This window comes from Eleutherodactylus coqui, chromosome 6 (assembly GCF_035609145.1).
Source record: "Eleutherodactylus coqui strain aEleCoq1 chromosome 6, aEleCoq1.hap1, whole genome shotgun sequence".
Classification (NCBI taxonomy): domain Eukaryota; kingdom Metazoa; phylum Chordata; class Amphibia; order Anura; family Eleutherodactylidae; genus Eleutherodactylus; species Eleutherodactylus coqui.
The window spans coordinates 158,693,267-158,916,156 of NC_089842.1; the positions used below are offsets into that span (position 1 = coordinate 158,693,267).

Consider the following 222,890-nt stretch of genomic DNA (forward strand, 5'->3'; position numbering starts at 1 on the left):
GCAGGGCAGGATGGTCCTCCAGAGTACTTCAACCGCTGGGGTGCTGTGTCAGTGTAGAGCCAAATGCACGGCACATTCGCTGTGCTATCTTTTTTTATTTTAAATCTCCTGCTCTCCTGCGTATTTGCGGCACAGCAAAAAAAAAAAAAACTGCTGCGGGTGTGCCGCAGATACGGACGGCTTCCATTGGCTTCAATGGAAACCGCGGGAGCTTTCCGTACGGGAGACGCGCAAGAAAATGGAGCCTGCTGCAATTTCTTCCCATACATGCAACTGGCACGCCAGGACGAAATCCCATCTGCAGGCTTTTAGCTGCCCTACGGATGCTGATGCATCCCTATGGGCAGCCAGACGCAAAGATCTCCCGTGCGGGGGCCACGCGCAGACATTGGGCCTTAGAAATATTGTGTGCCTAAGGGTCCATTTAGACCTGCCGATTCCTCATTTGAACGAGCAAACTATGTCAGAGTTTACTTGTGCAGCCGATTTATACAGGCAGATACATAGTTAGCTTGTTCAAACAATAAATTGTTCAGTCATTCACATTTACTGTATAAAAGGCCCTCTTACACGGGACGAGTGTTGGGCAAACGATGCCCAACACTCGTCCCCGTGTATACGTGCTTCTGTGCTGTAACACAGGAGTGAGTATCGCTGGCATCGCTCAGAGCGTGGCCAGCATGGCAGCGGGGCGGCCGGGGAGCGTTCTCCCCCTGCCCACCTCCATTCACTGTAAGGGCGCCTACCCACTGGCGTTACCGATTTTTGTGCGTGAAAAACGCTGCGTTTTTCGCGCGTTTTCCGCGCCTTTTTTCGTTAATTTCCATTGACATTCATGGGTGCATTAAGAGAAAACTAAGGAGACATATGCAACTGACAGTTCCTATGTGAAAAATTGCAACGAAATGAAAAAAAAAAAACCAAATGGACAAGAACAGATTCTATGCTAATTGCTCTTCAGAAAAAACGCAACACACAATTTAGCATCGCAGGAAAAAAAAAATAAATAAATAAAAATCGCCAGTGGCTAGGCATCCTAAGCAGGCAGTCCATCAGAACTGAACAGCTAGTCATTCAGTTTTCAGCATGGAGAAACGGAATGATTGAGCGACTCCCTGCGGGAGCCCCAACTGTAGCCACTTCACTGCAAATCAGGCACTGTGCCATATATTTCATAGTGGTTTTGCCTGGTATGGCTGCTCAATCCCATTCACCTGAATTGGACCAAGCTGCACTTCGGCCATGCTACTGATGAATGTGAGGATAGGTTATCACTATTTTACTCCCGTGGGCTGCATTCACACGAACGTATATCGGCTCGGTTTTCACGCCGAGCCAATATAAGTCGTCCTCATCTGCACGGGGGGGGGGGGGGGGGGGGGGGGAAGCGCCAGGAGCAGGAACTGAGCTCCCGCCCCCTCTCCACCCATCTGCACTATTTGCAATGAAAGGAGGCGGGACGGGGGCAGGGCTAAGTTGGGAGAATTAGCCCTGCCCCTGCCCCGCCTCCTTTCATTACAAATAGTGCAGAGGGGTGGAGAGGAGGCAGAGAGGGGGCGGGAGCCCAGTTCCTGCTCCTGGCTCTTCCATCCTCCCCCCCCCCCCCCTTACAGATGAGGACGACGAATATCGGCTCGGCGTGAAAACCGAGCCGATACACGTTCGTGTGAATGCAGCCTTAGGGCTCCTGCACACTTGCGTTTTTTTTTACGCGATATCGCTGTTTTTTTCACGCAATTGTCAATTGGACTTTCTAATGTTAAAAACGCATCTCAAGTTGGTGCTTTGCAATTTTTGAGCGATGTGTTTTTAACATTAGAATGTCCCATTGACAATAGCGTAAAAAAATTCAGCGATATCGCGTGAAAAAAACTGTGCAAGAAAAACGTAAGTGTGCAGGAGCCCCTATTGTGAGGCTACAGGTGAAGGAATTCATATTCTTACTGCCCTATGTCCATATGTAAAGTATAGGTTGCTAGACTACTGCAAAGTTAAGAAGAGCGCAAATTATTATAATCTTCTCAGCCTATAGCAGCGTTCATACCCGCAGGGCAGCTGCATTTTGTACTTAGCTCACTGGCAGCCATTACATTAGTATGTGTGAATTACTTTTTAATGAGAACTTTCTGCATTTGTTAAACAGATGATTATACTGAACTCCACTTCTTCATACAAAAATGTGTGTGTGTGTGTGTGTGTGTAAACACACACAATCACTTATATGCTGTATGGTCCTATAGACTTCTATGACTTCATATATATTTCATGACTTCATAGCAGCTGTGTTTGCTATAGCAATTCAATCCTATTCGCTGCTTTCAGGCTAAGTGACTGATGAACTGCTGAGTGTCACGGCCTCTGCAATCAGCTGATTGATGGGGGTCCACAGTGGCAGACCCTCACCAATCTCATATTGATGACTTATCCTAATAACTTAGTCTTAGAAAACCCCTTTAATTGCCAGACCATCAAGTAATAGTCTTTACACAGAGCCATTTGGGGATCTTACAAAATGAAACTTATATCTAAAGATCTGTGACAGCAATTTTGACTCGGTGAAATGGTTGTATTTCCATATAAGACAAGACGATTACAGGTAGCTGAACTGTAAGCATGATTAAAAACTTGTATAGGCACTTTATGGCTATCTGTGTGTGATATGACCCAACATCCAGCAGGTAAACCTCGCCTAGGATTAGTCTTTAAGAAAGAGGCATCCTGTGCTGACAGCTGATCTTACAGGACCGTCCACAGAAAAAGTAGGCTGGCACCACACTCTTGAAAACTGTCTAAAAGAAAATCCATCTCTGTTGCCCATAACAACCAATCACAGTGCAGCTTTCATTTTACCTTAGCAGTATAAGAATAGAAAGCTGTGCTGTGATTGGTTGCTCTTAGACAGCTTTCAACAGAGTGGTACCGGCCTACTTTTCTATGGCCCATACTGCAGAAGTGCAGCTAGCCTGGCCTCAGCATAACATCAGTGACGACAGCCGGTGTGCATAAAATATGGTGAAAACAAGCATGTATCACAGGAGAACTGGTCTGAATAAGCAGGCGATTTACACAAGCAGCAGGCGTTTTTGGTCTTTTTATATATAAAACACAAGGAAGGGGTTACACTGTATATTGGCGTGTGGGCACTATTTCAATGTGAAATCATGTACAAGATATTATACAAATGCATGCAATAAAAGTGAATCTGGACAGGTTTAGGGTGCTTTGTGCTCAGGCATACCATACTAACTCCCCCCTTGACCGGATAGTTTCTATGCAGGAATGCAGCGCAACATATGCAATGCCTGGAAAAATAAAGATTCACCTTCAATTAAAATAACCTTCCTGACAGAAACCAGTTGTGGTATCCTTGGCAGAGGGGCACGTGCAGAATGATCCGAAAAGATGGACCGTGAAGGGGTTAAAGGGAGGGTGGCTGGGCACGGCTTCTTTTTCCCTGTGTAATTATCAAACCAAACTTGTTTGACAACGCCAAGAATAAGTGGGATGGAGGTGCCAAGAAACTTGTCAGCCGCAGAGCTCTTTTCCAAGGCTTCCTCACATCTGCTTTCTGCATTCTCTTTAAAAAAGGTACTTGCTGCAGGAAAATATTTTGTTTATTGGCCGGTGAATCTTCCTCTCGTAGATCAGTGCAGACACAAAGCAGGAACGCTCAAACACAGGACTGATCTAGTAGTTAGAAAGTCATGGTGCAAAGACCTGCCGTAACAAAGCAGCCTTCCTGTATCAAATAAGAAATGCGTACTTTTAAACGGTATGGCCCCAAAAATGAGAGATTTCGTTTTAAAGGTGATGCTCCAAGAGCCTGCCCTATAGACTGCAGTATTGGCTAGAGCAGATACTGTATATCACTTCCATATATTTGCTCTCAATAGCACGGCACTTCAGCAATACTCTACTGCCGCCTGCACATGGGCGGATATTTGCTGCAGAATCCACAGTCGGCATTCGCACCGCTAATCCGCAGCAAAAGCGAGCATTACTTCCTATGGAGATCCGCTGCTTCCTACACACGAGCGGAAAGCAATTGAGATTTCTGCTCGCGGAGGGGGGGGGGGGGGGGAATTAATTTGCAGCATGCTGCATTTTCATCTGGGCTCCGCATGGACGGCTTCCATTGAAGTAAATGGAAGCCATCCGACCCGCAGTCTGTCCACGATGAACAATGATAGGTTGCGTAGTCTGCGTCATCACCAGGCCATCGCCCATTTCCCCTGCCTCCCCATCGCAGGCTCACCTCTCGTTCTGTGCAATGGGAGGGGGCAGAGCAGGGGTGGAGCCAAGCGCCGGCTCAACCTGCCCCCTCCCATTGATGGTTATGGACAAGAGGCAGAGAGAGGGCGGCGCCTAGCTCCGCCCCATCCGGCCCCCTCCCCTTGCACAGAACGAGCTGGGAGGAATGAGAGATGAGCCTGCACGGGGAAGAGGGAGGGAGTTTAGCAGCCCATAGAGCGCCCGAAGTATTCCAGCCCAAAAGATAGTTCCAGGACTATCTTTTGGGCCTGACGTAAAAACGCCAGGCACTATATTGGCTTGGCTGGGCGTTTTTATGTCTCAGAAATACACCCATGTGATCTGATGCATTGGATTCCAATACATCAGATCACAGCGCATATCGCCCGGCCGTGAAAACGGACGGCTGATATGCGCTTGTGTGAAAGAAACCTTAGGCTGTTCCACCAGATTTTCTGGAGCCGTTTTACACAACATCTCATTCAGTCTCAGTGATATTTGTGAATTGTAATGAAGAGTTACACTCTATGTTATAGACTCCCAGGCTTGGTGCTGATATTTCAGAGAATATCTTTTACTTCTCTCCGCATTGCACACAGCAGAAACCCCTCAAGCAGGCAGCGCAGGAGAGGAAATGAGCAGGAACTGTTGTTCTTTAAGAAATTATTTGCTGGGGAAGGAAAAAAAAATGCTTCCTTTGAGAAGGCCAACAGATTCTGACAAAAAACTGTTTTTACACTTTTCCTGATCCTAAGTGTGAGATATTATATCTATATGAATGTACAAGTTGCACAACTACCATACAAGCACTTTGTGTTCACCTGTAGTAACACCCAGTTGATAAAATTCCTAATTTTACTAATGATGAGCTATTCTCAGGATAGGTCACCAACAGTTGACCAGCAGGGGTGATGGGATTCCAAGTGGCAGACCCACTGATCCTTAGGCGCACTGTCAGTGCAGTGAGGCTGGACATCCGTATACCGTAGGTGGTCAGTGCCAGAAGTGTAATAGTCAGCTTCACTTGAACGGAACCAAAGCTGTCTATTACGCTCCCAACTCTGACTAGCAGGGCTGGAAGTGTTCATAGCTGTCAGAGCTGGTACCCTGTTGTACCGCCTCTAGCTTGGCTACAAGAGGTGTTACAGGCGGGCATGGAGGCTCTAGTACCCTGTTGTACCACCTCTAGCTTGGCTACAAGAGGGGATACAGGCAGGCATGGAGGCATACAGGTTCTGTAGGGTATCCTGAGACATATTGGTGCACGTTTGCTGTAACCGAGCCTCTAGATCATGCAAAATCATTGGCGTCCCATACATGCTCTATTTGCGATAAATCTGGCAACCGGGCAAGCGACAGAAGTGTGGCAAAGTTGTAGAGGCATTCCTGTGACCCCCTTGCTGTGTGCGGTCAAGCATTATCCTGCTGGAAAATACCTCTTGGAAGCCCTGCATGAGAGGAACACACGTGGCTGCAGGATGTCCTGAACATATCGCTGAGCTATCATTGTCCCTCGTACCACTACTAGGGGTAACCAACTGTTGTATGTGATGGCCCCCGCAGACCATTACACCAGCAGTGGGGGGCAGTGTGCTGCTCCACGGAAAAGGCAGGATAGAGGCGCTGATCCCTAGGTCTCCAGAAACTAAAACAGTCATCGTCGGTACCCAAACTAAACCTGGAGTAGTCGCTGAAGGCACCCCCCAATTCCACTTCATAGCAGTCCACTTTAGTCGTTCATGACACCACTGCAAATTAAGTACATGTAATGGGTGTCACAAGACCAAATGTTCATTAGCCAAGAGCTTGGAAAGCGTTCCGACAGACGCATGGGTCTGTAACGATGGTGTGACTTGTCTCTGGATATGGGACACTAAAACAGTTGGAGATGCTCTCTACTGGTGGTCTGTTGAGAGGGTCCTGAGCCCAGACACCTTGTGTGTGTGCCCTCACACATCTACTGGTCTCAACCTGATGAGAATGACTCAGGTGGTAGACAAGTCGCCAACATGACCATCTAGCTTTTCGCATTCCAATAACGCACCCCCTCTCAAACTCTGGAAACTGAGCGAAATAGCTTTGATTGCATTGTAGAGGCGTCTTGTGATCAACAAGCTCTACACAAGCAGAAAAAGAGGTCACTACACACAAGGAGCCTTCAAGAGCCTTTTTATAGGCCAACTGTGAAACCACTTTTAGGGCCTTAGGTGGCAAGACCGTTCATCTAATCACACCACAACTCTAATCATTTCCATATCTGCCTGAGATATATGCCAAGTTTTGCATCAAAAAGATAACTTCTTTTATGCGCATTTTTTTTTTTTACAACAAAGGAGTATATCATAGGGAACGCAAGTAATTTGCCAAAGCAGACATGTCAGGACAGGCGACAGCTTCTCTTTAAACACTGCATAATGACACGATCATCAACTTTCTAATATACTTTGTAACAACCAATCTGGTCACTGCTTTTAATTTTCCAATAGAGATTACATTTCTTTGTTTGTTGTGCACATTTGTTGAATTTTTCACAATTTTCAAGACTTGTTTGCAGTAAGTCAATTGAAACATTTTTTGTTTGCAAGCAGAGGCTTCTCTTTAGGCCGGCTTCACACGGCCGTGATGGGCTCGGCCGCGAAATTCCGCGGCGGAGCCCGTCACGGCGCCCCCCAGGAGACCCCATACTTACCTGCGGATTCGGCGTCCTCGCTCCCGCATGACGCTTCCCCGCCCACCTCCGCCGCATCATGTGACACGCCCACCGCATCACATGACGCGGCGGCGGTGGGCAGGGAAGCGTTTTCATGCTATCTTCCGCTGTGTTACAGCAGAAGATAGCGTGAACGGACGGCTTCCATTGACTGCAATGGAAGCCGTCCGCGCGTACACCCGCGGCAAATAGAGCATGCCGCGGGTGAGGACGGGTGAATTCACGGTGTGGAATTCCGCACCGTGAGCACTGAGCTATTAGGTTCAATAGAACCTAATAGCTGCGGGCAACGCAACGGATTTCCGCGAATTACGCGGCTGAAATCCGTTTGTGGGAAGGAGGCCTACGCAGGCGTAGCGTGGACATGTCATACGTGGTGAATAGAGTCAATGAAAATCAATGGACTTTCATTGATTCTTGCACACCGGCGTGTAGGCAATGTGTGTCAATACGCAAGATAAATGAATCACAGCATACTCTATGTCTCTGCATACGTATGCAGCGTGAGAGCTATACACTTGTATAGGCTGTGTATGATACGCTATTCATACGAAATACATTGCATACTGGCAGCATTTTCATACCCATCCCCACTCTGAAACAGAGACGGGAATTAAAAAGGAAAAAAAAATAAATAAATCACTGCGCATGTCAGTGTGATATGTGGGCATGCCATACACAGCCTCTGCTGGCAGAGCGTATGGTTGAAAAATGGGTAAACCTGCAGCGTTTTACACATACGCCCGTGGGCATGAGCCCTTACATGGGATGATAGTTGGACGCATAAGCAACTCACAGCCGTCCCAGTAACACAAGAATGATAGTCTGTCAAAAAAAGGAGGAGTGCATGCAAGATCTCTTCCACACGTCGTTTGAGCGATTATTCAGACGAGTATCAGTCCGTGGATGTAAGAAAAGGAAATACCCTGGCTGAATGAATCTGTCTTATGACAGGACCAAACAACGCGGAAGGAACCCCATTGACTATAATGGGGTTCGTTCAGCTGACCAGCATTTTGACGGATGAACGTCCTGCATGCAGGATTTTTTTTTCAAGCATTTTGCTGGATCGCAAAGAAAACCCCCAAACGGAGGTTCCAGCACAGATGTGAACGCAGTCTTATTTTCTGAATTCAACACATCAACAGCACAGATAGTTTGCTACAATGTATCAGTGTAGGTTAAAAAAAAATAAAATAAAATAAAAAAATACTAGAAATAATTCAGCAAGACTGTTTAGCTCACAGCGGATTGACTAGACTATCATAAAAGTAGCAAACCCTTGACTACAAGTATTCTGTTAGTTTTCAGCCACTGGAAACAAAGAAGAATGTTTTCATTCACTGACAACAAACATCATTTATGCAAAAAAAGTAAGAAGTTGAAACACAAAGTACCGGTATATTAGAAAGTTGTATAACTTCTCATTATACCATGATTATAGGGACTGTCATCTGGATAAATACCATTCCACATGCTTAACATCTGGATGCTGTATTTGTTCCACAATAGAAAAAGAAATCATAACAGAAACGTAGCAGTGAAAGGTCAAGTGAGAAATTGGCTGTGTGGTCAGTTGTTGTACAGAGCCTTAAAGGGCGCCAGCGGTTTAAAAAAAAAAAAAAAAAATAAGTTAGACAACCCCTTTAACGGGTGCATCCACACAGGACAGAATATTTAGCCACCAAGTTGCAGAATATGCCGCCTCAGAATTCAGCGCCAAAATCCATATGGCTAAATGCAGGTTTTTATGCAGAATTGTCTTCAAAATTCTGTCATTTTCGATTCCACATTATAATCCGCACCTTGATAGTACAGATTTTGATGCCGAATTTTCCACAGGAAGGCATAGTCCGCAATATTGCTGTGGAATATTTGGTCCCGTGTGAAAGCACCCCAAGAGATATTCCCAACAAAGACATTTATTGTCATGCCACAAAATAAGCTGTGAATATATGATAGATGTGGATGTCACCTCTGTGACCTGCATGTTAGTGGAGAATGGAGTCCCAATAACATGGGAATTACTGAAACAGCTGCACATGCTTGATAGTAAGACCTATCGGGTTTTCGGGAGAGACTTGAAATATATGGCCTCCCCGAAAATAAGACCTAGCTAAAGTGCCCAGTTAAATTTAAAAAAAAACAATACTCACCTGGTCTGCGGCGCTGCGTCCTCCTCGTGTTACAGCTGATCTTCTGCTGGTGACGGGGCTTTGAATACCCTGCCTCCAGCAAAGCGAGCTCTGTGATTTGCTGCCGGCGCTCGACTAGCCAAGCACAGCGCTTACTTTGCTTGAGGCGGGGTATTCAAAGCTCCGTCACCAGCAGAAGATCAGCTGTAAGACAAGGAAGATGCAGCTCCGCCGCCGGACACCATCGGGACGCCACGGACCAGGTGAGTATAAGCGCCCCCCCAAAAATAAGACACTGTGCCCTTTTTGGGGCAAAAATTAATATGACAGGGTCTTATTTTGGGGGAAACACAGTAGTTAGTTCTGTAACTTCTACAGAAGTGAATGGAGAAAGTCATGCACGTGCTGGCCATCTCCTCATTCACCATCTGCATGACCACATCAAGACCCCCCCCAAGGTCATGTACTTTATGATGCCCACAGTACTGCAGTATAATAGCGAGAAGCGTGTCAGTCATTGAGTGGGCACAATTCTGGACACCTCTATTGCTGTGAGCTGTAAAAGGGCCCTTACAGTCGGAGTACCTCTAGAAAGCTTATTTACTGTAGTTCAAGTACCTGAAGTAAGGGAGCGTTCAAGCAGCGTTACTCACTACACTATGCGATTACGTCAGGGGGCTCAGAGAAACTTAGCCCGATATCGCACTCATCAACGTGCGTTTTACCCGTGGATGCGAGACGATTTTCAGGCCAAAATGCCTCGCATCACTTCTGTGAAATTCCGACACACACACACACACACACACACACACACACACACACACACACACACACAAGAGGATCGGAAGCCTTTCCCATTGATTTCAGTGAGAAACCTCACATCGCACAGCATGCAGTACATTTAAGCCCAATGTGAGATACGTTCCGAAGAGAGCGTAAAAAAAAAAAATTTTTAAATTGAACATACTGATTTTTTCCATCTCAGCATCTCTGTGAGGGAAAATGTCGCTCATGCGGATGACTACATAGAAAAGAGAAAAAAATGGAGTTCATATTCACGCGAGTTTTGTGGGTTCTGCAACGCACAAAACTCATGGTCGTAATAAACTAGCGTCAGGCCACTCTGACACAAGTGGGGTTTTTTGTGCGTGAAATGCGCAACACTGAATCTCCCTGCATTTCAATGGGGTCTTTCACGCGAGCTTTTTTTGTACTATGTATTTTACACGCGCAAAATCCCATGTAGCAGATCGTATTTTTGCCGTTTTAGCGCATATTTCACACATACATCGCCCATTGAAATGAATAGCGTGCATAAACAAAAATGCAGTAAATATGCAATTGCACATTTAATAATGCGTTTTTAGTGCAGGTTGCTAATGCCACTGGGAGGGTAAAGAAAGAAAAAAGATATACAAGCAAGCTGCTGATGTCACGTGTTTTTACTGCACAAGAATATGCAGGCAAACGCACACAAAAACGCCTGTCTGCACGCAGTGAAACGCTGCGTTTTTACATACGGTCATGTGAGAGTGGCCTTAATGCTCCTTCAAGTCTTACTTCTAGGTTCTTGGAGGGAAAGGTGGGTATCTCGTATGCACAGTGGCTTGGAGCTAATGGATCTAGTCCAAAAGGGGTCTGTTGTAATATTCCTGCCCTGAGCGGAAGGATATTCCCTACATGAACTTGGCAAACACAACAGAAACATCTGTGCGCCCTGCACGGTCAGGAGACGTGTAATGCAAAGCTCCACATTTTCAATGTTTATTCTGCAGTAAGTGTGAACCAGGCCGCGTCGGCCATAGCTGCTAATCAGGGCTCACGCGCCATTCCTGTGGTCTACAATGTGAAAACCAAACTCAGCAGTAGATTGCCGTGTGCTATATATAATAAGACAATATATTCCACAAGTTATCAACCCTCATGTCCAATATATACCCAATGGAGAAACTCTTCACCATAAAATATTAGACCAAATGCATTTTACCTGTGCAATTACATTACGATGACAAAAGTACTGGGACCCCCACCAATCCTGTGCGGTCAGGTAAAGGGGATATGCAAATCAGATGTGTGAGCATTAGGTATATAAAAAGTAGAGCATCACACAGGCATATCCCAGTACAGAGACTATCAGAATGCCCCCAGGTAGTAGAGTTGACAGACTTCCAGCGGGGTCTGGTGTTGGGATGTCACCTGAGCCACCAATCAGTATTGCCCATCAGAGCACTTTTTGACCTTCCAAGTCCACTGTCGGCAATGGAAACCAACTGGCGCGTGCGGTGCAGCCATATTCAGGGAGACCTCGTGAACTGACAACATATGGACAACAAATCCTCCTACGAGTTGTGAAGGCATTATGCACATCGTCTGCTGAAACACTGGCTTCTGACGTCTCACAGGCTATTGGAACATCCATTAGCCCCAGAACCATCCATAGTGAACTGCTTGTGAAGGGCTACCACGGACGAGCGGCTGCACACAAGCCCAACATCACAGCAGTGAACGCACAGCAGTGCCAGCAATGGAACTCGGAGCATCTTTCTTGGACTGTAAGTGTTGTGAACAGCTGAATCACGGTACACCATCCTCCGATCGGTTAGCCGCACTTGGGTGTGACTGTTGCCTGGAGAGCGGTTCCTACGCGAATGCATCATCCCAACAGTGAAGTTTGGAGGAGGCTCTGTTCTGGTGTGCGGGTGATTCTGCCGGGAAGGACTAGGGCTGTTGGTTATAGTGAAGTCCACCCTCAACACCATTGGGTACAGACATTCTGGGCAATGCGGCACTACCTACTTTGTGGCAATGCTTTGGTACAGCTCCATGTCTCTACCAACAAGACCAAGCACCGTGTCATACAGAATGCAGTGTTGAGGCTTAGTTTGAAGAGTAGAACATCTGTAAACGTCATTGGGCAACCCAAAGTCTGGATCTCAATCCCATCGAGCATCTTTGGGAAGAAATAGACCACCGTATCCATGCACGTCCAACACGCTCATCATCCCCCAGATCACTATCTGAAGCTCTCCTTGAGGAATGGAGGCAAACCCTTCCAAACATCTATTAGAATTTGAGGGAAAGCATGCCTAGGAGGGTTGGCCAAAGGAGGTCCAACACTGGATTGTGAAAAGTGAATAAAAATCAAAATGTCATCACCTTTTATGTGTGTCCCAATACTTCTGTCAACATAGTGTATATTGTTTCCATGGGAGATAAGCAGCTTCAGGATGTACTTCTGTTACACATCTCCACCAAGCTAGGAGTACATGTTATGGGGGAACTCATAGGATAACTGCAGCACGTTAGCTTTATTATACATCGGTTACTTTTCCATGTTAAAGCCACAGTTTCTTGCATCTGATCTTCCCTTGTAAGTGCAGTAAGCAATCAGCATGCATAATTTTCTCCCAGACACGTCAAACAAGTTTTTAACTCTTGAGAGTTTGCATCTGTGAGGCCTGTGCACTCAGATACAGACATGATTACTGGAATGGAAGAATCTGGGCTGATACATTTGTGACTTTCATTAGGTGACTCGTTCATGCAGAAAGAAGCTCCCAGGATCCAGAGAAGCTGCAGGGCATCTCGCCAGTCAACAGACTGTGTCATAATACTGTAACTTGCCTCCCATAGGTATACTGCAGACCTGTGAACTACAAGTCTCAGCATGCCTATATCCATGGATTCCACTGCTATCTTGCAGCAGCCCATCATTGATGACTTCTGCTTACAGAAAACGCAGTTAAACTTAATGTAACAAAATAGGGAAACAATCATTATGCGATTCCCTAATAGAGTACAATAAAAACGCATCAGAGGGACAGGATGTCATTATCTAATATCCTCCATCTGCCTCTTCATGGGGCTTCAATGTGAGCAGATATGTTGGCAGTCCTTAGCACATCATATATGGCCCCTCCATGCTGTGGGGTCCCCGATCTAGAGGTTACTTTACTATATATGGTCTTCTCTAGCTGCTCTGTAACTGCAACTCTCAGCAGCTGTCAGGCGATGCTGGGAGTTGTAGTGCTAGGGCAGCTGGAGAGCCATGCGTTGCAGACACTGATATAGGTGATGTGCATGCACACATGGCAGTGCCAGCCTTGCCCCGGGCTCTTACCTTGTACACATCCCCATAAGTACCGCTGCCAACCCTCTGGATAAGCTCGAAGTCCTGCTGTGGGTTCTTGCGGAGGATGTCGCCGCTGGGCCGGCTCAGCGAGGGCTCCATGCTCGGGGCTGTGATCAGTGGCAGAGAGAGGCCAGGGCTCAGTGCTCCAGGGTGGCACTGCGGAGCTGGGTACTGGGGGAGGCCAGGCACGCTGCCATGTCCCTGGGAGAGCACAGACAATAAGCCGGAATGGAGGAGGCTGAGCGGCCGATACTGAGATATACAGAGCCCGGACACAGGGAGGAGGAGGAGGAGAGACAAGAGCCCGCCTATCCCGGGGCCTCACCCACACCACGGGATGCCTTGCCACCACAGAAAAAAGACTTTATTACAGTCAGTGGTAAAACAGAAGCCTACATTATACTGCACTCAGTCTAATAGCCACATCCATGCACTATGTAGTGTGTGATCCCCACTGATCCCCACTGCACAGCACACAAGGCACCACTACCCTATTACAATAGATCTACATTCCTACACACATCCATCAACAAGCAAACAGCCAAGTGCTGGGGGAGGGGGAGACTTAGGGCCAGAAGCTTTACTGAACAGGAAGACCAAGGAGAGAAGGGGGAAAAGAGGTTTCATAAGCACTTATTGGGGTTGCAGTACGAGTTGAGCGACAAATTCAACCAACCTGTTCGCGCCATTTTTTAGTATAGCGATCAGAATGATCAAAGCATACCGCACATTCTGCACGATCACCCCGCTCAATATTCAATATTACCTCCAATGTTGCACAGTCTCAGAGTGCTAAGTGTTTGCAGTAGTGTTCGCAGATGCCTGCAGCGGAGCGCCATCATAAAGCACACATGCACCGGCGGCTTCTTTCCTCTTCGTCATTGCAACGCGGTTAAATGACAGACTAGCCTCTGCTATCACTGCTCCCCCACAACAGGAACAGGTATAGCACAAAGGCCCAGGGACCAGCACAGAGTCAAAAACACTGCCTCAGAAAGAAAATCAAGCTGGCACAACAGGTGAGAGCTCTCCTGGTGTGTCTCCACCGCGAACATGAAGCTCCAGGCCACACGCTGGGCCCAAAGAGGGCTACTTATTAGGCCCAGTGTCCACAGGCGGATCTGATTTGCGGAATCTGCGCGGAAGATCAGCAAATCAAGCCCCCCATAGCGATATGTGGGCGACTGCACATGAATTTAAGTATGCAGATGTGGTTTGCGAACCTTTTGGTCCGGAAAAGAAATCACAGCATGCTCCATTTCAGTGCGGTTCCCGCACGGACAGCTTCCATTGGAGTCAATGGAAGTCGTCCGTGCCGCCGTCCGTCCACAGCTGATACTGCGGATGAGCCACGGATTCCGCAGCAAAGCTGGAGTTAAAAAAAAAACCTCCATTGTGCATGTGCAGTGGCGCGCTGCCGCTTCCACAGTGAAGAAAATAGAAGAGACGGACAGGCACACAGAAGACCTGGACAGATAAGCGGTGGCTACGGGGAGGGTCGGATTCCACTGCGGGCTCCCACATGTGGAATCCAATCCGCCCCTGGACATGAGGCCTTAGTGTTAGGACTCACCTGAAAGCAATAGTCACCTGGACATGCTGGATGGGCCCACATGTTTTGATCAAAATATGTGCAGAGAACCTTGCATTTTTATGTGGTTAGTATATACAAGAGTTATGCAATTGTCTGCAGATAGAAATGTTTGAGTGCTGAGGCATGTGTTTTTGCTTGTTTACATTTAGAGGCTAAAAACTGGTAAAGACACAATATTTCTTGCAGCTGACAGTTTGCTACAGTTGCACCAGGCTAGGTGTACCAGAATTACAAGTTATTCCATATCCACATGATAGAGGATAAATTGCTTAGACCACAGAGATAGTTGTATGGCTATCTTCAAGAACGGGGATCCCATGTCCCCATCTGCCTATCATTGCAGGGGTGCATCTCTCCCCACAGTGATTGCTGAATGAATGCAACGCTAGGCGGACACGTGCAACTGGTGCTTCATTCATTTCAATGGAAATATCCGAGTGCTTGCAGTCCCATTGAAAGTGGAGTGTCAGTGCACTTACGTGACCAGCACTCCAGCCCCCTCCTCAGTATCGGGGGTGCAGTAAGCCCACAGTGGACATAGGATCCCTGTTCTGAGGATTGGTGGGTGACCACAACCGATCAGCAAGTTATTCCCTATCCTGTACATAGGGTATAACCTGTAATTCTGGTACAACCCCTTTAACTGCCCTGCATTGAAATGAGTGGTAACTGTGGATCCCCTCAATGCTGGCTCTAGACATGACATAATTCTTGGGAGCAGGTTGGTTTGATGCCTTCATAAGATACACTAGAAATAATGCTTCATAATAAGGCAAAGTGCTTGCTGCAAATAAAACCAGAGGTGCAGTATGGGCACATAGTGGGCAACAAGCACCCGGGTACCATGGACTCCCAAATACAAGCTATGTGCTTCAGCCTGATTTCAGTCCCCTGTAATCTTGACATAAGATATTGTTTTCCCTGATTATTCACTTTTCAGAGATCTTACTGCAGTCCCACACTAATACCAAGTTTAAAGGAGATGTCTCAAGGAAGCAGTGAATTTTTTTTTTTGCCCAGTCCCCCCCATTAAGTACACATTACTAAGCCCCCCTGTAAATGACATTTCTAGCTGGTTCGTACTTACCGTTCCAGCGTTTCAGCAACTTATAAAAGTTTCCCCAAGATGGCCGCCGGCTCTTTTCCCGTAGCTCGCTGCAGCCCGACGTGCGCGCTCCCGAGACGCTGCCAGCTGTGTCTCCATGGCAACCAGACGCCCCGCAGCCGCCGACCGGACCCACCGCAGCCGCCGACCAGTCACCCACCGCCAGGCAGCAGGTAACCGGCGCAGCCCCCCCCCCCCATCACAGCGGCAGCCCCCCCGGCGCAGCGACAGCCCCCCCCGGCCCAGCGCTAGTTCCCCCGGCCTAGCGACAGCCCCCCCCGGCCCAGCGCTAGTTCCCCCGGCCTAGCGACAGCCCCCCCCGGCCCAGCGACAGCCCCCCCCCCCCGGCCCAGCGCTACTTCCCCCGGCGCAGCGACAGCCCCCCCCCATCGCAGCGACAGCCCCCCCATCGCAGCGACAGCCCCCCCATCGCAGCGACAGCCCCCCCATGGCAGCGGCAGCCCGGCGCAGCGGCAGCCCGGCGCAGCGGCAGCCCCCCCCCCGGCCCATCACTTACCAGGACAGCTGGACGGCTTCTCCGGACAGCTCGGCAGCTCTGCACCTTCCTCTAACAGAGGAAGGTACAGAATGGCCGCTCCAGCGCGCTCCCGAGCAGTGACAGCTCGTCTGCGCATGCGCAGAAGAGCTGTAGCGGGGAGCACACTGAAGCGGCTCGTGCTGAATGGAGAAGACCGGACTGCGCAAGCGCGTCTGAAAAAGCAAGCTGCCGGCGAATTTAGACGGAACCATGGAGACGAGGACGCTAGCAACGGAGCAGGTAAGTGGAATAACTTCTGTATGGCTCATATTTAATGCACGATGTATATTACAAAGTGCATTAATATGGCCATACAGAAGTGTATAACCCCACTTTGTTTCGCGAGACCACCCCTTTAATCAATCGTTAGTAATCCCTTTTCTTTCTAATGTAGTCTAGTTTCTATTTTGAAGAGTGATACTTTCAGTTAATAAACATAACTATAGGATAAAGTCTCTGCTCCCCCTCGGGGAAATCACAAGCAATTATCTATGTCTCAGCATGCAAACTACAGTCCACGCTGGCTACCCGCCCCCATTTATGTGCAGTGTAAGTGACGTCACGGCAGGAAGTTGCTGTATTATCACAGTATTAGCATACTGACTCCTTTGCCCATTAATATCATGGCCACAAGAAAAAAAGCGAAGAAAGTCACGAGGTCAGTGACGTCACCACGCTGCTTAGCCTCGTTTCGATGACTCACGCACTAACGTGACCTATATTTTCCACCCATCAACTATCACGAGTTTTGCGTTCTGCTTTATAATAGCAATAAAGCTGTTAGGGGAAAAAAAAAAGCTAGTCCACGCCCACTTAAAGTTCAGGCGTCCTGTTTTCTAAACGGCCGTGTAAGTGTCCACTAGAGGGCGTTTGCTATGGTAAGAGTGTATGGCATTCGGTATAGACAGGGCTCCGAGAGACAGTTGGCGGGAGGGGGCTCTAGAATTGTACAGAGAACGTTTCTGGTCACGTGTGTAATCGGGGGCTCCTGAGACGTAGTCGTTACAGGTTTGAAATGGGTATACCGCCACTTGGTGGCCAAACTGTGGTATTACAGCAATATCTTCAATAAAATTGAATGAAGAGTGTACTGCTACCACTAAATTTGAGGGAGAAAAAGACAGCATGCACTATTTTGTCAGAGGCGCAGAATGCACGCATATTCCGTGTCCAACGTCACCCTGTGTCTGCTGACAGAGTTGTGTATTTTCCACAGCCGTAAACCAATGCTTATATGGCGTACCGAATGTGCTTCTAGAGGAGGACATCTCCATAATATGGCGCACAATTAAAGACAGTCAAGTGTTTTTTTTCTGTCGCATGCTATATGGGTCCGACAGAAGTAAGAGACATACAGCGGTACACTTCTGCGCACTTTCACATAAGCGTATTTTAATTCTATATTTGGTCCATGTTTTACATACCCTAATATGAAGCTAATGTAAATCTACGTATCTATTCACACAGACGTATTTTAAAAATGCAGGATGATCTGTTTTTGTCCGTTTTTGCCTCCATATTTGCATTTATTGGTATTATTTTCTATTGCGCAAATCCGGATCAGTATTTAGAAAAAAAAAACGACAGCAAATATGGAGGCAAATACAGATCAAATGAAATACTGATTTAGGCCTCATGCCCACGGCCGTGTTGGACTCCGCCAGCGGAATCCGACATGGCGCCTCCCAAAGACCCCTACTCACCTCTCCAGATTTGTCGCACGAGTCCCGTCTGGCGCACATACGCGGTACAGAGCATGACGCGCCAGCAGTGGGCGATGATGCGTAATCATGCGATACATCCGCTGTGCTCACAGCTGAAGTATTGCGTGATGGACGGCTTCCAGTGACTACAATGGAAGCCGGACGCGCGTTTTTTGCGGCAATTAGAGCATGCCGCGGTTTCTTTCATGCTGCTAATTGCGCAGTGTGAACATTGAGCTATTAGTTCAATAGAGCCTAATAGCTGCTGGATAACGCCTGTTATCAACTGTGGCAGAAATCCGTCCGTGGGTATTAGCGCTTTGAGCTTTGACAGACGAACGTATGTGCAAATACAAACACCGCAACCGAGCATATTTGCGCATGAACAAGGTTTGGAGATGGCAATAATCAGGCTGTTGGGCGATTGCCTGCGCATAGTACTGTAATTTTTGCACTCGCAATGCCAGTTCACACACGTGATACCCCCTTTTTGTGAAATTGAATGGCTATTAAAGCCTAACAAAGCCAGTTTCACACGGGCGATAAAATCACGTGATTTTCCAGTGATGCGAGAGCACGTGAAATCGCTGTAATATAAAGCCCGTGTATTCCAATGTCTTCCTTCACACGTGCGATGTTTTAGTCATGCAATGAGGCGCGAAAAGAAATTGCGGCATGTACTCTCTTGCTGCGATAAGCCTTTCATTTCTTACCCATGTCTTCCGATGGGGCCTCCAAAATATTGCAACGCACGAACTTGTGACATTGGTGTGATGCGAGATTTTCGAAAACACATTTGTCTGTTTAAGCCTTTAGTACGCTTCCAATGTCATCTGTAAGGGCTCTCTCACACAATCGCTTTTTACCGTATATTAAGTGTGCGGGTTTTGCGCGTTGTAATACGCGGTAACAAACTTTACATTACTTTCAATTGTGCCCCTTACACAGCGAGCGGCATGAGCGTGCTAAACAGATTGCACCGTGCACTATCTTTGCGTGTATCACGCATGCATACGTGCCACTTTAGTGTATGGGGCTGTCGGCATGCAGTAAATATGCAATATGTTGCCCGTGCCGTACAGGAAAAAAAATACTGGTGTGAGAGAGCCCTAACACATCTGTATTACGGGCGTATTATAATACGCTCACCTGAAACTGGGCGATGGGTACTGAATTACACCCGTGGACAGCTTCAGAGCTGCTGTAGTACCGCTGTGAATATAGGGCATAACTAATGGCCCTTTTACGATTAGCGGTCGGATTGAGGCTGGATGGCGGGTATCTGTACAATAATCATTCAGTGTAAATGCCGCCAACGTGTTCCACCATCATTTACTGAGCGATCATCGCTCCTGCGTGAAAGCACAGCAGCCATTATCACTGGGACCATCGCCAGGCGCTTTATAGCTTGACCACCGTCCCACGTAGAAGGACCTATAGGGTAATATGCACACGGCGTCTGAGTTAACATGTTGGTCATATACACCCAGAGAGCTCTTGCCACATATGTTATACCGCCCATTCACCCAGTGAAATATGGAGGTGATAGTGCGGCATATCTACGTTTTACTGTATAGGATACAGCAGCAGACTGTGCTTCTCTATACAGTGGGTCGCAGGAAAAGAAAGACTGCATACTCCACGGTGTTCTTGTTCTTTCTTTGCACTGGCTGACCTACGTATGTCGCAGCATTGTCAACGCAGTTTTTTCATATGTAGAATCTGTTTTGGGGGAAGAGGTGGGTGTTTCCTTTACAATTAATTACAGACAAGTGGAATTATTATACAGGGCGGCCATGGAAAATTAGGCCAGCACCACACTCTTAAGAAAGCTGTCTGAAAGAAAATCTTTGTTGTCCATAGCAACCAATCACAGCACAGCTTTTACTTTACTTCAGCAGTATAGCAACCAATCACGGCACATCTTTCACTTTACCTCAGCAGTATAAGAAATAGCAGCCAATCACAGCACAGCTTTCATTTTACCTCAGCAGTAAAATAGATAAAAGCTGTGCTGTGATTGGTTGCTGTACTGCTGAGGTAAAATGAAAGCTGTGCTGTGATCGGTTCCTATGGGGAACAGATTTGCTTTCATAAGAGTGTGGTGCCAGCCTAATTTTTCCTAGCCGCCCTGTAGAAGAGGATTTATTACATGCAGGGTGAATATCCATACTTACAAAGAAGGAATCTAACCAGAGCCACATAAGTTCACACCTGCCCCAGCATTTCAGTTTTTCTGTTCCATCTTAGAAACAGAGAAATGAAAAGACCAGCAGTCACATGATGGACACCAAAGGTGCCTGAGGGACCTTATTGACTGCAATGGTTTACATTATGGTGTCTGTCATTTGACCAGGAAACAGAGCACGCTGCATTTACATGGGCAAGTGCAATATCGGTCCAAGACACTGGGACTCATATCACACTTGCAAACCTGTGATGTTTATGCGAGTGCGATATGTTTTGTAAGAAAATCACCCATTATTCCCTATGGGAGCAAAACCACATCAGACTCACATGTACATGCCAGCACAATGTATGTTTATTGTTCTGCTCCCATGGGGATGAATGGGCAGTAGAGATGAGCGAGTATACTCGCTAAGGCACATTACTCAAGCGAGTAGTGCCTTAGCCGAGTATCTCCCCGCTCGTCTCTAAAGATTCGGGGGGCGGGGAGTGGCGGGGGAGAGCGGGGAGGAACGGAGGGGAGATCTCTCTCTCCCTCTCTCTCCGCCGCAACTCACCTGTCACCCACGCCGGCCCCCGAATCTTTAGCGTTCACTGTGTTACCCATGGCCGGATTATCGCTGCGGATAACACAGTGACATATCACCCGTGGACAGGAGGCCTAAGAGGTGGTAGTCAGAAGTGTGTTAGACCGGATTCACACAAGACGTAAAAATACGCCATAAAATAGGTACTTCTATTCCACTTGTGTTTTTGCTACTGTTTCGACTCTTATGGTGTATTTGCTGCAGATTTCTTTTGCAGATTTTCACGTAGCATTGAAGTCTATAATGAAACTCCAGCCAAAACCCACATCACATATAGAGTATACTTCAGAAGGAATTTCTGCAGTGGAAATATTACGTACGCAATTTTGTGTGCTGTGGATCTGCGCCTGCTTAATGGTTTAAACACATGAGCATGAAGTACTCCCCTTATAAGGCCGTGATAATCACAGTAACGAAATTAAACAAAACCACTAATCACAATAGGAGTTCAGTGGTTTGGTTTATACTGCAGGGATTTCTCAACCGTGAATACTACAGCCGAGAAAAGACAGGACTTGCCCCATCTTCCTCGTATGTAGCGAACACATCATGTGGGGCAAATCGTGCAGCCGCTATCTTCCCGCCTCTTTTTTCAAACTCCTGCACTTTGGCACTGAGTTTGAACTGTCGGCGAGAGAGAAGAAATCTCCCTCTATCAGGCGCAGCGGCAGGTCTTCAGACACATAGATATCACGCAGATCCTGAATACGATGACGTTTGGCATGTTTTTGAGCACTTTGCGCCATTTTAAATCTTCTTTTGCAACATTTTTGACTGTTTAGGAAGACAGACATATTTCTAAATCCCAAAACGTATTCCTGCCCATGACAGGTCATAGCTGGCACTACTTGTTTTATACCAGTCTGTAGCAGAGACAGCTCTCATAAGACACTTTAGGAACATGTTCGAGACAGCTCTCAAACTAATGAGATGGCGCCAACCGCCATCCCTGATAAATCTGCCCCAAGGTGTCCGTCTGACTTTATTTGTAGGTAATAGGGCTACAACTGTATGCTCAAGAACGCTCAGCACAAAGTATTTGCATACGAAGGAGGCTGGATGAGGTACTTTTGCACGCGTGTCTGCGCATATTACTGTACTTTTTGCGCATGCAGGGCCAGTTCACATGCGTGTGCGACACACCTTTCCGTGGATTAAGGCTTATTAGCCTAATGAGGTCCAGATGTGTTCTTTTCCCTGCCTTTTGCGCAGTGTTGCATATTTCCGCACCTCCCATAGACTTTGATAGGACCTTTGCTGTGCAAAACATAGAAAAATAGAGCAGGTCCTACTTTGTTTGTGCAAACAAAATGCATTTGTGGCAATAATACCCATTGAAACCAACAGATTCTATTGTCTGTGTTTTGTGCGCACACTCGTGTGACGAAGCCTATAGACATATAGGAGTTCCACAATAGTTTAGTAGTGATAGAAAACCCTGAGCTCTATAAGAGCCATTCACACTGGGCTGTAACCATCCATGGATCGTATAGGATTATATACAAAAAAAAACGTATAAAAAAGTATCGCTTCACTTTTCCATAGGCTAGAATGGGCAAAATATAGTTCAAAAATGGAGATGAGCGAGTATACTCGCTAAGGCACATTACTCGAGCGAGTAGTGCCTTAGCCGAGTATGTCCCCGCTCGTCTCTAAAGATTCGGGGGCCGGCGCCAGTGACAGGTGAGTTTCGGCGGGGAGCGGGCAGGAGAGAGGGAGATCTCCCCTCCGTTCCTCCCCCACCAGCCCACGAATCTTTAGAGACGAGCGGGGAGATACTCGGGTAAGGCACTACTCGCTCGAGTAATGTGCCTTAGTGAGTATACTCGCTCATCTCTATTCAAAAGCACACACTTCTGACTAAATTTGACCTCCTTTACATTTGTAAACTTTTCTATGCAGGACAGTAAAGCCTAGCAAACCACGCTTTTCTGTCCCACAACAAAACGTATGGAAACGTATACTTTTTTTTAACATTACAGTGGGAAACATAGGCGTTTTTTGTTATCAAATACCTTAATGGAAAAAAAGTGTTCAACTACAAAACTGGATTAAGGTAAAAGAGTTTACTGTGAAAAACGTAATGCCAAAAAGGACACAAATGTATAGAAGCGTATGGCTGTCCGTTTAATGTATACGTTTTTTAAAAAGGCATATTTTTGTATACGTCTTTCATGTATTGTTAAGGGAGCATTCACACAGTGTTTTCAGGGGGTCCGTCAAAGTTGCTGTGACAGAACCCCGGAATGGAGAGATGAACGCAACCATTCACTGTCCTTAGTGAAACGGACTCCGCTTTGGTATCCGTTAGTCTCCATTTTACTTGGCGTCGGCTACATTATTCTCTACTCCATATATAGCAGAAGCAGACGGAAACCTTGTAAACAGATACCAAAGCGGAATCTGTTTCACTAAGGACAGTGAATGGTTGCGTTCATTTCCATTCCGGGTTCTGTCACAGCAACTCTGCCGGACCCCGTGACGTAATCACACAGCGTGGTGATAAACGCTGTGAGAACGCCGCCTCACATATATATTGAACGTAGATGAAAATCCTAATGTGAAGATCCCCTTGTGTTTCCTTATTGCACAGCGCCCTCCTGCCCACGTGACTGGTCCTCCTCCTCCTACCCTCAGCATCCTCTCATCCTGCAGAAGCAGCTGAGGCTCCATCACCCGACGCCTCACACCCTCCCGCTTCCTACTGCCTCACCCTGTCATGGCTCGAAACCGCAAGGAAAGAAATAGCTGGGGTATGTATAACCTAATGGGGGCTCCTTCCTAGATGGCAAGGAGGTAGGTAGACCGGTACATGGCAGCCTCTTCCCTGGGTGTGTTCCATTGTATCTTGCTGTGTCTCTGCTATGCATTATACATTGTGCTGCTTTACTGATGTGACACTGGGAGAGGAGGAGGAGGGGGGTTAATGTCGTAAGAAAGCTGTTGCCAGGTGGAAAATGTCCCAATGGTCCTTTTTTTTCTATTATATGTACACAAAAAGTGAGCTGCAGGCGTAGCTTGGGATAAGCAAAAATATCAGTCTGACAAGTATTATGTTCACTCGGTGGGGCAAGTCTGTTCTGCAAGAGGTTCTGCAGCAGAATGGAGTCTACAGTAGCCTAGCAAATGGATAGTAGTCTGTTATCAGTACATGTTTATCATTCCTGCTTCACCCTGCAGCCTGGTAGACATGGCTCTGCTACTTGCTAATTAGATATTCATGCTATTCTTGCAGGCCTCAGCTTTCAGCACCAAGCATAGTCATAATGGCAGAGTCCATCCACCAGTGCTAGCAAGTTATCCTGCCCCTAGGAATAGCCTGTTGTAGCTATTTCTGGGAAGACTGCTTGACAGCTATTATGGGTACCATTGCAGCTCGCACAGAGTTGTCACTCAGCTTTCTGGAGTCCTGAAAGTCATATTTGCTAGGTTAGACACTTATGCAATCCCCTCTAGGATATCAGTATATAACTAGGCAGATTTAGAGAAGTCTTGGAAACTTGACGACAACCACTGTGGGAGCCATATTGCCACCCAGCTTTCCCAGAAACAGATTTACCTAAGAAAAGACTGAGTAGAGTTTTTTATTTATCTTTTAACCATTCAAGGATTTATAGTCAATGGTAATTTTTATTATTAATGCTGCCTGTGGTTATCCTATGAAAATTACTTATCAGCCATCCTTTAGACAGGTGATACATGATTGAATGCTGGAGATGTGATCGCTTGGATGTTCTACCCGAGTCCCCTGGGTGAGTGAAAAGTTGATGCACATGTGTGACCACTGCTTCGTTCACTGAGCACGGTGCTTGGCTATCTGCTTCAGAAGTGCTGGGCACGAATATGTACCAACTCTCCATTCACCCAGGGGACTCGGGTGTTCCATTCTCTTGATCTCTTGCAGCCCCCCAGCAATCACCTATCCAACAGATAAATGAATTTTTGACATAACCCCTTTAAGTTCATGATTTATATACACAGTTTATTTGTGGGGCTCATTATTTACAAACATTATGCCCCTTACCCATCACTCCATCCTCTCTGTGCCCACTCTCTACATCGGGAGAGTAATGGTCCATTTACACGTAACGATTATCGCTCAAAATTCATTGAAACGAACGAATTTGAGTGATAATCATGCAGTGTAAATGCAAAAAAAGCGCTTACTATTCGCTCACAGTTCGTTATCGCTGAATTGCTGGCATCTCGTTCCGTATAAATGCTCGCTGCTCAGCGCTTTACATAGAAGGTGAAACGCTGAGGGAGAAGCCAGCAATCCAGTGGCGAAGTCTGTCTGTCTAAACGCTCTGCACAAGTGCTAACGATCTAGCGGTGACGTCAGCGCTAATGCAGTTGTTAAGCTGACTGTCGGCCCATGTAAAAGGGCCATAACGCTCATAGTTTAATGACACCTTTGAGTGGAAAATCCATTAGTCGGCGTGTTTGCTGTACATGACGTATGGGGTGGGTCTCCACACTGCAGACATTCAGTTTCCATTTATAAATCCCATAAATAATACAATCGACTCTATAGCTTTCTATGTTCTGTATTATCGTAATCTTTTATTTCTACAAGGATCGGAAGAATGCAGGTTCCATCTTTATACTGTTGTACATGCAAAGTCCTTATTTACAAAAAAACAATGCAGTTTATTATTACGTAACAGTTGCTAGTTGCACTCATGGAGATGTTTTTTGGTTTTTTTTACTAATTGCTCATTATACATAAAATATTTGTTGTCCTTGTCATTGCTCGTGTGTGATTAGTGAAGGAATGCTGATATAATTCTATAATTAATTTCTAGGGTCATTAATAGCCCATGATGGGTGGCATACAGATCACAGTACATCGGCAAGTAAGAAACTTGATAATATTTCGATCAGAGCAGAGAAAATCACCTTTTAAGGGCTTATTCACACAAGAGATACTAGCGCACGTTTTGTGTGATGTGATGCGCACAAAATCTGCATTAATATGAAATCTATTCTTTTGAATGTATTTATTCACATGAGCTATTTTTTCTGCGAGGAAAAAAAATTGCTGCATGTTATATTTTTGGGTGTTCCCGTGGGAAAAATTTACCCGTTGTTTCCTATGGGATCTTGGAAACAATCGCATGGCACTCACATGCCATGCAATGTGCATACAAGTGTGATTTGTCCTGTTGAAAAATCGCAACAGGTGATTTTTAATCAAAAACGCTTAGCATTGCTGTTAAAAATCGCATGTTGGCAAGCCCGATATTGGACTGAGTTTCCCAGCCCGATATTTTGCTCGCCTGTGTAAAATGTAGCCTCAAGGAAGCCTATAAATTATCTTCGATTCTGAGTAATGATTACTTGAAATTACAAGCCTAAAATCTGAAACTGCACTACTAAGGCTTCATGCCCATGGGCACGCACGGATTCTGAGTGTAGAATCCTGCAGCGGATTCCACCCGTGCCTGCAGACATGAGGCAAAAAAGACATTTACTCACCTGTCCGGACGCGGTGCAGGCCTCCTCTGTCGCGGCCAGATTTTCTTTCTTTTGCACAGCGGATGGGCTCTGCACATCGGCCGCCATGCCTGTGCATGCGCTGTGTTTTTTTTTTCTTTTTTTTAAATCTTCTGCTTTCCCGCGAATCAATGGCACGTTCGCAGTGTCAGCAGCGGGCGTGTGGCGAATCAGACAGCTTCCATTGACTTCAATGGATGCCGTCCCTGCGAGATCCGCAGAAAAATGGAGTATGCTGCGTCTCTTCCCCACCGGGAAAAAATTGACATCTGTAGGTATTTAAATTCCTGCAGAATGCAATTTATAGTCTATCGGCATATTGAACTGCGGATCATCTGCCCGGGTGACACTTGCGGACTCCTTAATTTAATTATGCCTGTGGACATGAGGCCTTAGGTTGCCTGCAGACGGCCGGGTCGGATCCGGCAGCGAGAATTCTCGCAGCAGGACCCGACCCGAGCGCCTGCAGAGAGCAGCGCAGAACTCGCCCGCTCCCGCAGCTCCGGCTCTTTCATGTGCCGGCTGCCGAGCAGCCGGCGCATGCGCAGAGCGGAGCCGGCGGCCAGGCAGTGACGTTTCTGTGCGGGGCTCGAAATAGAGCATGTCGCGGTTTGTTTTCTGCGCGGGATTTCGCGCAGACAAACCGCGGCCGTCTGCATAGGATTGCGTATTGTAATGCAATCCTATGCAGGCGTGTAGGGGTGGAAATTCTGTGGGGAATCCCGACGTGGAATTTCCGCCCGTCTGCAGGCGGCCTTAGAGATTCTGATGACAAGATGTCCACGGCTGATTTCCGCCAGTGCAGTGTCACGGAGGCTCTGCACCAAATATATCAATATTCCTACATATTTACAAATAGCTGGCACTATTCAAGACAGCCAGGATGTAGATATTGATGTGGATGGTGATTTGGAGCCACACAACATTTCCAAGGTTGTGATAAAAATGAGAAGGGGACATACTATCAGAATCTCTCAGTAGTCCAGCCCCAGACTTTAGACCTCTGACTTCAAAATAACCAAATCACAGCATAGAAGTAAGATTTTAAAGGGGGTACTGGTGTACCTTGACGCCGCTGGAAGCTAGGGGTTTAACAGGAGGAACGCCCCTGTCATACCCCTAGCTCCAGATTGGCTGCAGACCGAGAAGAGCTCAGAGGAGGCCGACATCAGCTTGCAAAGTCCGGGCCTCTGCGAGACGCGCACAGAAACAGAACATGCCGCGATTTGTTTTCCGCGTGTGTTTTCATGCGCACAAATCGCGGCTGTGTGCTTAGGATTGCATTTTTCAATGCAATCCTCTGCAGGCGGGCACGGGCGGAAATTCTGCATTATTATCCCGTTATAATCCTTTGGCATTTCAGAACACACATACTTTAAAGTTTTATTCTGTACAGCGCCGCAAACAAAGGGGCATGCTGCGCCGTCCTCTCCCTGCCTGCATCATCTACAGTGACCTCCTTCTCCCTACTTGTGTATAGGGGGAGAGGTGTCATTCTAGGTGATGCGGGCAGGGAGAGGCCGCTGCAGCACCTCCCTTGTGACTCTGAGCACCGTTCAGGATCAAACTTTAAAGTATGTTTCATTTGAAATATTTCAGAATAAAACATACATGAGAGCAGTGTACATACCTGTCCCAGGATCATGCTGCCCGTGCAGGCAGCATGAACTAGAGCATGTCATATTTTTTTCTACACAAACTAAATGTATGTGCAAAAAAGAACAATGAGAATGAACTCTAATAACCCACTGAAAACAAGGCTGGATTCACATGGATGTCGGCATTTTTACGTTCTCCTGCCGGCGACGTGAAAGCACGTGAACGGGCACACAGATCTAACGTTTGTGCGCTTATTCAGACAGCCCTGGCCCGGCACACATCTCTTCCCTTTCCCTCCCCATTGCCATCTCTCGGCAAGAAGAGGAGCCAGGACGGGGCGGGTGCTAGTATGCTAAGCTCCCGCCCTCTCTCCGCCCCTTGTCGCAGCCAGCAATGGGAGGGGCAGGTTTGGGGTGGGGCTTAGCTTAGCCTCTCTCCCTCCCATTGCAAACAGCCAGCAAAGCGGGGAGAGGAGCAGGGAAGGGGGTGGGAGTTAAGCAGTCACGCTGCTAAACTCCCACCTCCCTTCTTCGGCAACTATCATAGGCTCCCATAGAAGTCTATTCAGCTGCCGCCAGTGTAAAAGCGCCCGTCCGAAATGCACTATCTTGGCCGGCTGGGTGCTTTTAAGCCACGGAAATACGCCCAGGTACACTGATGCATTGTAAACCAATGCATCAGAGGGACAGCATATATCGACCGGGCATGAAAACCCGGACGATATACGGTCGTCTGAAGTCGCCCTTAGGGTAGGACCTTATGTATTGGCTGCTGGGTGACTGAAACACATCCACAAACCATACAGTCATGCAATTTTTGCTGCAAGTTGGCATTGTTTTTGAATTGATTGTTAATGCCTGCATGGTTTTGTAGGTAGAACCACAGTTTACCTACTGCAAATCATGCCTGCCTTACCCTTATTAATGAATTATGAACATATACTGCATAATGTGGCCAATAGACAACTAGAAGATTAATATCATTTGCTTCTGCCAGGAGACGGAGCATTAATCAGCGCTTTTCTTTTGCCCGTACTCCATCTCCTCCTGGCCTACCATGAACTCTGTTTGGCTGTCAGGTTGCAGCTTGAGACATAATGGGGAATATTTATCAAAACCATTTAAGACTTCATTCTAATTAGCATCAGAGGCTTTGTCCGGAGCCTGCTTCGCTGATTTCCACCACAATCATGGAGGAAATAGCACTAAATGCAGCAGTTTTTCATCCATTATAGTCAATGGGTCTTGTTCACCACTGTTCAGGTCTGAAATGTGTTGTATCCAGCACTACCGCATTTGCCATTGTTCCACTTCTTGGACAGAGACTACAGTAATATCAAACACCAGTGTGACTGACTCCTACGGCTGTATTCACACTTCTGGCAGGAGCCTCTGTTAGTGATTATATTATATTTGAGGGAAGAACAGGACAAGAATGCAGCATTATTCTTCCTGTCAAATTAAAAGACACCGTGGAGGAACTCGACAGACACCATTACAAGGGCTTAAACATATGGGCGCATGCGCAAATACGCTCGCTGCTATGGAGTGTTTCTGTGCATGAAACCAGCACTATAAAAACTATGTGTGGGAAAGATAGAGCAAGGCCTATCTTTTCTCACGTATAGGCGAGAGTTCCGTTAGTCCAAACAAAACCATTGAAATTAATGGTTTTGTTTTCATCACGTTTTGCGGCTGTGATTTGCATGTCCACAAAACATGAAAAAATCATGCCATGTGTTTAAACCCTAAGTCAGTAGGGTCCATCAGGCACCACTTGTATCCTTCATATGATGGAAAAATGCCTTATAGAAGAACCGGTCCTATTGTCGATAGCAACCAATAGCAGTGCAGCTTTCATTTTCCAGAGCAGTTTAAAGGGGCTATCCAAACTTACTCAGGACCGTGGAAAAACATAACTGACCTACTGGTGTTTCCACCCTCTACTAACCGACCTCATCCTGACATCTCCATCTCAGTATGTGGCACCACCATAGCTCCCAGACTGCACGCCCACTATATTGGGGTTATGTTCGACTCTGATCTCTCCTTTACCTCCTACATCCAATCTATGGCCCAACTATGTCAGCGGCACCTCAAGAACATCACAAAAATCTGCCCCTTTCTCACAGTGGACATGCTAAAAACGCTCACTGTTGCCCTCATCAACTCTTGGCTCTATTATTGCAACTCGTTGCCGATCGGCCTCCCCTGCACCAGACTCTACCCTCTCCAATCCATCCTGAATGCGGCAGCCAGGCTCATCTTCCTGTCCAGCCGCTACTCGGACGCCTCTGCCCTGTGCCAGTCACTGCACTGGCTGCCCGTTAAATACAGAATTCAATTTAAACTCACTACCTTCATCCATAAACCCCTCCACAGCGCAGCGCCACCCTACATTGCCTCCCTCATCTCAATCCACCACCCAGCCCAGAACCCTCTGCTCCGCTAACAAAATCAGACTGTGTACCCCTTTAATTCGAACCTTTCATTCCCGCCTCCAAGACTTCTTCAGGGGAGCACCAGTCCTCTGGAACACGCTACCCCAAAATCATCTGGGCAATCCCTGACACACAAAATTTCAGGTGTGCTCTAAAAATGTACGTCTTCAGGGAGGCATACCATATTCCCTAAACCAAACCCCTCTGTAGGCTGCCTGATAACATGCTCCCTGACCTACTGACTGCAGCTCCTGCTAGCCGCCATCAACTGCCTCCTGCAATCACACCAATTCAGCCAGCAAACGGCTTAAGTCTGACCATTGTCTTAAGTGTATAGCATCCCTCACTCTCCACCCCGCCATACCGTGCACATCTCCAGCCCCTTTACCTTCTGTACCACACTATTATCTGTAGCATGTCAGCTGGTTGGAGTAGGACTCTCACCCCTATTATTTCCATCAACTGATTACTACATGTAACCATGGTTCTGTAGTTTTTGTACTTTTGTCTTTCTGTATCCCCCTGTTTTTGTAAGCGCTGCAGAATATGTTTGCGCTATATAAATAAAGATTACGTTTATTATAATCTAAAAGAGTTGCCCCACCCAGTACCCCACCACTCCTGTTCTCTTGGTGCCTGGTCCCCCACTGCTCTCTGCTTACTGCTGCAGTGATGATGTGACTGACACCAGGGGCATGTGACCCTGTGAAAGGAGATCATGATAGGAAATAAAGAGCAGGTTTGGACAGTGGGGAATTGGGTGAGGCGACTTTCTGTAGTGTTTTTTCACCACACTAAGCAAGTTTTAAAAAAAAAAGTGCAGGCTGAGTAACACCTTTTACTGCTTTCACATGGCTGAGGGTGCGAGTGCGCTGCTAGGTTTTTTTTTTTAAAACAATGGAAAACACTTGCCGATCGCTACTTCCCTGAACTAATGCGAGGCGTCTTTGACATAAAAACACCTTGCATCTGAGAAAAAACTCACATTCCCGAGCTCAACATAACCACAACAAAAATTATGGCAAAATCCACTGTTTTTGATCCACCACAGATTTTACCATTTCAATCTGCAGCAGATCCACATCAAAAACCGCAACAAAATCTGGATTTTTCTGCGTTTTTGGTTATATAGTGACTCTCTACACTGAACAAATTTAGAGGAGTGTGGGAGAGATGAGTATCAAACCTTGTATTATATGTAATAGCAGCAATATGTACCCAGCTTTCCTAGAAACAGATATAACGTAGGAACAGTTGCAAAGTTTTTTTTTAACTGCTTGACACAATTTTGATAGCGGCATTTTGCAGTGATTTAAAAAAAAATAATTTTCCCAACGTTTTCGGACACAGTAACCTGCGTCCGACAGCGGTTTTTAACTCGCTCCATCATTGTGATGGGTGATGAGGTGCGTTAATAAGCGCGAAAATGCAGTAAAATAGAGCAGACAGCACTCAAAAATAGTCACGTTAGTAAACCGCGTTCAAGCACATGTTTGTGAGGCCCAATTGAAATCAATGGAAGCGTTATACCGTGATTACCGCGACGTTCAAAACGCTGCAGTAATCATGGTAAAAAGCGCATGTGTGAGAGTAGCCACAAAGTAAAGAAATACCATCAGTTCCACGGTTTATTATAGGTTTCTGGGAAAGCTTGGTGGCAACGAATATAAAGTAGCTTTCCTAGACTCCTAAATTGCAAATTTGCATAGTTAATTTGGCCGGCCATATGTCGCTCCACCCTCACCTCATCACAGTTCCAATATTTTTTGCCTGCTTTTAAGTAGCATAAGTTGTAAGATGCGCAGTGGTAAGTCACGCCAGTTGTTACAAATGTCATTGTATGCATCATCACACTCGCAGGATAGTGTTTAGTCAGTAACAACTAAATCAAATTGTGTGCAATGGAACAAATTTCTTGAATTTGACCATTTCAGTAAATATACACTGAGCGATATAATTATTAACAATCGTCTTTTCTGGTCACATCGACTATTATATCTCTGGGCCCCTTTATGCAGTGACGTATCCACTTCCCGCAAACGTTGGCAGGAGATACAGACATGCAAAGAGAATATTTACGTTATTTTCTCCTGCAGCATTTCGCACCATTATATGTTGTACCAATTAATCCTTGCCCATTACATCTGGGCAGAGCTCCAGTGCCCTACCAGCAGGTTGCAGACCTACTGTATATTTCTCTCGGGGCCCATTGAGTGCTGAGGTTTTGTTGCAGTAGGCCATAGCCTGTTTTAAAGAACAATTGCAGATTAAAAATTTCTCTGTAGATCTAAATATTTGTCCACAGAGGGCAGTATCACGTAATTAGTGATAGTTTGTCTTTATTTGTTTAATGAGATAAGGTACCTTTATGTCCATTTTAAGGCTGGTTTACACGGGCCGATGATCGCTCAAAGGACAGTTTGAGTGACAGCTTTGAGCAATCATTTTGCATAAAGTATTAAGTAGCTACTTAAGTACCAATTAGGTGTGCAAATGAAGCCTTCCCTGAATGCAGGTAATAGCCTAAGGGCTCTTATCTGTGCTCAGATCCTTTGTTCTCCCGCGGGAAACAATGCTATCAGCACTCCCCGTGGAGAACTTCTGATAAGCGTGAAGGAGGATTTTTAGGTTGGACTGAATTTAACGATCAGCTAGCAGTGCCTGAAAAGCGCACGATGGACGCACATTTACACACAACAATTATCGCTAAAACGATCGCCGATGAACGATTTTTTTAAAGCGATCATCGACTGGTGTAAATGGGCCTTTACACGGGACGACAGTCGGGTAAATGACTGCAGGAGTGCTGACGTCACGGCTACGTTCATTAGCACTTGTGCAGAGCACTCACACTGGCAGACTTCACCGCTAGATTGTGAATATCTCGGTCAGCACTTCACCTTGTATGTGAAGTGCTAAGCGGGGAGCGTTTACAAGAAATCAGTGATCCAGCGATAGTTTTTATACTGACTGAAAGTCAGCGCTGATGAACAATGAGCAATTTGGGTTTTTTTGTTTTGTTTTTTTAATTTTTTTTTTTTTTGCATTTACACAGGACGACTGTCCTCTGAATAATTGCTCAAGAGAGTGAATGCAAATTATAGTCGTTCTGTGTAAACATGCCCACCAGGAGGGTGACAAGTGATAATTCTCTCACTAGTCCTATTATCTCAGACTCATTTGTACTTGGATAACTCGCGAATTAACAATTTTTCATTGAGATCCCCTCTATGAATGTCTTCAGCATTATTTCCTTTGTGTCACTGTCCCAGGTGTCTCCTAGAAGATCAGAATATTGTATAGCATGTACACTATGTACAGTATATTCATAAGATGCTATTGCATGAAAACACCACATGGTGGCAATGTTGTTATTCTTACAGCTTTTTCTGGCTAATGCGGTATCACGCTACTTTTGCTGTACAAATCTGTAAATAGAAAGTGAGAGAGTAAATTCTAACTTAATATTTCAACGCTGATATTTTTGCAGAATGCTGACTATTTGCAGACGTTTGCCATAGCCTATGACCTCTGGTACAATGTATGTGACTTATGTGATCACATCCTGCCATCAGCCTAGAAAAGGAACTAGACTCGACTGGTCTTACTGGACAGGTTTTGGACAGAAAATGTCCTCGGAATGCATCGTTTAACAAAAATAAATTAAATCGGTGCCATATTTTTCCTTTTGTGTTAAGATTCTAACTGAAAAGTAGAAAAAAAAAATTATGGCCCGTACGGGGATCGAACCCGCGACCTTGGCGTTATTAGCACCACGCTCTAACCAACTGAGCTAACCGGCCATCGATGGGGGTTTTTCCCCAATTTCAGAATGCGTAACACACAGAACTTGGAAAGCAGGTTTAATTATCTCCATGTATGCGGAGAATTGTAGAACCTGATGGAAGCTTGGATGTGTGCACTGTACATTTCTTTAGAGATTTACATTGATAAATTTCCAAAAATAATTGACTTAATTGTGATGGTGAATTACACACTGCAATGTAGCGCAGGATCAGACTACCCGCAGGGTTTGTCTGAGACACACCGAAGCTGTATACACCAGTACACAGGAGACTATTTGCAGGGTCCATTCATGTTTATATTCCATATTTATTACCGCAGTAGAAATGCTTGCAAAAGTGTAAACACCCTTTAAGCGATAGAACTGAGAAATTGCTTTTACACATTTTTTTGCTTTCATAGACCAATGAGCGATCACTAGTCGCGATTACCATATCACATTTAGTAATCCTTCGTCAACTTCAGTAATTCAATGAAAACATGAACCAATTAATTGATTCTGATTTTAGGTGGGTTTTCTGACCGAAATTACGACTGGAGCTCCGAAGAGGAAGATTATGAAAAAAAGGCTCAACCGGTGCAAGTGCTGGTGGTTAAAGATGACCATTCCTTCGAGCTGGATGAAGGAGCGCTAAACCGAATTCTGCTTTGTGAAACCGTGAGGGATAAGGAGGTTGTGGCTGTATCAGTGGCTGGAGCATTCAGGAAAGGAAAGTCATTCCTCATGGACTTCATGCTGCGATACATGTACAAGACGGTATCTATTTATTTGTATCTTGTTTTACTACTACTGCTCGTATTATATATACAGACATGTTTGATATGAAAATCTACCAGCCCCATTGACTGCCAATATATGGTGTAATCACTGAGAGTAGTTCACTTCTTTTCAATACTATTCAAACCAGAAGATGCTTTTCTTTTCTGTGTGAGATTAAACATACATATTTTATGACTGCGGGCGCATCTGTGAAAATGAAGTTGTATTTCATCCTTGTATAGCAAATAAAAATGGCTACCCCACCTTCCCTGCAATGTGCCTTTATATAAAACAAGTAGTATAGTTTTTCACTAGGATTTCTATGGTCACCCTATTACAGATCCATTTCACACGGTCACTATGACAGTTGCATGCATGCTAAGGCTATATTCAGATTGGTGTATTACACCTCTCCATGTGAGCCATCTATTTAGTGAGAAGAACAAGGGTAACTAGCTATATCCCAAGACCCCCTCAACCATGCTTCCAGCACAGCAGAGCATGCATATTTATTCCAATAGAGAGATAAACTACTGACATTTTTTGGTAGTGACTTATTTCCAAGAACTACAGGGAATTGAGCATATCTGATCTTTATTTGCCCCTGACATTCCCTGAGCCTTCTCATCCCATGCAACTTTTCTCTGTAGGAGCCTGTGGATTGGCTTGGAGATTATAACGCGCCGCTGTCTGGTTTTTCATGGAGAGGCGGATCTGAACGAGAGACTACAGGAATCCAGATATGGAGTGAAATATTCTTGGTGGACAAACCTGATGGGAAAAAGGTGAAAGAATTGTAAAAAAAAAAACGTAACAAATGATATTAAATGATATTGTTTCACATGAAAGCTTGGACTATGACATTCTAATAATGCCATGAGTATAAATGATACATTTGAAAATACATAGAAAATGGTCAAACTGAATTGGAATCCATCAGTCTTGAACAGGGGCATAACTTAAAGGGGTTGTCTCGCGAAAGCAAGTGGGGTTCAGCACTTCTGTATGGCCATATTAATGCACTTTGTAATGTACATCGTGCATTAAATATGAGCCATACAGAAGTTATTCACTTACCTGCTCCGTTGCTAGCGTCCCCGTCTCCATGGCTTTGTCTAATTTCGCTGTCTTCTTGCTTTTTTAGACGCGTTTGCGCTGTGCGGTCTTCTCCCCTTCTGCTCAGTCCAGGCACGAGCAGTGTTCTGGCTCCGCCCCCTTCTACACGTCATCGCGTAGCTCCGCCCCGTCACGTGTGCCGATTCCAGCCAATCAGGAGGCTGGAATCGGCAATGGAACGCACAGAGCCCATGGTGCACCATGGGAGAAGACCCGCGGTGCACCATGGGAGAAAACCGCAGTGCATCCCTGGGAAAGGACCGGTGTCCATCTTAGGGAGAAGATTTTTTAAAGTCCTTATTTCGTCGGATCGGTAAGTAGCAAGCGGTTTAAAAACCGCTTTAATTTGCTATTTTATGCCAGGGGGGTGACAGGGGGAATGGGGTAAGGTAAAATTTTGAGCTTTGCCGCGAGACAACCCCTTTAAGGCTCAGGGGCCTGGGTGCAAAAGATCAGCTTGCACGCCCCTGGCGTAAACTTTCTATACATGACTAATTTCCTGGAAATATGAGAAATTTCTGAGAAAATTTGTTTGCAGCCACCATAACGCCACTTTAACACGGCCGAGAAAATTGTGCAACATTTGTGTGTTGCAATATGCACACATCTTGTATGAATATAAATCCCCATTCTTTTGAATGGGGTCATACACATGAGCGATTTTATTTATTAATTTATTTTTTTTCGGCGCTGTTCAGTTCCGTCCAGAGACGGAGCCGTTCAGCCACGAGGATTCCCCCTTTCTGCTTCTCGAACAGAACAGAAAAGCAGAATCCCCCAGTGCAGGTGTGAAGCCACCCTAACCTGGGTATCTAAGACCGTATATAATTATACATCTCCTGTATATAGTGATATGGACTATGTTGGTTTAACCTGACCCACTTTATATCAGCATGGTTAATATCGCTATATACAGGAGATGTATAACATACCAGCTGTACATATATAATTATATACAGGAGATATTCAGGTTATACCAGCATGCTCCATATCACTATATACAGGAGATGTACATCCCCCTGTATCCCTGTATATAGTGATCTAGAGCACGGTGATGTAACCTGGGTATCTCCTGTATATAATTATATATGTACAGCTGGTATACCTTATACCAGCTGTACATATTTGAGTATGTACAGTACTTACCACCTCCTCCAGTCTCCTGCTCAGCTTCCTGACACTGCCAGCCGTGTGATTGGTCAGTGCACTGCCAGCCGAACCAATCACGCGGCCGGCAGTGCTCTGATAGACTGCAGTTGTGACCAATCATAACTGCAGTCTCTCAGTGGAAGGGAGTACCGTGCGCCAAGGAAGTCTGCAGCGTGTAATTGGCTGCTGGCTCCCGGGTAACCACCCTCCTCTCCTTAAGTGCGACTAACAGCCGGCCCGCGGCAGTGATACTGTATCTGGCAAGGGGCCTGCAGGCCGCAGCAGTGATACTGTATCTGGCAGGGGGCCCGCAGGCCGCAGCAGTGATACTGTATCTGGCAGGGGGCCCGCAGGCCCCCATTTGCTGAGAGGCCGAGCTGCAATCGCAATTGGTTGTTCCCCTTTCCCAATCACGCGACTCCGGCTAAAGTTTAAATGGACCCATTGCCAAACATGCGCCGTGTCACTTTGCTCAAAGTCTACAGGTGAGTATGGCGCACTGCGTAATGTTTAATTTCTCTTGTGATGATTCTGCAAGCAACTTGAAAACTTAAAGGTATGGTCCACGGTGGAATCCGACACAGAATTTTCTGTGCAAATTCTGCCTCTGCTGCGAATTTTATGGCGGATCCACACATGGTTAGAGCACTGTCAACGAACATAATCTGCATGGGAAATTTCTGATTTAATTCCGCAAAGATCGTCATTACGAAGTGACATTACGTATGTAGTTTAGCTTCAGTTTTATAGTTGGAATCTGTGGAGAAAATTCCATATTAGATCTGTGTGAACATACCCTTAAGCCTCTTTCACACGACCTGATTTCGAAGCGCATTAAACTTAAGATTCTGCACCCAAACATACTGTAAAATCTGTACTGTTTTAGTATGCAATGAAAATCCATACTAGAGTTCACACAGTGTCTATTTTTCCACATATGGATTTTAAAATCCACATTGTGGAAAAAGAATTGACGTATCAGGTTTTGGTGCAATTTCTGCATGGAAACCATGTTGGCTGGTCACATAAAAATATGCTTTGTTTAATTTGTTAGTTCTATGTCAGAAGATTTTTTGCCTACTTGGCTCTGACAGTAATAAGCCCATGTGAACAAGCCCTTACTGCCAGTTTTCTCCACATAGAACAGCCGATGGCTGGGGATTCCAGCAGAAATAAAACTGTTGGCTTATTGGCAAGGGATCCTTCTAACAATGGTCCAAAGGAAAAATCCACTTTAAGCAGGCAGTGGGACCCCTTACCTACTGGACCCATGTGCAGCTGCACATACTGCATGTTGTGCTCTCCTCTCAATTTACAGGTTACTAGTAGAGATGAGCGAGCGTACTCGGAAAAGCACTACTCGCTCGAGTAATGTGCTTTATCCGAGTATCGCTGTGCTCGTCCCTGAAGATTCGGGTGCCGCTGCGGCTGACAGGTGAGTCGCAGCGGGGAGCAGGGGAGAGCGGGCGGGAGAGAGGGAGAGAAAGATCTCCCTTCCGTTCCTCCCCGCTCTCCCCTGCAGCTCCCCGCTCCCTGCCGGCACCCGAATCTTCAGGGACGAGCACAGCGATACTCGGATAAAGCAAATTACTCGAGCGAGTAGTGCTTTTCCGAGTACGCTCGCTCATCTCTAGTTACTAGTGAAGACATTTCCAGATCAATAATTAACTATGCAAAATTGGCTGCTACCTGCACCTTTCTTTATCTTCATCTGTACATGTTTGCTATGCATTGCCCCGTGAGAAGCATCCCAACAGAATATACTATCTACATTTAGTTTGTCTGCGGGGGCTTCCAGAGGTTTTCTTAACCGGACTAACATTTCACTATTTGAAGTGATGCTTGCAGAATAAATATGAAAGAAGTCTGCAGTAAATTAGACCATTCTGTTGTATAAATTTGTAGCAAGTCCACAGTGTGCATCTGGCCTAAAAGAGTAAAAGTAGCTGCTTCTCGTAGGTGACAATCCCATCAAGAACTTGGCTGGTAGCCTACTGATCTCATCTTGAAACGTCTTCTTCTTCTACTTGGGTGACAACAGCCCATATTCCATGAATTGGAGAAAATGTATAATAAAACCATACATACGCAAGTCCCAATCAGACTCCAGCTGCTCAGTTTTTTTAACTGTTTTAGGGATAAACTGGAAGAAGAGCCATTAATGGCCATTAATGGTGATAACACTGAACGGCTTTATAAAGATAAGCTATAGACACGTCTGGCTTTAAAAAATTTTTATTCAAGTAGTTAGCAGATGTTTAATTAGTTTAATAGGTGTTCTAGCTAGCAGCATTAAAGGGATATTTTGGTTCCAACAAGTTATCCCCTATCTATGGAATAGGGGATCACTAGCTGATCGGTGATGGTCCAACCACTGGGACCCCCACTGATCACAAGATCGGGGGCCCGGTCAGTACCCGAGTGAAGGAAGCACAGTTTGGGCAGGCACACTGCACTCCATTCATTTCAATGAGAGCACTTGACGCAGGAATCTTTGGCGCTCTCATTGAAATGAATGGAGAGCGATACACTTGCCCAACTCTGTGCTTCCCCACACTGCCCAACCTGCGCTTTCTTAATTTGGGGACTGACCGAGCCCACGTTCTTTTTAATCATTGGGGATTCCAGCAGTTCGACCCCCACAGTTATACCCTGTCCCATGGATAGGGCCTAACCTGTTGGTACCAGAATACCCCTTTTAAAACATCAAATTTAAAATAGAAATATCTCATACACACACACACACACACACCCATATCCCATTAACCCCCTCACCTCCTTCCCTATCCCACAACCCCCCACCTTCGCCCCGCCATGTCCCACAACCCCCCCTCCTCTACCACCCCATATCCCACAAACCTCCACCTCCTTCCCCCATATCCCACAAACCCCCACTTCCTCCCCCCATATACTCTCTCGAACTTCACTTCTAATTATTTACTACCACATTTGCTATAATTCTGAATTCCTGTAACATTGTTGTGTTGAGAATTGCCTGTCCAGCAACTGCACTACCACAGCCAGACTTGGCGCTGGCTACTCTGGGTAGCAGGATCTAGGGACCGCAGGTTTTCACCCTTTAACCCCTGTACAGGGATCTGGACTTCGCTGCTACGAATCCCTAGGTTGCATCTCTAGAGTAGTCGCTGACTGGTGGAGCAAACAGGCAACAAACAAAACAACAAGCCCTGGAGTCAGTACTGGGTAATCAGTAGGGATAAACACCAGGCCAAATTAGAATCAACAAACAGAATGGGGATCAGTACCAGGGCAAACCAGGGGTACCACAAGTCACAGATTGGGAGACGGAGTAGTCAATCAATCCAAATTCAAAAAATTTGTTGGTGTTCTAATATTTTTGGAGACATTATTACTATTGGGGCGACTATTTGGGGCACTATTGCTATTGGGGCCATTAAATCAGTTTTCCAGGGAGTATAATACTGATGATCAATCCTGAGGATAGGTCATCAATAGCTGATCAACCTAGGTCTGTCGCTCGGGACCTCAACCGATCAGCAGAGCAGGCACATGCTGCCAGTGCCGCATTCACAGAGGTCGGAGCAGAAGCAGCTAATGTCTCATTGAAATCAACGCGAGCTCTGCCTGCAGTTACAAGCGCCGACCACTACACAGAGGTCAGCGTGGAGACTTCTGCTGCGTCAGCTCCGACCTCTATATATTTGCAGTGCTGACAGCATGCGCCAGCTCAGCTGATCCCGAACGATGGACCCCAGTCAATCAACTTTTGATGACCTATACTAAGGATAGGTCCTCAATAGTATTCCTTCTTGAAAATCTATATAAGGTGTGCACGATTGCTACTGGGGCCATTAGGGAGGTGCACTACTACTATTCTGGCCATTAAGTAGTTGCACCTTTTATTACTGGGGCCATTAAGGAAATGCACTATTGCTACTGGGGCCATTAAGGAGGTACATTATTGCTATTGGGGCCATTAAGAAGGTGCACTATTACTATTGGGGCCATTAAGGATGGGCATTATTGCTACTGGGAACATTAAGAAGGTGTACTGTCGCTACTGAGGCCTTTAAAGAGGTGCACTATTGCTATTGGGGCCATTAAGGTGGTGCACTATTGCTTTTGGGGCCACTAAGGAGGTGCACTATTGTTACTAGGGCCATAAGGAGGTGTACTGTTGCTACTGGGGCCATTAAGGAGGTGCACTATTGCTTTTGGGGCCATTAAGGAGGCACACTATTACTATTGGGGCCATTTAGGAGGGGCACTATTGCTACTGGGGCCATTAAGGTGGTGCACTATTGCTATTGGGGCCACTAAGGAGGTGCACTATTGTTACTGCGGCCATTAAGCAGGTGTACTGTTACTACTGGGGCCATTAAGGAGGTGCACTATTGTTACTGTGGCTATTAAGGAGATGCACTACTGCTATTGGGACAATTAAGGAGGCGCACTATTGCTATGGGGGTCGTTTAGGAGGCAGACTATTGTTATTGGGGCCATTTAGGAGGCGGACTATTGTTATTGGGGCCATTTAGGAGGCGGACTATTGTTATTGGGGCAGTTTAGGAGGCGGACTATTGTTATTGGGACCGTTTAGGAGGCGGACTATTGTTATTGGGACCGTTTAGGAGGCGGAATATTGTTATTGGAGCCGTTTAGGAGGTGCATTATTGCTGTTGGGGCCATTTAGGAGGCGCACTCCTGCCATTCAGGCCATTTAGGAGATTCACTATTGCGGCCACTAAGGAGGTGCACTATTGTTACTGCGGCCATTAAGGAGGTGTACTGTTACTACTGGGGCCATTAAGAAGGTGCACTATTGTTACTGTGGATATTAAGGAGATGCACTACTGCAATTGGGACTATTAAGATGGCGCACTATTGCTAGGGGGGTCATTTAGGAGGCGGACTATTGTTATTGGGGCCGTTTAGGAGGCAGACTATTGCAATTGGGTCCATTTAGGAGGCGGACTATTGTTATTGGGGCCGTTTAGGAGGCAGACTATTGTGATTGGGTCCATTTAGGAGGCGGACTATTGTTATTGGGGCCATTTAGGAGGTAGACTATTGTTATTGGGGCTGTTTAGGAGGCGGACTATTGTTATTGGGGCCGTTTAGGAGGCAGACTATTGCAATTGGGTCCATTTAGGAGGCGGACTATTGTTATTAGGGCCGTTAAGGAGGCGGAATATTGTTATTGGGGCCGTTTAGGAGGCGGACAATTGTTATTGGTTCCGTTTAGGAGGCAGACTATTGCAATTGGGTCCATTTAGGAGGCAGACCATTGTTATTGGGGCCATTTAGGAGGTGGACTATTGTTATTGGGGCCGTTTAGGAGGCGGACTATTGTTATTGGGGCCGTGTAGGAGGCGGACTATTGTTATAGGGGCCTTTTAGGAGGCAGACTTTTGTTATTGGGGCCATTTAGGAGGCAGACCATTGTTATTGGGGCCATTTAGGAGGTGGACTATTGTTATTGGGGCCGTTTAGGAGGCGGACTATTGTTATTGGGGCCGTTTAGGAGGCGGACTATTGTTATAGGGGCCTTTTAGGAGGCAGACTTTTGTTATTGGGGCCATTTAGGAGGCAGACCATTGTTATTGGGGCCATTTAGGAGGTGGACTATTGTTATTGGAGCCGTTTAGGAGGCGGACTATTGTTATTGGGGCCGTTTAGGAGGCAGACTTTTGTTATTGGGGTCGTTTAGGAGGCAGACTATTGTTATTAGGGCTGTTTAGGAGGCAGACTATTGTTATTGGGGCCGTTTAGGAGGCAGACTATTGTTATTGGGGCCGTTTAGGAGGCGGACTATTGTTATTGGGGCCGTTTAAAAGGCGGACTATTGTTATTGGGGCCGTTTAGGAGGCGGACTATTGTTATTGGGGCCGTTTAGGAGGCGGACTATTGTTATTGGGGCCATTTAGGAGGCGGACTATTGTTATTGGGGCAGTTAAGGAGGCAAACTATTGTTATTGGGGCCGTTAAGGAGGCGGAATATTGTTATTGGAGCCGTTTAGGAGGTGCATTATTGCTTTTGGGGCCATTTAGGAGGCGCACTACTGCCATTCAGGCCATTTAGGAGATTCACTATTGCGGCCACTAAGGAGGTGCACTATTGTTACTGCGGCCATTAAGGAGGTGTACTGTTACTACTGGGGCCATTAAGAAGGTGCACTATTGTTACTGTGGATATTAAACAGATGCACTACTGCAATTGGGACTATTAAGATGGCGCACTATTGCTATGGGGGTCATTTAGGAGGCAGACTATTGTTGTTGGGGCCGTTTAGGAGGCAGACTATTGTGATTGGGTCCATTTAGGAGGCGGACTATTGTTATTGGGGCTGTTTAGGAGGCGGACTATTGTTATTGGGGCCGTTTAGGAGGCAGACTATTGCAATTGGGTCCATTTAGGAGGCGGACTATTGTTATTAGGGCCGTTAAGGAGGCGGAATATTGTTATTGGGGCCGTTTAGGAGGCGGACTATTGTTATTGGTTCCGTTTAGGAGGCAGACTATTGCAATTGGGTCCATTTAGGAGGCGGACTATTGTTATTGGGGCCACTTAGGGGGCGGACTATTGTTATTGGGGCCATTTAGGAGGCAGACCAATGTTATTGGGGCCATTTAGGAGGTGGACTATTGTTATTGGGGCCATTTAGGAGGCGGACTATTGTTATTGGGGCCGTTTAGGAGGCAGACTATTGTTATTGGGGCCATTTAGGAGGCAGACTTTTGTTATTGGGGCCGTTTAGGAGGCAGACTATTGTTATTGGGGCCGTTTAGGAGGCAGACTATTGTTATTGGGGCCGTTTAGGAGGCAGACTATTGTTATTGCGGCCTTTTAGGAGGCTGACTATTGTTATTGGGGCCGTTTAGGAGGCAGACTATTGTTATTGGGGCCGTTTCGGAGGCAGACTATTGTTATTGGGGCCGTTTAGGAGGCAGACTATTGTTATTGGGTCCGTTTAGGAGGCAGACTATTGTGATTGGGTCCATTTAGGAGTCGGACTATTGTTATTGGGGCAGTTTAGGAGGCAGACTATTGTTATTGGGTCCGTTTAGGAGGCAGACTATTGTGATTGGGTCCATTTAGGAGGCGGACTATTGTTATTGGGGCAGTTTAGGAGGCGGACTATTGTTATTGGGGCCATTTAGGAGGCGGACTATTGTTATTGGGGCCGTTTAGGAGGCGGAATATTGTTATTGGGGCCGTTTAGGAGGCGGACTATTGTTATTGGGGCCATTTAGGAGGCGGACTATTGTTATTGGGGCAGTTTAGGAGGCGAACTATTGTTATTGGGACCGTTTAGGAGGCGGAATATTGTTATTGGAGCCATTTAGGAGGTGCATTATTGCTGTTGGGGCCATTTAGGAGGCGCACTACTGCCATTCAGGCCATTTAGGAGATTCACTATTGCGGCCACTAAGGAGGTGCACTATTGTTACTGCGGCCATTAAGGAGGTGTACTGTTACTACTGGGGCCATTAAGAAGGTGCACTATTGTTACTGTGGATATTAAGGAGATGCACTACTGCAATTGGGACTATTAAGATGGCGCACTATTGCTATGGGGGTCATTTAGGAGGCAGACTATTGTTATTGGGGCCGTTTAGGAGGCGGACTATTGTTATTGGGGCCGTTTAGGAGGCAGACTTTTGTTATTGGGGCCGTTTAGGAGGCAGACTTTTGTTATTGGGGCCGTTTAGGAGGCAGACTATTGTTATTGGGGCCGTTTAGGAGGCGGACTATTGTTATTGGTTCCGTTTAGGAGGCAGACTATTGCAATTGGGTCCATTTAGGAGGCGGACTATTGTTATTGGGTCCGTTTAGGAGGCAGACTATTGTTATTGGGTCCGTTTAGGAGGCAGACTATTGTGATTGGGTCCATTTTGGAGTCGGACTATTGTTATTGGGGCAGTTTAGGAGGCAGACTATTGTTATTGGGTCCGTTTAGGAGGCAGACTATTGTGATTGGATCCATTTAGGAGGCGGACTATTGTTATTAGGGCCGTTAAGGAGGCGGAATATTGTTATTGGGGCCATTTAGGAGGCGGACTATTGTTATTGGTTCCGTTTAGGAGGCAGACTATTGCAATTGGGTCCATTTAGGAGGCGGACTATTGTTATTGGGGCCACTTAGGAGGCGGACTATTGTTATTGGGGCCATTTAGGAGGCAGACCATTGTTATTGGGGCCATTTAGGAGGCAGACCATTGTTATTGGGGCCGTTTAGGAGGCGGACTATTGTTATTGGGGCCGTTTAGGAGGCGGACTATTGTTATTGGGGCCGTTTAGGAGGCGGACTATTGTTAATGGGGCCGTTTAGGAGGCGGACTATTGTTATTGGGGCCGTTTAGGAGGCAGACTATTGTTATTGGGTCCGTTTAGGAGGCAGACTATTGTTATTGGGTCCGTTTAGGAGGCGGACTTTTGTGATTGGGTTCATTTAGGAGGCGGACTATTGTTATTGGGGCAGTTTAGGAGGCGGACTATTGTTATTGGGGCCGTTTAGGAGGCGGACTATTGTTATTGGGGCCGTTTAGGAGGCGGACTATTGTTATTGGGGCCATTTAGGAGGCGGACTATTGTTATTGGGGCCATTTAGGAGGCGGACTATTGTTATTGGGGCCGTTTAGGAGGCGGACTATTGTTATTGGGGCCGTTTAGGAGGCGGACTATTGTTATTGGGGCAGTTTAGGAGGCGAACTATTGTTATTGGGACCGTTTAGGAGGCGGAATATTGTTATTGGAGCCGTTTAGGAGGTGCATTATTACTGTTGGGGCCATTTAGGAGGCGCACTACTGCCATTCAGGCCATTTAGGATATTCACTATTGCGGCCACTAAGGAGGTGCACTATTGTTACTGCGGCCATTAAGGAGGTGTACTGTTACTACTGGGGCCATTAAGAAGGTGCACTATTGTTACTGTGGATATTAAGGAGATGCACTACTGCAATTGGGACAATTAAGATGGCGCACTATTGCTATGGGGGTCATTTAGGAGGCAGACTATTGTTATTGGGGCCACTTAGGAGGCGGACTATTGTTATTGGGGCCATTTAGGAGGCAGACCATTGTTATTGGGGCCATTTAGGAGGTGGACTATTGTTATTGGGGCTGTTTAGGAGGCGGACTATTGTTATTGGGGCCGTTTAGGAGGCGGACTATTGTTAATGGGGCCGTTTAGGAGTCGGACTATTGTTATTGGGGCAGTTTAGGACGCAGACTATTGTTATTGGGTCCGTTTAGGAGGCAGACTATTGTGATTGGGTCCATTTAGGAGGCGGACTATTGTTATTGGGGCAGTTTAGGAGGCGGAATATTGTTATTGGGGCCGTTTAGGAGGTGGACTATTGTTATTGGTTCCGTTTAGGAGGCAGACTATTGCAATTGGGTCCATTTAGGAGGCGGACTATTGTTATTGGGGCCACTTAGGAGGCGGACTATTGTTATTGGGGCCATTTAGGAGGCAGACCATTGTTATTGGGGCCGTTTAGGAGGTGGACTATTGTTATTGGGGCCGTTTAGGAGGCGGACTATTGTTATTGGGGCCGTTTAGGAGGCGGACTATTGTTATTGGGGCCGTTTAGGAGGCGGACTATTGTTATTGGGGCCGTTTAGGAGGCAGAGTTTTGTTATTGGGGCCGTTTAGGAGGCAGAATATTGTGATTGGGTCCATTTAGGAGTCGGACTATTGTTATTGGGGCAGTTTAGGAGGCAGACTATTGTTATTGGGTCCGCTTAGGAGGCAGACTATTGTGATTGGGTCCATTTAGGAGGCGGACTATTGTTATTGGGGCAGTTTAGGAGGCGGACTATTGTTATTGGGGCCGTTTAGGAGGCGGACTATTGTTATTAGGGCCGTTTAGGAGGCGGACTATTGTTATTGGGTCCGTTTAGGAGGCAGACTATTGTGATTGGGTCCATTTAGGAGGCGGACTATTGTTATTGGGGCAGTTTAGGAGGCGGACTATTGATATTGGGGCCGTTTAGGAGGCAGACTATTGTTATTGGGGCCGTTTAGGAGGCGGACTATTGTTATTGGGGCCGTTTAGGAGGCGGAATATTGTTATTGGGGCCATTTAGGAGGCGGACTATTGTTATTGGGGCAGTTTAGGAGGCGAACTATTGTTATTGGGACCGTTTAGGAGGCGGAATATTATTGGAGCCGTTTAGGAGGTGCATTATTGCTGTTGGGGCCATTTAGGAGGCGCACTACTGCCATTCAGGCCATTTAGGAGATTCACTATTGCGGCCACTAAGGAGGTGCACTATTGTTACTGCGGCCATTAAGGAGGTGTACTGTTACTACTGGGGCCATTAAGAAGGTGCACTATTGTTACTGTGGATATTAAGGAGATGCACTACTGCAATTGGGACTATTAAGATGGCGCACTATTGCTATGGGGGTCATTTAGGAGGCAGACTATTGTTATTGGGGCCGTTTAGGAGGCAGACTATTGTTATTGGGTCCATTTAGGAGGCGGACTATTGTTATTGGGGCCGTTTAGGAGGCAGACTATTGTGATTGGGTCCATTTAGGAGGCGGACTATTGTTATTAGGGCTGTTTAGGAGGCAGACTATTGTTATTGGGGCCGTTTAGGAGGCAGACTATTGCAATTGGGTCCATTTAGGAGGCGGACTACTGTTATTAGGGCCGTTAAGGAGGCGGAATACTGTTATTGGTTCCGTTTAGGAGGCAGACTATTGCAATTGGGTCCATTTAGGAGGCGGACTATTGTTATTGGGTCCGTTTAGGAGGCAGACTATTGTTATTGGGTCCGTTTAGGAGGCAGACTATTGTGATTGGGTCCATTTTGGAGTCGGACTATTGTTATTGGGGCAGTTTAGGAGGCAGACTATTGTTATTGGGTCCGTTTAGGAGGCAGACTATTGTGATTGGATCCATTTAGGAGGCGGACTATTGTTATTAGGGCCGTTAAGGAGGCGGAATATTGTTATTGGGGCCATTTAGGAGGCGGACTATTGTTATTGGTTCCGTTTAGGAGGCAGACTATTGCAATTGGGTCCATTTAGGAGGCGGACTATTGTTATTGGGGCCACTTAGGAGGCGGACTATTGTTATTGGGGCCATTTAGGAGGCAGACCATTGTTATTGGGGCCATTTAGGAGGCAGACCATTGTTATTGGGGCCGTTTAGGAGGCGGACTATTGTTATTGGGGCCGTTTAGGAGGCGGACTATTGTTATTGGGGCCGTTTAGGAGGCGGACTATTGTTAATGGGGCCGTTTAGGAGGCGGACTATTGTTATTGGGGCCGTTTAGGAGGCGGACTATTGTTATTGGGGCCGTTTAGGAGGCAGACTATTGTTATTGGGTCCGTTTAGGAGGCAGACTATTGTTATTGGGTCCGTTTAGGAGGCGGACTTTTGTGATTGGGTTCATTTAGGAGGCGGACTATTGTTATTGGGGCAGTTTAGGAGGCGGACTATTGTTATTGGGGCCGTTTAGGAGGCGGACTATTGTTATTGGGGCCGTTTAGGAGGCGGACTATTGTTATTGGGGCCATTTAGGAGGCGGACTATTGTTATTGGGGCCGTTTAGGAGGCGGACTATTGTTATTGGGGCCGTTTAGGAGGCGGACTATTGTTATTGGGGCAGTTTAGGAGGCGAACTATTGTTATTGGGACCGTTTAGGAGGCGGAATATTGTTATTGGAGCCGTTTAGGAGGTGCATTATTACTGTTGGGGCCATTTAGGAGGCGCACTACTGCCATTCAGGCCATTTAGGATATTCACTATTGCGGCCACTAAGGAGGTGCACTATTGTTACTGCGGCCATTAAGGAGGTGTACTGTTACTACTGGGGCCATTAAGAAGGTGCACTATTGTTACTGTGGATATTAAGGAGATGCACTACTGCAATTGGGACAATTAAGATGGCGCACTATTGCTATGGGGGTCATTTAGGAGGCAGACTATTGTTATTGGGGCCACTTAGGAGGCGGACTATTGTTATTGGGGCCATTTAGGAGGCAGACCATTGTTATTGGGGCCATTTAGGAGGTGGACTATTGTTATTGGGGCTGTTTAGGAGGCGGACTATTGTTATTGGGGCCGTTTAGGAGGCGGACTATTGTTAATGGGGCCGTTTAGGAGTCGGACTATTGTTAATGGGGCCGTTTAGGAGTCGGACTATTGTTATTGGGGCAGTTTAGGACGCAGACTATTGTTATTGGGTCCGTTTAGGAGGCAGACTATTGTGATTGGGTCCATTTAGGAGGCGGACTATTGTTATTGGGGCAGTTTAGGAGGTGGACTATTGTTATTGGTTCCGTTTAGGAGGCAGACTATTGCAATTGGGTCCATTTAGGAGGCGGACTATTGTTATTGGGGCCATTTAGGAGGCAGACCATTGTTATTGGGGCCGTTTAGGAGGCGGACTATTGTTATTGGGGCCGTTTAGGAGGCGGACTATTGTTATTGGGGCCGTTTAGGAGGCGGACTATTGTTATTGGGGCCGTTTAGGAGGCGGACTATTGTTATTGGGGCCGTTTAGGAGGCAGAGTTTTGTTATTGGGGCCGTTTAGGAGGCAGAATATTGTGATTGGGTCCATTTAGGAGTCGGACTATTGTTATTGGGGCAGTTTAGGAGGCAGACTATTGTTATTGGGTCTGCTTAGGAGGCAGACTATTGTGATTGGGTCCATTTAGGAGGCGGACTATTGTTATTGGGGCAGTTTAGGAGGCGGACTATTGTTATTGGGGCCGTTTAGGAGGCGGACTATTGTTATTAGGGCCGTTTAGGAGGCGGACTATTGTTATTGGGTCCGTTTAGGAGGCAGACTATTGTGATTGGGTCCATTTAGGAGGCGGACTATTGTTATTGGGGCCGTTTAGGAGGCAGACTATTGTTATTGGGGCCGTTTAGGAGGCGGACTATTGTTATTGGGGCCGTTTAGGAGGCGGACTATTGTTATTGGGGCCATTTAGGAGGCGGACTATTGTTATTGGGGCAGTTTAGGAGGCGAACTATTGTTATTGGGACCGTTTAGGAGGCGGAATATTGTTATTGGAGCCGTTTAGGAGGTGCATTATTGCTGTTGGGGCCATTTAGGAGGCGCACTACTGCCATTCAGGCCATTTAGGAGATTCACTATTGCGGCCACTAAGGAGGTGCACTATTGTTACTGCGGCCATTAAGGAGGTGTACTGTTACTACTGGGGCCTTTAAGAAGGTGCACTATTGTTACTGTGGATATTAAGGAGATGCACTACTGCAATTGGGACTATTAAGATGGCGCACTATTGCTATGGGGGTCATTTAGGAGGCAGACTATTGTTATTGGGGCCGTTTAGGAGGCAGACTATTGTTATTGGGTCCATTTAGGAGGCGGACTATTGTTATTGGGGCCGTTTAGGAGGCAGACTATTGTGATTGGGTCCATTTAGGAGGCGGACTATTGTTATTAGGGCTGTTTAGGAGGCAGACTATTGTTATTGGGGCCGTTTAGGAGGCAGACTATTGCAATTGGGTCCATTTAGGAGGCGGACTACTGTTATTAGGGCCGTTAAGGAGGCGGAATACTGTTATTGGGGCCGTTTAGGAGGCGGACTATTGTTATTGGTTCCGTTTAGGAGGCAGACTATTGCAATTGGGTCCATTTAGGAGGCGGACTATTGTTATTGGGGCCACTTAGGAGGCGGACTATTGTTATTGGGGCCATTTAGGAGGCAGACCATTGTTATTGGGGCCGTTTAGGAGGCAGACTATTGCAATTGGGTCCATTTAGGAGGCGGACTATTGTTATTAGGGCCGTTAAGGAGGCGGACTATTGTTATTGGGGCCGTTTAGGAGGCGGACTATTGTTATTGGGGCCGTTTAGGAGGCAGACTATTGCAATTGGGTCCATTTAGGAGGCGGACTATTGTTATTGGGGCTATTTAGGAGGCAGACCATTGTTATTGGGGCCATTTAGGAGGTGGACTATTGTTATTGGGGCCGTTTAGGAGGCGGACTATTGTTATTGGGGCCGTTTAGGAAGCGGACTATTGTTATTGGGGCCGTTTAGGAAGCGGACTATTGTTATTGGGGCCGTTTAGGAAGCGGACTATTGTTATTGGGGCCGTTTAGGAGGCAGACTTTTGTTATTGGGGCCGTTTAGGAGGCGGACTATTGTTATTGGGGCCGTTTAGGAGGCGGACTATTGTTATTGGGGCCATTTAGGAGGCGGACTATTGTTATTGGGGCTGTTTAGGAGGCGAACTATTGTTATTGGGACCGTTTAGGAGGCGGAATATTGTTATTGAAGCCGTTTAGGAGGTGCATTATTGCTGTTGGGGCCATTTAGGAGGCGCACTACTGCCATTCAGGCCATTTAGGAGATTCACTATCGCGGCCACTAAGGAGGTGCACTATTGTTACTGCGGCCATTAAGGAGGTGTACTGTTACTACTGGGGCCATTAAGAAGGTGCACTATTGTTACTGTGGATATTAAGGAGATGCACTACTGCAATTGGGACTATTAAGATGGCGCACTATTGCTATGGGGGTTATTTAGGAGGCGGACTATTGTTATTGGGTCCATTTAGGAGGCGGACTATTGTTATTGGGGCCATTTAGGAGGTGGACTATTGTTATTGGGGCTGTTTAGGAGGCAGACTATTGCAATTGGGTCCATTTAGGAGGCGGACTATTGTTATTAGTGCCGTTAAGGAGGCGGAATATTGTTATTGGGGCCGTTTAGGAGGCGGACTATTGTTATTGGTTCCGTTTAGGAGGCAGACTATTGCAATTGGGTCCATTTAGGAGGCGGACTATTGTTATTGGGGCCATTTAGGAGGCAGACCATTGTTATTGGGGCCATTTAGGAGGCAGACTATTGTTATTGGGGCCGTTTAGGAGGCGGACTATTGTTATTGGGGCCGTTTAGGAGGCAGACTATTGTTATTGGGGCCGTTTAGGAGGCAGACTATTGTTATTGGGGCCGTTTAGGAGGCAGACTATTGTTATTGGGGCCGTTTAGGAGGCAGACTATTGTTATTGGGGCCGTTTAGGAGGCAGACTATTGTTATTGCGGCCGTTTAGGAGGCTGACTATTGTTATTGGGGCCGTTTAGGAGGCAGACTATTGTTATTGGGGCCGTTTCGGAGGCAGACTATTGTTATTGGGGCCGTTTTGGAGGCAGACTATTGTTATTGGGTCCGTTTAGGAGGCAGACTATTGTGATTGGGTCCATTTAGGAGGCAGACTATTGTGATTGGGTCCATTTAGGAGTCGGACTATTGTTATTGGGGCAGTTTAGGAGGCAGACTATTGTTATTGGGTCCGTTTAGGTGGCAGACTATTGTGATTGGGTCCATTTAGGAGGCGGACTATTGTTATTGGGGCAGTTTAGGAGGCGGACTATTGTTATTGGGGCCGTTTAGGAGGCGGACTATTGTTATTGGGGCCGTTTAGGAGGCGGACTATTGTTATTGGGGCCATTTAGGAGGCGGACTATTGTTATTGGGGCAGTTTAGGAGGCGAACTATTGTTATTGGGACCGTTTAGGAGGCGGAATATTGTTATTGGAGCCGTTTAGGAGGTGCATTATTGCTGTTGGGGCCATTTAGGAGGCGCACTACTGCCATTCAGGCCATTTAGGAGATTCACTATTGCGGCCACTAAGGAGGTGCACTATTGTTACTGCGGCCATTAAGGAGGTGTACTGTTACTACTGGGGCCATTAAGAAGGTGCACTATTGTTACTGTGGATATTAAGGAGATGCACTACTGCAAATGGGACTATTAAGATGGCGCACTATTGCTATGGGGATCATTTAGGAGGCAGACTATTGTTATTGGGGCCGTTTAGGAGGCAGACTATTGTTATTGGGTCCATTTAGGAGGCGGATTATTGTTATTGGGGCCGTTTAGGAGGCAGACTATTGTGATTGGGTCCATTTAGGAGGCAGACTATTGTTATTGGGGCCATTTAGGAGGTGGACTATTGTTATTAGGGCTGTTAAGGAGGCGGACTATTGTTATTAGGGCTGTTAAGGAGGCGGACTATTGTTATTGGGGCCGTTTAGGAGGCGGACTATTGTTATTCGTTCCGTTTAGGAGGCAGACTATTGCAATTGGGTCCATTTAGGAGGCGGACTATTGTTATTGGGGCCGTTTAGAAGGCAGACCCTTGTTATTGGGGCCATTTAGAAGGCAGACCCTTGTTATTGGGGCCATTTAGGAGGCAGACCCTTGTTATTGGGGCCATTTAGGAGGCGGACTATTGTTATTGGGGCCGTTTAGGAGGCGGACTATTGTTATTGGGGCCGTTTAGGAGGCGGACTATTGTTATTGGGGCCGTTTAGGAGGCGGACTATTGTTATTGGGGCCGTTTAGGAGGCGGACTATTGTTATTAGGGCCGTTTAGGAGGCGGACTATTGTTATTGGGGCCATTTAGGAGGCGGACTATTGTTATTGGGGTAGTTTAGGAGGCGAACTATTGTTATTGGGACCGTTTAGGAGGCGGAATATTGTTATTGGAGCCGTTTAGGAGGTGCATTATTGCTGTTGGGGCCATTTAGGAGGCACACTACTGCCATTCAGGCCATTTAGGAGATTCACTATTGCGGCCACTAAGGAGGTGCACTATTGTTACTGCGGCCATTAAGGAGGTGTACTGTTACTACTGGGGCCATTAAGAAGGTGCACTATTGTTACTGTGGATATTAAGGAGATGCACTACTGCAATTGGGACTATTAAGATGGCGCACTATTGCTATGGGGGTCATTTAGGAGGCAGACTATTGTTATTGGGGCCGTTTAGGAGGCAGACTATTGTTATTGGGTCCATTTAGGAGGCGGACTATTGTTATTGGGGCCATTTAGGAGGCAGACTATTGTGATTGGGTCCATTTAGGAGGCGGACTATTGTTATTGGGGCCATTTAGGAGGTGGACTATTGTTATTGGGGCTGTTTAGGAGGCGGACTATTGTTATTGGGGCTGTTTAGGAGGCGGACTATTGTTATTGGGGCCGTTTAGGAGGCAGACTATTGCAATTGGGTCCATTTAGGAGGCGGACTATTGTTATTAGGGCTGTTTAGGAGGCGGACTATTGTTATTGGGGCCGTTTAGGAGGCGGACTATTGTTATTCGTTCCGTTTAGGAGGCAGACTATTGCAATTGGGTCCATTTAGGAGGCGGACTATTGTTATTGGGGCCGTTTAGAAGGCGGACTATTGTTATTGGGGCCATTTAGGAGGCAGACCCTTGTTATTGGGTCCATTTAGGAGGTGGACTATTGTTATTCGGGCCGTTTAGGAGGCAGACTATTGTGATTGGGTCCATTTAGGAGGCGGACTATTGTTATTGGGGCCATTTAGAAGGTGGACTATTGTTATTGGGGCTGTTTAGGAGGCGGACTATTGTTATTGGGGCCGTTTAGGAGGCAGATTATTGCAATTGGGTCCATTTAGGAGGCGGACTATTGTTATTAGGGCCGTTAAGGAGGCGGAATATTGTTATTGGGGCCGTTTAGGAGGCGGACTATTGTTATTGGTTCCGTTTAGGAGGCAGACTATTGCAATTGGGTCCATTTAGGAGGCGGACTATTGTTATTGGGGCCATTTAGGAGGCAGACCATTGTTATTGGGACCATTTAGGAGGCAGACTATTGTTATTGGGGCCGTTTAGGAGGCGGACTATTGTTATTGGGGCCCATTAGGAGGCAGACGATTGTTATTGGGGCCGTTTTGGAGGCAGACTATTGTGATTGGGTCCATTTAGGAGGCGGACTATTGTTATTGGGGCCGTTTAGGAGGCAGACTTTTGTTATTGGTTCCGTTTAGGATGCAGACTATTGCAATTGGGTCCATTTAGGAGGCGGACTATTGTTATTGGGGCCGTTTAGGAGGTGGACTATTGTTATTGGGGCCATTTAGGAGGCAGACCATTGTTATTGGGGCCATTTAGGAGGTGGACTATTGTTATTGGGGCCGTTTAGGAGGCGGACTATTGTTATTGGGGCCGTTTAGGAAGCGGACTATTGTTATTGGGGCCGTTTAGGAGGCAGACTTTTGTTATTGGGTCCGTTTAGGAGGCAGACTATTGTTATTGGGGCCGTTTAGGAGGCAGACTATTGTTATTGGGGCCGTTTAGGAGGCAGACTATTGTTATTGGGTCCGTTTAGGAGGCAGACTATTGTGATTGGGTCCATTTAGGAGGCAGACAATTGTTATTGGGGCAGTTTAGGAGGCAGACTATTGTGATTGGGTCCATTTAGGAGGCGGACTATTGTTATTGGGGCAGTTTAGGAGGCGGACTATTGTTATTGGGGCCGTTTAGGAGGCGGACTATTGTTATTGGGGCCGTTTAGGAGGCGGACTATTGTTATTGGGGCCGTTTAGGAGGCGGACTATTGTTATTGGGGCCGTTTAGGAGGCGGACTATTGTTATTGGGGCAGTTTAGGAGGCGGACTATTGTTATTGGGGCCGTTTAGGAGGCAGACTATTGTGATTGGGTCCATTTAGGAGGCGGACTATTGTTATTGGGCCCGTTTAGGAGGCGGACTATTGTTATTGGGGCCCATTAGGAGGCCGACGATTGTTATTGGGGCCGTTTTGGAGGCAGACTATTGTGATTGGGTCCATTTAGGAGGCGGACTTTTGTTATTGGTTCCGTTTAGGAGGCAGACTATTGCAATTGGGTCAATTTAGGAGGCGGACTATTGTTATTGGGGCCGTTTAGGAGGCGGACTATTGTTATTGGGGCCATTTAGGAGGCAGACCATTGTTATTGGGGCCATTTAGGAGGTGGACTATTGTTATTGGAGCCGTTTAGGAGGCGTCCGATTGTTATTGGGGCCGTTTAGGAGGCAGACTTTTGTTATTGGGGCCGTTTAGGAGGCAGACTATTGTGATTGGGTCCATTTAGGAGGCAGACTATTGTGATTGGGGCAGTTTAGGAGGCAGACTATTGTGATTGGGTCCATTTAGGAGGCGGACTATTGTTATTGGGGCAGTTTAGGAGGCGGACTATTGTTATTGGGGCAGTTTAGGAGGCGGACTATTGTTATTGGGGCCGTTTAGGAGGCGGACTATTGTTATTGGGGCCGTTTAGGAGGCGGCCTATTGTTATTGGGGCCATTTAGGAGGTGGACTATTGTGATTGGGTCCATTTAGGAGGCGGACTATTGTTATTAGGGCAGTTTAGGAGGCAGACTATTGTTATTGGGGCAGTTTAGGAGGCAGACTATTGTGATTGGGTCCATTTAGGAGGCGGACTATTGTTATTGGGGCAGTTTAGGAGGCGGACTATTGTTATTGGGGCAGTTTAGGAGGCAGACTATTGTTATTGGGGCCGTTTAGGAGGCGGACTATTGTTATTGGGGCCGTTTAGGAGGCGGACTATTGTTATTGGGGCCATTTAGGAGGCGGACTATTGTTATTGGGGCCGTTTAGGAGGCGAACTATTGTTATTGGGACCGTTTATGAGGCGGAATATTGTTATTGGAGCCGTTTATGAGGTGCATTATTGCTGTAGGGGCCATTTAGGAGGCGCACTATTGCCATTCAGGCCATTTAGGAGATTCACTATTGCGGCCACTAAGGAGGTGCACTATTGTTACTGCGGCCATTAAGGAGGTGTACTGTTACTACTGGGGCCATTAAGAAGGTGCACTATTGTTACTGTGGATATTAAGGAGATGCACTACTGCAATTGGGACTATTAAGATGGCGCACTATTGCTATGGGGGTCATTTAGGAGGCAGACTATTGTTATTGGGGCCGTTTAGGAGGCAGACCATTGTTATTGGGGCCATTTAGGAGGCGGACTATTGTTATTGGGGCCGTTTAGGAGGCGGACTATTGTTATTGGGGCCGTTTAGGAGGCGGACTATTGTTATTGGGTCCATTTAGGAGGCGGACTAGTGTTATTGGGGCCGTTTAGGAGGCGGACTATTGTTATTGGGGCCGTTTAGGAGGCAGACTATTGTGATTGGGTCCATTTAGGAGGCGGACTATTGTTATTGGGGCGATTTAGGAGGTGGACTATTGTTATTGGGGCTGTTTAGGAGGCGGACTATTGTTATTGGGGCTGTTTAGGAGGCGGACTATTGTTATTGGGGCCGTTTAGGAGGCAGACTGTTGCAATTGGGTCCATTTAGGAGGCAGACTATTGTTATTAGGGCCGTTAAGGAGGCGGACTATTGTTATTGGGGCCGTTTAGGAGGCGGACTATTGTTATTGGGGCCGTTTAGGAGGCGGACTATTGTTATTGGGGCCGTTTAGGAGGCGGACTATTGTTAATGGGGCCGTTTAGGAGGCAGACTTTTGTTATTGGGGCCGTATAGGAGGCAGACTATTGTTATTGGGGCTGTTTAGGAGGCAGACTATTGTTATTGCGGCCGTATAGGAGGCAGACTATTGTTATTGCGGCCGTTTAGGAGGCAGACTATTGTTATTGGGGCCGTTTAGGAGGCAGACTATTGTTATTGGGGCCGTTTAGGAGGCAGACTATTGTTATTGGGTCCATTTAGGAGGCAGACTATTGTGATTGGGTCCATTTAGGAGGCGGACTATTGTTATTGGGGCAGTTTAGGAGGCGGACTATTGTTATTGGGGCCATTTAGGAGGCGGACTATTGTTATTGGGGCCGTTTAGGAGGCAGACTTTTGTTATTGGGGCCGTTTAGGAGGCAGACTATTGTGATTGGGTCCATTTAGGAGGCGGACTATTGTTATTGGGCCCGTTTAGGAGGCGGACTATTGTTATTGGGGCCATTTAGAAGGTGGACTATTGTTATTGGGGCTGTTTAGGAGGCGGACTATTGTTATTGGGGCCGTTTAGGAGGCAGATTATTGCAATTGGGTCCATTTAGGAGGCGGACTATTGTTATTAGGGCCGTTAAGGAGGCGGAATATTGTTATTGGGGCCGTTTAGGAGGCGGACTATTGTTATTGGTTCCGTTTAGGAGGCAGACTATTGCAATTGGGTCCATTTAGGAGGCGGACTATTGTTATTGGGGCCATTTAGGAGGCAGACCATTGTTATTGGGGCCATTTAGGAGGCAGACTATTGTTATTGGGGCCGTTTAGGAGGCGGACTATTGTTATTGGGGCCCATTAGGAGGCAGACGATTGTTATTGGGGCCGTTTTGGAGGCAGACTATTGTGATTGGGTCCATTTAGGAGGCGGACTATTGTTATTGGGGCCGTTTAGGAGGCAGACTTTTGTTATTGGTTCAGTTTAGGATGCAGACTATTGCAATTGGGTCCATTTAGGAGGCGGACTATTGTTATTGGGGCCGTTTAGGAGGTGGACTATTGTTATTGGGGCCATTTAGGAGGCAGACCATTGTTATTGGGGCCATTTAGGAGGTGGACTATTGTTATTGGGGCCGTTTAGGAGGCGGACTATTGTTATTGGGGCCGTTTAGGAAGCGGACTATTGTTATTGGGGCCGTTTAGGAGGCAGACTTTTGTTATTGGGTCCGTTTAGGAGGCAGACGATTGTTATTGGGGCCGTTTAGGAGGCAGACTATTGTTATTGGGGCCGTTTAGGAGGCAGACTATTGTTATTGGGTCCGTTTAGGAGGCAGACTATTGTGATTGGGTCCATTTAGGAGGCAGACAATTGTTATTGGGGCAGTTTAGGAGGCAGACTATTGTGATTGGGTCCATTTAGGAGGCGGACTATTGTTATTGGGGCAGTTTAGGAGGCGGACTATTGTTATTGGGGCCGTTTAGGAGGCGGACTATTGTTATTGGGGCCGTTTAGGAGGCGGACTATTGTTATTGGGGCCGTTTAGGAGGCGGACTATTGTTATTGGGGCAGTTTAGGAGGCGGACTATTGTTATTGGGGCCGTTTAGGAGGCAGACTATTGTGATTGGGTCCATTTAGGAGGCGGACTATTGTTATTGGGCCCGTTTAGGAGGCGGACTATTGTTATTGGGGCCCATTAGGAGGCCGACGATTGTTATTGGGGCCGTTTTGGAGGCAGACTATTGTGATTGGGTCCATTTAGGAGGCGGACTTTTGTTATTGGTTCCGTTTAGGAGGCAGACTATTGCAATTGGGTCAATTTAGGAGGCGGACTATTGTTATTGGGGCCGTTTAGGAGGCGGACTATTGTTATTGGGGCCATTTAGGAGGCAGACCATTGTTATTGGGGCCATTTAGGAGGTGGACTATTGTTATTGGAGCCGTTTAGGAGGCGGCCGATTGTTATTGGGGCCGTTTAGGAGGCAGACTTTTGTTATTGGGGCCGTTTAGGAGGCAGACGATTGTTATTGGGGCCGTTTAGGAGGCAGACTATTGTTATTGGGGCCGTTTAGGAGGCAGACTATTGTTATTGGGTCCGTTTAGGAGGCAGACTATTGTGATTGGGTCCATTTAGGAGGCAGACAATTGTTATTGGGGCAGTTTAGGAGGCAGACTATTGTGATTGGGTCCATTTAGGAGGCGGACTATTGTTATTGGGGCAGTTTAGGAGGCGGACTATTGTTATTGGGGCAGTTTAGGAGGCGGACTATTGTTATTGGGGCCGTTTAGGAGGCGGACTATTGTTATTGGGGCCGTTTAGGAGGCGGACTATTGTTATTGGGGCCATTTAGGAGGTGGACTATTGTTATTGGGGCCGTTTAGGAGGCAGACTATTGTTATTGGGGCCGTTTAGGAGGCAGACTATTGTGATTGGGTCCATTTAGGAGGCGGACTATTGTTATTAGGGCAGTTTAGGAGGCAGACTATTGTTATTGGGGCAGTTTAGGAGGCAGACTATTGTGATTGGGTCCATTTAGGAGGCGGACTATTGTTATTGGGGCAGTTTAGGAGGCGGACTATTGTTATTGGGGCAGTTTAGGAGGCAGACTATTGTTATTGGGGCCGTTTAGGAGGCGGACTATTGTTATTGGGGCCGTTTAGGAGGCGGACTATTGTTATTGGGGCCGTTTAGGAGGCGGACTATTGTTATTGGGGCCGTTTAGGAGGCGGACTATTGTTATTGGGGCCATTTAGGAGGCGGACTATTGTTATTGGGGCCGTTTAGGAGGCGAACTATTGTTATTGGGACCGTTTATGAGGCGGAATATTGTTATTGGAGCCGTTTATGAGGTGCATTATTGCTGTAGGGGCCATTTAGGAGGCGCACTATTGCCATTCAGGCCATTTAGGAGATTCACTATTGCGGCCACTAAGGAGGTGCACTATTGTTACTGCGGCCATTAAGGAGGTGTACTGTTACTACTGGGGCCATTAAGAAGGTGCACTATTGTTACTGTGGATATTAAGGAGATGCACTACTGCAATTGGGACTATTAAGATGGCGCACTATTGCTATGGGGGTCATTTAGGAGGCAGACTATTGTTATTGGGGCCGTTTAGGAGGCAGACCATTGTTATTGGGGCCATTTAGGAGGCAGACCATTGTTATTGGGGCCATTTAGGAGGCGGACTATTGTTATTGGGGCCGTTTAGGAGGCGGACTATTGTTATTGGGGCCGTTTAGGAGGCGGACTATTGTTATTGGGTCCATTTAGGAGGCGGACTATTGTTATTGGGGCCGTTTAGGAGGCGGACTATTGTTATTGGGGCCGTTTAGGAGGCAGACTATTGTGATTGGGTCCATTTAGGAGGCGGACTATTGTTATTGGGGCGATTTAGGAGGTGGACTATTGTTATTGGGGCTGTTTAGGAGGCGGACTATTGTTATTGGGGCTGTTTAGGAGGCGGACTATTGTTATTGGGGCCGTTTAGGAGGCAGACTGTTGCAATTGGGTCCATTTAGGAGGCAGACTATTGTTATTAGGGCCGTTAAGGAGGCGGACTATTGTTATTGGGGCCGTTTAGGAGGCGGACTATTGTTATTGGGGCCGTTTAGGAGGCGGACTATTGTTAATGGGGCCGTTTAGGAGGCAGACTTTTGTTATTGGGGCCGTATAGGAGGCAGACTATTGTTATTGGGGCTGTTTAGGAGGCAGACTATTGTTATTGCGGCCGTATAGGAGGCAGACTATTGTTATTGCGGCCGTTTAGGAGGCAGACTATTGTTATTGGGGCCGTTTAGGAGGCAGACTATTGTTATTGGGGCCGTTTAGGAGGCAGACTATTGTTATTGGGTCCATTTAGGAGGCAGACTATTGTGATTGGGTCCATTTAGGAGGCGGACTATTGTTATTGGGGCAGTTTAGGAGGCGGACTATTGTTATTGGGGCCATTTAGGAGGCGGACTATTGTTATTGGGGCCGTTTAGGAGGCAGACTTTTGTTATTGGGGCCGTTTAGGAGGCAGACTATTGTGATTGGGTCCATTTAGGAGGCGGACTATTGTTATTGGGCCCGTTTAGGAGGCGGACTATTGTTATTGGGGCCGTTTAGGAGGCAGACTTTTGTTATTGGGGCCGTTTAGGAGGCAGACTATTGTGATTGGGTCCATTTAGGAGGCGGACTATTGTTATTGGGCCCGTTTAGGAGGCAGACCATTGTTATTGGGGCCGTTTAGGAGGCGGACTATTGTTATTGGGGCCGTTTAGGAGGCGGACTATTGTTATTGAGGCCGTTTAGGAGGCGGACTATTGTTATTGGGGCCGTTTAGGAGGCGGACTATTGTTATTGGGGCCGTTTAGGAGGCAGACTTTTGTTATTGGGGCCGTTTAGGAGGCAGACTATTGTTATTGGGGCCGTTTAGGAGGCAGACTATTGTGATTGGGTCCATTTAGGAGGCGGACTATTGTTATTGGGCCCGTTTAGGAGGCAGACCATTGTTATTAGGGCCATTTAGGAGGCGGACTTTTGTTATTGGGGCCGTTTAGGGGGCAGACTATTGTTATTGGGGCCATTTAGGAGGCAGACTATTGTTATTGGGGCCGTTTAGGAGGCAGACTATTGTTATTGGGTCCGTTTAGGAGGCAGACTATTGTGATTGGGTCCATTTAGGAGGCGGACCATTGTTATTGGGGCCGTTTAGGAGGCAGACTATTGTGATTGGGTCCATTTAGGAGGCGGACTATTGTTATTGGGGCGATTTAGGAGGTGGACTATTGTTATTGGGGCTGTTTAGGAGGCGGACTATTGTTATTGGGGCCGTTTAGGAGGCAGACTATTGCAATTGGGTCCATTTAGGAGGCGGACTATTGTTATTAGGGCCGTTAAGGAGGCGGACTATTGTTATTGGGGCCGTTTAGGAGGCGGACTATTGTAATTGGGGCCGTTTAGGAGGCGGACTTTTGTTATTGGGGCCGTTTAGGAGGCGGACTATTGTTAATGGGGCCATTTAGGAGGCAGACTTTTGTTATTGGGGCTGTTTAGGAGGCAGACTATTGTTATTGGGGCTGTTTAGGAGGCAGACTATTGTTATTGCGGCCGTTTAGGAGGCAGACTATTGTTATTGGGGCCGTTTAGGAGGCGGACTATTGTTATTGGGGCCGTTTAGGAGGCGGACTATTGTTATTGGGGCCGTTTAGGAGGCGGACTATTGTTATTGGGGCCGTTTAGGAGGCGGACTATTGTTATTGGGGCCGTTTAGGAGGCGGACTATTGTTAATGGGGCCGTTTAGGAGGCAGACTTTTGTTATTGGGGCCGTTTAGGAGGCAGACTATTGTTATTGGGTCCATTTAGGAGGCGGACTATTGTTATTGGGGCCGCTTAGGAGGCAGACTATTGTGATTGCGTCCATTTAGGAGGCAGACTATTGTGATTGGGGCCGTTTAGGAGGCAGACTATTGTTATTGGGGCCGTTTAGGAGGCAGACTATTGTTATTGGGGCCTTTTAGGAGGCAGACTATTGTTATTGGGGCCGTTTAGGAGGCAGACTATTGTTATTGGGTCCGATTAGGAGGCAGACTATTGTGATTGGGTCCATTTAGGAGGCGGACTATTGTTATTGGGGCAGTTTAGGAGGCAGACTATTGTTATTGGGTCCGTTTAGGAGGCAGACTATTGTGATTGGGTCCATTTAGGAGGCGGACTATTGTTATTGGGGCAGTTTAGGAGGCGGACTATTGTTATTGGGGCCGTTTAGGAGGCGGACTATTGTTATTGGGGCCGTTTAGGAGGCGGACTATTGTTATTAGGGCCGTTTAGGAGGCGGACTATTGTTATTGGGGCCATTTAGGAGGCGGACTATTGTTATTGGGACCGTTTAGGAGGCGGAATATTGTTATTGGAGCCGTTTAGGAGGTGCATTATTGCTGTTGGGGCCATTTAGGAGGCACACTACTGCCATTCAGGCCATTTAGGAGATTCACTATTGCGGCCACTAAGGAGGTGCACTATTGTTACTGCGGCCATTAAGGAGGTGTACTGTTACTACTGGGGCCATTAAGAAGGTGCACTATTGTTACTGTGGATATTAAGGAGATGCACTACTGCAATTGGGACTATTAAGATGGCGCACTATTGCTATGGGGGTCATTTAGGAGGCAGACTATTGTTATTGGGGCCGTTTAGGAGGCAGACTATTGTTATTGGGTCCATTTAGGAGGCGGACTATTGTTATTGGGGCCATTTAGGAGGCAGACTATTGTGATTGGGTCCATTTAGGAGGCGGACTATTGTTATTGGGGCCATTTAGGAGGTGGACTATTGTTATTGGGGCTGTTTAGGAGGCGGACTATTGTTATTGGGGCTGTTTAGGAGGCGGACTATTGTTATTGGGGCCGTTTAGGAGGCAGACTATTGCAATTGGGTCCATTTAGGAGGCGGACTATTGTTATTAGGGCTGTTAAGGAGGCGGACTATTGTTATTGGGGCCGTTTAGGAGGCGGACTATTGTTATTCGTTCCGTTTAGGAGGCAGACTATTGCAATTGGGTCCATTTAGGAGGCGGACTATTGTTATTGTGGCCGTTTGGAAGGCGGACTATTGTTATTGGGGCCATTTAGGAGGCAGACCCTTGTTATTGGGGCCATTTAGGAGGTGGACTATTGTTATTGGGTCCGTTTAGGAGGCAGACTATTGTTATTGGGTCCGTTTAGGAGGCAGACTATTGTGATTGGGTCCATTTAGGAGGCGGACTATTGTGATTGGGTCCATTTAGGAGGCGGACTATTGTGATTGGGTCCATTTAGGAGGCGGACTATTGTTATTGGGGCAGTTTAGGAGGCGGACTATTGTTATTGGGGCCGTTTAGGAGGCGGACTATTGTTATTGGGGCCGTTTAGGAGGCGGACTATTGTTATTGGGGCCATTTAGGATGTGGACTATAGTTATTGGGGCAGTTTAGGAGGCGAACTATTGTTATTGGGACCGTTTAGGAGGCGGAATATTGTTATTGGAGCCGTTTAGGAGGTGCATTATTGCTGTTGGGGCCATTTAGGAGGCGCACTACTGCCATTCAGGCCATTTAGGAGATTCACTATTGCGGCCACTAAGGAGGTGCACTATTGTTACTGCGGCCATTAAGGAGGTGTACTGTTACTACTGGGGCCATTAAGAAGGTGCACTATTGTTACTGTGGATATTAAGGAGATGCACTACTGCAATTGGGACTATTAAGATGGCGCACTATTGCTATGGGGGTCATTTAGGAGGCAGACTATTGTTATTGGGGCCGTTTAGGAGGCAGACTATTGTTATTGGGTCCATTTAGGAGGCGGACTATTGTTATTGGGGCCGTTTAGGAGGCAGACTATTGTGATTGGGTCCATTTAGGAGGCGGACTATTGTTATTGGGGCCATTTAGAAGGTGGACTATTGTTATTGGGGCTGTTTAGGAGGCGGACTATTGTTATTGGGGCCGTTTAGGAGGCAGACTATTGCAATTGGGTCCATTTAGGAGGTGGACTATTGTTATTAGGGCCGTTAAGGAGGGGAATATTGTTATTGGGGCCGTTTAGGAGGCGGACTATTGTTATTGGTTCCGTTTAGGAGGCAGACTATTGCAATTGGGTCCATTTAGGAGGCGGACTATTGTTATTGGGGCCACTTAGGAGGCGGACTATTGTTATTGGGGCCATTTAGGAGGCAGAACATTGTTATTGGGGCCATTTAGGAGGTGGACTATTGTTATTGGGGCCGTTTAGGAGGCGGACTATTGTTATTGGGGCCGTTTAGGAGGCGGACTATTGTTAATGGGGCCGTTTAGGAGGCGGACTATTGTTAATGGGGCCGTTTAGGAGGCGGACTATTGTTATTGGGTCCGTTTAGGAGGCAGACTATTGTTATTGGGTCCGTTTAGGAGGCAGACTATTGTGATTGGGTCCATTTAGGAGGCGGACTATTGTTATTGGGGCAGTTTAGGAGGCAGACTATTGTTATTGGGGCCGTTTAGGAGGCAGACTATTGTGATTGGGTCCATTTAGGAGGCGGACTATTGTTATTGGGGCTGTTTAGGAGGCAGACTATTGTTATTGGGGCCGTTTAGGAGGCGGACTATTGTTATTGGGGCCGTTTAGGAGGCGGACTATTGTTATTGGGGCCGTTTAGGAGGCGGACTATTGTTATTGGGGCCGTTTAGGAGGCGGACTATTGTTATTGGGGCCATTTAGGAGGCGGACTATTGTTATTGGGGCCGTTTAGGAGGCGAACTATTGTTATTGGGACCGTTTATGAGGCGGAATATTGTTATTGGAGCCGTTTAGGAGGTGCATTATTGCTGTTGGGGCCATTTAGGAGGCGCACTACTGCCATTCAGGCCATTTAGGAGATTCACTATTGCGGCCACTAAGGAGGTGCACTATTGTTACTGCGGCCATTAAGGAGGTGTACTGTTACTACTGGGGCCATTAAGAAGGTGCACTATTGTTACTGTGGATATTAAACAGATGCACTACTGCAATTGGGACTATTAAGATGGCGCACTATTGCTATGGGGGTCATTTAGGAGGCAGACTATTGTTATTGGGGCCGTTTAGGAGGCAGACTATTGTTATTGGGTCCATTTAGGAGGCGGACTATTGTTATTGGGGCCATTTAGGAGGTGGACTATTGTTATTGGGGCCGTTTAGGAGGCGGACTATTGTTATTGGGGCCGTTTAGGAAGCGGACTATTGTTATTGGGGCCGTTTAGGAGGCAGACTTTTGTTATTGGGGCCGTTTAGGAGGCAGACTATTGTTATTGGGGCCGTTTAGGAGGCAGACTATTGTTATTGGGTCCATTTTGGAGGCGGACTATTGTTATTGGGGCCGTTTAGGAGGCAGACTATTGTTATTGGGGCCGTTTAGGAGGCAGACTATTGTTATTGGGTCCATTTAGGAGGCGGATTATTGTTATTGGGGCCGTTTAGGAGGCAGACTATTGTGATTGGGTCCATTTAGGAGGCGGACTATTGTTATTGGGGCCATTTAGGAGGTGGACTATTGTTATTGGGGCCGTTTAGGAGGCGGACTATTGTTATTGGGGCCGTTTAGGAAGCGGACTATTGTTATTGGGGCCGTTTAGGAGGCAGACTTTTGTTATTGGGGCCGTTTAGGAGGCAGACTATTGTTATTGGGGCCGTTTAGGAGGCAGACTATTGTTATTGGGTCCATTTTGGAGGCGGACTATTGTTATTGGGGCCGTTTAGGAGGCAGACTATTGTTGTTGGGGCCGTTTAGGAGGCAGACTATTGTGATTGGGTCCATTTAGGAGGCGGATTATTGTATTGGGGCCATTTAGGAGGTGGACTATTGTTATTGGGGCTGTTTAGGAGGCGGACTATTGTTATTGGGGCCGTTTAGGAGGCAGACTATTGCAATTGGGTCCATTTAGGAGGCGGACTATTGTTATTAGGGCCGTTAAGGAGGCGGAATATTGTTATTGGGGCCGTTTAGGAGGCGGACTATTGTTATTGGTTCCGTTTAGGAGGCAGACTATTGCAATTGGGTCCATTTAGGAGGCGGACTATTGTTATTGGGGCCACTTAGGAGGCGGACTATTGTTATTGGGGCCATTTAGGAGGCAGACCAATGTTATTGGGGCCATTTAGGAGGTGGACTATTGTTATTGGGGCCATTTAGGAGGCGGACTATTGTTATTGGGGCCGTTTAGGAGGCGGACTATTGTTATTGGGGCCATTTAGGAGGCAGACTTTTGTTATTGGGGCCGTTTAGGAGGCAGACTATTGTTATTGGGGCCGTTTAGGAGGCAGACTATTGTTATTGCGGCCTTTTAGGAGGCTGACTATTGTTATTGGGGCCGTTTAGGAGGCAGACTATTGTTATTGGGGCCGTTTCGGAGGCAGACTATTGTTATTGGGGCCGTTTAGGAGGCAGACTATTGTTATTGGGTCCGTTTAGGAGGCAGACTATTGTGATTGGGTCCATTTAGGAGTCGGACTATTGTTATTGGGGCAGTTTAGGAGGCAGACTATTGTTATTGGGTCCGTTTAGGAGGCAGACTATTGTGATTGGGTCCATTTAGGAGGCGGACTATTGTTATTGGGGCAGTTTAGGAGGCGGACTATTGTTATTGGGGCCATTTAGGAGGCGGACTATTGTTATTGGGGCCGTTTAGGAGGCGGAATATTGTTATTGGGGCCGTTTAGGAGGCGGACTATTGTTATTGGGGCCATTTAGGAGGCGGACTATTGTTATTGGGGCAGTTTAGGAGGCGAACTATTGTTATTGGGACCGTTTAGGAGGCGGAATATTGTTATTGGAGCCATTTAGGAGGTGCATTATTGCTGTTGGGGCCATTTAGGAGGCGCACTACTGCCATTCAGGCCATTTAGGAGATTCACTATTGCGGCCACTAAGGAGGTGCACTATTGTTACTGCGGCCATTAAGGAGGTGTACTGTTACTACTGGGGCCATTAAGAAGGTGCACTATTGTTACTGTGGATATTAAGGAGATGCACTACTGCAATTGGGACTATTAAGATGGCGCACTATTGCTATGGGGGTCATTTAGGAGGCAGACTATTGTTATTGGGGCCGTTTAGGAGGCGGACTATTGTTATTGGGGCCGTTTAGGAGGCAGACTTTTGTTATTGGGGCCGTTTAGGAGGCAGACTATTGTTATTGGGGCCGTTTAGGAGGCGGACTATTGTTATTGGTTCCGTTTAGGAGGCAGACTATTGCAATTGGGTCCATTTAGGAGGCGGACTATTGTTATTGGGTCCGTTTAGGAGGCAGACTATTGTTATTGGGTCCGTTTAGGAGGCAGACTATTGTGATTGGGTCCATTTAGGAGTCGGACCATTGTTATTGGGGCAGTTTAGGAGGCAGACTATTGTTATTGGGTCCGTTTAGGAGGCAGACTATTGTGATTGGGTCCATTTAGGAGGCGGACTATTGTTATTAGGGCCGTTAAGGAGGCGGAATATTGTTATTGGGGCCATTTAGGAGGCGGACTATTGTTATTGGTTCCGTTTAGGAGGCAGACTATTGCAATTGGGTCCATTTAGGAGGCGGACTATTGTTATTGGGGCCACTTAGGAGGCGGACTATTGTTATTGGGGCCATTTAGGAGGCAGACCATTGTTATTGGGGCCATTTAGGAGGCAGACCATTGTTATTGGGGCCGTTTAGGAGGCGGACTATTGTTATTGGGGCCGTTTAGGAGGCGGACTATTGTTATTGGGGCCGTTTAGGAGGCGGACTATTGTTAATGGGGCCGTTTAGGAGGCGGACTATTGTTATTGGGGCCGTTTAGGAGGCAGACTATTCTTATTGGGGCCGTTTAGGAGGCAGACTATTGTTATTGGGGCCGTTTAGGAGGCAGACTATTGTTATTGGGTCCGTTTAGGAGGCAGACTATTGTTATTGGGTCCGTTTAGGAGGCGGACTTTTGTGATTGGGTTCATTTAGGAGGCGGACTATTGTTATTGGGGCCGTTTAGGAGGCGGACTATTGTTATTGGGGCCGTTTAGGAGGCGGACTATTGTTATTGGGGCCGTTTAGGAGGCGGACTATTGTTATTGGGGCCATTTAGGAGGCGGACTATTGTTATTGGGGCCGTTTAGGAGGCGGACTATTGTTATTGGGGCCGTTTAGGAGGCGGACTATTGTTATTGGGGCAGTTTAGGAGGCGAACTATTGTTATTGGGACCGTTTAGGAGGCGGAATATTGTTATTGGAGCCGTTTAGGAGGTGCATTATTACTGTTGGGGCCATTTAGGAGGCGCACTACTGCCATTCAGGCCATTTAGGATATTCACTATTGCGGCCACTAAGGAGGTGCACTATTGTTACTGCGGCCATTAAGGAGGTGTACTGTTACTACTGGGGCCATTAAGAAGGTGCACTATTGTTACTGTGGATATTAAGGAGATGCACTACTGCAATTGGGACAATTAAGATGGCGCACTATTGCTATGGGGGTCATTTAGGAGGCAGACTATTGTTATTGGGGCCACTTAGGAGGCGGACTATTGTTATTGGGGCCATTTAGGAGGCAGACCATTGTTATTGGGGCCATTTAGGAGGTGGACTATTGTTATTGGGGCTGTTTAGGAGGCGGACTATTGTTATTGGGGCCGTTTAGGAGGCGGACTATTGTTAATGGGGCCGTTTAGGAGTCGGACTATTGTTATTGGGGCAGTTTAGGACGCAGACTATTGTTATTGGGTCCGTTTAGGAGGCAGACTATTGTGATTGGGTCCATTTAGGAGGCGGACTATTGTTATTGGGGCAGTTTAGGAGGCGGAATATTGTTATTGGGGCCGTTTAGGAGGTGGACTATTGTTATTGGTTCCGTTTAGGAGGCAGACTATTGCAATTGGGTCCATTTAGGAGGCGGACTATTGTTATTGGGGCCACTTAGGAGGCGGACTATTGTTATTGGGGCCATTTAGGAGGCAGACCATTGTTATTGGGGCCGTTTAGGAGGTGGACTATTGTTATTGGGGCCGTTTAGGAGGCGGACTATTGTTATTGGGGCCGTTTAGGAGGCGGACTCTTGTTATTGGGGCCGTTTAGGAGGCGGACTATTGTTATTGGGGCCGTTTAGGAGGCAGAGTTTTGTTATTGGGGCCGTTTAGGAGGCAGACTATTGTGATTGGGTCCATTTAGGAGTCGGACTATTGTTATTGGGGCAGTTTAGGAGGCAGACTATTGTTATTGGGTCCGCTTAGGAGGCAGACTATTGTGATTGGGTCCATTTAGGAGGCGGACTATTGTTATTGGGGCAGTTTAGGAGGCGGACTATTGTTATTGGGGCCGTTTAGGAGGCGGACTATTGTTATTAGGGCCGTTTAGGAGGCGGACTATTGTTATTGGGTCCGTTTAGGAGGCAGACTATTGTGATTGGGTCCATTTAGGAGGCGGACTATTGTTATTGGGGCAGTTTAGGAGGCGGACTATTGATATTGGGGCCGTTTAGGAGGCGGACTATTGTTATTGGGGCCGTTTAGGAGGCGGACTATTGTTATTGGGGCCGTTTAGGAGGCGGACTATTGTTATTGGGGCCATTTAGGAGGCGGACTATTGTTATTGGGGCAGTTTAGGAGGCGAACTATTGTTATTGGGACCGTTTAGGAGGCGGAATATTGTTATTGGAGCCGTTTAGGAGGTGCATTATTGCTGTTGGGGCCATTTAGGAGGCGCACTACTGCCATTCAGGCCATTTAGGAGATTCACTATTGCGGCCACTAAGGAGGTGCACTATTGTTACTGCGGCCATTAAGGAGGTGTACTGTTACTACTGGGGCCATTAAGAAGGTGCACTATTGTTACTGTGGATATTAAGGAGATGCACTACTGCAATTGGGACTATTAAGATGGCGCACTATTGCTATGGGGGTCATTTAGGAGGCAGACTATTGTTATTGGGGCCGTTTAGGAGGCAGACTATTGTTATTGGGTCCATTTAGGAGGCGGACTATTCTTATTGGGGCCGTTTAGGAGGCAGACTATTGTGATTGGGTCCATTTAGGAGGCGGACTATTGTTATTAGGGCTGTTTAGGAGGCAGACTATTGTTATTGGGGCCGTTTAGGAGGCAGACTATTGCAATTGGGTCCATTTAGGAGGCGGACTATTGTTATTAGGGCCGTTAAGGAGGCGGAATACTGTTATTGGGGCCACTTAGGAGGCGGACTATTGTTATTGGGGCCATTTAGGAGGTGGACTATTGTTATTGGGGCCGTTTAGGAGGCGGACTATTGTTATTGGGGCCGTTTAGGAGGCAGACTTTTGTTATTGGGGCCGTTTAGGAGGCAGACTATTGTTATTGGGGCTGTTTAGGAGGCAGACTATTGTTATTGGGGCTGTTTAGGAGGCAGACTATTGTTATTGGGGCCGTTTAGGAGGCAGACTATTGTTATTGGGGCCGTTTAGGAGGCAGACTATTGTTATTGGGGCCGTTTAGGAGGCAGACTATTGTTATTGGGTCCGTTTAGGAGGCAGACTATTGTTATTGGGTCCGTTTAGGAGGCAGACTATTGTTATTGGGTCTGTTTAGGAGGCGGACTATTGTTATTGGGTCTGTTTAGGAGGCGGACTATTGTTATTGGGGCCGTTTAGGAGGCGGACTATTGTTATTGGGGCCGTTTAGGAGGCGGACTATTGTTATTGGGGCCGTTTAGGAGGCAGACTATTGCAATTGGGTCCATTTAGGAGGCGGACTATTGTTATTGGGGCCATTTAGGAGGCAGACTATTGTTATTGGGTCTGTTTAGGAGGCGGACTATTGTTATTGGGTCTGTTTAGGAGGCGGACTATTGTTATTAGGGCCGTTAAGGAGGCGGACTATTGTTATTGGGGCCGTTTAGGAGGCGAACTATTGTTATTGGGGCCGTTTAGGAGGCAGACTATTGCAATTGGGTCCATTTAGGAGGCGGACTATTGTTATTGGGGCCATTTAGGAGGCAGACCATTGTTATTGGGTCCATTTAGGAGGCGGACTATTGTTATTGGGGCCATTTAGGAGGCGGACTATTGTTATTGGGGCTGTTTAGAAGGCGAACTATTGTTATTGGGACCGTTTAGGAGGCGGAATATTGTTATTGAAGCCGTTTAGGAGGTGCATTATTGCTGTTGGGGCCATTTAGGAGGCGCACTACTGCCATTCAGGCCATTTAGGAGATTCACTATCGCGGCCACTAAGGAGGTGCACTATTGTTACTGCGGCCATTAAGGAGGTGTACTGTTACTACTGGGGCCATTAAGAAGGTGCACTATTGTTACTGTGGATATTAAGGAGATGCACTACTGCAATTGGGACTATTAAGATGGCGCACTATTGCTATGGGGGTTATTTAGGAGGCGGACTATTGTTATTGGGGCCGTTTAGGAGGCAGACTACTGTTATTGGGTCCATTTAGGAGGCGGACTATTGTTATTGGGGCCGTTTAGGAGGCAGACTATTGTGATTGAGTCCATTTAGGAGGCGGACTATTGTTATTGGGGCCATTTAGGAGGTGGACTATTGTTATTGGGGCTGTTTAGGAGGCAGACTATTGCAATTGGGTCCATTTAGGAGGCGGACTATTGTTATTAGTGCCGTTAAGGAGGCGGAATATTGTTATTGGGGCCGTTTAGGAGGCGGACTATTGTTATTGGTTCCGTTTAGGAGGCAGACTATTGCAATTGGGTCCATTTAGGAGGCGGACTATTGTTATTGGGGCCATTTAGGAGGCAGACCATTGTTATTGGGGCCATTTAGGAGGCAGACTATTGTTATTGGGGCCGTTTAGGAGGCGGACTATTGTTATTGGGGCCGTTTAGGAGGCAGACTATTGTTATTGGGGCCGTTTAGGAGGCAGACTATTGTTATTGGGGCCGTTTAGGAGGCAGACTATTGTTATTGGGGCCGTTTAGGAGGCAGACTATTGTTATTGCGGCCGTTTAGGAGGCTGACTATTGTTATTGGGGCCATTTAGGAGGCAGACTATTGTTATTGGGGCCGTTTCGGAGGCAGACTATTGTTATTGGGGCCGTTTTGGAGGCAGACTATTGTTATTGGGTCCGTTTAGGAGGCAGACTATTGTGATTGGGTCCGTTTAGGAGGCAGACTATTGTGATTGGGTCCATTTAGGAGTCGGACTATTGTTATTGGGGCAGTTTAGGAGGCAGACTATTGTTATTGGGTCCGTTAAGGTGGCAGACTATTGTGATTGGGTCCATTTAGGAGGCGGACTATTGTTATTGGGGCAGTTTAGGAGGCGGACTATTGTTATTGGGGCCGTTTAGGAGGCGGACTATTGTTATTGGGGCCGTTTAGGAGGCGGACTATTGTTATTGGGGCCATTTAGGAGGCGGACTATTGTTATTGGGGCAGTTTAGGAGGCGAACTATTGTTATTGGGACCGTTTAGGAGGCGGAATATTGTTATTGGAGCCGTTTAGGAGGTGCATTATTGCTGTTGGGGCCATTTAGGAGGCGCACTACTGCCATTCAGGCCTTTTAGGAGATTCACTATTGCGGCCACTAAGGAGGTGCACTATTGTTACTGCGGCCATTAAGGAGGTGTACTGTTACTACTGGGGCCATTAAGAAGGTGCACTATTGTTACTGTGGATATTAAGGAGATGCACTACTGCAATTGGGACTATTAAGATGGCGCACTATTGCTATGGGGATCATTTAGGAGGCAGACTATTGTTATTGGGGCCGTTTAGGAGGCAGACTATTGTTATTGGGTCCATTTAGGAGGCGGATTATTGTTATTGGGGCCGTTTAGGAGGCAGACTATTGTGATTGGGTCCATTTAGGAGGCGGACTATTGTTATTGGGGCCATTTAGGAGGTGGACTATTGTTATTGGGGCTGTTTAGGAGGCGGACTATTGTTATTGGGGCTGTTTAGGAGGCGGACTATTGTTATTGGGGCCGTTTAGGAGGCAGACTATTGCAATTGGGTCCATTTAGGAGGCGGACTATTGTTATTAGGGCTGTTAAGGAGGCGGACTATTGTTATTAGGGCTGTTAAGGAGGCGGACTATTGTTATTGGGGCCGTTTAGGAGGCGGACTATTGTTATTCGTTCCGTTTAGGAGGCAGACTATTGCAATTGGGTCCATTTAGGAGGAGGACTATTGTTATTGGGGCCGTTTAGAAGGCAGACCCTTGTTATTGGGGCCATTTAGGAGGCAGACCCTTGTTATTGGGGCCATTTAGGAGGTGGACTATTGTTATTGGGTCCGTTTAGGAGGCAGACTATTGTTATTGGGTCCGTTTAGGAGGCAGACTATTGTGATTGGGTCCATTTAGGAGGCGGACTATTGTTATTCGGGCAGTTTAGGAGGCGGACTATTGTTATTGGGGCCGTTTAGGAGGCGGACTATTGTTATTGGGGCCGTTTAGGAGGCGGACTATTGTTATTGGGGCCATTTAGGATGTGGACTATTGTTATTGGGGCAGTTTAGGAGGCGAACTATTGTTATTGGGACCGTTTAGGAGGCGGAATATTGTTATTGGAGCCGTTTAGGAGGTGCATTATTGCTGTTGGGGCCATTTAGGAGGCGCACTACTGACATTCAGGCCATTTAGGAGATTCACTATTGCGGCCACTAAGGAGGTGCACTATTGTTACTGCGGCCATTAAGGAGGTGTACTGTTACTACTGGGGCCATTAAGAAGGTGCACTATTGTTACTGTGGATATTAAGGAGATGCACTACTGCAATTGGGACTATTAAGATGGCGCACTATTGCTATGGGGGCCGTTTAGGAGGCAGACTATTGTTATTAGGGCCGTTTAGGAGGCAGACTATTGTTATTGGGGCCGTTTAGGAGGCAGACTATTGTTATTGGGTCCATTTAGGAGGCGGACTATTGTTATTGGGGCCACTTTGGAGGCGGACTATTGTTATTGGGGCCATTTAGGAGGCAGACCATTGTTATTGGGGCCATTTAGGACGTGGACTATTGTTATTGGGGCTGTTTAGGAGGCGGACTATTGTTATTGGGGCCGTTTAGGAGGCGGACTATTGTTATTGGGGCCGTTTAGGAGGCGGAGTATTGTTATTGGGGCCATTTAGGAGGCGGACTATTGTTATTGGGGCAGTTTAGGAGGCGAACTATTGTTATTGGGACCGTTTAGGAGGCGGAATATTGTTATTGGAGCCGTTTAGGAGGTGCATTATTGCTGTTGGGGCCATTTAGGAGGCGCACTACTGCCATTCAGGCCATTTAGGAGATTCACTATTGCGGCCACTAAGGAGGTGCACTATTGTTACTGCGGCCATTAAGGAGGTGTACTGTTACTACTGGGGCCATTAAGAAGGTGCACTACTGTTACTGTGGATATTAAGGAGATGCACTACTGCAATTGGGACTATTAAGATGGCGCACTATTGCTATGGGGATCATTTAGGAGGCAGACTATTGTTATTGGGGCCGTTTAGGAGGCAGACTATTGTGATTGGGTCCATTTAGGAGGCAGACTATTGTTATTGGGGCCATTTAGGAGGTGGACTATTGTTATTGGGGCTGTTTAGGAGGCGGACTATTGTTATTGGGGCCGTTTAGGAGGCAGACTATTGCAATTGGGTCCATTTAGGAGGCGGACTATTGTTATTAGGGCCGTTAAGGAGGCGGAATATTGTTATTGGGGCCGTCTAGGAGGCGGACTATTGTTATTGCTTCCGTTTAGGAGGCAGACTATTGCAATTGGGTCCATTTAGGAGGCGGACTATTGTTATTGGGGCCACTTTGGAGGCGGACTATTGTTATTGGGGCCATTTAGGAGGCAGACCATTGTTATTGGGGCCATTTAGGAGGTGGACTATTGTTATTGGGGCTGTTTAGGAGGCGGACTATTGTTATTAGGGCCGTTTAGGAGGCGGACTATTGTTAATGGGGCCGTTTAGGAGGCGGGCTATTGTTATTGGGGCCGTTTAGGAGGCAGACTATTGTTATTGGGGCCGTTTAGGAGGCAGACTATTGTTATTGGGGCCGTTTAGGAGGCAGACTATTGTTATTGGATCCGTTTAGGAGGCAGACTATTGTGATTGGGTCCATTTAGGATGCGGACTATTGTTATTTGGGCAGTTTAGGAGGCAGACTATTGTTATTGGGTCCGTTTAGGAGGCAGACTATTGTGATTGGGTCCATTTAGGAGGCGGACTATTGTTATTGGGGCAGTTTAGGAGGCGGACTATTGTTATTGGGGCCGTTTAGGAGGCGGACTATTGTTATTGGGGCCGTTTAGGAGGCGGACTATTGTTATTGGGGCCGTTTAGGAGGCGGACTATTGTTATTAGGGCCGTTTAGGAGGCGGACTATTGTTATTGGGGCCATTTAGGAGGCGGACTATTGTTATTGGGGTAGTTTAGGAGGCGAACTATTGTTATTGGGACCGTTTAGGAGGCGGAATATTGTTATTGGAGCCGTTTAGGAGGTGCATTATTGCTGTTGGGGCCATTTAGGAGGCACACTACTGCCATTCAGGCCATTTAGGAGATTCACTATTGCGGCCACTAAGGAGGTGCACTATTGTTACTGCGGCCATTAAGGAGGTGTACTGTTACTACTGGGGCCATTAAGAAGGTGCACTATTGTTACTGTGGATATTAAGGAGATGCACTACTGCAATTGGGACTATTAAGATGGCGCACTATTGCTATGGGGGTCATTTAGGAGGCAGACTATTGTTATTGGGGCCGTTTAGGAGGCAGACTATTGTTATTGGGTCCATTTAGGAGGCGGACTATTGTTATTGGGGCCATTTAGGAGGCAGACTATTGTGATTGGGTCCATTTAGGAGGCGGACTATTGTTATTGGGGCCATTTAGGAGGTGGACTATTGTTATTGGGGCTGTTTAGGAGGCGGACTATTGTTATTGGGGCTGTTTAGGAGGCGGACTATTGTTATTGGGGCCGTTTAGGAGGCAGACTATTGCAATTGGGTCCATTTAGGAGGCGGACTATTGTTATTAGGGCTGTTAAGGAGGCGGACTATTGTTATTGGGGCCGTTTAGGAGGCGGACTATTGTTATTCGTTCCGTTTAGGAGGCAGACTATTGCAATTGGGTCCATTTAGGAGGCGGACTATTGTTATTGGGGCCGTTTAGAAGGCGGACTATTGTTATTGGGGCCATTTAGGAGGCAGACCCTTGTTATTGGGTCCATTTAGGAGGTGGACTATTGTTATTCGGGCCGTTTAGGAGGCAGACTATTGTGATTGGGTCCATTTAGGAGGCGGACTATTGTTATTGGGGCCATTTAGAAGGTGGACTATTGTTATTGGGGCAGTTTAGGAGGCGGACTATTGTTATTGGGGCCGTTTAGGAGGCGGACTATTGTTATTGGGGCCGTTTAGGAGGCGGACTATTGTTATTGGGGCCGTTTAGGAGGCGGACTATTGTTATTGGGGCAGTTTAGGAGGCGGACTATTGTTATTGGGGCCGTTTAGGAGGCAGACTATTGTGATTGGGTCCATTTAGGAGGCGGACTATTGTTATTGGGCCCGTTTAGGAGGCGGACTATTGTTATTGGGGCCCATTAGGAGGCCGACGATTGTTATTGGGGCCGTTTTGGAGGCAGACTATTGTGATTGGGTCCATTTAGGAGGCGGACTTTTGTTATTGGTTCCGTTTAGGAGGCAGACTATTGCAATTGGGTCCATTTAGGAGGCGGACTATTGTTATTGGGGCCGTTTAGGAGGCGGACTATTGTTATTGGGGCCATTTAGGAGGCAGACCATTGTTATTGGGGCCATTTAGGAGGTGGACTATTGTTATTGGAGCCGTTTAGGAGGCGGCCGATTGTTATTGGGGCCGTTTAGGAGGCAGACTTTTGTTATTGGGGCCGTTTAGGAGGCAGACTATTGTTATTGGGGCCGTTTAGGAGGCAGACTATTGTTATTGGGGCCGTTTAGGAGGCAGACTATTGTTATTGGGTCCGTTTAGGAGGCAGACTATTGTGATTGGGTCCATTTAGGAGGCAGACTATTGTGATTGGGGCAGTTTAGGAGGCAGACTATTGTGATTGGGTCCATTTAGGAGGCGGACTATTGTTATTGGGGCAGTTTAGGAGGCGGACTATTGTTATTGGGGCCGTTTAGGAGGCGGACTATTGTTATTGGGGCCGTTTAGGAGGCGGACTATTGTTATTGGGGCCATTTAGGAGGCGGACTGTTGTTATTGGGGCCGTTTAGGAGGCAGACTATTGTTATTGGGGCCGTTTAGGAGGCAGACTATTGTGATTGGGTCCATTTAGGAGGCGGACTATTGTTATTAGGGCAGTTTAGGAGGCAGACTATTGTTATTGGGGCAGTTTAGGAGGCAGACTATTGTGATTGGGTCCATTTAGGAGGCGGACTATTGTTATTGGGGCAGTTTAGGAGGCGGACTATTGTTATTGGGGCAGTTTAGGAGGCAGACTATTGTTATTGGGGCCGTTTAGGAGGCGGACTATTGTTATTGGGGCCGTTTAGGAGGCGGACTATTGTTATTGGGGCCGTTTAGGAGGCGGACTATTGTTATTGGGGCCGTTTAGGAGGCGGACTATTGTTATTGGGGCCATTTAGGAGGCGGACTATTGTTATTGGGGCCGTTTAGGAGGCGAACTATTGTTATTGGGACCGTTTATGAGGCGGAATATTGTTATTGGAGCCGTTTATGAGGTGCATTATTGCTGTAGGGGCCATTTAGGAGGCGCACTATTGCCATTCAGGCCATTTAGGAGATTCACTATTGCGGCCACTAAGGAGGTGCACTATTGTTACTGCGGCCATTAAGGAGGTGTACTGTTACTACTGGGGCCATTAAGAAGGTGCACTATTGTTACTGTGGATATTAAGGAGATGCACTACTGCAATTGGGACTATTAAGATGGCGCACTATTGCTATGGGGGTCATTTAGGAGGCAGACTATTGTTATTGGGGCCGTTTAGGAGGCGGACTATTGTTATTGGGGCCGTTTAGGAGGCGGACTATTGTTATTGGGTCCATTTAGGAGGCGGACTATTGTTATTGGGGCCGTTTAGGAGGCGGACTATTGTTATTGGGGCCGTTTAGGAGGCAGACTATTGTGATTGGGTCCATTTAGGAGGCGGACTATTGTTATTGGGGCGATTTAGGAGGTGGACTATTGTTATTGGGGCTGTTTAGGAGGCGGACTATTGTTATTGGGGCTGTTTAGGAGGCGGACTATTGTTATTGGGGCCGTTTAGGAGGCAGACTGTTGCAATTGGGTCCATTTAGGAGGCAGACTATTGTTATTAGGGCCGTTAAGGAGGCGGACTATTGTTATTGGGGCCGTTTAGGAGGCGGACTATTGTTATTGGGGCCGTTTAGGAGGCGGACTATTGTTATTGGGGCCGTTTAGGAGGCGGACTATTGTTAATGGGGCCGTTTAGGAGGCAGACTTTTGTTATTGGGGCCGTATAGCAGGCAGACTATTGTTATTGGGGCAGTTTAGGAGGCAGACTATTGTTATTGCGGCCGTATAGGAGGCAGACTATTGTTATTGCGGCCGTTTAGGAGGCAGACTATTGTTATTGGGGCCGTTTAGGAGGCAGACTATTGTTATTGGGGCCGTTTAGGAGGCAGACTATTGTTATTGGGTCCATTTAGGAGGCAGACTATTGTGATTGGGTCCATTTAGGAGGCGGACTATTGTTATTGGGGCAGTTTAGGAGGCGGACTATTGTTATTGGGGCCATTTAGGAGGCGGACTATTGTTATTGGGGCCGTTTAGGAGGCAGACTTTTGTTATTGGGGCCGTTTAGGAGGCAGACTATTGTGATTGGGTCCATTTAGGAGGCGGACTATTGTTATTGGGCCCGTTTAGGAGGCGGACTATTGTTATTGGGGCCGTTTAGGAGGCAGACTTTTGTTATTGGGGCCGTTTAGGAGGCAGACTATTGTGATTGGGTCCATTTAGGAGGCGGACTATTGTTATTGGGCCCGTTTAGGAGGCAGACCATTGTTATTGGGGCCGTTTAGGAGGCGGACTATTGTTATTGGGGCCGTTTAGGAGGCGGACTATTGTTATTGGGGCCGTTTAGGAGGCAGACTTTTGTTATTGGGGCCGTTTAGGAGGCAGACTATTGTTATTGGGGCCGTTTAGGAGGCAGACTATTGTGATTGGGTCCATTTAGGAGGCGGACTATTGTTATTGGGCCCGTTTAGGAGGCAGACCATTGTTATTAGGGCCATTTAGGAGGCGGACTTTTGTTATTGGGGCCGTTTAGGGGGCAGACTATTGTTATTGGGGCCATTTAGGAGGCAGACTATTGTTATTGGGGCCGTTTAGGAGGCAGACTATTGTTATTGGGTCCGTTTAGGAGGCAGACTATTGTGATTGGGTCCATTTAGGAGGCGGACCATTGTTATTGGGGCCGTTTAGGAGGCAGACTATTGTGATTGGGTCCATTTAGGAGGCGGACTATTGTTATTGGGGCGATTTAGGAGGTGGACTATTGTTATTGGGGCTGTTTAGGAGGCGGACTATTGTTATTGGGGCCGTTTAGGAGGCAGACTATTGCAATTGGGTCCATTTAGGAGGCGGACTATTGTTATTAGGGCCGTTAAGGAGGCGGACTATTGTTATTGGGGCCGTTTAGGAGGCGGACTATTGTTATTGGGGCCGTTTAGGAGGCGGACTTTTGTTATTGGGGCCGTTTAGGAGGCGGTCTATTGTTAATGGGGCCGTTTAGGAGGCAGACTTTTGTTATTGGGGCCGTTTAGGAGGCAGACTATTGTTATTGGGGCTGTTTAGGAGGCAGACTATTGTTATTGCGGACGTTTAGGAGGCAGACTATTGTTATTGGGGCCGTTAAGGAGGCGGACTATTGTTATTGGGGCCGTTTAGGAGGCGGACTATTGTTATTGGGGCCGTTTAGGAGGCGGACTATTGTTATTGGGGCCGTTTAGGAGGCGGACTATTGTTATTGGGGCCGTTTAGGAGGCGGACTATTGTTAATGGGGCCGTTTAGGAGGCAGACTTTTGTTATTGGGGCCGTTTAGGAGGCAGACTATTGTTATTGGGGCTGTTTAGGAGGCAGACTATTGTTATTGCGGCCGTTTAGGAGGCAGACTATTGTTATTGGGGCCGTTTAGGAGGCAGACTATTGTTATTGGGGCCGTTTAGGAGGCAGACCATTGTTATTGGGGCCATTTAGGAGGTGGACTATTGTTATTGGGGCCGTTTAGGAGGCGGACTATTGTTATTGGGGCCGTTTAGGAGGCGGACTATTGTTATTGGGCCCGTTTAGGAGGCAGACCATTGTTATTAGGGCCATTTAGGAGGCGGACTATTGTTATTGGGGCCGTTTTGGAGGCGGACTTTTGTTATTGGGGCCGTTTAGGGGGCAGACTATTGTTATTGGGGCCGTTTTGGAGGCGGACTTTTGTTATTGGGGCCGTTTAGGGGGCAGACTATTGTTATTGGGGCCATTTAGGAGGCAGACTATTGTTATTGGGGCCGTTTAGGAGGCAGACTATTGTTATTGGGTCCGTTTAGGAGGTAGACTATTGTGATTGGGTCCATTTAGGAGGCGGACTATTGTTATTGGGGCAGTTTAGGAGGCGGACTATTGTTTTTGGGGCCGTTTAGGAGGCAGACTGTTGTGATTGGGTCCATTTAGGAAGCGGACTATTGTTGTTGGGGCAGTTTAGGAGGCGGACTATTGTTATTGGGGCCGTTTAGGAGGCAGAATATTGTTATTGGGGCCATTTAGGAGGCAGACTATTGTTATTGGGGCCGTTTAGGAGGCAGACTATTGTTATTGGGTCCGTTTAGGAGGCAGACTATTGTGATTGGGTCCATTTAGGAGGCGGACTATTGTTATTGGGCCCGTTTAGGAGGCGGACTATTGTTATTGGGGCACATTAGGAGGCGGACTATTGTTTTTGGGGCCGTTTAGGTGGCAGACTATTGTGATTGGGTCCATTTAGGAGGCGGACTATTGTTATTGGGGCCGTTTAGGAGGCGGACTATTGTTATTGGGTCCATTTAGGAGGCGGACTATTGTTATTGGGGCCATTTAGGAGGCGGACTATTGTTATTGGGTCCATTTAGGAGGCGGACCATTGTTATTGGGGCCATTTAGGAGGCGGACTATTGTTATTGGGGCCGTTTAGGAGGCGGACTATTGTTATTGGGGCCATTTAGGAGGCAGACCATTGTTATTGGGGCCATTTAGGAGGTGGACTATTGTTATTGGGGCCGTTTAGGAGGCGGACTATTGTTATTGGGGCCGTTTAGGAGGCAGACTTTTGTTATTGGGGCCGTTTAGGTGGCAGACTATTGTTATTGGGGCCGTTTAGGAGGCAGACTATTGTTATTGCGGCCGTTTAGGAGGCAGACTATTGTTATTGGGGCCATTAAGAAGGTGCACTATTGTTACTGTGGATATTAAGGAGATGCACTACTGCAATTGGGACTATTAAGATGGCGCACTATTGCTATGGGGGTCATTTAGGAGGCAGACTATTGTTATTGGGGCCGTTTAGGAGGCAGACTATTGTTATTGGGTCCATTTAGGAGGCGGACTATTGTTATTGGGGCCGCTTAGGAGGCAGACTATTGTGATTGGGTCCATTTAGGAGGCAGACTATTGTGATTGGGGCCGTTTAGGAGGCAGACTATTGTTATTGGGGCCGTTTAGGAGGCAGACTATTGTTATTGGGGCCGTTTAGGAGGCAGACTATTGTTATTGGGGCCGTTTAGGAGGCAGACTATTGTTATTGGGTCCGTTTAGGAGGCAGACTATTGTGATTGGGTCCATTTAGGAGGCGGACTATTGTTATTGGGGCAGTTTAGGAGGCAGACTATTGTTATTGGGTCCGTTTAGGAGGCAGACTATTGTGATTGGGTCCATTTAGGAGGCGGACTATTGTTATTGGGGCAGTTTAGGAGGCGGACTATTGTTATTGGGGCCGTTTAGGAGGCGGACTATTGTTATTGGGGCCGTTTAGGAGGCGGACTATTGTTATTGGGGCCGTTTAGGAGGCGGACTATTGTTATTAGGGCCGTTTAGGAGGCGGACTATTGTTATTGGGGCCATTTAGGAGGCGGACTATTGTTATTGGGACCGTTTAGGAGGCGGAATATTGTTATTGGAGCCGTTTAGGAGGTGCATTATTGCTGTTGGGGCCATTTAGGAGGCACACTACTGCCATTCAGGCCATTTAGGAGATTCAGTATTGCGGCCACTAAGGAGGTGCACTATTGTTACTGCGGCCATTAAGGAGGTGTACTGTTACTACTGGGGCCATTAAGAAGGTGCACTATTGTTACTGTGGATATTAAGGAGATGCACTACTGCAATTGGGACTATTAAGATGGCGCACTATTGCTATGGGGGTCATTTAGGAGGCAGACTATTGTTATTGGGGCCGTTTAGGAGGCAGACTATTGTTATTGGGTCCATTTAGGAGGCGGACTATTGTTATTGGGGCCATTTAGGAGGCAGACTATTGTGATTGGGTCCATTTAGGAGGCGGACTATTGTTATTGGGGCCATTTAGGAGGTGGACTATTGTTATTGGGGCTGTTTAGGAGGCGGACTATTGTTATTGGGGCTGTTTAGGAGGCGGACTATTGTTATTGGGGCCGTTTAGGAGGCAGACTATTGCAATTGGGTCCATTTAGGAGGCGGACTATTGTTATTAGGGCTGTTAAGGAGGCGGACTATTGTTATTGGGGCCGTTTAGGAGGCGGACTATTGTTATTCGTTCCGTTTAGGAGGCAGACTATTGCAATTGGGTCCATTTAGGAGGCGGACTATTGTTATTGGGGCAGTTTAGGAGGCGGACTATTGTTATTGGGGCCGTTTAGGAGGCGGACTATTGTTATTGGGGCCGTTTAGGAGGCAGACTATTGTTATTGGGGCCATTTAGGAGGCGGACTATTGTTATTGGGGCCGTTTAGGAGGCGAACTATTGTTATTGGGACCGTTTATGAGGCGGAATATTGTTATTGGAGCCGTTTAGGAGGCAGAATATTGTTATTGGGGCCATTTAGGAGGCAGACTATTGTTATTGGGGCCGTTTAGGAGGCAGACTATTGTGATTGGGTCCATTTAGGAGGCGGACTATTGTTATTGGGGCAGTTTAGGAGGCGGACTATTGTTATTGGGGCCGTTTAGGAGGCGGACTATTGTTATTGGGGCCGTTTAGGAGGCGGACTATTGTTATTGGGGCCGTTTAGGAGGCGGACTATTGTTATTAGGGCCGTTTAGGAGGCGGACTATTGTTATTGGGGCCATTTAGGAGGCGGACTATTGTTATTGGGACCGTTTAGGAGGCGGAATATTGTTATTGGAGCCGTTTAGGAGGTGCATTATTGCTGTTGGGGCCATTTAGGAGGCACACTACTGCCATTCAGGCCATTTAGGAGATTCAGTATTGCGGCCACTAAGGAGGTGCACTATTGTTACTGCGGCCATTAAGGAGGTGTACTGTTACTACTGGGGCCATTAAGAAGGTGCACTATTGTTACTGTGGATATTAAGGAGATGCACTACTGCAATTGGGACTATTAAGATGGCGCACTATTGCTATGGGGGTCATTTAGGAGGCAGACTATTGTTATTGGGGCCGTTTAGGAGGCAGACTATTGTTATTGGGTCCATTTAGGAGGCGGACTATTGTTATTGGGGCCATTTAGGAGGCAGACTATTGTGATTGGGTCCATTTAGGAGGCGGACTATTGTTATTGGGGCCATTTAGGAGGTGGACTATTGTTATTGGGGCTGTTTAGGAGGCGGACTATTGTTATTGGGGCTGTTTAGGAGGCGGACTATTGTTATTGGGGCCGTTTAGGAGGCAGACTATTGCAATTGGGTCCATTTAGGAGGCGGACTATTGTTATTAGGGCTGTTAAGGAGGCGGACTATTGTTATTGGGGCCGTTTAGGAGGCGGACTATTGTTATTCGTTCCGTTTAGGAGGCAGACTATTGCAATTGGGTCCATTTAGGAGGCGGACTATTGTTATTGGGGCAGTTTAGGAGGCGGACTATTGTTATTGGGGCCGTTTAGGAGGCGGACTATTGTTATTGGGGCCGTTTAGGAGGCAGACTATTGTTATTGGGGCCATTTAGGAGGCGGACTATTGTTATTGGGGCCGTTTAGGAGGCGAACTATTGTTATTGGGACCGTTTATGAGGCGGAATATTGTTATTGGAGCCGTTTAGGAGGCAGAATATTGTTATTGGGGCCATTTAGGAGGCAGACTATTGTTATTGGGGCCGTTTAGGAGGCAGACTATTGTTATTGGGTCCGTTTAGGAGGCAGACTATTGTGATTGGGTCCATTTAGGAGGCGGACTTTTGTTATTGGGGCCGTTTAGGGGGCAGACTATTGTTATTGGGGCCATTTAGGAGGCAGACTATTGTTATTGGGGCCGTTTAGGAGGCAGACTATTGTTATTGGGTCCGTTTAGGAGGCAGACTATTGTGATTGGGTCCATTTAGGAGGCGGACCATTGTTATTGGGGCCGTTTAGGAGGCAGACTATTGTGATTGGGTCCATTTAGGAGGCGGACTATTGTTATTGGGGCGATTTAGGAGGTGGACTATTGTTATTGGGGCTGTTTAGGAGGCGGACTATTGTTATTGGGGCCGTTTAGGAGGCAGACTATTGTTATTGGGGCTGTTTAGGAGGCAGACTATTGTTATTGCGGCCGTTTAGGAGGCAGACTATTGTTATTGGGGCCGTTAAGGAGGCGGACTATTGTTATTGGGGCGATTTAGGAGGTGGACTATTGTTATTGGGGCTGTTTAGGAGGCGGACTATTGTTATTGGGGCCGTTTAGGAGGCAGACTATTGCAATTGGGTCCATTTAGGAGGCGGACTATTGTTATTAGGGCCGTTAAGGAGGCGGACTATTGTTATTGGGGCCGTTTAGGAGGCGGACTATTGTTATTGGGGCCGTTTAGGAGGCGGACTTTTGTTATTGGGGCCGTTTAGGAGGCGGTCTATTGTTAATGGGGCCGTTTAGGAGGCAGACTTTTGTTATTGGGGCCGTTTAGGAGGCAGACTATTGTTATTGGGGCTGTTTAGGAGGCAGACTATTGTTATTGCGGCCGTTTAGGAGGCAGACTATTGTTATTGGGGCCGTTAAGGAGGCGGACTATTGTTATTGGGGCCGTTTAGGAGGCGGACTATTGTTATTGGGGCCGTTTAGGAGGCGGACTATTGTTATTGGGGCCGTTTAGGAGGCGGACTATTGTTATTGGGGCCGTTTAGGAGGCGGACTATTGTTAATGGGGCCGTTTAGGAGGCAGACTTTTGTTATTGGGGCCGTTTAGGAGGCAGACTATTGTTATTGGGGCTGTTTAGGAGGCAGACTATTGTTATTGCGGCCGTTTAGGAGGCAGACTATTGTTATTGGGGCCGTTTAGGAGGCAGACTATTGTTATTGGGGCCGTTTAGGAGGCAGACCATTGTTATTGGGGCCATTTAGGAGGTGGACTATTGTTATTGGGGCCGTTTAGGAGGCGGACTATTGTTATTGGGGCCGTTTAGGAGGCGGACTATTGTTATTGGGGCCGTTTAGGAGGCGGACTATTGTTATTGGGCCCGTTTAGGAGGCAGACCATTGTTATTAGGGCCATTTAGGAGGCGGACTATTGTTATTGGGGCCGTTTAGGAGGCGGACTAATGTTATTGGGGCCGTTTTGGAGGCGGACTTTTGTTATTGGGGCCGTTTAGGGGGCAGACTATTGTTATTGGGGCCGTTTTGGAGGCGGACTTTTGTTATTGGGGCCGTTTAGGGGGCAGACTATTGTTATTGGGGCCATTTAGGAGGCAGACTATTGTTATTGGGGCCGTTTAGGAGGCAGACTATTGTTATTGGGTCCGTTTAGGAGGTAGACTATTGTGATTGGGTCCATTTAGGAGGCGGACTATTGTTATTGGGGCAGTTTAGGAGGCGGACTATTGTTTTTGGGGCCGTTTAGGAGGCAGACTGTTGTGATTGGGTCCATTTAGGAAGCGGACTATTGTTGTTGGGGCAGTTTAGGAGGCGGACTATTGTTATTGGGGCCGTTTAGGAGGCAGAATATTGTTATTGGGGCCATTTAGGAGGCAGACTATTGTTATTGGGGCCGTTTAGGAGGCAGACTATTGTTATTGGGTCCGTTTAGGAGGCAGACTATTGTGATTGGGTCCATTTAGGAGGCGGACTATTGTTATTGGGCCCGTTTAGGAGGCGGACTATTGTTATTGGGGCACATTAGGAGGCGGACTATTGTTTTTGGGGCCGTTTAGGTGGCAGACTATTGTGATTGGGTCCATTTAGGAGGCGGACTATTGTTATTGGGGCCGTTTAGGAGGCGGACTATTGTTATTGGGTCCATTTAGGAGGCGGACTATTGTTATTGGGGCCATTTAGGAGGCGGACTATTGTTATTGGGTCCATTTAGGAGGCGGACCATTGTTATTGGGGCCATTTAGGAGGCGGACTATTGTTATTGGGGCCGTTTAGGAGGCGGACTATTGTTATTGGGGCCATTTAGGAGGCAGACCATTGTTATTGGGGCCATTTAGGAGGTGGACTATTGTTATTGGGGCCGTTTAGGAGGCGGACTATTGTTATTGGGGCCGTTTAGGAGGCAGACTTTTGTTATTGGGGCCGTTTAGGTGGCAGACTATTGTTATTGGGGCCGTTTAGGAGGCAGACTATTGTTATTGCGGCCGTTTAGGAGGCAGACTATTGTTATTGGGGCCATTAAGAAGGTGCACTATTGTTACTGTGGATATTAAGGAGATGCACTACTGCAATTGGGACTATTAAGATGGCGCACTATTGCTATGGGGTTCATTTAGGAGGCAGACTATTGTTATTGGGGCCGTTTAGGAGGCAGACTATTGTTATTGGGTCCATTTAGGAGGCGGACTATTGTTATTGGGGCCGCTTAGGAGGCAGACTATTGTGATTGGGTCCATTTAGGAGGCAGACTATTGTGATTGGGGCCGTTTAGGAGGCAGACTATTGTTATTGGGGCCGTTTAGGAGGCAGACTATTGATATTGGGGCCGTTTAGGAGGCAGACTATTGTTATTGGGGCCGTTTAGGAGGCAGACTATTGTTATTGGGTCCGTTTAGGAGGCAGACTATTGTGATTGGGTCCATTTAGGAGGCGGACTATTGTTATTGGGGCAGTTTAGGAGGCAGACTATTGTTATTGGGTCCGTTTAGGAGGCAGACTATTGTGATTGGGTCCATTTAGGAGGCGGACTATTGTTATTGGGGCAGTTTAGGAGGCGGACTATTGTTATTGGGGCCGTTTAGGAGGCGGACTATTGTTATTGGGGCCGTTTAGGAGGCGGACTATTGTTATTAGGGCCGTTTAGGAGGCGGACTATTGTTATTGAGGCCATTTAGGAGGCGGACTATTGTTATTGGGACCGTTTAGGAGGCGGAATATTGTTATTGGAGCCGTTTAGGAGGTGCATTATTGCTGTTGGGGCCATTTAGGAGGCACACTACTGCCATTCAGGCCATTTAGGAGATTCACTATTGCGGCCACTAAGGAGGTGCACTATTGGTACTGCGGCCATTAAGGAGGTGTACTGTTACTACTGGGGCCATTAAGAAGGTGCACTATTGTTACTGTGGATATTAAGGAGATGCACTACTGCAATTGGGACTATTAAGATGGCGCACTATTGCTATGGGGGTCATTTAGGAGGCAGACTATTGTTATTGGGGCCGTTTAGGAGGCAGACTATTGTTATTGGGTCCATTTAGGAGGCGGACTATTGTTATTGGGGCCATTTAGGAGGCATACTATTGTGATTGGGTCCATTTAGGAGGCGGACTATTGTTATTGGGGCCATTTAGGAGGTGGACTATTGTTATTGGGGCTGTTTAGGAGGCGGACTATTGTTATTGGGGCTGTTTAGGAGGCGGACTATTGTTATTGGGGCCGTTTAGGAGGCAGACTATTGCAATTGGGTCCATTTAGGAGGCGGACTATTGTTATTAGGGCTGTTAAGGAGGCGGACTATTGTTATTGGGGCCGTTTAGGAGGCGGACTATTGTTATTCGTTCCGTTTAGGAGGCAGACTATTGCAATTGGGTCCATTTAGGAGGCGGACTATTGTTATTGTGGCCGTTTGGAAGGCGGACTATTGTTATTGGGGCCATTTAGGAGGCAGACCCTTGTTATTGGGGCCATTTAGGAGGTGGACTATTGTTATTGGGTCCGTTTAGGAGGCAGACTATTGTTATTGGGTCCGTTTAGGAGGCAGACTATTGTGATTGGGTCCATTTAGGAGGCGGACTATTGTGATTGGGTCCATTTAGGAGGCGGACTATTGTTATTGGGGCAGTTTAGGAGGCGGACTATTGTTATTGGGGCCGTTTAGGAGGCGGACTATTGTTATTGGGACCGTTTAGGAGGCGGACTATTGTTATTGGGGCCATTTAGGATGTGGACTATAGTTATTGGGGCAGTTTAGGAGGCGAACTATTGTTATTGGGACCGTTTAGGAGGCGGAATATTGTTATTGGAGCCGTTTAGGAGGTGCATTATTGCTGTTGGGGCCATTTAGGAGGCGCACTACTGCCATTCAGGCCATTTAGGAGATTCACTATTGCGGCCACTAAGGAGGTGCACTATTGTTACTGCGGCCATTAAGGAGGTGTACTGTTACTACTGGGGCCATTAAGAAGGTGCACTATTGTTACTGTGGATATTAAGGAGATGCACTACTGCAATTGGGACTATTAAGATGGCGCACTATTGCTATGGGGGTCATTTAGGAGGCAGACTATTGTTATTGGGGCCGTTTAGGAGGCAGACTATTGTTATTGGGTCCATTTAGGAGGCGGACTATTGTTATTGGGGCCGTTTAGGAGGCAGACTATTGTGATTGGGTCCATTTAGGAGGCGGACTATTGTTATTGGGGCCATTTAGAAGGTGGACTATTGTTATTGGGGCTGTTTAGGAGGCGGACTATTGTTATTGGGGCCGTTTAGGAGGCAGACTATTGCAATTGGGTCCATTTAGGAGGTGGACTATTGTTATTAGGGCCGTTAAGGAGGGGAATATTGTTATTGGGGCCGTTTAGGAGGCGGACTATTGTTATTGGTTCCGTTTAGGAGGCAGACTATTGCAATTGGGTCCATTTAGGAGGCGGACTATTGTTATTGGGGCCACTTAGGAGGCGGACTATTGTTATTGGGGCCATTTAGGAGGCAGAACATTGTTATTGGGGCCATTTAGGAGGTGGACTATTGTTATTGGGGCCGTTTAGGAGGCGGACTATTGTTATTGGGGCCGTTTAGGAGGCGGACTATTGTTAATGGGGCCGTTTAGGAGGCGGACTATTGTTAATGGGGCCGTTTAGGAGGCGGACTATTGTTATTGGGTCCGTTTAGGAGGCAGACTATTGTTATTGGGTCCGTTTAGGAGGCAGACTATTGTGATTGGGTCCATTTAGGAGGCGGACTATTGTTATTGGGGCCGTTTAGGAGGCAGACTATTGTGATTGGGTCAATTTAGGAGGCGGACTATTGTTATTGGGGCTGTTTAGGAGGCAGACTATTGTTATTGGGGCCGTTTAGGAGGCGGACTATTGTTATTGGGGCAGTTTAGGAGGCGGACTATTGTTATTGGGGCCGTTTAGGAGGCGGACTATTGTTATTGGGGCCGTTTAGGAGGCGGACTATTGTTATTGGGGCCATTTAGGAGGCGGACTATTGTTATTGGGGCCGTTTAGGAGGCGAACTATTGTTATTGGGACCGTTTATGAGGCGGAATATTGTTATTGGAGCCGTTTAGGAGGCAGAATATTGTTATTGGGGCCATTTAGGAGGCAGACTATTGTTATTGGGGCCGTTTAGGAGGCAGACTATTGTTATTGGGTCCGTTTAGGAGGCAGACTATTGTGATTGGGTCCATTTAGGAGGCGGACTATTGTTATTGGGCCCGTTTAGGAGGCGGACTATTGTTATTGGGGCACATTAGGAGGCGGACTATTGTTTTTGGGGCCGTTTAGGTGGCAGACTATTGTGATTGGGTCCATTTAGGAGGCGGACTATTGTTATTGGGGCCGTTTAGGAGGCGGACTATTGTTATTGGGTCCATTTAGGAGGCGGACTATTGTTATTGGGGCCATTTAGGAGGCGGACTATTGTTATTGGGTCCATTTAGGAGGCGGACCATTGTTATTGGGGCCATTTAGGAGGCGGACTATTGTTATTGGGGCCGTTTAGGAGGCGGACTATTGTTATTGGGGCCATTTAGGAGGCAGACCATTGTTATTGGGGCCATTTAGGAGGTGGACTATTGTTATTGGGGCCGTTTAGGAGGCGGACTATTGTTATTGGGGCCGTTTAGGAGGCAGACTTTTGTTATTGGGGCCGTTTAGGTGGCAGACTATTGTTATTGGGGCCGTTTAGGAGGCAGACTATTATTATTGCGGCCGTTTAGGAGGCAGACTATTGTTATTGGGGCCATTAAGAAGGTGCACTATTGTTACTGTGGATATTAAGGAGATGCACTACTGCAATTGGGACTATTAAGATGGCGCACTATTGCTATGGGGGTCATTTAGGAGGCAGACTATTGTTATTGGGGCCGTTTAGGAGGCAGACTATTGTTATTGGGTCCATTTAGGAGGCGGACTATTGTTATTGGGGCCGCTTAGGAGGCAGACTATTGTGATTGGGTCCATTTAGGAGGCAGACTATTGTGATTGGGTCCATTTAGGAGGCAGACTATTGTGATTGGGGCCGTTTAGGAGGCAGACTATTGTTATTGGGGCCGTTTAGGAGGCAGACTATTGTTATTGGGGCCGTTTAGGAGGCAGACTATTGTTATTGGGGCCGTTTAGGAGGCAGACTATTGTTATTGGGTCCGTTTAGGAGGCAGACTATTGTGATTGGGTCCATTTAGGAGGCGGACTATTGTTATTGGGGCAGTTTAGGAGGCAGACTATTGTTATTGGGTCCGTTTAGGAGGCAGACTATTGTGATTGGGTCCATTTAGGAGGCGGACTATTGTTATTGGGGCAGTTTAGGAGGCGGACTATTGTTATTGGGGCCGTTTAGGAGGCGGACTATTGTTATTGGGGCCGTTTAGGAGGCGGACTATTGTTATTAGGGCCGTTTAGGAGGCGGACTATTGTTATTGGGGCCATTTAGGAGGCGGACTATTGTTATTGGGACCGTTTAGGAGGCGGAATATTGTTATTGGAGCCGTTTAGGAGGTGCATTATTGCTGTTGGGGCCATTTAGGAGGCACACTACTGCCATTCAGGCCATTTAGGAGATTCACTATTGCGGCCACTAAGGAGGTGCACTATTGTTACTGCGGCCATTAAGGAGGTGTACTGTTACTACTGGGGCCATTAAGAAGGTGCACTATTGTTACTGTGGATATTAAGGAGATGCACTACTGCAATTGGGACTATTAAGATGGCGCACTATTGCTATGGGGGTCATTTAGGAGGCAGACTATTGTTATTGGGGCCGTTTAGGAGGCAGACTATTGTTATTGGGTCCATTTAGGAGGCGGACTATTGTTATTGGGGCCATTTAGGAGGCAGACTATTGTGATTGGGTCCATTTAGGAGGCGGACTATTGTTATTGGGGCCATTTAGGAGGTGGACTATTGTTATTGGGGCTGTTTAGGAGGCGGACTATTGTTATTGGGGCTGTTTAGGAGGCGGACTATTGTTATTGGGGCCGTTTAGGAGGCAGACTATTGCAATTGGGTCCATTTAGGAAGCGGACTATTGTTATTAGGGCTGTTAAGGAGGCGGACTATTGTTATTGGGGCCGTTTAGGAGGCGGACTATTGTTATTCGTTCCGTTTAGGAGGCAGACTATTGCAATTGGGTCCATTTAGGAGGCGGACTATTGTTATTGTGGCCGTTTGGAAGGCGGACTATTGTTATTGGGGCCATTTAGGAGGCAGACCCTTGTTATTGGGGCCATTTAGGAGGTGGACTATTGTTATTGGGTCCGTTTAGGAGGCAGACTATTGTTATTGGGTCCGTTTAGGAGGCAGACTATTGTGATTGGGTCCATTTAGGAGGCGGACTATTGTGATTGGGTCCATTTAGGAGGCGGACTATTGTTATTGGGGCAGTTTAGGAGGCGGACTATTGTTATTGGGGCCGTTTAGGAGGCGGACTATTGTTATTGGGACCGTTTAGGAGGCGGACTATTGTTATTGGGGCCATTTAGGATGTGGACTATAGTTATTGGGGCAGTTTAGGAGGCGAACTATTGTTATTGGGACCGTTTAGGAGGCGGAATATTGTTATTGGAGCCGTTTAGGAGGTGCATTATTGCTGTTGGGGCCATTTAGGAGGCGCACTACTGCCATTCAGGCCATTTAGGAGATTCACTATTGCGGCCACTAAGGAGGTGCACTATTGTTACTGCGGCCATTAAGGAGGTGTACTGTTACTACTGGGGCCATTAAGAAGGTGCACTATTGTTACTGTGGATATTAAGGAGATGCACTACTGCAATTGGGACTATTAAGATGGCGCACTATTGCTATGGGGGTCATTTAGGAGGCAGACTATTGTTATTGGGGCCGTTTAGGAGGCAGACTATTGTTATTGGGTCCATTTAGGAGGCGGACTATTGTTATTGGGGCCGTTTAGGAGGCAGACTATTGTGATTGGGTCCATTTAGGAGGCGGACTATTGTTATTGGGGCCATTTAGAAGGTGGACTATTGTTATTGGGGCTGTTTAGGAGGCGGACTATTGTTATTGGGGCCGTTTAGGAGGCAGACTATTGCAATTGGGTCCATTTAGGAGGTGGACTATTGTTATTAGGGCCGTTAAGGAGGGGAATATTGTTATTGGGGCCGTTTAGGAGGCGGACTATTGTTATTGGTTCCGTTTAGGAGGCAGACTATTGCAATTGGGTCCATTTAGGAGGCGGACTATTGTTATTGGGGCCACTTAGGAGGCGGACTATTGTTATTGGGGCCATTTAGGAGGCAGAACATTGTTATTGGGGCCATTTAGGAGGTGGACTATTGTTATTGGGGCCGTTTAGGAGGCGGACTATTGTTATTGGGGCCGTTTAGGAGGCGGACTATTGTTAATGGGGCCGTTTAGGAGGCGGACTATTGTTAATGGGGCCGTTTAGGAGGCGGACTATTGTTATTGGGTCCGTTTAGGAGGCAGACTATTGTTATTGGGTCCGTTTAGGAGGCAGACTATTGTGATTGGGTCCATTTAGGAGGCGGACTATTGTTATTGGGGCAGTTTAGGAGGCAGACTATTGTTATTGGGGCCGTTTAGGAGGCAGACTATTGTGATTGGGTCAATTTAGGAGGCGGACTATTGTTATTGGGGCTGTTTAGGAGGCAGACTATTGTTATTGGGGCCGTTTAGGAGGCGGACTATTGTTATTGGGGCCGTTTAGGAGGCGGACTATTGTTATTGGGGCCGTTTAGGAGGCGGACTATTGTTATTGGGGCCGTTTAGGAGGCGGACTATTGTTATTGGGGCCGTTTAGGAGGCGGACTATTGTTATTGGGGCCATTTAGGAGGCGGACTATTGTTATTGGGGCCGTTTAGGAGGCGAACTATTGTTATTGGGACCGTTTATGAGGCGGAATATTGTTATTGGAGCCGTTTAGGAGGCAGAATATTGTTATTGGGGCCATTTAGGAGGCAGACTATTGTTATTGGGGCCGTTTAGGAGGCAGACTATTGTTATTGGGTCCGTTTAGGAGGCAGACTATTGTGATTGGGTCCATTTAGGAGGCGGACTATTGTTATTGGGCCCGTTTAGGAGGCGGACTATTGTTATTGGGGCACATTAGGAGGCGGACTATTGTTTTTGGGGCCGTTTAGGTGGCAGACTATTGTGATTGGGTCCATTTAGGAGGCGGACTATTGTTATTGGGGCCGTTTAGGAGGCGGACTATTGTTATTGGGTCCATTTAGGAGGCGGACTATTGTTATTAGGGCCATTTAGGAGGCGGACTATTGTTATTGGGTCCATTTAGGAGGCGGACCATTGTTATTGGGGCCATTTTGGAGGCGGACTATTGTTATTGGGGCCGTTTAGGAGGCGGACTATTGTTATTGGGGCCATTTAGGAGGCAGACCATTGTTATTGGGGCCATTTAGGAGGTGGACTATTGTTATTGGGGCCGTTTAGGAGGCGGACTATTGTTATTGGGGCCGTTTAGGAGGCAGACTTTTGTTATTGGGGCCGTTTAGGTGGCAGACTATTGTTATTGGGGCCGTTTAGGAGGCAGACTATTATTATTGCGGCCGTTTAGGAGGCAGACTATTGTTATTGGGGCCATTAAGAAGGTGCACTATTGTTACTGTGGATTTTAAGGAGATGCACTACTGCAATTGGGACTATTAAGATGGCGCACTATTGCTATGGGGGTCATTTAGGAGGCAGACTATTGTTATTGGGGCCGTTTAGGAGGCAGACTATTGTTATTGGGTCCATTTAGGAGGCGGACTATTGTTATTGGGGCCGCTTAGGAGGCAGACTATTGTGATTGGGTCCATTTAGGAGGCAGACTATTGTGATTGGGGCCGTTTAGGAGGCAGACTATTGTTATTGGGGCCGTTTAGGAGGCAGACTATTGTTATTGGGGCCGTTTAGGAGGCAGACTATTGTTATTGGGGCCGTTTAGGAGGCAGACTATTGTTATTGGGTCCGTTTAGGAGGCAGACTATTGTGATTGGGTCCATTTAGGAGGCGGACTATTGTTATTGGGGCAGTTTAGGAGGCAGACTATTGTTATTGGGTCCGTTTAGGAGGCAGACTATTGTGATTGGGTCCATTTAGGAGGCGGACTATTGTTATTGGGGCAGTTTAGGAGGCGGACTATTGTTATTGGGGCCGTTTAGGAGGCGGACTATTGTTATTGGGGCCGTTTAGGAGGCGGACTATTGTTATTAGGGCCGTTTAGGAGGCGGACTATTGTTATTGGGGCCATTTAGGAGGCGGAATATTGTTATTGGAGCCGTTTAGGAGGTGCATTATTGCTGTTGGGGCCATTTAGGAGGCACACTACTGCCATTCAGGCCATTTAGGAGATTCACTATTGCGGCCACTAAGGAGGTGCACTATTGTTACTGCGGCCATTAAGGAGGTGTACTGTTACTACTGGGGCCATTAAGAAGGTGCACTATTGTTACTGTGGATATTAAGGAGATGCACTACTGCAATTGGGACTATTAAGATGGCGCACTATTGCTATGGGGGTCATTTAGGAGGCAGACTATTGTTATTGGGGCCGTTTAGGAGGCAGACTATTGTTATTGGGTCCATTTAGGAGGCGGACTATTGTTATTGGGGCCATTTAGGAGGCAGACTATTGTGATTGGGTCCATTTAGGAGGCGGACTATTGTTATTGGGGCCATTTAGGAGGTGGACTATTGTTATTGGGGCTGTTTAGGAGGCGGACTATTGTTATTGGGGCTGTTTAGGAGGCGGACTATTGTTATTGGGGCCGTTTAGGAGGCAGACTATTGCAATTGGGTCCATTTAGGAGGCGGACTATTGTTATTAGGGCTGTTAAGGAGGCGGACTATTGTTATTGGGGCCGTTTAGGAGGCGGACTATTGTTATTCGTTCCGTTTAGGAGGCAGACTATTGCAATTGGGTCCATTTAGGAGGCGGACTATTGTTATTGTGGCCGTTTGGAAGGCGGACTATTGTTATTGGGGCCATTTAGGAGGCAGACCCTTGTTATTGGGGCCATTTAGGAGGTGGACTATTGTTATTGGGTCCGTTTAGGAGGCAGACTATTGTTATTGGGTCCGTTTAGGAGGCAGACTATTGTGATTGGGTCCATTTAGGAGGCGGACTATTGTGATTGGGTCCATTTAGGAGGCGGACTATTGTTATTGGGGCAGTTTAGGAGGCGGACTATTGTTATTGGGGCCGTTTAGGAGGCGGACTATTGTTATTGGGACCGTTTAGGAGGCGGACTATTGTTATTGGGGCCATTTAGGATGTGGACTATAGTTATTGGGGCAGTTTAGGAGGCGAACTATTGTTATTGGGACCGTTTAGGAGGCGGAATATTGTTATTGGAGCCGTTTAGGAGGTGCATTATTGCTGTTGGGGCCATTTAGGAGGCGCACTACTGCCATTCAGGCCATTTAGGAGATTCACTATTGCGGCCACTAAGGAGGTGCACTATTGTTACTGCGGCCATTAAGGAGGTGTACTGTTACTACTGGGGCCATTAAGAAGGTGCACTATTGTTACTGTGGATATTAAGGAGATGCACTACTGCAATTGGGACTATTAAGATGGCGCACTATTGCTATGGGGGTCATTTAGGAGGCAGACTATTGTTATTGGGGCCGTTTAGGAGGCAGACTATTGTTATTGGGTCCATTTAGGAGGCGGACTATTGTTATTGGGGCCGTTTAGGAGGCAGACTATTGTGATTGGGTCCATTTAGGAGGCGGACTATTGTTATTGGGGCCATTTAGAAGGTGGACTATTGTTATTGGGGCTGTTTAGGAGGCGGACTATTGTTATTGGGGCCGTTTAGGAGGCAGACTATTGCAATTGGGTCCATTTAGGAGGTGGACTATTGTTATTAGGGCCGTTAAGGAGGGGAATATTGTTATTGGGGCCGTTTAGGAGGCAGACTATTGCAATTGGGTCCATTTAGGAGGCGGACTATTGTTATTGGGGCCACTTAGGAGGCGGACTATTGTTATTGGGGCCATTTAGGAGGCAGAACATTGTTATTGGGGCCATTTAGGAGGTGGACTATTGTTATTGGGGCCGTTTAGGAGGCGGACTATTGTTATTGGGGCCGTTTAGGAGGCGGACTATTGTTAATGGGGCCGTTTAGGAGGCGGACTATTGTTAATGGGGCCGTTTAGGAGGCGGACTATTGTTATTGGGTCCGTTTAGGAGGCAGACTATTGTTATTGGGTCCGTTTAGGAGGCAGACTATTGTGATTGGGTCCATTTAGGAGGCGGACTATTGTTATTGGGGCAGTTTAGGAGGCAGACTATTGTTATTGGGGCAGTTTAGGAGGCAGACTATTGTTATTGGGGCCGTTTAGGAGGCAGACTATTGTGATTGGGTCAATTTAGGAGGCGGACTATTGTTATTGGGGCTGTTTAGGAGGCAGACTATTGTTATTGGGGCCGTTTAGGAGGCGGACTATTGTTATTGGGGCAGTTTAGGAGGCGGACTATTGTTATTGGGGCCGTTTAGGAGGCGGACTATTGTTATTGGGGCCGTTTAGGAGGCGGACTATTGTTATTGGGGCCATTTAGGAGGCGGACTATTGTTATTGGGGCCGTTTAGGAGGCGAACTATTGTTATTGGGACCGTTTATGAGGCGGAATATTGTTATTGGAGCCGTTTAGGAGGTGCATTATTGCTGTTGGGGCCATTTAGGAGGCGCACTACTGCCATTCAGGCCATTTAGGAGATTCACTATTGCGGCCACTAAGGAGGTGCACTATTGTTACTGCGGCCATTAAGGAGGTGTACTGTTACTACTGGGGCCATTAAGAAGGTGCACTATTGTTACTGTGGATATTAAGGAGATGCACTACTGCAATTGGGACTATTAAGATGGCGCACTATTGCTATGGGGGTCATTTAGGAGGCGGACTATTGTTATTGGGGCCGTTTAGGAAGCAGACTATTGTGATTGGGTCCATTTAGGAGGCGGACTATTGTTATTGGGGCCATTTAGGAGGTGGACTATTGTTATTGGGGCTGTTTAGGAGGCGGACTATTGTTATTGGGGCCGTTTAGGAGGCAGATTATTGCAATTGGGTCCATTTAGGAGGCGGACTATTGTTATTAGGGCCGTTAAGGAGGCGGAATATTGTTATTGGGGCCCTTTAGGAGGCGGACTATTGTGATTGGGTCCATTTAGGAGGCAGACAATTGTTATTGGGGCAGTTTAGGAGGCAGACTATTGTGATTGGGTCCATTTAGGAGGTGGACTATTGTTATTGGGTCCATTTAGGAGGCGGACTATTGTTATTGGGGCCGTTTAGGAGGCGGACTATTGTTATTGGGTCCATTTAGGAGGCGGACCATTGTTATTGGGGCCATTTAGGAGGCGGACTATTGTTATTGGGGCCGTTTAGGAGGCAGACTATTGTTATTGGGTCCGTTTAGGAGGCAGACTATTGTGATTGGGTCCATTTAGGAGGCGGACTATTGTTATTAGGGCAATTTAGGAGGCAGACTATTGTTATTGGGGCCGTTTAGGAGGCAGACTATTGTGATTGGGTCCATTTAGGAGGCGGACTATTACTATTGGGGCAGTTTAGGAGGCAGACTATTGTTATTGGGGCCGTTTAGGAGGCGGACTATTGTTATTGGGGCCGTTTAGGAGGCGGACTATTGTTATTGGGGCCGTTTAGGAGGCGGACTATTGTTATTGGGGCCGTTTAGGAGGCGGACTATTGTTATTTAGGCCATTTAGGAGGCCGACTATTGTTATTGGGGCCGTTTAGGAGGCGAACTATTGTTATTGGGACCGTTTATGAGGCGGAATATTGTTATTGGAGCCGTTTAGGAGGTGCATTATTGCTGTAGGGGCCATTTAGGAGGCGCACTACTGCCATTCAGGCCATTTAGGAGATTCACTATTGCGGCCACTAAGGAGGTGCACTATTGTTACTGCGGCCATTAAGGAGGTGTACTGTTACTACTGGGGCCATTAAGAAGGTGCACTATTGTTACTGTGGATATTAAGGAGATGCACTACTGCAATTGGGACTATTAAGATGGCGCACTATTGCTATGGGGGTCATTTAGGAGGCGGACTATTGTTATTGGGGCCGTTTAGGAAGCAGACTATTGTTATTGGGTCCATTTAGGAGGCGGACTATTGTTATTGGGGCCGTTTAGGAGGCAGACTATTGTGATTGGGTCCATTTAGGAGGCGGACTATTGTTATTGGGGCCATTTAGGAGGTGGACTATTGTAATTGGGGCTGTTTAGGAGGCGGACTATTGTTATTGGGGCCGTTTAGGAGGCAGATTATTGCAATTGGGTCCATTTAGGAGGCGGACTATTGTTATTAGGGCCGTTAAGGAGGCGGAATATTGTTATTGGGGCCGTTTAGGAGGCGGACTATTGTTATTGGTTCCGTTTAGGAGGCAGACTATTGCAATTGGGTCCATTTAGGAGGCGGACTATTGTTATTGGGGCCACTTTGGAGGCGGACTATTGTTATTGGGGCCATTTAGGAGGCAGACCATTGTTATTGGGGCCATTTAGGAGGTGGACTATTGTTATTGGGGCCGTTTAGGACAGCGGACTATTGTTATTGGGGCCGTTTAGGAGGCGGACTATTGTTATTGGGGCCGTTTAGGAGGCAGACTTTTGTTATTGGGGCCGTTTAGGAGGCAGACTATTGTTATTGGGGCCGTTTAGGAGGCAGACTATTGTTATTGGGGCCGTTTTGGAGGCAGACTATTGTTATTGGGGCAGTTTAGGAGGCGGACTATTGTTATTGGGGCCGTTTAGGAGGCGGACTATTGTTATTGGGGCCGTTTAGGAGGCGGACTATTGTTATTGGGGCCGTTTAGGAGGCGGACTATTGTTATTGGGGCAGTTTAGGAGGCGGACTATTGTTATTGGGGCCGTTTAGGAGGCAGACTATTGTGATTGGGTCCATTTAGGAGGCGGACTATTGTTATTGGGCCCGTTTAGGAGGCGGACTATTGTTATTGGGGCCCATTAGGAGGCGGACGATTGTTATTGGGGCCCATTTGGAGGCAGACTATTGTGATTGGGTGCATTTAGGAGGCGGACTATTGTTATTGGGGCCGTTTAGGAGGCAGACTTTTGTTATTGGTTCCGTTTAGGAGGCAGACTATTGCAATTGGGTCCATTTAGGAGGCGGACTATTGTTATTGGGGCCGTTTAGGAGGCGGACTATTGTTATTGGGGCCATTTAGGAGGCAGACCATTGTTATTGGGGCCATTTAGGAGGTGGACTATTGTTATTGGGGCCGTTTAGGAGGCGGACTATTGTTATTGGGGCCGTTTAGGAGGCGGACTATTGTTATTGGGGCCGTTTAGGAGGCAGACTTTTGTTATTGGGGCCGTTTAGGAGGCAGACTATTGTTATTAGGGCCGTTTAGGAGGCAGACTATTGTTATTGGGGCCGTTTAGGAGGCAGACTATTGTTATTGGGTCCGTTTAGGAGGCAGACTATTGTGATTGGGTCCATTTAGGAGGCAGACTATTGTTATTGGGGCAGTTTAGGAGGCAGACTATTGTGATTGGGTCCATTTAGGAGGCGGACTATTGTTATTGGGGCCGTTTAGGAGGCGGACTATTGTTATTGGGGCCGTTTAGGAGGCGGACTATTGTTATTGGGGCCGTTTAGGAGGCGGACTATTGTTATTGGGGCCGTTTAGGAGGCGGACTATTGTTATTGGGGCCGTTTAGGAGGCGGACTATTGTTATTGGGGCCGTTTAGGAGGCGGACTATTGTTATTGGGGCCGTTTAGGAGGCGGACTATTGTTATTGGGGCAGTTTAGGAGGCGGACTATTGTTATTGGGGCCGTTTAGGAGGCAGACTATTGTGATTGGGGCCGTTTAGGAGGCAGACCATTGTTATTGGGTCCATTTAGGAGGTGGACTATTGTTATTGGGGCCCATTAGGAGGCGGACGATTGTTATTGGGGCCGTTTAGGAGGCGGACTATTGTTATTGGGGCCGTTTAGGAGGCAGACTATTGCAATTGGGTCCATTTAGGAGGCGGACTATTGTTATTAGGGCCGTTAAGGAGGCGGAATATTGTTATTGGGGCCGTTTAGGAGGCGGACTATTGTTATTGGTTCCGTTTAGGAGGCGGACTCTTGTTGTTGGGTCCATTTAGGAGGCGGACTATTGTTATTGGGGCCGTTTAGGAGGCGGACTATTGTTATTGGGTCCATTTAGGAGGCGGACCATTGTTATTGGGGCCATTTAGGAGGCGGACTATTGTTATTGGGGCCGTTTAGGAGGCGGACTATTGTTATTGGGGCCGTTTAGGAGGCGGATTATTGTTATTGGGGCCATTTAGGAGGTGGACTATTGTTATTGGGGCTGTTTAGGAGGCGGACTATTGCAATTGGGTCCATTTAGGAGGAGGACTATTGTTATTAGGGCCGTTAAGGAGGCGGACTATTGTTATTGGGGCCGTTAAGGAGGCGGACTATTGTTATTGGGGCCGTTTAGGAGGCGGACTATTGTTATTGGTTCCGTTTAGGAGGCAGACTATTGCAATTGGGTCCATTTAGGAGGCGGACTATTGTTATTGGGTCCGTTTAGGAGGCGGACTATTGTTATTGGGGCCGTTTAGGAGGCGGACTATTGTTATTGGGGCCATTTAGGAGGCAGACCATTGTTATTGGGGCCATTTAGGAGGTGGACGATTGTTATTGGGGCCGTTTAGGAGGCGGACTATTGTTATTGGGTCCATTTAGGAGGCGGACTATTGTTATTGGGGCCGTTTAGGAGGCGGACTATTGTTATTGGGTCCATTTAGGAGGCGGACCATTGTTATTGGGGCCATTTAGGAGGTGGACTATTGTTATTGGGGCTGTTTAGGAGGCGGACTATTGTTATTGGGGCCGTTTAGGAGGCAGACTATTGCAATTGGGTCCATTTAGGAGGCGGACTATTGTTATTAGGGCCGTTAAGGAGGCGGAATATTGTTATTGGGGCCGTTTAGGAGGCGGACTATTGTTATTGGTTCCGTTTAGGAGGCAGACTATTGCAATTGGGTCCATTTAGGAGGCGGACTATTGTTATTGGGGCCACTTAGGAGGCGGACTATTGTTATTGGGGCCATTTAGGAGGCAGAACATTGTTATTGGGGCCATTTAGGAGGTGGACTATTGTTATTGGGGCCGTTTAGGAGGCGGACTATTGTTATTGGGGCCGTTTAGGAGGCGGACTATTGTTAATGGGGCAGTTTAGGAGGCAGACTATTGTTATTGGGGCCGTTTAGGAGGCAGACTATTGTGATTGGGTCCATTTAGGAGGCGGACTATTGTTATTGGGGCAGTTTAGGAGGCAGACTATTGTTATTGGGGCCGTTTAGGAGGCGGACTATTGTTATTGGGGCCGTTTAGGAGGCGGACTATTGTTATTGGGGCCGTTTAGTGGGCGGACTATTGTTATTGGGGCCATTTAGGAGGCGGACTATTGTTATTGGGGCCGTTTAGGAGGCGAACTATTGTTATTGGGACCGTTTATGAGGCGGAATATTGTTATTGGAGCCGTTTAGGAGGTGCATTATTGCTGTTGGGGCCATTTAGGAGGCGCACTACTGCCATTCAGGCCATTTAGGAGATTCACTATTGCGGCCACTAAGGAGGTGCACTATTGTTACTGCGGCCATTAAGGAGGTGTACTGTTACTACTGGGGCCATTAAGAAGGTGCACTATTGTTACTGTGGATATTAAGGAGATGCACTACTGCAATTGGGACTATTAAGATGGCGCACTATTGCTATGGGGGTCATTTAGGAGGCGGACTATTGTTATTGGGGCCGTTTAGGAAGCAGACTATTGTTATTGGGTCCATTTAGGAGGCGGACTATTGTTATTGGGGCCGTTTAGGAGGCAGACTATTGTGATTGGGTCCATTTAGGAGGCGGACTATTGTTATTGGGGCCATTTAGGAGGTGGACTATTGTTATTGGGGCTGTTTAGGAGGCGGACTATTGTTATTGGGGCCGTTTAGGAGGCAGATTATTGCAATTGGGTCCATTTAGGAGGCGGACTATTGTTATTAGGGCCGTTAAGGAGGCGGAATATTGTTATTGGGGCCGTTTAGGAGGCGGACTATTGTTATTGGTTCCGTTTAGGACGCAGACTATTGCAATTGGGTCCATTTAGGAGGCGGACTATTGTTATTGGGGCCACTTTGGAGGCGGACTATTGTTATTGGGGCCATTTAGGAGGCAGACCATTGTTATTGGGGCCATTTAGGAGGTGGACTATTGTTATTGGGGCCGTTTAGGAGGCAGACTATTGTTATTGGGGCCGTTTAGGAGGCAGACTTTTGTTATTGGGGCCGTTTAGGAGGCAGACTTTTGTTATTGGGGCCGTTTAGGAGGCAGACTATTATTATTGGGGCCGTTTAGGAGGCAGACTATTGTTGTTGGGGCCATTTAGGAGGCAGACCATTGTTATTGGGGCCATTTAGGAGGTGGACTATTGTTATTGGGGCCGTTTAGGACAGCGGACTATTGTTATTGGGGCCGTTTAGGAGGCGGACTATTGTTATTGGGGCCGTTTAGGAGGCAGACTTTTGTTATTGGGGCCATTTAGGAGGCGGACTATTGTTATTGGGACCGTTTAGGAGGCGGACTATTGTTATTGGGGCCATTTAGGAGGCGGACTATTGTTATTGGGGCCATTTAGGAGGCGGACTATTGTTATTGGGTCCATTTAGGAGGCGGACTATTGTTATTGGGTCCATTTAGGAGGCGGACTATTGTTATTGGGGCCGTTTAGGAGGCGGACTATTGTTATTGGGTCCATTTAGGAGGCGGACCATTGTTATTGGGGCCATTTAGGAGGCGGACTATTGTTATTGGGGCCATTTAGGAGGCGGACTATTGTTATTGGGGCCGTTTAGGAGGCAGACTATTGTTATTGGGTCCGTTTAGGAGGCAGACTATTGTGATTGGGTCCATTTAGGAGGCGGACTATTGTTATTAGGGCAGTTTAGGAGGCAGACTATTGTTATTGGGGCCGTTTAGGAGGCAGACTATTGTGATTGGGTCCATTTAGGAGGCGGACTATTGTTATTGGGGCAGTTTAGGAGGCAGATTATTGTTATTGGGGCCGTTTAGGAGGCGGACTATTGTTATTGGGGCCGTTTAGGAGGCGGACTATTGTTATTGGGGCCATTTAGGAGGCGGACTATTGTTATTGGGGCCGTTTAGGAGGCGAACTATTGTTATTGGGACCGTTTATGAGGCGGAATATTGTTATTGGAGCCGTTTAGGAGGTGCATTATTGCTGTAGGGGCCATTTAGGAGGCGCACTACTGCCATTCAGGCCATTTAGGAGATTCACTATTGCGGCCACTAAGGAGGTGCACTATTGTTACTGCGGCCATTAAGGAGGTGTACTGTTACTACTGGGGCCATTAAGAAGGTGCACTATTGTTACTGTGGATATTAAGGAGATGCACTACTGCAATTGGGACTATTAAGATGGCGCACTATTGCTATGGGGGTCATTTAGGAGGCGGACTATTGTTATTGGGGCCGTTTAGGAAGCAGACTATTGTTATTGGGTCCATTTAGGAGGCGGACTATTGCTATTGGGGCCGTTTAGGAGGCAGACTATTGTGATTGGGTCCATTTAGGAGGCGGACTATTGTTATTGGGGCCATTTAGGAGGTGGACTATTGTTATTGGGGCTGTTTAGGAGGCGGACTATTGTTATTGGGGCCGTTTAGGAGGCAGATTATTGCAATTGGGTCCATTTAGGAGGCGGACTATTGTTATTTGGGCCGTTAAGGAGGCGGAATATTGTTATTGGGGCCGTTTAGGAGGCGGACTATTGTTATTGGTTCCGTTTAGGAGGCAGACTATTGCAATTGGGTCCATTTAGGAGGCGGACTATTGTTATTGGGGCCACTTTGGAGGCGGACTATTGTTATTGGGGCCATTTAGGAGGCAGACCATTGTTATTGGGGCCATTTAGGAGGTGGACTATTGTTATTGGGGCCGTTTAGGAGGCAGACTTTTGTTATTGGGGCCGTTTAGGAGGCAGACTATTGTTATTGGGGCCGTTTTGGAGGCAGACTATTGTTATTGGGGCAGTTTAGGAGGCGGACTATTGTTATTGGGGCCGTTTAGGAGGCGGACTATTGTTATTGGGGCCGTTTAGGAGGCAGACTATTGTTATTGGGGCCGTTTAGGAGGCAGACTATTGTTATTGGGGCCGTTTAGGAGGCGGACTATTGTTATTGGGGCAGTTTAGGAGGCGGACTATTGTTATTGGGGCCGTTTAGGAGGCAGACTATTGTGATTGGGTCCATTTAGGAGGCGGACTATTGTTATTGGGGCCGTTTAGGAGGCGGACTATTGTTATTGGGGCCCATTAGGAGGCGGACGATTGTTATTGGGGCCGTTTTGGAGGCAGATTATTGTGATTGGGTGCATTTAGGAGGTGGACTACTGTTATTGGGGCCGTTTAGGAGGCAGACTTTTGTTATTGGTTCCGTTTAGGAGGCAGACTATTGCAATTGGGTCCATTTAGGAGGCGGACTATTGTTATTGGGGCCGTTTAGGAGGCGGACTATTGTTATTGGGGCCATTTAGGAGGCAGACCATTGTTATTGGGGCCATTTAGGAGGTGGACTATTGTTATTGGGGCCGTTTAGGAGGCGGACTATTGTTATTGGGGCCGTTTAGGAGGCGGACTATTGTTATTGGGGCCGTTTAGGAGGCAGACTTTTGTTATTGGGGCCGTTTAGGAGGCAGACTATTGTTATTGGGGCCGTTTTGGAGGCAGACTATTGTTATTGGGGCCGTTTAGGAGGCGGACTATTGTTATTGGGGCCGTTTAGGAGGCGGACTATTGTTATTGGGGCCGTTTAGGAGGCGGACTATTGTTATTGGGGCCGTTTAGGAGGCGGACTATTGTTATTGGGGCCGTTTAGGAGGCGGACTATTGTTATTGGGGCCGTTTAGGAGGCGGACTATTGTTATTGGGGCAGTTTAGGAGGCGGACTATTGTTATTGGGGCCGTTTAGGAGGCAGACTATTGTGATTGGGTCCATTTAGGAGGCGGACTATTGTTATTGGGCCCGTTTAGGAGGCGGACTATTGTTATTGGGGCCCATTAGGAGGCGGACGATTGTTATTGGGGCTGTTTAGGAGGCAGACTATTGTGATTGGGTCCATTTAGGAGGCAGACTATTGTTATTGGGGCAGTTTAGGAGGCAGACTATTGTGATTGGGTCCATTTAGGAGGCGGACTATTGTTATTGGGGCAGTTTAGGAGGCGGACTATTGTTATTGGGGCCGTTTAGGAGGCGGACTATTGTTATTGGGGCCGTTTAGGAGGCGGACTATTGTTATTGGGGCCGTTTAGGAGGCGGACTATTGTTATTGGGGCAGTTTAGGAGGCGGACTATTGTTATTGGGGCCATTTAGGAGGCAGACTATTGTGATTGGGGCCATTTAGGAGGCAGACTATTGTGATTGGGTGCATTTAGGAGGCGGACTATTGTTATTGGGCCCGTTTAGGAGGCGGACTATTGTTATTGGGGCCCATTAGGAGGCGGACGATTGTTATTGGGGCCGTTTTGGAGGCAGACTATTGTGATTGGGTCCATTTAGGAGGCGGACTATTGTTATTGGGGCTGTTTAGGAGGCAGACTTTTGTTATTGGTTCCGTTTAGGAGGCAGACTATTGCAATTGGGTCCATTTAGGAGGCGGACTATTGTTATTGGGGCCATTTAGGAGGCAGACCATTGTTATTGGGGCCATTTAGGAGGTGGACTATTGTTATTGGGGCCGTTTAGGAGGCGGACTATTGTTATTGGGGCTGTTTAGGAGGCAGACTTTTGTTATTGGTTCCGTTTAGGAGGCAGACTATTGCAATTGGGTCCATTTAGGAGGCGGACTATTGTTATTGGGGCCGTTTAGGAGGCGGACTATTGTTATTGGGGCCATTTAGGAGGCAGACCATTGTTATTGGGGCCATTTAGGAGGTGGACTATTGTTATTGGGGCCGTTTAGGAGGCGGACTATTGTTATTGGGGCCGTTTAGGAGGCGGACTATTGTTATTGGGGCCGTTTAGGAGGCAGACTTTTGTTATTGGGGCCGTTTAGGAGGCAGACTATTGTTATTGGGGCCGTTTAGGAGGCAGACTATTGTTATTGGGGCCGTTTAGGAGGCAGACTATTGTTATTGGGTCCGTTTAGGAGGCAGACTATTGTGATTGGGTCCATTTAGGAGGCAGACTATTGTTATTGGGGCAGTTTAGGAGGCAGACTATTGTGATTGGGGCCATTTAGGAGGCGGACTATTGTTATTGGGGCAGTTTAGGAGGCGGACAATTGTTATTGGGGCCGTTTAGGAGGCGGACTATTGTTATTGGGGCCGTTTAGGAGGCGGACTATTGTTATTGGGGCCGTTTAGGAGGCGGACTATTGTTATTGGGGCAGTTTAGGAGGCGGACTATTGTTATTGGGGCCGTTTAGGAGGCAGACTATTGTGATTGGGTCCATTTAGGAGGCGGACTATTGTTATTGGGGCCCATTAGGAGGCGGACGATTGTTATTGGGGCCGTTTTGGAGGCAGACTATTGTGATTGGGTCCATTTAGGAGGCGGACTATTGTTATTGGGGCCGTTTAGGAGGCAGACTTTTGTTATTGGGTCCGTTTAGGAGGCAGACTATTGTGATTGGATCCATTTAGGAGGCGGACTATTGTTATTAGGGCAGTTTAGGAGGCAGACTATTGTTATTGGGGCCGTTTAGGAGGCAGACTATTGTGATTGGGTCCATTTAGGAGGCGGACTATTGTTATTGGGGCAGTTTAGGAGGCAGATTATTGTTATTGGGGCCGTTTAGGAGGCGGACTATTGTTATTGGGGCCGTTTAGGAGGCGGACTATTGTTATTGGGGCCATTTAGGAGGCGGACTATTGTTATTGGGGCCGTTTAGGAGGCGAACTATTGTTATTGGGACCGTTTATGAGGCGGAATATTGTTATTGGAGCCGTTTAGGAGGTGCATTATTGCTGTAGGGGCCATTTAGGAGGCGCACTACTGCCATTCAGGCCATTTAGGAGATTCACTATTGCGGCCACTAAGGAGGTGCACTATTGTTACTGCGGCCATTAAGGAGGTGTACTGTTACTACTGGGGCCATTAAGAAGGTGCACTATTGTTACTGTGGATATTAAGGAGATGCACTACTGCAATTGGGACTATTAAGATGGCGCACTATTGCTATGGGGGTCATTTAGGAGGCGGACTATTGTTATTGGGGCCGTTTAGGAAGCAGACTATTGTTATTGGGTCCATTTAGGAGGCGGACTATTGCTATTGGGGCCGTTTAGGAGGCAGACTATTGTGATTGGGTCCATTTAGGAGGCGGACTATTGTTATTGGGGCCATTTAGGAGGTGGACTATTGTTATTGGGGCTGTTTAGGAGGCGGACTATTGTTATTGGGGCCGTTTAGGAGGCAGATTATTGCAATTGGGTCCATTTAGGAGGCGGACTATTGTTATTAGGGCCGTTAAGGAGGCGGAATATTGTTATTGGGGCCGTTTAGGAGGCGGACTATTGTTATTGGTTCCGTTTAGGAGGCAGACTATTGCAATTGGGTCCATTTAGGAGGCGGACTATTGTTATTGGGGCCACTTTGGAGGCGGACTATTGTTATTGGGGCCGTTTAGGACAGCGGACTATTGTTATTGGGGCCGTTTAGGAGGCGGACTATTGTTATTGGGGCCGTTTAGGAGGCAGACTTTTGTTATTGGGGCCGTTTAGGAGGCAGACTATTGTTATTGGGGCCGTATTGGAGGCAGACTATTGTTATTGGGGCCGTTTTGGAGGCAGACTATTGTTATTGGGGCAGTTTAGGAGGCGGACTATTGTTATTGGGGCCGTTTAGGAGGCGGACTATTGTTATTGGGGCCGTTTAGGAGGCGGACTATTGTTATTGGGGCCGTTTAGGAGGCGGACTATTGTTATTGGGGCAGTTTAGGAGGCGGACTATTGTTATTGGGGCCGTTTAGGAGGCAGACTATTGTGATTGGGTCCATTTAGGAGGCGGACTATTGTTATTGGGGCCGTTTAGGAGGCGGACTATTGTTATTGGGGCCCATTAGGAGGCGGACGATTGTTATTGGGGCCGTTTTGGAGGCAGACTATTGTGATTGGGTGCATTTAGGAGGCGGACTATTGTTATTGGGGCCGTTTAGGAGGCAGACTTTTGTTATTGGTTCCGTTTAGGAGGCAGACTATTGCAATTGGGTCCATTTAGGAGGCGGACTATTGTTATTGGGGCCGTTTAGGAGGCGGACTATTGTTATTGGGGCCATTTAGGAGGCAGACCATTGTTATTGGGGCCATTTAGGAGGTGGACTATTGTTATTGGGGCCGTTTAGGAGGCGGACTATTGTTATTGGGGCCGTTTAGGAGGCAGACTTTTGTTATTGGGGCCGTTTAGGAGGCAGACTATTGTTATTGGGGCCGTTTTGGAGGCAGACTATTGTTATTGGGGCCGTTTAGGAGGCGGACTATTGTTATTGGGGCCGTTTAGGAGGCGGACTATTGTTATTGGGGCCGTTTAGGAGGCGGACTATTGTTATTGGGGCAGTTTAGGAGGCGGACTATTGTTATTGGGGCCGTTTAGGAGGCAGACTATTGTGATTGGGTCCATTTAGGAGGCGGACTATTGTTATTGGGCCCGTTTAGGAGGCGGACTATTGTTATTGGGGCCCATTAGGAGGCGGACGATTGTTATTGGGGCCGTTTAGGAGGCAGACTATTGTGCTTGGGTCCATTTAGGAGGCAGACTATTGTTATTGGGGCAGTTTAGGAGGCAGACTATTGTGATTGGGTCCATTTAGGAGGCGGACTATTGTTATTGGGGCAGTTTAGGAGGCGGACTATTGTTATTGGGGCCGTTTAGGAGGCGGACTATTGTTATTGGGGCCGTTTAGGAGGCGGACTATTGTTATTGGGGCCGTTTAGGAGGCGGACTATTGTTATTGGGGCAGTTTAGGAGGCGGACTATTGTTATTGGGGCCATTTAGGAGGCAGACTATTGTGATTGGGTCCATTTAGGAGGCGGACTATTGTTATTGGGCCCCGTTTAGGAGGCGGACTATTGTTATTGGGGCCCATTAGGAGGCGGACGATTGTTATTGGGTCCGTTTTGGAGGCAGACTATTGTGATTGGGTCCATTTAGGAGGCGGACTATTGTTATTGGGGCTGTTTAGGAGGCAGACTTTTGTTATTGGTTCCGTTTAGGAGGCAGACTATTGCAATTGGGTCCATTTAGGAGGCGGACTATTGTTATTGGGGCCGTTTAGGAGGCGGACTATTGTTATTGGGGCCATTTAGGAGGCAGACCATTGTTATTGGGGCCATTTAGGAGGCGGACTATTGTTATTGGGGCCGTTTAGGAGGCGAACTATTGTTATTGGGGCCGTTTAGGAGGCGGACTATTGTTATTGGGGCCGTTTAGGAGGCAGACTTTTGTTATTGGGGCCGTTTAGGAGGCAGACTATTGTTATTGGGGCCGTTTAGGAGGCAGACTATTGTTATTGGGGCCGTTTAGGAGGCAGACTATTGTTATTGGGGCCGTTTAGGAGGCAGACTATTGTGATTGGGTCCATTTAGGAGGCAGACTATTGTTATTGGGGCAGTTTAGGAGGCAGACTATTGTGATTGGGTCCATTTAGGAGGCGGACTATTGTTATTGGGGCAGTTTAGGAGGCGGACTATTGTTATTGGGGCCGTTTAGGAGGCGGACTATTGTTATTGGGGCCGTTTAGGAGGCGGACTATTGTTATTGGGGCCGTTTAGGAGGCGGACTATTGTTATTGGGGCCGTTTAGGAGGCGGACTATTGTTATTGGGGCAGTTTAGGAGGCGGACTATTGTTATTGGGGCCGTTTAGGAGGCAGACTATTGTGATTGGGTCCATTTAGGAGGCGGACTATTGTTATTGGGCCCGTTTAGGAGGCGGACTATTGTTATTGGGGCCCATTAGGAGGCGGACGATTGTTATTGGGGCCGTTTTGGAGGCAGACTATTGTGATTGGGTCCATTTAGGAGGCGGACTATTGTTATTGGGGCCGTTTAGGAGGCAGACTTTTGTTATTGGTTCCGTTTAGGAGGCAGACTATTGCAATTGGGTCCATTTAGGAGGCGGACTATTGTTATTGGGGCCGTTTAGGAGGCGGACTATTGTTATTGGGGCCATTTAGGAGGCAGACCATTGTTATTGGGGCCATTTAGGAGGCAGACCATTGTTATTGGGGCCATTTAGGAGGTGGACTATTGTTATTGGGGCCGTTTAGGAGGCGGACTATTGTTATTGGGGCCGTTTAGGAGGCGGACTATTGTTATTGGGGCCGTTTAGGAGGCGGACTATTGTTATTGGGGCCGTTTAGGAGGCAGACTTTTGTTATTGGGGCCGTTTAGGAGGCAGACTATTGTTATTGGGGCCGTTTAGGAGGCAGACTATTGTTATTGGGGCCGTTTAGGAGGCAGACTATTGTTATTGGGGCCGTTTAGGAGGCAGACTATTGTTATTGGGTCCGTTTAGGAGGCAGACTATTGTGATTGGGTCCATTTAGGAGGCAGACTATTGTTATTGGGGCAGTTTAGGAGGCAGACTATTGTGATTGGGTCCATTTAGGAGGCGGACTATTGTTATTTGGGCAGTTTAGGAGGCGGACTATTGTTATTGGGGCCGTTTAGGAGGCGGACTATTGTTATTGGGGCCGTTTAGGAGGCGGACTATTGTTATTGGGGCCGTTTAGGAGGCGGACTATTGTTATTGGGGCAGTTTAGGAGGCGGACTATTGTTATTGGGGCCGTTTAGGAGGCAGACTATTGTGATTGGGTCCATTTAGGAGGCGGACTATTGTTATTGGGCCCGTTTAGGAGGTGGACTATTGTTATTGGGGCCCATTAGGAGGCAGACGATTGTTATTGGGGCCGTTTTGGAGGCAGACTATTGTGATTGGGTCCATTTAGGAGGCGGACTATTGTTATTGGGGCCGTTTAGGAGGCAGACTTTTGTTATTGGGGCCGTTTAGGAGGCGGACTATTGTTATTGGGACCGTTTAGGAGGCGGACTATTGTTATTGGGGCCATTTAGGAGGCGGACTATTGTTATTGGGTCCATTTAGGAGGCGGACTATTGTTATTGGGTCCATTTAGGAGGCGGACTATTGTTATTGGGGCCGTTTAGGAGGCGGACTATTGTTATTGGGTCCATTTAGGAGGCGGACCATTGTTATTGGGACCATTTAGGAGGCGGACTATTGTTATTGGGGCCGTTTAGGAGGCGGACTATTGTTATTGGGGCCGTTTAGGAGGCGGACCATTGTTATTGGGGCCATTTAGGAGGTGGACTATTGTTATTGGGGCTGTTTAGGAGGCGGACTATTGCAATTGGGTCCATTTAGGAGGAGGACTATTGTTATTAGGGCCGTTAAGGAGGCGGACTATTGTTATTGGGGCCGTTAAGGAGGCGGACTATTGTTATTGGGGCCGTTTAGGAGGCGGACTATTGTTATTGGTTCCGTTTAGGAGGCAGACTATTGCAATTGGGTCCATTTAGGAGGCGGACTATTGTTATTGGGGCCGTTTAGGAGGCGGACTATTGTTATTGGGGCCGTTTAGGAGGCGGACTATTGTTATTGGGGCCATTTAGGAGGCAGACCATTGTTATTGGGGCCATTTAGGAGGTGGACTATTGTTATTGGGGCCGTTTAGGAGGCGGACTATTGTTATTGGGTCCATTTAGGAGGCGGACTATTGTTATTGGGGCCGTTTAGGAGGCGGACTATTGTTATTGGGTCCATTTAGGAGGCGGACCATTGTTATTGGGGCCATTTAGGAGGTGGACTATTGTTATTGGGGCTGTTTAGGAGGCGGACTATTGTTATTGGGGCCGTTTAGGAGGCAGACTATTGCAATTGGGTCCATTTAGGAGGCGGACTATTGTTATTAGGGCCGTTAAGGAGGCGGAATATTGTTATTGGGGCCGTTTAGGAGGCGGACTATTGTTATTGGTTCCGTTTAGGAGGCAGACTATTGCAATTGGGTCCATTTAGGAGGCGGACTATTGTTATTGGGGCCACTTAGGAGGCGGACTATTGTTATTGGGGCCATTTAGGAGGCAGAACATTGTTATTGGGGCCATTTAGGAGGTGGACTATTGTTATTGGGGCCGTTTAGGAGGCGGACTATTGTTATTGGGGCCGTTTAGGAGGCGGATTATTGTTAATGGGGCAGTTTAGGAGGCAGACTATTGTTATTGGGGCCCTTTAGGAGGCAGACTATTGTGATTGGGTCCATTTAGGAGGCGGACTATTGTTATTGGGGCAGTTTAGGAGGCAGACTATTGTTATTGGGGCCGTTTAGGAGGCGGACTATTGTTATTGGGGCCGTTTAGTGGGCGGACTATTGTTATTGGGGCCATTTAGGAGGCGGACTATTGTTATTGGGGCCGTTTAGGAGGCGAACTATTGTTATTGGGACCGTTTATGAGGCGGAATATTGTTATTGGAGCCGTTTAGGAGGTGCATTATTGCTGTTGGGGCCATTTAGGAGGCGCACTACTGCCATTCAGGCCATTTAGGAGATTCACTATTGCGGCCACTAAGGAGGTGCACTATTGTTACTGCGGCCATTAAGGAGGTGTACTGTTACTACTGGGGCCATTAAGAAGGTGCACTATTGTTACTGTGGATATTAAGGAGATGCACTACTGCAATTGGGACTATTAAGATGGCGCACTATTGCTATGGGGGTCATTTAGGAGGCGGACTATTGTTATTGGGGCCGTTTAGGAAGCAGACTATTGTTATTGGGTCCATTTAGGAGGCGGACTATTGTTATTGGGGCCGTTTAGGAGGCAGACTATTGTGATTGGGTCCATTTAGGAGGCGGACTATTGTTATTGGGGCCATTTAGGAGGCGGACTATTGTTATTGGGGCCGTTTAGGAGACAGATTATTGCAATTGGGTCCATTTAGGAGGCGGACTATTGTTATTAGGGCCGTTAAGGAGGCGGAATATTGTTATTGGGGCCGTTTAGGAGGCGGACTATTGTTATTGGTTCCGTTTAGGACGCAGACTATTGCAATTGGGTCCATTTAGGAGGCGGACTATTGTTATTGGGGCCACTTTGGAGGCGGACTATTGTTATTGGGGCCATTTAGGAGGCAGACCATTGTTATTGGAGCCATTTAGGAGGTGGACTATTGTTATTGGGGCCGTTTAGGACAGCGGACTATTGTTATTGGGGCCGTTTAGGAGGCGGACTATTGTTATTGGGGCCGTTTAGGAGGCAGACTTTTGTTATTGGGGCCGTTTAGGAGGCAGACTATTGTTATTGGGGCCGTTTAGGAGGCAGACTATTGTTATTGGGGCCGTTTAGGAGGCAGACTATTGTTATTGGGGCCGTTTTGGAGGCAGACTATTGTGATTGGGTCCATTTAGGAGGCGGACTATTGTTATTGGGGCCGTTTAGGAGGCAGACTTTTGTTATTGGTTCCGTTTAGGAGGCAGACTATTGCAATTGGGTCCATTTAGGAGGCGGACTATTGTTATTGGGGCCGTTTAGGAGGCGGACTATTGTTATTGGGGCCATTTAGGAGGCAGACCATTGTTATTGGGGCCATTTAGGAGGTGGACTATTGTTATTGGGGCCGTTTAGGAGGCAGACTATTGTTATTGGGGCCGTTTAGGAGGCAGACTATTGTTATTGGGTCCGTTTAGGAGGCAGACTATTGTGATTGGGTCCATTTAGGAGGCAGACAATTGTTATTGGGGCAGTTTAGGAGGCAGACTATTGTGATTGGGTCCATTTAGGAGGCGGACTATTGTTATTGGGGCCGTTTAGGAGGCAGACTTTTGTTATTGGTTCCGTTTAGGAGGCAGACTATTGCAATTGGGTCCATTTAGGAGGCGGACTATTGTTATTGGGGCCGTTTAGGAGGCGGACTATTGTTATTGGGGTCATTTAGGAGGCAGACCATTGTTATTGGGGCCATTTAGGAGGCGGACTATTGTTATTGGGGCCGTTTAGGAGGCGGACTATTGTTATTGGGGCCGTTTAGGAGGCGGACTATTGTTATTGGGGCCGTTTAGGAGGCAGACTTTTGTTATTGGGGCCGTTTAGGAGGCAGACTATTGTTATTGGGGCCGTTTAGGAGGCAGACTATTGTGATTGGGTCCATTTAGGAGGCGGACTATTGTTATTGGGGCCGTTTAGGAGGCAGACTATTGTTATTGGGGCCGTTTAGGAGGCAGACTATTGTGATTGGGTCCATTTAGGAGGCGGACTATTGTTATTGGGCCCGTTTACGAGGCGGACTATTGTTATTGGGGCCCATTAGGAGGCGGACGATTGTTATTGGGGCCGTTTTGGAGGCAGACTATTGTGATTGGGTCCATTTAGGAGGCGGACTATTGTTATTGGGGCCGTTTAGGAGGCAGACTTTTGTTATTGGGGCCGTTTAGGAGGCGGACTATTGTTATTGGGACCGTTTAGGAGGCGGACTATTGTTATTGGGGCCATTTAGGAGGCGGACTATTGTTATTGGGTCCATTTAGGAGGCGGACTATTGTTATTGGGTCCATTTAGGAGGCGGACTATTGTTATTGGGGCCGTTTAGGAGGCGGACTATTGTTATTGGGTCCATTTAGGAGGCGGACCATTGTTATTGGGGCCATTTAGGAGGCGGACTATTGTTATTGGGGCCGTTTAGGAGGCAGACTATTGTTATTGGGTCCATTTAGGAGGCAGACTATTGTGATTGGGTCCATTTAGGAGGCGGACTATTGTTATTAGGGCAGTTTAGGAGGCAGACTATTGTTATTGGGGCCGTTTAGGAGGCAGACTATTGTGATTGGGTCCATTTAGGAGGCGGACTATTGTTATTGGGGCAGTTTAGGAGGCAGATTATTGTTATTGGGGCCGTTTAGGAGGCGGACTATTGTTATTGGGGCCGTTTAGGAGGCGGACTATTGTTATTGGGGCCGTTTCGGAGGCGGACTATTGTTATTGGGGCCATTTAGGAGGCGGACTATTGTTATTGGGGCCGTTTAGGAGGCGAACTATTGTTATTGGGACCGTTTATGAGGCGGAATATTGTTATTGGAGCCGTTTAGGAGGTGCATTATTGCTGTAGGGGCCATTTAGGAGGAGCACTACTGCCATTCAGGCCATTTAGGAGATTCACTATTGCGGCCACTAAGGAGGTGCACTATTGTTACTGCGGCCATTAAGGAGGTGTACTGTTACTACTGGGACCATTAAGAAGGTGCACTATTGTTACTGTGGATATTAAGGAGATGCACTACTGCAATTGGGACTATTAAGATGGCGCACTATTGCTATGGGGGTCATTTAGGAGGCGGACTATTGTTATTGGGGCCGTTTAGGAAACAGACTATTGTTATTGGGTCCATTTAGGAGGCGGACTATTGTTATTGGGGCCGTTTAGGAGGCAGACTATTGTGATTGGGTCCATTTAGGAGGCGGACTATTGTTATTGGGGCCATTTAGGAGGTGGACTATTGTTATTGGGGCCGTTTAGGAGGCGGACTATTGTTATTGGGGCCGTTTAGGAGGCAGATTATTGCAATTGGGTCCATTTAGGAGGCGGACTATTGTTATTAGGGCCGTTAAGGAGGCGGAATATTGTTATTGGGGCCGTTTAGGAGGCAGACTATTGCAATTGGGTCCATTTAGGAGGCGGACTATTGTTATTGGGGCCACTTTGGAGGCGGACTATTGTTATTGGGGCCATTTAGGAGGCAGACCATTGTTATTGGGGCCATTTAGGAGGTGGACTATTGTTATTGGGGCCGTTTAGGACAGCGGACTATTGTTATTGGGGCCGTTTAGGAGGCGGACTATTGTTATTGGGGCCGTTTAGGAGGCAGACTTTTGTTATTGGGGCCGTTTAGGAGGCAGACTATTGTTATTGGGGCCGTTTTGGAGGCAGACTATTGTTATTGGGGCAGTTTAGGAGGCGGACTATTGTTATTGGGGCCGTTTAGGAGGCGGACTATTGTTATTGGGGCCGTTTAGGAGGCGGACTATTGTTATTGGGGCAGTTTAGGAGGCGGACTATTGTTATTGGGGCCGTTTAGGAGGCAGACTATTGTGATTGGGTCCATTTAGGAGGCGGACTATTGTTATTGGGCCCGTTTAGGAGGCGGACTATTGTTATTGGGGCCCATTAGGAGGCAGACGATTGTTATTGGGGCCGTTTTGGAGGCAGACTATTGTGATTGGGTGCATTTAGGAGGCGGACTATTGTTATTGGGGCCGTTTAGGAGGCAGACTTTTGTTATTGGTTCCGTTTAGGAGGCAGACTATTGCAATTGGGTCCATTTAGGAGGCGGACTATTGTGATTGGGTCCATTTAGGAGGCGGACTATTGTTATTGGGGCCGTTTAGGAGGCAGACTTTTGTTATTGGGGCCGTTTAGGAGGCGGACTATTGTTATTGGGACCGTTTAGGAGGCGGACTATTGTTATTGGGGCCATTTAGGAGGCGGACTATTGTTATTGGGTCCATTTAGGAGGCGGACTATTGTTATTGGGTCCATTTAGGAGGCGGACTATTGTTATTGGGTCCATTTAGGAGGCGGACCATTGTTATTGGGGCCATTTAGGAGGCGGACTATTGTTATTGGGGCCGTTTAGGAGGCGGACCATTGTTATTGGGGCCGTTTAGGAGGCGGACCATTGTTATTGGGGCCATTTAGGAGGTGGACTATTGTTATTGGGGCTGTTTAGGAGGCGGACTATTGCAATTGGGTCCATTTAGGAGGAGGACTATTGTTATTAGGGCCGTTAAGGAGGCGGACTATTGTTATTGGGGCCGTTAAGGAGGCGGACTATTGTTATTGGGGCCGTTTAGGAGTCGGACTATTGTTATTGGTTCCGTTTAGGAGGCAGACTATTGCAATTGGGTCCATTTAGGAGGCGGACTATTGTTATTGGGGCCGTTTAGGAGGCGGACTATTGTTATTGGGGCCATTTAGGAGGCAGACCATTGTTATTGGGGCCATTTAGGAGGTGGACTATTGTTATTGGGGCCGTTTAGGAGGCGGACTATTGGTATTGGGTCCATTTAGGAGGCGGACTATTGTTATTGGGGCCGTTTAGGAGGCGGACTATTGTTATTGGGTCCATTTAGGAGGCGGACCATTGTTATTGGAGCCATTTAGGAGGTGGACTATTGTTATTGAGGCCGTTTAGGAGGCGGACTATTGTTATTGGGGCCATTTAGGAGGCAGACCATTGGTATTGGGGCCATTTAGGAGGTGGACTATTGTTATTGGGGCCGTTTAGGAGGCGGACTATTGTTATTGGGGCCGTTTAGGAGGCAGACTTTTGTTATTGGGGCCGTTTAGGTGGCAGACTATTGTTATTGGGGCCGTTTAGGAGGCAAACTATTGTTATTGCGGCCGTTTAGGAGGCAGACTATTGTTATTGGGGCCATTAAGGAGGTGTACTGTTACTACTGGGGCCATTAAGAAGGTGCACTATTGTTACTGTGGATATTAAGGAGATGCACTACTGCAATTGGGACTATTAAGATGGCGCACTATTGCTATGGGGGTCATTTAGTTGGCAGACTATTGTTATTGGGGCCGTTTAGGAGGCAGACTATTGTTATTGGGTCCATTTAGGAGGCGGACTATTGTTATTGGGGCCGTTTAGGAGGCAGACTATTGTGATTGGGTCCATTTAGGAGGCGGACTATTGTTATTGGGGCGATTTAGGAGGTGGACTATTGTTATTGGGGCTGTTTAGGAGGCGGACTATTGTTATTGGGGCTGTTTAGGAGGCGGACTATTGTTATTGGGGCCGTTTAGGAGGCGGACTATTGTTATTGGGGCCGTTTAGGAGGCAGACTTTTGTTATTGGGGCCGTTTAGGAGGCAGACTATTGTGATTGGGTCCATTTAGGAGGCGGACTATTGTTATTGGGGCGATTTAGGAGGCGGACTATTGTTATTAGGGCCGTTAAGGAGGCGGACTATTGTTATTGGGGCCGTTTAGGAGGCGGACTATTGTTATTGGGTCCATTTAGGAGGCGGACTATTGTTATTTGGGCAGTTTAGGAGGCGGACTATTGTTATTGGGGCCGTTTAGGAGGCGGACTATTGTTATTGGGGCCGTTTAGGAGGCGGACTATTGTTATTGGGGCCGTTTAGGAGGCGGACTATTGTTATTGGGGCAGTTTAGGAGGCGGACTATTGTTATTGGGGCCGTTTAGGAGGCAGACTATTGTTATTGGGGCCATTTAGGAGGCGGACTATTGTTATTGGGGCCGTTTAGGAGGCGGACTATTGTTATTGGGTCCATTTAGGAGGCGGACCATTGTTATTGGGGCCATTTAGGAGGTGGACTATTGTTATTGGGGCCGTTTAGGAGGCGGACTATTGTTATTGGGGCCATTTAGGAGGCAGACCATTGGTATTGGGGCCATTTAGGAGGTGGACTATTGTTATTGGGGCCGTTTAGGAGGTGGACTATTGTTATTGGGGCCCATTAGGAAGCGGACGATTGTTATTGGGGCCGTTTTGGAGGCAGACTATTGTGATTGGGTCCATTTAGGAGGCGGACTATTGTTATTGGGGCCGTTTAGGAGGCAGACTTTTGTTATTGGGGCCGTTTAGGAGGCGGACTATTGTTATTGGGACCGTTTAGGAGGCGGACTATTGTTATTGGGGCCATTTAGGAGGCGGACTATTGTTATTGGGGCCATTTAGGAGGCGGACTATTGTTATTGGGGCCGTTTAGGAGGCGGACTATTGTTATTGGGGCCGTTTAGGAGGCGGACCATTGTTATTGAGGCCATTTAGGAGGTGGACTATTGTTATTGGGGCTGTTTAGGAGGCGGACTATTGCAATTGGGTCCATTTAGGAGGAGGACTATTGTTATTAGGGCCGTTAAGGAGGCGGACTATTGTTATTGGGGCCGTTAAGGAGGCGGACTATTGTTATTGGGGCCATTTAGGAGGCGGACTATTGTTATTGGGGCCGTTTAGGAGGCGGACTATTGTTATTGTGGCCGTTTAGGAGGCGGACTATTGTTATTGGGGCCATTTAGGAGGCGGACTATTGTTATTGGGGCCGTTTAGGAGGCGGACTATTGTTATTGGGTCCATTTAGGAGGCGGACCATTGTTATTGGGGCCATTTAGGAGGTGGACTATTGTTATTGGGGCCGTTTAGGAGGCGGACTATTGTTATTGGGGCCATTTAGGAGGCAGACCATTGGTATTGGGGCCATTTAGGAGGTGGACTATTGTTATTGGGGCCGTTTAGGAGGCGGACTATTGTTATTGGGGCCGTTTAGGAGGCAGACTTTTGTTATTGGGGCCGTTTAGGTGGCAGACTATTGTTATTGGGGCCGTTTAGGAGGCAAACTATTGTTATTGCGGCCGTTTAGGAGGCAGACTATTGTTATTGGGGGCCATTAAGGAGGTGTACTGTTACTACTGGGGCCATTAAGAAGGTGCACTATTGTTACTGTGGATATTAAGGAGATGCACTACTGCAATTGGGACTATTAAGATGGCGCACTATTGCTATGGGGGTCATTTAGTTGGCAGACTATTGTTATTGGGGCCGTTTAGGAGGCAGACTATTGTTATTGGGTCCATTTAGGAGGCGGACTATTGTTATTGGGGCCGTTTAGGAGGCAGACTATTGTGATTGGGTCCATTTAGGAGGCGGACTATTGTTATTGGGGCGATTTAGGAGGTGGACTATTGTTATTGGGGCTGTTTAGGAGGCGGACTATTGTTATTGGGGCTGTTTAGGAGGCGGACTATTGTTATTGGGGCCGTTTAGGAGGCGGACTATTGTTATTGGGGCCGTTTAGGAGGCAGACTTTTGTTATTGGGGCCGTTTAGGAGGCAGACTATTGTGATTGGGTCCATTTAGGAGGTGGACTATTGTTATTGGGGCTGTTTAGGAGGCGGACTATTGTTATTGGGGCCGTTTAGGAGGCAGACTATTGCAATTGGGTCCATTTAGGAGGCGGACTATTGTTATTAGGGCCGTTAAGGAGGCGGACTATTGTTATTGGGGCCGTTTAGGAGGCGGACTATTGTTATTGGGGCCGTTTAGGAGGCGGACTTTTGTTATTGGGGCCGTTTAGGAGGCGGACTATTGTTAATGGGGCCGTTTAGGAGGCAGACTATTGTTATTGGGGCCGTTTAGGAGGCAGACTATTGTTATTGGGGCTGTTTAGGAGGCAGACTATTGTTATTGCGGCCGTTTAGGAGGCAGACTATTGTTATTGGGGCCGTTTAGGAGGCAGACTATTGTTATTGGGGCCGTTTAGGAGGCGGACCATTGTTATTGGGGCCATTTAGGAGGTGGACTATTGTTATTGGGGCCGTTTAGGAGGCGGACTATTGTTATTGGGGCCGTTTAGGAGGCGGACTATTGTTATTGGGGCCTTTTAGGAGGCGGACTATTGTTATTGGGGCCGTTTAGGAGGCGGACTTTTGTTATTTGGGCCGTTTAGGAGGCAGACTATTGTTATTGGGGCCGTTTAGGAGGCAGACTATTGTGATTGGGTCCATTTAGGAGGCGGACTATTGTTATTGGGCCCGTTTAGGAGGCAGGCCATTGTTATTAGGGCCATTTAGGAGGCGGACTATTGTTATTGGGGCCGTTTAGGAGGCGGACTAATGTTATTGGGGCCGTTTAGGAGGCGGACTTTTGTTATTGGGGCCGTTTAGGGGGCAGACTATTGTTATTGGGGCCATTTAGGAGGCAGACTATTGTTATTGGGGCCGTTTAGGAGGCAGACTATTGTTATTGGGTCCGTTTAGGAGGCAGACTATTGTGATTGGGTCCATTTAGGAGGCAGACTATTGTTATTGGGCCCGTTTAGGAGGCGGACTATTGTTATTGGGGCACATTAGGACGCGGACTATTGTTTTTGGGGCCGTTTAGGTGGCAGACTATTGTGATTGGGTCCATTTAGGAGGCGGACTATAGTTATTGGGGCCGTTTAGGAGGCAGACTTTTGTTATTGGGGCCATTTAGGAGGCGGACTATTGTTATTGTGACCGTTTAGGAGGCGAACTATTGTTATTGGGGCCGTTTAGGAGGCGGACTATTGTTATTTGGTCCATTTAGGAGGCGGACTATTGTTATTAGGTCCATTTAGGAGGCGGACTATTGTTATTGGGGCCGTTTAGGAGGCGGACATTTGTTATTGGGTCCATTTAGGAGGCAGACTATTGTTATTGGGGCCGTTAAGGAGGCGGACTATTGTTATTGGGGCCGTTTAGGAGGCGGACTATTGTTATTGGTTCCGTTTAGGAGGCAGACTATTGCAATTGGGTCCATTTAGGAGGCGGACTATTGTTATTGGGGCCGTTTAGGAGGCGGACTATTGTTATTGGGTCCATTTAGGAGGCGGACTATTGTTATTGGGGCCGTTTAGGAGGCGGACCATTGTTATTGGGGCCGTTTAGGAGGCGGACCATTGTTATTGGGGCCATTTAGGAGGTGGACTATTGTTATTGGGGCCGTTTAGGAGGCGGACTATTGTTATTGGGGCCGTTTAGGAGGCAGACTATTGTTATCGGGGCCGTTTAGGAGGCAGACTATTGTTATTGCGGCCGTTTAGGAGGCAGACTATTGTGATTGGGTCCATTTAGGAGGCGGACTATTGTTATTGGGGCCATTTAGGAGGTGGACTATTGTTATTGGGGCTGTTTAGGAGGCGGACTATTGTTATTGGGGCCGTTTAGGAGGCAGACTATTGCAATTGGGTCCATTTAGGAGGCGGACTATTGTTATTGGGGCCGTTAAGGAGGCGGACTATTGTTATTGGGGCCGTTTAGGAGGCGGACTATTGTTATTGGTTCCGTTTAGGAGGCAGACTATTGCAATTGGGTCCGTTTAGGAGGCGGACTATTGTTATTGGGGCCATTTAGGAGGCAGACCATTGTTATTGGGGCAGTTTAGGAGGCAGACTATTGTGATTGGGTCCATTTAGGAGGCGGACTATTGTTATTGGGGCCGTTTAGGAGGCGGACTATTGTTATTGGGGCCATTTAGGAGGCGGACTATTGTTATTGGGGCAGTTTAGGAGGCGGACTATTGTTATTGGGGCCATTTAGGAGGCGGACTATTGTTATTGGGGCCTTTAAGGAGGCAGACTTTTGTTATTGGGGCCGTTTAGGAGGCAGACTTTTGTTATTGGGGCCGTTTAGGATGCAGACTATTGTGATTGGGTCCATTTAGGAGGCGGACTATTTTTATTGGGCCTGTTTAGGAGGCAGACCATTGTTATTGGGGCCATTTAGGAGGTGGACTATTGTTATTGGGGCCGTTTAGGAGGCGGACTATTGTTATTGGGGCCGTTTAGGAGGCGGACTATTGTTATTGGGGCCGTTTAGGAGGCAGCCTTTTGTTATTGGGGCCGTTTTGGAGGCAGACTATTGTTATTGGGTCCGTTTAGGAGGCAGACTATTGTTATTGGGGCCGTTTAGGAGGCAGACTATTGTTATTGGGTCCATTTAGGAGGCAGACTATTGTGATTGGGTCCATTTAGGAGGCGGACTATTGTTATTGGGGCAGTTTAGCAGGCGGACTATTGTTATTGGGGCCATTTAGGAGGCGGACTATTGTTATTGGGGCCATTTAGGAGGCAGACTTTTATTATTGGGGCCGTTTAGGAGGCAGACTATTGTGATTGGGTCCATTTAGGAGGCGGACTATTGTTATTGGGCCCGTTTAGGAGGCGGACTATTGTTATTGGGGCCGTTTAGGAGGCGGACTTTTGTTATTGGGGCCGTTTAGGAGGCAGACTATTGTGATTGGGTCCATTTAGGAGGCGGACTATTGTTATTGGGCCCGTTTAGGAGGCAGACCATTGTTATTGGGGCCATTTAGGAGGTGGACTATTGTTATTGGGGCCGTTTAGGAGGCGGACTATTGTTATTGGGGCCGTTTAGGAGGCGGACTATTGTTATTGGGGCCGTTTAGGAGGCGGACTATTGTTATTGGGGCCGTTTAGGAGGGGGACTATTGTTATTGGGGCCGTTTAGGAGGCAGACTTTTGTTATTGGGGCCGTTTAGGAGGCAGACTATTGTTATTGGGGCCGTTTAGGAGGCAGACTATTGTGATTGGGTCCATTTAGGAGGCGGACTATTGTTATTGGGCCCGTTTAGGAGGCAGACCATTGTTATTAGGGCCATTTAGGAGGCGGACTTTTGTTATTGGGGCCGTTTAGGGGGCAGACTATTGTTATTGGGGCCGTTTAGGAGGCAGACTATTGTTATTGGGGCCGTTTAGGAGGCAGACTATTGTTATTGGGTCCGTTTAGGAGGCAGACTATTGTGATTGGGTCCATTTAGGAGGCGGACTATTGTTTTTGGGGCCGTTTAGGAGGCAGACTATTGTGATTGGGTCCATTTAGGAGGCGGACTATTGTTATTGGGGCGATTTAGGAGGTGGACTATTTTTATTGGGGCTGTTTAGGAGGCGGACTATTGTTATTGGGACCGTTTAGGAGGCGGACTATTGTTATTGGTGCCTTTTTAGGAGGCGTACCATTGTTATTGGGGCCATTTAGGAGGTGGACTATTGTTATTGGGGCAGTTTAGGAGGCGGACTATTGTTTTTGGGGCTGTTTAGGAGGCAGACTATTGTGATTGGGTCCATTTAGGAAGCGGACTATTGTTGTTGGGGCAGTTTAGGAGGCGGACTATTGTTATTGGGGCCGTTTAGGAGGCAGACTATTGTTATTGGGGCCATTTAGGAGGCAGACTATTGTTATTGGGGCCGTTTAGGAGGCAGACTATTGTTATTGGGTCCGTTTAGGAGGCAGACTATTGTGATTGGGTCCATTTAGGAGGCGGACTATTGTTATTGGGCCCGTTTAGGAGGCGGACTATTGTTATTGGGGCACATTAGGACGCGGACTATTGTTTTTGGGGCCGTTTAGGTGGCAGACTATTGTGATTGGGTCCATTTAGGAGGCGGACTATAGTTATTGGGGCCGTTTAGGAGGCAGACTTTTGTTATTGGGGCCATTTAGGAGGCGGACTATTGTTATTGTGACCGTTTAGGAGGCGAACTATTGTTATTGGGGCCGTTTAGGAGGCGGACTATTGTTATTGGGTCCATTTAGGAGGCGGACTATTGTTATTAGGTCCATTTAGGAGGCGGACTATTGTTATTGGGGCCGTTTAGGAGGCGGACATTTGTTATTGGGTCCATTTAGGAGGCAGACTATTGTTATTGGGGCCGTTAAGGAGGCGGACTATTGTTATTGGGGCCGTTTAGGAAGCGGACTATTGTTATTGGTTCCGTTTAGGAGGCAGACTATTGCAATTGGGTCCATTTAGGAGGCAGACTATTGTGATTGGGTCCATTTAGGAGGCGGACTATTGTTATTGGGGCAGTTTAGCAGGCGGACTATTGTTATTGGGGCCATTTAGGAGGCGGACTATTGTTATTGGGGCCATTTAGGAGGCAGACTTTTATTATTGGGGCCGTTTAGGAGGCAGACTATTGTTATTGGGGCCGTTTTGGAGGCAGACTATTGTTATTGGGTCCGTTTAGGAGGCAGACTATTGTTATTGGGGCCGTTTAGGAGGCAGACTATTGTTATTGGGTCCATTTAGGAGGCAGACTATTGTGATTGGGTCCATTTAGGAGGCGGACTATTGTTATTGGGGCAGTTTAGCAGGCGGACTATTGTTATTGGGGCCATTTAGGAGGCGGACTATTGTTATTGGGGCCATTTAGGAGGCAGACTTTTATTATTGGGGCCGTTTAGGAGGCAGACTATTGTGATTGGGTCCATTTAGGAGGCGGACTATTGTTATTGGGCCCGTTTAGGAGGCGGACTATTGTTATTGGGGCCGTTTAGGAGGCGGACTTTTGTTATTGGGGCCGTTTAGGAGGCAGACTATTGTGATTGGGTCCATTTAGGAGGCGGACTATTGTTATTGGGCCCGTTTAGGAGGCAGACCATTGTTATTGGGGCCATTTAGGAGGTGGACTATTGTTATTGGGGCCGTTTAGGAGGCGGACTATTGTTATTGGGGCCGTTTAGGAGGCGGACTATTGTTATTGGGGCCGTTTAGGAGGCGGACTATTGTTATTGGGGCCGTTTAGGAGGGGGACTATTGTTATTGGGGCCGTTTAGGAGGCAGACTTTTGTTATTGGGGCCGTTTAGGAGGCAGACTATTGTTATTGGGGCCGTTTAGGAGGCAGACTATTGTGATTGGGTCCATTTAGGAGGCGGACTATTGTTATTGGGCCCGTTTAGGAGGCAGACCATTGTTATTAGGGCCATTTAGGAGGCGGACTTTTGTTATTGGGGCCGTTTAGGGGGCAGACTATTGTTATTGGGGCCGTTTAGGAGGCAGACTATTGTTATTGGGGCCGTTTAGGAGGCAGACTATTGTTATTGGGTCCGTTTAGGAGGCAGACTATTGTGATTGGGTCCATTTAGGAGGCGGACTATTGTTTTTGGGGCCGTTTAGGAGGCAGACTATTGTGATTGGGTCCATTTAGGAGGCGGACTATTGTTATTGGGGCGATTTAGGAGGTGGACTATTTTTATTGGGGCTGTTTAGGAGGCGGACTATTGTTATTGGGACCGTTTAGGAGGCGGACTATTGTTATTGGTGCCTTTTTAGGAGGCGTACCATTGTTATTGGGGCCATTTAGGAGGTGGACTATTGTTATTGGGGCAGTTTAGGAGGCGGACTATTGTTTTTGGGGCTGTTTAGGAGGCAGACTATTGTGATTGGGTCCATTTAGGAAGCGGACTATTGTTGTTGGGGCAGTTTAGGAGGCGGACTATTGTTATTGGGGCCGTTTAGGAGGCAGACTATTGTTATTGGGGCCATTTAGGAGGCAGACTATTGTTATTGGGGCCGTTTAGGAGGCAGACTATTGTTATTGGGTCCGTTTAGGAGGCAGACTATTGTGATTGGGTCCATTTAGGAGGCGGACTATTGTTATTGGGCCCGTTTAGGAGGCGGACTATTGTTATTGGGGCACATTAGGACGCGGACTATTGTTTTTGGGGCCGTTTAGGTGGCAGACTATTGTGATTGGGTCCATTTAGGAGGCGGACTATAGTTATTGGGGCCGTTTAGGAGGCAGACTTTTGTTATTGGGGCCATTTAGGAGGCGGACTATTGTTATTGTGACCGTTTAGGAGGCGAACTATTGTTATTGGGGCCGTTTAGGAGGCGGACTATTGTTATTGGGTCCATTTAGGAGGCGGACTATTGTTATTAGGTCCATTTAGGAGGCGGACTATTGTTATTGGGGCCGTTTAGGAGGCGGACATTTGTTATTGGGTCCATTTAGGAGGCAGACTATTGTTATTGGGGCCGTTAAGGAGGCGGACTATTGTTATTGGGGCCGTTTAGGAAGCGGACTATTGTTATTGGTTCCGTTTAGGAGGCAGACTATTGCAATTGGGTCCATTTAGGAGGCGGACTATTGTTATTGGGGCCGTTTAGGAGGCGGACTATTGTTATTGGGTCCATTTAGGAGGCGGACTATTGTTATTGGGGCCGTTTAGGAGGCGGACTATTGTTATTGGGGCCGTTTAGGAGGCGGACCATTGTTATTGGGGCCATTTAGGAGGTGGACTATTGTTATTGGGGCCGTTTAGGAGGCGGACTATTGTTATTGGGGCCGTTTAGGAGGCAGACTATTGTTATCGGGGCCGTTTAGGAGGCAGACTATTGTTATTGCGGCCGTTTAGGAGGCAGACTATTGTGATTGGGTCCATTTAGGAGGCGGACTATTGTTATTGGGGCCATTTAGGAGGTGGACTATTGTTATTGGGGCTGTTTAGGAGGCGGACTATTGTTATTGGGGCCGTTTAGGAGGCAGACTATTGCAATTGGGTCCATTTTGGAGGCGGACTATTGTTATTGGGGCCGTTAAGGAGGCGGACTATTGTTATTGGGGCCGTTTAGGAGGCAGACTATTGTTATTGGTTCCGTTTAGGAGGCAGACTATTGCAATTGGGTCCGTTTAGGAGGCGGACTATTGTTATTGGGGCCATTTAGGAGGCAGACCATTGTTATTGGGGCCATTTAGGAGGTGGACTATTGTTATTGGGTCCATTTAGGAGGCGGACTATTGTTATTGGGGCCGGTTAGGAGGCAGACTATTGTTATTGGGGCCGTTTAGGAGGCAGACTATTGTGATTGGGTCCATTTAGGAGGCGGACTATTGTTATTGGGGCAGTTTAGGAGGCGGACTATTGTTATTGGGGCCATTTAGGAGGCGGACTATTGTTATTGGGGCCTTTTAGGAGGCAGACTTTTGTTATTGGGGCCTTTTAGGAGGCAGACTTTTGTTATTGGGGCCGTTTAGGAGGCAGACTATTGTGATTGGGTCCATTTAGGAGGCGGACTATTTTTATTGGGCCTGTTTAGGAGGCAGACCATTGTTATTGGGGCCATTTAGGAGGTGGACTATTGTTATTGGGGCCGTTTAGGAGGCGGACTATTGTTATTGGGGCCGTTTAGGAGGCGGACTATTGTTATTGGGGCCGTTTAGGAGGCAGCCTTTTGTTATTGGGGCCGTTTAGGAGGCAGACTATTGTTATTGGGGCCGTTTTGGAGGCAGACTATTGTTATTGGGGCCGTTTAGGAGGCAGACTATTGTTATTGGGTCCATTTAGGAGGCAGACTATTGTGATTGGGTCCATTTAGGAGGCGGACTATTGTTATTGGGGCCGTTTAGGAGGCGGACATTTGTTATTGGGTCCATTTAGGAGGCGGACTATTGTTATTGGTTCCGTTTAGGAGGCAGACTATTGCAATTGGGTCCGTTTAGGAGGCGGACTATTGTTATTGGGGCCATTTAGGAGGCAGACCATTGTTATTGGGGCAGTTTAGGAGGCAGACTATTGTGATTGGGTCCATTTAGGAGGCGGACTATTGTTATTGGGGCCGTTTAGGAGGCGGACTATTGTTATTGGGGCCATTTAGGAGGCGGACTATTGTTATTGGGGCAGTTTAGGAGGCGGACTATTGTTATTGGGGCCATTTAGGAGGCGGACTATTGTTATTGGGGCCTTTAAGGAGGCAGACTTTTGTTATTGGGGCCGTTTAGGAGGCAGACTTTTGTTATTGGGGCCGTTTAGGATGCAGACTATTGTGATTGGGTCCATTTAGGAGGCGGACTATTTTTATTGGGCCTGTTTAGGAGGCAGACCATTGTTATTGGGGCCATTTAGGAGGTGGACTATTGTTATTGGGGCCGTTTAGGAGGCGGACTATTGTTATTGGGGCCGTTTAGGAGGCGGACTATTGTTATTGGGGCCGTTTAGGAGGCAGCCTTTTGTTATTGGGGCCGTTTAGGAGGCAGACTATTGTTATTGGGGCCGTTTTGGAGGCAGACTATTGTTATTGGGTCCGTTTAGGAGGCAGACTATTGTTATTGGGGCCGTTTAGGAGGCAGACTATTGTTATTGGGTCCATTTAGGAGGCAGACTATTGTGATTGGGTCCATTTAGGAGGCGGACTATTGTTATTGGGGCAGTTTAGCAGGCGGACTATTGTTATTGGGGCCATTTAGGAGGCGGACTATTGTTATTGGGGCCATTTAGGAGGCAGACTTTTATTATTGGGGCCGTTTAGGAGGCAGACTATTGTGATTGGGTCCATTTAGGAGGCGGACTATTGTTATTGGGCCCGTTTAGGAGGCGGACTATTGTTATTGGGGCCGTTTAGGAGGCAGACTTTTGTTATTGGGGCCGTTTAGGAGGCAGACTATTGTGATTGGGTCCATTTAGGAGGCGGACTATTGTTATTGGGCCCGTTTAGGAGGCAGACCATTGTTATTGGGGCCATTTAGGAGGTGGACTATTGTTATTGGGGCCGTTTAGGAGGCGGACTATTGTTATTGGGGCCGTTTAGGAGGCGGACTATTGTTATTGGGGCCGTTTAGGAGGCGGACTATTGTTATTGGGGCCGTTTAGGAGGGGGACTATTGTTATTGGGGCCGTTTAGGAGGCAGACTTTTGTTATTGGGGCCGTTCAGGAGGCAGACTATTGTTATTGGGGCCGTTTAGGAGGCAGACTATTGTGATTGGGTCCATTTAGGAGGCGGACTATTGTTATTGGGCCCGTTTAGGAGGCAGACCATTGTTATTAGGGCCATTTAGGAGGCGGACTTTTGTTATTGGGGCCGTTTAGGGGGCAGACTATTGTTATTGGGGCCGTTTAGGAGGCAGACTATTGTTATTGGGGCCGTTTAGGAGGCAGACTATTGTTATTGGGTCCGTTTAGGAGGCAGACTATTGTGATTGGGTCCATTTAGGAGGCGGACTATTGTTTTTGGGGCCGTTTAGGAGGCAGACTATTGTGATTGGGTCCATTTAGGAGGCGGACTATTGTTATTGGGGCGATTTAGGAGGTGGACTATTTTTATTGGGGCTGTTTAGGAGGCGGACTATTGTTATTGGGACCGTTTAGGAGGCGGACTATTGTTATTGGTGCCTTTTTAGGAGGCGTACCATTGTTATTGGGGCCATTTAGGAGGTGGACTATTGTTATTGGGGCAGTTTAGGAGGCGGACTATTGTTTTTGGGGCTGTTTAGGAGGCAGACTATTGTGATTGGGTCCATTTAGGAGGCGGACTATTGTTGTTGGGGCAGTTTAGGAGGCGGACTATTGTTATTGGGGCCGTTTAGGAGGCAGACTATTGTTATTGGGGCCATTTAGGAGGCAGACTATTGTTATTGGGGCCGTTTAGGAGGCAGACTATTGTTATTGGGTCCGTTTAGGAGGCAGACTATTGTGATTGGGTCCATTTAGGAGGCGGACTATTGTTATTGGGCCCGTTTAGGAGGCGGACTATTGTTATTGGGGCACATTAGGACGCGGACTATTGTTTTTGGGGCCGTTTAGGTGGCAGACTATTGTGATTGGGTCCATTTAGGAGGCGGACTATAGTTATTGGGGCCGTTTAGGAGGCAGACTTTTGTTATTGGGGCCATTTAGGAGGCGGACTATTGTTATTGTGACCGTTTAGGAGGCGAACTATTGTTATTGGGGCCGTTTAGGAGGCGGACTATTGTTATTGGGTCCATTTAGGAGGCGGACTATTGTTATTAGGTCCATTTAGGAGGCGGACTATTGTTATTGGGGCCGTTTAGGAGGCGGACATTTGTTATTGGGTCCATTTAGGAGGCAGACTATTGTTATTGGGGCCGTTAAGGAGGCGGACTATTGTTATTGGGGCCGTTTAGGAAGCGGACTATTGTTATTGGTTCCGTTTAGGAGGCAGACTATTGCAATTGGGTCCATTTAGGAGGCGGACTATTGTTATTGGGGCCGTTTAGGAGGCGGACTATTGTTATTGGGTCCATTTAGGAGGCGGACTATTGTTATTGGGGCCGTTTAGGAGGCGGACTATTGTTATTGGGGCCGTTTAGGAGGCGGACCATTGTTATTGGGGCCATTTAGGAGGTGGACTATTGTTATTGGGGCCGTTTAGGAGGCGGACTATTGTTATTGGGGCCGTTTAGGAGGCAGACTATTGTTATCGGGGCCGTTTAGGAGGCAGACTATTGTTATTGCGGCCGTTTAGGAGGCAGACTATTGTGATTGGGTCCATTTAGGAGGCGGACTATTGTTATTGGGGCCATTTAGGAGGTGGACTATTGTTATTGGGGCTGTTTAGGAGGCGGACTATTGTTATTGGGGCCGTTTAGGAGGCAGACTATTGCAATTGGGTCCATTTTGGAGGCGGACTATTGTTATTGGGGCCGTTAAGGAGGCGGACTATTGTTATTGGGGCCGTTTAGGAGGCAGACTATTGTTATTGGTTCCGTTTAGGAGGCAGACTATTGCAATTGGGTCCGTTTAGGAGGCGGACTATTGTTATTGGGGCCATTTAGGAGGCAGACCATTGTTATTGGGGCCATTTAGGAGGTGGACTATTGTTATTGGGTCCATTTAGGAGGCGGACTATTGTTATTGGGGCCGGTTAGGAGGCAGACTATTGTTATTGGGGCCGTTTAGGAGGCAGACTATTGTGATTGGGTCCATTTAGGAGGCGGACTATTGTTATTGGGGCAGTTTAGGAGGCGGACTATTGTTATTGGGGCCATTTAGGAGGCGGACTATTGTTATTGGGGCCTTTTAGGAGGCAGACTTTTGTTATTGGGGCCTTTTAGGAGGCAGACTTTTGTTATTGGGGCCGTTTAGGAGGCAGACTATTGTGATTGGGTCCATTTAGGAGGCGGACTATTTTTATTGGGCCTGTTTAGGAGGCAGACCATTGTTATTGGGGCCATTTAGGAGGTGGACTATTGTTATTGGGGCCGTTTAGGAGGCGGACTATTGTTATTGGGGCCGTTTAGGAGGCGGACTATTGTTATTGGGGCCGTTTAGGAGGCAGCCTTTTGTTATTGGGGCCGTTTAGGAGGCAGACTATTGTTATTGGGGCCGTTTTGGAGGCAGACTATTGTTATTGGGGCCGTTTAGGAGGCAGACTATTGTTATTGGGTCCATTTAGGAGGCAGACTATTGTGATTGGGTCCATTTAGGAGGCGGACTATTGTTATTGGGGCAGTTTAGCAGGCGGACTATTGTTATTGGGGCCATTTAGGAGGCGGACTATTGTTATTGGGGCCGTTTAGGAGGCAGACTTTTGTTATTGGGGCCATTTAGGAGGCAGACTATTGTTATTGGGGCCGTTTAGGAGGCAGACTATTGTTATTGGGTCCGTTTAGGAGGCAGACTATTGTGATTGGGTCCATTTAGGAGGCGGACTATTGTTATTGGGCCCGTTTAGGAGGCGGACTATTGTTATTGGGGCACATTAGGACGCGGACTATTGTTTTTGGGGCCGTTTAGGTGGCAGACTATTGTGATTGGGTCCATTTAGGAGGCGGACTATAGTTATTGGGGCCGTTTAGGAGGCAGACTTTTGTTATTGGGGCCATTTAGGAGGCGGACTATTGTTATTGTGACCGTTTAGGAGGCGAACTATTGTTATTGGGGCCGTTTAGGAGGCGGACTATTGTTATTGGGTCCATTTAGGAGGCGGACTATTGTTATTAGGTCCATTTAGGAGGCGGACTATTGTTATTGGGGCCGTTTAGGAGGCGGACATTTGTTATTGGGTCCATTTAGGAGGCAGACTATTGTTATTGGGGCCGTTTAGGAGGCGGACTATTGTTATTGGTTCCGTTTAGGAGGCAGACTATTGCAATTGGGTCCATTTAGGAGGCGGACTATTGTTATTGGGGCCGTTTAGGAGGCGGACTATTGTTATTGGGTCCATTTAGGAGGCGGACTATTGTTATTGGGGCCGTATAGGAGGCGGACTATTGTTATTGGGGCCGTTTAGGAGGCGGACCATTGTTATTGGGGCCATTTAGGAGGTGGACTATTGTTATTGGGGCCGTTTAGGAGGCGGACTATTGTTATTGGGGCCGTTTAGGAGGCAGACTATTGTTATCGGGGCCGTTTAGGAGGCAGACTATTGTTATTGCGGCCGTTTAGGAGGCAGACTATTGTGATTGGGTCCATTTAGGAGGCGGACTATTGTTATTGGGGCCATTTAGGAGGTGGACTATTGTTATTGGGGCTGTTTAGGAGGCGGACTATTGTTATTGGGGCCGTTTAGGAGGCAGACTATTGCAATTGGGTCCATTTAGGAGGCGGACTATTGTTATTGGGGCCGTTAAGGAGGCGGACTATTGTTATTGGGGCCGTTAAGGAGGCGGACTATTGTTATTGGGGCCGTTTAGGAGGCGGACTATTGTTATTGGTTCCGTTTAGGAGGCAGACTATTGCAATTGGGTCCGTTTAGGAGGCGGACTATTGTTATTGGGGCCATTTAGGAGGCAGACCATTGTTATTGGGGCCATTTAGGAGGTGGACTATTGTTATTGGGTCCATTTAGGAGGCGGACTATTGTTATTGGGGCCGGTTAGGAGGCAGACTATTGTTATTGGGGCCGTTTAGGAGGCAGACTATTGTGATTGGGTCCATTTAGGAGGCGGACTATTGTTATTGGGGCAGTTTAGGAGGCGGACTATTGTTATTGGGGCCATTTAGGAGGCAGTCTTTTGTTATTGGGGCCTTTTAGGAGGCAGACTTTTGTTATTGGGGCCGTTTAGGAGGCAGACTATTGTGATTGGGTCCATTTAGGAGGCGGACTATTTTTATTGGGCCTGTTTAGGAGGCAGACCATTGTTATTGGGGCCATTTAGGAGGTGGACTATTGTTATTGGGGCCGTTTAGGAGGCGGACTATTGTTATTGGGGCCGTTTAGGAGGCGGACTATTGTTATTGGGGCCGTTTAGGAGGCAGCCTTTTGTTATTGGGGCCGTTTAGGAGGCAGACTATTGTTATTGGGGCCGTTTTGGAGGCAGACTATTGTTATTGGGTCCGTTTAGGAGGCAGACTATTGTTATTGGGGCCGTTTAGGAGGCAGACTATTGTTATTGGGTCCATTTAGGAGGCAGACTATTGTGATTGGGTCCATTTAGGAGGCGGACTATTGTTATTGGGGCAGTTTAGGAGGCAGACCATTGTTATTGGGGCCATTTAGGAGGCGGACTATTGTTATTGGGGCCTTTTAGGAGGCAGACTTTTGTTATTGGGGCCTTTTAGGAGGCAGACTTTTGTTATTGGGGCCGTTTAGGAGGCAGACTATTGTGATTGGGTCCATTTAGGAGGCGGACTATTTTTATTGGGCCTGTTTAGGAGGCAGACCATTGTTATTGGGGCCATTTAGGAGGTGGACTATTGTTATTGGGGCCGTTTAGGAGGCGGACTATTGTTATTGGGGCCGTTTAGGAGGCGGACTATTGTTATTGGGGCCGTTTAGGAGGCAGCCTTTTGTTATTGGGGCCGTTTAGGAGGCAGACTATTGTTATTGGGGCCGTTTTGGAGGCAGACTATTGTTATTGGGGCCGTTTAGGAGGCAGACTATTGTTATTGGGTCCATTTAGGAGGCAGACTATTGTGATTGGGTCCATTTAGGAGGCGGACTATTGTTATTGGGGCAGTTTAGCAGGCGGACTATTGTTATTGGGGCCATTTAGGAGGCGGACTATTGTTATTGGGGCCGTTTAGGAGGCAGACTTTTGTTATTGGGGCCATTTAGGAGGCAGACTATTGTTATTGGGGCCGTTTAGGAGGCAGACTATTGTTATTGGGTCCGTTTAGGAGGCAGACTATTGTGATTGGGTCCATTTAGGAGGCGGACTATTGTTATTGGGCCCGTTTAGGAGGCGGACTATTGTTATTGGGGCACATTAGGACGCGGACTATTGTTTTTGGGGCCGTTTAGGTGGCAGACTATTGTGATTGGGTCCATTTAGGAGGCGGACTATAGTTATTGGGGCCGTTTAGGAGGCAGACTTTTGTTATTGGGGCCATTTAGGAGGCGGACTATTGTTATTGTGACCGTTTAGGAGGCGAACTATTGTTATTGGGGCCGTTTAGGAGGCGGACTATTGTTATTGGGTCCATTTAGGAGGCGGACTATTGTTATTAGGTCCATTTAGGAGGCGGACTATTGTTATTGGGGCCGTTTAGGAGGCGGACATTTGTTATTGGGTCCATTTAGGAGGCAGACTATTGTTATTGGGGCCGTTTAGGAGGCGGACTATTGTTATTGGTTCCGTTTAGGAGGCAGACTATTGCAATTGGGTCCATTTAGGAGGCGGACTATTGTTATTGGGGCCGTTTAGGAGGCGGACTATTGTTATTGGGTCCATTTAGGAGGCGGACTATTGTTATTGGGGCCGTATAGGAGGCGGACTATTGTTATTGGGGCCGTTTAGGAGGCGGACCATTGTTATTGGGGCCATTTAGGAGGTGGACTATTGTTATTGGGGCCGTTTAGGAGGCGGACTATTGTTATTGGGGCCGTTTAGGAGGCAGACTATTGTTATCGGGGCCGTTTAGGAGGCAGACTATTGTTATTGCGGCCGTTTAGGAGGCAGACTATTGTGATTGGGTCCATTTAGGAGGCGGACTATTGTTATTGGGGCCATTTAGGAGGTGGACTATTGTTATTGGGGCTGTTTAGGAGGCGGACTATTGTTATTGGGGCCGTTTAGGAGGCAGACTATTGCAATTGGGTCCATTTAGGAGGCGGACTATTGTTATTGGGGCCGTTAAGGAGGCGGACTATTGTTATTGGGGCCGTTTAGGAGGCGGACTATTGTTATTGGTTCCGTTTAGGAGGCAGACTATTGCAATTGGGTCCGTTTAGGAGGCGGACTATTGTTATTGGGGCCATTTAGGAGGCAGACCATTGTTATTGGGGCCATTTAGGAGGTGGACTATTGTTATTGGGTCCATTTAGGAGGCGGACTATTGTTATTGGGGCCGGTTAGGAGGCAGACTATTGTTATTGGGGCCGTTTAGGAGGCAGACTATTGTGATTGGGTCCATTTAGGAGGCGGACTATTGTTATTGGGGCAGTTTAGGAGGCGGACTATTGTTATTGGGGCCATTTAGGAGGCGGACTATTGTTATTGGGGCCTTTTAGGAGGCAGACTTTTGTTATTGGGGCCTTTTAGGAGGCAGACTTTTGTTATTGGGGCCGTTTAGGAGGCAGACTATTGTGATTGGGTCCATTTAGGAGGCGGACTATTTTTATTGGGCCTGTTTAGGAGGCAGACCATTGTTATTGGGGCCATTTAGGAGGTGGACTATTGTTATTGGGGCCGTTTAGGAGGCGGACTATTGTTATTGGGGCCGTTTAGGAGGCGGACTATTGTTATTGGGGCCGTTTAGGAGGCAGCCTTTTGTTATTGGGGCCGTTTAGGAGGCAGACTATTGTTATTGGGGCCGTTTTGGAGGCAGACTATTGTTATTGGGTCCGTTTAGGAGGCAGACTATTGTTATTGGGGCCGTTTAGGAGGCAGACTATTGTTATTGGGTCCATTTAGGAGGCAGACTATTGTGATTGGGTCCATTTAGGAGGCGGACTATTGTTATTGGGGCAGTTTAGCAGGCGGACTATTGTTATTGGGGCCATTTAGGAGGCGGACTATTGTTATTGGGTCCATTTAGGAGGCGGACTATTGTTATTGGGGCCGTTTAGGAGGCAGACTTTTGTTATTGGGGCCGTTTAGGAGGCAGACTATTGTGATTGGGTCCATTTAGGAGGCGGACTATTGTTATTGGGCCCGTTTAGGAGGCGGACTATTGTTATTGGGGCCGTTTAGGAGGCAGACTTTTGTTATTGGGGCCGTTTAGGAGGCAGACTATTGTGATTGGGTCCATTTAGGAGGCGGACTATTGTTATTGGGCCCGTTTAGGAGGCAGACCATTGTTATTGGGGCCATTTAGGAGGTGGACTATTGTTATTGGGGCCGTTTAGGAGGCGGACTATTGTTATTGGGGCCGTTTAGGAGGCGGACTATTGTTATTGGGGCCGTTTAGGAGGCGGACTATTGTTATTGGGGCCGTTTAGGAGGCAGACTTTTGTTATTGGGGCCGTTCAGGAGGCAGACTATTGTTATTGGGGCCGTTTAGGAGGCAGACTATTGTGATTGGGTCCATTTAGGAGGCGGACTATTGTTATTGGGCCCGTTTAGGAGGCAGACCATTGTTATTAGGGCCATTTAGGAGGCGGACTTTTGTTATTGGGGCCGTTTAGGGGGCAGACTATTGTTATTGGGGCCATTTAGGAGGCAGACTATTGTTATTGGGGCCGTTTAGGAGGCAGACTATTGTTATTGGGTCCGTTTAGGAGGCAGACTATTGTGATTGGGTCCATTTAGGAGGCGGACTATTGTTATTGGGGCCGTTTAGGAGGCAGACTATTGTGATTGGGTCCATTTAGGAGGCGGACTATTGTTATTGGGGCGATTTAGGAGGTGGACTATTTTTATTGGGGCTGTTTAGGAGGCGGACTATTGTTATTGGGGCCGTTTAGGAGGCAGACTATTGCAATTGGGTCCATTTAGGAGGCGGACTATTGTTATTGGGGCCGTTTAGGAGGCGGACTATTGTTATTGGGGCCTTTTTAGGAGGCGGACTATTGTTATTGGGGCCGTTTAGGAGGCAGACTATTGTTATTGGGGCCGTTTAGGAGGCAGACTATTGTGATTGGGTCCATTTAGGAGGCGGACTATTGTTATTGGGCCCGTTGAGGAGGCAGACCATTGTTATTAGGGCCATTTAGGAGGCGGACTATTGTTATTGGGGCCGTTTAGGAGGCGGACTAATGTTATTGGGGCCGTTTAGGAGGCGGACTTTTGTTATTGGGGCCGTTTAGGGGGCAGACTATTGTTATTGGGGCCATTTAGGAGGCAGACTATTGTTATTGGGGCCGTTTAGGAGGCAGACTATTGTTATTGGGTCCATTTAGGAGGCGGACTATTGTTATTGGGGCAGTTTAGGAGGCGGACTATTGTTTTTGGGGCCGTTGAGGAGGCAGACTATTGTGATTGGGTCCATTTAGGAAGCGGACTATTGTTGTTGGGGCAGTTTAGGAGGCGGACTATTGTTATTGGGGCCGTTTACGAGGCAGACTATTGTTATTGGGGCCGTTTAGGAGGCAGACTATTGTTATTGGGGCCGTTTAGGAGGCAGACTATTGTTATTGGGTCCGTTTAGGAGGCAGACTATTGTGATTGGGTCCATTTAGGAGGCGGACTATTGTTATTGGGCCCGTTAAGGAGGCGGACTATTGTTATTGGGGCACATTAGGAGGCGGACTATTGTTTTTGGGGCCGTTTAGGTGGCAGACTATTGTGATTGGGTCCATTTAGGAGGCGGACTATTGTTATTGGGGCCGTTTAGGAGGCAGACTTTTGTTATTGGGGCCATTTAGGAGGCGGACTATTGTTATTGGGACCGTTTAGGAGGCGAACTATTGTTATTGGGGCCGTTTAGGAGGCGGACTATTGTTATTGGGACCGTTTAGGAGGCGGACTAATGTTATTGGGGCCGTTTAGGAGGCGGACTTTTGTTATTGGGGCCGTTTAGGAGGCGGACTTTTGTTATTGGGGCCGTTTAGGGGGCAGACTATTGTTATTGGGGCCGTTTAGGAGGCAGACTATTGTTATTGGGGCCGTTTAGGAGGCAGACTATTGTTATTGGGTCCGTTTAGGAGGCAGACTATTGTGATTGGGTCCATTTAGGAGGCGGACTATTGTTATTGGGGCAGTTTAGGAGGCGGACTATTGTTTTTGGGGCCGTTTAGGAGGCAGACTATTGTGATTGGGTCCATTTAGGAGGCGGACTATTGTTGTTGGGGCAGTTTAGGAGGCGGACTATTGTTATTGGGGCCGTTTAGGAGGCAGACTATTGTTATTGGGGCCATTTAGGAGGCAGACTATTGTTATTGGGGCTGTTTAGGAGGCAGACTATTGTTATTGGGTCCGTTTAGGAGGCAGACTATTGTGATTGGGTCCATTTAGGAGGCAGACTATTGTGATTGGGTCCATTTAGGAGGCGGACTATTGTTATTGGGCCCGTTTAGGAGGCGGACTATTGTTATTGGGGCCGTTTAGGAGGCAGACTTTTGTTATTGGGGCCGTTTAGGAGGCAGACTATTGTGATTGGGTCCATTTAGGAGGCGGACTATTGTTATTGGGCCCGTTTAGGAGGCAGACCATTGTTATTGGGGCCATTTAGGAGGTGGACTATTGTTATTGGGGCCGTTTAGGAGGCGGACTATTGTTATTGGGGCCGTTTAGGAGGCGGACTATTGTTATTGGGGCCGTTTAGGAGGCAGACTTTTGTTATTGGGGCCGTTCAGGAGGCAGACTATTGTTATTGGGGCCGTTTAGGAGGCAGACTATTGTGATTGGGTCCATTTAGGAGGCGGACTATTGTTATTGGGCCCGTTTAGGAGGCAGACCATTGTTATTAGGGCCATTTAGGAGGCGGACTTTTGTTATTGGGGCCGTTTAGGGGGCAGACTATTGTTATTGGGGCCATTTAGGAGGCAGACTATTGTTATTGGGGCCGTTTAGGAGGCAGACTATTGTTATTGGGTCCGTTTAGGAGGCAGACTATTGTGATTGGGTCCATTTAGGAGGCGGACTATTGTTATTGGGGCCGTTTAGGAGGCAGACTATTGTGATTGGGTCCATTTAGGAGGCGGACTATTGTTATTGGGGCGATTTAGGAGGTGGACTATTTTTATTGGGGCTGTTTAGGAGGCGGACTATTGTTATTGGGGCCGTTTAGGAGGCAGACTATTGCAATTGGGTCCATTTAGGAGGCGGACTATTGTTATTGGGGCCGTTTAGGAGGCGGACTATTGTTATTGGGGCCTTTTTAGGAGGCGGACTATTGTTATTGGGGCCGTTTAGGAGGCAGACTATTGTTATTGGGGCCGTTTAGGAGGCAGACTATTGTGATTGGGTCCATTTAGGAGGCGGACTATTGTTATTGGGCCCGTTGAGGAGGCAGACCATTGTTATTAGGGCCATTTAGGAGGCGGACTATTGTTATTGGGGCCGTTTAGGAGGCGGACTAATGTTATTGGGGCCGTTTAGGAGGCGGACTTTTGTTATTGGGGCCGTTTAGGGGGCAGACTATTGTTATTGGGGCCATTTAGGAGGCAGACTATTGTTATTGGGGCCGTTTAGGAGGCAGACTATTGTTATTGGGTCCATTTAGGAGGCGGACTATTGTTATTGGGGCAGTTTAGGAGGCGGACTATTGTTTTTGGGGCCGTTGAGGAGGCAGACTATTGTGATTGGGTCCATTTAGGAAGCGGACTATTGTTGTTGGGGCAGTTTAGGAGGCGGACTATTGTTATTGGGGCCGTTTAGGAGGCAGACTATTGTTATTGGGGCCGTTTAGGAGGCAGACTATTGTTATTGGGGCCGTTTAGGAGGCAGACTATTGTTATTGGGTCCGTTTAGGAGGCAGACTATTGTGATTGGGTCCATTTAGGAGGCGGACTATTGTTATTGGGCCCGTTAAGGAGGCGGACTATTGTTATTGGGGCACATTAGGAGGCGGACTATTGTTTTTGGGGCCGTTTAGGTGGCAGACTATTGTGATTGGGTCCATTTAGGAGGCGGACTATTGTTATTGGGGCCGTTTAGGAGGCAGACTTTTGTTATTGGGGCCATTTAGGAGGCGGACTATTGTTATTGGGACCGTTTAGGAGGCGAACTATTGTTATTGGGGCCGTTTAGGAGGCGGACTATTGTTATTGGGACCGTTTAGGAGGCGGACTAATGTTATTGGGGCCGTTTAGGAGGCGGACTTTTGTTATTGGGGCCGTTTAGGAGGCGGACTTTTGTTATTGGGGCCGTTTAGGGGGCAGACTATTGTTATTGGGGCCGTTTAGGAGGCAGACTATTGTTATTGGGGCCGTTTAGGAGGCAGACTATTGTTATTGGGTCCGTTTAGGAGGCAGACTATTGTGATTGGGTCCATTTAGGAGGCGGACTATTGTTATTGGGGCAGTTTAGGAGGCGGACTATTGTTTTTGGGGCCGTTTAGGAGGCAGACTATTGTGATTGGGTCCATTTAGGAGGCGGACTATTGTTGTTGGGGCAGTTTAGGAGGCGGACTATTGTTATTGGGGCCGTTTAGGAGGCAGACTATTGTTATTGGGGCCATTTAGGAGGCAGACTATTGTTATTGGGGCTGTTTAGGAGGCAGACTATTGTTATTGGGTCCGTTTAGGAGGCAGACTATTGTGATTGGGTCCATTTAGGAGGCAGACTATTGTTATTGGGCCCGTTTAGGAGGCGGACTATTGTTATTGGGCCCGTTTAGGAGGCAGACCATTGTTATTAGGGCCATTTAGGAGGCTGACTATTGTTATTGGGCCCGTTTAGGAGGCAGACCATTGTTATTGGGGCCATTTAGGAGGTGGACTATTGTTATTGGGGCCGTTTAGGAGGCGGACTATTGTTATTGGGGCCGTTTAGGAGGCGGACTATTGTTATTGGGGCCGTTTAGGAGGCGGACTATTGTTATTGGGGCCGTTTAGGAGGCAGACTTTTGTTATTGGGGCCGTTTAGGAGGCAGACTATTGTTATTGGGGCCGTTTAGGAGGCAGACTATTGTGATTGGGTCCATTTAGGAGGCGGACTATTGTTATTGGGCCCATTTAGGAGGCAGACCATTGTTATTAGGGCCATTTAGGAGGCGGACTATTGTTATTGGGGCCGTTTAGGAGGCGGACTAATGTTATTGAGGCCGTTTAGGAGGCGGACTTTTGTTATTGGGGCCGTTTAGGGGGCAGACTATTGTTATTGGGGCCATTTAGGAGGCAGACTATTGTTATTGGGGCCGTTTAGGAGGCAGACTATTGTTATTGGGTCAGTTTAGGAGGCAGACTATTGTGATTGGGTCCATTTAGGAGGCGGACTATTGTTATTGGGGCCGTTTAGGAGGCAGACTATTGTGATTGGGTCCATTTAGGAGGCGAACTATTGTTTTTGGGGCGATTTAGGAGGTGGACTATTGTTATTGGGGCTATTTAGGAGGCGGACTATTGTTATTGGGGCCGTTTAGGAGGCTGACTATTGCAATTGGGTCCATTTAGGAGGCAGACTATTGTTATTGGGGCCGTTTAGGAGGCAGACTATTGTGATTGGGTCCATTTAGGAGGCGGACTATTGTTATTGGGCCCGTTTAGGAGGCAGACCATTGTTATTAGGGCCATTTAGGAGGCGGACTATTGTTATTGGGGACGTTTAGGAGGCGGACTAATGTTATTGGGGCCGTTTAGGAGGCGGACTTTTGTTATTGGGGCCGTTTAGGGGGCAGACTATTGTTATTGGGGCCGTTTAGGGGGCAGACTATTGTTATTGGGGCCATTTAGGAGGCAGACTATTGTTGTTGGGGCCGTTTAGGAGGCAGACTATTGTGATTGGGTCCATTTAGGAGGCGGACTATTGTTATTGGGGCAGTTTAGGAGGCGGACTATTGTTTTTTGGGCCGTTTAGGAGGTAGACTATTGTGATTGGGTCCATTTAGGAAGCGGACTATTGTTATTGGGGCCGTTTAGGTGGCAGACTATTGTTATTGGGGCCGTTTAGGAGGCAAACTATTGTTATTGCGGCCGTTTAGGAGGCAGACTATTGTTATTGGGGCCATTAAGGAGGTGTACTGTTACTACTGGGGCCATTAAGAAGGTGCACTATTGTTACTGTGGATATTAAGGAGATGCACTACTGCAATTGGGACTATTAAGATGGCGCACTATTGCTATGGGGGTCATTTAGTTGGCAGACTATTGTTATTGGGGCCGTTTAGGAGGCAGACTATTGTTATTGGGTCCATTTAGTAGGCGGACTATTGTTATTGGGTCCATTTAGTAGGCGGACTATTGTTATTGGGGCCGTTTAGGAGGCAGACTATTGTTATTGGGTCCATTTAGTAGGCGGACTATTGTTATTGGGTCCATTTAGTAGGCGGACTATTGTTATTGGGGCCGTTTAGGAGGCAGACTATTGTGATTGGGTCCATTTAGGAGGCGGACTATTGTTATTGGGGCTGTTTAGGAGGCGGACTATTGTTATTGGGGCTGTTTAGGAGGCGGACTATTGTTATTGGGGCCGTTTAGGAGGCAGACTATTGCAATTGGGTCCATTTAGGAGGCAGACTATTGTTATTAGGGCCGTTAAGGAGGCGGACTATTGTTATTGGGGCCGTTTAGGAGGCGGACTATTGTTATTGGGGCCGTTTAGGAGGCGAACTATTGTTATTGGGGCCGTTTAGGAGGCGGACTATTGTTAATGGGGCCGTTTAGGAGGCAGACTTTTGTTATTGGGGCCGTTTAGGAGGCAGACTATTGTTATTGGGGCTGTTTAGGTGGCAGACTATTGTTATTGCGGCCGTTTAGGAGGCAGACTATTGTTATTGGGGCCGTTTAGGAGGCAGACTATTGTTATTGGGGCCGTTTAGGAGGCAGACTATTGTTATTGGGGCCGCTTAGGAGGCAGACTATTGTTATTGGGTCCATTTAGGAGGCAGACTATTGTGATTGGGTCCATTTAGGAGGCGGACTATTGTTATTGGGGCAGTTTAGGAGGCGGACTATTGTTATTGGGGCCGTTTAGGAGGCGGACTATTGTTATTGGGGCCGTTTAGGAGGCAGACTATTGTGATTGGGTCCATTTAGGAGGCGGACTATTGTTATTGGGCCCGTTTAGGAGGCGGACTATTGTTATTGGGGCCGTTTAGGAGGCAGACTTTTGTTATTGGGGCCGTTTAGGAGGCAGACTATTGTGATTGGGTCCATTTAGGAGGCGGACTATTGTTATTGGGCCCATTTAGGAGGCAGACCATTGTTATTGGGGCCATTTAGGAGGTGGACTATTGGTATTGGGGCCGTTTAGGAGGCGGACTATTGTTATTGGGGCCGTTTAGGAGTCGGACTATTGTTATTGGGGCCGTTTAGGAGGCGGACTATTGTTATTGGGGCCGTTTAGGAGGCAGACTTTTGTTATTGGGGCCGTTCAGGAGGCAGACTATTGTTATTGGGGCAGTTTAGGAGGCGGACTATTGTGATTGGGTCCATTTAGGAGGCGGACTATTGTTATTGGGCCCGTTTAGGAGGCAGACCATTGTTATTAGGGCCATTTAGGAGGCGGACTTTTGTTATTGGGGCCGTTTAGGGGGCAGACTATTGTTATTGGGGCCATTTAGGAGGCAGACTATTGTTATTGGGGCCGTTTAGGAGGCAGACTATTGTTATTGGGTCCGTTTAGGAGGCAGACTATTGTGATTGGGTCCATTAAGGAGGCGGACTATTGTTATTGGGGCCGTTTAGGAGGCAGACTATTGTGATTGGGTCCATTTAGGAGGCGGACTATTGTTATTGGGGCGATTTAGGAGGCGGACTATTGTTATTAGGGCCGTTAAGGAGGCGGACTATTGTTATTGGGGCCGTTTAGGAGGCGGACTATTGTTATTGGGTCCATTTAGGAGGCGGACTATTGTTATTTGGGCAGTTTAGGAGGCGGACTATTGTTATTGGGGCCGTTTAGGAGGCGGACTATTGTTATTGGGGCCGTTTAGGAGGCGGACTATTGTTATTGGGGCCGTTTAGGAGGCGGACTATTGTTATTGGGGCAGTTTAGGAGGCGGACTATTGTTATTGGGGCCGTTTAGGAGGCAGACTATTGTGATTGGGTCCATTTAGGAGTCGGACTATTGTTATTGGCCTGTTTAGGAGGTGGACTATTGTTATTGGGGCCCATTAGGAAGCGGACGATTGTTATTGGGGCCGTTTTGGAGGCAGACTATTGTGATTGGGTCCATTTAGGAGGCGGACTATTGTTATTGGGGCCGTTTAGGAGGCAGACTTTTGTTATTGGGGCCGTTTAGGAGGCGGACTATTGTTATTGGGACCGTTTAGGAGGCGGACTATTGTTATTGGGGCCATTTAGGAGGCGGACTATTGTTATTGGGTCCATTTAGGAGGCGGACTATTGTTATTGGGTCCATTTAGGAGGCGGACTATTGTTATTGGGGCCGTTTAGGAGGCGGACTATTGTTATTGGGTCCATTTAGGAGGCGGACCATTGTTATTGGGGCCATTTAGGAGGCGGACTATTGTTATTGGGGCCGTTTAGGAGGCGGACTATTGTTATTGGGGCCGTTTAGGAGGCGGACCATTGTTATTGGGGCCATTTAGGAGGTGGACTATTGTTATTGGGGCTGTTTAGGAGGCGGACTATTGCAATTGGGTCCATTTAGGAGGAGGACTATTGTTATTAGGGCCGTTAAGGAGGCGGACTATTGTTATTGGGGCCGTTAAGGAGGCGGACTATTGTTATTGGGGCCGTTTAGGAGTCGGACTATTGTTATTGGTTCCGTTTAGGAGGCAGACTATTGCAATTGGGTCCATTTAGGAGGCGGACTATTGTTATTGGGGCCGTTTAGGAGGCGGACTATTGTTATTGTGGCCGTTTAGGAGGCGGACTATTGTTATTGGGGCCATTTAGAAGGCGGACTATTGTTATTGGGGCCGTTTAGGAGGCGGACTATTGTTATTGGGTCCATTTAGGAGGCGGACCATTGTTATTGGGGCCATTTAGGAGGTGGACTATTGTTATTGGGGCCGTTTAGGAGGCGGACTATTGTTATTGGGGCCATTTAGGAGGCAGACCATTGGTATTGGGGCCATTTAGGAGGTGGACTATTGTTATTGGGGCCGTTTAGGAGGCGGACTATTGTTATTGGGGCCGTTTAGGAGGCAGACTTTTGTTATTGGGGCCGTTTAGGTGGCAGACTATTGTTATTGGGGCCGTTTAGGAGGCAAACTATTGTTATTGCGGCCGTTTAGGAGGCAGACTATTGTTATTGGGGCCATTAAGGAGGTGTACTGTTACTACTGGGGCCATTAAGAAGGTGCACTATTGTTACTGTGGATATTAAGGAGATGCACTACTGCAATTGGGACTATTAAGATGGCGCACTATTGCTATGGGGGTCATTTAGTTGGCAGACTATTGTTATTGGGGCCGTTTAGGAGGCAGACTATTGTTATTGGGTCCATTTAGGAGGCGGACTATTGTTATTGGGGCCGTTTAGGAGGCAGACTATTGTGATTGGGTCCATTTAGGAGGCGGACTATTGTTATTGGGGCGATTTAGGAGGTGGACTATTGTTATTGGGGCTGTTTAGGAGGCGGACTATTGTTATTGGGGCTGTTTAGGAGGCGGACTATTGTTATTGGGGCCGTTTAGGAGGCGGACTATTGTTATTGGGGCCGTTTAGGAGGCAGACTTTTGTTATTGGGGCCGTTTAGGAGGCAGACTATTGTGATTGGGTCCATTTAGGAGGCGGACTATTGTTATTGGGCCCGTTTAGGAGGCAGACCATTGTTATTGGGGCCATTTAGGAGGTGGACTATTGTTATTGGGGCCGTTTAGGAGGCGGACTATTGTTATTGGGGCCGTTTAGGAGGCGGACTATTGTTATTGGGGCCGTTTAGGAGGCGGACTATTGTTATTGGGGCCGTTTAGGAGGCAGACTTTTGTTATTGGGGCCGTTTAGGAGGCAGACTTTTGTTATTGGGGCCGTTCAGGAGGCAGACTATTGTGATTGGGTCCATTTAGGAGGCGGACTATTGTTATTGGGCCCGTTTAAGAGGCAGACCATTGTTATTAGGGCCATTTAGGAGGCAGACTTTTGTTATTGGGGCCGTTTAGGGGGCAGACTATTGTTATTGGGGCCATTTAGGAGGCAGACTATTGTTATTGGGGCCGTTTAGGAGGCAGACTATTGTTATTGGGTCCGTTTAGGAGGCAGACTATTGTGATTGGGTCCATTTAGGAGGCGGACTATTGTTATTGGGGCCGTTTAGGAGGCAGACTATTGTGATTGGGTCCATTTAGGAGGCGGACTATTGTTATTCGGGCGATTTAGGAGGTGGACTATTGTTATTGGGGCTGTTTAGGAGGCGGACTATTGTTATTGGGGCCGTTTAGGAGGCAGACTATTGCAATTGGGTCCATTTAGGAGGCGGACTATTGTTATTAGGGCCGTTTAGGAGGCGGACTATTGTTATTGGGGCCGTTTAGGAGGCGGACTTTTGTTATTGGGGCCGTTTAGGAGGCGGACTATTGTTAATGGGGCCGTTTAGGAGGCAGACTATTGTTATTGGGGCCGTTTAGGAGGCAGACTATTGTTATTGGGGCTGTTTAGGAGGCAGACTATTGTTATTGCGGCCGTTTAGGAGGCAGACTATTGTTATTGGGGCCGTTTAGGAGGCGGACCATTGTTATTGGGGCCATTTAGGAGGTGGACTATTGTTATTGGGGCCGTTTAGGAGGCGGACTATTGTTATTGGGGCCGTTTAGGAGGCGGACTATTGTTATTGGGGCCTTTTAGGAGGCGGACTATTGTTATTGGGGCCGTTTAGGAGGCGGACTTTTGTTATTTGGGCCGTTTAGGAGGCAGACTATTGTTATTGGGGCCGTTTAGGAGGCAGACTATTGTGATTGGGTCCATTTAGGAGGCGGACTATTGTTATTGGGCCCGTTTAGGAGGCAGGCCATTGTTATTAGGGCCATTTAGGAGGCGGACTATTGTTATTGGGGCCGTTTAGGAGGCGGACTAATGTTATTGGGGCCATTTAGTAGGCGGACTTTTGTTATTGGGGCCGTTTAGGGGGCAGACTATTGTTATTGGGGCCATTTAGGAGGCAGACTATTGTTATTGGGGCCGTTTAGGAGGCAGACTATTGTTATTGGGTCCGTTTAGGAGGCAGACTATTGTGATTGGGTCCATTTAGGAGGCGGACTATTGTTATTGGGGCACATTAGGACGCGGACTATTGTTTTTGGGGCCGTTTAGGTGGCAGACTATTGTGATTGGGTCCATTTAGGAGGCGGACTATAGTTATTGGGGCGATTTAGGAGGTGGACTATTGTTATTGGGGCCGTTTAGGAGGCAGACTTTTGTTATTGGGGCCGTTTAGGAGGCAGACTATTGTGATTGGGTCCATTTAGGAGGCGGACTATTGTTATTGGGCCCGTTTAGGAGGCAGACCATTGTTATTGGGGCCATTTAGGAGGTGGACTATTGTTATTGGGGCCGTTTAGGAGGCGGACTATTGTTATTGGGGCCGTTTAGGAGGCGGACTATTGTTATTGGGGCCGTTTAGGAGGCGGACTATTGTTATTGGGGCCGTTTAGGAGGCAGACTTTTGTTATTGGGGCCGTTTAGGAGGCAGACTTTTGTTATTGGGGCCGTTCAGGAGGCAGACTATTGTGATTGGGTCCATTTAGGAGGCGGACTATTGTTATTGGGCCCGTTTAAGAGGCAGACCATTGTTATTGGGGCCATTTAGGAGGCAGACTTTTGTTATTGGGGCCGTTTAGGGGGCAGACTATTGTTATTGGGGCCATTTAGGAGGCAGACTATTGTTATTGGGGCCGTTTAGGAGGCAGACTATTGTTATTGGGTCCGTTTAGGAGGCAGACTATTGTGATTGGGTCCATTTAGGAGGCGGACTATTGTTATTGGGGCCGTTTAGGAGGCAGACTATTGTGATTGGGTCCATTTAGGAGGCGGACTATTGTTATTCGGGCGATTTAGGAGGTGGACTATTGTTATTGGGGCTGTTTAGGAGGCGGACTATTGTTATTGGGGCCGTTTAGGAGGCAGACTATTGCAATTGGGTCCATTTAGGAGGCGGACTATTGTTATTAGGGCCGTTTAGGAGGCGGACTATTGTTATTGGGGCCGTTTAGGAGGCGGACTTTTGTTATTGGGGCCGTTTAGGAGGCGGACTATTGTTAATGGGGCCGTTTAGGAGGCAGACTATTGTTATTGGGGCCGTTTAGGAGGCAGACTATTGTTATTGGGGCTGTTTAGGAGGCAGACTATTGTTATTGCGGCCGTTTAGGAGGCAGACTATTGTTATTGGGGCCGTTTAGGAGGCAGACTATTGTTATTGGGGCCGTTTAGGAGGCGGACCATTGTTATTAGGGCCATTTAGGAGGCGGACTATTGTTATTGGGGCCGTTTAGGAGGCGGACTATTGTTATTGGGGCCGTTTAGGAGGCGGACTATTGTTATTGGGGCCTTTTAGGAGGCGGACTATTGTTATTGGGGCCGTTTAGGAGGCGGACTTTTGTTATTTGGGCCGTTTAGGAGGCAGACTATTGTTATTGGGGCCGTTTAGGAGGCAGACTATTGTGATTGGGTCCATTTAGGAGGCGGACTATTGTTATTGGGCCCGTTTAGGAGGCAGGCCATTGTTATTAGGGCCATTTAGGAGGCGGACTATTGTTATTGGGGCCGTTTAGGAGGCGGACTAATGTTATTGGGGCCATTTAGGAGGCGGACTTTTGTTATTGGGGCCGTTTAGGGGGCAGACTATTGTTATTGGGGCCATTTAGGAGGCAGACTATTGTTATTGGGGCCGTTTAGGAGGCAGACTATTGTTATTGGGTCCGTTTAGGAGGCAGACTATTGTGATTGGGTCCATTTAGGAGGCGGACTATTGTTATTGGGCCCGTTTAGGAGGCGGACTATTGTTATTGGGGCACATTAGGACGCGGACTATTGTTTTTGGGGCCGTTTAGGTGGCAGACTATTGTGATTGGGTCCATTTAGGAGGCGGACTATTGTTATTGGTTCCGTTTAGGAGGCAGACTATTGCAATTGGGTCCATTTAGGAGGCGGACTATTGTTATTGGGGCCGTTTAGGAGGCGGACTATTGTTATTGGGTCCATTTAGGAGGCGGACTATTGTTATTGGGGCCGTTTAGGAGGCGGACTATTGTTATTGGGGCCGTTTCGGAGGCGGACCATTGTTATTGGGGCCATTTAGGAGGTGGACTATTGTTATTGGGGCCGTTTAGGAGGCGGACTATTGTTATTGGGGCCGTTTAGGAGGCAGACTATTGTTATCGGGGCCGTTTAGGAGGCAGACTATTGTTATTGCGGCCGTTTAGGAGGCAGACTATTGTGATTGGGTCCATTTAGGAGGCGGACTATTGTTATTGGGGCCATTTAGGAGGTGGACTATTGTTATTGGGGCTGTTTAGGAGGCGGACTATTGTTATTGGGGCCGTTTAGGAGGCAGACTATTGCAATTGGGTCCATTTAGGAGGCGGACTATTGTTATTGGGGCCGTTAAGGAGGCGGACTATTGTTATTGGGGCCGTTTAGGAGGCGGACTATTGTTATTGGTTCCGTTTAGGAGGCAGACTATTGCAATTGGGTCCGTTTAGGAGGCGGACTATTGTTATTGGGGCCATTTAGGAGGCAGACCATTGTTATTGGGGCCATTTAGGAGGTGGACTATTGTTATTGGGTCCATTTAGGAGGCGGACTATTGTTATTGGGGCCGGTTAGGAGGCAGACTATTGTTATTGGGGCCGTTTAGGAGGCAGACTATTGTGATTGGGTCCATTTAGGAGGCGGACTATTGTTATTGGGGCAGTTTAGGAGGCGGACTAATGTTATTGGGGCCATTTAGGAGGCGGACTATTGTTATTGGGGCCTTTAAGGAGGCAGACTTTTGTTATTGGGGCCGTTTAGGAGGCAGACTTTTGTTATTGGGGCCGTTTAGGAGGCAGACTATTGTGATTGGGTCCATTTAGGAGGCGGACTATTTTTATTGGGCCTGTTTAGGAGGCAGACCATTGTTATTGGGGCCATTTAGGAGGTGGACTATTGTTATTGGGGCCGTTTAGGAGGCGGACTATTGTTATTGGGGCCGTTTAGGAGGCGGACTATTGTTATTGGGGCCGTTTAGGAGGCAGCCTTTTGTTATTGGGGCCGTTTAGGAGGCAGACTATTGTTATTGGGGCCGTTTTGGAGGCAGACTATTGTTATTGGGTCCGTTTAGGAGGCAGACTATTGTTATTGGGGCCGTTTAGGAGGCAGACTATTGTTATTGGGTCCATTTAGGAGGCAGACTATTGTGATTGGGTCCATTTAGGAGGCGGACTATTGTTATTGGGGCAGTTTAGCAGGCGGACTATTGTTATTGGGGCCATTTAGGAGGCGGACTATTGTTATTGGGGCCGTTTAGGAGGCAGACTTTTATTATTGGGGCCGTTTAGGAGGCAGACTATTGTGATTGGGTCCATTTAGGAGGCGGACTATTGTTATTGGGCCCGTTTAGGAGGCGGACTATTGTTATTGGGGCCGTTTAGGAGGCAGACTTTTGTTATTGGGGCCGTTTAGGAGGCAGACTATTGTGATTGGGTCCATTTAGGAGGCGGACTATTGTTATTGGGCCCGTTTAGGAGGCAGACCATTGTTATTGGGGCCATTTAGGAGGTGGACTATTGTTATTGGGGCCGTTTAGGAGGCGGACTATTGTTATTGGGGCCGTTTAGGAGGCGGACTATTGTTATTGGGGCCGTTTAGGAGGCGGACTATTGTTATTGGGGCCGTTTAGGAGGGGGACTATTGTTATTGGGGCCGTTTAGGAGGCAGACTTTTGTTATTGGGGCCGTTCAGGAGGCAGACTATTGTTATTGGGGCCGTTTAGGAGGCAGACTATTGTGATTGGGTCCATTTAGGAGGCGGACTATTGTTATTGGGCCCGTTTAGGAGGCAGACCATTGTTATTAGGGCCATTTAGGAGGCGGACTTTTGTTATTGGGGCCGTTTAGGGGGCAGACTATTGTTATTGGGGCCGTTTAGGAGGCAGACTATTGTTATTGGGGCCGTTTAGGAGGCAGACTATTGTTATTGGGTCCGTTTAGGAGGCAGACTATTGTGATTGGGTCCATTTAGGAGGCGGATTATTGTTTTTGGGGCCGTTTAGGAGGCAGACTATTGTGATTGGGTCCATTTAGGAGGCGGACTATTGTTATTGGGGCGATTTAGGAGGTGGACTATTTTTATTGGGGCTGTTTAGGAGGCGGACTATTGTTATTGGGGCCGTTTAGGAGGCGGACTATTGTTATTGGGGCCTTTTTAGGAGGCGGACCATTGTTATTGGGGCCATTTAGGAGGTGGACTATTGTTATTGGGGCCGTTTAGGAGGCGGACTATTGTTATTGGGGCCGTTTAGGAGGCGGACTATTGTTATTGGGGCCTTTTAGGAGGCGGACTATTGTTATTGGGGCCGTTTAGGAGGCAGACTTTTGTTATTTGGGCCGTTTAGGAGGCAGACTATTGTTATTGGGGCCGTTTAGGAGGCAGACTATTGTGATTGGGTCCATTTAGGAGGCGGACTATTGTTATTGGGCCCGTTTAGGAGGCAGGCCATTGTTATTAGGGCCATTTAGGAGGCGGACTATTGTTATTGGGGCCGTTTAGGAGGCGGACTAATGTTATTGGGGCCGTTTAGGAGGCGGACTTTTGTTATTGGGGCCGTTTAGGGGGCAGACTATTGTTATTGGGGCCATTTAGGAGGCAGACTATTGTTATTGGGGCCGTTTAGGAGGCAGACTATTGTTATTGGATCCGTTTAGGAGGCAGACTATTGTGATTGGGTCCATTTAGGAGGCGGACTATTGTTATTGGGGCAGTTTAGGAGGCGGACTATTGTTTTTGGGGCTGTTTAGGAGGCAGACTATTGTGATTGGGTCCATTTAGGAAGCGGACTATTGTTGTTGGGGCAGTTTAGGAGGCGGACTATTGTTATTGGGGCCGTTTAGGAGGCAGACTATTGTTATTGGGGCCATTTAGGAGGCAGACTATTGTTATTGGGGCCGTTTAGGAGGCAGACTATTGTTATTGGGTCCGTTTAGGAGGCAGACTATTGTGATTGGGTCCATTTAGGAGGCGGACTATTGTTATTGGGCCCGTTTAGGAGGCGGACTATTGTTATTGGGGCACATTAGGACGCGGACTATTGTTTTTGGGGCCGTTTAGGTGGCAGACTATTGTGATTGGGTCCATTTAGGAGGCGGACTATAGTTATTGGGGCCGTTTAGGAGGCAGACTTTTGTTATTGGGGCCATTTAGGAGGCGGACTATTGTTATTGTGACCGTTTAGGAGGCGAACTATTGTTATTGGGGCCGTTTAGGAGGCGGACTATTGTTATTGGGTCCATTTAGGAGGCGGACTATTGTTATTAGGTCCATTTAGGAGGCGGACTATTGTTATTGGGGCCGTTTAGGAGGCGGACATTTGTTATTGGGTCCATTTAGGAGGCAGACTATTGTTATTGGGGCCGTTAAGGAGGCGGACTATTGTTATTGGGGCCGTTTAGGAAGCGGACTATTGTTATTGGTTCCGTTTAGGAGGCAGACTATTGCAATTGGGTCCATTTAGGAGGCGGACTATTGTTATTGGGGCCGTTTAGGAGGCGGACTATTGTTATTGGGTCCATTTAGGAGGCGGACTATTGTTATTGGGGCCGTTTAGGAGGCGGACTATTGTTATTGGGGCCGTTTAGGAGGCGGACCATTGTTATTGGGGCCATTTAGGAGGTGGACTATTGTTATTGGGGCCGTTTAGGAGGCGGACTATTGTTATTGGGGCCGTTTAGGAGGCAGACTATTGTTATCGGGGCCGTTTAGGAGGCAGACTATTGTTATTGCGGCCGTTTAGGAGGCAGACTATTGTGATTGGGTCCATTTAGGAGGCGGACTATTGTTATTGGGGCCATTTAGGAGGTGGACTATTGTTGTTGGGGCTGTTTAGGAGGCGGACTATTGTTATTGGGGCCGTTTAGGAGGCAGACTATTGCAATTGGGTCCATTTAGGAGGCGGACTATTGTTATTGGGGCCGTTAAGGAGGCGGACTATTGTTATTGGGGCCGTTTAGGAGGCAGACTATTGTTATTGGTTCCGTTTAGGAGGCAGACTATTGCAATTGGGTCCGTTTAGGAGGCGGACTATTGTTATTGGGGCCATTTAGGAGGCAGACCATTGTTATTGGGGCCATTTAGGAGGTGGACTATTGTTATTGGGGCCATTTAGGAGGCGGACTATTGTTATTGGGGCCGGTTAGGAGGCAGACTATTGTTATTGGGGCCGTTTAGGAGGCAGACTATTGTGATTGGGTCCATTTAGGAGGCGGACTATTGTTATTGGGGCAGTTTAGGAGGCGGACTATTGTTATTGGGGCCATTTAGGAGGCGGACTATTGTTATTGGGGCCTTTTAGGAGGCAGACTTTTGTTATTGGGGCCTTTTAGGAGGCAGACTTTTGTTATTGGGGCCGTTTAGGAGGCAGACTATTGTGATTGGGTCCATTTAGGAGGCGGACTATTTTTATTGGGCCTGTTTAGGAGGCAGACCATTGTTATTGGGGCCATTTAGGAGGTGGACTATTGTTATTGGGGCCGTTTAGGAGGCGGACTATTGTTATTGGGGCCGTTTAGGAGGCGGACTATTGTTATTGGGGCCGTTTAGGAGGCAGCCTTTTGTTATTGGGGCCGTTTAGGAGGCAGACTATTGTTATTGGGGCCGTTTTGGAGGCAGACTATTGTTATTGGGGCCGTTTAGGAGGCAGACTATTGTTATTGGGTCCATTTAGGAGGCAGACTATTGTGATTGGGTCCATTTAGGAGGCGGACTATTGTTATTGGGGCAGTTTAGCAGGCGGACTATTGTTATTGGGGCCATTTAGGAGGCGGACTATTGTTATTGGGGCCGTTTAGGAGGCAGACTTTTGTTATTGGGGCCATTTAGGAGGCAGACTATTGTTATTGGGGCCGTTTAGGAGGCAGACTATTGTTATTGGGTCCGTTTAGGAGGCAGACTATTGTGATTGGGTCCATTTAGGAGGCGGACTATTGTTATTGGGCCCGTTTAGGAGGCGGACTATTGTTATTGGGGCACATTAGGACGCGGACTATTGTTATTGGGGCCGTTTAGGAGGCAGACTATTGTGATTGGGTCCATTTAGGAGTCGGACTATTGTTATTGGCCTGTTTAGGAGGTGGACTATTGTTATTGGGGCCCATTAGGAAGCGGACGATTGTTATTGGGGCCGTTTTGGAGGCAGACTATTGTGATTGGGTCCATTTAGGAGGCGGACTATTGTTATTGGGGCCGTTTAGGAGGCAGACTTTTGTTATTGGGGCCGTTTAGGAGGCGGACTATTGTTATTGGGACCGTTTAGGAGGCGGACTATTGTTATTGGGGCCATTTAGGAGGCGGACTATTGTTATTGGGTCCATTTAGGAGGCGGACTATTGTTATTGGGTCCATTTAGGAGGCGGACTATTGTTATTGGGGCCGTTTAGGAGGCGGACTATTGTTATTGGGTCCATTTAGGAGGCGGACCATTGTTATTGGGGCCATTTAGGAGGCGGACTATTGTTATTGGGGCCGTTTAGGAGGCGGACTATTGTTATTGGGGCCGTTTAGGAGGCGGACCATTGTTATTGGGGCCATTTAGGAGGTGGACTATTGTTATTGGGGCTGTTTAGGAGGCGGACTATTGCAATTGGGTCCATTTAGGAGGAGGACTATTGTTATTAGGGCCGTTAAGGAGGCGGACTATTGTTATTGGGGCCGTTAAGGAGGCGGACTATTGTTATTGGGGCCGTTTAGGAGTCGGACTATTGTTATTGGTTCCGTTTAGGAGGCAGACTATTGCAATTGGGTCCATTTAGGAGGCGGACTATTGTTATTGGGGCCGTTTAGGAGGCGGACTATTGTTATTGTGGCCGTTTAGGATGCGGACTATTGTTATTGGGGCCATTTAGAAGGCGGACTATTGTTATTGGGGCCGTTTAGGAGGCGGACTATTGTTATTGGGTCCATTTAGGAGGCGGACCATTGTTATTGGGGCCATTTAGGAGGTGGACTATTGTTATTGGGGCCGTTTAGGAGGCGGACTATTGTTATTGGGGCCATTTAGGAGGCAGACCATTGGTATTGGGGCCATTTAGGAGGTGGACTATTGTTATTGGGGCCGTTTAGGAGGCGGACTATTGTTATTGGGGCCGTTTAGGAGGCAGACTTTTGTTATTGGGGCCGTTTAGGTGGCAGACTATTGTTATTGGGGCCGTTTAGGAGGCAAACTATTGTTATTGCGGCCGTTTAGGAGGCAGACTATTGTTATTGGGGCCATTAAGGAGGTGTACTGTTACTACTGGGGCCATTAAGAAGGTGCACTATTGTTACTGTGGATATTAAGGAGATGCACTACTGCAATTGGGACTATTAAGATGGCGCACTATTGCTATGGGGGTCATTTAGTTGGCAGACTATTGTTATTGGGGCCGTTTAGGAGGCAGACTATTGTTATTGGGTCCATTTAGGAGGCGGACTATTGTTATTGGGGCCGTTTAGGAGGCAGACTATTGTGATTGGGTCCATTTAGGAGGCGGACTATTGTTATTGGGGCGATTTAGGAGGTGGACTATTGTTATTGGGGCTGTTTAGGAGGCGGACTATTGTTATTGGGGCTGTTTAGGAGGCGGACTATTGTTATTGGGGCCGTTTAGGAGGCGGACTATTGTTATTGGGGCCGTTTAGGAGGCAGACTTTTGTTATTGGGGCCGTTTAGGAGGCAGACTATTGTTATTGGGCCCGTTTAGGAGGCAGACCATTGTTATTGGGGCCATTTAGGAGGTGGACTATTGTTATTGGGGCCGTTTAGGAGGCGGACTATTGTTATTGGGGCCGTTTAGGAGGCGGACTATTGTTATTGGGGCCGTTTAGGAGGCGGACTATTGTTATTGGGGCCGTTTAGGAGGCAGACTTTTGTTATTGGGGCCGTTTAGGAGGCAGACTTTTGTTATTGGGGCCGTTCAGGAGGCAGACTATTGTGATTGGGTCCATTTAGGAGGCGGACTATTGTTATTGGGCCCGTTTAAGAGGCAGACCATTGTTATTAGGGCCATTTAGGAGGCAGACTTTTGTTATTGGGGCCGTTTAGGGGGCAGACTATTGTTATTGGGGCCATTTAGGAGGCAGACTATTGTTATTGGGGCCGTTTAGGAGGCAGACTATTGTTATTGGGTCCGTTTAGGAGGCAGACTATTGTGATTGGGTCCATTTAGGAGGCGGACTATTGTTATTGGGGCCGTTTAGGAGGCAGACTATTGTGATTGGGTCCATTTAGGAGGCGGACTATTGTTATTCGGGCGATTTAGGAGGTGGACTATTGTTATTGGGGCTGTTTAGGAGGCGGACTATTGTTATTGGGGCCGTTTAGGAGGCAGACTATTGCAATTGGGTCCATTTAGGAGGCGGACTATTGTTATTAGGGCCGTTAAGGAGGCGGACTATTGTTATTGGGGCCGTTTAGGAGGCGGACTATTGTTATTGGGGCCGTTTAGGAGGCGGACTTTTGTTATTGGGGCCGTTTAGGAGGCGGACTATTGTTAATGGGGCCGTTTAGGAGGCAGACTATTGTTATTGGGGCCGTTTAGGAGGCAGACTATTGTTATTGGGGCCGTTTAGGAGGCAGACTATTGTTATTGGGGCTGTTTAGGAGGCAGACTATTGTTATTGCGGCCGTTTAGGAGGCAGACTATTGTTATTGGGGCCGTTTAGGAGGCAGACTATTGTTAATGGGGCCGTTTAGGAGGCGGACCATTGTTATTGGGGCCATTTAGGAGGTGGACTATTGTTATTGGGGCCGTTTAGGAGGCGGACTATTGTTATTGGGGCCGTTTAGGAGGCGGACTATTGTTATTGGGGCCTTTTAGGAGGCGGACTATTGTTATTGGGGCCGTTTAGGAGGCGGACTTTTGTTATTTGGGCCGTTTAGGAGGCAGACTATTGTTATTGGGGCCGTTTAGGAGGCAGACTATTGTGATTGGGTCCATTTAGGAGGCGGACTATTGTTATTGGGCCCGTTTAGGAGGCAGGCCATTGTTATTAGGGCCATTTAGGAGGCGGACTATTGTTATTGGGGCCGTTTAGGAGGCGGACTAATGTTATTGGGGCCATTTAGGAGGCGGACTTTTGTTATTGGGGCCGTTTAGGAGGCAGACTATTGCAATTGGGTCCATTTAGGAGGCGGACTATTGTTATTAGGGCCGTTAAGGAGGCGGACTATTGTTATTGGGGCCGTTTAGGAGGCGGACTATTGTTATTGGGGCCGTTTAGGAGGCGGACTTTTGTTATTGGGGCCGTTTAGGAGGCGGACTATTGTTAATGGGGCCGTTTAGGAGGCAGACTATTGTTATTGGGGCCGTTTAGGAGGCAGACTATTGTTATTGGGGCTGTTTAGGAGGCAGACTATTGTTATTGCGGCCGTTTAGGAGGCAGACTATTGTTATTGGGGCCGTTTAGGAGGCAGACTATTGTTATTGGGGCCGTTTAGGAGGCGGACCATTGTTATTGGGGCCATTTAGGAAGTGGACTATTGTTATTGGGGCCGTTTAGGAGGCGGACTATTGTTATTGGGGCCGTTTAGGAGGCGGACTATTGTTATTGGGGCCTTTTAGGAGGCGGACTATTGTTATTGGGGCCGTTTAGGAGGCGGACTTTTGTTATTTGGGCCGTTTAGGAGGCAGACTATTGGTATTGGGGCCGTTTAGGAGGCAGACTATTGTGATTGGGTCCATTTAGGAGGCGGACTATTGTTATTGGGCCCGTTTAGGAGGCAGGCCATTGTTATTAGGGCCATTTAGGAGGCGGACTATTGTTATTGGGGCCGTTTAGGAGGCGGACTAATGTTATTGGGGCCATTTAGGAGGCGGACTTTTGTTATTGGGGCCGTTTAGGGGGCAGACTATTGTTATTGGGGCCATTTAGGAGGCAGACTATTGTTATTGGGGCCGTTTAGGAGGCAGACTATTGTTATTGGGTCCGTTTAGGAGGCAGACTATTGTGATTGGGTCCATTTAGGAGGCGGACTATTGTTATTGGGCCCGTTTAGGAGGCGGACTATTGTTATTGGGGCACATTAGGACGCGGACTATTGTTTTTGGGGCCGTTTAGGTGGCAGACTATTGTGATTGGGTCCATTTAGGAGGCGGACTATAGTTATTGGGGCCGTTTAGGAGGCAGACTTTTGTTATTGGGGCCATTTAGGAGGCGGACTATTGTTATTGTGACTGTTTAGGAGGCGAACTATTGTTATTGGGGCCGTTTAGGAGGCGGACTATTGTTATTTGGTCCATTTAGGAGGCGGACTATTGTTATTAGGTCCATTTAGGAGGCGGACTATTGTTATTGGGGCCGTTTAGGAGGCGGACATTTGTTATTGGGTCCATTTAGGAGGCAGACTATTGTTATTGGGGCCGTTAAGGAGGCGGACTATTGTTATTGGGGCCGTTTAGGAGGCGGACTATTGTTATTGGTTCCGTTTAGGAGGCAGACTATTGCAATTGGGTCCATTTAGGAGGCGGACTATTGTTATTGGGGCCGTTTAGGAGGCGGACTATTGTTATTGGGTCCATTTAGGAGGCGGACTATTGTTATTGGGGCCGTTTAGGAGGCGGACTATTGTTATTGGGGCCGTTTCGGAGGCGGACCATTGTTATTGGGGCCATTTAGGAGGTGGACTATTGTTATTGGGGCCGTTTAGGAGGCGGACTATTGTTATTGGGGCCGTTTAGGAGGCAGACTATTGTTATTGGGGCCGTTTAGGAGGCAGACTATTGTGATTGGGTCCATTTAGGAGGCGGACTATTGTTATTGCGGCCATTTAGGAGGTGGACTATTGTTATTGGGGCTGTTTAGGAGGCGGACTATTGTTATTGGGGCCGTTTAGGAGGCAGACTATTGCAATTGGGTCCATTTAGGAGGCGGACTATTGTTATTGGGGCCGTTAAGGAGGCGGACTATTGTTATTGGGGCCGTTTAGGAGGCGGACTATTGTTATTGGTTCCGTTTAGGAGGCAGACTATTGCAATTGGGTCCGTTTAGGAGGCGGACTATTGTTATTGGGGCCATTTAGGAGGCAGACCATTGTTATTGGGGCCATTTAGGAGGTGGACTATTGTTATTGGGTCCATTTAGGAGGCGGACTATTGTTATTGGGGCCGGTTAGGAGGCAGACTATTGTTATTGGGGCCGTTTAGGAGGCAGACTATTGTGATTGGGTCCATTTAGGAGGCGGACTATTGTTATTGGGGCAGTTTAGGAGGCGGACTATTGTTATTGGGGCCATTTAGGAGGCGGACTATTGTTATTGGGGCCTTTAAGGAGGCAGACTTTTGTTATTGGGGCCGTTTAGGAGGCAGACTTTTGTTATTGGGGCCGTTTAGGAGGCAGACTATTGTGATTGGGTCCATTTAGGAGGCGGACTATTTTTATTGGGCCTGTTTAGGAGGCAGACCATTGTTATTGGGGCCATTTAGGAGGTGGACTATTGTTATTGGGGCCGTTTAGGAGGCGGACTATTGTTATTGGGGCCGTTTAGGAGGCGGACTATTGTTATTGGGGCCGTTTAGGAGGCAGCCTTTTGTTATTGGGGCCGTTTAGGAGGCAGACTATTGTTATTGGGGCCGTTTTGGAGGCAGACTATTGTTATTGGGTCCGTTTAGGAGGCAGACTATTGTTATTGGGGCCGTTTAGGAGGCAGACTATTGTTATTGGGTCCATTTAGGAGGCAGACTATTGTGATTGGGTCCATTTAGGAGGCGGACTATTGTTATTGGGGCAGTTTAGCAGGCGGACTATTGTTATTGGGGCCATTTAGGAGGCGGACTATTGTTATTGGGGCCGTTTAGGAGGCAGACTTTTATTATTGGGGCCGTTTAGGAGGCAGACTATTGTGATTGGGTCCATTTAGGAGGCGGACTATTGTTATTGGGCCCGTTTAGGAGGCGGACTATTGTTATTGGGGCCGTTTAGGAGGCAGACTTTTGTTATTGGGGCCGTTTAGGAGGCAGACTATTGTGATTGGGTCCATTTAGGAGGCGGACTATTGTTATTGGGCCCGTTTAGGAGGCAGACCATTGTTATTGGGGCCATTTAGGAGGTGGACTATTGTTATTGGGGCCGTTTAGGAGGCGGACTATTGTTATTGGGGCCGTTTAGGAGGCGGACTATTGTTATTGGGGCCGTTTAGGAGGCGGACTATTGTTATTGGGGCCGTTTAGGAGGGGGACTATTGTTATTGGGGCCGTTTAGGAGGCAGACTTTTGTTATTGGGGCCGTTTAGGAGGCAGACTATTGTTATTGGGGCCGTTTAGGAGGCAGACTATTGTTATTGGGTCCGTTTAGGAGGCAGACTATTGTGATTGGGTCCATTTAGGAGGCGGATTATTGTTTTTGGGGCCGTTTAGGAGGCAGACTATTGTGATTGGGTCCGTTTAGGAGGCGGACTATTGTTATTGGGGCGATTTAGGAGGTGGACTATTTTTATTGGGGCTGTTTAGGAGGCGGACTATTGTTATTGGGGCCGTTTAGGAGGCGGACTATTGTTATTGGGGCCTTTTTAGGAGGCGGACCATTGTTATTGGGGCCATTTAGGAGGTGGACTATTGTTATTGGGGCCGTTTAGGAGGCGGACTATTGTTATTGGGGCCGTTTAGGAGGCGGACTATTGTTATTGGGGCCTTTTAGGAGGCGGACTATTGTTATTGGGGCCGTTTAGGAGGCAGACTTTTGTTATTTGGGCCGTTTAGGAGGCAGACTATTGTTATTGGGGCCGTTTAGGAGGCAGACTATTGTGATTGGGTCCATTTAGGAGGCGGACTATTGTTATTGGGCCCGTTTAGGAGGCAGGCCATTGTTATTAGGGCCATTTAGGAGGCGGACTATTGTTATTGGGGCCGTTTAGGAGGCGGACTAATGTTATTGGGGCCGTTTAGGAGGCGGACTTTTGTTATTGGGGCCGTTTAGGGGGCAGACTATTGTTATTGGGGCCATTTAGGAGGCAGACTATTGTTATTGGGGCCGTTTAGGAGGCAGACTATTGTTATTGGATCCGTTTAGGAGGCAGACTATTGTGATTGGGTCCATTTAGGAGGCGGACTATTGTTATTGGGGCAGTTTAGGAGGCGGACTATTGTTTTTGGGGCTGTTTAGGAGGCAGACTATTGTGATTGGGTCCATTTAGGAAGCGGACTATTGTTGTTGGGGCAGTTTAGGAGGCGGACTATTGTTATTGGGGCCGTTTAGGAGGCAGACTATTGTTATTGGGGCCATTTAGGAGGCAGACTATTGTTATTGGGGCCGTTTAGGAGGCAGACTATTGTTATTGGGTCCGTTTAGGAGGCAGACTATTGTGATTGGGTCCATTTAGGAGGCGGACTATTGTTATTGGGCCCGTTTAGGAGGCGGACTATTGTTATTGGGGCACATTAGGACGCGGACTATTGTTTTTGGGGCCGTTTAGGTGGCAGACTATTGTGATTGGGTCCATTTAGGAGGCGGACTATAGTTATTGGGGCCGTTTAGGAGGCAGACTTTTGTTATTGGGGCCATTTAGGAGGCGGACTATTGTTATTGTGACCGTTTAGGAGGCGAACTATTGTTATTGGGGCCGTTTAGGAGGCGGACTATTGTTATTGGGTCCATTTAGGAGGCGGACTATTGTTATTAGGTCCATTTAGGAGGCGGACTATTGTTATTGGGGCCGTTTAGGAGGCGGACATTTGTTATTGGGTCCATTTAGGAGGCGGACTATTGTTATTGGGGCCGTTAAGGAGGCGGACTATTGTTATTGGGGCCGTTTAGGAAGCGGACTATTGTTATTGGTTCCGTTTAGGAGGCAGACTATTGCAATTGGGTCCATTTAGGAGGCGGACTATTGTTATTGGGGCCGTTTAGGAGGCGGACTATTGTTATTGGGTCCATTTAGGAGGCGGACTATTGTTATTGGGGCCGTTTAGGAGGCGGACTATTGTTATTGGGGCCGTTTAGGAGGCGGACCATTGTTATTGGGGCCATTTAGGAGGTGGACTATTGTTATTGGGGCCGTTTAGGAGGCGGACTATTGTTATTGGGGCCGTTTAGGAGGCAGACTATTGTTATCGGGGCCGTTTAGGAGGCAGACTATTGTTATTGCGGCCGTTTAGGAGGCAGACTATTGTGATTGGGTCCATTTAGGAGGCGGACTATTGTTATTGGGGCCATTTAGGAGGTGGACTATTGTTGTTGGGGCTGTTTAGGAGGCGGACTATTGTTATTGGGGCCGTTTAGGAGGCAGACTATTGCAATTGGGTCCATTTAGGAGGCGGACTATTGTTATTGGGGCCGTTAAGGAGGCGGACTATTGTTATTGGGGCCGTTTAGGAGGCAGACTATTGTTATTGGTTCCGTTTAGGAGGCAGACTATTGCAATTGGGTCCGTTTAGGAGGCGGACTATTGTTATTGGGGCCATTTAGGAGGCAGACCATTGTTATTGGGGCCATTTAGGAGGTGGACTATTGTTATTGGGTCCATTTAGGAGGCGGACTATTGTTATTGGGGCCGGTTAGGAGGCAGACTATTGTTATTGGGGCCGTTTAGGAGGCAGACTATTGTGATTGGGTCCATTTAGGAGGCGGACTATTGTTATTGGGGCAGTTTAGGAGGCGGACTATTGTTATTGGGGCCATTTAGGAGGCGGACTATTGTTATTGGGGCCTTTTAGGAGGCAGACTTTTGTTATTGGGGCCTTTTAGGAGGCAGACTTTTGTTATTGGGGCCGTTTAGGAGGCAGACTATTGTGATTGGGTCCATTTAGGAGGCGGACTATTTTTATTGGGCCTGTTTAGGAGGCAGACCATTGTTATTGGGGCCATTTAGGAGGTGGACTATTGTTATTGGGGCCGTTTAGGAGGCGGACTATTGTTATTGGGGCCGTTTAGGAGGCGGACTATTGTTATTGGGGCCGTTTAGGAGGCAGCCTTTTGTTATTGGGGCCGTTTAGGAGGCAGACTATTGTTATTGGGGCCGTTTTGGAGGCAGACTATTGTTATTGGGGCCGTTTAGGAGGCAGACTATTGTTATTGGGTCCATTTAGGAGGCAGACTATTGTGATTGGGTCCATTTAGGAGGCGGACTATTGTTATTGGGGCAGTTTAGCAGGCGGACTATTGTTATTGGGGCCATTTAGGAGGCGGACTATTGTTATTGGGGCCGTTTAGGAGGCAGACTTTTGTTATTGGGGCCATTTAGGAGGCAGACTATTGTTATTGGGGCCGTTTAGGAGGCAGACTATTGTTATTGGGTCCGTTTAGGAGGCAGACTATTGTGATTGGGTCCATTTAGGAGGCGGACTATTGTTATTGGGCCCGTTTAGGAGGCGGACTATTGTTATTGGGGCACATTAGGACGCGGACTATTGTTTTTGGGGCCGTTTAGGTGGCAGACTATTGTGATTGGGTCCATTTAGGAGGCGGACTATAGTTATTGGGGCCGTTTAGGAGGCAGACTTTTGTTATTGGGGCCATTTAGGAGGCGGACTATTGTTATTGTGACCGTTTAGGAGGCGAACTATTGTTATTGGGGCCGTTTAGGAGGCGGACTATTGTTATTGGGTCCATTTAGGAGGCGGACTATTGTTATTAGGTCCATTTAGGAGGCGGACTATTGTTATTGGGGCCGTTTAGGAGGCGGACATTTGTTATTGGGTCCATTTAGGAGGCAGACTATTGTTATTGGGGCCGTTTAGGAGGCGGACTATTGTTATTGGGGCCGTTTAGGAGGCGAACTATTGTTATTGGGGCCGTTTAGGAGGCGGACTATTGTTAATGGGGCCGTTTAGGAGGCAGACTTTTGTTATTGGGGCCGTTTAGGAGGCAGACTATTGTTATTGGGGCTGTTTAGGTGGCAGACTATTGTTATTGCGGCCGTTTAGGAGGCAGACTATTGTTATTGGGGCCGTTTAGGAGGCAGACTATTGTTATTGGGGCCGTTTAGGAGGCAGACTATTGTTATTGGGGCCGCTTAGGAGGCAGACTATTGTTATTGGGTCCATTTAGGAGGCAGACTATTGTGATTGGGTCCATTTAGGAGGCGGACTATTGTTATTGGGGCAGTTTAGGAGGCGGACTATTGTTATTGGGGCCGTTTAGGAGGCGGACTATTGTTATTGGGGCCGTTTAGGAGGCAGACTATTGTGATTGGGTCCATTTAGGAGGCGGACTATTGTTATTGGGCCCGTTTAGGAGGCGGACTATTGTTATTGGGGCCGTTTAGGAGGCAGACTTTTGTTATTGGGGCCGTTTAGGAGGCAGACTATTGTGATTGGGTCCATTTAGGAGGCGGACTATTGTTATTGGGCCCATTTAGGAGGCAGACCATTGTTATTGGGGCCATTTAGGAGGTGGACTATTGGTATTGGGGCCGTTTAGGAGGCGGACTATTGTTATTGGGGCCGTTTAGGAGTCGGACTATTGTTATTGGGGCCGTTTAGGAGGCGGACTATTGTTATTGGGGCCGTTTAGGAGGCAGACTTTTGTTATTGGGGCCGTTCAGGAGGCAGACTATTGTTATTGGGGCAGTTTAGGAGGCGGACTATTGTGATTGGGTCCATTTAGGAGGCGGACTATTGTTATTGGGCCCGTTTAGGAGGCAGACCATTGTTATTAGGGCCATTTAGGAGGCGGACTTTTGTTATTGGGGCCGTTTAGGGGGCAGACTATTGTTATTGGGGCCATTTAGGAGGCAGACTATTGTTATTGGGGCCGTTTAGGAGGCAGACTATTGTTATTGGGTCCGTTTAGGAGGCAGACTATTGTGATTGGGTCCATTAAGGAGGCGGACTATTGTTATTGGGGCCGTTTAGGAGGCAGACTATTGTGATTGGGTCCATTTAGGAGGCGGACTATTGTTATTGGGGCGATTTAGGAGGCGGACTATTGTTATTAGGGCCGTTAAGGAGGCGGACTATTGTTATTGGGGCCGTTTAGGAGGCGGACTATTGTTATTGGGTCCATTTAGGAGGCGGACTATTGTTATTTGGGCAGTTTAGGAGGCGGACTATTGTTATTGGGGCCGTTTAGGAGGCGGACTATTGTTATTGGGGCCGTTTAGGAGGCGGACTATTGTTATTGGGGCCGTTTAGGAGGCGGACTATTGTTATTGGGGCAGTTTAGGAGGCGGACTATTGTTATTGGGGCCGTTTAGGAGGCAGACTATTGTGATTGGGTCCATTTAGGAGTCGGACTATTGTTATTGGCCTGTTTAGGAGGTGGACTATTGTTATTGGGGCCCATTAGGAAGCGGACGATTGTTATTGGGGCCGTTTTGGAGGCAGACTATTGTGATTGGGTCCATTTAGGAGGCGGACTATTGTTATTGGGGCCGTTTAGGAGGCAGACTTTTGTTATTGGGGCCGTTTAGGAGGCGGACTATTGTTATTGGGACCGTTTAGGAGGCGGACTATTGTTATTGGGGCCATTTAGGAGGCGGACTATTGTTATTGGGTCCATTTAGGAGGCGGACTATTGTTATTGGGTCCATTTAGGAGGCGGACTATTGTTATTGGGGCCGTTTAGGAGGCGGACTATTGTTATTGGGTCCATTTAGGAGGCGGACCATTGTTATTGGGGCCATTTAGGAGGCGGACTATTGTTATTGGGGCCGTTTAGGAGGCGGACTATTGTTATTGGGGCCGTTTAGGAGGCGGACCATTGTTATTGGGGCCATTTAGGAGGTGGACTATTGTTATTGGGGCTGTTTAGGAGGCGGACTATTGCAATTGGGTCCATTTAGGAGGAGGACTATTGTTATTAGGGCCGTTAAGGAGGCGGACTATTGTTATTGGGGCCGTTAAGGAGGCGGACTATTGTTATTGGTTCCGTTTAGGAGGCAGACTATTGCAATTGGGTCCATTTAGGAGGCGGACTATTGTTATTGGGGCCGTTTAGGAGGCGGACTATTGTTATTGTGGCCGTTTAGGAGGCGGACTATTGTTATTGGGGCCATTTAGAAGGCGGACTATTGTTATTGGGGCCGTTTAGGAGGCGGACTATTGTTATTGGGTCCATTTAGGAGGCGGACCATTGTTATTGGGGCCATTTAGGAGGTGGACTATTGTTATTGGGGCCGTTTAGGAGGCGGACTATTGTTATTGGGGCCATTTAGGAGGCAGACCATTGGTATTGGGGCCATTTAGGAGGTGGACTATTGTTATTGGGGCCGTTTAGGAGGCGGACTATTGTTATTGGGGCCGTTTAGGAGGCAGACTTTTGTTATTGGGGCCGTTTAGGTGGCAGACTATTGTTATTGGGGCCGTTTAGGAGGCAAACTATTGTTATTGCGGCCGTTTAGGAGGCAGACTATTGTTATTGGGGCCATTAAGGAGGTGTACTGTTACTACTGGGGCCATTAAGAAGGTGCACTATTGTTACTGTGGATATTAAGGAGATGCACTACTGCAATTGGGACTATTAAGATGGCGCACTATTGCTATGGGGGTCATTTAGTTGGCAGACTATTGTTATTGGGGCCGTTTAGGAGGCAGACTATTGTTATTGGGTCCATTTAGGAGGCGGACTATTGTTATTGGGGCCGTTTAGGAGGCAGACTATTGTGATTGGGTCCATTTAGGAGGCGGACTATTGTTATTGGGGCGATTTAGGAGGTGGACTATTGTTATTGGGGCTGTTTAGGAGGCGGACTATTGTTATTGGGGCTGTTTAGGAGGCGGACTATTGTTATTGGGGCCGTTTAGGAGGCGGACTATTGTTATTGGGGCCGTTTAGGAGGCAGACTTTTGTTATTGGGGCCGTTTAGGAGGCAGACTATTGTGATTGGGTCCATTTAGGAGGCGGACTATTGTTATTGGGCCCGTTTAGGAGGCAGACCATTGTTATTGGGGCCATTTAGGAGGTGGACTATTGTTATTGGGGCCGTTTAGGAGGCGGACTATTGTTATTGGGGCCGTTTAGGAGGCGGACTATTGTTATTGGGGCCGTTTAGGAGGCGGACTATTGTTATTGGGGCCGTTTAGGAGGCAGACTTTTGTTATTGGGGCCGTTTAGGAGGCAGACTTTTGTTATTGGGGCCGTTCAGGAGGCAGACTATTGTGATTGGGTCCATTTAGGAGGCGGACTATTGTTATTGGGCCCGTTTAAGAGGCAGACCATTGTTATTAGGGCCATTTAGGAGGCAGACTTTTGTTATTGGGGCCGTTTAGGGGGCAGACTATTGTTATTGGGGCCATTTAGGAGGCAGACTATTGTTATTGGGGCCGTTTAGGAGGCAGACTATTGTTATTGGGTCCGTTTAGGAGGCAGACTATTGTGATTGGGTCCATTTAGGAGGCGGACTATTGTTATTGGGGCCGTTTAGGAGGCAGACTATTGTGATTGGGTCCATTTAGGAGGCGGACTATTGTTATTCGGGCGATTTAGGAGGTGGACTATTGTTATTGGGGCTGTTTAGGAGGCGGACTATTGTTATTGGGGCCGTTTAGGAGGCAGACTATTGCAATTGGGTCCATTTAGGAGGCGGACTATTGTTATTAGGGCCGTTAAGGAGGCGGACTATTGTTATTGGGGCCGTTTAGGAGGCGGACTATTGTTATTGGGGCCGTTTAGGAGGCGGACTTTTGTTATTGGGGCCGTTTAGGAGGCGGACTATTGTTAATGGGGCCGTTTAGGAGGCAGACTATTGTTATTGGGGCCGTTTAGGAGGCAGACTATTGTTATTGGGGCTGTTTAGGAGGCAGACTATTGTTATTGCGGCCGTTTAGGAGGCAGACTATTGTTATTGGGGCCGTTTAGGAGGCAGACTATTGTTATTGGGGCCGTTTAGGAGGCGGACCATTGTTATTGGGGCCATTTAGGAGGTGGACTATTGTTATTGGGGCCGTTTAGGAGGCGGACTATTGTTATTGGGGCCGTTTAGGAGGCGGACTATTGTTATTGGGGCCTTTTAGGAGGCGGACTATTGTTATTGGGGCCGTTTAGGAGGCGGACTTTTGTTATTTGGGCCGTTTAGGAGGCAGACTATTGTTATTGGGGCCGTTTAGGAGGCAGACTATTGTGATTGGGTCCATTTAGGAGGCGGACTATTGTTATTGGGCCCGTTTAGGAGGCAGGCCATTGTTATTAGGGCCATTTAGGAGGCGGACTATTGTTATTGGGGCCGTTTAGGAGGCGGACTAATGTTATTGGGGCCATTTAGGAGGCGGACTTTTGTTATTGGGGCCGTTTAGGAGGCAGACTATTGCAATTGGGTCCATTTAGGAGGCGGACTATTGTTATTAGGGCCGTTAAGGAGGCGGACTATTGTTATTGGGGCCGTTTAGGAGGCGGACTATTGTTATTGGGGCCGTTTAGGAGGCGGACTTTTGTTATTGGGGCCGTTTAGGAGGCGGACTATTGTTAATGGGGCCGTTTAGGAGGCAGACTATTGTTATTGGGGCCGTTTAGGAGGCAGACTATTGTTATTGGGGCTGTTTAGGAGGCAGACTATTGTTATTGCGGCCGTTTAGGAGGCAGACTATTGTTATTGGGGCCGTTTAGGAGGCAGACTATTGTTATTGGGGCCGTTTAGGAGGCGGACCATTGTTATTGGGGCCATTTAGGAGGTGGACTATTGTTATTGGGGCCGTTTAGGAGGCGGACTATTGTTATTGGGGCCGTTTAGGAGGCGGACTATTGTTATTGGGGCCTTTTAGGAGGCGGACTATTGTTATTGGGGCCGTTTAGGAGGCGGACTTTTGTTATTTGGGCCGTTTAGGAGGCAGACTATTGTTATTGGGGCCGTTTAGGAGGCAGACTATTGTGATTGGGTCCATTTAGGAGGCGGACTATTGTTATTGGGCCCGTTTAGGAGGCAGGCCATTGTTATTAGGGCCATTTAGGAGGCGGACTATTGTTATTGGGGCCGTTTAGGAGGCGGACTAATGTTATTGGGGCCATTTAGGAGGCGGACTTTTGTTATTGGGGCCGTTTAGGGGGCAGACTATTGTTATTGGGGCCATTTAGGAGGCAGACTATTGTTATTGGGGCCGTTTAGGAGGCAGACTATTGTTATTGGGTCCGTTTAGGAGGCAGACTATTGTGATTGGGTCCATTTAGGAGGCGGACTATTGTTATTGGGCCCGTTTAGGAGGCGGACTATTGTTATTGGGGCACATTAGGACGCGGACTATTGTTTTTGGGGCCGTTTAGGTGGCAGACTATTGTGATTGGGTCCATTTAGGAGGCGGACTATAGTTATTGGGGCCGTTTAGGAGGCAGACTTTTGTTATTGGGGCCATTTAGGAGGCGGACTATTGTTATTGTGACTGTTTAGGAGGCGAACTATTGTTATTGGGGCCGTTTAGGAGGCGGACTATTGTTATTTGGTCCATTTAGGAGGCGGACTATTGTTATTAGGTCCATTTAGGAGGCGGACTATTGTTATTGGGGCCGTTTAGGAGGCGGACATTTGTTATTGGGTCCATTTAGGAGGCAGACTATTGTTATTGGGGCCGTTAAGGAGGCGGACTATTGTTATTGGGGCCGTTTAGGAGGCGGACTATTGTTATTGGTTCCGTTTAGGAGGCAGACTATTGCAATTGGGTCCATTTAGGAGACGGACTATTGTTATTGGGGCCGTTTAGGAGGCGGACTATTGTTATTGGGTCCATTTAGGAGGCGGACTATTGTTATTGGGGCCGTTTAGGAGGCGGACTATTGTTATTGGGGCCGTTTCGGAGGCGGACCATTGTTATTGGGGCCATTTAGGAGGTGGACTATTGTTATTGGGGCCGTTTAGGAGGCGGACTATTGTTATTGGGGCCGTTTAGGAGGCAGACTATTGTTATTGGGGCCGTTTAGGAGGCAGACTATTGTTATCGGGGCCGTTTAGGAGGCAGACTATTGTTATTGCGGCCGTTTAGGAGGCAGACTATTGTGATTGGGTCCATTTAGGAGGCGGACTATTGTTATTGGGGCCATTTAGGAGGTGGACTATTGTTATTGGGGCTGTTTAGGAGGCGGACTATTGTTATTGGGGCCGTTTAGGAGGCAGACTATTGCAATTGGGTCCATTTAGGAGGCGGACTATTGTTATTGGGGCCGTTAAGGAGGCGGACTATTGTTATTGGGGCCGTTTAGGAGGCGGACTATTGTTATTGGTTCCGTTTAGGAGGCAGACTATTGCAATTGGGTCCATTTAGGAGGCGGACTATTGTTATTGGGGCCATTTAGGAGGCAGACCATTGTTATTGGGGCCATTTAGGAGGCGGACTATTGTTATTGGGTCCATTTAGGAGGCGGACTATTGTTATTGGGGCCGGTTAGGAGGCAGACTATTGTTATTGGGGCCGTTTAGGAGGCAGACTATTGTGATTGGGTCCATTTAGGAGGCGGACTATTGTTATTGGGGCAGTTTAGGAGGCGGACTATTGTTATTGGGGCCATTTAGGAGGCGGACTATTGTTATTGGGGCCTTTAAGGAGGCAGACTTTTGTTATTGGGGCCGTTTAGGAGGCAGACTTTTGTTATTGGGGCCGTTTAGGAGGCAGACTATTGTGATTGGGTCCATTTAGGAGGCGGACTATTTTTATTGGGCCTGTTTAGGAGGCAGACCATTGTTATTGGGGCCATTTAGGAGGTGGACTATTGTTATTGGGGCCGTTTAGGAGGCGGACTATTGTTATTGGGGCCGTTTAGGAGGCGGACTATTGTTATTGGGGCCGTTTAGGAGGCAGCCTTTTGTTATTGGGGCCGTTTAGGAGGCAGACTATTGTTATTGGGGCCGTTTTGGAGGCAGACTATTGTTATTGGGTCCGTTTAGGAGGCAGACTATTGTTATTGGGGCCGTTTAGGAGGCAGACTATTGTTATTGGGTCCATTTAGGAGGCAGACTATTGTGATTGGGTCCATTTAGGAGGCGGACTATTGTTATTGGGGCAGTTTAGCAGGCGGACTATTGTTATTGGGGCCATTTAGGAGGCGGACTATTGTTATTGGGGCCGTTTAGGAGGCAGACTTTTATTATTGGGGCCGTTTAGGAGGCAGACTATTGTGATTGGGTCCATTTAGGAGGCGGACTATTGTTATTGGGCCCGTTTAGGAGGCGGACTATTGTTATTGGGGCCGTTTAGGAGGCAGACTTTTGTTATTGGGGCCGTTTAGGAGGCAGACTATTGTGATTGGGTCCATTTAGGAGGCGGACTATTGTTATTGGGCCCGTTTAGGAGGCAGACCATTGTTATTGGGGCCATTTAGGAGGTGGACTATTGTTATTGGGGCCGTTTAGGAGGCGGACTATTGTTATTGGGGCCGTTTAGGAGGCGGACTATTGTTATTGGGGCCGTTTAGGAGGCGGACTATTGTTATTGGGGCCGTTTAGGAGGGGGACTATTGTTATTGGGGCCGTTTAGGAGGCAGACTTTTGTTATTGGGGCCGTTTAGGAGGCAGACTATTGTTATTGGGGCCGTTTAGGAGGCAGACTATTGTTATTGGGTCCGTTTAGGAGGCAGACTATTGTGATTGGGTCCATTTAGGAGGCGGATTATTGTTTTTGGGGCCGTTTAGGAGGCAGACTATTGTGATTGGGTCCGTTTAGGAGGCGGACTATTGTTATTGGGGCGATTTAGGAGGTGGACTATTTTTATTGGGGCTGTTTAGGAGGCGGACTATTGTTATTGGGGCCGTTTAGGAGGCGGACTATTGTTATTGGGGCCTTTTTAGGAGGCGGACCATTGTTATTGGGGCCATTTAGGAGGTGGACTATTGTTATTGGGGCCGTTTAGGAGGCGGACTATTGTTATTGGGGCCGTTTAGGAGGCGGACTATTGTTATTGGGGCCTTTTAGGAGGCGGACTATTGTTATTGGGGCCGTTTAGGAGGCAGACTTTTGTTATTTGGGCCGTTTAGGAGGCAGACTATTGTTATTGGGGCCGTTTAGGAGGCAGACTATTGTGATTGGGTCCATTTAGGAGGCGGACTATTGTTATTGGGCCCGTTTAGGAGGCAGGCCATTGTTATTAGGGCCATTTAGGAGGCGGACTATTGTTATTGGGGCCGTTTAGGAGGCGGACTAATATTATTGGGGCCGTTTAGGAGGCGGACTTTTGTTATTGGGGCCGTTTAGGGGGCAGACTATTGTTATTGGGGCCATTTAGGAGGCAGACTATTGTTATTGGGGCCGTTTAGGAGGCAGACTATTGTTATTGGATCCGTTTAGGAGGCAGACTATTGTGATTGGGTCCATTTAGGAGGCGGACTATTGTTATTGGGGCAGTTTAGGAGGCGGACTATTGTTTTTGGGGCTGTTTAGGAGGCAGACTATTGTGATTGGGTCCATTTAGGAAGCGGACTATTGTTGTTGGGGCAGTTTAGGAGGCGGACTATTGTTATTGGGGCCGTTTAGGAGGCAGACTATTGTTATTGGGGCCATTTAGGAGGCAGACTATTGTTATTGGGGCCGTTTAGGAGGCAGACTATTGTTATTGGGTCCGTTTAGGAGGCAGACTATTGTGATTGGGTCCATTTAGGAGGCGGACTATTGTTATTGGGCCCGTTTAGGAGGCGGACTATTGTTATTGGGGCACATTAGGACGCGGACTATTGTTTTTGGGGCCGTTTAGGTGGCAGACTATTGTGATTGGGTCCATTTAGGAGGCGGACTATAGTTATTGGGGCCGTTTAGGAGGCAGACTTTTGTTATTGGGGCCATTTAGGAGGCGGACTATTGTTATTGTGACCGTTTAGGAGGCGAACTATTGTTATTGGGGCCGTTTAGGAGGCGGACTATTGTTATTGGGTCCATTTAGGAGGCGGACTATTGTTATTAGGTCCATTTAGGAGGCGGACTATTGTTATTGGGGCCGTTTAGGAGGCGGACATTTGTTATTGGGTCCATTTAGGAGGCAGACTATTGTTATTGGGGCCGTTAAGGAGGCGGACTATTGTTATTGGGGCCGTTTAGGAAGCGGACTATTGTTATTGGTTCCGTTTAGGAGGCAGACTATTGCAATTGGGTCCATTTAGGAGGCGGACTATTGTTATTGGGGCCGTTTAGGAGGCGGACTATTGTTATTGGGTCCATTTAGGAGGCGGACTATTGTTATTGGGGCCGTTTAGGAGGCGGACTATTGTTATTGGGGCCGTTTAGGAGGCGGACCATTGTTATTGGGGCCATTTAGGAGGTGGACTATTGTTATTGGGGCCGTTTAGGAGGCGGACTATTGTTATTGGGGCCGTTTAGGAGGCGGACATTTGTTATTGGGTCCATTTAGGAGGCAGACTATTGTTATTGGGGCCGTTTAGGAGGCGGACTATTGTTATTGGTTCCGTTTAGGAGGCAGACTATTGCAATTGGGTCCATTTAGGAGGCGGACTATTGTTATTGGGGCCGTTTAGGAGGCGGACTATTGTTATTGGGTCCATTTAGGAGGCGGACTATTGTTATTGGGGCCGTATAGGAGGCGGACTATTGTTATTGGGGCCGTTTAGGAGGCGGACCATTGTTATTGGGGCCATTTAGGAGGTGGACTATTGTTATTGGGGCCGTTTAGGAGGCGGACTATTGTTATTGGGGCCGTTTAGGAGGCAGACTATTGTTATCGGGGCCGTTTAGGAGGCAGACTATTGTTATTGCGGCCGTTTAGGAGGCAGACTATTGTGTTTGGGTCCATTTAGGAGGCGGACTATTGTTATTGGGGCCATTTAGGAGGTGGACTATTGTTATTGGGGCTGTTTAGTTGGCGGACTATTGTTATTGGGGCCGTTTAGGAGGCAGACTATTGCAATTGGGTCCATTTAGGAGGCGGACTATTGTTATTGGGGCCGTTAAGGAGGCGGACTATTGTTATTGGGGCCGTTTAGGAGGCGGACTATTGTTATTGGTTCCGTTTAGGAGGCAGACTATTGCAATTGGGTCCGTTTAGGAGGCGGACTATTGTTATTGGGGCCATTTAGGAGGCAGACCATTGTTATTGGGGCCATTTAGGAGGTGGACTATTGTTATTGGGTCCATTTAGGAGGCGGACTATTGTTATTGGGGCCGGTTAGGAGGCAGACTATTGTTATTGGGGCCGTTTAGGAGGCAGACTATTGTGATTGGGTCCATTTAGGAGGCGGACTATTGTTATTGGGGCAGTTTAGGAGGCGGACTATTGTTATTGGGGCCATTTAGGAGGCGGACTATTGTTATTGGAGCCTTTTAGGAGGCAGACTTTTGTTATTGGGGCCTTTTAGGAGGCAGACTTTTGTTATTGGGGCCGTTTAGGAGGCAGACTATTGTGATTGGGTCCATTTAGGAGGCGGACTATTTTTATTGGGCCTGTTTAGGAGGCAGACCATTGTTATTGGGGCCATTTAGGAGGTGGACTATTGTTATTGGGGCCGTTTAGGAGGCGGACTATTGTTATTGGGGCCGTTTAGGAGGCGGACTATTGTTATTGGGGCCGTTTAGGAGGCAGCCTTTTGTTATTGGGGCCGTTTAGGAGGCAGACTATTGTTATTGGGGCCGTTTTGGAGGCAGACTATTGTTATTGGGTCCGTTTAGGAGGCAGACTATTGTTATTGGGGCCGTTTAGGAGGCAGACTATTGTTATTGGGTCCATTTAGGAGGCAGACTATTGTGATTGGGTCCATTTAGGAGGCGGACTATTGTTATTGGGGCAGTTTAGCAGGCGGACTATTGTTATTGGGGCCATTTAGGAGGCGGACTATTGTTATTGAGGCCGTTTAGGAGGCTGACTTTTGTTATTGGGGCCGTTTAGGAGGCAGACTATTGTGATTGGGTCCATTTAGGAGGCGGACTATTGTTATTGGGCCCGTTTAGGAGGCGGACTATTGTTATTGGGGCCGTTTAGGAGGCAGACTTTTGTTATTGGGGCCGTTTAGGAGGCAGACTATTGTGATTGGGTCCATTTAGGAGGCGGACTATTGTTATTGGGCCCGTTTAGGAGGCAGACCATTGTTATTGGGGCCATTTAGGAGGTGGACTATTGTTATTGGGGCCGTTTAGGAGGCGGACTATTGTAATTGGGGCCGTTTAGGAGGCGGACTATTGTTATTGGGGCCATTTAGGAGGCGGACTATTGTTATTGGGGCCGTTTAGGAGGCAGACTTTTGTTATTGGGGCCGTTCAGGAGGCAGACTATTGTTATTGGGGCCGTTTAGGAGGCAGACTATTGTGATTGGGTCCATTTAGGAGGCGGACTATTGTTATTGGGCCCGTTTAGGAGGCAGACCATTGTTATTAGGGCCATTTAGGAGGCGGACTTTTGTTATTGGGGCCGTTTAGGGGGCAGACTATTGTTATTGGGGCCATTTAGGAGGCAGACTATTGTTATTGGGGCCGTTTAGGAGGCAGACTATTGTTATTGGGTCCGTTTAGGAGGCATACTATTGTGATTGGGTCCATTTAGGAGGCGGACTATTGTTATTGGGGCCGTTTAGGAGGCAGACTATTGTGATTGGGTCCATTTAGGAGGCGGACTATTGTTATTGGGGCGATTTAGGAGGTGGACTATTTTTATTGGGGCTGTTTAGGAGGCGGACTATTGTTATTGGGGCCGTTTAGGAGGCAGACTATTGCAATTGGGTCCATTTAGGAGGCGGACTATTGTTATTGGGGCCGTTTAGGAGGCGGACTATTGTTATTGGGGCCTTTTTAGGAGGCGGACTATTGTTATTGGGGCCTTTTTAGGAGGCGGACTATTGTTATTGGGGCAGTTTAGGAGGCAGACTATTGTTATTGGGGCCGTTTAGGAGGCAGACTATTGCAATTGGGTCCGTTTAGGAGGCGGACTATTGTTATTGGGGCCATTTAGGAGGCAGACCATTGTTATTGGGGCCATTTAGGAGGTGGACTATTGTTATTGGGTCCATTTAGGAGGCGGACTATTGTTATTGGGGCCGGTTAGGAGGCAGACTATTGTTATTGGGGCCGTTTAGGAGGCAGACTATTGTGATTGGGTCCATTTAGGAGGCGGACTATTGTTATTGGGGCAGTTTAGGAGGCGGACTATTGTTATTGGGGCCATTTAGGAGGCGGACTATTGTTATTGGGGCCTTTTAGGAGGCAGACTTTTGTTATTGGGGCCTTTTAGGAGGCAGACTTTTGTTATTGGGGCCGTTTAGGAGGCAGACTATTGTGATTGGGTCCATTTAGGAGGCGGACTATTTTTATTGGGCCTGTTTAGGAGGCAGACCATTGTTATTGGGGCCATTTAGGAGGTGGACTATTGTTATTGGGGCCGTTTAGGAGGCGGACTACTGTTATTGGGGCCGTTTAGGAGGCGGACTTTTGTTATTGGGGCCGTTTAGGAGGCGGACTTTTGTTATTGGGGCCGTTTAGGGGGCAGACTATTGTTATTGGGGCCATTTAGGAGGCAGACTATTGTTATTGGGGCCGTTTAGGAGGCAGACTATTGTTATTGGGTCCGTTTAGGAGGCAGACTATTGTGATTGGGTCCATTTAGGAGGCGGACTATTGTTATTGGGGCAGTTTAGGAGGCGGACTATTGTTTTTGGGGCCGTTTAGGAGGCAGACTATTGTGATTGGGTCCATTTAGGAGGCGGACTATTGTTGTTGGGGCAGTTTAGGAGGCGGACTATTGTTATTGGGGCCGTTTAGGAGGCAGACTATTGTTATTGGGGCCATTTAGGAGGCAGACTATTGTTATTGGGGCTGTTTAGGAGGCAGACTATTGTTATTGGGTCCGTTTAGGAGGCAGACTATTGTGATTGGGTCCATTTAGGAGGCAGACTATTGTTATTGGGCCCGTTTAGGAGGCGGACTATTGTTATTGGGCCCGTTTAGGAGGCAGACCATTGTTATTAGGGCCATTTAGGAGGCTGACTATTGTTATTGGGCCCGTTTAGGAGGCAGACCATTGTTATTGGGGCCATTTAGGAGGTGGACTATTGTTATTGGGGCCGTTTAGGAGGCGGACTATTGTTATTGGGGCCGTTTAGGAGGCGGACTATTGTTATTGGGGCCGTTTAGGAGGCGGACTATTGTTATTGGGGCCGTTTAGGAGGCAGACTTTTGTTATTGGGGCCGTTTAGGAGGCAGACTATTGTTATTGGGGCCGTTTAGGAGGCAGACTATTGTGATTGGGTCCATTTAGGAGGCGGACTATTGTTATTGGGCCCATTTAGGAGGCAGACCATTGTTATTAGGGCCATTTAGGAGGCGGACTATTGTTATTGGGGCCGTTTAGGAGGCGGACTAATGTTATTGAGGCCGTTTAGGAGGCGGACTTTTGTTATTGGGGCCGTTTAGGGGGCAGACTATTGTTATTGGGGCCATTTAGGAGGCAGACTATTGTTATTGGGGCCGTTTAGGAGGCAGACTATTGTTATTGGGTCAGTTTAGGAGGCAGACTATTGTGATTGGGTCCATTTAGGAGGCGGACTATTGTTATTGGGGCCGTTTAGGAGGCAGACTATTGTGATTGGGTCCATTTAGGAGGCGAACTATTGTTTTTGGGGCGATTTAGGAGGTGGACTATTGTTATTGGGGCTGTTTAGGAGGCGGACTATTGTTATTTGGGCCGTTTAGGAGGCTGACTATTGCAATTGGGTCCATTTAGGAGGCAGACTATTGTTATTGGGGCCGTTTAGGAGGCAGACTATTGTGATTGGGTCCATTTAGGAGGCGGACTATTGTTATTGGGCCCGTTTAGGAGGCAGACCATTGTTATTAGGGCCATTTAGGAGGCGGACTATTGTTATTGGGGACGTTTAGGAGGCGGACTTTTGTTATTGGGGCCGTTTAGGAGGCGGACTTTTGTTATTGGGGCCGTTTAGGGGGCAGACTATTGTTATTGGGGCCGTTTAGGGGGCAGACTATTGTTATTGGGGCCATTTAGGAGGCAGACTATTGTTGTTGGGGCCGTTTAGGAGGCAGACTATTGTGATTGGGTCCATTTAGGAGGCGGACTATTGTTATTGGGGCAGTTTAGGAGGCGGACTATTGTTTTTTGGGCCGTTTAGGAGGTAGACTATTGTGATTGGGTCCATTTAGGAAGCGGACTATTGTTGTTGGGGCAGTTTAGGAGGCGGACTATTGTTATTGGGGCCGTTTAGGAGGCAGACTATTGTTATTGGGGCCATTTAGGAGTCAGACTATTGTTATTGGGGCCGTTTAGGAGGCAGACTATTGTTATTGGGTCCGTTTAGGAGGCAGACTATTGTGATTGGGTCCATTTAGGAGGTGGAGTATTGTTATTGGGGCCGTTTAGGAGGCGGACTATTGTTATTGGGGCCGTTTAGGAGGCAGACTATTGTTATTGGGGCCGTTTAGGAGGCAGACTATTGTTATTGGGCCCGTTTAGGAGGCGGACTATTGTTATTGGGGCCGGTTAGGAGGTGCATTATTGCTATTGGGGCCATTAGGAGATTCACTATTGCTATTGGGGCCATTGAGTTGCACTGTTATTTTTGGGGCAGTATTACTTTTAGGGCCACTGAGGGAGCGCCTCATTGCTATTGGCGGCATAATATTATTATTGGGGCCACCGATTACTGCTAGGACCAGTACTAAGGGGAACTATTGGTATTGTGGGTGCAGATACTATTGGGGCCACAACTGGGGGTACTATTACTATTGGAGTGACACATTGGCTATAATCTAGATACTAGCAGTTAGACATGGTAATGAGCGGCAGGAAGTATCCGCAGGCATACGTCTTCATCTTCACATCGAGCTCCATTTGTCGTCTGATATGTTGTTGCTTCCAGATATTGTATGTTTCTGTAGTAAATAGAAGACCCCTAGGAAGAAATATAGAAATGTTATGAGAAAATACAGCTATAAAAATATACTGGATGCTAGATTATCTATGAAGTAGGACGCACAAGCCGCCTGTATGAGGTGACCCTTTATAGCCGGTGCAGGCCATAGATTGTAAGCTCTTCCGGGATAAGTACTACTGTATTGTCCTGTGGTTCGGGCCCCTCGTACAGCGCTGCGTAGTATGTTGGCGCTTTATAATTAGAACTAGCGTACCCGTCGCGCGTTGCTGCGAAGACAGACATACATACATACATTCGTTTTTATATATCTAGATGACGGCAGCAGCGACCACTGAGGTTTTGTAGGCCGCTGCTTCCCCCTTGCAGGCTGAATAAAATAGCCGTTGTGTGGAACATCCAATTTATCCGGCTGCTGTGGCTTCTTGGGAAGATAGCCTAGTACATGTTTGCCCACTTCCAACTCCAATGGAGACTGACTGTAAATGGCTGGCGTGCTCTAGTATTTATGGTTTCAAGCTGTACGTGTCATTGCATACAGTCTATCTATCTATCTATCTATCTATCTATCTATCTATCTATCTATCTATCTATCTGGGTTATTGCATACAGTCTATCTATCTATCTATCTATGACATCAGGAAATGAGAGAATTGGATTCCGTACGTAAAATTTGAACGCTAATTCTTTGGCGCTTTGAATTGAATAATCGAGTTGGGACCCATTAACTTTTCCTATTTATGACATAATCAATGCTCGTGCCAAATTTCAAGTTTCTATGACATTGGGAAGTGAGAGAATTAAATTCCGTACATAAAATTTGGACGCTAATTCTTTTGCGCTTAGAATTGAATAATCGAGTTGGGATGAGACATAAGGCCTTGCCCATAAGCATTCCCCAACCTCCAAGAACTGAACCTACCTACCTGAATGAGATTTTGTAGGCCGCTGCTTCCCCCTTGCGGGCTGAATAAAATAGCCGTTGGGTGGAACATACAATTTATCCGGCTGCTGTGGCTTCTTAGGAAGATATCCTAGTACTTGTTTACCCACTTCCAACTCCAATGGTAATTGGCTGGCGTGCTCTAGTGGTTTCAAGCTGTACGTGTCATAATAGAGCCTTAATGACATCACAATGCAGCTTTATAGAACATGTTGGGGCATGTTCAAGGGCGTCCGATGTTGATGACATCAGTGATGACATCACAATAGCAGGTGGCTTACTTATTCGATCTACGTGGGGGGGGGGCGTAACTTTCGACGACGCTCGCGCGCCATTTATCGTAGGATATTTGTACTATGCCTATAATCTTCCCAGGAGTGTACTTAACAACTTCCCAAAGTTTCATGGCGATCGGATGAATGGTGTAGTAGCGCATAAAGGACAAACAGACACGCAGACACGCACGCACGCAGACAGACATACATGGCGGGGGGATCGGAGACATTCTGACTGCTGGGAGAATCGCTGGGGGGGGATCGGAGACATTCTGACTGCTGGGAGAATCGCTGGGGGGGGATGGGAGACATTCTGACTGCTGGGAGAATCGCTGGGGGGGGGGGATCGGAGACATTCTGACTGCTGGGAGAATCGCTGGGGGGGGGGATGGGAGACATTCTGACTGCTGGGAGAATCGCTGGGGGGGGGGTGGGAGACATTCTGACTGCTGGGAGAATCGCTGGCGGGAGATCGGAGGCATGACTGCTGGGAGAATCGTTGGGGGGAGGGGGGGCATGGTGACTGCCAAGAAAATCTCTGTGGGGGAAGGGGGGCATGATGACTGCCAGGAGAACCGCTGGGGGGGAGCCATTATGACTGCTGGGGGAACCGCTTGGGGGGAGGGGGGCATTATTATTGCTGGCGGACAGCTGGGGGTGGCATTGTGACTGCTGGTGGACCACTGGGGGGGGGTATTATGACTGCTGGGGGAACCGCTGGGGGGGGGAGCGGGCATTATTACTGCTGGGGGACCGCTGGGGTATGTCACTCTTATTACTAATGGGGGGAGTGTCACTATTATTACTGCTGTGGGATGTCACTATTACCGCTGGGGTATGTGTACATGTGGCAGAAATGGGCAGGGCTCTTTCAGAATAGACCGGGTGCAGATTTTGACTGCTTTTTAGATGCGGAAATGCTGCAGAATTTTCCACAGAAATCTCCGCTGAGGACATTCTGCAGTATTTCCGCGTCCAAAAAGCAGTCAGAATCTGCACCCGGTCTATTCTGAAACAGCCTTGTCCTTTTTAGAACGACGGGGGTAAAATCATACGTTGTGATAAGCCCCGCCCCCTGACGTGTTGGCACTTTGCGATACATAAGTGGGTTTTGGGTTGTAGTTTGGGCACTCGGTCCCTAAAAGGTTCGCCATCACTGGCCTAGTACATGTTTGCCCACTTCCAACTCCAATGGAGACTGACTGTAAATGGCTGGCGTGCTCTAGTATTTATGGTTTCAAGCTGTACGTGTCATTGCATACAGTCTATCTATCTATCTATCTATCTATCTATCTATCTATCTATCTATCTATCTATCTGGGTTATTGCATACAGTCTATCTATCTATCTATCTATCTATCTATCTATCTATCTATCTATCTATCTATCTATCTATCAGGGTTATTGCATACAGTCTATCTATCTATGACATCAGGAAATGAGAGAATTAGATTTTGTAGGCCGCTGCTTCCCCCTTGCGGGCTGAATAAAATAGCCGTTGGGTGGAACATACAATTTATCCGGCTGCTGTGGCTTCTTAGGAAGATATCCTAGTACTTGTTTACCCACTTCCAACTCCAATGGTAATTGGCTGGCGTGCTCTAGTGGTTCCAAGCTGTACGTGTCATAATAGAGCCTTAATGACATCACAATGCAGCTTTATAGAACATGTTGGGGCATGTTCAAGGGCGTCCGATGTTGATGACATCAGTGATGACATCACAATAGCAGGTGGCTTACTTATTCGATCTACGTGGGGGGGGGGCGTAACTTTCGACGACGCTCGCGAGCCATTTATCGTAGGATATTTGTACTATGCCTATAATCTTCCCAGGAGTGTACTTAACAACTTCCCAAAGTTTCATGGCGATCGGATGAATGGTGTAGTAGCGCATAAAGGACAAACAGACACGCACGCAGACACGCACGCACGCAGACAGACATACATTCAATTTTATATATATAGACTAGCGTACCCGTCGCGCGTTGCTGCGAAGACAGACATACATACATACATTCGTTTTTATATATCTAGATGACGGCAGCAGCGACCACTGAGGTTTTGTAGGCCGCTGCTTCCCCCTTGCAGGCTGAATAAAATAGCCGTTGTGTGAAACATCCAATTTATCCGGCTTCTGTGGCTTCTTGGGAAGATAGTCTAGTACATATTTGCCCACTTCCAACTCCAATGGAGACTGACTGTAAATGGCTGGCGTGCTCTAGTATTTATGGTTCCAAGCTGTACGTGTCATTGCATACAGTCTATCTATCTATCTATCTATCTATCTATCTATCTATCTATCTATCTATCTATCTATCTATCTATCTATCTATCTATCTAGGTTATTGCATACAGTCTATCTATCTATCTATCTATCAGGGTTATTGCATACAGTCTGTCTATCTATCTATCTATCTATCAGGGTTATTGCATACAGTCTATCTATCTATCTATCTGCGTTATTGCATACAGTCTATCTATCTATCTATCTGGGTTATTGCGTACAGTCTATCTATCTATCTATCTGGGTTATTGCATACAGTCTATCTATCTATCTATCTATCTATCTATCTATCTATCTATCTATCTATTTATCTATCTATCTATGACATCAGGAAATGAGAGACTTAGATTCCGTACGTAAAATTTGAACGCTAATTCTTTGGCGCTTTGAATTGAATAATCGAGTTGGGACCCATTAACTTTTCCTATTTATGACATAATCAATGCTCGTGCAAATTTCAAGTTTCTATGACATTGGGAAGTGAGAGAATTAAATTCCGTACGTAAAATTTGGACGCTAATTCTTTTGCGCTTAGAATTGAATAATCGAGTTGGGGTGAGACATAAGGCCTTGCCCATAAGCATTCCCCAACCTCCAAGAACTGAACCTACCTACCTGAATGAGATTTTGTAGGCCGCTGCTTCCCCCTTGCGGGCTGAATAAAATAGCCGTTGGGTGGAACATACAATTTATCTGGCTGCTGTGGCTTCTTAGGAAGATATCCTAGTACTTGTTTACCCACTTCCAACTCCAATGGTAATTGGCTGGCGTGCTCTAGTGGTTCCAAGCTGTACGTGTCATAATACAGCCTTAATGACATCACAATGCAGCTTTATAGAACATGTTGGGGCATGTTCAAGGGCGTCCGATGTTGATGACATCAGTGATGACATCACAATAGCAGGTGGCTTACTTATTCGATCTACGTGGGGGGGGGCGTAACTTTCGACGACGCTCGCGCGCCATTTATCGTAGGATATTTGTACTATGCCTATAATCTTCCCAGGAGTTTACTTAACAACTTCCCAAAGTTTCATGGCGATCGGATGAATGGTGTAGTAGCGCATAAAGGACAAACAGACACGCACGCACGCAGACAGACATACATTCAATTTTATATATATAGATAATAGTAAATGTATCATCCCCCTCATATTTGTCTTTTGTTCTCGCTGGTTTATGGGAATTGTACTAATTATGTGACGATTTATAAAACAGATCTCTGTCCTCGCAGGTTGTTGTTTCTCTTTATGTTCTATGATTTCCCATTTAGGCCCAGATGCCGCATGCCCGTTTACCAAAATGGCTGCTTGTACCATGGCAACAGCTGTAGCAATGCCCATAGTGGCTCTGTTGCTTTGGATAGAGAATATTTGTGGGTATGGCTGGCAGTAAGTTTTGTGGCCTATTTTATCAAATCTGTCCTTTTTGCTCGTAGTAACCAATCACATCGCAGCTCTCATTTCCTATACTCCTGAGGTAAAATGAAATTTGTGCTGTGATTGGTTGCTAGGGGCAACAAAGAGTCCTGTGTACCCCTTTGGAATGGGTGTAGCAGGGAGCTTCCATGGTTGTACAGAGTGCCCTCAGTACTGGATACCAGGAGGGGCACCAACAGACCCTGGCTGGGGTATTTACACCTGAAATGGGGCAGGGAATTAAATCTTTGCCTGGGTGATAGAAAGCTTAACTACAACGATATGTAAGTATGACCTTCACCTTGTCCGGAGTCCGTTCTCCATTTTCATATTTTACGGCAACAGATGACTGGCGGATGATCTGTTTTCCTTGGATGGCAGATGGAAATGATGCATCATGGAATCTTAACGGCTAATATAACACGCAGGGGGCGGGGCTTATGCATTGTGAGAGATTTATGACACGTTTTAAAAGAACACTTGTCTGTGTTGCCCATAGCAACCAATCACAATGCAGCTTTTATTGCATATTCTGCTATTGAAAAATGAAAGCTGCTTGTTCTTTCAGTCAGTTGTCATAAATCTTCCCCATTAATTATTATTATCGTCACAGATGTACTAATCCGGTCTAATAGTGTAAATTCAGACCAGCCAGTCTAAAAATGTGCCACGGTTATCACCATGCCCAATACTGGATGATAAGTTTGATGCATCCTCAGACGCCTTTATCTAACTTTGCACCACCTTTTGATTGACTTACTTTGAGCCAAAATTTTGGCGCACATTGTTACATTTAAATCATAAGTACTTTCTAACTAAAGCACATCCTAGGGGTTACTGGACACTAATAGTCCGTAGTCTGATAGACCTAATATCTTGAATAATGTGTACACACTCCCCCTGTAAAGGGCATTTCCATGGGGAATTTTACAAGTGCATGTGAAAGTAGGGCTTCATCTGCAAAAATTAATTTGCAAAGTTCTCAATAGATCTACGGTTATTGTAGATTGCCTTCCTCCTTACTACTGCTATTTCATAATCTGTGATTGCCAGATTTAACTGCTACAGCAGTGGTCATGGACATTGTTACATACTATGGTATTTTAGGGCTATGTACAAATTATGCAAGTTTTTGATACAGTTTGTTAAGCCAAAGGCAGATGTGCATTGAAAAAGGAATGAGAACTATAAGGCTGGGTTCACACTGGGCGGATTCCGGGCGGAGATCTCGTGGTCTGGCCGCAGCAAAAAAACGCGAGATTTCCACCGGGAATCTGCTGCTACAAAACCTGCTGTACGTAGCCGCGTTTTTTGAAGCAGCCTGGCCGCACGCTCTTCCGCTAAGGCCGGTATTCCCATAGAGGAGAGCGCGGCTGCAGCGGAAGAAGAAAAAAAATGAACATGCTGCGGCCGGCCGGAATTTTCTGAGAAATCTTGTCCACATGGCTGGCTAAACGCGGAATTAGCGTCCGCAAGCGATTTTGCCGTGGCGAGATTTCAGACGGAATTTACGCTGCTAATCTGCCCAGTCTGAACCGAGCCTTAAGGAAGGACTAAGGCCCCCTGTCCACGGGCGAGGCGGAATATCGCTAGCGATATTCCGCTCGGGGGAGCAGGGGGGAGAAATGACAGGTCCCTACGGTGAGCCTATCTGATAGATAGGCTCACCGCAGAAAATTGCGGCAAATCACAGCATGCCGCGATTTGGATCCCGTGAGTGGAGAATCGCTATGATTCTCCGCTCGTGGATGTTGGGTTGCGCTTTCCATGATTAAGTCTATGGAAAGAGTTCACTGTGTTACCCGCGGACAGATTATTTCCGTGGATAACGTGGTGACATATCGCCCGTAGACAAGAGGCCTTAGACTTCTTCTTGCTGGAACCACTCCTGGCTTTGGCTCAAAAACTTGCATCAAAAACTGCAAGTGTGTTTTCCAAAAAATGCTGTGTGTGAAGCCACCCTTAAAGAGCTTTTCAGGACTATAAAATAAGTAATCAGTATCAGGGGTTTGACTTTCATAGCCCCCACTGATAAACTGATGGAAAGGAGCTCCACATTGCGCCACATCCCCTTCACTGTTTGCCAGACATAGCTCAGTGCTTTTCAGTAGTGGCTGTTCCCGGTATTGCAGCTCAGTTATATTCACTTAAAGGGGTTGTCCCGCGGCAGCAAGTGGGTCTATACACTTCTGTATGGCCATAATAATGCACTTTGTAATGTACATTGTGCATTAATTATGAGCCATACAGAAGTTATAAAAAGTTTTTTACTTACCTGCTCCGCTGCTGGCGTCCTCGTCTCCATGGAGCCCGCCTAATTTTCGCCGTCTAAAATGGTCGAATGGCCAAATTAGACGCGCTTGCGCAGTCCGGGTCTTCTGCTTTCTTCAATGGGGCTCCGTGTAGCTCCGCCCCGTCACGTGCCGATTCCAGCCAATCAAGAGGCTGGAATCGGCAATGGACCGCACAGAAGAGCTGCGGTCCACAGAGGAAGAGGATCCCGGCGGCCATCTACACCGGTAAGTATAGAAGTCACCGGAGCGCGGGGATTAAGGTAAGCGCTGAGCGGTTTTTTTTTTTTACGTCCCTGCATCGGGGTTGTCTCGCGCCGAACGGGGGGGGGGGGTTGAAAAAAAAAACAACCAGTTTCGGCGCGGGACAACCCCTTTAAATAAAAATAGAGTTGCAGTGAGTTCCTATACCAGGCACATCTACTACCAAAAATACTGAGCGGTGTTTGGTAAACACTGAAAATATGACAAAGATGTGTCGCTCCCACTATTGTATCAATATTCTAGTCCTGGAAAACCCCTTTATGACTCACTCACCTCTATGTAATACAGCTCCTGGTGAATGGTGAATTGCAAGGATGTGAGCGACTTTGACAAGAAGAAAATTGTGATGGGTACACAAATCAGTCTGAGTAACTCCTAAATGGTAGATCTTGTGGGTTGTTCCCGGTGTGCAGGGGTTAGTATCGTACCAAAAATGGTCCAAGGACCACATTTGGGTCATGGGAGCCCAAGTTTAGTAATGTACATGGGGAGCTAAGGCTAGGCCATCTGCAAAACTACTGTAGCATAAATTGCGGAAAAATGTCTTGTTGGCTATCATAGAAAAGTGTTAGAACACGTAGGGAGAAAGTACAATTTCCCCAGCTCACAGTGTGCCTAATACATGAATGTATGTAAACTATTGTTTTTGTCCTGCAGGTTGCGGTGTTGCTGATGGACACACAGGGGACATTTGATAGTCAATCAACTCTGAGAGACTCCGCCACAGTGTTTGCTCTGAGCACTATGATCAGTTCTATTCAGGTATGGATTACTCAAAGACCCTTTTTTTTTTTAGAAATTTGAACATCTCTTGGTTTATAACAAAAGCTATGCCTGGGCCTTCCACATAATAAAAGAACATTAGCAGCATGGTATTTATTAAATCCTGTAACCAAGCTTTCTTGCATGCAGTTTTAAAACCCTGGCTTCAGAGTTCCATTTGATTCAAAATATGCGTTTTCGTTGTCCAGAACAGCACTCAGTGCTGAAGTACAGCATGGACAGCCATTGACCACAAAAGAGAAAAGGGCCCCTTTACACTGGACGACCTTTTGAGTACAGATGCCCGACAAGTCATTCCAGCAATGATTGTTCCTGTGCTTTTACATAGGAACGATCATTGCTGAGTGAATGGAGGTGGAACTGTTATCAGCTGTAATCCGCTCTCTGCGGGCAGAACACAGCATGCCGTCCTGCTTCAGCTGTTCTGCTGAACTATGGTTTTCAAGCAGAACTGAGAACCATCGTTCAGCAGAAAATTGAAAGATGGGCACATTTAGACACAACGATTATAGCTCAAAAGACTGCTTTTGAGCAAATTTTGAGTGATATAGTTGTCTAAATGGGCCTTAATCGCTGCTCAGTTTTATGCATGCATAAAATGAACAATTTATGATAAGAGAATGAATTATATCCTTCATCGTTCAGTTTGTGCACGCATTTACACGGAACGATAATCGTTCAGATTCCTGGTAGATGTGGGAATCTTAACAATTTATTGGCCCATGTAAAAGGGCCCTAAACATGGTTCCTGTTCAGACCCAAACCTGCAATTTAAAATGGGGTTTTGAGAACAAGACAAAACATTCTAAACTGTAATAAAAATATTTTGAATGTTTATTCTAAATCTTGCAAATTTTTATTTGTCTGCATTAAAGGTGTACAACCTGTCACAGAATGTTCAAGAAGATGATCTCCAGCACTTGCAGGTAATTCACTGTGTATTTCTCAGGATTGTCCACACGCAGTAGAAAAACGTTGCTGTGGATTTTGCCCCAAATCACAGTCTTATAACAAAATCTGAACATGTCGCCCTATACATTTAAGGGGTGAAATTTGCGACTTTTCTGTAACATTTTGAGCATACTGTAGATTCAGAACTTCACAGCATTCATGTTTTTATGCACAGATTTTTTTCCATTGGATGTGGATGAGGTTTTGAAGACCCCATCCACATACATTGTACTTTCAATTGCTGCGGAACGGCTTTGTGCAATTCTGCAGTATTTGAATTCAGCCTTAGATGTATTGGGCAGCACAGTGGCCCAGTAATGTTCTCTCACAGTGCTGGGGTCCTGGGTTCAAATTTGACTAAGGCAGGTTTCACACGGGCGTGGGCGTTTGTGCGTGCGTTCAGATGGCCGTGGCCTGGCGCATAAACGCCGAGCATGCGATGCCGTCGGGCGGGGTAGACAGCTTAGCTCTGCTAAGCTATCTCCTCCTCACCGTTTCTTGGCAAGAGGAGGAGGTGGGACAGGGCAGGAGCTAGTGTGCTAAGTTCCTGCCCCCTCTCACCTCCAACAATGGAAGGCGGTGGGACTCCACCCCTGTCCCGCCCCCTCCCATAGCAAACAGCTGGCAAGGGGCGGAGGGGAACAGGGAAGGGGGTGGGAGTTTAGCAGTCATGCTGCTAAACTCCCACCTCATCTCCCTTTTTTTTCACACAAACCATGAGTCCCTGTGAAATCTCGTATATATAAATAGCCTCATAGGCTACAATGGGTCTGTGTGCTATCCATGAAATACCCAGATGGGAAATATACCTGTGTGAATGGGCAATGCAGAAAACATCTGCATGGTGGTTGTATGTTCTCCCCGTGTTTGTGTGGGTTTCCTGCCACACCCAAAAACATACTGATAGGTCCGTAATACTTGTGAGCGTCCATGGGGACAGAGCCCACTATTAATATGTATATAAAATAAATATCTCCTATGGGAAGGTGATTAATTGCAGCCGTTCAAGTGGTTATCCGCTGGCTTTAATTTTTGTTATAATGTGGGGATTACTTGAAAATAAAAAGTGAGAGTAAACACATTTTTTTTGCTCCGCTCTGGTCATGTGCCTTCTAAGCATGTGACTGCTGCAGCCAATCACTGGTCCTAACATTATTGGCACATGATTGGCAGCAGCAGTCACATATTTAGAGGGCATGCCCTCATGCTACCTGGAATTTAGTGATGAGGGGAGCGAAGCAGTTGTGTATGGTCTCGTTTTGTATTTTACAGTATTTCATGCTTTATATAAAAAAATAAAACTGCTAAACAACTCCTTTAACTTTTAAACAGTCTACACTTGGTAAATATTTTGCAAATTGCATTGCTTGTAATGTTGTCCCACATTTAAAGATCCTCACCTAAAACAAATAAGTTCAGTAAGTGCAAAAAGTCATAGTGACTAAGATAAAACAAAAAAACTATTATGAGACAGCGCTCCTCCCACTATGGTAAAAGGTTACTGTGGAGAATATGTAAATGGGACTTACCTGGTGCAGGTGGGTGTGCCTGATACGTGACCCCCCCACCAAGCACCTCCACGTCCTGGTGGGCGTTGTATATATAGTTGGAAAACCTTTGTCCAAACTTTCTGGAAATCCTCCCTCCAGACCGGAAAAATTAACATAAAACAAAAGGAGCAGGCAGGGATCTGTCACACCACTGGGTGGTGATGCGACGATAAATCAGTAGATATAAGAAAAAGAAAAAAGATCCAGCGCTCCAGAGAGACCTGTCTGACTTGAATCAATCAGAGGCTCCTTGAATAATCATACATACTTTTATTAACAAGTAAATCCAAATATGTCCGACGCGTTTCGTCGCCTAGCAGCGACTTTTTCAAGTGATGTTGCACTTAGTGCCTTATGCTAGTACTGGTGTGTGTAATACCTACTGGCTTGCTTTTCAAATTGAGACATTAAAATGGTATTCCCATCTCATAAAGTCATGGGATATCACTAGGATATGCCATCCCTTTGATCAGTGAGTGTTCGACCTTTGGGACTCCCACTGATCCTGACAATGGATGGGCCACAGCACGTAGGACCCTTTTAGACACAATGAGAATCTCACGATTCTCGTTTGCCCGAGTGAACGAGCCGGTGACGTCATTGGCAGCTCGTTCACACTCGGGCAGCCTGTTTAGACAACTATATTCGTTGTGAATTGTGCAGTTCTCATTCACTTATCGTTCAGTGTTTCACATGGGAAAGTGAAACCCTGAACTATAAGTATTTGAACTGCCCCACAAGTGAAAAAGCGGGCGCTGATTTTAATACCGGTTGAAGCTGAACGGCCAAAAAGAACTGCACAATTCTCATTCATCGTTCAGTGATTGGTTCACGTTTAAACTAAACAACTGGTTTAGTTTCGCTCATTTGAATGATTTTCTGCAAGATAATCGTTCAATCTAAATGCATTTATTTAGCACAACATTCTTGCTTGCACAGCAGCGCCCTGGCCACCTGCTGAGCTGTAAATTGCAGCACAATCTCATTAACTTTAATACAGCTACCTCTTGTGACATTACTCTTGGAAACTTGGTTCTCATTGGTTGGGGAGTCATTATATGGCTCCCGAGTCCCATTGTGGCCACTATGGATGACCCATGGATATTGGATAATTACTATTATTATTATTTTATTTTATGTACACATAGTTTTAGGACACTTCATGCTCCTATTGATTGGCTTTACTATGGTCTAATGTTTTAGTATCCACCCCACAGTTATTATTGGATATAAAATATATGCATTTAACTGTCTGATATGATTTTTCCCTTGTCTAGCTCTTTACAGAATATGGCAGACTGGCTATGGAAGAGACATTCCTGAAACCGTTCCAGGTCAGTAGATTATTTACTGGATGGCTATATTTCTATTTAAAGAAATCTGTCACTTATTTTTGGGCTACAAATCAAATATACATTAAAATGTACAATGGCGTGTTGAATGTATTGATACCTTTTATTTCTTCTCAGCGTCTTCCAATGTGTAGATACTAGCTCTTCAGTTTAGCCCGCGCCCTAAGGCAATTTAGTTATGGACTGACCAATTGGCTTATTCACACAAACGCATTTGTGCTGCATATTACGCATGCAAAATATGCGCATGCAATACACAGTAAATAGAACGTATTGATTTCAATGTGTTCATTCACATGAAAGTGTTTTGCGCATGTATGTTGTTTGCACCAAAAATAGGTAGCATGTTCTATTTTCATGTGTATTGCGCATGAACATAGCACATATTACATTTAATTGCCCACTGAACTCAATAGGAGCATGCTTGAGTGGGTTTTTTTTCATGCACAGGGCATGCGTGTGCAAAAAATACAGTAAAATACGCCCACACACAAGCAAAAATATACCCACCACGCAAATACTCACTGCATATTGCACGTGTAAATACTGTTATGCCATTGTGAAGCCTTCCCTAAAGAGAAACTCTAGTTAATACTTTCTAATTGTAATTTATTGGGTTGCCCAGGATTTTACTACTGATGATCTATCCTCAGGCTAGGCCATATATTGGGATTCTCACTGATCAGCTGTTCGTAGATTCCGCTGTGCATGGAGCCAAAAGCAGACAGCTTTGTCCTTAGTGCAGCAGTCTGGGTTGGTATCACATGGAATTCAATGGGAACTGTGCCTGCATTACCAAATCAGCCCGCTGCAGTAGTGACAGGGCAGTCTGATTCTGGCTGTGTTTGCAATGACTGCTGGCCTGATATTATCCGATTGGCGGGGATTCGAAGCAGAGGAACTCCACTGATCAACTATCCTAGGATAGGTCATCAATTGTAAAGTCCCCGACAACCCCTTTAAATATTATGAAGTTCTTCAGATTCGTGTTAAGGGGGTTATGTATTGAAATAAATGGGGCTGAGCTGTAATATCACGTATAATTGGGAATATGTGTGCAAAAAAGCAAACATGGTTTTCCACTCCTGGACATCCCATTTGAGTTATCTATTTCTATGCTATTCTGCATATTTATGATTGCAACTCTATATATCACCAGTAGAGGTCACTATTTAATCTGAGAGTGTACAGCTGGGAACTCAGTAATGGGGCCTCAATATGTAACTGATGTTGATAAAGTATATTTTCACTCTACTAGTGCACAGGAAAAACCACATGTAAAGCAATGAAAGTTCCAGTAAACAGCAGTGTCCCATAGACTATAATGGGGTCATGTGCTGCCCGGGAATTAACACAGACAACACATGGAACCAAATACGCTAGTGTGCTAGAGGCTTAAGCTGCTTCCAGTGTAAAACCCCACAGCAAATATGTTTTAGGGTATGTTCACACGTAGTGGTAATGCTGCAAAATCTCTATGGAAAATTCTGTAGCATTTATGCAGAAAGAAATGTGTAAAAATCTGCACAGCTGACCTGCTCCTCTCACCTTGCAACACATCACCTGGCAGCCTCTTGCAAGTGCTCAGCTGCTGGTCAGATAGTTCGAAAGTGGCATCACCTCACCAGTGGCTCCTGGCTCACTTGAGGCCGTTGGGTGATATGTGTTGGGGCGCGATTTATTGCAAGGTGAGGGGGAGCGCTGTAGGGTACTGGTGTATCTTGTCTCCACTAGAAGAATGGGTGGATGACAAAATGCACGTGAACAATCAGTGCCCACAACTTGATTGGCTGGGCAGGAGAATGGGTGCCCATAATCTCCCCTCCCGCTTCGTGTCACTCACCCCTCCGTCGCTCTCCCTGGTCCCCTTCCCGACTCCTGTACTGTCAGTCTCCATGCTGCCATCACATATTGCAGTCATTATGCGAGGCTGACCGACTGCGCCGGAGCAGGAAACTGGAGAAGGCAGAGCACCGGGGGCAGTGACAGGTGAGGGGATGGAAGTCTGTAAGCGGCGGACACATTGCAGCACTGATGGGAGGCTGGAGGGAAGAGTCTCCACGGGGAACGCACTGCGCCGGAGACGGTAGGCGACAACTTCCAGGAGGGAGAGATGATGTTACAGCAGCGGAGCTAGAATGGCAGAGGGGGAAGGGGGTAGAATGACAGCGCCGGAGGCGGAAGGGGAGATAGCAGAGCGCAGGGGAGAGCTGAAGCCGGCAAGGGAAAAATGGGAGAGCAGCAAGAAAAGTCACTTACAGCAGCGACCGTGCACATGGCACCCTGGCGGGGGGGAGAGTGACAGGGTCGGCAGCAGCGAAGATGGGATGTCTCAGCCGGGGAGATGATGGGCACCCATTCTCCTGCCCAGCCAATTAAGTTGTGGCCGTTGATTGTGGACATGCATTTTGTCTCCACCCATTCTTCTGGTGGAGACGAGATACACCACTAACGCACTGTAGTTGCTAAAATCGGCTGCGGATACGCAACTGATTCCTGATCAATATCCTCACTGATAGATTTTCTGTGGGTTTAGAATCTGCAGTGTTTTTCGAAAACACTGTGGATTCGTTACAGAAAATTTCTGCTCCATGTGAAAGAGATTTTTGAAATCTCCTCCACATGGCTTGTACTGTAAATTCTGCGGAAATTACGCAGCAATTCTGGCAGCAGAAATTATGTAGCATTTCTGCCATGTGTGAAAGCGGCTTTAGGCCACCTGCACACAGGCGGATTTGCATTGCGAAATCTGGAGTGGGCGTCTGCCTCTGGATTCCACAGCAAATACCGCCCATAGCATGCAATTGTAATACACATGCTGCGATTTTGTGCGGCCCCCGCACGGATGACTTCCATTGCAGTCAATGTAAGCTGTCCGTCCCGCGGCCATTCTACAATCCTCATTGCGGAAAGGTCACGGGATCCACGTCATCGCCTAGCGACGGCGCGGCCTATTCTGTACTGTGCATGTGTGCCGGCCGACACATCCGCAGAACAGAATAGAAGACGCTGGACAGGTACACAGGGGTCACCGGCCAGGCACAGGGTTGGATTCTGCTGCGGGATTTCCTATGCAGAATCCAACCCACCCGCGTACAGGCGGCCTTAATCAGAGTTGCAGGTACCACTTGTGTTGTGCATTCTGGATTATTCAACATTTTTTTTACTGTGGGATGCCAGATTAAAGAAATGTTACTACCTAGATATATATATAATATATATGAAGTGAATACTCTTATGCTCTACAGATAGGACCGTCTCAATAATCCCCTTGGCTCGTGGGTCTGCTGACTCAGTGTAGTGTTATTGGGAGGGTTCTGGAGTCTGTTACTGATATAGAAGGCTTGCAGCTGTAGCAAACACTAGGATGCCAAACAAAACAACCTATTAGTTTCAGACCCCCTCCACTGATGCCGACTTCCTTCTTCAATATAGATTTGCATCTTGAAGGAATGGAAGTCGCAAGGGCTATTGGCCTTATTTTCAGGAGACTTTTCTAATGATATTTCAGGCACATTCTTCCCATACTTCGTCATACTCAGATTAGCTCATTGCTGTTCTCTGTTAACACTGAAACACCCTTAATGTGATTGAAAGAAACACCCATCAGTGTCCTGTTTGTTCCTAATTATATTTTATATTTGTACTCCCAGGCCCTTTGGATTATAATCATTATGTACAAAATTCATTGGGTAATTCACATAAGTTAAGGCCCTTTTACGCTGCAAAATAAATGGGAACGAGCATGTGACCAGCGCTGAAGTAGAGCTCGAATATAGTTTGCTGGGCATGCATTTACACTGAACAATAATTGATCATTCATTGGAACATAACCACTTCTCTAGTCACCTCATCTGCCACCACTTTCTATTCAGCATACCATTATGATTCTTCTTTACAAAAAAGCATTTAAAGCAGACGAACGTTTCTGCGCCCATTCAGACGGCCCGAGATCGGCGCTTATATGCTAAGGGTTGCAATGCCTTACCTCCCCCTCGCCGGCTCACTGCCTCTTTTGGGACATGGGCGGAGCTAAGCTTTCGTCCCCTTCCCCGTAGCCATCAATGTGAGGGTGTGTAGCTGAGCTTAGCGCCGCCCCATCCCGTCCCTTCCCATTGCAAACAGCCGGAGGGGAGGAGAGAGAAAGAGAGAAGGGGGGGGAATTTAGCAGTCACGCTGCTAAACTCCCTCCCACCTTCCTTCTCCTGCCGCTGTCATAGGCTCCCATAGGAGTCTATGCAGCGGCTGACGTATTCTGTCTGGGAAGATAGTTCTAGGACTATCTTTCCTGCCTGGCGCTATATTTGCCGGGCGCTTTTACGCTGCGGGAATATGCCTGTGTGATCTGATGCATTGCAATCCAATGCATCAGATGGTAGTGTATATCGGCTGACCGTGAAAACGGCAGCCGATATATGCTCGTGTGAAAAAGCCCTTAGGTCCACATGAAAGATCCAACCAGCAGTCAGCCATAATCTGATTGTGTGGTTGCTGCATGTGTTTAAACCTAACAATTATTGTGCACACCACTAGATTTAACGATTATTCGCTCTCTAATCATGCCGTGTAAAGGGGCCTTCAGCTGCATCGATAGAGCTTACAAATTTCCAGCCACATTGGGTACCATCCATTTACAGCAGTGGTCTCCAACTTGTCGCTGCAGAGCCACAGACCGGAGACCACTGATCTATAGGGATTTTAAAATTGACTCTTTAAACAATGAAAAGGTTGTCATTCACAACTGATGAGATGTCTATCGTTGCGGCATCTCTTTGTCTATGGCGGCTCTGTCTGTAATAGATGTATAAAAAGAACAAATCACAAGCAAGTTCTGACATTGAAACAAACTCTGTGTAGTTAACAAAGAGTAGATCCCTCCATACATGCTTATTATACTATCAGTAAATGAATTAATTCCCCATCTGCATATGGTATTTTAGCTCTAGCTGCTTACATACTATGCATTTACATTAGTTGACATACTTGTCACGTATTATTCTTGGCACAGCGGAGAGCAAGCCGGAAGGAAATGTCACAAACAGGTTTTATTTATGCAGAATGGGATTAGGATGTCTTGGAGATGGCCAGTGTCATATCTTGTCGCACATGTTTCCAATCACAAGTTATTTTGGAGATCTTCCCAGGCAAGCTCTCTGGGTGGGTCAAGCTGGGATCATCCAGAGAATGTCTGCACACTTATAATATATGAGAGCGGCTCCTTCCTGATAAATCTGCTGCTTCCAGCCCTTTGTCACTAAGTCAGACAATGTGAGAAAAAGACATTTGTTTCAGGATGCAGATGATTTTTCTTGAGTTTCTTCATAATCTGTCCTGGAGCTTCTATGATCTGGGATTGATGATATGCAGATGTAGAGAAAAGCATTAGATTGTCTGCCCTAGGATCAGTCAACAACAATCTCATGTCTATGTACAGCTAAACCCTTTAACACCAACATCAGATTTTGTTGTTCCCTTGGTTTAATGGACAATAACTTCTGTACTTTTTGCTGTATCACATTATGTCTTGTTTGATATCTTCAGTGTCGTATTTTATAGCATGATATGGTGGCACATTAGATACAGGCATTTATAAGATGCCCAAGGGTAGCTAAGATAGTGGGCATCAGCTGTGCTTAACTTGTGCGAGTCAAAAACTTTGGATCTCGTATGTCAAAACTGTCGCAGAAGAAAACAGAAGTGTTCTTGCCTACAGTAACAAATTAGACTTTCATGTAAACAGACTTATGACACAAAACGTTATTAATTTATTGCTCTTAGGGGTTGTGACAAGATACAAAGTTATTCCATATCCACAGGATAGAACATAACATTCTGATCGGGGAGGCTGCGACCACTGGGACCCCCACCAAGCTTGAGAAAAGTGGTCCTAAACATCCCAGCATGGATGAAGTGGCAGTTGTGCATGCACGCTACCTCACCGTTCATTTCAGTGGAAGCACTGGAGATTGCTGGGTTTAAGTGCTTGGCAATTTCCAGTGCTCCCACTGAAATGACTGCTGCTCCATTCATATGGGGACCTACAGGACTCCCGTTCTCGTTATTGGTGGGGGTCCCAGTGGTCGGATCCCCACCGATCAGAAAGGGGATCATTTTCCATCTTGGCGGAACCCTTTTAATTCGGCATTTTATCTATTCATATTTACAGTCTTTGATTTTCCTGGTACGTGACTGGAGCTTTCCATATGAATTCCCATACGGGGCTGATGGAGGATCAAAGTTTTTAGAAAAACGGCTAAAGGTAAGTGAATTTTGAAACAAATGTGCGAAAAGAAAAAAGTTAGTATGAATCCGGCATAAAGCTGGTTATATCAATAGGCCAGAAGTCACAGCGACCTTTGCAGACTTTCAAATAAGTCCGTTGTTTAACTTGGGTAAGAGGGATAAGTGGCTGACATTGCTCATTTCCAGGTAAACAGATATGTAAAAATCAATCTGTTAAAAGTCAAGCTTCATGCACATTAAATTGTCAGCAGATCCTTTCAAAAGTGATGGGTGTCTGCAAGAAATATCTAATGTCCATTGTCATCTTACATCCAATCACAAATATTGACTTGACATAAAACAGTATTGTGCCTTCAGGCTCTTAACCCTTTGCAATCCAATTTTGGATTCAGGGTTTCCTAGGGGGCTTTCTCTTTCTGTCATTATACAATGGTGTCATCTGCTGGCTAGAGCCAGTACTGCGGTATGGGACAAGCTGAAGAGTCCACCGACAACAGAGCAGCCAGGAATATACAGTAAGAATACCCTGCCGGGCGTCTTCTGACATCGGAGCTGTACAGCCTTCAATCAGAATGTCTTCAGACGTCAGACAGTGGATTGGAAAGGGTTAATCCTAAATTTTTCCTGTGAATAAATCTGTATTTGTGATTGACAAGACCATGAAATTATTACATGCAGTTCTGTGTTTTTCCAGGTATCTGAAAACCAACATGAAGAACTGCAGAATGTGAGAAAACATATCCACTCCTGCTTCACCAACATCTCCTGCTTTCTCCTGCCACATCCAGGTCTCACCGTAGCCACAAACCCAAAATTTGATGGCAAACTTAAAGGTGCGTTGTATGTTTTTCCTGCACAGCTTCGCTCCCCACCATCCGACTGTACAGGGGAACGCCAGACCCATTCAGTCGACTGTGACTGTGCTGCTGTTCCATGCACAGTAGGCTGCTGGGGCACCACTGAGAAGGTAAAGATAGTGAAGGGGATTCAGTGCTACATCAGCACTGTAGCCGGTTCATTTTCTGGAGCAGTGAGGGTCCTAGAGATAAGACACCACCTATCATAAAGTTGTGAGATATCCTAGCGATATGCCGTCACTTTATAAGATGGGAACACCCTTTTAATAGTAAATGCAGTGTAATCTCTTTTGCTAATAATATAATGTATGTAGTAATTTGTCTCCTTCCCATTTAACATCACACCCAGCCATGCAGGAGCTTATAGCTTGTGCAGAATGGTTGAAGAACTTTCATGGCAGTGCACAGCTGGAGATCGTGGAGGATGTGGTCACATACTGTGTATACTATATACACCATATCAGATAACCACTGGATATGGCACCACAACCTTTGAGTTCCCTTTACACTGGGCAATTATTGGGCCCAAATGTTCCTCCAAATTCTCATTTGCCCGCCAATTAAGCAATGTAAAGACTGAACCCTTGTTTGACAGCTAATGGTTCAATTTTGGGGCGCATAAAAATGCTTGCTGATCGGTGATCCATCACCCCGTGTGAACAGTGAGATGTACAGCTGGCCTATGGGCATGAAAGATTGTAGCAGCAGTTGTTTGTCCCTATAAGCTGATTCTCGGCCCATGTAAAAGAAAATTAAATGACTGCTAATTGACAAGCGCATTGATCGGCACTTATTACATCAGGCCAAAAACTCGGCCAGTGTAAAAGGCTGTGAGTTGTGGCTGTGTTGTTTACATTTGACTTGCCTGGTTGGTGTGGCTTGATTGTAAGTATCAGGAACCTATGTTGTGCAATAGGTCAACACTATATAAATAACAGGATTTTTAATCCTGGATGTTTAAATACAAGGCTGTGTTTGTCTTTATAGAGATCGACGAAGAGTTTATAAGGCATTTGAAAGTTTTTATACCATGGCTCTTGAGCCCAGAAAACCTGGATGTTAAAGAAATCAATGGCAATAAAATAACCTGCCGTGGTCTGGTGGAATATTTCAAGGTATTTTTCTTTTTGATAAGTGAAGGCTGTCAGTACGGATAAGGAAAATGTGATCTGGCACTATACAGCACTATAAAATGACCGGCAATATGGAATAACTATTTGTAACTTGCATAGAAAATTTATTCTCTTACTCCTATTCTAACATCTGTTAAACAAATGTATTTTTTTTATGAAGCTTAAAAGGGTTGTGCCAAGATAGAAAGTTATTCCCTATCCAGTTTCTGATTGGTGAAGGCCCAACTGATGGGACCAAGACCCCCACAGATCCCAAGAACAGTTGTCTCACAAGTCCTCGTGTGAATGGAGCTGACATTCACGCATGTGTGCTGTCGCTTCATACATTTCAATGGGATTGCCAGAGATTGCCGAGCGCCTGAACTCTACTATCTCTTGTGCCCTTATTTAAATGAATGGAGCAGTAGCATGCATGGGAGACTGTTGTTCCATTCATTCGGGGACATTCAGAACTCCTGTTCTTGGCATCGTTGACGGTCCCAGTGGTTGGAAAGTTGTCTTCTGTTCTTTGCATGGGGCATGACCTTCTATTTTGGCATAAACCCTTTAAGACTCATGCACACAACAGAGCCACATGTATTGGGCATTCCAGTTAGCATCTTATTGTGCCTCTGTATGCTACCATATTGCTCAGGTAGAGCTAGAAGCATTACAGAGTACCTCTATAATATGGCATCCACTGGAACATAATACCCCTATATACAATTGTCCCCATATGGCTGCACATGGAGTGCATGTGTCTCCATAGCAGAGAGCCACTATGTATGTTAGCATACAAATATAAATAATGATTTCCCTGTGCCTTTAACTTGCATTCACCACTTGGCTCTTAAATGTAGCCAGATATTCAAGAATGAGAGTCTGGTTGCTTTTTTTATGATCATATGGTTGCCATTCATTCCTGCAGCATTATAATGTGTTTACTGATGTGGATTTTAACCTTCTGTTCTCACTGTTCTCAACAAAGTGCCAAACAGGCAACGTGCAATGAGAGCATATGTCAGAGTACAGACAAGCCCCCATTATTGCTGTGCACAGCCTGCATAGCAGTAAATGAAATATGTGCTGACACATTCATGTTTACCCACATTTCTTAGAAAATATTTCCTTTCTTCAAATGATTTCGCTGCGCAGAACAAATAATACACAACTTTGTATCCTTGTTCTTGGATCGCATTATGGATGATGGGACCTATGTAAACATAGCTGCCATTGGCCAGATTATGAAACATAGGGTGGTATGTATATTGTAGTGGGGTAATACCCTCAAACACTATTTTATACAGTAGTTACAAACTTATGTTGAGTTACTTTACAAATGTGTTCTTTTACTTATCATGCTCTGAGTTTTGTCTTATACTCTGGTCAAATTTAAAGCTGCATTTACAAATCTTGGCAAAACTTTTGAAATCAGCACAATTAGGGCGCTTTCGCACAGGACGTAATATTCCACAGGGCGCTGCAAAGTATTCTGCCATGAGGAAAAATTCCACACCGAGTTCCAGATGTTTAATGTGTGGATGTTGACGCGGAACTGAAAATGGCAGAATTCTGCTAGCAATTTTTTGGCAAATTCCATATTTAGACCTTCAGATTTTGGTACGGATTTTGACAGCAGAATATTTCTTCCTGTGTGAAGGCACCCTTATAGGATGGCCACCGAGCGTTTTCACTTTGAAGCTAATATACAAATCACATATTGCCTCCAACACAAAACAATGTTTGTTTAATAGCCAAACGCATTACATGTAATAAATGAAAATATTTGCATTAGGCCGTAGGCACACCACCAAGTCGGCTTCCGCATGCGGGATCCTGCAGCAAAATCCGATCTGGTTCCTGGCCAGTGACCCCTGCAGACCCCCTGCGTGCCTGTCCGCAGTGTTCTTTATTTGTAATGCGGGTGTGCCGGCCAGCACAGATGACGCCGCACCGTCACCAGCTGCGGACAGGCCGCGGATCAGACGGTTTCTATTGACTTGAATGAAAGCAGTCTGTGCAGAATACGCACTGAAAAAGGACATGCTGCGATTTTTTATTTTCCCCCTCAACGCCCGCTCCAGATTCCACAATGCAAATACGCCTGTGTGCATTGGGCCTTAATGGCATATGTTTTTCCAGAACAAGTAGAAGAAAAAAATATGTGAGGAACAAAAGTAAATCTCAGTACCTTATTTCTCTTCCTCAGACTTTTATGGTGGCTTGATTTCTTTGAGGCATGAAGTTCACAATTTTAATTCTGCATCAAGGCCACTTGACAGATCAGTTTTGCAGGATGGAACTTTTTTCATAGGCCAATTTTTAAAGTTTCCTAGCATTCTCAGCATGCTCCCCACTCTTGGGGCTTATGAGAGTAATGGTTAGGCAGAGAGCCAATGTTGTTGTATTAGAAGAAGTATTTCTTTACTACATAAAAAATCTGTATGAGGACCTTTCACATGGGCCTGAAAATTGCCGCAGGATGCACCGCAATAGCTGCCACTGCAGTAGTCTGTACCGAAGTTTACACTCCCCCATGTGGCTTTTGATATGGAATTCATCGTGGAATTTTCTGCGGTGAATTCCTTAAAAATTGTATCTTTTTACCGCGCTTGTTGGCGCGCATCCATATGTGGAATTTTCTCAGTCGGTTGGTAAAATCTGTGTGCAGAGTTCCGACACGGAAAATCACTTTTCCATATCAAGAAGTAACATGTCAAGACGCAAATTTTGAGGTGAAATTTGGTGCGGAAAACTCCATTATGTGAACATACTCTTAACCCTTTGCAATCCAATTTTGATTTCAGGGTTTCCTAGGGGGCTTTCTCTTTCTGCCATTATACAATGGTGCCATCTGCTGGCTAGAGCCAGTACTGCAGTATGTGATATGCCGGAGAGGCCACCAGACAACAGACAATATACAGTAAGGATACCCTGACGGACGTCTTCCAGCATCAGAGCTGCACAGGCTTCAATCAGAATGTAGGAAGACGTCAGACAGTGGATTGGAAAAGGTTAAACCATTTTCAATTCCTCATCAAAACCTGCACAAAGCTGTGTGTGTTTTGGTGCAGAATTTTCTGCGTGTTGCGGTGCGTCCTGCGGCCAAATTCCACCGGTATGAAATGTCCCATAAGCAGAACTTCCCAGATTCTGTCTAGATATTGTACCTGCTGTTACATGCTAATTCATATGTGCTTTGCACATCTCCAAATGAAGCATTTACATGTGAGTGGCGTATTATTATATTAGCCTCGCTTAGTCAGGTTTAACACAACATAAGTTAAGCAAAGTATTCATAAAGTCATCTGCACTATCTGATGGTGGTCAGCACTGAACCTACATCATCTTCCACATTGTTCACATAAAATTGTTTTTTTCCATGACAGGCCTACATCAAGATATATCAAGGAGAAGAGTTACCACATCCCAAGTCAATGTTACAAGTATGTTTATTTTACATGCTATAAACAGTAGAAAGATGTCTAATTAATAGAAAATCTACAGTAAGGCCAAATTACACTAGTAATTTTGTCACAACACTTCTAACCTTAGAAGCTCTTGCACTACTGTCACATTGAAGGAATTTTCTTACTTCCTAAAATTGCTTCACAGCTACTCTGTACTTCCTGGTTGCTGCTAACCAGGGCTGTGACTGCTGCAGCCAATCACTGGCCGCAGCAGTGACCTTCTACAGGCGATGATTGGCTGCAGAAGTCACATGTACAGTCAGCAGCAACAAGGAAGTACAGAGTAGCTGTGAAGCAATTTTAGATAATGGGACAACTCATTTAAGTTTCACATAAGCACAATGTGATTGCTGTTGATCTTCTGCCACATTACGACACAGAGATCAACCATCTGTATGCAGCCCTATGATGAAACCTTTAGTAAACTCTTCCAGTTGATGAAATGGCTCTTGACTGCATCTTAGAGACCTTTTACCTTCTGAATCTCTATCCAGACACAAAAAACAACAACACAAAGTAGTTTCCATGGGTGTGACAATGTTTCCAAAGTTAGCTTCACAGACTGGTTTTCACTTGTTATCATGCCCCCTGCTCTTGTGATTGGACCCAAAGTACCTAAATTTGCATGATTTGTTTATGTGAACATTCCCTGAAAAATTGCATAATGCTACAACAAAATCTTCACGGTGTGCCATTTTCTCCGAGGAGCAGTGTGTATTGGACAATTTCATTGACAGTTTAATTTTCTTTAGGACCCAGCAAGTCTGATATCTACAGGTAACAATCCCCAGTCTGTTTCTTGTCAGGAAAACCACAAATGTTAGATTTTTCTTGCCATATTCTTGGTTTCCAATTAAAAGCAGTGCCAAAGAGGTATGACAGACACTTATCTCTCTCTTTTTGGCCACCTGCACACAGATGGATTTGCATTGCGGAATCCAGAGCGGGCATTCCGCCTCTGGATTCCACAGGAAATACCTTCCAAAGCATGCTATGGAAAAGTTGTTTTTCCTGCCCACCAGCGGAAATCAATTGCGATTTTCCACTCGTGGGGGAAAAAATCTCAGCATGCTCTATTTCTAGGCGGCTTCCATTACCTCCATCATTGTGGAAAGGCCGTGGGATCCGCGTCATCGCCTAGCAACGGTGCGACATAATCTGTGCTGCGCATGTGTGCTGGCGCAATGGCCGGCACAGCCGCAGTACAGAAGAATCTGGATGGGATGGGTACGCAGGGTCGCGGGCCGGGCACCAGGTCGGATTCCCCTGTGGGGTTCCACATGCGGAATCAGACCCGGTCATGTGCAGGTGGCCTTTATAGAGATAATGAGGGGAATTTTATCAGAATGGCTTTTATATTCAGTTATAATCCAAAGGGTGTAAGCATGATCTACACCAAAGAGTTGTACACTTCTTAATAACTTTGGCATATCCCTGGCTGGCCATGCGCCAGAACGTCAAATCTACACCAGCTTTGAGCTGGAGTAAATTTGCAATATAATTTATGCCAGTAAAGTATAGTAAACTTGTTGGGCTGTTGATGGCCCTGCCCCCTTCTTCTAGGCCCCACCCACCACTTTTCAGAAACATGGTGATGACAGCAAAAAAAGGGCAAGACGTACAGCTTGGACAAAAATATGCAACATTTTTGAAACTTAATTCTGGCATAAGATGCTTCATAAGTTCCCTGCAATGTAATTGTTTGTCTAAGGTGAATGGCCATGTTTAAGTTGCCTTAACTCGGACCACGATTCTTGTTTTTCTTCTTTTTTTTATTAGGCCACAGCAGAAGCAAACAATCTTGCAGCCGTGGCCACAGCAAAAGATCTGTATAATAAGAAAATGGAAGAGGTAAGAATTCGCCACATCCAGGCAAACCTTAAAGGATGGGTACCCAGCTCTATAGATACCTCTTAATGGTACCCATCCACTAAGGATATAGCTGATGGGCCCACATAATTTGATCAAATGGCGCACTAAGAACCTTGCATTTTTTATGCAGTTAGAGCCCTACAAAATGACCCCCAGTGGGCTACTGATCTGCATGACTCTGACCAAACTCTCAGAGACAGACTCCCTGAGGGTCTGACATCTTGTAGTGTGACTTGTGCTCACAGCTTAGTGTCCTGCAGCTCAATTGGCATTTGCCAGAGAACACCAGAATTGGCATGTCCACCATTGGCGTCCTGTTCTTTTCACAGATGATTAGCTGGTTCACTTTGAGCCATGTGACAAACATAAAAGAGTCTGGAGACGATGGAAATCAACGAGATCCAATGTGTGTTTTAAGCATTCCCTTTAATTTTTCTGACCAGTGTATTTTTCTTCATTGTAACTCACAAACCCTGTATAGTCCGATCAGACAGTTATACTTGTCTCTTACTTTATGCTAACTTACATTTTTAGTTCAGTAAGATGTAGAAAACAGATTAAAAATGCTGGATCAGACTACACAAGGTTTGTTTGCTGTAATAGATCAAGTGGCTCTAGAACAATGGGATCACATATTATTCATTAATCCCTTCCCGTCACACATATGGCTACATATTGTTACAAAATGTGCTTCAGCACCCGACACACTTAATATCTGTAAACAAATGCATAATGATTTTTTGTACTAACCGCAAAAAAATCCAAGTTTCTTAGTGCACGATTTGATCAAATCCATGTATGCCCATTCGCCACATCAAGGCGAACCTTAATGGATGGGTACCTAGCTCTATAGACCCTCTCTTTAGACTAAAACCTTCACATGAATGGGAAAGCTGGGTACCTGGATTATATCACTGAGCCACCTGAAACAGCTGGGAAATTGGATTGCATTTGCCATGGGCAGCTAGAAAATATATATAGCCGTTCATAGCATATGCTATGTATAGAGTGGACTTGGAGATAACTCTGATCGTTGCTGTTAACCCTTTAAATGCTGCTGTCAGTTCTGACAGTGGAATTTAACTGTCCCAATCAATTGGGATTTAAATGTCCCAAACAGTCCAGTTGGGTGCTGTATGGGTGTCCTGGCAGCCTTGGGCCTTTTGAAGGCCCCCAGGGACTGCCATTATCGCTTGCCTATTAAGATGTGCCCATGGCACGTCTATAACATGAAGCCTGTTAAAACACAATATAAAATAAAAACTGGTATTGCAGCATTTGTAAAGGTCCAATTTATTAAAAAATCATATTATTAATTCCTCATGGTTAACTCCATCAGAAAAAATACGCAATACAGAATTGCGCTTTTTTTGGTCACTCTATCTTCAAGAAAAATTGAATAAAAATATATCAAAAAGTCATATGTTCCCATATAAAGGAACTGTAGAATCAAAATGGTAGGAAATATTTAACTAGGATATATTGCAAAGTTACATCATTTCTCATTTTAGATGCATTGTGTCAATAAAAAAATTGATATAACCTTTAAAATGTGTTTTAAAAAGTTGTTTGCACTCTTTGCTTTACACAGGTGTGTGGAGGGGACAGACCCTTTTTGGCACCCACTGATCTGCAGCATAAGCATCAGGAGCTGAAGGAAGATTCTGTGAAGCTTTTCCGTGGTGTGAAGAAAATGGGGGGTGAAGAGTTCAGCCGACGATACCTCCAGCAACTAGAGAATGAGATTGACGAGCTTTATGTCCAATATATTAAGCACAATGACAGCAAGAATATATTCCATGCTGCCCGCACCCCAGCCACACTGTTCGTGGTCATATTCATCACGTATGTGTTGGCCGCAGTCACTGGCTTCATAGGCCTGGACATTATTGCTAGTCTATGTAACATGATTATGGGACTCACGCTCATCACCCTGTGTACATGGGCATACATCAGATACTCAGGAGAGTACCGAGAGCTGGGGGCAGTAATAGATCAAGTGGCTGCAGCACTATGGGATCAGGTAAGCACCCTTTGTTTTATTCTTTTAACTGATTCGGACTTAATTTTAAAATTTGCATATGTAACAGGACAACCCATCGAAATGTTGCATCATAGTAATACTGAATTAATGTATGATGTATATAAAGCAGGTCATAGTAAAAAGGGCTAACAAGTATGTTCTAAGCTTAGCTGCTGTATAACTGCATAAATACTTGTATCAGAGCTGCAATATCTTATGAAAGAGAAGAGTTGCTGCATAAAGGAGCTTTCTGGACTTTTGCTATTGATGACCTATTCCCAGGATGGAGCATCAATAGTTTGTCGGCGGGGATCCACCACTTGCGATCTCTGACAATCAGCTGATCGCCCAGCCAGCTGTTAGTGTAGCGGAGCTGGATGTTATCATCAGGGCCAGAGCAGGAAGTGTAATGGGCGGCTTTGCTCCCATTGAAATTCAAGTCTGGAAAACCCCTTTAAAATGTGTAACATAGGACCACTTGTACAGTAGATTGTATTAGCTGAAAGATACCCTAACGATCCAGGGGTAGTCGTAGGAGATGCTTATCCCTATCTTTTCCTTCTAGAAAACATTCAACAAATGTTAACAATATTAACAGGACTTTTTCTTCTTTTCAATTGCTGCTGAAACAGGGAAGCACCAACGAGGTAGGCTTTTACACAATTATATGTATGAATTATGTTTCATTTAACCCTTTCCAATCCACTGTCTGACCTCTGAAGACATTATAATTTGAGGCTGTACAGCTCCGAAGTTGGAAGATATCCGTCGGGGTTCTCTTACTGTATATTGCCAGCCTCTCTGCTGTCGAAGCCTATCCAACGTGTCACCTCATGCAGTACTGGCTTTAGCCAGCATATAGTGCCATTGTATAATGGCAGAAAAAGAATAAGTCCCCTAGGAAAAGCAGGATACAAATTGGATTGGAAAGGGTTAAATCTGTAAACAACAGATCACGGATACTGCACATAACTCAGTATTTAGAGCAATCTAAATGCACTGTAATTAGTGCCACATTGACTTAATTATCCAATATGCTGGCCATTTCTGTATTTTAGACTTTAGGGTATTTCTAGCTTTTGCTAGTACATCGGCTAATGACGGTCTCATTGAATTTCCATGCTCCAGCCAGCACCACACAGTTAAAGATAACCTGCCATCAGATTCATGCTTCCCTAAGCTCGGCATCATGAAACAGCGACAGGCTCATCCTTAAAAAGGACAATGTTTTAGGGTGCGTTCACACGAGCGCATAAACGGCGCGTTTTTGCGCCCAATCGTATATACGTGACCATCTGAGGCGTTGGTTTCGAATGTATTCGTTCGCACGGGCGATTTTACGGCGCGTAAAAACGGCAACCCGAAAAAAACGGAACATACGCGACCGAAATACGCGCCAACGCATATTCGATGGCCGAAAAGATAGTTTGCAAAGTAGGAACAAACGTTAATACGCTTTCTAGCTCTGGTCATGATCGCCGAAAAACGTTCTTTCCGGCGATTATACGCTGCGGACGTGCGAACGTAAATACGCCTACGCTCGTGTGAATGCACCCTTACTCTGGACTGCTAGAGCATTTCAAAGGAAACAGACTTTTAGCATATTTTTAAAGTGTCTGGGCTCAGCGTGATTGACAGATGTCTACCTAGATGCAAATAAGGGGATATCTATCAATCATGCCGAGGGGAGGGGAGCAGCCCAGTGGACACTTCTCCCTGCGCCTGGCTCCTTCTCAGACGGTTTTCTCTGAAACACCACAACTTTTCAAAGTAAAATATAGTTCATTGTAATGAAGGACCCTGCCAGTATTTCATTCTGCACGTGGTTAGAGCAGCATGAATCTCATGACAAGTTGCCATTAAAGACTGAGCTGCATTTAGAATAAATTATCCTGCTGTAAGGCATTATATTCATTGTCTCTTCTCATACATATACTGTATACTGCTGTGCATTGGTCAGGGGCCCATCCATCACCAACACATGTGGGTAAAATACATTTTTGATACATTTTGGTGGTATAGATCTTCAGGAATGGTCTCCAACCGGTGACTCTCTAGGCATTATGAAACTAAGCTTCACAATAGTTGGATACCCACAAATTGGGCATCATTGGTGTTAATTGGAGTATTGCAAGCCTTTGTTACATAAACAGTGGCTGCCTGCATGACATTTTAGTCACAACTGTAATTTTATTTTGCTCCCATTTTCCTTTTTCAGGCCCTCTATAAGCTTTATAGTGCCGCAGCTACCCACAGACACTTATATCACCATGCCTTCCCTGCTCAACAAGCTGAAGCCGCTGAAGACCACGAGAAGAACATGTAACTATCACAGGCAAAGAGAACATTTAAGAGTCCCACAGTAAAAGCTGCATGAACTTAAGTGTCCACCAACTGGTAAATATTAATGGTAACGCTGTCATCACTGCACCTTCAAGAGAGTGCATTCTACCATCACAGTTGTTGAGGAGGATTAACGCCGATTGACACTTTTTAATTGCAGGGTCCCTGACATGAGGTTTCGTGATGGTACCACCAGACCACTATACAAATATTGGGGCACATAACCAAACCTACACTGGCTTTTGCTAATTAATTTTTAAAGAAGTGTGTGTAATGTTATAATTCATCCTATGATCTTGCTTAAAACGGCCACTCACGTTCGTTACTTTACATACACACTTTGTTTCTGATTAATAGAGTTAATCACTGTCCTGTTACAGCTTACGTTACTTTACGAGAGCACAGATCCGATGCCACCCTGCAATGTATCCCGTGATCGCGTTGGCAAGTGCTCTATATTGCTGCAAGCATTAACGCTGCCTGTACACTTGTATTTATTATAATGTATATTTTGTTGTTATGGTACAATACTGGTTATGGAGATGTTTGAAAAAGTTTTATAAACGTACATTAAAGGCAATTCTGAGAGACGTTTGTTGTGCCGTAAGACACCTTGTGGGACCTACTGTGGGCCTTATGATGTTCTGCCTTAAATGGGTTTTCACACTAGGCTATGCCATCACTTTGATATCGGTGGCGGTCCGTCCTCTGGAAATCCTACTGATCCTGAGAACGAAGGGAAGGGACATGGTGCCAGATTAGTGCTGTGTCCCTTTCTAAGTAGTTCTTGCATATTAGTGCTCCAGGCCGCCCATCTGTGCGGGGAACTGCAGCTGACCCCATTCACTTGAATTGTAGTTCTCAGCGCAGGGATGCCACAGCTAATATGTCAGCGATACACATAGACTGGTGTGATAACTTAAAGTAAAGTCATTTACAGCTGGTAAGAAGGAGGGCGAGAGAATTACAGTAAAGAACATACAACATTATGGTACAAGGTAGCACACTTTCATGCTGGACATAAGTAGTTGTAAGAGTGTCAGCTTGGTGGTTTTCCTGCGCCTAATCCTGAAGAAGCATCTAAAAGTTTAACCAAAAAAAGTACCTCTTAATTTATAAAACGTCACTTTTCTCCCTCTTAGACTACAGGCATGACGCGGATAATGATTGATTAGCTCTCACTGTTAAATAAAGCAGGATGTAATGCCAGGGGTGTAACAAGTAACCATGGGGCCCCATTCCTCCATAATCACCTTCAGAAGCACGTTCAGAACATGGAAAGCTTGCAAATTATTTTGAGCACACTAATGACAAAAACTTGTTCACATCAACATATATGTAAATAAAAAGTTCACTTGAGTCTTTACGGAATGCACATACACTGTTCAACAGGGCTTTTGGCACTTGCTTTTGCGCTTGTGTCTGTTGTTGATCACTGCAGAAACCAGCAGCAGTCGTCCATCATGTTGGGGTTGAAGTGGCCTTGATATATCTTTTTTCCATGGTGACATCTTTCTCCATGTTCATCATTCGTGTCACCCAAATTTTGAAAAAATCCAGATAACAATGAAGGAAGTGTATTCTGAGCGAAATTGAGCAGCTGAGTTGCTGATACGCTGCTAACATGTTGCTTACAAGTTCAGCATGGTTGTCAGACCGATGGTTGCCAAGAAAGTTTAGCACAAATGCATCCCAAGCAGTGAGCTCAAGCGCGCTCAATTTGGATCTGAATGCATCATCACGCATTAATTTAAGGATTTCAGGACCAACCAAAAATTCCTGCTTAGTTTGGCTTCCGTTTTGGTTTTTCAAAACTTGTCCTTCAGATACTGGAAACTATTTCCATTATGATCCATAGCCACAACAAAGTTTTTTATTAGGCCCAGCTTAATGTGAAGTGGTGGAAGATACACTTTCATTTTATCAACCAGTGATGCATGTAGCCCATTGTTTCTGCCAACAGTGTGCTCACTGCATCACTTTGTAATGATTGCTGTCCTCACGACTGTTCCATAGGCACAGAAAGCAGATGTGTTTTGTGTACCCTAAGTGTAGACCCAACAGGAGTGCCACAACCTTCAGGTCACCGCAAAGGTTCCAATTATGATTTGAATAGTTGATCAGCTTCAAAAGGAGTTCCATTGACTTGTATGTCTTTCATTCCCACAACACGAGAAATGGGAACATAATCGCAGCGATTTTCGCTTGTGTACATCGGGCTGCACTTTCCATAGTTATCCTATGGAAAGTGTTCATTGCGTTACCCACGGCGATAATCCGCACGCAGGTAACGCAGTGAAAGATCGCCCGTGGACAGGAGGCCTTAAGCTAAAACGGATATACTAGCTATATAAGAAAACAGTATTGTCAATTATAAGCTTGTGCTTGGCCCATCTCGCATTATATAGGCCTAGTAACTGCTGACATCAGCTTACCGACACACTCAGACACTGCAGGAACACGCTGGTGCCAGGATGTGTTGCAAACAAGGCACTGGAAGGCATGATTCAGGTAATGTTACCATGCATCAGTACGTGGACTAATCTACCAAGCTGTCGCCAAACTGTAGTTTGCCTATAACTTAAGATCTAGATGTCCTCGGTAAATTTTGACTTCAGATTCGGATTCAGTGCACTTAATTTCATGTTCATCAGTGCAATGAGGGGATCCCAAGTCACACATATGAATGGCAGCACAAATGCTCAGGCGCTGTTCTGTTCATACTGGGTTGGGGAAGACTTATTATCTTGTGGGCAGGAGATAAGATTAAATTTTGGGACAAACCCTTTACTAGGTGGTATTATATGGGGCACTAAAGATGAGGTGATTGTGTATAAGTGTGGAAAAAATAGGGAGGATTCTGGTAAAGTGAGGAGCCAAGGATATCTGTCATTCTGCAAAGACAAGCTGTGACTGGGAGATGTCATCTTGGTGGTCTGGGCTGGATGGAGAAGAAAGGAGAAATTAAACAACTGTAATTAGACAGCAAGTGACCTATGATCACTGCAGATAATTGCACTGTAATCACTTGTACTGCCTGCAGAGTGTTCCAATGGAGTGTAGTATTTACTATATGATATATATATATATATATGGTCACTGTATGGGTATTGTTCTTTGTATAGTGTTCCGTCACTAGGTGGTGGTAATATGTGATCATGGCCCTTTTATAGTGTTATTATTGGTAATTCTGATCTTGATACAGTGGGTTTAGTTCAGTGACAGTATGGAGGTAATCTACATGGTAAAAGTATTTACACCATGTGTGTACTGTATGTGATAACTATTTGTTACACTATTCCAAAGCCTTTAAGGTTAAGGGCACACTAGTAGCTTAGTTTTTTTTAATACACGAGTTGGCAGGAAAAGTGGGTCTGTACCTGAACTTTTACATATACATGTTTTGCACAGGGGCCCCTGGCAACCTGTCCATCCCTGATCAGACTATTATTAGGCTTAGTGATCAGTGTAATAAATGTAGGATTTTATTTATTTTTCAATATAAATTGTGACTTTGGAAAAAAAATGAGCTAAAATACATAAAGTATGTTAAAACATGATTTATACAATAGGTCATTTTGTATCCCTTTAGCATCCTTCTAAGGAGTGGAAAAACTTAGCATGCACATACTGTAGCTAGCAGCAAAATACGTTCTACAACCATGAACACCAAACAAATGGAGTTATCCACTACGCAAATGAAATATAAAATGTATCTTTATTAATAACATGATAAAACTTTTAGTATTCAGGACAATTACATAATTAATAATGCCAAAAACTCATGTGTGACAATATTTAAGAGCTCCAATGTTGCTAATCAATCTGAAAACTAATCGGTAAGTCTAAATATTACTATGGACCTGTCAATATGCACATTGACAGGTCCATAGTAACCACATATTACAAGTAAGATGTATATATCTGTCCATAATAGTAACATCAAATTGCCATAAATATAAAATGCAATGAGAACACGATACAGACAGTCAAATAACAAACTCCACAAGAGCATGAAGGCTTACCAATAGTGAAGATTAGAGATGAGCGAACATACTCGGTAAGGGCGATTTCGCAATCGAGCACCGCGATTTTCGAGTACTTCACTACTCGGGTGAAAAGTACTCGGGTGCGCTTTGGGTGAGCGGGAGGTTGCAGCGGGGAGTGGGGGGAGAGGGAGAGAGAGAGGGCTCCCCCCTGTTCCCCGCTGCTACCCCCCACTCCCCTCTGCAACCCCCCCGCCCCACAGCGCACCCGAGTACTTTTCACCCGAGTAGTGAAGTACTCGAAAATCGCGGTGCTCGATCGCGAAATCGCCCTTACCGAGTATGTTCGCTCATCTCTAGTGAAGATTTCACGCTGTCCCCAATGCTGGTTTTGATACACTCCCTTAGGGGGATGTCTAACGAATCTCATCAATTTGATGTGCAATTTCAGTTAACATAGTTTGATTGAACTGGACGGTTCCATATAACTATTGGAACATCTAGAGCAGTGTTTCTCAACTCCAGTCCTCAGGACCCCAAAACAGGCCATGTCTTCAGGATTTCCTTAGTATTGCACAGATGATGTAATTATTGTCAGTGCCTCAGACATTGCTACCAGTGTTCTTACTATAGGCCATCTTGAAAACATGACCTGTTGGGGGTCCTGAGGACTGGAGTTGAGAAACACTGATCTAGAGGATAACGTCTCCTACCTGGATCTGAAATTATCGCCATCTGTTACAAAAGAGGGGAAGACTTGAATCCTTAGGCGTCCAAGTATCAAATATTTTTTCAAAAACGCCTTATTCCAGCATATATATATTTTTTTAAACCGCTCACTATTTCTTCAGCATCTCTACAATTGGAATCATTAGCCGTATTAAAATCATCCTTGAACACATCGGTCAAATGTGCGAGCCACCACTGATTACAGGCTCGATAATCCATCTGCTTGGAACCAGAGGCTGTGAAACACACAGGACAAATAATTATCATAAAAAGGTTCAATGGCATTACACGTTATGGCTAGGTACTTTAAATTTCGTACCTCCCTCATCAAACAATGGAAGCAAGGTACAAAGATAAATCCCAAGAAGCCTAGAACACAAATAAAACAAAAGTTTCTTCGTTGAGGAGGTCAATGAAACTACATTTCTATGATTTCCTGCAATGAGATATTCCTGGACATTCGTGTTGGATGTTTCAACAGTATTCTGCCATGATGTGTGTATCCCATCGCCCACAGTACTGTTCTTCCACACTCCTTATTCCCTGGTGAAATCGTTCATCACTTACATCACAACGACAATCTGGAATTTGAAACAAAACAATTGCAGGTCCTGCAATGTGGTGTTCATGTTACAACCAAGTGTTCAGAAAAAGAAGTGTATTCTCCACAAGTTCACCGGAGTTTATGGCCTTATAGTTCCTATGGAAATGCTATACAACCCTACAAAACTGCGACCGCGCACAAGCTTCAAAGTTGTCCACTGAATCTTGGAAATGCTGGTCTTTCATGAGTTCTTGGATTTGTGGTGTTTTGCCTCTGTTCTGGGATTGCTGCCATGCTGATAGTGTGGTGCAGATTTTGCAGGTGGTTCTCCATCTTCTGGCCCTGGTGGGTGTGCTATTAGGTGAGACATGCTTAGCCGCACCTGAGGGTAATTGTCACGGCTATTTAGTATGGCTAAGGCTAGACTAAATTGCTGTTGACTCTTCAGTCTAGCTGACTGTGGTCTCAGGTCCAGGACCAAGCTCTGACAATCATTTGCCTGCTGCATTGCAAAGCTAGGTTTGTGTTTCTTCCTCTGTCCCACGTAGGGTTAACTAAGGCCTGAGGTCAGGTACGTCCTTGTCAGGGCAAATTCCCTTTGTGTAGGCAGGTCCCCACGCTGAGGTTATTTAGATAGGAAAAAAGTTCCCATGATTTAGTTTACTATTGTTCTAACGTAGCTTGTGTGTTTAATTTGTGAGATCTGCGGGTTACGATCCCAGCATGTCCTGGGTGGACATGACATGTGGTCCATCGAATTTACCTGCTTTTAGCTTCTCCATGCTCATCGCAGGAAATGTTCAACATTTGTAGCCAAAACACATTCCATTTCTCTTTAATGTCTTCACACATTGTTTCATCAACCCAAGTTTAATGTTCAATGGTGGCAATCTGTATCAAATGTACTAAATCGTAAGCAAAAATAGATAATGACATCAGGAATATCTCAGACTAGAGCTCCTAGAACACAATGGATGGAGTTTGCAGAATCAGCAAGAGAAAAATACCCAGAATAAAAGGTCTATAATTCCAGGCACCATGAAAAATGTTTTTTTTGTTCCCCAGAATAATAGTTCTCAGTGAACTTGCACTATAATTATGGCAATTTGATGTTCCCACTATGGATAAATATACACGTTACCTGTAATATATGGATACTATTGGGTTGTAAGTGTCAGGTTTGATTTTTCAGATTGATTAGCAAAACATGAATTCAAATTGTCACACAGTGCGTTTTTGGCATTTAATCATGCCATTATGTAATCGTCCTGAATATTATGGGTGTCAACATGATTATTAAGAAAGATATATGCTATATTTCATTTCAGTAGTAGAAGACTTCATCTCATTTGCTGTTCTGAGACGTAATGGACTTGCTACCATTGTTTGATTGATGAGAGGTATAAATTTAAGGTACCACGGACATGTGGTGTAATGCTACTGAACCTTTTAGAGATACTCTACAACCATGTAGATTTATGAAGAGTTGATTCACATGTAGCATTTTGGTTTATGGGTTGTCTCCTCAACCGGACACATCTAAAGCGTGCTTATCTTTATTTACAGTTGAACAGAATGTATTGTTCACTCTTATCAACCATTCCAGGCTTGTGAACAGCCAATTTCATTGTTTGTTTTTTCTTTAACCCCTTAATGACAGAGCCTTTTTTGGAGCTATGGCCAATTTTTGGAGATTTTCATCTCTACTTTTCAAACGCCATAGCCATATAAGGGTTTGTTTGTTGTGTGGTGAGCTGTAGTTTTTATTGGCACTTATTTGGGATGCATATTATGTATAGTATACCTTTTTTTTTGGAGGTTATGGTGAAATAAAAAACACAAACACTTTATTTTTGAAGAGCATTTACTATGCGGTATAAATGACTTTTTTTTTTAATGTGGGTCGATAAGATTACGACATTAACAAAGTTACATTTGAAAATTTTCCACAAAAAAACAAAAACTTTTTGGAAAACTTTTTTTCTCTGCTGCATTCAAACACCCAGAACTTTATTTTCCCACGGACAAAGCTGTGAGAGGGTTCTTTTTTGGTGTGTGAGGAACTGTACTTTAGAATATTTTGGGGTGCAAATTCATTTTTCGATCACATTGCGTTTTTTGGGTGGCAAAATAAACAAAAGCGTTTTGGCTTTGTTTTCGCTTTTTTGTTTTTTTTTAAAATAGCATTTTATACGGTTCATTACAGATGTGGTGATACTAAGCTAATATTTTTTAAAGAAAGGTAAAAGTACCTAAAAAGTTGTTTTTTTTTTTAGTCATTTTCTTATTTACTTTTTCTACATCCCTGTAGGGGACTTGAACCTGTGATCTTTTAATTGCTCAGAAATTACACTGTAGTACTTCTGTACTGTAGTGCAATATGTGATTTCTTTGTCAACACTTCCTGTGGCAGACCTGGAGGCCTCCAGTTACAATGGCAACCAACTGCCCCTCCGATGTCATGTTGGAGGGACGATGTCACAGAGGGAGCACTTTCCCCATGTTATCTCCATATAGGTCACAATTAACATTGATCGCAGTATGTAACGGGTTAAAGGTGGGGGATCGGTGTTCTTCACCATCTCTGCTGTTGCCACGGGAGGCCAGCTGTCAGTCTGCTTGCATTGTATATGGCACAGGGTCATCTTTTGCACCATCCATATGATGTAAATTATGTCTTTTTGCGTGAACCTTTTTCTACCCAGGATGTATATAAACCCTCTGGTGTGGGAAGATGTTAAAAACAAGATGGCGGACAGGAAATCTGGGAAAATTCCTGCATCCACATGTATAACTCTATTTTATCTATCCCCAGTTCTGAGAACACTAGAAACATTTACACAAATGTGGGCGAGAGATATCAGATAAAACATGTAAAAAAAACGAAACACAGAAACAATAAATACAAGAAATTATTGTATTTTTGGTGATATTTAATATTCACAATTTTAGGAAAAGACAGACACATCCTCTGGCAATTGTAACGGATACACAAAAGGTTAAAAAGAAAAAAAAATTGTGCTTTTTTTAAATATAAACCCACCTGCATAGTAATTAGTGTATGTAATGATATGCTACAGTATATTCAGTTATGTCTTATACATGGACTGTAGTGCGTATAACCATCTGTTCACCAGTCTGCTGCATCATCTCACTTTATTTCCAGTTACATGAGACTATATATAATGCACAAAAAAAAAAAAGAAGAGAGCACTTATAGAAACTAGGTTGGATCCCTTATGACAAGGCTTCTGCTCTGCCTCTATCTTTGGTTTAATCTACTCACTCCAAAACTTAAAGGGATCTTAAACTTAAAGGGAAGTTTGTAAAAAAAAAAAAAAAAAGGTAACAAAAGTTAGGAAGTGATGGGTGCAACTTTCTAGTATACAAACCTTCAGACTCTACCTCTGTGCAGGGCTTGTGGGGTGGGGGTGTAGTTGCTGCAGGCTTTCCAGCGAATACACTGCTACTTAAAAAATTTGCAGCATCTAAATTCGCACCTAAATGCACCTTTTGCATGAAATCCACAGCATACATTGACATGCTGCAGATTTAGGAGCTGAAATATGCTGAGGATTCTTAACTGAATTCTTCTGCTTCATACGGACAAGATTTTTTTTTTAGATCTCATCCGCCCAGCTTGTACTAGAAATGACTTTCCACAGCAAATTGCAATGCAAGCATTTACGGCCTCTGTGAAGGCACCCTAAAGAAGACCAGTCCCTTCTCTTTACACATCTGCTTTAGGAAATAACTAGTTTTTCCCTAAGAAACAACAACTCTGGAGCATTTTTTAAATAACTCCGTTTTTTGTCGTTCCTCGGAATATTTATGGACAAATGGGTGTTACCAGTTTAGGGGTCCGTATACAGTCTGATGCAGTGTAATCAGTGCTGATATACTATGTAGACACACAACCCGTGTGGACAAGGAGAATGGCAACACGCAGTATTCATAAGGGCTGACAAGAGAAAAACCACAAAGCTCAGTTCAATGAAAAGAATGACTCCAGAATTATTAATTAATAGGGAAGGGTCTACTAAAATAAACCTATGGGGAAGTGACCGGTCCTCTTTAAGAGGATGTCCTAGACATTTGCCATCTGTACAAGCTCTTGTATAATATAAGCACTTTTGCAAATAGTGGAGCAGTTCCTATACATCCAGGATGTGCTCTAACATGACTGTTTCCTTGCCCCAGGGAGGGGGATTTCTCAGACTACTGAAGCACACGGTGCATGGAGTAGTCTGAGAATCTGGCAGTCATTTTACATAAATGAAGTGTGGACTGTGAATAAGACAAGGTAGTGACATTTTTACGGTCAAGCGGGCAGCTGCTTCAAAGGGAAACTTTTCAGAGCACCATAAACTAAGTTATAGTGCTGTTAAGGGAGGTGACAGGGAGCTGGGTAATTTATTTATTTTATTGTACTCACCTGCTCCCAGTTTCTAGTTTTCACCCGCCGAAGATCCGCATGGAAATCTGATTCCCATGCGTGCATTCTACCATACAAGTCTATTGGAGAACAAGCGCATGGCAATCTGGAGTCCGTTTTCTGTACCACACACAATCTTCAGTGGGCGACGGTGCAGAAACCATGGAGTGGACAAGAATAAAAAACAAACAAAACACAACACCACCCAGCTCCCTGTTACACTCCCTAAAGGCCCTACATGGGCCGACAATCTCACGATTCTAGTTTGCCTGAGCGGAAAGAGCAGGTGACGTCATCAGCAGCTCGTGCAGCCCGTTTAAACCGCACGATTCTCATTAACCCTTTCCAATCCACTGTCTGACCTCTAAAAGACATTATGATTTAAGGCTGCACAGCTCCGATGTTGCAAGACGCCCGTCGGGGTTCTCTTACTGTATATTGCCAGCCTCGATGCTGTCGGAGCCTATCCAATGTGTCACCTCATGCAGTACTGGCTTTAGCCAGCATATAGCGCCATTGTATAACAGCAGAAAAAGAGTAAGCCCCCTAGAAAAACCAGGATACAAATTGGATTGGAAAGGGTAAAAAATTGTGCAGTTCTCTTGCACTAGTCGTTAAGGGTTTAATACTCCTTTGTGAAACACTGAACAATCAGTGTTTAAACTGCATGATTAGTGCACAAGCCAGCGCAGGGTTTTTTCTCAGCTGAAATTGAATGACGAGTTAAACATTACCTGTGATTATACTGAACAATTATCGTCACATTTCGCTCGTTTCAACCATTTCCGAATGAATTGTTCCGTCTAAACGTGGCATTACAGCACTATAACTTTGTTTATGATGCTGTAGGGAGGAGACAGGTTTCCTAAAAAGGTATAAAACGATTTTTGAGAAACCTGCAAAAAAGGTGAAAAAGTTTCAGACAGACCGAGTAACATTTATAGAGCAAGTTTCCACTTTAGATTTAGGCTGCATTCAGACGAACGTATATCGGCTCGGTTTTCACGCCGAGCCGATATACGTTGTCCTCATGTGCAGGGGGGGGGGGGGGGCTGGAAGAGCCCAGGAGCAGGAACTGAGCTCCCGTCCCCTCTCCACCCCTCTGCACTATTTGCAGTGGGGAGAGGTGGGACGGGGGCGGGGCTAATTCTCAGACCTTAGCCCCACCCCTGCCCCGCCTCCTCTCATTGCAAATAGTGCAGAGGGGCGGAGAGGAGGCAGAGAGGGAGCGGGAGCTCAGTTCCTGCTCCTGGCTCTTCCATCCTCCCCCCCCTGCACATGAGGACAACGTATATCGGCTCGGCGTGAAAACCGAGCCGATATACGTTCATGTGAATGCAGCCTTAGGCTGTATCCACACGGGCGACAGGGATATCGCTGCTATGTCCACGCGATTTTGTAGCGCAAGCGATGCTTTTTTCTTGGGAAAAATGTAGCATTGCATCAATGCTGCCTGCGATTTTCTCATGTAATAATATCGCGCAATTTTGTAGAAAGATGGTTAATAGGACTTTCTAATGTTAAAAACACATCGCACGAAAATCGCAAGATCGTGCTGTGCGATGCGAGAAAGTAGCAGCCTTCATAGGGAAAATGGGCTATGAAAAAAATATAGCAAATCGTGGCTGTTTAGAGCATGCTGCGATTTTGTAGTCTCGCAACATAGTAGACTACAAAACATCCCTTGTGTGGACGAACCCATAGGAAAGCATGGGCTCTACAAACATGCGATTTTATAGCAGTGTCACATCGTGACAAAAATCGCCCATGCGGATACAGCTTAAGGCTGTATCCGCACAGGCTACAAACTCTTGCTGCAATGTTGAAGCTCATGGTTTCCAATAATGGGCTCTTTAACATGAGCGATGTTTTGTAGCGAGATTTTGTAGCCTGTGTGGATACAGCCTAGGGTGAGGAGGGTAAAAAGCTTTCATATAAGAAAGCCTTGCTACGTTGTACCAAATTTGGAGACTGCTGTATATTAATCTCTGCCCAAAAACTTGCGTAGAAAAAAAAAATTCACACTACCTCTTAGGAGACTCATTTGCTATAAAATTTGTATTCTTGAATATTTTTATTGCCATCATTCATATGGTGCTAATATATGCACCAATTATAATCGACTTAATTGTAACAGTTACCATCACTTGTACTTTAAGGCCTCCTTCCCACGAACGGATTTACGCCGCGTAAATTCGCGGCAAAAATCCGCTGCGTTGCCCCCTGTTATTAGGTTCTATTGAACCTAATAGCACAATGCTCACGGTGCGGAATTCCACCGCGGAATTTCGCACCGTGAAATCTCCCGTCCTCACCCGCAGCATGCTCTATTTGCCGCGGGTGTACGCGCTGACGGCTTCCATTGCAGTCAATGGAAGCCGTCCGTTCACGCTATCTCCCGCTGCAACCAGCGGAAGATAGCGTGAAAAAACGCTTCCCCGCCTACCGCCGCGCGTCATATGACGCGGCCGGCGCGTCACGTGACACGGCCGGCCGTGTCATGTGACGCGGTGGGCGTGTCACATGACGCGACGGCGGGGAAGCGTCTTCACGCTATCTTCCGCTGGTAAGTATGGGG

General features: G+C 46.7%; 2 protein-coding genes and 1 non-coding gene across 5 annotated transcripts in view; 1 reads left to right on the forward strand and 2 right to left on the reverse strand.

Annotated features, from left to right (window-relative positions):
- Positions 1-13,500, reverse strand: part of MAP4K5 (mitogen-activated protein kinase kinase kinase kinase 5) — a 111,259-nt gene extending 97,759 nt beyond the window's left edge. The window contains exon 1 of the mRNA XM_066608074.1: positions 13,217-13,500. Within this exon, the coding sequence (XP_066464171.1) occupies positions 13,217-13,327 (111 nt within the window). The 5' untranslated portion in view covers positions 13,328-13,500. The remainder of the gene's footprint in view (positions 1-13,216) is intronic.
- Positions 13,501-17,271: 3,771 nt separating this feature from the next.
- On the forward strand, positions 17,272-211,206 carry ATL1 (atlastin GTPase 1). 3 transcript variants are annotated; one of them, XM_066608070.1, is made up of 15 exons: positions 17,272-17,343; positions 23,536-23,695; positions 34,791-35,038; positions 35,692-35,826; positions 188,720-188,824; positions 189,721-189,771; positions 192,624-192,680; positions 198,865-198,957; positions 199,636-199,774; positions 200,786-200,913; positions 204,300-204,356; positions 206,160-206,231; positions 207,844-208,275; positions 208,908-208,922; positions 210,494-211,206. In XM_066608070.1, exons 2-15 carry the CDS (start codon positions 23,662-23,664, stop codon positions 210,599-210,601), a joined length of 1,674 nt encoding a protein of 557 aa, XP_066464167.1. In that variant the 5' UTR covers positions 17,272-17,343; positions 23,536-23,661; the 3' UTR covers positions 210,602-211,206. The 3 variants fall into 3 exon arrangements, with proteins under 3 accessions (XP_066464167.1, XP_066464168.1, XP_066464170.1); XM_066608071.1 differs by lacking the exon at positions 208,908-208,922; XM_066608073.1 differs by lacking the exons at positions 17,272-17,343; positions 23,536-23,695; positions 34,791-35,038; positions 35,692-35,826 and adding an exon at positions 188,428-188,477.
- TRNAI-AAU (transfer RNA isoleucine (anticodon AAU)) lies at positions 34,207-34,280 on the reverse strand. The gene has a single exon. It is a non-coding gene; the product is annotated as a tRNA-Ile (tRNA).
- Positions 211,207-222,890: the final 11,684 nt, after the last annotated feature.

Bases quoted from the DNA above. Each gene is read 5' to 3' on its own strand.
- ATL1 (XM_066608070.1), top strand. From the start codon at position 23,662: ATGGCTCGAAACCGCAAGGAAAGAAATAGCTGGG. The intron at 35,039-35,691 runs GTATCTATTTAT...TTTTCTCTGTAG, and splicing joins TGCGATACATGTACAAGACG to GAGCCTGTGGATTGGCTTGG. The intron at 206,232-207,843 runs GTAAGAATTCGC...TGCTTTACACAG, and splicing joins ATAATAAGAAAATGGAAGAG to GTGTGTGGAGGGGACAGACC.